This window comes from Dromiciops gliroides, chromosome 3 (genome assembly GCF_019393635.1).
Source record: "Dromiciops gliroides isolate mDroGli1 chromosome 3, mDroGli1.pri, whole genome shotgun sequence".
NCBI lineage: Eukaryota > Metazoa > Chordata > Mammalia > Microbiotheria > Microbiotheriidae > Dromiciops > Dromiciops gliroides.
Window position 1 is genome coordinate 296,825,956 of NC_057863.1, and position 288,358 is coordinate 297,114,313.

The following is a 288,358-nucleotide window of genomic DNA, read 5'->3' on the forward strand; positions in this document are numbered from 1 at the left end:
AGCAATCCTTTTCGTAGCAGGAAAGAACTAGAAACAAAGTAGATAGTGCTCCTTTGGGTAATTGCCAAATAAAGTGTGGTATATGAGTGTAATGGAATATTATGTATTTGTAAGAAACTATGAATATGATAGGGGAATGGTGTGAGAAGATTCATATGAATTGATGCAGAATAAAGTAAGCAGAACCAGGAAAATGATATGCTTAATGGCTAGAACAATGTCATTTGAAAGAAGTAAAAGTAAGAGAAGAACAATAATAAGAGAAACAAACTGAACATGGTGTAATCAAAATGGTTGAGCTTAGCTGGAAAAAAAGATGAGGAAGTGTTCCTTCTTTGGAGAGGTGGGAGACAATGAGTGGAGAACACCACATTTACTATTAGATTAAGGTTAGTTTTGCCGAATTGATTCTTTTTCTCTTTCTTCTTTTATTGTTTGTCATAAGAGATGGCTCTTTGAGAAGGGGAGGGGAAAATACATCCAGAAGTGAAGGTGATGTAAAAATAGATGAGTAAAACTTTAAAATTTTTTAAATGAAAAGATAGCCTCATCTACTTCCATATTCCAGTTTTGGATTTCATCTCATTATCTCGGGATGGGTGAGAGATATGAGGGTCAGACTGTCCTCCTTATGATAGAACCTCTGGTTCTTTTTGCTTATTACCTAGACTCTAAATATTTCTACCTAGACATTTGAAGCCAAGGATTACCTTCCAGCTCCTATTTTGGAATTTGTCTCCTGTAACTTTCTCAACTGCTATCCTTACACTTCATTTCAACTAATCTCCATGGCACCTAGGTTGGTGGATATACAGACAGCTTTCTTCCCCACCCCCTCCTCTCCCCACTCCTGTCCTTTTTATTTTAAGGTTATTTTCACTGATTGGCAAAGCATGAGACAAATCCATTCTTTTTGTAAAGTCCAGCAAAATTTATTTTCTCTTCGAATATTTATTTGCAAACTGTATTCAAACATGGAAACATGATATTTCAATCTTCTAAAATTTATGACTAAATAAATGAGAGGCAGTGTGGAATTGTGGCTAGAATTGGATTTGGAACCAGGAAGACCTGGTTTCAAGTCCCTCCTCTGAAAATACCAGTTATATGATCCTGGGCAGGTCAATATTGTAGGAAACTCTAAGACCATAAATTTTGGAGGAGAGCCTACCTGTATAACTCTCTAACCTGGGAGTTTCCTATGCCAATGAAACCACAAGTCCAGTTCCAATCCCCTAAATGGAATCAACACATGGATCATTTCCTGAAGAAATTCCTATCATGTGGTATTGGCTGGTCTTAATCCATTAGACAGAACATAGAGGCTCTTTCAAAACCTAGAAGGTGAGAAACAGTATACTTTTTTAAAATTCAATTTTATTTTATTTTATTTTCAGGTCTCTCCCCCTCCCACTTCTATTAAGAAAGCATGAAAAACAAAACCCATCACAAACATGTACAGTCAATGAAGGAATTTGTTTTGACTATATATGTTTGCTCACACACATATATGTATGTATATGCATATTTTATATGTATATATGCCTCAGTCTTCACTTTGAGTCCATTGCCTCTCTATCTAGAGATGGATTGTTATATTCCATCGTGAGTCCCCTGGAATTGTGGTTGTTTACTGCATTGATAAGAGTTTTAAAGTCTTTCAAAGTTGTTTGTCTTTATGATACTGTTGTTATATAAATTCTCCTAGTTATGTTCACTTCACTTTGCATTAATTCATACAAGTCTTCCCAGATTTCTCTGAAATCATCCCCCTCAACATTTCTTATAGCATGATAGTATTCCATCAAATTTATATAACATCTTTTTTAGCTATTCCCCAACTGGTGGGCAGCCCTTCAATTTCCTTTCTTTTTTTTTTTTGCTACCACAAAAAGCTACTATGAACATTTTTTATAAATAGGGTTCCCTTTCCTCTTTCTTTGATCTCTTTGGGGAATAGACTTAGAAATTGTATCACTGGGGAATGGAATGGGTAGAAATTACACTATAGTAAATGACTATAGTAATCTAGTATATAATAAACCCAAAGATTCAAGCTTTTGGAACAAAAACTCCATTTTTGACAAAAACTGTTGGGGAAACTAGAAAACAGTACAGCAGACACTAGGTATAGACCAACATCTTACACTGTATATTAAAATATGGTCAAAATGGGTACATTATTTACACATAAAGGATGATACCATAAGCAAATTAAAAGGACATGGAATCATTTATCTATCAGATTTATGGGCAGAGGAAGAATTTAGGACCAAAGAAGATAAACAAAATGTAAAATAGATCATTCTGATGATATAAAATTTAAAAAGTTTTTGCATAAACAAAACTAATGTAACCAATATTATAAGGGAAGCAGAAAACTGTGAAAGAATCTTTGAAACAGGTATCTCTGATAAAGGCTTCATTTCTCAATTATATAGAGAACTGAGTCAATTTTATAAAAAATACAAGTCATTCCCCAATTGATAAATGGTCAAATGATATGAACACGCAGTTTTCAGACAAAGAAATCAAAGCTATCTATAATCATATGAAAAAATGCTCTGGATAACTATTCATCAGAGAAATACAAATTAAAACAACTCTGACATATCACCTCACATCTATCAGTGACAAAATAACAAAAACAGAAAATACTGGATGTTGGAGGGAATGTGTGAAAATTGGGATGCTAATCCACTGTTGGTGGAATTGTGAAAAGATCCAACCATTCTGGAGAACAATTTGGAATTATGTCCAAAGGGCTATAGAATTGTGTATGCCCTTTGATCCAGCAATACCACTGCTGGGTTTATATCCCAAAGACATCCCCAAAAAGAGAAAAAGACCTATTTGTACAAAAATATTTATAGCAGTTCTTTTTGTGGTGGCTAAAAATTGGAAATCAAAGGTATGCCCATCAATTGGGGAATGACTAAACAAACTGTGGTATATGATAGTTATAGAATATTACTGTGATGTAAGAAATGATGAGCAGGATGATTTCAGAAAGGCCTGGAAAGACTTGTGTGAACTGAAATATAGTGAAGTGAGCAGAACCATGAAAATGTGAACAGATACAGCAATATTGTTTGATGAAGAACTGTGAATAACTTAACTATTCTCAGCAATACAATGATCCAAGACAATCCCAAAGGGCTAATTATGAAACATACTATCCACCTCCAAAGAAAAGACTGATATTGATTGAACACAGACTTTCTTTCATTTTTTTCTTTTATTCAAGTTTTCTTGTACAAAATGGCTAATATGGTAATGTTTACATAATTGCATATGTATAACCTATATCAGATTGTTTACTGCCTCAAGGAGGGGAGGGGAAGGGGGAGGAGGGATAAAATTTGGAATTCAAAACTATAAATAAAATTGTTTATTTTTTTAAAAGAGAAATTGTATCACTGGGTCAAAGGGTAAGCGTAGTAACATCTTTTTAGATATAGCTCTAAACTGTTTCCAGAATGACTGGACGAATTCATAGTTCCACCATCATTAATTTACCTGTTTTCCCACAGTTCCTCTGGAATTTCTCATTTTCCATTTTTGTCAATTTTGCCATCTAATGGGTCCAAGGTGATACCCCAGAGTTGTTTTAATTTGCATTTCTCTAATTATTAGTGATTTAGAGCATTTACCCCCATGGCTTTTGATGAATTGGATTTCATCCTCTAAAAACTGCCTATTCATATTCTTTAAATATTATCAGTTGGAAATGGGAAACAGTACAAGTACACTGTTTTTTTTTTGTTTTTGTTTTTGTTTTTGTTTTTGCGGGGCAATGGGGGTTAAGTGACTTGTCCAGGGTCACACAGCTAGTAAGTGTCAAGTGTCTGAGGCCATATTTGAACTCAGGTACTCCTGAATCCAGGGCCGGTGCTTTATCCACTGTGCCACCTAGCTGCCCCCTGTACAAGTACACTGTTAACATTGACCATTGGGAATTGAAATTTCCCCCTTGAAGTCCTAGGACCCATGCATTTGCAATGTACTTTATAATTTGGAAAGCCCTTTCCTGCCCATTATTAATTCACTGCTGGGCAATGTGGCTAGGCACTTTTCTATATTCTAAATATATGGGCCTAATTTAGAGTGATCATTGCAAGTGAGGCTCTCTTCTCTAAATGGCTTTTCTGTGGCCCCTACAAAATAAACTTGAGCTCTGGACCAGGAGAAAATTGGAAGCAGTTAAACAGGCAAGTCAACATTTTAAATACCATTACCACATTCTGAAAAAGTACAAGATTTGTGCCAAATCTTGCCTTTATGGTGAAATTTGCTCATGTTATCATGTTTTATGTATGAACAATTTTGAAAACCACAGAGGTTTTGCTTAAAGTCACAGAAATGTCCTAAATGGATGAGTAAAGTGCTTGTATAGGGTATCCTGTAATAACGTACACAGAATTTTACATTTTGTTTAAGAAATTCTTTGAGTCTTTGCTAAGAAGATTAAAACAATTATGCCTGGAGTACCTTTAGGAAACAATAACATTTAGTTCCTTTCACAAAATTGGCTTTATTTTCAGTTCAGTTTCCCTATGAATTCTTGGGAGATTAAAATTTTCTCTTTAGTCTGATCATCTACAAGTTTCCTTATTTCATTTTTTAAACAATAGGATTGTTTCACAATTTGCCTTTAATCTCTAGTTCAGGAATTTAAAAGCCTTTTTTTTTTCCCCTTAGCAGCTTCTAATTTTCCTTTGTTTTCACTTCAAAGTTCAGCAAAGTCCATTTGATGCTTATAGGTTCCTAACACTAGCTGTCAAGATGTCCTTAATAATTATCGTATCATTGCTGCTGAATCTTGAAATAGCACTTCATCATAGAACTCTGATCACTGCTTGACTATTGATCTCTTCAGTTGAAGAAATAATTTTCTTCTCTTTACTAGAACAGCTTTTATTTATGCTTCAATATGCACAGTCTGTCCATCTCTCCACCCTTTCCCCACCCATTGAGAGAATATATATATATATATATATATATATATATGGAGAGAGAGCCATACTAAACAGACTTCTGCATTAGCTGTGTAGAGCATTGCTCTTTCAATTAAACATCACCCTTAAAAGTGTGTTTAGAAAGTATTAACAACATAAATGGTACTTTGTTTTTTTAACCAGAGATCTGAAAATCTCATCAAACTGGCAATGTCTCACTAAAAAAACCCAGCTCAGCTTCAGATCCACTCACCTGGATCCTGCAGTGTCCAATGAGAATGGAGCTAATACCATCATACCTATGCTCAAGCAGTGATTAACCAGGATATGGGAGAAGCAGCAAAGCCCTCTGCTTTTCCCTCCCAAGGCAGAGGTGGGAGCAGAAAGAAACAAGCCTCCGCAAGAAGCTTTACCTTTCTTCAGTTCTAAGTGGTACAGAACAGGACAATAGCGGTCACTGGAGCTCTTGGCCACCGAAGTCGTTTCTAACCAATTAGGAACCACCTCACTGAAGCCAGTGGAAACTAATTTTTCTACCAACACAGCACCAGTGAATTCACATTTCATCTCGGTACTGTGTCTGTGGCTTCAGCTAATTTCATGAGAGCCTCTTGACTTACCTTTTACTGTTTCCCCTATCATATCAATAATCCTTTTAAAATCATATCTCAGTCTCCAAATATTTATGAGTGTTCTTTTTCTTAGTTTTACATTTATACGCAAATTAGCTGATATACCATCATGCTTTGTAGCTCTTTGAAGTCTACAACATAATCTATTCATTTCTCTTTGGTGTCTTTGAAATTGTTTTTTCATATTCACATTTCTCTAGTTTTTAATAAATACATTTTCTTTCTCTTCTCTAAAAGATTAAAATGTTCTCATGTAAGTGAGGCATCATTCCACATTTTTGATAAAGAGATTGAGTTGAGTCCTTAAACCTTCTTTATAATTTTTTTCTACAAAACTGCCTAAATCACACCTGAAAACTGTTTTTTCACACACATATTTTAGAAGTTTATTTTAAAACAAAGTTTTTTTCTATTTGTGTTAGGCTTCAAAATGTCCATCCACACTAGTATAAATATCTGATATCAATTAATAATATGAATGTCTCCCATAACCCCCCAACACATTTTTTAGTCCTTTTTATCATGAACTTATATCTTATGAAAAGTGACTTAAAAAGAGACAACATACTCTGAATTACTAGGATCACCTGTAAAATTGTGGGATAACCTAAATCTGGTGGTTCCTAGGACACATATATACCCATCAGGATGAGGTCAAGGCAGTGGGTAGTCAGCCTGTCCAAAAGGCTATGTTGTACCTATGATGTAGACTTACTTTTTTGTAATGAGCCCTAGAACAGTGTCTTCCATCTATTTGTCCACTACCCACTTTCTGCTCGCTCTGCCTTGGTTTGCTGGTTATTTTTTATGCTTATCTTTTTACTTGGAAGCTTCTTCCTGTGTATTCCATACTAGCTGCACCATAATCACAATGATCCTCCCTATAGTAACTGATCTTCTACCCATGGACTATACTTTCCTTCATGTAGGCCATATTCTACCTGCTTAATGACTCCAAAACTTGGGACCCACTGCTCATCCCTACTTTCTAGGTTTATGGCTTCATGACCATGCTGGTTTGGCCTATCAGTTAATTAAATCAGTTTAAAAAAACCCAAACATTTATTAAATGTTTACTATGTGCCAATCACTGCGGAACCAACCTCAGCCTAAAAGAGCTCAGAATTTATTATGACTTACAGATTTTCCTCACAAATGGCAACAAAAGGCTTTTTTGGAGTTTATTTTAATATGTTCTTGTTTGTTTGTTTGTTTTGGTGAGGCAATTGGGGTTAAGTGACTTGCCCAGGGTCACACAACTAGTGAGTGTCAAGTGTCTGAGACTGGATTTGAACTCAGGTCCTCCTAAATCCAGGGCCAGTGCTTTATCCACTGCGCCACCTAGCTGCCCCTATTTTAATATGTTCTTAACAGGAAACATTTCATAGGATGTTCAGTTATCTCACATGGTGGTGCTTACTCTGAGTGTAAGCAAATTGCTTTGCAATACATGAAGCGACAGAGAAATTCTATGAAGATCTTCACAAGCTTCTCTAAAACAAAACTTTTGGCAAAATGGGAGAGTAAGATGTAGCAAGATTGCCTAGCTCACACTGATCCCCTTCAATGTATATGCCAGAATAAGAGAGTAACCAAAAATAACCCTCATGGGAAGGATTGATTTATTCAAAAGAGAAGAGAATGAGTAAAGACATGAGTAGGAAAATAAACTCCAAAATCGTGACTGGTTGTTTGCTTGTCCTTCATTCTAGAAGAGGACCATAATGTTGGGGTGATGTCATGACTTGCAGTGAATTGGATTTAAATGAGGCAGGGCTGTGCAAAGTCACCAACCTTACTCTCTCCTTCAGTCATCTGGGTCCGGTGGCAAAATATATATCAGGATGACTGGAGATGACTCCAGTTGTGTTAAGGCAATTGTGGTTAAGTGACTTGCCCAGAGTCACACATTTAATAAGTCTCTGAGGTGAGATTTGAACTCAGATTCTCCTGACTACAGGGTCACTGCTCTATCTACTGTGCCACCTAGCTGCCCCCAAATGGTGACTAAATATAGAGTATAAGAAGAGACATTAGAAGGAACAATAATGAAATTATATTACTGGGGTCACCAGAAATGAAAATAAATTTATCACAACATTCTTCAATGTATATGATCTAAGAGAAATAGAAGAAAATCTGGCATCATTAATGATGTGTTAGAAATAAGTAAAAGAGAGATAAGAAAAAGTAGCAGCAAAAAAAAACCCTGGAATAACTAGAGCCACATCTTAATGAAAGTATGAATATACTGAGAAACTCTTGTTTTGTCTTGTTTTTGCAGGACAATGAGGGTTAAGTGACTTGCCCTGGGTCACACAGCTAGTAAGTGTCAAGTGTCTGAGGCCATATTTGAACTCAGGTCCTCCTGAATCCAGGGCCTGTGCTTTATCCACTGCACCACCTAGCTGCCCCCAATACTGAGAAACTCTTGAGGACAGCACAAGAAAGGATCATGAAATTATAAGATAGAGCTCAGAAATATATCATAAGAATTATTTATCTCCTACAAAAATGTGTAGAAATAATGATCTGGTGTTATGAGATTCTATTATATATGAAAATTAGAGAAGAAAAATTCATGGAATTACTACAAGAATAAGGGTACAGGTTAATAGAATCTATAAAACATCAAAAGAGATAAAATTCCAGATCAACTCACCCAGATTTATTATCATATTGAAAAATTACAGTGACAGAAATAATAATGCAAGCATTTGAGAAGGAACCCCTAATACATATAGTACATAAGAAGCAAAACATTCATCAGCATCACTCAGGATTTTCATGCAAGATATGGATTGACAGAAACAATATGATATGCTGTTGTTGTTGAGTTATTCAGTTGTGTCTGACTCTGTGACCCTATTTTGGTTTTCTTGGCAAATATATTGGAGTGGTTTGTTATTTCCTTCTCCAGCTCATTTTATAGAGGAAGAACTAAGTTGTGACTTGCCCAAGGCCACACAGCTAGGAAGTGTCTTAGGTCAGGTTTGAACTCAGGAAGTTGAGTTTTTCTGACTTTGGGTCCAGCACTCTATCTATTGTACCAATTAGCTGCTCATGATATATTGTAAATCAAAGTAAATCAGATTTCATCCCAAAACTAACTATGCTTATTTTTTAAAGAGAAAATGTTTTTCTTTTAATTTAACAAAATAATTCTAAGGATATCCACAAAAGATGGCAGGTATAACTGGGATATTTTATATATAAATCAACCACAAAGAAGAGTTTTAACCAGGTACAACAATTTAAAAACTATGAATGAATCAATAAATATTTACTTAAGTGATTTCAACTATTTGCGAGGGGCAACAAATTCTGAGAATGGCTGTTATTTATTTAATGTACCACTTTTTTCCAAGAGGGAGATAAAAAACAGCTGCACTTTGATTAATTAGTACTTTATAATTCAATAAGGGGGGAAAGGAAATAGGTAACCCTGAAGAAGCAGTAGGGAGAGGGGAGAAGAAATATACTTTGGTTATAGGCATCACAAATGGAGAAAAATTCAGGAAGTAGAAGGAAAGCAGAAAACCCTAGAATGACACTCCTAAAATTACAATGGTTGTGGTATTTGAAACTTTTGAAAATCTTATATTAGTGATAATAGAAACTTGGGAACCATGTTAATTGTTGGTGTGGGAAGGTTCACCTGTATGTGAAGAATAGAACTGTAAGATGAGTGAAATAATGTAGATGGAACTCTGGCTGAGCAGACTGCATGAAAAGACTCAGAGTAGATGTTCCAGCAGTGATATAAAAAGGGCACCAAATCGAAAAAAAAAAAACAATCAAGAAAAACCAGGAAATAAATCTCAAAGTGAAAACCACCAGGATTGTCATAGTCAAAATCCAAAGCACCTACTTCAAAGCAAAAATATTGCAAGTAGCAGAAAAGTAATGATTCAGTCTCTTAAGGATCCACATAAGACTTAATAGCAATAACAATACAGCAGGGAAAATCTTGGAATATGATATTCTAAAGAGAAAGACCTAAAGGTTTACAGCTAAAAACATATTCTATGATACTGAGTATAATCAGATGTGGGGGGGAGGGCTAGGGAAATCAACTTTTCATGGAATGTGGGACCCTCAGGCATTACAGATGAAAAGAACAGGACTGAATAGAAATTTGAAGTACAAAGAAGTAAAGACAAATCTAGACAGGTATATACATTTGCAATTGTATTTTACAGGGAGAAATAGATGGCAGATGTATAATAGGTGGGGCTACAATGTACCTCCTCTAGACACACTCAGCAAAAAGATAAATAAGATAGATATTAAGGGCTTGAAGAAAATCTTTTAAAAATGTAGATATGATAAATATCTGGCAATTATAGAAAGGAATATACATACTTCCCAGCCGTGTTTGACAGCTCCATAAAAATTGGCTATGTGTTAGATCATAAAAACCTAATAAAACAAATGCAGAAAAGCATAAATATTAAAATAATACTTTACTGACCATAATACAATAAAAATTATAACCAATAAAGTCTTTAAAGAAATGATTCAAACTTAAATGGAGATTAAATAATTCATTCTAAAGCATTGGTGGTTGAAAGTACAAATCATAGAAACAATGGGAAATTTCATCAAAGAAAAATAACAACAGTGAGGCAACATATCAAAAATTTTGGAATGCAGCCAAAATATGCCTCAGGGCAATTTATTCTTTTTTTTTTTTTTTTAGTGAGGCAATTGGGGTTAAGTGACTTGCCCAGGGTCACACAGCTAGTAAGTGTTAAGTGTCTGAGACTGGATTTGAACTCAGGTACTCCTTACTCCAGGGCCAGTGCTCTATCCACTGTGCCACCCAGCTGCCCCATCCTCAGGGCAATTTAAAAAATCATCAAACACTTTCATCAACAAAAGAAAGAAAAAAAACAGATCAATGAAAATAAAAGCATGCAACTTAATTTCAACTAGACATAAACTAGAAATTCTGAAAATTAAAGAGATTTATAAAATTCAAAGCAAAAATAAAACTAACTGAATTTATAAATAAAACTAGAAGTCTTAAAAAAGACTAATGAAATAAACTGTTAGCTAGTTTGGTTTTTTAAGAGAGAAAACAATCAAATTATCAATATAAAAAGCAAAAAAGTAACAACAAATATGTAATATGCATAATATATATATGTAATAATATAGAAAAGATAATGTAATAAATAATAAAATAATAAATATGTAATAGAGGACATTATTAGAAACTATTTTGCCCAACTATAAACCAATAAAATTTACAGCTTAAACAAAATGAATATTAAATAAAATACTCACATTAACAAGACAGTGTATCCAAATTTAAATAATCCAATCTCAGAAAAAATATATTAAACAAGCTATCAATAAACTCCCAAAGGAAAAAAAAAATCCAGGACCAGATGCATTTACAAATAAATACTATAAACAAAGAATACTTACTTCTCATATAACATAAACCATTTTCAAAAATGGAAAAAGATGCCAAAGTGAAAAGGAAGACTTGGTTATATTATATTGTAATTTATTATGTATTCATATAATTAGTGATTTAATTATTATTCTGATACATTAAAATAGATTTATTATTGCTTGATCTTAGTGTCATTCTGTTGATTTCCACTCCATCATAAGAGCCAAGTGGGGAAAGGTGCAACTGCACAGATTGGAGTACAAGAGGAAAAAGAGTAGGGAGAGTTCCAAGTAGGCTGGTTGTGCTGACTACAGAGGTCACAAGAGATATAAAATGCCAGATCCCTGGTCACAGCTGGCTGAAGTTTTTGGAGAGCAATCACCCTATTCAGAACTGTACCAGTTTTCTATCTGATCCACAACTTGTGTCCCAGTGACCTGATAGAGGATGCTAACAACCATTTGAATCCTCCCTGATGCAGGACATTTGATCTTTTAATACAAGATCTTTCTGCCTAAAATCAAGTTATTTAATTATGTGCTATGAACCCTCTTGACAGTCTATACCCAGTGTTTTCTTTGTTGCTGATCATAACATTTATATGATAAATGGTCTCTTCCTTTTTGGTTAAAAATACATTATAATTTTTTTATTCCATAAATTAATCCATTTATTGTTGGACTATGGGCTACAGATATTTGATGGGGAGAAGATTTTACTGGTCTTCCAATTCCTTCAGTCTTCTGATGGAGGTTTTGACTATGACTGCAGAGGTGGTATTGTACGTCCATGCACCACCAGCTACTGTTTTCATACAGGATCCACAATGCCAGATACCCACAGCCCGTCTCTTCATTTTGGTCTCGCCACAGAAGGAGCAGGTATACTTGGCATGCTGGCTAATTTCAATTTTCTTCACCATTTTTCTGAGGAATGCACCATAACATGTTCCATATTCACCAACAATTCTGACCTTCTTGGTATGTTTAGCCATGTTGCCAGTCATGGGCCCGGAGCTTGGAGAGGTCATTATAATATTTTTTAAAAGACTTTTCAGTGCTATAGAACTCTTTATCTCCTGCTGCAATGCAGTTCTTCCCACTTCTTCAATAACTCAACTTGTTAGGAAGTTTTTCCTGACATTAAGCCTAAATTTACCTCTTTGCAACTTCTATCCATTGCTCCAAGTTCTGCACTGTGGGTCCAAAAAGAACAAATATAAATCCCTTTTGCACACGACAATCCTTTAAATACCTCAACACTGCTATAATGACATTCCCCACCCCCTTGAAATTGATCTTCTCTTCATCCCTAGTTCCTTCAATAAATCCTCAGATGATGTGGACTCAAGACTCTTAACTATGCTGGTTGTCTTTGTACACACTCAAGCTTGTCAAGGTCCAACTTTAATAGTAGGACCCAAAGCTGAACACAGAGAAGTCTGACCAGGTCAGATACACCTTTTAAACTTTCATTTTATTCCTCCAAGTTATTAATCTCAATGCAGTGAACAATAGAATTGGCTTTTTTTGGCTGCCACAATACACTGCTATGAGCTTACACTCAATTCTCCCACAAGATGTTTTTCAGGCAAACTTCTAACTGCACCTTCTATATCAAGTTGATACTTTCAACCTAAGTTTAAGATCTTATATTTATCCTTACTAAATTGTCTTATATTTGATTCAATGCTCTTACCTGTCATGACAATTTTGAGACTGCCTCTGTCATCCAGCATGATAGCTATCTCTCAGCTTTGTTTGACTTGGAAATTTGGTGAGCATGCCATCTATACCATCAAAATGGTAAATGTCGAAGGTCCCTGGTCTTTGCCCTAAAGACCTTACAAACTGACACTGATCCATTAAGGTGTGAGTCTAGCCATTTAACCCATTCTCAATCCAGTTATAGTATTGTTTAGCCCACTTCTTTCCATCTGTCCCATAAGAATAGTATGAGATGCTTCATCAAATTCTCTGCTAAAATTGACATAAACCACAGTGTTTCACTGATATATCAGACTGGCAACCTTGTCAAAAAAGGAAATAAGGTTCATCTGGCATAATCTTTCCTTGAGAAAGTCATGCTAGCCTTTGTGATCATGGTTTTTTCTAGATGTCCATTACTCATATATTTAATTATCCTTTTTAGAACTTTTCCAGAAACCAAAGTCAAGCTGATTGGCCTTTAGTTTATGGATTCTATTAATTTCCTTTGTTTTGAAAATCAAGACCTTCCCTTTCTCCAGTCTTGTCTTACCTCTTCCACTCTCCACAATTAAAAAAAAACATCTCTGATGATGTCTAAGCAATCACATGTATACCTTTTTAGTGTCTTGGAATATTTTACCCAGCCAATGATGAATTCATTGAAGGTAATCAAGTATTTTCTTATAATCTTTTCACCTATCTTTCATTTCTCCCTTCCCAGGCTGAAGGCCATCTTCCTGATTTGTCAGAAGCAGGTCTAGAATAGCAATTCCCCATATTATGTAAATCTTTTAAAGACAGATGTTACCACTATGGTGAATAATTTTTTTTACATATAATTGGAGGAAAAATACAATATTGTTAAAAAATTTTTAAAAGAATTTATCAGTTGCTTTTTACCATAGAGAACTTCAGCAAAAGTCCAAGTAGCTGAAGTCCCTTATCACCACTAAAAAATGTCTCCATTTGAGGTTCATGGTCTGTTTCCCAAATTCTTTCTAAATGTACACAAAGCAACATTAGGAGTCAAATAGGTGTGATGGTTGAGGAAAAGGCCTGAAACACCAGAGACCAGACCTTGCAATAATTGTCTACAAGTGAATCCAGTGTCTTTTGTGGGACTTAACTGCAGACAGGAAGAACATATAAAAGGGGAAAGGGGAGAAAGAATGAGGGGAATGTGTTCTATTCGTCAATGATTAATAATGAAGGGAAAATAATTATTATAGCTTTTCAGGAAGAAGGGGACATACAGGAAAATGGGTGAGGAGGCAAAGTTATGGATGGAAAGAAATGAAAAAGGAAGAAAGAAAAGGGGGGAAAAATCTCATTTCAGTAGGAAGAGGGATTTCCACTGCAGAATGGTGGTGAATGCCCGTGGGGGAAAAGATATTTTATTATGGGAAATGGAGACCTCACAATGGCTCAGGAAAGGAGGAATTGGAGTTACCAGGGGCAACTAGCAACTGGCAAAATGGAAGGGAATGGACTCAAAGAGATATCATGGTACATGGTGAGGGGGAATGATCATGGGGAGGGCAAAGAGTAGTAAAGAACTACCCAATTAGGGAGGTTGGAAAATTTCTATCATGGGGCAATACTTCTATCCTCCCTGTCACCTACAGGGAGTCACAATAGCAAATGAAGTCCAAAGGACAAGACTAACAAGGCAGGATATGCCCTTGTTTATGCTCACTTCACCCCCTACTCATTTTCACCTCTATTACAGCCTCACGTCTAATTATCCTTTCCTCTTCCCCTTTCGAGATCCCTCTTTAAATGCTTTCTTCTTCCTTTAGAATATAAGCTCTTTATTCCTAGTGGCTAGCACAGTTCTTGGCACAAAGCAAGTATTTGTTAAATTTTTTATATCTATCTGTTATCTGCCATCTATCTAATCTTTCTTGTTGGAGACATCCATATTTGGGGTAGCTAAGTGGCACAGTGGATGGAGCAAGAAGACCTGAGTTAGAGAAAGAAATGGCAAACCATTCCAGTATCTTTGCCAAGAAAATCCCAAATGGGGTCACAAAGAGTCGGACAGGACTGGTAACAATTGAACAGTTATCTCCTATGAAATCTACTTGGTGTCCTGCCTATGACATCAGAAGAGAGAAACCAATCAAATGTACCTGAATGAGATTCTAACTTTTCCTATAAAAATCTTGGTCTTGCTCCATATTTCTGTGCTTCCCTGGTGCATAAGTCAACCCAAGGGTCCCATACTGAAGAACTATAGGAATGAATGAAAGCATCCCATAGCCTGAGTGTCAATACAGAGGATTGCCTCTCTCCTGGATCGTACATCTCCTTCCTCTTCCTGACAGGCCTAAAGATTGTTGCACCCAAAGTGTGGACCATGTGTCTCGTCCCTTCCAGAGGTCTGCCTGTGCCTTTGTTTTTCCAGGTGACAGTAATCCCAAGGTATTCTTGTCCTATTTTTCCTGGTTCACCTTGTTATATCCTCTCACTCAAATTAAATGTCTTTTTATTAAGTGAATTGGAATATATTTTAAAAAATTAACTATTGGCCAACTCATTTCATCTGTGAAAATCTCCAAGTCACAAAAATGTATCTACAAAAGCCTGGGAAAGTCTTGTTTAGGTTTTTTTTTTTGAGGGTTAAGTGACTTGCTCAGGGTCACACAGCTAGTAAGTGTCAATTGTCTGAGGCCAGATTTGAACTCAGGTCCTCCTGAGGACCAGTGCTTTTATACACTGTGCCACCTAGCTGCCCCGGGAAAGTCTTTTAGAATATCTTCTCCTGTAAACAATAAGGACTATGCTGATACGTTGAAACTGGTTATCATATCCATTTTCTCCCTTACTCCTACATTTTTAGGTTAAAGTCCTGTTGATCCTGTTTTAATCCATTATTGAATATTCTTTGGGGCTGGCAAACCAGACAACCAGTTTGGAATATATGTGTGTGTGTGTGTGTGTGTGTGTGTGTGTGTATACATATATATATACACACACACACACACACACATATATACAAACTATGTTTTCATCCATCTTAGATCTCTTCTTTGTGTCCATAAGGAAATAGAGGGAGCCTATAAATGATGCCATGTCTTAACCAGGTAAAGGACACAAAACCTAAAGACAGTGTGACATTTCCAGGGCAAGTTTGCAAAACTCCTTCCTTGAGGACCTTTACATATAGGCTATATTTCCACATATAGAATTTAACATAATCATACAACGTTAGAGTTGAAAGGTACCAGAGTGCAACCCTTTCATTATGCAGATCATTTAGGAGTACTATTTGTAGGCAAGGGGATAGATCAAATGACATTTCAAGGTCATATCCATCTCTGATTCAATGATTATAGCATGGCTAATTGGCCTCCATCACCCACTGAATACTAAAACATTTATTTGCCCTTATAAGCCACCAATTCACCTTTACAAACTATTAGCTTTCAGTTCTAAGAAGACAAGAGTAGTTCTTATACAGTAAGTGCTGTTCAAATTATTTTGCTAAGGTGACAATAATTATCTCTAATATTAGGAATAATTACACTTTTACATTAAACCATTTACTCTCATAGACTTAACAAAAAATGATCTTAAGAATCTGCCAAAAGCTTCCAGATCTATCACTGTTGTGGAAAATACTAACACTTTTAACTGTGTCTGAGAGCTAAAACTTCTGTTTGGACAAGGATGCCAGGGAATAATCAGTCTAGTATTCCCTTAACTAGATTTTTCTCACAAAGAAGAGCACAGGAGGGCACGATCATTTAGTTTTCTGAGATCTACAGATTAATTTACCCCAGAAGAATGTTCAAATTATCTGTTAAGTAATCACTATGACTCCAATTGAATTCTATCCTAGAACACCTGTTTGCTTTCCTTCTTGTTTGCTCTTCTATTAATCCTATAAGACTAACCTTGAACTTGGACTGTATCAAGATTCCATGGGGAGAGGATAGCAAGCTTGAAGCAATATATAGTTGGCAATGTAGGGCATATATGTTAAAGATGATGTGTCAGATCATTTTAAGTAGCCAACTGGCAGGGCCATCAATGGAACAAAGAACATTAAAATTATTTTACACCATATTTATTGTAAAAGAGTATGTCACATTAACCAATGTAAAGTCAGTAAGCAAAAGATATGGACAGTAGAAGTAAAATGGACTTGTGAATACAGAGATAAGGAAAGTACCAACAAGCTTAAAGCTTACACACAGATCATAGGTGGGATTTCACTTAAGGAAAGCCTTCCCAGAAAAACCCATTTTACACTGTGATTTGGAGATCACTTATTTAATGGAGAAGCAGCATAGCAGAGTGAATAGATTTGGACTTTGGAGTCAAGAAGACCTGGGGTTGAATCTTGCCACCGACACTGGATAGTTGCATGACCCTCAGCAAATGACAACTTCTCCAGGTCTCAGTTTCCTCATCTGCAAAGTAAGGGCATTGGACTTAATGATTTTACAGGTCCCTTCAAACTTAGTTACAAAATTCGGGGTCTATCCATGAAGTAGCATATCCTATTCTTACTAAACATGATCACAAAGCTTTAATTCCACTTTAAACTTATCTCTGTGAATCAGGATTCTTATAAAGCAAGAGACAAGTGGGAGACTAAACATGGCATGCCAGTATGGCTTTAAAAAAACTATACCAATAATAAAACTGTTAGTTGGCAAGAAACAGAGGTTTCACTAATTTGATATTTAGCAATTTTTGTGATACTAAAATGTTATGTACTGATTTTTTTAAAAATTATTTTTTATGTGTATATGTGTGGCAAACTCTAGTATTTATTTCCTTTCATATTGAATGGGGGGTATAGGTAGGTTTATTGAAAGCCAAGGATTATAGAGACTGAAAAAGTTTGGTAACTCCTATGATATCACATAATGTTTCTATTTATAAAGAAAAGAAAATACTCATGAGTCAGTAGTTGCTTGTCTCCTAGGTTGCTTTAAAAATCTGTAAAAGAATGCTCTATGGTCTCTTGCATTTTTTTTTTTTTGAAATCTCTCCCTATTTGTTCGTTCATTCATTTTTGTTTTGTTTTGTTTTTTTAGTGAGGCAATTGGGGTTAAGTGACTTGCCCAGGGTCACACAGCTAGTTAAGTATTAAGTGTTTGAGGCTGGATTTGAACTCAGGTACTCCTGACTCCAGCACCGGTGCTCTATCCATTGCGCCATCTAGCTGCCCCGTAATTCATTCATTTTTTTTTTTTGGTGGGGCAATGGGGGTTAAGTGACTTGCCCAAGGTCACACAGCTAGTAAGTGTCAAGTGTCTGAGGCTGGATTTGAACTCAGGTACTCCTGAATCCAAGGCCGGTGCTTTATCCACTGCGCCACCTAGCCACCCCAATTCATTGATTTTTAAAAGATGAACTTTTTTCTTTTTGGAGGGGCAAAGAGGATTAAAGGACTTGCCCAGGGTCACACAGCTAGTGTCAAGTGTCTGAGGCAGGATTTGAACTCAGGTCAACTCAGGCCCTTCTGACTCCAGGGCTAGTGCTTTATCCCACTGTGACACCTAGCTGCCCAGAAATCTCCCCGTATTTGAGGCATCTTAAAGTATATTTCCTTAAGAGCTGTGCAGCACCAGCATGGGTTTCTTCTGCATGCATCCAGTCACTCTTTTAAGACCATTTAGGTGCAATTAAAATAGTAGAAAATAACACTTGCAAAGCTACTTATTAAACAAAATAGAAAAACAGTGCAATTATAAATCCCTATGCTGCCAATCCCCATCATGAAGAAAACCACATTTCACAAGTTAAGGAGAGACAGGAGGAGGCTTTTAATAGAGATTCTAATTCTGAAGGGGAATTCTGGTCCTTTTATGAGGCTTTAGAAGTTAATGGCACTTATTATTACTTTGCATTTCACACTAAAGCTAATTATTTCTTTTCCTTAAAAAACTTTATCTTTAAAAGTTAATAAAATTTATTTTTATTAGCCATGACTAAGAGAATTTTGGAGCTCACAAGTGGAACAACAAAAAGAAAAGAAGGAAGAGATTAAAAGAGCAGGAATAGGGGGCAGCTAGGTGGCGCAGTAGATAAAGCACCGGCCCTGGATTCAGGAGTACCTGAGTTCAAATCCGACCTCAGACACTTGACACTTACTAGCTGTGTGACCCTGGGCAAGTCACTTAACCCCCATTGCCCCGCCAAAAAAAAAAAAAAGAGCAGGAATAGGAGGCAGGGAGTTAAAAAGCTGTATATAGGGGGCAGTTAGGTGGCAGAGTGGATAAAGCACCAGCCCTGGATTCAGGAGGACCTGAGTTCAAATTTGACCTCAGATACTTGACTTATTAGCTGTGTGACCCTGGGCAAGTCATTAACCCTCACTGCCTCAACAACAACAACAACAACAACAAAAGACAAAAACAAAACCAATAAAGAATTGTATATACATATGTTGGAAGCAAGTTGGCTAGACAGAGCAATGGGGCATAATGGAAGGGACACAGTGTATTCGAAGGCACGTAACCTGTGTTTGAATCTTGGTTCCATTATTTACATGTGTGACCTTAAGCAAGTTTATTTGACCTTTTGGGGCACTGATTTTATCCTATGAAAAAGGCTCTCCTGTAAATTAGCTGAATTAATGGTGAAAGGGGGCAAGGCATAGTATGTGCCAGATTCTCTAAGAGAAAGAGGTGGGTCAGATATTTCTTTGTGCCAGTCAGTAACTTGATTGCTTTTGGGGGCATACTATATGTATATGAGGCAAAGTATGGCATGATGGTAGTGAGGAGAGAACTTTGGAAAAGCCACAGGTTGGGGAGATGGAAAGAATGCATGAAGCCAATTGATTTGATGTAAGGGTTGTTTATAAACTGGATGTTAAAAAATTGGTTATCATGTACTTATAAAAATGAGCTCCTGGGGCAGCTGAATGGCACAGTGGATAGAGCACTGGTCCTGGATTCAGGAGGACCTGAATTCAAATTTGGCCTCAGACACTTGACACTTACTAGCTGTGTGACCCTGGGCAAGTCACTTAGCCCCCCCCCCCCCAAAAAAAAAAGAAAAAAAATGACTTCCTATTTATTCACTGAAAAAAACCACACCATTTACTGAATGCCTGTTATATGTAAAACACAGCACTAGATGCTTGTGGAAATCATAAAGGTAAGTAAGATATAGTCTATGCTCCCAAGATTGTTTCAAGATTGAAACACTTGTGACTTTAAATTTGCTGCCCTTTTCACATACTACACTGCTCAAGACAGTCTGTTTCTGATATGTACAGACACCTTTTTAAACTTGGTAACAGTTTAGACATTGGTCTTGGAATCATGGATTTCTTTGGTGCTGGTGAAGTGTTAGGAGGGAAAGAAGTTAGTTGGGACTCAAACTTATTGTGTAAAGCTCTTCCTCAACTCCAACCCCATCCCCATCTAGTTCTTTTAGTGAATTCTACAATTAAAAGAATGCCATGATGCCATCTGCTCTGGTAAATGGTAGGTACCCTTCAAAAAGAGTCCCTTATGAAACTCTGCTCAAGTTTGGCTCAAAACCAGATATACGGGTCTACTGCAAGAGTTGGAGTATAGCCTAAACTCAGGTGAGTCATGGTTTGGGCTGGTTGCAGTTGGGGGCTAGAACTATTATAGGAATGTTTCACACTACCCTGTGCTTTATCTAAAAAGGGTTACGTTGTCCAGAACTCCTGGGATAGGCTGGTTATGACACTGGTCAATTACCGTGCAAACATCATTATGCTGATGTTGTGACAAACTATTCTTGCTTATATATAATGCAAATATGGAGAGTAGTAAGGAAATTGAGGTATTGAATACAGACTTTTTAAAAAAATAGTTTGAATGTGAAAATAGATGGGGTAAGAGTCAAAGCAAGGCATTTACAAGATTGGACTCAATAAAGTTTATAAATAGATGAGAATCCAATAGCAAGTAAAATATGTTCAGTCATTTCAGTCAAATGTTCAACTCCTTGTGACCCCATTTGGGATTTCTTAGTGAAGATACTGAAGTAGTTTGCCATTTTATTTTTTTTGTTTGTTTTTTTTTGCGGGGCAATGAGGGTTAAGTGATTTGCCCAGGGTCCGTATGAGCCCGGATTTGAACTCAGGTCCTCCTGAATCTAGGGCCGGTGCTTTATCCAATGCGCCACCTAGCTGCCCCCCCATTTCATTTTACAGATAAGGAAACTGAGGCAAACAGGGTTAAGTGACTTGTCCAGGGTCACACAGCTATGATGATGATTTAAACTCAGGAAGATGGTGCTGTGTTCACTGCACCATTTAGCTGCCCTCAATGGCATTACTGAATTATCATTTGTATAGTCGTGCTACAGTAGCTATAGAAACTTCCAGCTGGAAGAACCTGCCTCTTCTTAAATCGATCTACCTGGGGTCCCCTGAAGCTTGGGACAGTGTGTCCTGGAGGGAGGGCCCCATTTTAAGAGGGAGTTTAGTCAAGAAATAGTCTAGAAACTTCCAGCTAATGGAACACTACTCTTCCTTGCATGGTACACTCAAGGGTGTGGAATACAAATCATGGAAAATAAGACTGTTCATCTTAAAAATATGTACCCTAAAAATGGGTATAATCCTTCTTGGCTCACCTTTCCTCTTTAAGCAACCCTCCTCACTTCCCCCACCCCTCCACACTTTGGACCAAAAGAAAAATAAAACTTAAATTTACCGTGCCACAAACTTATTTATTCAACTCTGGGTTACAAGGTCCCAGGGAATTCAACATTAACTCCTATGATGCTTGAAAATGAACTCTAATGAAAAGCCCAGAAAGAGTTCCTACTGGTTAATCAGTGCAATACTTACATTCCATGAGGGAACTATGTCTCAAAATTCCTTTCTTATACAGGAGGCTGTTGGAGAAAGAGCATGGCTAGGTCTTCCAATAGTGATATTTCATTAATGCAGTGGCTAATTTATGGCAATAACATGCATCTCAATTCGATGCAGTAATGGAATTTTAAGTTTTGGGCTAAAATCCCAATTGTATCATTACTTGTAAGAAACCAGTTTTGCCATTGTTTTGAGGTTTAGAATTGCATCTAGACACACCAACAGTAGTTTAATTTATTGTGCTGTAGTTTATTGAAATGGGATCATTCAATAAGCTGAAAGCACTTGATTCTAAACATCCTTGAAACAGAAAGAAAACTACTAATCATGAATGAGGAGAAAACATCTTAAGAGCTGTCTGCCTAGATTTCTATAAGTTTTTTCTAGCACATCACACTTGTCTGACGTTCAGAAATAAAACAATAAACATTATCTGAAATGAATATATGAAAATCAGTTAATTCTTGTTTTTTTTTTGACCTGGTCTATGATTTCATTGTTGTATAAGAAATGACTGCTGTCGAAATTCCCTCCATTAATGCAGAGTAGCAACTTGCTAAAATATGCAGTTTCAGAATTATCTCTACATGGAGAGGGTAAGTGAATTACCCACTCATGGTCACATCTAACATATGTCAGAGGCAGGACTTGAACCTAGTATTACCCTGAGGCCAGAGTCAAATTTCTTTGAACTACACGCCATGACGACTTTTAGTTTCTGTTTGCCAGCACCAAAGCTTCTAGAACAAACCTTTCTTATGACAGACATAAGATGAGTGCTTTATCTCACCCTCTGACATAAAAATTCAAGTTTCTTTCACATGTATGATTGTTCCAGGTAAAATGTGGAAAGAATGCTGAATAAGGGAATGACTCATTATCAGATCATTATGTGAAGATTGATGAAACATCAATTGTATTAGGAATGAAAGGGAAAGCAATTAATGGTATTTCCAAAATTCTTTCAAGAAGCTTATTCAGGAGCAAAACAGAATCAAAAGCTCAATGTCTAGCACAAAGCTTTGCATATAGAAGATACTCAATAAATGCATATTGCATTGAATGAGAATTTGAACACCAACTAACCCAGCAACAGATCATGTCATTAACAACTCCAACTACTTTCTGCAGCTACTAACCATTTATATATATATATATATATATATATATAAAATAAATATAATAGGCTTTCCCTTTAAACTCACTCTTGCACATTTAGTCCACAGGAAGAACTAAACTGTAAGCCTCTCTGAAAGGTCAATAAAATGTGAGGCACTCTGAGATACCAGCAGAGGTTGTCTGTGCATAAGGGTGTGAGAAATGGCCTGAGCTGCACACACACACACACAAATAATACAGATGAACAAATACAGAGATTGTTTGGGGTGAAGAAGAAAGCAGAATAAGCCACAGGGTTGAACAAAGTGCCAAGGCACTAATACCACTCTGCAGAGTGAATCAGAACTACCATTTTATTATCTTAATATGATCAGACAGATTTTTCCATGTGATTCAGGAACAGTTTGGCTACAATAGACATCACAGGCTGTTTAGTAACTGATGGATAACATTTTAACCTATGCTGTATTTTTTTCTCATTATGAATTTCAATAAACAAAACATGTTTTCCCATGGAAAATAAAAGCAGCAAATTAATTCAAAATATAAATTCACTGTTCAATTATAAAGATTACCAACTGGTAACAGTAACTTCTACAAACACTATAAAGGCAGGGATTATCTAAATGAGGCCATGATGTGTTTGTGTACATACTAGACACATGAAACATTTTATTTTAAACCAACAAACTCAGAAAATGAATACCAGTTTGTACTGCTATATGGTTAAAATATTGTAAAGAAGTTTTATTTCATGTACAATTCTCTTTCCTATCAACCTATCTGCATTCCCCAGATTGGCTATTATTTTTTTTTAGATTATGGGGAATCAATTATATTGATGAAAATCTGCAAAATATTAAATTTACATTTAATAACCTGTGTCAGAACCCAACTTTATCTTCTGTATATTTTACATTGATTTGGTTTTTCTTATTTGGTTCAAGCATTTCTTAGGTATGACCTACATGAAAAAAAATTGAAATTAACACACTCACATGCACAAATTAATTTAAAGCAACAGAAAGCATGTACATAAGCCTTAAGCAGCAATTATAACCTCAATAATTTTAATGTCAATTATGAAAAACGTGAGGGCCAGTTCAAATACCTGGGCAGCTCTTTTGCTTGTTTCATGAATCACAAAACATTTGCAAAGTTATCTGCAGACTTGACAGGCTTTAACACAAATCTGGTTTTAAATCAAAGTGCAGCATTCAGTACTAGCATAGTATCTGACTCATAACAGAATAACAATAATGTTGGGCTAACTTGGTCACATGGCCTAGCTAAAATCAATGTTATTGTGTAAGGCAAAAATCTATATTTTCATCTTAAAAAAAAAGAGGGCTCTTATTGTTATTGTAAAATCCAGTATGGTATGCCTTTTGAATAAAATCTGTATCTCTCTTTATATCACCTCTTCCAGGTACATAAATATACTCTCCAAATCAAAGTAGAGAAATACCAGCTGATTAAATCTGATAATTACAGAAAGCAAGAACCCCTAACAACTGATTGATCAGATGGTTCATGTGATAGATTTAACAGGGACTTTAAAAGGAAAAGGTGAGGTCTCAGAACTCCAACTTTAGCACTTTTTCCTATCTCTCAAAAGGAAAAGGTACCAAATAGTATTTAAGTCCATTCCATTTTAATCCTTGGTAGACATGTTTTCTGAAAAAATGCAGTCCGATATTTAGCTATGCACACACAATGTTGACAACATCTACAGAACAGTCACTGCTTAGTAATCAGGGCTACCTAATCCTTTTGTTATCCTGACTCCTAAAGTTTTTAAACTAGATAGTTCAAAAGTATGGAAGAATAATGCTATTTTATTTTAATTTAAATATTTCTAAATGATCATTAGTCTGAATGCTGGTGCCTTTAGTGTACTAGTTTTCAAGGACCAAAACCCACTACTATTCAACTTTGGGAATGTACAGATAATTATACTTCAAAATGAAAAGTTTTATAATAACAGCTGACATTTACATTAAAAAGGGTTATCATTATAATAAGCAAAACCAACAAAAGATTCCTTTCACATTCACAATCTTGTTTAGTTTATAAAACAGTGCATATCTAAAGGACAAATCTTCTACTTTTCACTGGATATAGATTTCTGGTGAAGCTGCCTTTAATGTGCCTAACACAGATAAACACCTGAGACAAGATGACCAGAACTAGATTTTGCTAAGAGAAAAAAGAGAGAAAGAAAGAAAAAAGAAAAAAAAGCAGAGCAAGATAAACTATTTTTAACTATTAAAAATTCTGCTGTTGAAATGAATGCAACTCTACGTTTTCAAATATCAACTGATTTGAAACAAAAAAGTATATTTGTGAGAAGATATGAATAGAAAAACATGTGACAGACCTTTGCTTACCAATTCAATAGGAATGGAACAGATGAGTCTTTTGTAGCAGCAGTTTGTATCTTTAGGGTGTATTCGCTTTTTTTGTTTTGTTTTTTGCTTTGTGGGGCAATGGGAGTTAAGTGACTTGCCCAGGGTCACACAGCTAGCAAGTGTCAAGGGTCTGAGGCTGGATTTGAACTCAGGTCCTCCTGAATCCAGAGCCAGTGCTCTATCCATGGCGCCACCTAGCTGCCCCCCAGGTGTATTCACTTTTAAGATGTATTGCTTTAAGGAACTGTTGCTGGCATATGCTCGTATCTTTGGGATTTGTATGTTCCTCTTATTAATAATTACTTGTATGTTCCTCTTTTAAGTTACTTGAACAGAATGTTAGAGGCCCTTTTGGCCCCAAGAATGGGAATTAATACATAAAGTATTATTTTAAATAGTAGTATATTAACCCAAGAGAGTTTATATAGCTCCAGAACTCAATGAACTCATTGAAATGAAAAGAAACAAAGTTAGAATGTGGTTCAAACATACTTAAATTTCATGTCTTTTTCCTATTAGAAACTTCAGACAAATGACACAAGTCAGCATTGCTTAAGACTTTTAGCTATTTGAACAAAGGTAACATGTCCCATTCATGATTTTTAAAGATGCCTTCAAGAACAGTGAATGAGGAGAGTATAAATCAGGTTTCCTGTGTGAGATGGTGTTCCTGAGAGTTATACCACTTTCATTCTAGGCATAAGTTCTAATATCTACCATATCTGAACACATTCTAAAGCATTCTGTGATTTCCACAGGAGATCACCTGATTAGGTGCTATTCCCTGAGCCACAAAAAGTAGTGAAAATGCCCACTATTCTTATTTTTCTCAATGTACAAAGCAAATACACAATTCTTTTGCTCTTCTTATCTTCTTTGTCCTAAAAAAAAAGAGACAATAATACTGGAGGAAAAAGTCCGATCACTTGGATCAAAGTTTTATGCTCTTCTCTTAATAACTTAAAAGAAACAATAATTGATTAAAAATTAAGCAATTTGGGGATTGCCAAAATGTGTTATAAAATTATATATCAGAACATTAAAGAATGAAATTATTATTCTACATTTTTGGAAGATGTAACAAGAGAAATAAATCCAAAATAATTTAGGCATAGAAGATGAGATTTTTTTAGTAATTAACCTTCCTGAGGTTGATTTTGTTCTCTGCAATATTGCTTAACTGAAGTGCTTAATAAAATTTCCACAGAATATATTACCCTCTCCATAGATGAATATTATTTTGAACCACAGTATCTGACAAAAATTTAACTATGCTTAATTATGCTTGATTAATCCAAATGTCACTGAAGGATTTATAGAACAGAGAAAATATTTTTTAATTTAAGTTCACTTTCATTTCACTGTTCTTTGATTTAGCATTTCAAACCTTCTAACATATAAGAAATAAATCAAATAAGACTATCCCCCAAAGTCAAAGCTGGGTTATTTTAACACTTTCATCTCAAAGAACCCTTCTGTCATTCAACAGTTTCAGGAAAAATAGAGATATTGCTAATAGCTTGAAGCCGGACTATTTGCAGTCATAAGTGTCAAGGCAGTTTTAGTAGTTTGCACAGGGTGATTGTTGTGTCAGACCAGGGGCCCTCTACCAGAATCCTTTCCAACTCTTAAGATTCTACACCATGTTTGACAGCATGTGGGAGGCAGAAGATGAAAAGGGGAGAGGAGAGAGAGAGAGATGGTTAAAGTGAATAATTTCTCCAATTTGCTTTCCTGTCCACAAAGAAGTGTGGGAAAGCAGGGAACCAATATTGAAAGAAACAAGGACACCAATGTTTTGTTGTCGAGTCATTTTTCATTTGTGTCTGACTCTTTGTGACCCCATTTGGGATTTTCTTGGCAAAGATACTTGAGTGGTTTGCCATTTCCTCCTCCAGCTCCATTTTACAGATAAGGAACCAAGGCAAATAAGAGGCAAATGAGGTTTAAGTGACTTGCCCAGGCTCTCACAGCTAGTGTCTGAAGCCAGATTTGAACATAGGAAGAGTACTCTTCCTGATTCTAAGCCCAGTCAGTGCTCTATCCAGTATACCACCAGCTGCCCACACCAATGCTAATTCCACCCATCAAAATATATAACAATAAAAAAGGAACTAAGAACTACAGGGAAGGGCTCTTGCAAGATAAATACACAGAAAAGAATCAAAATGCTCCATTTAGAGATTTTCAACAATAATTCCCTTGCTCAACTACTAGCATTTAAAAATGTAGTCCAAAATTGGTTATGCAGCAGCAACAGTAGAAATAATTAACAACCCCCTCACTTGGCTGTTATATCTACTACTAATCCATTGAGCTCACTTCTAAACAAGGACTAGAGACAAAGATAAGGCTGGATAGGGAGTATATTGGATTGATAAAAACAAAAAACTGCATTGCTTGCCACTTCCTCTTAAAGAAACTAGTTATACTGTGCAAAGAAAAGTATCTATCATAAAGGGACAATCTTCCGGTTATGAAGGTTCCTTTCTATTTGTCTAATTTTATTAAATGCATTAATTGGCTCACTACAGCTTACGGCACTATTTGACTAGAGGAAGTGCTAAATGGATGGCTATCAATCAGAGTTGAGAAGTTGGCCTATGCCATTCCCACTTTTGGGATTCCCATAACCCAAGAATTCAAACTCCTCAACTAAATATATTACTAATATCTTGTCACCACTGTTGGCTACAAATGGAAAAGACTGCCAGGATAGGTCCCATTAGCAACGCACAGGAAGTGACTTTATTGTAATGTGGCATTGTAGGGTGGACACCTATAAAAGAAAGACTGATGCTCTCTAGGTCTCCATTAGAAAACCTGTAGCAATAATTCATGCAATCCTAGAGGAACAAAAAAGCCTTGCAATCTATTCCAATATCCATTTGTGGGTAATAAAAGTTATTAGCCTGATGTGCTGCCCCTTTTTTAATAATAAATCTGTTAATTTTAGAATTTAGTAACATAGAGTTACTTAAGATTCACTGTCTTTTATAATGGAATTTCAAATAGAAACTGTAAGTTTATTAATTTATTAATGCATTTCCCTCCTACAAATATTAGCCTGTTTTCTTCACTAATATATAGACTACAAAATGCTGTCTGCTCTTCAAAATGCTTAAGTACATAATGATGTACCTATATAAAAGATACCAAAGTAAATGTAATTGTGATTTTTTTTACTATGTGAACTGTAATAAACCAAAAATTGCCACTGACAGTATCTTATGAAATCTGAAAGCTTTTGATACTGTTGTAACACCTAAGAGTCTGATACCCTTAGAAACATTATCCACAAAGATAATGCTGATAAAAATGCCTAGAGAAAGGTCTTATGACCCTGGCTGGAGGAATTCAAAACAAATGTAGTCCTGGGCAAATCAATTACTCCCTTTGGGAACTCTGGTTTTAAGTTGCAAAATGGGGTAAGTTACCATTCTTGCATATTTTAGATGTGAAAACTGAAAGAGATATTGTATGTGAAAGCACTTTGAATAATTTAAAGTGCTAATCCAAAGTAAGGTGGTAATAACACTGTTCCTCCTCTAGCTGAAAGGGCCCTAATAGAGTAATGCCCCTGAAACAATAATTCTACATTAACAAAAAAATACAAAGATGGAAATTCTTCAGCTGATTGTGGCAGCACAAAGGGCCCCCATCATCGAGAGATAATTCATCCAAATGTTGGTAGAGAACCATGAAGAGGACAGAAGGAAGCGGTAAGAGTACACAGAACTCACTCCTTCAATCCTGTCTCTGAATTGTAACCCTATGTCTTCCAAGTCTAAATAGCACTGCCTGGGTCCATCCAACTTATTTCAAGTATGGAAAAAAAAAAGGAACTGGACAGCTGAAGAACCTTAAAGGGGTATTTACCCAAAGAATGTCTGATAATTGGAAGGATTTAATATGAAAATCTGATCATTAGAGAACAGGCATGCCTGTAAAGTAAATGACCAGATAAAATCCTGGCATGAATATATTTACATGTGTCTTTCTAAGTTTCAAAGATAAACATAAATTACTTAGGTAGGGATCATCCATCTGCACAAGTAATCAAAAGTTGGCTGCAGAATACAAGACTATCTTTGGTCACTTACACTTATTGGCATCAATAGTATGACATAAATAAATGCAAAAACACTAGTGGAAAAACTCACCTAGTCTTACCAGGCTAGCAAAATTTTGGTGGTACATGGGATGTTCTGAATCAATTCTTGTGTATATTTTAATAGGAAAGCTAAACTCTTACCCCTCAAACAAGGAATATGGAAGGCAATTTTATTACTTGGTGCCACATAAATATGAACAAACCTACACAGAAAATGACCAAAAGGTACCCAAACAAGTTTTTAAAAATAAAAAAATTTTAACTTTTGAAAAGGAATTATGTAAAAGACTTGTTTAAGGTCTTTGCTAAACAAGGCCTTTGTCTCTCTAAACATGTTCTGTCCCCACAATATATGCCCTGCCCCCCCCCCCCAGGGCAATGAGGGTTAAGTGACCTGCCCAGGGTCATACAGCTAGTAAGTGTCAAGTGTCTGAGGCCAAATTTGAATTCAGGTCTTCCTGTGCCACCTAGCTGCCCCGACCCACAATATACTTTTAAAAATTAAGAGTACCTTTAACGTCACAACTGACAAAATGAGGCAGAACTACCTGCTGGACAGGTAATCTAGCAAAGGAAATTAATATGCATATTACTAAGAAAAACGAAGGTCTTGTAGGCAAAGTCTAGTGAAGATACTATACTTAATGTCCCATGCTTGTAACACATTGAGGATTTTTAAAAGTTCAAGAAGCATCTCTGGTTTGTACCTCAATCTACTTTTATACAGCATCTTATCCCTAAAATCATGATGCCAGTTGAAATCTAGCACTGATGGCACGTATTAGTTGTCACTTTCCTGGAGTTAAGTGTTATTCTTCCTTTACAAACCATTCTAAGTCTTATAAATTTTTATGTCATCAATAATCATTCCATGTAAGAAGATGAAAGAACAAAGTGCAATATAGCAAATTCTACAGAGGAAATATAAGCTCAGGAAGCACAAAGACATAAAAGAAAATAAGATTCCATGGGAAGAAATAGAACACAAAGAAATAATTAACCAACAGGCACACGTCCTCATGAAGTGTAGGCTCTTGGGGAAACACACTAAACCTTTGTACAGTAGTAAAAACAATTCCACTGACACTGTCCTTTGTAAAAAGGACAGAGAGAAAATGAAATTAGGATGTACATTTAGAAGAGTTCTTAAAAACAAAAATATAACTATATTAATAAGACATAATCCTAAAAAAAAAAAGGAACCAAATGACTAGAGAGAGATAGGAAGGTCTGGGAGAGGTAGGAGATTAGTTTAGAAGGAAATTAGTTCCACCATCTCCAACTAGTTCCTAATGAACACATAGTGGATTATGCAACAATAAGCACTGCATCATTCTTGCTCTTAATCTTCACCCAAAACCAAATATAAAATAAGGAATGGAGCCTAAAATATCACCTTAGCCTTTCTGAGGTAGGCCAGGGCCACAGTTGCCCAAACTATGCTAAAGAATGTATAGGATCTTAAGTCCAGCCGTGGATCCCAAGTAATTTCCATTTCAAAAACTGTCAAAGTAAAAAATTCACATAATATGGTTCCTCTTGTCTCCACTCTCTTCCATATGCCCCCAACTAAAAAACAAAAACGAAAAAGAAGAAAAAAAAAGAAAAAGGAAATAAAGGGTATCACTATATTCTAAATGGCGATATATAGTGAAGGTTAGGATTTCCAAGACTGAATCTCAGGGTACCAACTTCTCAAAAATTTCCAGAAAGAATCACACTATTTGGTAACTGTTAAGTGCCTCAAAGGAGCCTTCCACCTTCCTTAGAAGAATCTCAGTGCATACAGCATTAGTTTAGTTAGGTTTTTACATAGGATTAAAAAACCCACTTCCCCAGCAGACTAAATTTCCTTTCACAAAGCTGACTATGGGCATTATTTCATTAATGGTCTCTGAATCCACCAAAAGGCTCAGTGAAAGTCCCAGGACAACTTTTGGAATACTTTTAATCAACAGAATGGCAGTGTACAAATTAAATAGAAAATCAACTGCATGTAAGGGTGAGATTTCCTTCTAACATGAAAGTCCTAGCACCTGACAAGGTGACAGAAAACATAGGGAAGGAAGGAGGTATCTGAGCCACTTGGGGAGTAGATAGTTGGGGAATGAGAGAGGGAAGGTCAAGGCTTTGGGAAAGGAATCCCCCACTGATGAGGCCCCAGAAGATGACTTCACTCCTTAGTACCTCTGGGTCCTAGTCAGTGGTTTGAGAAGAGCGTGGAATCCAGCTGCAAACACAAAACACCACAGCACTCTGGGCACAGGACAGAAGTGGAAGCTCCTGTGGGCAGGGAGTATAGGCAGTGGACTCTATAGTAATGAGAGTGGAGGGCAGAAAGATAGGGGAGCTATATAAGGCATCATACTCCCCTGTGCCAGGCTCTCATCAACCTTCTCACCCCCAGAACAGCTAACCACACCAAGGTGTTGTGAAAAGCACTCAGGTTATTGTTTTAGTGGAAGAGCTGGAGTAGCTACAGGACAGGGTCCATGGAAAAGCTCCAGCTGGTTCAGTGAAAATATAGGTTCAAGCCCTGGAACAGCTAGGGTGCCACCCCCCCAAGATGTGGTGGTAAGGAGCGCTCTCTGGCCAACTTGCAGAAGACACAATCTTCACAGAACAGGACAAATGCAGTCATTTTGTTAGAAAGTTCGATTTGTCTTGATCTTGTCACTGCAAAGAAAGGAAAAATGATTCTAGGTGAGGCAGAGTATATAAGTTTATATATTTAAAAAGGTTGTGTTGACAATAATCTTTACTTTAACAGGGACTTTAAAACAGTTTACTCAACAGCTGCTTCTTACTTTCACAGTTATGATCTATTGTTATTAGAAAAGAAGAATTACAAGTTATTTATTTGTTTTTACTCCTTACCTCTTAATAACAAAACCGAAGGTCAAACTTGTTCCCATTCTTATTTCTAAAACTTACATGACATATGAAAATTTAATGAATATACAAAATATTAGGTGACTATTGAAATCTACCATTTATAATACTTATATAATTATTTGCAATTAAAATTTAAAATAAATTATGAAGCTTAAATTAATATATTCTTTTAAAATATTCATCTGCTAAACTGAAAAATTATATCAGTATTAGAAATGGTTAATTTTAGCAATAGTAGTTGTATGCTATAACTTTAGAGGTTATAAAAAAAAACCTAAAGTTTTTTGAACTTTGTCATTTAAAACATTTTCAGTTATAGTAAATTTTCTTAATGAAAAATGAAATTTAAATTTGATTAATTAGATTACTTTTGCATGAATAAAATTATCTAGATACCCCAGTAACTGTTTCACTATTTGGTCACATCACATTTTTGTATTTTGATATTTTGTTTAATTGCCAGTTGGAAATAAATTAAATTGACTAAGATGGATCTGAGAGGGAAAAATCCAAATCTGACCATTTGGACTTCAATGATGGCATAGTACACTTTAACATATGAATCTATTTGAGGAGTTGAATTTCCTTCTTGGAAATTCAAACATTTCAATACCATAGAGAAATATACTAAACATATTTGGGTCCAAATTCTTTACTATTTCTGGCAAATATATAAAGCCTAAGGGTAGCCAGAAAAGAAAAGCAATTTTGAGAACTCAAGATTTGTAAATATGTTATAGTCCTTCTTTATTACACTCATTTATTATCAAGTAGTTCACCTTCATTATTTTGTGGGGCTAATTCCTGTATAGTAATTAGGAACAAGTTGAAATCACATAGCTTAAATTTTCTTTTCATCTTAGATTTTATAGTAATCCCCCCCTACAAAATCAGTTTTCTCTCCTTCCCAACTTCCCCAACACACACACACACACACACACACACACTCACTCACTCACTCTATAAAAGAAGAAAAAGAAAGCCCTTGCAGCAAATACACAGTCAAGGGGAAAAAAAAACTCCTCATTGGCTAGACCCCCAAATAGGTTTCATTTCTATATCTATTACCTCTTCCAAGAAGGTAGGAAACAAATTTTAACTATCCTCTGAGGATTTGTTGTTGTTGTTCTTAATTCAGGAAACACTCAATTAAAAAATCTACTATATTAATAAAAATAGAAAGTGAATAGTTAAAATTTATATGTAAATTTAATGTAATATGAAGATTGTCACATGACAGTGGCTCTCAAATAACTTCAATCTATAGAGATAGGAGCTAGATCTGTGATTTCATCTGTATAAGGATCTTACAGATAGGAAAACTCCTTTTCTCAATGCAGGACAACACCTTCTTTCTTTCATTCTTTTTTTTTTTTAGCACCTTCTTTCTAACAGAGAGTCTTAAGTGTTACCTTCAGCAAGGAAAAGAGAGTGACTTGCTCAGGGTTAGACAGTATACGTCAGAAATGGGACTTGAACTAAGGTCTTCCTGACTCTGAAACTAACTAGACATTGTGCTGTGCTGCCTCTCAACGTCAATCTTTGTGTAAAAACTTGACAGTTTAGAGAGATTTTCATTTGTACACCTTAAAAGCAAATGCCTCCTTTTTGGTCACACAATTGTTACATTTTCCCATCTGTGGGGGGAAAAACTATATTCCAAGCTTCTTTTTCCCTCTAAGGATATTCTTGTCTTATTTCAATAGCCTAGCTGCAAAGATCTGGCTGATGATAGACCCCGATTAGACTAAGACGGGCAGATTTCATATGTAATACGCAGAATTTGTGGAGAGCTAGAGCCAGAGAGACTTACAGTTTGGCCTTGTATTTTGAAGCATCCCTGGGTTCACTACTAGGATTGCTCCAGTCATCAGCTTCAGGGGTAGTCTTGTAATGCCTCCATGCTGACTTATTAAACACTGGAAGCCTTTCAAATGATTCACTTGAAAGAGCCTAGAGGGATAAAAGGAGTTCTGTGAAATAGCCATAATTTATATGACAAAATATCAAATCTGAAATATGGCTAATAGATTAACATCATGTAATTATATATTTATATTTTTCATTATATAATTCCTTATAGTCAGAACGGCCACATAAAAATACCTTTCAGTGAAATATTAGTAAGTAGTCTTTTTCCCTCCTACCCATCCAAAAAGAAATCACACTCAGCAACAGTTATGGTTTCAAAAAAATGGGAGAAAACTATATGCAAAGGAACCTTTAGGCAACTGTTTTCAATTAATTTTGTCTAAGAAGCCTATTGAACAACATGATATAAGCCAAGAGACAAACTGTTCATTCAACTGATGGATGCTTAGCCAAACTGCAATCATACTGTTTAAGGAAGAAACAAATTTATGTATACCAGTCATGCAAACAAAGATCTATCAAGAATTAACTATATGGTGATTATAAGAATTAGGCCTTTACATCTTCAGCCATGTATAAATATATATGTATAGAAATAATGTATAATGGATATATATGTATTTATATACACATACATAGATATACATAAGTATATCAAATAGCTTAAGAAAAACAGTGGCTCTCTAAAGAAATGTTATTTAAACACTAATTTTTGAAAAAGCATTTTTTTGGGGGGGCCGAGAAGTGAGGGTTAAGTGACTTGCCCAGGGTCACACAGCTAGTAAGTGTCAAGTGTCTGAGGCTGGATGTGAACTCAAGTCCTCCTGAATCCAGGGCCAGTGCTTTATCCACTGCGCCACATAGCTGCCTGAAAAGTATTTTTAAAAGCAAGGTATAACAATAATGTAAATATTTATTTTATCTCTAAGAGCTTCAAGTCCAGGTGTATATCAATTAGTAAACATTTATTAAGCACTTAGTATATGTTATATGCTGAGTACGGAAAGAAAAAGCAAAAATAGTCCCTTTCCTCAAGTAGCTTACATTCTAATGAGAGACAATGAATACATAAAGGTATATATAAGATACATTATACAGAGTAGGTACCACAGCAGAAAGGCAGGGGCAGTTAGGGGACCCTGGAAAGGCCTCCAGAGATGTACATTTTTTTTTTATTTTTTGGGTTTTTTTTTTTTTGTTTGTTTGTTTGTTTTTTTTTTAGTGAGGCAATTGGGGTTAAGTGACTTGCCCAGGGTCACACAGCTAGTAAGCGTTAAGTGTCTGAGGCCGGATTTGAACTCAGGTACTCCTGACTCCAGGGCTGGTGCTCTATCTACTGCGCCATCTAGCGGCCCCGATGTACATTTTAAAAATGCATTTCAGATTAAAATTAAGCATCATTAAAAAACAACACTAAAGCACATTAAATACTTGAAATAGCCATTTGCCACAAAATTTTCCTTATGTGTTCAATTTTATATATGAAGAGCCAGTTGTAAAGAGCTTTAAATGCAAAACATGTTTATTTGATCCTGAAGTAAGAGGGAGCCACTGAAGTTAATTTAATTGGGGCTAGGGTGGGTGGGAGTAGAATGACAGGGTCTGACATGTACTGTGGGAAAATCACTCTGGCAACTGTGCTGTATGGCAGATAGTTTGGGGGAGGGGGTGTAACTTGAGACAGGAAGATCATATATCATAGGTCAAAACAAAAAGGATTTTCACATAAAATGGAAATATACTTGGGTAAAAATAAGGCCTCTTGCCATGTTACTCTTGGTAACCAAGGAAGACATAAACATTTATTAAGCATGTTCTATGTACCAGGCTAACTACTTTTATAAATACTTCATTTGATCCTTACAACAACACTGTGAGGTAGGTGCTATTATTATCCTCATTTTACAATGCAGGAAAGTAAGGCAGAAGGCAGTTAAGTGACTTGCCCAGTGTTCTACCTACTACACCACCTGGCTATCTATGTCGTAACTTTCATAGCTTAGAATAAATGACAATGTATAAACATTAATATTAAAACATTTTTTTAAAAAGCATTTAAATGAAATACCTTCAAATAAATTACAGCATCAGTACCCACTCCTTCCATTGAATAGAGTTTTAGGTCTCCTTGAAAGTATCTGGCATAAAGACGGGAAATGGGCAATCCATAGCCAAATCCAGCCTAGGAAAAGAAAGCCCAGCACAACAAGAGAAAGGAACAGGAATGATCACAAAGAAAAGATGTACATTTTAAAAATGCATTTCAGATTAAAATTAAACATCACTCCAATAAAAACATATAAAACATTAGATACTAGAAATATTCATTTGCCACAAACTTTCCCTTATGTTCAACTTTTATAATGTTATTTTAGAAACATCTATAGTATGAAAGTCACAAATGGTCCCCGGTATTGGCTACTCCTTTCTGATTATCCAACAAGGGTTTGAAGTGCTAACAAAACAAAATCATATTTTTTAAGGCTTTATCGGCAGATTTCCTTGTCATTTTAAGCTTTGGAAGCTACAATTAAATGAACAGTTAAAGATTTCCCATCCACTAATAACAAGGCCTCAGTGATGAATAGGGAAAAGTTCCCAGAACAGTTACTTCTTGAGGTTCTGAGAATGCTCCAAAATCCTAATTTCTTTGTTCTGGGGCTCTCACAAAAGTTTATTTTCTAGAATTTATATTCATAGCTATTGCTTCACTTAAGAGACATAGATAAGGAAATTCCATTTATCTCAAAAAGTTCTCCTAGACTATAAGATGACTGCCAACAACTGATAGTCAATAAACATTTATTAAGTACCTACTATATACCAGGCTCAGGTTAAAATAATTCTTAACAGAAAGTTTCTGGACTCAAGGTGCAGAATAAGACATATTTCAAGAGAAGACCAATGTAAGAATTAATTTTGTTTGACTATGCCCATGTTACCAAGGTTGTCTTTTTCAACTGGAAAAGAGGCAAGGGCAAAGATAGGATTGCCCCCTCCACTCCCCAAAAAAAGGAAAGAAAGAAAAAGAAAAGAGGGTCACTGAGGTATTTTTTAAAAATGCATATATACAGGAAGAGAAGGAAAGCCAGAAAGAATCAGAAAAGTAGGACATCTTTGAAAGCTGCATGTTGAATAGAACTTCTCTGCAACTTAAAGCCCTGGAGCACCAAGAAGTTGAAAAGTTTGTTGAGTGAGGCTCATATATGCTAGAAACAGGGTTTAAAGCCTAGCTTTGGGGCTGATTCTGCCTTTATCATATCAATCTTTTGACAAAATTGTTTAAAAACAAACATACAGCAAGGGAATAAACAGAACTTTCCTTATTATAGGAAACAGTATCTATCAAAAACTAAGAGCTTAGAATAATCTTTAATGGGGAAGCTCTAGAAGTCTTTCTAATAAGATGAGGAGTAAATCAAGGCCCTTTACTGTCACCATGACATAATGCTAGAAATGCTAACTATTGCACAAACATACAAAAAACTCAGAGAATAAACATAGGCAAAACTCAAACAAAACTGATTGTTTTGGGCAGATGATATAATGGTTTACTCAGAGAACAATAAGTAAAAGAAATAAAACAAACACACAAATCATTGGCATTTCTGTACATTACCAACAAAACCCAGCAGAATGAGACAAAAAGAAATTCCATTCAAAGTTACCATAGAATATCATTTAATATATCTTCACATTTACTAAGACACATACAGAAATTATATGAATAGAACTAAAAGTGATCTTTACAGAAACAAACTTAAAAATCAGAAAGGAATTAATTATTTATGTTTCGGCCATAGTAATATACTAGAAATGAAAAAAAACTCTACATTAATTTCCAGATTCAATGTCACACCAACCCACACCAAAGTGCTATTTTACAGAATTAGATAAAATGACCTCCAGATTCCTCTCAAGAGAAATAAAGAAATAAGGTGGGATATAAGGTGGTCTAGCAGTACTAAATCTCAAACTATATTGCAAAGCCATAATTATGAAAAACAATTTGGTACTAGTTAAAAAATATAAGAGCTGATCAATGGAACTGTTTAGGTAAACAAGACATAGAAGCAATATAACACAAGACTGGGGTGTTAAATAAACCAAAGGATATGAACTACTATCTGACAAAATCTGTTGGGAAAACTGGAATGAAGATTAAGGGAAATGATGTTTAAATCAATAGCTCATGACATAAGCCATGATAAACTCCAAAGGTTACAAGATTCACACACAACAAGTCACGTAAACAAAAGAGAATAATGAAAGGTCGTGGAGCAAGAGTTCTTGACTAAACAAAGGACAGACAGAAAATGAAATAGACAATTTTGATTATATAAAACCAAAAAAGTTTTGCCCAAATAAAAGCAATGCAACTAGAATTAAAAGGGAAAAAGTTAGCTAGGAAAGAAAAATCTTGGCTACAAAGATGTGATATTTAAGACATATAAGGAAATTATTTATATTTGTACATACATGCCTCTTATATGAAAATAAGTTATTCCTTAATCAATAATAGTCAAAGAATATGAACAGGCAGTTCTCTAAAGAAGAAATTCAAGCCATCAAGAACCATGAAAAAATATTCTAAATCTCTACTAAGAGAAATGCCTGTTTTTAAAAATAGCTAAGATTTATATATCACTTTAAGGTTTGCAAAGCACTTTTTACATGTTTTTTTCCATGGATCTTCTCAACACATTCCGTGAAATAAAAACTATTATTATCCCCATTTTACAGATGAGAAAACTGAGGTACAGAATAGTTAAATAACTTGCCTAAGATCACAGTTAGAAAACTGTTGGGGCATAATCTGAATTTACATGTTCCTAACTCCAAATTCAGCACTCTTTCCAGTATGCCACCTAGCTTCTTTATATTTCACACTATTAGGTTGGCAGAGATGACCAAAAAAAAAGAAAAAAATGACAATTGTTGGGAGTCAGTGGAATAATGGGCACATTAATGGTGGAGCTGTGAAATGTGCCAACTATTCTCAAAAGTATTTTGGAACTAATCTCAAAAAGTCATTAAATTGTACATGCTTTTTCACGTTGTGATACCACTACAAAGCATATACTCCAAAGAGAGAAAAGACAGAGGGAAAGGACACCCACGTACAGAAATAGGACTTTTTTTGTTATAGTAAAGAACTGGAAACCAAAGGGATGCCCATCAAATTGTCAATGGCTGAATAAATTATGTATGTGAATGTGATGGAATATTATGCCAAAAGAAATGACAAAAGGGATGGATTCACAGAAACCTTAGGAAGATTTGTAGAACTGGTAAAGTGAGCAAAACCAGAAGTACTATTTATGGATGACGGCCACAATATTCTAAAGCGGGGGGGGGGGGGGAGCTTCTGAAAGACTTAAGAACACTGAATATTAAGATGAACAAATGATGGTGAAGCATATCTCCCGCCTCTTGGTCAAAAGCGCAGAACAAGGCATACATTTTTAAATACAGTCAAGACAAAACACCCAGGTGTTTCTCTTGACTACACTTATTACAAGGTAGAAGGACAGGTGAGAGAGTGTGTGTGTGCAAAAATTATGGAAATGGTAGAGAGATAGGTACGGTGAAACAAAAAAAGAAGAAAAGAACATTAATGAAACACTTAAAAATACAAAGAGGAGAAAAGAAGAAAGTTCAGAAGGGCATAAACAGAGTAATATTGGCAATATTACCTTAAATGTAATATATACTAAAAACCAAGCTGTATAAAATGTATTCAGTGTTAAAAACAACCCTATTTTTCTGGCCATCTTTGAATATAAAAACATATTTGTTGATTTCAAATTCTTAATACAATTTAAAAAATGAACATACTCATGAGGCAGTACTATTCAGATGCCAGTTTTGCTGTACATATAATTTATATACAATTTCCTTAACTCAAGAACTTCTGATGTGATGCAGTGACATCAACATGGTTTCAATTTAAAAGGCGCATCATGCTTTTTAAAAATGGGTGTTATAAAGGGACAGCTAGATGGCACAGTGGTTAAAGCACCAGGACTGGATTCAGGAGTACCTGAGTTCAAATCCAGCCTCAGACACTTGACACTAGCTGTGTGACACTGGGCAAGTCACTTAACCCTCATTGCCCCACAAAAAAAAAAAAATGGGTGTTATAAAAAAAAAGTTATTATAAAAGGAATGGCTTCTCACCTTCCTCTTTCTTTACACAGTTGCTGGTAGCCATCATGAGGTTCCCATGCTGGCAATCTAGCAATGCTAGGAACAGATGGGTGGGACATGGACTCTAAGACACCCAGACAGACATCATGACCCAAGTTTGAGAATATCAAGTACTACTTCTGCACTACGTATGAACAGGTAGTGCCCTGACTTGCACTATTATTTTTGGCTTGAGTCATAATGCTCCAGAGGATTCAGTTGGGATTAAAAATAATTCCTTTCAATTTTTACTTATGTGGTATTTCCAGCCTTTTGAGACTCTCTGAAACCTTCATAATACTATAATTTAGTATCTCCTTAATTATGGGACTCAATTAGTTGCCAGAAGAATGGGCTATCTACTATCAAATAAAAAAGGCAACAGACAGTCCTTTATTTAATTACTTTCACCCCACTTTCATCTATCTACTGTTAAAAGAGTCACTGGTATCCCTGACAGTATAAATCTAAAGGAATACACTTTTACTTTTGTTTTGATATAACATTGAAGGAAATAAATCTTTACAACAGTCATGATGAAGACACACACATGCTTGTAAGGAACATATATATCACAAACACAAAGTGGAAATGTAAATTTCTATATGTTGACTTTACAACTCTAAGTAGGGTAATCTTTTTTTTTCCCTTTTTTGGGTGGGGCAGTGAGGGTTAAGTGACTTGCCCAGAGTCACATAGCTAGAATGTGTCAAGTACCTGAGGTCGGATTTGAACTCAGGTCCTCCTGAATCCAGGGCTGGTGCTTTATCCACTGCACCACCTAGCTGCCTAAGCATGGTAATCTTAAGGATGTAAGGTACCTTGAAATTTCATGTAGTTTAGGCCATCACACCTATATCAACCCAGAGAGGTAAGAATGAATTGATTGCGAATCCTGTAGGAGCTTACTCCTGAACTAATAACACATTTCGGTGCCTACCTTTCTAGGTCTCCCAACATTACAAAAATTTCTTAGGAATCACCAATGGTAAAAAAAAAACCTCTTTTCTTTCAGTCAATCAAAAGCATCTAGTAAGTGCTATTATATAACAGACTAGGCACTAGAAATGCAAAGAGAAAGTGAAGACAACTAATTCTGTCCTCAAGGAGAACGCATTTTATTAGAGAAGACAATACATACATATGTATGTATATACAGAATAAATGCTAAATAAACAAGTCAGTTTAGGAAGGTAGAGCATATTCAAAACACAGATGTGGGAGATGGCCAGTGAAAAACATCAAGAAGGCCAGTTTAGCTAGCTGCAGACTCTGAGGGGAGTAATGTATAATGAGGCCAGACAGTAAAGGGATCTGAAAGGCAAACAGTAGAGTTTATTTTATTCCACCTTCTCAGATGAGGCCTTGCCTCACTGAAAAAACTTTAGAAGGAAAAATTGGGCTATTTTGCCAAATGAAAGCTCTTTCAGATGCCTTCCTCTATTATCTCCTCCTTTACCCCTATCTCACATGACGAAAGGACCCTTCTTGCCAAGGCACACCCCTTAACATGAACAAGTCATTCCCTTTCAGCCCTTTTTCTCCAGCAGGTTGTCCCTTCCATTTTTTCCACTCTAATCTTTCCCTATTTTCTGGCTGCCTCCCTCACAACTACAAATATGTCCCTGGTCTCCCCAATCCTAAACACATTCTCACTTGATCCAACAAACCCAAACTGCCACAGCTGCCAGATATCACGCTATAGTTATATTCCTTTTTTTTTTTAGTGAGGCAATTAGGGTTAAGTGACTTGCCCAGGGTCACACAGCTAGTAAGTGTTAAGTGTCTGAAGCCGGATTTGAACTCAGGTACCCCTGACTCCAGGGCTGGTGCTCTATCCACTGCGCCACCCAGCTGCCCCTATTATATTCCTTTAAAAAAATCATCTATATGCCTTGTGCTTCCATTTCCTCTCTACTCATTCAATTCTAAATTTTCTGAAATATAGTATCTGACTTCATTTTTCAACTGAAACTGTGATCTCTAAAGTTAACAATCTTTTCATTGCCAAATTTAATGACCTTTTCTCAGTACTCATCCTTCTTGACCCTTCTGTAGCCTCTGACACTGAGTACTACTACCCTTCTGCTCCTCAGATTTTCATGACACAGCTCTCTCTGGGTTCTTTTCCTACCTAACTGCTCCTTCTTAGTCTCCTTTGCTCCATCTTCATATAGGTCATGCTCACTGACCTCCCCTCCCCCAAGGAAAGTAGTGGCCCATTTTCTTATCCCTATATAATATCATGCTTGGAGGGCCTTATTAGCTCCCATGACTTAGTTATCATCTCTACATAGATGATTCCCAGATCGACATATCTAGTTCTAATCTCTCTCCTGAGGTCTGGTGTCGAATTACCAGTTACCCTTAGACATCTTGAACTTGTCCTACAAATATCTCAAACTCAGTGAGCCTAAAACAGAGCTCATGTTTTCCCCCAAACTCTCCCCCATTCTTTTGAACTTTTTTTATGGCTACCTAGGGTACCAGCATCTTCCAAGTCATCTAGGCTCCCAACCTCCGTGTCATCCTGCATTCTTTACTTGTGCTTAACCCACAAACCCAAATTGCTCTCAAGTCTTGTCATTTCTGCCTTCAAAACATCTCTCTTAGGTCCATTTCTTTCCACTCACCATCTTGTTGCAAAGCCCTCATCACTTCATGCCTGGATTACTGCAATAGTCCTCTGGTTGGTCTGCCTGCCTCAAGGCAGATTTAAATGTTTTTTAAGTGAAAACAAAAAGGAAAGTTTGCTTTTTTTTTAAAAAAAGAAAGAATTAAGTCAATGATTTATTTACATTAAGAACTTGTTTAGTTAAGTTTGTGGAATCTTACCAAAGGTGCTGCTCTTGTTGGTTCGAGGCTAGGTCTGGGAGCAGTTGAATACATATAGTTAAAGAGACGATCTATTTTTCGCAGTGGAACACCACCACCATGGTCGCTTATCTACAACACGCAAAAATTAGAATCTTCTCAAAAGTGGTATATGACAAATATTAACTACAGAAAATAATTACCAGAAACATTCTAAAGGCATACATATGCTCTGAGTATTGTAAATATACTAGTAAAATGCTAACTTTAGGAACATTAATGAAATTTGACCTTAAAGATAAATTCTACCTTCCTTATTTATCTTATTTATCCTATATATACATACACACACACACACACACACACACACGTGTGTGTGTGTGTGTGTGTATTGTCTTCTTTAATAAAGGTAACTTTAAGGTAGAAATTTCATGATGTTCATAAAGCGAGCACATATGATTTCTTGTTATGAAGCTTAAATAACTTAAAAGAGAAAACACAGAATTTGGGTTTAGACTAACATTTTATACCACATAGCAAGATTAAGTTCCAAAATGGATAAATGACAAATATAAAAGGCCATATCACAGGTAAATTAGAGGACCAAGGAAGAGATTACCTTTCAGATTTATGGACAGGGGAAAAGAATACTTCAAATTATTAGTAATGAGAAAAATGCAAATTAAAGCAACTCTGAAATTCTACCTCATATCTATTAGTTGGCAAAATTTATAAAAAAATGAAAATGACAAATGCTAGAGGAGCTGTGGGAAAACAGGTACACTGTTAGACTGCTGGTGGAGCTATGAATTGGTCTAGCCATTCTGGAAAGTAATTTGGAAACAGAAGTTACTAAACTTTACATACCCTGTAATCCAGTGATATCACTATTTATACTTCAAAGAGAACAAAGAAAAAGTCCTATATGTAAAAAGACATGTTTATTTTCTCTTGATGTTGTGGCAAAAAGAAACCCCTAGAAATTGAGGGGTGCCCATTAAAACTGGGGAATGGCTGATCAAATCATGGTATATAAATGTAATGGAATTAAATGATGCTGTAAAAAATGATGAAAGAGATAGTTTTAGAAAAGCCTGGAAAGTCTTCTTTGAACTGATGCACAGTGAAGCAGAACCATGAACATGATGTATGTAATAAAAACAAACAATTTTGAAAGACTTAACTCTGATCAACATACTAATCAGGCCCATGAACTGAAAGGACCAATAGTGACAAATCTGACTTATTCCATGTGACAAAAGGTCATGTAGAATAAGACACACATTTTTGGACATGGTCAAAAGGAGATTTAAAAAAAATTACTATTCATATATATTATAAGTTTTCTTTTTTTCTCTTTTTTGGGGGGGTGGGAAATGGAAGAGAAATAAAAATGATTGCTTATTAATTAGAAAAGAATTAAAATTTAATTTAAAAAATTTTGAATGATGTGAAAGTAAAAACATTAATAAAAGTTACCTTAATGGATAAATCTTCTTTTCCCAACGTTACTAGAGTTTTAATAGATGGGTAACCTTCTTTTTTGTCTTCATAAAGTTCTACTGTTGCTCTCATTGAGTTCTAAAGTTTATGGGTAAAAAAAAAATACAACAACTTTGGTCATTTCCCACCCCCCTCCCCCAATAAATTTACCTATGTAACTACCTCTCCTTCTTGAGATACAAATAGTCAAACAGATTTTTTTTTGCAGGGCAATTGGGGTTAAGTGACTTGCCCAGGGGCACACAGCTAGTAAGTGTTAAGTGTCTGAGGACAGATTTGAACTCAGGTACCCGGATTTGAACTCAGGTACTCCTGAATCCAGGGCTGGTGCTTTATCCACTGTGCCACCTAGCTGCCCCCAGATTTTTTTTTAAAGAAGCTATAAAGAGTATAATTTATTTCATTTTGGGGGGGTAATGTAATATAATTTGCATATATCATTTCTTAGATGAATATTTGATGAGAGGAATATTTGTTTTCCAAAAAGAAAGAAAGGCATAGTAGATAAAGAACTAGCCAGTTTAGCAGTCAGGAAAACCTGGGTTTATGTTCTACCTCTGACATACATTGAGTATGTAATTCTGGACTATGTCTCAGTTTCCACAACTATAAATGGGGATATAACAACAACATCCTTCTTGCAAGGACTATTGTGAGGAGTAAATGGTATAATATTTGTAAAGGGCTCATCTTTTCCCCACCCCATCTGGCGTTTTCTTGGCAAAGATAATGGAGTTCTCCATTTCTTTTTTCCAGCTCATTTTACAGATAGGGAAACAGGCATACAGAGTTAAGTGACTTGTGCAGGGTCACACAGCTAGTAAATGACTCCAGGCCCAGCACTCTATTCACTGTGCCACCTAGCTGCCCTCATTTCTCAGTATGCTTCCATTTCTGTATCTTTGCAATGGGTGTTTCTCATGCCTAGAACGTACTCCCTTCCTTACCTCTGCTTTAGAATTCTTAGTTTCAAGCTCAACTTTCTACAATGTCTTTACTGATCTTCACCCTGTCCCCTAGATGCTGGTGCTTTCCTCCCCAAATGACCTTGTATCTTTTTTGTGTTTATATATTGTCTCCCCCAATTATATGATCTTTGTATTCCCATCACTTAGGACTTAATTTCTGTCACCCCACTTCTGTTTTTATTTTTATTTTTGGTATTTTCTTCTCCAGCTTATTTTATAAACAAGGAACCAAATCAAACAGAGTTAAGTGACTTGCCCAAGGGTCATACAACTAGTAAGTATCTGAAGCCAGATTTGAACTCAGGAAGATGAGTCTTCCTGACTGCAGGCCCCATAATCTATCCATTGTGCCACCTAGCTGCCCCTTAGGGCTACTTAGAACTACTTAGAACTATCATTTAGGACAATCATCTACTAAAAGGTAAAAGGGGTTGTAGTTTCTACTACTTGATGTAGTAGATGAAATTCCTTAGGCACTGAAATATATTTCCATGACCCATGGAAAAAGCACTGGGTTTGTTGTCAAGAGACTTGACTCTGCCACTTATTACTTTTGTGACTTTGAATTAGTTACTTAACTTTTCTGAAACACTTTCTCTCTATATAAAATGAAGCAGTTGTATTTCAAACAGAAACTGGGGCAGACTAAATTGTACATAAGGATCCCTGTGGGCCACACATTGACTTAGAAAACCACACATTAATAGTATCCAGAGTTTATTGTATTTTAATTTTTAAAAAATATTTCCCAGTTATATTTTAGTACGATTTCAGCCACATTTGGGAGTATTATGGGCTGTGTTTAACATCTGATTAAATGACACATAAGATTCCTTCTGTGTCTTTATGATACTATGATCTAATTTTTTTTGGTGTGTGTGTTTCTTATTAAAATCTTTACTCTTTAGACTAGGTCTTTCCAGAGTCCCAGGGTGACTATGGTGTTGCCCCAGGGAAGATGTGGATTGACACCCCCCCCCAATTGTGTGATCAACCAATGGAATGATAGAAAGACAGGTCATTTTCCCACTCTATGGGACTTATACTAGGACTTATCAACAATACTACCACACCCATCTTGAATTTCCAATATTCCCCGGCACTCTTTCTAACTCCCTCTTCCTTCCGTGCAAGCTTCTAACTGCTCTCCTTCTAAGCTTTGGGTAGGGACCTCAGGACTTAGGTGCCCACAATTGCATCTGTGCAGGAGCCATTTGGAAATTCTACCCCCCAACCCCATTTCCTGTCTATGGCAGGTGACCCTGGGAGATGGGCTCTGTGTCTGTGCCCAGGGGCAGTGACTAATGAGAACCACCTTCTCTCCTTTCATTCTAGGTGGGACAGCCATAAAGGGTGAGGAGACTTGGAAAGATTATGGTCAACATCACAGAAATCACTACATTATCTTTCTTCCCCATATCACCAACTATCTAGTCATCCTGGTTATCACAACCTTATATCAACCCTGATTCCTGACTTTCCCTCAGCCCACATATCCAATAAGTTCCCAAATCTTGTTTTTTTCTATCTTCACATCTCTCAAATCCATCTCCTTTCTACTCAAAGAGTCATCACCCAAGTTCAGGCTTTCCTCACCTGTTACCTAGACTGTTTTTAATAGCCTGTTAATTGGTCTCCCTCAAATCTCTCCCCTCTCCAATCTGTCTTTTCCACAGGTGCTAAAATGATTTTCCAAAAATAAGAATATGACCATGTCATTCCTCTACTCAATACATTTCCTACTGGCTCCCTATTGACTCACATCAATTATTATTATTTCATATTTATCTCATCCTTTTTATATTCTAATTTCTGTGCAAATTTTATAATGTATATAATTGACAACTAAATATTCAGATATTGGGGTACAAATTTTTAAATTAATTTTTTTAATTTACAGAGGAGCATGAGATCAAAACTTTGGGGACTATCATTCTAACGGGATTTTTAAATAAATGTTGAAATGTTCACGTGGACTGAGGCTACAAAGCTGATACTTCCATATAAAATCACATGTATCATTCTATATTTATAGAACACACCTTTCCTCTAGGGAGTTCAACAGCAAAGAAAAGATTCATGTTTTCCGCATATTGCTGTGAAAAAGTAAAAGAAGTATCAGGTTTTTAAAAGAAGCAAACCTGAAAAACTCACAGCTATGGAGGAGAACATTCATAATCGAATGCCCACATCTCTACCTTAAAAAGTGCTATCAGTTAACACTATAATTTTTTGGAAGCAAATCAGTACAACTGTGATCTCTCAGGTGCACAATTGATGCTGCATGACTATGAAAATTTAGATCAAAATGTCTTCTTCTAGTGGTTCTGCTTCTGTAAACCCAATGACTACATTTTTTTATTGTAAATTTACCCAATTATTACTGGAAGTGAAAACAAAAGAGATCCACCACAACTTAAGTCAACAAGAGCTGAAACGTAATGGAAGTTACTAAAGAGTCTTCTCTTTTCCCCTCCATCTCCTTTGTATTTTCTCCATGCTTCAGATATGTGAAAATTAATTTGACTAACTTAGGTATGTAAAAGGCTAAGAGTATATCACAGGAATGATGGCAATTTTAGGAAATATAAGATATTAATAGATATATTTGTGATCTGTGTATCATCCATTAAAGTCTTTTCCAGGAACTTGTATGTCCAAAGTGGGGCAGCTAGGTGGTACAGTGGATAGAGCACTGGCCCCGAAATTGGGAGAACCTGAATTCAACTATCACCTCAGACATGTACTAGCTGTGTGACCCTGGGCAAGTCACTTAACCCCAATTACCTTAAACATGTGGGCCATCTCCAGTCATCCTGATATATATCTTGCCACTGGACCCAGATGGAGGAAATAGTGAGGTTGGTGACCTTGCACAGCCCTCCCTCACTTAAATCCAGTTCATCCCAATGTCATAGTCCTCTTTGAGAATGAAGGACAAATAACAACTATGTCCATAGTACCCATCACTTCACATAATTAACATCGTCCAATATGAACAGAACCTAAAATTCACTATAGTGAAATTGTTTCCAGATCAATGTGTACCAATACTCATAGAAAATATACTGTACACAGCAACTTTGAATTATACAGTATAAGATACACAATAAACACACAGGATATCAAAATAGGACTTTTTAAATGGTTATACAAAGTGCTATTCTTATGCTAATCTAATGAATGTTACAGACCAATCAAAGTAACTTAAAATGAAGATGTTTCAACATTTTTAGGTTCACTTACCTTGAACAATTCAAACAGCATGTGAAACAGATGTGAGGGCACATAAACTACCTGAATAGGTTTGTCTGGAGCTTTTGCTGAAAACAAACAAAAACAAACAAAGCCTTCATTGAAGGACAAAAGTATGAAAAGACGCAAGAACGTTTGTGTTGTATATATAATGCACGTCTAAGAGGTAGACAGAAAGCACAAGCAGTTTATAATAAAGGGCTGATCTTGGGAGTTAAGAAGATTCCCGATTAAATAACTAGGTGTTTCTGGCTAAATCACTTTATCTGACAGTGCCCTAATAATTTCTCTAGAAGTATAAATTGCAGACCAGTTCAAATAACTTCCAAACTGGTTTCTCTGGTCCCTCCCCACTATCCTATCCTCTATTGTTGATAACGTGATTTTCCTTGAGCTCACATCTGACCCTGTCACTCCTCTATTCAATAAACTCCAGGATAAAAAAAGAGTCTCTAGGATAAAATACCAAGTCCTCCTTTTAGCTTTTAAAACCCTTCATGCCTGGCCCCAAACTATCTTTCCAGGATTGTGGGATGTCCCTTCAGCTCCAGCTCCCATACTCTGCAATCGGGCACAGCACTGGCTTCACATACAACTGTGCTTCACCAATCCCAGTAGCTTTGTTCTGGCTATCCCAAGGCTGAAATGAGCTCACTCTTCATCACAAATTAGAAAATTCTTCTTTCCTTTCAAGACATAGTTCAACTACCATCTTCTACACTAAGCCTTTCCTGATCCCCAAAACTGCTTGTGCTTTCTCCTAGGTTGTATTTAACTATCTTATATTTATTTTTTTTATTCTGCTTATCCTTTCACGTACTAAATTATCTCCCCATTAGAATATAAACTCCTTAAGAGTAAAGATAGTTTCATTCTTGTATTATTATCTCCAGCACAACACCTGGCAATAGTGGGTGCTTAATAAATGCTTATCGATTTATTTAAATCTGCCTATGTAGAGGGAGTTTCTACAATGGGAGTTCCAAACATCAATGAAATCACAAGTATGGATTCTTACTTTTATCCCCATCCAAAAAAAAAAAAGGTTTAAACTATATAATTAAGGATTTTACTAGAACTTCAGAGTTCTACACTCTCACTGTGCTCCAAATTTGCTGATAGGGACTTTATGAAAAAACTAACCACAGATTATAGCAATATATAACACACCTACCTAGATTACAGTAAATTCAAACTAACAGCAACAAACAATATGCAATCTTAAACATAATTAAGGATGATTAGCTGGGGTGTGGCATTTTAGAAATTCAAAATCATGGAGAATTCAAATTTTGCTATATTATTGCTATATGATTATGCATAACTTACTTTGGGCCTCAGCTCTTGGAATTGCTGAAACATGCACAGGTAGCTTACCAGGCTGCAAAAGGGGCTGTGAACACTTAAGCATGCTCAGATGGGAACCAATGAAGACTCCAAACTACACATAAAATCTTCCTTTTGATTGACTAGAACACAATGATCTACGGTACCACTATAATTCAAGATATTTTACTCTCCAGTCAGTCCACAAAAAAATGCAAATCTTTTCTGAGGCTACACCCAGACCTTGTGTAATCCTTTTCCTGTTTTCCCTCCAAATCCCTTATTTTATCTGAGCCTGTTTCTTTTCTTATAAAGAAGAGGCAATGATTCCTTTTTATAGGTAATAACATGAAATTACTGCTTCCATTTTGTTGGGAGGAAAAAAATGAAAAATGATTCCTTAATTAGCACTAAAAAGGGCCTACCTAGGAAAAAAAATTAAAGAAATGCTATTTTAATCATTCAAACTACGGTTAACCAACTCTTTTCTCCCTAAATCTCTATGGTTGAGAATCTAAGGCTGCCTGGGTGAAAAAACACCTTCTGCCCTTTCATCACCCCCATCCCCTATCCCTCCTCAGGTCCACTCTGCTCTGCCCAGTGGTGTGCTGGCAAATATTTAACAGGGAGATAAGTTTTTAAGTTTAATATGCATTATGAATATTTTCTCCATCACTTTAAGTCTAGACAATTAACAAACAATATAAATCAAGTCCTGATATAGCCTTTGCAGATTTCTGAGGTATAAATGCTCACACTGAAAATATAACAATTGGTCCAAACTGAGACAACTGAAAATCTTGAGTGACAGAGTTTGTGGGTAATTAATAATCAATTAATTAGGTTATGGTGGTCAGTGATTTCTCTCAGTAACCAAAGATGCCAAGGGAGACCCTGAAATGCCTTAAATCCCTTATTAACTCTTACTTAGACTATTACAATAGCCTTCTAATTAAAAATGTCTTTGTTGGGCATTTGAAATTATTCAAAATCTTGTTCCTGTATATCTTCCCATATTTATTTTATATTATTTCTATTCGATCATGCTACATTTAGCAAAAGTGATCTGCTTGTTATTCCCCATACACAACTTTCCATGCTCTGACTGAGCCTTTTTACACATTACTGTCCTTCATGGCCAGAAATGTTCTTTCTTGTCAACATTACCTCTTGGAAATCCTAGTTGTCTTTAAAGCTTAGTTCAGTGTCACCTTCTACATGAGGTTTTTTCTAACACTCCCTGTTGTCAGTGCTCTCACCCGTGAAATAATTTTGCATACACTTGCATTGAGTTATCCATATGTATCTTATGCCCCAGAAGAATTCTAAGTTGCTTAAGTCCAAAGCCTGTTCAATAACAAAACTTTGTACACCTAGTACCTAGCACATATGCCTTATATACACTAGTTGCTGAACAAATTTTTGTTAAATTATCTTGAATTGAGTAAGGGAGCCCTAACAAGGCACTGTTAAGACAAGCTGAGAAGATTAAGCCCCAAAGCAAACAAACATGTGATGAGAAACTGAATAAATAAATCTGAGAGAAAGGGAAGGCTATAAGCATTTACACAGCACCTACCACGTGGCCAAGCACTGCACTAAGTACTTTTTATCAATATTATCTCATTTGGTTCCCATGACAACCTTGTGAAATAAGTGCTATTATTATTTCCATTTTACAGATGAAGACCCTGAGGAAGACTGAGGTTAAGTGACTTTCCCAGGGTCACATACCTAGTAAGTATCTGAGGCTGAGTTTGAATTCAGGTCTTCCTGACTCAGGGCCCAGTGTCCTGTCCACTGTGCCACCAGCTGCTTCTAAAGAGGTGCACAAGAGAGAATACACCAAAAGTTGGGATGCCCTTGCAGGAAGATTGTACTGAGATGTCAAGAGTTGCCTTTTGGAAGAAAAACCAATGCACAAAGTGACGGCAATGTACAATTCCAAGAAAATAGAGGTAAAGGCCAAGAGGCAGCACCAGTGTATAGAGAGAGCTGGCCTTATGGCCAGTACACCTGGATTCAAGTTCCCTGTCTGACATGCTGTATGTCACTCTCAGGCAACTCTCTAACACTGTAAGTATCCAAGAACTTGTCTACCCTTATGATGAAAATGCTCTCAAATGCAGAGTGAGGAATACTTCTTGTTTGATTTTTATTTTTGGCCTGGTTTTTTTTCACAACACGACTAATATAGAAAAATGTTTTGTGTGACTACACATGTATAACCTATATGAAACTACCTGCTGCCTTGGCAGGAGGGGAGAAGGACTTAGAACTCAAAAAGTTTAAAAACAAATGTCAAAAATTGTTTTTACATGTAACTGGGGAAAATATTAAAATATAAAGCATCAAAGTAAACTAGAACGTACAAGATAAATTCTAGGAGGTGCCACCTGAGCTGAGTGGGCAGTAAGAAAGCTAATCAATAAATCAACAAGTACCTATTAAGTGCCTCTGTGCCAAGCACCATTGTGATTAATACACATAATTGGATACATAAGTTATACAAAGCATTGAGCTAAATGCTAGAGGGGGATACAAAGAACTGTCCTGACAGCACACACAATATGCCTAGAATGGAGGGTCCATATGGGGAAAAAGTGGGCAATAAAGCTGGAATTGGAAGATAGATTGTGAAGTAAATGAATGACAGGATACAGGAGTTGGGTTTGGACTTGGACTTTAGCCAGAATGTAGTAGGGGCCCACTGAAGATTCCTGAGCAAAGGAAACTTTAAATAATTCACTGCAACAAAAACTAAGTGTTTTCTATGTATAAGGCACAGTGTTAAAGGGATACAACAGGTAAGGAAACACAATGGAAAGTTAAGAGGTAAAGGTGAAAAGGCAATGTAATGCAGATGTGGGAGATCATTTGTACAAAGGAAAAGAGGCAGGAAACAGCCAAGCTAGGAGGGAGTCAGAATAGAAGACAAAGATGAAGGGCATAAATGGAAAGGTAAATGGGAACCAGATTGTGAAGGGCTATACATTTCAGGCTGATAATTTTGTACTTTGTCTGAATTGCTGAAGATTTTTGAGTAGCCAAGTAACTTGATCCAATCTATGTCTTAGGAAAATCAATTGGAAAGCTGTGGAAGATGACTTGGAAAGAAGAGAGACTAGAAGTAGGGAGACCAATCATGAAGTTACTGCAATAGTGCAGGTTAGTGGTGATGTGGACCTGAGTGTGGGTCAAGAAAGTGATGGATGTAAGAGATTATGGAAGTAGAACAGATGTGACTTGCCAAATGATTAGATAGGAGAATCAAGGATGATTCTGATATTCCCTCTCTTACCCATGACACTGGGTAACTGGAAGGAACATAACCTCAACAGAAATAGAGAATTCTGGAGGAGGAAAAAATGAGTTTTATTTCAGACCTAGGGAAATTGAGATGCCCCATGAGAGTTATTTCTAGGCATGCCATCTATGCCTTTAAGTCACAGAGAAAAATGTTAAATGTTAAGAGGACCAAGCACAGCTATCTGGGCACCTCTACTAAAGATCTCTATGTATAAATTGATCCATTAATGGCTATTCTACAGGTCCTGTTATAATTGACCTAATTATACTACAGTCTAACCTATGTATCTCCTTGTCCACAAGAATAGCACAAGAGACTGTCACATACTTTGTTAAAACCTAGTTGAAGAAAACCTACAGAATTTCTTTTTGACACTAATTTTATTGCATTATAGGTGTGAATCCATTTAGAACGGAGGCATCTATTAAACATTAAAATTTTTAAGAGATATCCAGTGGCAATTTTCCATTTCCATAGAGAAAACATTTACTTGTCACAAGTGAGGAATATTCTTTAAACATATTCCCAAAGCAACACATGCTTATACCATGTGAGAGAATAGCAAACTAATACTCATGCTAGATTTATTTAATTATAAGAAAAGAGGGTTCCAAAAATTAGCAATGAGGTACAACCAGAAATAGGTTGTTATTTTATTTATTTTTTTAAATCCTATCACATAGGCGCTCAATTTGCCCAGTGTGACAATCTCGGCTAGTAATGAATGTGCTGACACAGCTGGCTGGCATCTTGGAATCGATAAGAAAAGACTAGCTGCTGTGGATTTCAGAGGAAGTAATGCTGCCATTAACTCAAAAGAGCAATTTGTTACTACCTGGAAATTTAAGTTCCATTAGTTCGACAAATATAAATCTGGACAGTTAAGTCAAATCACACCCAACCAGTAGGAAGAGACACAGAGGGACTACTAAGATGTTTCTAATCAGGGATACATAAACCAAGTCCACTTAAGTGTTGTAGCAAATTTATGTAGAAAAGGGATGCAACTCTTCCTGGAGTATTTATCCCATTCCCAACAACACACTCTGAAAACAAGGAAATGCATTCACTTCTTTATTTCTCTCATATTAGGCTGCTCTACTACTCTTCAGCAGGGAATTAACTGTTCCTTTTACAGTAATGCAGCCTCCCTAGGAAAGGAAATCTATTCCATTCCAGTGTGGCATAGTAGGTAAAAAGTCAGACCCAGAGTCAAGAAGACTTGGCTTCTGACACACTAGCTGTATTACCCTGAGCACCTAACTTAACGTTTTAGTGCTCGAAAGCAACTCTTTAAAGATGAAAAGTGGCAAAGCAGCTGTGGATCTATATTTGTAGAGATGATTTCCTTTACCAGGAATTCTCTACAAAAATGAAGTTTCTTACTGAAAACAAAACCAAACCTAACTTGAACTAGAGAAAAAGATGCTGCTCCTCTAAACTGCAAACAATTAATAGTTCTTATGTGGTAAAAGTGACCCCTAAAAGTCTTTAGCTATCAGAGGCAGCTAGGTGATGCAGTGGATAAAGCACCAGCCCTGGATTCAGGAGTACCTGAGTTCAAATCTGGCCTCAGACACTTGACACTTACTAGCTGTGTGACCCTGGGCAAGTCACTTAACCCCTATTGCCCCAGGGGAAAAAAAAAGTCTTTAGCTATCTTCCAATCTAGCTCATCCACATTTAAGTTTAATAGGATGAAAAACTACTGTAGATTTAAAGGTGTTAGTCAGGAGGACCTCAAAACATTAAGGTCAAATCCAGTTAAGATTTGTTATTTCTAATACTGAAGTATGTTTAAATTAAATGAATTTTTAATAAGTGCCTATTTGTTCATTCATTTATTCAACAAAAAAAAGGCCCACATATTAAATGACTACTATTTGCAGAAGACTGAATTAGACCTGAGGATTAAAAAAAAAAAAGATTAGATAAGATAGTCCCCAAGCCCACAGATCTCACACACAAGTTTAGCACAACTAATGAGCAAGCTGCTTCCCCTTTTTGGGTCTCGTTTCATTTGTAAGTGAGGAGGTTTGACTAGATGTTCTCAAAGGTTCCATTGAGGTAGAAATCTATTAATCTTGTGTGCCTGCTTCCATGAGGAATGCAGACCCTGAAATCCATGAGAGCAAAAAGTTTTTAGACAGCTTTTAACTATGTTACAGAGATGGAACTGACATACAGTGCTATAAGAATATGATTGTCAAAATACACAGTAGAAGTTACAAGAACTCAGAAAAGGCAAACATAAATCTTGGCCCAATTAGTCAGGTGAGGATGATTTTATGGGGGAAGTGGGACTTAAGCTAGGCCTTGAAGGATGTGAACAGAAGAAGGAAGGTTAAAGGGAGATGACTTCCATGAGGGGAATGATATGAATAAAAATGAGGTATAAATAAGCATCTTAGGTTCACAGAACAGCCAGAGCAGGCATGAACTCAGAGGTGAAAGTTGTGGAGTGTTGGGAAATACTGTTTGCTTACTTAGTGCCTGACAGAATACCTGTTACATTGCAGGCATTTAACAAAGTCTTGTGGAGTAAATGAAGGAGTGAAAGAATGAAATATACCAGATTTTTGCGAGCCCCGAAAGCCAGGCAAAAGAATTCATACTTGATATAGTAAGGAAAGGAGAGTAGTTTAATATTTTGGGACTGGAGAGTGACATGATAAAAAAAAGTTGTTAATTAAGACTAGTTTCCTTTTTTTTCAGACACGGCCAAAATGAGAATTTGTTATGCTTGCCTATACATATGTTAAAAAGGTCTTGTTTTTCTTTGTCATTCTTTTTTTTTCCATGTGGGAGTAGGTGGATGGGAAAGCAGGGCTAGTGAAAGGGTTACTATAAAAACAAAAGAAAGAAAAAAAGGATTATTGAAGTATTTTTTAATGAATAGAAAAGAAGGAAAACCAGAAGGGAACACATAAAGCAGGGCAACTTGGAAAGTTACATGTTGAATTTATTATATACTTAAAAGGAAAATCAAGTGGTACTTACTGGAAATTTATAATTTAACACATAAACATACTTGGGGGTGAGGTTCCACATTTATATGGAAATGCTCATTTTATTAGGTTTAGCTTCAAAGTTTAAAAAACAAGTTATTAAAAAAAAAGGTCTGGTCACAGTGTGCAGGATGGGTTGGAAGAGAGATACCAAAGAGAAGAAAAGCAGAGAAAAGGCTTTTAAAGTAACACAAGCACATAGGGTGGTGATGATTATAAATAACAAGGATAATGATAATACCTCACTGCTTTTCCTCAAACAAGACATTCCACCTCCTGACTCTGGGCATCTTTGCTGGCTGTCTCCCAAGCCTCCTGGCTTGCCTGACTTCCTTCAATCTAGATTAAATCTCACCTTCTACAGGAAGCCTTTCCTGACCCCCCCCCCCCCACTTCTCATTCCTTTCTTTGCTTATTATTTCCAATGTGTCCTTCATATGGTTTGTTTGTACCTAATTGTTTGAATGCTGTCTCCTACACTGGACTTCGAGCTCCTTGAGAGTATGGACTGTGTTTTGCTTTTTCTTTGTAGCCCCAGAATTTAGCACAGTGCCTGGCACATAGTGGGGCTTAATAAATGTTTATTGACTAATAATAATAATAGTCTAAACTGATTTTACCATTGATTTTACAAATATTCTTACTTGAGACTCACAACAATGTTGTTGGTATAATGCAACTAATACTCAAATATTAGTGTCTTTGTTATAAAGATAAGGAAACAGAGGCTCAGAAAGGTTCAAGGGACTTATGCAAGGTCACACAAGTAGTCATTTACACAGTATAGCTCATTTTAGAAGTAACTAAATCACCTTCTACATGTAAAAACAAAATGAATTTTTATTTTTACCATTGAATTCTTCAATTTCCAATTCTGGGGCTACCATATAATACTTTTCACAAAGCATCTTGGCTGTTTCATATGCATCTGAAAAAAGAAATTTTAAAAAAAGTTGCATTATTTTTCTGGAAGGAAAAAAATGTATAAATATTTTAAGGGTCCAATTTTTATGAATTCTTCCTTATACCTTGAAAGGAAAAGGTTAAAAAAAAGACTTTTAAAAATAAATATATTTAAGAGTTACTCTATTTCATTCAATAAATACTTGAATTCATACAGTGAGTAGAGTACTCTGCTGGGTGCAGATAATTAAAAGCATAAGAAATGACCTCCCTTCTCATGGAATTTAAAGTTTAGCCAGAAAGTCAAAACATTCAAATAAATAAATTAAATCAAAGTTAGCATGTGATACATGAATAGTTTATCAGTCTTAGAAGATTTCAGAAGTAAAAGTTAACTTGTAGCTACAGGGATCAAAGGGAAATGGAACTTCTCAGTCTGGTGAAACCTATGAACCCCTCAGAATCATGTTTCAAAATGCATAAAATAAAATACACAGAATTACAAAGGAAACCAATTATACTGAAATAATTCTCAAGATATATAAATACATATATATATATATATATATTTTAGAGTTTAAATATACCATATTAAGAAACCCTAGCATTGACTGTCTGAAGATAGTGTTCCATATCTAACAATGATATTATCTGTGTAGCCTTCAGAAAGTCAACCAATCTCTACAAGCTCAGGTTAAAATCCAAGGATTCTACTTTTTAAAAATTGTACTTATGACTCTTAAAAAATTTCAACCTTACAAGCCTTAGCCAAGTTAACTTTTTCAATTTTGTGAAGAATTTGTGATATTCAGAGATAAGTGACGGATGGTGGGTGGAGAGATAAATATTAAGTGCTTACTATATGTTAGACACTGTACTAAGAGCTTTACAAAGAACATCTCATTTGATCCTCACAACAACCCTAGGAGGTAGGTGGTATTATTATTCTAATTTTACAATTGAGGAAACTAAGTTAAATGACTTGCCTAGGGTCATATAACCAGTAAGTACCCGAGGTAGGATTTGAACTCAGGTCTGCCTGACTCCAGGCACAATCCTCTACCCACTGTACCATCTAGCTGTTCTTTATATAGAACAAAATGCAAACTAAAAAGCCATTTTAATAATTTGCCTCATACATGTCAAAATTATATAATATTCTAAGACAGACTTGACTACATGGACTATTTTGAAAATCTGTTGCAAATTAACAAGAGAAGTCTAAAACAGGGAGATGTATATTTGCCAGTGATATGGAAGAAAGCCATCATAAATTCAAAGCAAAACACAAATTTCCTATAAATGACAATGGACTCCAAAATTAATTGCGTCAAGTTCTAAAGTGCTACAAAGCCTCCCACCTCTGTGAAATTTACAACAATCGACTCACACTGTGGGGGAAAAGTGTGTGAAAAATCTAAACTGCCCATATTATGACATGGAATTGGAGAAATGGTTCACTGAATAAGACCACCAATACATATATCTTAAACAGCTACTACAGATGGATAATGGGCTGGTTCTCAAGCTCATACTTGTGGAATGCGTATGCAAAATTACAGAGTGCTTTCAATGATCTAAAAATGAGTACTGCTGCAAAAGTTTATCTCTTCAATACTAATATTTTCCAAGTGATGCTACTTGGCTATGACATAGAATGTAACAATCAGAAAGTGCAAATTACAAACAACTGAAAGGCCAATAAAAACTACAATGCAGATGGAAATATGCTGCTATACACTCTCACTGGTGATTTCCACTAAGAATCAAAAAGGTATCAATGAATATATGTATGACAAGATGGCCTTGACAGTGAGATTAAGAGAACAAATTGTCGCTGTTTGTCCTTTGTTCTTGAAGAGGACCATGACATCGGGTGATGTCATGACTTGCACTGAATTGGGTTTAAATGAGGGAGGGTTTTACAAGGTCACCAACCTCACTCTCTTTTCCAGAGTCATCTGGGTCCAGTGTTAAGATATATATCAAGACGATTAGAGATGGCACTGGATGTTTAAGGCAATTGGGGTCAAGTGATTTGCCCAGAATCACACAGTTAAGTATTTGAGGTGACATTTGAACTCAGGTTTTCTAAGAGAACAAGCAGACAGATTGAATGATATATTCACAATACTTAAGACATATCTTTGGTATAAAGGATGGCTCATGAAGGAGTTGGGGAGAGATAAAATGGGAAATGTAGGTGATATAAAAACAAAAGACATTAATAAAAAAAAAGGCTACCAAAATGCTTCAGAGGTTTTCTTTTTTTTTTTTTGTGGGGCAATGGGGGTTAAGTGACTTGCCCAGGGTCACACAGCTAGTGAGTGTCAAGTGTCTGAGGTCTTATTTGAACTCAGGTCCTCCTGAATCCAGGGCTGGTGCTTTATCCATTGCGCCACCTAGCTGCCCCCGAGAGGTTTTCTATGGAGGATTTATAGTAAAACATGAGAATCACATATTATGTGAATGTGTAGACTGCTTTCAATCTGGTTCAGTGAAGGGAAATAATGGGACATTCAAAGTATCCAAGTAAAATGCATATGTATGTGCCTTAAATCTACCCAGCTAGGTTGAGATGTCTTCAAGGCTTTTTTTTTGGGGGGGGACAAGTGCGAGGCATTGAGGGTTAAGTGACTTGCCCAGGGTCACACAGCTAGTAAGTGTCAAGTGTTGGAGGTCACATTTGAACTCAGTTCCGCCTGAATCCAGGGCCAGTGCTTTATTCACTATGTCACCTAGCTGCCCCAAGCATCTTTCTTATATTTCCTTTCTCATCCTTGATAGCAATTAATATGGGACCTATGCAGAGAAAACATGGAAGGTACAAGGAAGAAAATGAGATGGTATTTACTGTGGTATTACAGGGAATATCTGGAGCCTATGTTGAATATTCACTCAAGGTAAACTTTTGTTTTACTTTGAACTGTGGAGAGCCATCAGAACATAATGGATAATGAGCTGCCATTGGAGTCAGGGAGACTCAGGATAAAGCTATGGCTCTGACATCTACTGGTGGGTGACTTACCTTCTTACTGCCTCCACCTATCAGTTACAGGTGAGCTGCCAGTCTGTAAGAGTGGAAGTAATTTCCACACAGGTAGTTCCTTAGATCAGTAAAATCACAGATTTAGTCCAAATTACAAACTCTTTGGGGAAGAAAACAGAGAAATCTAAGGGATCTGCTCCCCATCACACATCTCTAGCCATCCTATCTTGCTTTAGGCAGGAATACAGGAAAGGACAAAGAGTTAAATGGTTTTGCAGTTAGATCTCTATCTATAGGGGAACTGGGGTAATGATAAAGGCAGTTACTAAAGAGTATGTATAATATATGATTCCCCCAATACTAGGTACTCCTTCTCAGGTGATGGGAAACTAAGTTTAGTTGCAAAAGTTTAGAAACAAGGCTTTTGCATGACATCTCATTATTACTCAGAACTACTCGGTGATACTCTGTTCTTTTGGTAACAGCATTGGACTGAACGACCCTGACATCATTCTGCCAGGGGTCAGGAGATAGGGACACATGAAATGAATGAAGAAGATAATAAGAGGAAGCCAAAACCCACCACAGGCAACCCTCTAACAACTTCCTAAAGCTTTATCTAGCTGTTGACTGACAGAATTCCACACTGACCCATTACACTCAAAAAAGATGAGACTTTTTGACAACTGTAAAAGCACTGCTCACTGCAGCATGAGCGTACTTTGTTCCTATAGTTTAAATTGCTCCTTTTACCTTACCCAGGGGTGCATGGAGCCTCTGAAACTCATCTCCAGTATGTGACCCAGCTGTGTAACTGTGGGCCTGCATTCAATGCTAACAGGGTATAAGCAGGAGATCTCTGCTTTCTTTATCTTGCAGTATTAGCAGCAGCAGCACTTGGCACAGGCAGTGGAGCTTAAGCTGGGTCTAGGGTACTAAGAGTATAGTTATATGCTTCTCTTAGGTTTTATACAACAGGCCAGATTTGGTTTGGGAGTGGGGAAGATGTGCAGCCTAAATATGGTATATTACAGTATATATTAGTTTAATTTAAAACTCTGAAGGGTTCTAACAAAGCCTTAGAATTATGCTAAATGTCAAGTTTTTTAAATCTATAACAGTGTAGCAGAAGTATGTAAAGTTTTGAAATGCAAAACTTAAAGGGAAAACACAAATTCAAGATCCACTTGCTTTTTGTGTTAGCCAAGAGCACCGTTATGCTGCATCTCCATCTAGTGACAGAAGTTAGCACAGAGTAGGAGAAAGAGTCCTCCAAATCAACAAGTTTTAGTGCTAACAACATCAAAAACATTTTTACTACCCATGTGCATTTTACCATTGCCATGATTAATGATATAGATATTATCATTAAAAAGTAGAAACCTATCCTTCAGAAGACCTCTATATTATGAAATATAAACAGACAGCACGCTAAGAAACGACTAAAAACTATTTTTATAGCAATGACAGCATATTCACAAAACCACAGAATTTGGGAGATCACCTCTGCATTCTCCCCCACCACATATAGCACAATACTTTCATACAGAATGAATCAGTGAATTTGGAAAACTCTATCATGTGATAGAGAAAATTTAATCACAAGACCTGAAGCTATTTTCAATGACTGTGTGGTCTATATTTGCAGGCTAAAGAGTAACATGAAGTTTTTTAAAGTTTGAAAAATAATTATTGGGGGCAGCTAGGTGGTGCAGTGGATAGAGCACCAGCCCTGGAGTCAGGAGTACCTGGGTTCAAATCCGGCCTCAGACACTTAACACTTACTAGCTGTGTGACCCTGGGCAAGTCACTTAACCCCAATTGCCTCACTAAAAAAAAAAAAAGTAGAAAAATAATTATTATATTGTTAATGATACTGACAAAATGGGAGTGCTGCTTGATTCCCCTTTTTAAAAAGACTTATAGTAGAAGGCTTTGTATAGTAAAGTCTTCTTTATTAAACATCAGTCCAAGTAATAAACTTAAGTGTTTGTTTATAGATCACTGTGACTGACTCAATTGGGAAACAAAGACACAAAGATAAAATAAATATTAACCACTGCTGCCCAAAGAAGAAACAAAACAGGGGCTCCCAGATGCCTAGAGGATAAAATATCAATACACCTTAGCCTGCTTTTTAAGGTCTTCCACCACCTGGCTCCTTCCTACCTTATTTCATGCTATGTGACTCCAGGAACTCTGTGTTTCAATCAAACTAGTCTAGACAGTTCATCTCCCATCTCCATGCTACTTTCTCCTCAACTCCACTTCTTATAATCCTTTTTTTCCTTTGAGACTAGGTGGTGAAAGAGCTAGGGTACTGGGCTGGGAGTTAGAAAGACCTGAGTTCAAAGGTGACCTCAGACTTTACTAGCTGCATGACCCTAGACAAGTCACTTAATCTCCGTTTGCCTTAGTTCCCTCAGCTGTGAAATGACATAATAATAGCACCTCTCTTCCAGGGTTGCTGTGAGGACCAAATGAGTTAACAATAGTAAAGTGTTTAACACATTAAAGGCTATATAAATGTTGTTATTATCATAATTATAACTGAACCTAGGTGCCATTTTCTCCAGGAAACCTTTCCTTCCCCTCCCCTACTCACATCCCTCCAAACTGTGCTTTCTCCCTTCTCAAAGTATTTTGTTACATTTACATATACATATATGTGTATATGTATGCATTTCCTGGTAGAATGCTAGCTTTTGGAAGCCAAGGACTGTCTTTGTATTGCCTGTGCAAAAAACTGTGCCTTGTGCATAGCAGGTACTTAATGTGTACTAACTGAACGGAACCGAATTAAGTTAAATCTGTAGTTTCTAATTTGTAAGCCGTGGACCTCTGGGGCCCTGAAGATATCTGTGTGAGAACTGTTTTATAGATTCATAGAGTTGGAAAGGTCTCAAGTGCAGACTCCCTCTATGATACCTCTGCCCAAAGCATGAATCCCCACTATGAAATCTCTGACAAATCATCTATTGTCCATACTATGCTTAAAGACCTCTGGTGAGAGGGAGCCCACTACACCCTGGGATTACTTGTTTAATTTTTTGACTGCAGTAATTATTAGAATGTTATTCTTTTTTTTCCCCCAGGGCAATCAGGGTTAAGTGACTTGCCCAGAGTCACACAGCTAGTAAGTGTCAAGTGTCTGAGGCCACATTTGAACTCGGGTACTCCTGAATCCAGGGCTGGTACTTTATCCACTGCACCACCTAGAATGTTATTCTTTATGGTGAGATGAAAATCTGTCTTGCGAGACTACTAGATCCCCTCTAAGTCTTTTTTTTCTACAGGCTCCAATTCCTTCAATTGATTCTCCTCATATGGTAATATTTCAAGTTCCCTTTCCATTCTGGGTAGCCTCCTCTGGATATCTTCTAGCTTCTAGGTGCCCACTAAAATGTGGCACCCGAAATGAAATATGGCTTCACTAGGGCAGTGTTCATGACTTGATGCCTGCTCCCAGTATATGTCAGAGGACTTAAATTTAAATTTTCCTGTGTCTAAGGCCGGTTCTCTATCCATTATACCATACTATACTTGCCCAAATGCTCTTTTTCCTATCTTCCTCATCCCACCAAAGTAGGGGAGCATGAATTTTCCAGGCATTTTTCAGAGGAAATACCAGATTAATGAAGGATTAGATGATATTCCTTCTGCCCATTCCTATATCTGATTTACAGAATTATACCCTCTGCAGCTCATTAGGTAAGGACCAGCATCCTTTTCATTGTTTATGATCTAAGATCTCCTATACACATATTCCTTCTTCAAACTCTCAAGGATGGGATTTTTAAATCTCAGTATCATATCTCATCACCTTTAATAGTCAGATGATTGTAAACGGCACCAATTAAGGCTCATCAAGATTCCTGGGGGGTCTTTTTATATACTAAGTAACATGGTATAACAACATCTGGTTACAAGACCTTACCAGAGGAGTGTCTACTCGGTGCTAGTTCCCCTGGTGTCGTCTGTTTCTATATGCTTGTCACCCAGAATCCTATTTGTAAGTGATGTCCCCATATGACTAAAGCAGTACTTGTTTCCTACCTGGACATATACTAGGCAATTACAGAATGGACCCATATACAATACAGAAGGACTGCTTAAATACTGAGCATATTGTCTTGTAGGCATTTCTAGTGATAGGAAATCAATGTGACCAGTACTATGGCTGTGAAATGTAGAAACACAAACACTGCTTTATTTCCAAATCAGTCCTTTCCACACTGCCATTAGCCTGTGGGCAGTATGCTATTGTGAAAAGCAACTGAATTCCTAGCTTCTTCTAGAAGATCCTACAAGCTTTTGCTATAAGCTGTGCAACTGCCCCCATCTGACACAATCGTGCTAAAGTTGGCTAATCTGACTACATTCCTTAAAAATTACTTGGCCATTTTGACACAGTAAATAACTTCACATTGAGCTGGGTAGTACATTTATGCTAAGTAATCTATGATTATTTAATCAAGGATGGCAACAGCTTCATCATGAAATCTCCCCAGACTCAGAGCCACAGCTGCAAGATTGCAAAAGCTCCCATAGCTTTCATCAGGACTTAGTGGTGCTCTAGAACCTACTACAGCCTCTCAGGTAGTGCTGAATATTTTATGTCTAATCTAGTGATCAGTAGCATAGACAAATTAATTATTTTACTGAGATTTCCCAAAGATGGCCCAAATACAAGGGTATCACGATGTGTTAGAACTTTTTCTAATCAATGCAGGGGTCTCACCATTCACCTATAAAATTTTGTCACAAATGCAAGTTTTTTTTGGGGGGGTGAGGCAATTGGGGTTGTGACTTGCCCAGGGTCACACAGCTAGTAAGTATCAAGTGTCCGAGGCTGGATTTGAACTCAGGTCCTCCTGAATCCAGGGCTGGTGCTTTATGTACTGTGCCACCTAGCTGCCCCCACAAATGCAATTTTTATACTCCTTTCATAGGCTAATAATATACAAGCTCCAGGACAGAGAAGTCACTAGAATATTTCTGATTCTTGGGTATGTTACCTGGAATCTGGATTTGGGGAAAAAGATAACGAATTCCTTTTGGGCACATTGAATTTGAGATGTGTCAATAGGCAATATAGGACTAGAGCTCAAGAGAGCCAAATACATAGATTAGGCAGTCATAAGCAGAGAGATATTTAAACCTACAAGATCTGATGAGTTAGAGAGAGAGAGAGAGAGAGAGAGAGAGAGAGAGAGAGAGAGAGAGAGAGAAGGAGGAGAGGGGAGGGGAGAGGAGATGGCCTAGAGTATTAGGGTATACCCACATGTAGGGGGTGTACTATCGATGATGATCCAGCAAAGTAGATCATATAGTTAAGAGAACCAAGAAGGAACAATGTTATGAAAACCCACAAAGGAGAAAATACTTGGAAGAGACAGTGGTCAACAATGTCAAATGCTTCACTGGTGAAGTTCCCCCTACCCTGCTCCAAATAAACTAAATCTGTCTAGATAATTACAAATTTTCATGCCCTCTTAACCTTCCAAGCCCCAGGATAATGAATTCCTGACTGCCAAGGAGCAAACTCTGCTCTCCAACCCTTGCTGCTTATTTTCATCTGTGTCCAACTGAATCCTACTCCACCAATCTCCTACCACATACACATATGCTGTATTCTCCCTCTCTAAGTATGCCTCTCACTCTACAATTAACACTTATCTTCATTCGAGACCACTTCCTCCCTTTTTCCTTTCATCTTAAGGATCTCACTGAGACCTGACTCCCCTTGGTTACCATTTCATTATTGGTCATCATCTCCAATACTAATTGTACCTTTTCTCATACTCCCTGACTCACCAGTTCCTGAGGGGGCCAGAATACTCCTTATTCCCCAGGGACACTTCTAGACTCTCCGTACTTCCCAATACAAAGTAATGTCTCCTCCTTTAAGGTACATTCTATCCAAATTTATCACTTAATCCAGATTCTAATGCTTATTATCTACTTACCCCAAAGAAATTCTCCCTCCTTTCTCAATGAGTTAGTTTTATAGCTCATAGTTCTGCTTCTCCACCCCAAACTCTGTCCCCATACCAGAATTCAAACTACATTCATAGCCTAAACTTCCAATTTTTCAGTCTATTTGTCACCTACTTTCTCCACCTCAGCTACACAAAGGGATGGTCTCAAACTTGATCCTGTTATCACTCCTAAGGGGTAAGGTTAAGAACTATAACCTTTCTTTATCTGATCAAATCTTATTACCATTCCATCTCTCTCTGTGCCTTAATTCTCCTAAGCCTTCATTCTCACTGTGAGTTCCAATCCCTCCACACCTCAGCACCTTCCCAGACAATCTATCACCCCTGCTCTGGCTACAATTTCCTCACTTCCCAATCTCAATCCCTTAGTGAATGAACCACTTGAATGCTATACTACCCTCTGTTCTATAACTCCAACTCCCTTGTGCTAACAATGTTCAAATCTTGCCAAACCTCAACCAGGAATTATGGCAACATCCACCTCTACTCTTATTCCCTTGCTGCTGAATGGAGTCGGAGGAAGTCAAACAATTATGCTAATTAAGTTCACCACAAATTTATGTCCTCTAATTTTACCTTGGTCGTTACCCCAATAAGGCACTCCTTTTTTTCCTTCCAAATTAATCCTCTATCCCACTTTCCACAGTTGCTTTTTTAAACCTACTCTTCTCTCAAACCTACTGCTGGGTACTTCTTACTCTCTCCCTCTTAGCTGAAATATTTACCCTGTATTGTGCTGAGAAATTCAAGGTCATTTACTATCGGCTCCATTTTATTCCTTCTTCTTCACCATCCATTAATCCTCTGACACCATCATCTACTATCTCCTCCTTCACTTCTATCTATGATGAAGAGATCCATTCTCCCCATATATCCATTCTCCTTGCCAAAATCAATCACACCACACGTACTCTTGATCTCATTACCTTCTATCTTTTCGATTGCTACTGATATTTCCTCTTCTATTTTCTCCCCTTATCTACTGGTTTCTTGCTTGCTGTCTACAAATATACCCAAGTCTCCCTAATCCTTGTAAAATTCTCATTAGGATCCAGCCACCCTTGCTAGCTATCATCCTTTCTCTCTCCTCTATTACTCAGCCATGTTTAACCCCCAATGATACTTCCACTCTCCCTACTTCTTATCAGGTCAATGTCTCTTCCTTTGATGTACACTCTATCCACATTTATCATCTAATCCAGATCCTACTGACTCCTACTAGGATATTCTCCCATCTTTCCAATGAGTTCCTAATTGATTTTCTATCCCTTTCCACAAGGACTATCTATAATTGGTGCTTCCACTATCTCTCATTAAAAGCCTTTTGCAATCTGGCTTAGGTCCCTAGAACTCAACTGAGACTGAACTCTATAATGTTAACTGGTGAAGTGGAAATAACCCAGTGGCTGGAGTCAGAGTAACTAAGTTCAAATCTCAACTCCATTGCTTACTATCTGTGTGACCCTAGGCAAGTCACTTAGACTCTCTTAGTCATAATTTCTTCATTTTTAAAATGAGGTCATACCCCTGCCCTAGGTAGTCTGAACTAAATGACCTATGAAATCCCAGTTATAGAGTTATGATCCCATGATATTGTAACTACCAAATCTAATGTCTTCTTTGCAGTCTTTATCCTTTTTGACTTCTCTGAAGCACTTGATATAACTACTACCTCATTTATCTGCAATTTCTTCCTGTCTGCTATCCTCTTCCCCCATTGTCTATAAACATGTCTATGTCTCCTCCACACTCAAAAAACCCTCATTTGCTCTATTCCTCCTTGCTAGCTACAGTCCTATATTTCTTGTACCTTTTCTAGTTAAACTCCTTGAGAAAATCTACAATTAATACCTCCATTACCTTTAATTTCATTCTCTTACCTTTGTAGTCTATCTTCTGACCCTATCATTTGAGAGTAACTTCTCTCTACAAACTATCAATGATTTTTTTTGGGGGGGTGGGGCAATGGGGGTTGTGACTTGCCCAGGGTCACACAGCTAGTAAGTGTCAAGTGTCTGAGGCCCGATTTGAACTCAGGTACTCCTGAGGGCCAGTGCTTTATCCACTGCGCCACCTAGCTGCCCCCCCCAATGATTTCTTAATTGCAAAATCTAATGGTCTTTTCTTAATTCTCATCCATTTTGAAACGATGAAGGTACAGAAAAATCTGGGAAGACTTAAATGAATTGATGCAAAGTGAAGTGAGCAGGACTAGGAGAACAATGTACACAGTAATAGCAACATTGTAATGATTAGCAACTGTGAAAGACTCAGCAACGGATCAATACAGTTATCCATAACAATTCCAAAGGACATATTTTCCACCTCCAGATAGAGAATTGAAGGACTATGTAGTACAGACTAAAGCACATTTTTTTCTCTTTATTCTTCTTGTTTATTTTTTGCAATGTAGCTAACATAGAAATATTTTTATGACTTCATATTGTACTTCTTGCCTTCTCATTGAATGGGGGAGAGAGAGAATTTGGAATTGAAAATAAACATTTTTTATTTTTTTTAAATTCTGAATAGAACTTTATTTTCCAAAATATATGTAAAAACAAAATTTTAACATCAATTTTTAAAAAACTTTGTGTTCCAACTTCTCTTCCCCCCTCCATTCCCACCCCCACCCACAAGAACTCAATCAATTCAAAATAAGTTATACATGAGCAGTCATGGGAAAATTCCCATATCAGCTAGTTGTGAGAGAAAACAGTCAAAAAACCCCAAACTTCAGATTAAGAAATTGTCAAAGAGGAAATGAAAAAAAATTTTTTTAATGTGCTTCCATCTGTTTTCAGATACTATCAGTTCTTTCTCTGCAGATGGGCTGCAATCTTCATAAATCCCTCAGGGTTACATTGGATCATTGCCTTGCTGAAAACAACCAAATGCTTCCCAGCAGATCATCCTGCACTACTGCTGTTATTTTGTATACAGTACATTTCACTCTGCTTCAGAAGCTCATGTAGGTCTCTCCAGGTTTTCCCGATAGCATCCTGTTCATCAAAACCTCTATATAGTACCTTAAGCTTGACAGAGAATCTTTTTCATAAAAGCCCAGCAAAGTAGGTACCATACATTTTGCCATTATAATCAATCATCATAACTATTTCCCTCCATCCCACTCTCTTCCCATGACATTTACTCTATCTTCTTTTTACCTATTCCTCCTCAGAGGTGCCTTATTTCTGACTATCCTCTCCCTCGCTCTGCACTCCCTTTTTTCACCCTTTTCCTTCCTTCCTTCTCCTCTTCCCCTCCTATTTTCCTGCAGGGTTAAATAGATTGCTCTTCCCAATTGGGTATAAAAGCTATTCCCCCCATGAGCCCACTCCAATGAGATCAGGGTTCCTGAGCTAATTCTGTGTTCTAAATTTTTCTTCCTCCCTCCCTCCTCAACCTTCCCTATGAGATCAAGCAATTCAATGTCATACTGGTGCAGTAATGCAGAACATCTTCATCTTCCTTGAAAGTGTTTTGCTTTTTACTGCTCTCTCCCCCAATCTGCCCTTTCCTCCTTCCCTTCTTCCCCCCCCATTTTCTCCCTCCACCCCCCCCAGGGCAAAAGTATATTACTATACCTACTTGAGTATGTATGTTAGTCCTTCTTTGAGCTAATTCTGATGATATTAAGGCTCACTCACTCCCCAACTCCTTCCCCCTCTTTTACTCTCCTCCATAAGCTTTCTTCTTGTTTCCTTAAGTGAAATACCACTCCCCAGACCCTCTCTCCCCTTCTCCCTCCCCCAATTTATTCCTCCTACACCTCAACCCTATTTTAATGATGTCATCATGGATTAGCTAGGTGGCACAGTGGACAAAGCACCAGCCCTGGACCCAGGAGGCCCCCCCAAGCCCAAATCCAGCCCCAGACATAAGACACACCTCCCCGTCTGCCCTACAAAGAACAAAACATAAATGCTTTACAGATATCATCCCTTCGTATTCAGTTCAGCCCTGTCTTCTGTGAATTTCTTGTGAAGAAGTTTTGTTTTGTTTTGTTTTTTTGGTGAGGCAACCAGGGTCAAGCGACTTGCCTATCAATTGTCAAGTGTCCAAGGTCACACCTGAACCCAGGTTCTCCTGAGTCCAAGGCCGGGGCTCCATCCACTGCTCCATCCACTGCACCACCCAGCTACCCCTGAATTTCTTACTGAGATAGTTCTTATGATTTCAAAGTATTATCTTCCCATGTAGGAATGTAAACAGTTTGATCTTTTAATATCCCTCATGAAGTCTTTTTCCTGTTTACCTTTTTATGCTTCTCCAGGATCTTGTACTTGAAAGTTGAATTTTCTATTCAGTTCAGGTCTTTTCATCACAGATGCTTGAAACATCTCTTTCTCATTGAAATCCCATTTTTGCCTCTGAAAAATTATACTCAGTTTTGCTGGGTACGTGATTTTTGGCTGAAGTCCCAATTCCTTTGCCCTCTGGAATATCATATTCCATGCCCTTTGGTCCTTTAATGTAGAAGCTGCTAGATCTTGCTTTATCCTTATTGGAGCTCCACAGTATTTGAATTCCTTTTTTCTAGCTGCTTGCAGTAGTTTCTCCTTGACCTGGGAGTTCTGGAATTTGGCTATAATATTCATGGAGGTTTTCCTTTTGGGATCTCTTTCAGGAGGTGAATGGTGGATTCTTTCAATTTCTATTTTAGCTTCTGCTTCTAGAATATCAGGGCAATTTTCCCTCACAATCTCTTGGAGGATGGTGTCTAAGCTTTTGTTTTGGTCATGGTTTTCAGGTAGTCCAATGATTTTCAAATTATCTCTCCTAGATTTATTTTCTAGGTCAGCTGTTTTTCCAAGGAGATATTTCACATTGCCCTCTATTTTTTCATTCAATTGGATTTGCTTTACTGTGTCTTGGTTTCTCATAAGGTCACTAGCTTCCATTTGTTCAATCCTAATTCTTAGGCAGTTATTTTCATCAGACAGTTTTTTAATCTCCTTTTCCATTTGGCTTTTCAAACTGTTGACTTTTTTCTCATGACTCTCCTTCATCGCTCTCATTTCCCTTTCCATTCTTTCCTCCTTTTCTCTACATCTTCTTTCTATTTCTCCTACTTTCTCTTCAAAGTCCCTTTTGAGAGCTTCCATGGCCTGAGACCAGTTCATATTTTTCTTGGAAGCTTTGGATGTTGGAGCTTTGACCCTGTTATTATCTTCTTCTTCTGAGGTTGTATTGTGGTCTACCTTACCCCCAAAGAAGTTTTCGATGGTCTTCTGCTTTCTCTGCCTGCTCATCCTGGCTTACTATTTCTTGGCTTTTAACTCCTTAAAGTGTGGTGCTGCTTCCAGGACACACTGTTCAAGCTACAGCGTGGCCTAGGGGATGGTTGGGCTTCTTCTCAGCCTTCCTGGCCTCACTTTCATTTGATTTTAAACTCTCCACTGGGGTGTGTGTGTGTGTGTGTGTGTGTGGGGGCTGCTTCTCGGCTCCACTTCTGTTCTCAGCTTCAGAGGGTCCCAGGTGTTTTGGGTTGGGGGTGGGGTGGGGTGGGGCAGGCTTTAATCTCACCTGGCCTGTTCTCAGGTCCGGAGATAACCTCAGGCCTATTTACTAAGAAACCAACCAGCAAAGCTTTCTGTGGTGTGGTTCTCAGCTTCCGATGAGACTGCTCCCCTGCTCCCCTCCCCCACCTGGGTCTCCTGCCGCTCAGGATTTCTTCCTGGTTGCTCACTGGGGTGCTACAGTGGAATCCTTTCCCCCAATCTACTGGTACCCCTGCACTCCCCCCGCCAGGCCAGCCATTCAGTCCAACTGCGCTCTCAGTTCCAGAAGACGCCAGTGCTGCAGCCGATTCAGAGGCACTGGGGCAAATTCCTCTGGCGGGTATCTGGTGTGTCGGCCCGATTGCAGGGTTAGGCCTTAGTTGTGGCCCAGCACGGCCCCCTGAAATCTATCTATAGCTGGAGAAAACTCTCAGCCTGTATTTTTGTGTGTTTTTCTGCCCCAAGGGTTCTTTTATTGCTATTTTGGGGGTTATTGTATCAGGAGCCCTGTGAGCTTAATGTCTTTCCTCCGCCATCTTGGAAAATAAACATTTTTTAAAAATTAGAAACAAACAAAATTCCTCATCCTTCTTGACCTTTCTATAGATTGATACTGTTGTTTGCCCTCTTTTCCTTGATATACTTTTCCCTCAAGGTTCATGACACTGAGAGGGACATATGGATATGACCCTCCACTGAGATGGAAAGTGCCCCCCCTTCGGCCTAGTGATCTGATCTCAGTCTTAAAGCCCCTTAAAGCCCCTATTTCTCTCTCTCTGTTTTTTTTTCTCTAGAGAGAGGCAATAACGGGAAGCTACTATCCCCCTTTCTAAATATAGGTATATCAACTTAAAAATTGCTTCATAGGGTCTGCACCGAGACATTATGTAGATATGATAAATTGTTGCTGAAACGTGAAATTTTGCAAAATAACCTATGACTGAACCCCTGAGGTTGGGGCATTCTGACCCAGGAGAGAGGGACTTATCACTGAACATCCCAGGAGAAAGATTTATTGCTGAACCCAATTACCACATTTTTGCTCAAATCAGATGTCTGTAAAAAGTGATTTATTGCTGAACGCAATTACCGCATTTTTGCTCAAATTAGATATCTGTAAGAAGTATAAAAACTGCTTGATTTCTAATCCCGGTGTGTCACACCTCCTGGTTGTCCCAGTGAGTGTGGTACACCTTTCTTTCGAAAGAAATAAAATCAATGCTTCAGCCTCCTTTCTCCTCGAGTCTCTATTACAGGGGTCAGTGGGTGTACTTCCCATCCCACTCAACACCAAATTCTCTTCTTACTCAGACCATTCTTTCTCTGATTCCTTTGCTAATATTCATCCAAGTCACACTTGTTAACCATGGGTGGCCCTCTTCTTTACTCCCCTATAATATTTTGCTTGATAATCTCATGAGCTCTCCTGGATTTAACAATCATCTTCATGCAAATGATTCTCAGATTTATTTGTTCAGCCCTCATCTCTCTCCTGATCTCCATTCTTGCATCTCCAACTGCCTATTGGACAATCTTGAACTCAATATGTCTGAAATTGAATGAATTCTCGCATGCATAAATAAAAGGGGAAAAAAAGAATACTAGGTGGCGCTTAGGAATTAGAAAAAGTCCTGCAATGAGGTTTGAGTCCACTACAATTGTATGTTAACTCAAATGGTTCCTTACACTAATAAGAGAAACCTCTTCTAAACCTCTTCTCTCCTCAAGCATCTCACACTATCCCCTCCCTCAGCCTTGAAGCTAGTCAACTAGCAATTATTATATGCCAGGATCTGTTCTAAGATTTGAGGATATTAAAAAACTCATTATCTTCCCCCTTCTCCCAAACTTTCTCTTCTTTGTAACTTCCCAATTACTTGCAAGTGCAATAATATCCTATTAATTATCTGGGTTTGAAACCAAGGTGTAACATTGACTCCTTACTCTCTCCCTTTCACCACCCATATCCAATCAGTTCCCAAGTCCTGCTTATTCTACCTTCATAACATCTCTCTTATAGGCTCTCTTTCCTCCCGTCACTGCTAAAAGCCTGGTGTGGGCCAGCCTCTCTGCTTTTTCCCCAAAACAGTCTGTCTTCCACTCAGCGTCAAAAGTAATCTTCTCAAAGCACAAATCTGACCATGTTACCCCTTTATATAGTAGATTTCAGTGGGCTCCCTCTTGCCTCAGGATCAAATATAAACTCCTGTTTGGCATATAGAGCCCGCCATAACCTAGCCCATTCTTATCTTTCCAGTCTTCTTATATCTTAAATTCCTCTCCCTTCCTCTCCTCCCTCTCATCCATACTTTGCAATCCAGTGACAATGGCCTCCTTTTTGTTCCTCAAATATAATACTTCATTTTCCAACTTTAAGAATTTTTACTGGCTGTTCCCCACATCTGGAACTCTCATCCTGTTACCCTCACTTACTGTCTTCCCTGGCTTCTTTCAAGACTCAGCTAAAGTCCCATTTTCTATAAAAAACTTTCCCCAATTTCCCTTAATGTCTTCCCTCTGTTGATTATCTCCCATTTACCCTGCATATATTTGTGTATATATAGTTTTCTGCATGCTGTCTCCCACATTAGAATATAAGCACCGTGAGAATAGGGGCTATTTTTTTTAATATCCCTTTTTTCAATATTCTCAAATCTTAGAACAGATCCTGGCATATAATAAGTGCTAGTTGACTAGCTTCAAGGCTGAGGGAGGCTATGAGACACTTGAGGAAAGAAGAGGTTTAGAAGATGTTTCTCTTGTTAATGTAAGGAACCATTTGAGTTAACATACAATTGTAGTGGACTCAAACCTCGTTGCAGGACTTTTTCTAATTCCTAAGTGCCACCTAGTATTCTTTTTTTCCCCTTTTATTTATGCATGCAAGAATTCATTCAATTGCTCAGGATGCTGAGGTACTATGAGGAATATGAAAAATTATAAGATGTCCCTGATCTCTAGGAGTTTACAGTCTAGTTAAGGAAATTAGTTGTTCACTTTGAAATACAGGAGGAAATATGGAAAGATGTATGAGATGTTTCACAAAGAAAATAATAGAACTACAACTGGACAGACACTGGCACATACATATCACTCTCACACACACACAAATATATATAAAAAAGAAATGTAAAGAAAACCAAAGTCAAAGGTGGTAGGATTTTGGACAGGTTTAAAAAAGGACACAGAACAAAAGCAACTTAAGCTATTTGTTAACTCCATTGGTTCTGCCCTTTTATAATATTGGAAATTTGGGTTAAGATTTTGTCCACTAGTTTTTTGACTGATTTTCTTTTATATAAATTCTTGTTTAGCTTTTAAATCTCATTACAATCTGGCCCCTTCTTAACAGTTTTAAAATGCATTACTCCTTTCCATGTGCTTTATGGCCTAACAGTGGCCTACTTAAGGTTGATCATACAGGACACTCCATGTTCTGCCTCAGTATCTTTGCATTGGCTGCTCTTCCCTTACCTCCTGCCCCTCATGCCTGGAAGGCTCTCCCTCTACCTCTTACGATTTCCTGGCATCTTTCTAGATTCCTGTTGGAGGCCTTCCTCCATTCCACAGCTATTATTGTCTTTTCCTCTAAGCTACCTTCCATCTTTACCTTGAACAGACTGATTTATATATCTTATCTCCCCCATTAGAATGTAAGCCTTCTGAGGGCAGGGGCTGCTATTTTTGTTTTCTATCACTAGCACATAACAAAGTATCTGGTGTGAAGTGCTTAATAAATGCTTGTTGACTGACTGGCTATTAAATGTATAATAAAAACAAGTAAGACATTCACAAATAACTACAATATAGGACAATATATGAGAAGTACCATATGAATTATATAGCCTTACAGTAGAATAAACTTCACAAAGCTGATCTCTGCCATTTACTGTGTTCCACTGCTCCTTCAAACTCTCTCACACTCTCAAAGACAAAACATCTCCACGTAGAGTACAGGCCTAGAAAAGTCTTAGAGTCCCTTAAGAGAAAGGCCTCATCTGAGTACTGTATTCAGGACCAGGCAAGTCCCACCTATACCATTCAGTTGTGGGGCCTGAGCCAAGTACAGATCTCAAGGGGCAAAGCAAGGAAAACTATGAACACCATGAAGAAATACTTTTGTTTTTGAGATACTTAGGGGGTAAACTCTAAAAATGAAAGTAACCCCATACCAGGTAATTTTTGCTCAAAGAAAAAATATCTTGGCCACAGGGACTGAAGGAATACCTGGAAGAAATGAAAAAAAGAAACAAAATAGAAATGCTAGAGAGGAAAGACTGTTAAGGAAAATTAACACCTTAGAATAGACATTGGAAAACTTCAATCAAGAACTGAATGCCCTGAAAACTACAATGGCCTACACAGAAAACCACTCAACAAGCAAACAAGAAATATCAAAATAGAAACAAAGAATTCAAAAAAGAAAGAAAGAAAGAAAGAAAATCTAAGAAAAATAATGTCAAAAACATCTGACCTGGAAAACAGGTAAAGGAGAAACAATTATCAGAAAACAAAAATTATGATTAAAATGTCAATGCACCATATTTCAGGAAATTATAAATGAAAAATCCCAGCACTCTTAGAATCAAAGGGCAAAGCAAAAAACAAAACAAAACAAAAAACCAGAAAGAATGCACCAGTCACCTCCTGAGTGGTGAAATCACTAAATAAAAACTCCCAGGGGGCAGCTAGATGGCGCAGTGGTTAAAGTGCTGGCCCTGGATTCAGGAGTACCTGAGTTCAAATCCAGCCTCAGACACTTAACACTTACTAGCTGTGTGACCCTGGGCAAGTCACTTAACCCCCATTGCCCCGCAAAAAAAAAAAAAAAAAAACTCCCAGGAACCATACTGTCAAAATCCTGAGATTCAAGGTAAAAAAAAAAATATTACAAGTAACCAAAAGGAAGGCCCTTAAAAATCAAGGAGCCTAAATAAGGGCTATACAAGAGCACAGCTGCCAATTGACAAGAGAAGAAAGCTTGAAATATGATACTCCAAAGGTGTGTGTGTGTGTGTGTGTGTGTGTGTGTGTGTGTGTGTGTGTATTTGGGGGGATTAGGAGTTCAAATTTTTTTTTAATCATAAAATTGCTTTATTATTTTCCATTTACATGTAAAGATAGTTTTCAACATTTGTTTATATAAGATTTCTAGCTTCAAATTTTTCTCCCACTCTCCCTTCCCTCCCCCCTCCCTAAGACGGAAAGAAATCTGATATAGGTTATATATGTACAATCACATTAAAAATATTTCTGCATTAGTCATATTGTGAAAGAAGAATCAGAACACAAGGGGAAAACCTCAAAAACCAAAAAAAAACAGCCAAAAAGTAGAAACAGTATCAATCTGCATTCAGAACCCACAGTTCTTTTTTCTGGATGTGGAGAACATTTTCTATCATGAGTTCTTTGAAATTGTTTTGGATCATTGGACTGCTGAAAAGAACCAAGTCTAACACAGTTGATCATCACACAATGTTGCTGTTACTGTGTACAATGTTCTCCTGGTTCTGCTCATCTCACTCTGCATCAGTTCATGTAAGTCCTTCCAGGTTTCTTTAAAATCCTCTTCCTCATCGTTTCTTACAGCACAATAGTATTCCATTACATTCTTCAAATATTCTTCAAATACCCCACTCAGTTCCTTAACCTACTCACTTGATGAACTACACCTCCATCCTACCTCAGACACACATAAAGATGGTCATACCCTTTATCTTGCAATCACCCACAAATGTACCATCTCCATGTCTAAGAATTCTGAAATCGTCTTATCTGACCACAATCTGTTGGCTTTTCACTTCTTCCTCTGCCTTCCCTTACAAAGTACTATTCTTCATCCACACCATGACCTCCAATCCCTTGACCCATCAATTCTTTCCCATGCTATCTCCCACTACATTAGCCACTCTCTCCTCCTCTCCCTAGCTTGATTCCTTGGTGAATTAATTCAGCTCTACACTGTTCTCCTTTCTTGAATCCCTTAACATATTAGTGATTATTCCCAGCCAAGCCTCAGTCTTGGATTACTCCCACCATTCATTGCCTTTGCACCTATACACATGCTGCTGAACAAAGGTGGAGAAAATCAAGCAACCATTCTGACCAGGTCCACTACAAATTTATGTCACATGACCTAAATTAAGCCCTCACTGCAGCTAGGCAATCTCCCTTATCAACTCACTATCCCCCTCTAGAAGTGTGAGACACATCCCCTTCTCTCCTCTAACATGGCTACCACTCCTTTGTAGGCCCTCACACCTGGATTACGGCAATAGCCAGTGATGGGTGTGCTTGCCTCAAGTGTCTTCTGAGAGAAATGATCATTTCTCTCATATTAATTGCCAATTATTAAAATTGGGGAGACCCAACCTTTTTTCCCCTCCCTTATTTCCTTGTCTAATCTAGGCTAATGGAAGATAGGATTAACATTCTCCTCATTCTGGGTATTGCTACTTCACCCAACTACCTCAGGCCTGGGTGGGGGAATATAGAATCTTTGCCTAGATTGCCTAATAATTGTAGTTTGGATATGGGTATAGTTTTTCTGGCCAGCTGACATGATTTTACTCTTAGCCCCTCACTGGAGTGAGCTCACGTCTCTTTGTAAAGTCCGCCTCTTATTAACTGTTAACCAGTTAATTGCCACCCTCAGGAACACCTCTCTTCCAAGAGCCAGTAAGCCCATTGCCATGATTGCCTTTTGATATCTGAGAGTGCTACCCGCCTTTTATGAAAAATGTTGGCATTATTAATAAAATGATTAAATTACCCAGAAATTATGTCTCTCTCAAACTTTTTGAATGCCATACTTCCCATTCTAATCCATACTCCATTAAGCTACTGAAGTGATTTTTCTACATGGTTTTCACCCCCACCTACCCATAAACTCCACTGGCTTCCTATTTCCTCCAGAAGTAATTTCACAATGCTCTGTTTGGCATTCAAAGCCCTTCCTAACTTAGTCCCCTCTTCCTTTTCTAGTCTTCTCATACCTTACTCATACATAGCCCAGTGACGCTGGCCTCCTGGCTGTTACAAAATCCTACTTTCAACAAAAAGCCTTTCCCAATCCCTCTTAATTTCCCTCTGTTAATTATTTCCAATTTATCCTGCATATACTTTGCCTTGTATATTTTTGTTTGCAAGTTGTTTCCCCCATTATATTACAAACTTCTTGAGGACAAGGGACTGTCTTTTGCCTCTTTTTGTATCCCCAGGACTTAGCACAGTACATGGCATATGGACAATTTTAGAGGAAACTAGAAGGCATTTATGAACTGACAGATCAAAGTGAACAGAACTAGGTGAACAATTTATAGAGAACAATATCTCTGAAATCCTTTAGGACTCTGACTGGTGCAGTCATAAGTCACAAATCCAAAAGAATGAAGATTAAACATGACACCTCCTGCCAAAGAAGTGATGAACTTAAAATTCAGAAAGAGACATAAATGTTTAGATATGACTAGTGTGAGAATTTTTTTTTTTGGCCAGACTATGCATCTACATACTGAGGGATTTATTTCTTAGGCTTGTTTGTTTTATTTTTTAATTTGCTCAATGAGAAACAGAAAGAGTGGAAGGGACAGAATATTTTTTTGAAATTAAAACTGTTTCCTGAAAAACAAAATAATGAACTTTTGCGGGGGGGGGGCAATGGGGGTTAAGTGACTTGCCCAGGGTCACACAGCTAGTAAGTGTCAAGTGTCTGAGGCCGGATTTGAACTCAGGTACTCCTGAATCCAGGACTGGTGCTTTATCCACTGCGCCACCTAGCCGCCCCAATAATGAACTATTTAAACCTTTAGAAAGAGGTTAAAGAAAGCTAGAGAATACAATCATAGAATGTTGAGTCATAAAGACCATCTAATCCAATCCTTTCTTTTTAGAGATGAAGAAAATCAAAGCCTAAAAAAGGGAAATTCAAGAATTTCATTTCCTGAACCCTAACTTACCTAGGTTTTTTGATTTCTTTAAATGCAGATATAACCTTTGCAAAAATATGATGCTATTCAGCAAAAGCAAAGGTGACAGTTTATTAATTTGAGTAAAACATAATTACTGAGCACCAATTTATAAAAACAGGATCACTCCCCAGTCCTTCTTTACATACCCAGAGTAAGTTATTATTAACTTCATTTTGCAGAAGGGAAAATAATCAGAGATTAAATGTTTTGTTGCCCATGTTTCTTGATAACTAGGTAGAACTTGCATTTAACTATATACCTGAAATGAAACCTGAAGTTCAAAAGGCCATGATATCTCAAGGAAGAGAACAAACTCCATTATACCTTTTAGACAAGAATATTTATTTGGTCTCCTTACCTTTCACTACGTCAGCAACATTACAAGTTGGATCAATACTCCCGATGTGTTTAGGATGAGCAGGATTAGGGTCATCACCAAACAGAAGTGCTAAAAGGGAAAGAAGTAAAAGATTAGTAAATACAACCCTATAATGGATAGCTAAACATGGAAATGCATGATACCAAATTTTTTAAAGGATTTCCTTTTTTGTAACATGAAGTCAAGGGTCCACATATATAAGCAAAACTGATAATAGCTGCCATCAAACTCAAAGCAAAAGTTCACAAGAAAGTAAACCAAAGCTAAGAGATAGCATCAGTAATGGCAAGGCACTTAAAATCAGTGAAATGTGTTTGATGCAAATGTCTTATCTAAAAGAACAAACCCAGAACCTCTTTTCCCCCTGAATTAATTAAAATTCTTATTCACACACAGCACCCTATACCAGAGCTTCAGTTAACTATTTATAATGTACTAGCTAGAATTTTGAAAATTTTTTGCACAAGATGGCTAATGCAGAGTATACAGACGGAGAGGTTTTTTTCCTTTTTTGACATGGCCAACGTGGGAATTTGTTTTGCTTGACTAGACATGTTTGTAAAACAGGTTTTGTTTTTCTTTCTTTTTCAATGGGTCCCTTCCACTGAAGAATGGAGAGGAGAGGAAAGGGAGATTTTTGCTGACTGAAAAAAAGTAAAATTTAATTAAAAAAAATCACTACACTGGACTAAATAGAGTTTTTAGTATTAATGGATGCAACACTGGTTAAAGTGTTTTATAAAAAGACATAGAAGTCACCTGGCAATGCACAACAAAAATCTCAAAGCCAGTTTAATTTCCCCTCAATCAATATTTTCCCAGGAAATGCCTCATATGAAAAAAAATTTCTATAAAAACACAGCTATACTGGTTTTACTTATGATAGATGAAAAATGAGAACAATGAGGGAGTGAAAAATTAATGAGCATATTATCAGCACAGAATACTATTTAGCTAGTAAAAATAACTGTATAAACTAAAGTAATATATATGAAAATATTCACAGGAAATAATATTAAGTGAAATATAAAATTTTTAAGTATTACACATTGGTTTTACATAGTTATAATCAATAACAAATAATAAAGATTAGAAAATAATCTGAAGTTGATAGTTTCATTAGTATTCTTTTTTTCATTTATAAATCAACTTACATCTTAAATTATTTTTAAACACATGAATTCAGAAGATTTCTATTTATTCAACTTATGTAGAATAATTTTAACAAATATATAATGTTATATAAATATTTTTTGAATATTTTATGACGGTTCTCCTCTCTAAATATTTTTTTCCCTAGAGATATATAGTTTTTTTCCTCCTTAAATGTTTATTTGGAAAGTCATAAAGTTTGAAAAATATTTACTCCTCTCACTCATACAATATCCATCAGTGCATAACATAAAATAAATAATTAGCGATCCACATTACCAAAATGTCCCAGTTAGAACAAAGTATATAAACACTGTGTAATTATAATGACCAAGCCTAGTACTGAAGAAGAGAAATGGATATGCTTTTCTCCCTTCTTTTCAGAGATGGGGCACTATTAGAAGGATGTGGTACATAGGATATACTATCAGACAAATGGTATGTACATTAGTTTTGCTGAATTGCTTTTTCCCCCTCTTTCTTTTTTATTCTTGGTTATACAGGATAGCTCTCTGGGTGGGTGGAGAGGCAAAATGAGAAATGAAGACGTGTTTCAATCCTGTCTCAGACAATTACTATAAGCCTTAGTTTTCTCATTTACAAAATGAGGGGGGTGGACTGGATGATCTCTAAAGTCCTTTTCAACTATAAGTCTATAATTTTATACAAAATCACACTACATCAGTATTTTTTTAAAAAAATAAAAATGTCTATGCTTTTTAAAACGGAAAAGTTTTAAAAAATCCTGTAAAAGGCTATTTCAAGAAAAACCATGAAGAAAAAAAAAAGGAATAAATATATAGTTAAAACTAAAGGGATCAGTTACTGTGAGAATAAGGATAATTAACATCATTTTTGCTGTTCAGCTGTTTCAGTCGTTTCTGACTTTTTGTGACCCCATTTGGGGTTTTCTTGGCAAAGATAATGGAATGGTTTGTCATTTCCTTCTCCAGCTCATTTTTAGAGGAGGAAACTGAGGCAAACAGGGTTAAGTGACTTGTCCTGGGTCACACAGCTAGTAGGTGTCTGAGGCCTGATATGAACTCATGATGATGAATCTTCCTGACTCCAGGCTTAGAACTCTATCCACTGTGCCTAGCAGCCCTATTTATTTAACATTATATTTGCAGGGGGCAGCTAGGTGGCTCAGTGGATAAAGCACTGGCCCTGGATTCAGGAGGACCTGAGTTCAAACCCAGCCTCAAACACTTGACACTTACTAGCTGTGTGACCCTGGGCAAGTCAGTTAACCCTCATTGCCTGGCAAAAAAACAACAACAAAACCCAACAACAAAAAAACCCATTATATTTGCAAAATAAATAATAATGTCATATCCTTCATCTATGAACACAACGAATGGCTGATAATCAGGAAGATGTTAGCTTTAATTTTTTTAGTAGTGATGACTAGTAGTTTGAACCGAGTCATTCAGTACTTTATAAAACCTTCTGTGACCAGTGCTGGGAATCAACGTTTTACTTCAAAACTGCCTGGGAGAGAGGGTGTCATCTATGAAAGAACAGCTTTTTTTTTTTTAAGGTAAAGCCTATTGGGTCCTGTTAAGATTGAACTCTTGGTTGTAGGCTAGCACAATGAAGCTGACTTGTCAGAAGAACTGACCTTTGACCTTTCAAGAGGCAGGTGAACCCCGAAATAAAACTATGAATCTGACATATCCTCAAAATTTTAAGACCCCTCATTTTTTATTTATATTTGGATAGAATCTATGACGTTTGAAAGATGTTATGAAGAAGGGAGGAAAAGTGAATTAAATTAAGAGGCAGCATCCTTTACTTTAGTGGGGAATGCTTATTTTCCATAGAAAAGGGTGGCGTTGACTCCCTAAATAAGAAGAGTACATCAGTGAAAGAGGGTTAAAAACTAACAGAACTAATTATATTTTAATGAAGATCAGGGATATCTACTACTGTAAGATTTTTCAGCTGTAATTTTAGAATTTTTCCTTTTTATTTATTATTTTAAGCATGTTTATTTCTCTATCAGTAAAAAGTCTTAAGTGATAATCCTTTAAAGGACTACATATCTGTTTGAGAAATAACATGCTTAATGAAGTTAAGGACCTCAGTCTTCTTTTGCAATAGAAACCCAGAAAGTAGCAATGAAAGCTATTATGAAGGACATCTTTCCATGTCCCATTAAAACAATGGAGAAAAATGGAATCAAAAGAAGTTGCTTTGGGATCAAGAAGAATCCCTAGCAAATTTATACTGAGAATAGACCCCCTTCCCTGTCAGATTCAAATCAGAAACCCATAACATCAGAGCCTTTCAAATGGATTTAGATATACTGCTCTCAAATCATTTCTGCCAAACACAATTACACAAAGTAAAAATCCCCAGGTGACCGGGTTAGCCTACAGAGCAGGTATTAATTCTATCTCCTACTCTCTGCATAATGAAGTATATTTAGGATATTATCTTAAGATGCAATAAACAGTAGTAGCAACACGCAGCTTTCTAACACATGATTGTACTACAGCAGAATTCTTCTTCTTCTTCCTTCTTTTTTTTTTTGCAGGGCAATAAGGGTTAAGTGACTCGCCCAGGGTCACACAGTTAGTAAGTGCCAAGTGTCTGAAGCTGCATTTGAACTCAGGTCCTCTTGAATCCAGGGCCGGTGCTTTATCCGCTGCGCCACCTAGCTGCCCCCAGAATTATTCTTTTTGTTTTTGTTTTTGTTTTTGTTTTTTTTTTAGTGAGGCAGTTGGGGTTAAGTGACTTGCCCAGGGTCACACAGCTAGTAAGTGTTAAGTGTCTGAGGCCGGATTTGAACTCAGGTACACCTGACTCCAGGGCCGGTGCTCTATCCACTGTGCCACCTAGCTGCCCCCAGAATTATTCTTAACTGTGTAATTCAGTTGGAAAATCTTCTATTGCGAATACCATTTCCAAAAACAAAAATTTGATTTGGTAAAACCAAAGTCAGAAAATGTTTAAACAAAAAAAGGCAAAACAAGAAAAAGAGAAAATCTCTTCTGATAATGGATAAAAAATACCAAACACCACAACAAAAAACAAAGATTGGTGAGCAGAGATAATGTAATCCAGGGCCTAGTAATGCCTTCAAAATAGTTTGTGACCCCTCCTTTCATGTGTTAAAATGGAAAAAAAAATTATTTAGCCTTAGTGTTACAGTCTGAGGTACCAATAAGTGCTCTGGTTTAAACTTAACATTTTTAAATGGACAACTTCTATTTTCTGTCAAGTGGCTCAGATTAATCATTACTAGTCATATCAAATGTTAGTCTAGCTACAACCTGTCACAATATGCCATTTGCCTTCTTTTCATTCTGAAATGTTAGAATTAGTCATCAGTGAGGAAAGGAAACTTCAAATCAACACAGCATCTTGGCATTTAGGAGCAACAACTCTAATTGTCTTTTTAAGGATGGAAAAACAAAACCCCAACTTACTGTGCTGATTAATAAGCATGCGGAAAGAAATGCGATTGGTATAAAACCGATCCAGAAAATACTGGATATTACTGCTAATGAAAGGATCAAAACCGTACTTCTCCTTGTATTCAATCACCCCTTGTGCCATGGTAGGAACCACATCATTGTGTCTGTTTCTGACTTTAACCATGACTTGTAAAAAGCTGTAGGGGAGGAAAAAAAAAAGACAGAAAAACTGATTAGTGTATGCAAATATTAAAAGTCTTCATGTCTTACAGGGCTGAAGTCTGGAGACATCTCATTATCCAAAGCACTACACATTGGCTTACCTCTTCCAAAGTTAGAGGGACATGTATCTATTGTAATACACAAAAGAGTCTTGTTTCCTCACACAAACTATAATACTCTCTTGGAGTTTTTTTAGTTAAGTATTTCTCCCTTCAGAAACACTTTCTCCAAGTATGCACAGAGAAAAGTAAAAATTTTAAGCTTATCACCATTTGCTCTGAATTTATCTTGCATGTTTTGATTTATACAAGTGGTCTCCCCCATTAGAATGTAAACACCTTAAGAGAAGGGAGCAATTTTTTGCTTTTTCTCCATATCCCCCATGTTAAGCACAGTTGCTGATACATTGTAAGATATATATACACACATGCACACATATGTATGTGTATATGTATGTTTGTAGTGTGTATATACACATATATACATATATATGCTTATTCATTAACAGAAAATAAATTTCAGCAATCCATTGCTAGTTTTTAGTTACTACTATTGATGAGATTATTATATAACATGAATGTGATATATTATGAAATATATGATGACCATCCTTAAAGAAATAACCTCTTTGTTTTATCTTAAAACAAACACTTGTTAATGGAGTCTTAGAAGTAAAAAAATATTTCTTTAGGTATCTTTCCCAATATTTCTTCTAATATTAATAAAACTAACAATCTTACTACAAACCTTTAAATCCCCCAGAAACAAAATGTAAATGGGTGTGGGGGTTTGAATCAAAAGACATTAATCACTCATTAATTCTGTATTTTTTTCCTTCTCCAGATGGTTGCAGATTTACCTTCTCATTCTCCCACCCCTTACAAATATAATTTAAAAATCTACAAAAAGCAGGAGAAAAAAAAGATAGGGAAAACTGAACATTGGTGAATAGTATTGTTAGGGTTAATATAAAATGTCCAAGAAAAGGGCTCTGAAAAGGATGTCAAAGACACAGATTCAGTAATGAGTGAGGTGGATATTGAACTTCTGCTCAAAATCCAAATCATGCCTCAAATACTTACTAGTTGTGTGACCCTAGGCAAGTCACTTAACCTGTTTGCCTCAGTTTCCTCATTGGTAAAAATGGAGATAATAAAAAGCACCTACCTCACAATAGGAGCATGAATTAAGATAATATTTGCACAGTGTTTTATGAATCTTAAAACACTATATAAAAGCTACTTAGCTAGTTTCTCTGTTGTCAGGGTATAAGTCCTTGGACAGTTCAGCAACATGATTCATACAATACTCCCCCAGAGATACATGAACACAACATAATGAACATATACAGATGGGAAAAAAACTACTCAGGAACATTACACTCCTAAAGATGCATTTGTCCAAAGCAAAGAGATTTTACTTGGTCCTCCCTTGTGCTCATGCTTGTTTCAAGGGCAACCAGTTCTGCAACAGCAGTGTAACAGGACAGTCTATGAACAAACATCAGCAAAGAAGAATTCTCTCAGTTTCTATGTGGTGACTATAAGCAGCTCTGGAGTAGGAAAAAGGTTGGAAGCTCTCTCAAAGCCAATGCCTTCCCAACTCCACACCTTCCCAACTCCACACCTTCCCAACTCCACACCTCAACTGCTCTGATTTCCTCATTAAGGAGCTAAAGGAAAAAAAAATAACAAAAATCAGAACTAGAATTAGTAACACACCTGTGAATATATTAAGAAATTGAAGTCAATTATTATAAATGAATGAGACTTTTGTTAGTGGCCCAATCTATTACCTTTTCAACATTTCCATACAAAATTGACAACTGACTATAAAAGAGGGGTTTCTCATCTTATTAAATCATATCATTCCTCAAAAAAGGAAATTTATTCCAAATAGTCCAATGTTACAAACCCCAAAAGTATTTTTCAGGATCTTTCAAATTAACAATGTGTTTCCATAAAGAAGATATGGAAAAAAAAAGAAGATATGGAAAGCAGTCCATATGATAACCTCTTGAAAAACATAAATATCTCAAATAACTCCTGTCTTTCCAAATTTACCCCCAGAGTGCAAAGGAAAAAAAATCTACAAATGCCAAAGCTATACCTATTAAAAATTTCTAATAATTTTTGTTTTTAAATGAAGCACATTAATCTGATTTGGAACATAGATCTGTTACCTATCAAAACAGTGGAATCAATACAGAACAAAGAATTGTACTTATACAATCAATAAATCATCAAACATTAGTACTCTTGTCATTTTTGTTTTTATTTACTTCTTTTTGTATATAGGATGGTTTGTTTAGTCTATCACAATCAGGTACAACTATTCATTAAAATTAATTTTTTGCTGAAATATAAATAGAAGATACAACAATAATACTTTGATAACAAAGTTCTACAGCTTACAAAGCCATTTTCACACACACACACACACACACACACACACACACACACACACACACACACACATATTTTGCAATTCTTTAGGCTGCTTGAATTTCAGTAACATTACTTCAGTACTAATTTGATTTCCAGGAAAATTCTCCCTGAAATCCTATTTGGCAGAGCTATGGCAAGAGTCAGTCTTCCATATCCCTACATGTCAACCTCCTGTTGCCCCTTGCCAAAATCATCAAGCTAAATCTTCTGTACTTTTCACAACATTGCCTATAGGCACTAAGTGAATTCTGAAATTTGTTTCACAGCTTGGAACAGGATCACTGAAAAAAAAATAGAAAGTATCAGAACTTACTAATACTATGTTCCAGTAATACAAATCCACATCCTAAAAATATGGAAGTACTGAATTCATTTTTGGCCTTCAATAAAGTAAATTTTCCTATTCCTTAAAGTTCCAGGTTCCAGTTTAGCTCTCATCAAAAATTCAAAGAACAGTTTGAAAAGGCAGTTCTACCAATGATACTCTGGTCTAATTCTTACCTTTGGTTAAACAAGATTAGATCACAGACTCATCAAAAATGAAAACAAAACAGCTATGAGGACGGTTGGCAAAGAACCTCAATACATTACACTTCAGTCTTTAATTGTGTCTAAGAAAATCAGTCATTTCTGAAGCCAACTCAGAACTCAGAAAACCAAACAAATCAAAAATTAGTTAGGAGGAAGCTACAATCCTAGAACAAGGTCAACATTAGGTACACAGGTTCTTAAGTATTATAAGGACAGATATATTTTAAATATACTGTCCAATACTTTATGAGAGCACTATGTAGAAAGGTGCTTAAATTTTTTGTAGCTGGATAAGGAGCAAAGTCAAAGGGCCTAGCAAAAATTAATAAATAAATTGGAAAATAACTAACAATGAGCTCCCTGACAAAATTTGACATTTAAACCAGTGTTGTGTACTGGAATGAGAAATACACTTGACCTGAATTTAGATGCAACATCCTTCATGAACAAATTCACTATAATGAAAAGAGCTAGGAGTTTAGAGATCCTAGTTTTAGTCCTGATTCTGCCACTTACTTTGTAATATTAGGTAAGCTACTCAATAGCTTTGGGTTTCAGTTCCTTATCTGCTAAATGAGGGGATTTCAACTAGATGAGCTCTACGGTTCTTTTTCCAGTTTTAGGATTATATTTCTAAGATTTCACCAGTATTTACTGAACTTTACTAAAGCACATGGCCACCAAATTCATATTACATAACTATGTAAAACAAGCTTATGCTTCAAAAGTGAAACAATTACCTGGCTAACAGATGAAAAATATACATAACTACATACAAGTTGGAACCATGAAGAAGCACGTAACAGAACATTTGAGCTACAAGGGACCCTAGAGATGATAAAGTCAAGTCCCCTCATTTTGTACTACAGTTGAGGAAACTGAAGTGCAAAGAAATGATGCTACTAGCTCAGGGTGGCAAAGCAAGTTATCAAAAGAGAAAGAATTAAACCTAAGTCAGTCTAATTTCAAATTTAGTGCTCTTTCCACTGTACCAAACCAGAATAAGGGAAACTAATTGAGGAAATGTACAGAGTTTTTCCCTTTTAAAAGTCCACCATACACACTTATGGAACTAAGATGTGTACTGATGAGCTTCTATTACCTACATACAAATGTACTTTAACAGAACAGACTTTTTAAAGCCACACATTTCAATTAAGTTCTATGAAGTTGACTCCTTTCAGTACATGCAGAACACTTCTTTTTGTAACCACCACTAGGTGGCACCATTATTCAAAGTTGACAAATATTTCAGTTGACTTACTATTAAACAGCAATTATTAATTCTACTCTGAAGCATAAAATAAATTACTATAATTATTCTTTTTGTACTGGATAAATTTTAAACTCAAATGAATAAATCTTAATGCTGAATAGCTAGGAAAAAAACTACTTTTCCTTTCAATTACATCTGACAGTTATTAATGACACAAATTCCATTTGCCCATTCTTTTGCTTCCATATCATTACTTTCATGTAAACACAATGTCATACTTACTCATCCAAAACTTGTGGGTCCTCAGGGCTCTTATTTTCATATTCTAAAAGTTCAAGAAAGCTTTGCATGTACCTAGACAATTAAATGGAAATGACAGTAATAACTAAAATTATAGCTTGATTATAAAAAGCACACCAGTATGTAAGGCGAATCTTCAATAAAGCATTTCATCTTTTACCAGGATAGTGCTTTCTTTTCTTGTAAATAAAGAATGGGTTACATGGGGCAATGACTTTTTGTAGGGTATGTTGTAAAAGGGAATTTTTTTTCAGGTACAGATTGTATAAGATGGTCTCTGAAGGTTCTTTTCAATGCTGAAATTCTGTGGGAGTCAAATTAGCTTAAGGGCTTAATTTACTTTGCTGTCTTCAATACCTGTGGCGTTCCTGATCTCAAACCAGCAGGCTATATTAGTAATAAATGCAAAGATTTTTGCATAAAGAGACAAATAGCTTACCCAACGTAAACCCTGGAGATATTCTGTAATTTAGTTCTCTGCACTGCTCCTACCTTATTCTTTGCTTCAATTAAGTCCAGTTTCTTCTATAAGTGGTGAATAAGGATGTCAAAAAAGAAGGCGGGGGGGGGGTAGAGGGGAGTACCGAGGTGTGTTAATCTCCTCCCCTCAGTATAAAGATCAAATTTTTGAAGGCAAATGTATTAGCTGATTGTCCAAAATCACCATACCATACAGCAAAAACTTTTTGAAGATTAAAATCTGCCCCTTGTCACTGAGTGTAAATGAAAAGAAAGGAAAAGATGTGCTTCCAATCTAAAGGAAGCATTAGTTAGGGAGGGAAAAAGGACAAAGGCAGGGTAACAAGGTTCAAATAACAGGGTCAAAGCCAACTGAACTGAGAAGCAGCAAGGAAATATGAATATAAAAGGAGAATGAGACAGTCGACCTAGAGGCAGACTAAAACAGAAGGTATTTTTGACTTGATCAATCAAAAATTATCATACCAACATTAAGAACCACAGCCAGAGAGGAATATAAGTTAAAACAACTAAAACCCATTAAATTAGAAGGAAATATATAAAGTGGGAATAGCTAATACTGGCACAATGCAAAGCTGTTATACTAGTACACTGTTGTTAGTGGAGCTGTGAATTAATCCAATCATCTTGTAAAACTATTTGGAATTATGCAAAAAACTAAAACTTGTTTTATTTTATGAGTATATTTTAGGTTCAAAATTGTCACCCTCCCTCTCTCCTTCCCTACCCCACACTAGAGGCCACCATTAGGGGTGGAGGGGTGGGATATGCATGTCTGTTCCAAAACGCATGTGCACTTATATGTAAAACTATACAATGCATACTCTTCTATTTATCAGTTCTTTCTCTGGAAGTGGACAGAACCTTCCTTCATAGGTTCTTTGTAACTGATCTGAGTCAAAATAACTTAGTCATTCATAGCTCTTCAAACAATATCGCTGTTACTGCATATGTTTTCTTGGTTCTGCTCATTTCACTCTTCAGTATTTCATGCAAACCTTTCCTTGTTTTTATAATATCAACTGCTCTTCATTCAAAACCACATACCACAACTTCTTTAGCCATTTCCCAAATGATGAGTTTTCTCGCTTTCTAGTTCTTTGCTGCTATAAATATTTTAGAACATATAGGTTCTTTTCCTTTTTTCCTGATCACTTGGGAAAGAGACCTAGTAGTGGTATTGAAAGGGACAAAGGTTTACACAGCTTTATAACTTTGGGGGCATAATTTCAGATTGCTCTTCAGAATGGTTGGATCAGTTCACAGTCCCACCAACAGTGTATTAGAGTTCCAGTTTTTCCGCATCCTTTCAAACATTTGTCATTTTCCCATTCTAATGTTTTAGCCAATCTGATAGGTGTGAGATAATATCTCAACGTTGAATTAAATTGCTTTTCTCTGGTCAATAATGATTTAGAACATTTTTTATATAACTATATATGATTTTGATTTCTTCATTCAAAAATTGTTCATGATCCAACCATTCTAGAGAGCATATTTGGAACTATGCCCAAAGGGCTATAAAACTGTGTATATCCTTTGACCCAGCAATGCCACTATTAGGCCTTTTCCCCAAAGAGATCATAAAAAAGGGAAAAGGACGCACATGTACAAAAATATTTATAGCTATTCTTTTTGTGGTGGCAAAGAATTGGAAATTGAGGGGATGCCCATCAATCGGGAAATGGCTGAACAAGTTGTGGTATATGAATGTAATGGAATACTATTGTGCTGTAAGAAACGATGAGCAGGCGGATTTCAGAGAAACCTGGAAGGACTTACATGAACTGATGCTGAGTGAGATGAGCAGAACCAGGAGAACAATGTACACAGTATCAACAACATTGTGTGTTGATCAACTGTGATAAACTTGACTCTTCTCAGCAATACAATGGTACAAGATACTTCCAAAGAACTCATGAAGGAAAATGCTTTCCAAATCCAGAAAAAAGAACTGTGGAATCTGGATGCAGATTGAACTATACTATTTCTACTTTTTTTTTTTCTTTTTTGAGGTTTTTCCCTCTTGTTCTGATTCTTCTTTCACAGTATGACTAATGCAGAAATATGTTTAATGTTATTGTACATATAAAACCTATATCAGATTGCTTGCTGTCTTGGGGAGGGTTTAGGGAGGGGAGGGAAGGAGAAAAATTTGGAACTAGGAATCTTATAAAAATAGATGTTGAAAACTATCTCTACATGTAACTAGAAAATAATAAAATACTTTTATGATAAAAAAACACTGTCAGTTCAAATCCTTTGACCATTCATCAATTGGGGACTCAAAGTCTTATAAAATTGACATAGTGCTCTGTATATTTGAGGTATGAAACCTTCTTCTAAGAAACTGACTATAAAATTCCCCCCGCCCCCAATCTTCTGCTTTCCTTCTTATGGCAACATTGGTTTTATTTTTACAAAAAAATTTAATTTAATGTAATAAAAATTATTCATTTTATAACTCATAATGCCCTCTATCTCTTGTTTATTAACAAATTCTACTCTTATTCATAAGTTTCACAGGTAATATGTTTCATGTTCTAATTTTCTTATATCTCCCTTTGTTATGTGTGTGTGTGTACTTTAAAAATCTTAGTAAATGGTGTTAGATATTGATCTACACCCAATTTCTCTAAGATTTATTTCCCAGTGTTCCCAAAAACTTTTACCAAATAGTGAATTATTTCAAAAGCTTAAATTTTTACATCTGTCAAACACAAGGTTACTATAATTAGTTACTACTGTGTATTGTAGGAATACTCTGTTTTATTGATCCACCTTTCTATTTCTCAGTCAGTACCAGACAGTGTTAATAATTACAGCCTTATAACATAGTTTAAGATTTGGTACTGCTAAACCTCTTTCCTTTATATATTTTTCCATTAATGCCTTTGATATTCCTGACATTTTGATCTTTCAGATGAATTTTGTTATTATTTTTTTCTAGTTCAGTAAAATGATTTTTTGGCAATTTAATTGGGATGGTATTAAATAAGAAGATAGTTCCAATAGAATTGACATTTTTATTATATTGGCTCTGCCCACCAACTAACAATGAATATTTCTCCAATTATTTAAATCAGACTTTATTTGTATAAAAATATTTTATCATTATGTTCGTGTAATTCCTGGTTTTGTCTTGGCAGGCATACTCCTGGATATTTTATATTCTCTACAGTTATTTTAAATGGGGTATCTCTTACTATCTCTTCTTACGGGGTTTTGTTGGAGAAATGTAGAAATGTTGATGATTTATATTAGAGTTTATTTTATATCCTGCTACTTTGCTAAAATTATTCACTGTTTCAACTAACATTTTAGTCAATCAAATCTTTAGGATTTTCAAAGTATATCATCATATCATCTGCAAAAGACATAGTTTTATTACCTCACTGTTCATTCTGATTCCTTTTTCTTCTCTTTTTACTATTGCTAGCATTTCCAATATAATATTGAATAATACTGGTGAGAATGGTGATACTAATCCATGTTTCACTCCTGATCTTACTGGGAAGGCTTCTATCCTCACTATAAATAATGATTGCTGATAGTTTTAGGTAGATGTTTCTTGTCATTTTAAAGAAAAATTCATTTATACCTATGCTTTCAAGTATTTTAATAGGGATGAGTGTTGTATTTTGTAAAAAGCCTTTTCTGTATCTATTGACATAATCCTATTATTTTTGTTACTTTTGTTATTGATATTAGATCATGTTAATTATGTTAAGAGTTTTCCTAATGTTAAACCATCCTGCATTCTTGGTATAAATCTCACTTGGTCACAACGAATAATCTTTATGATATACTATTGTAGTCTCCTATCCAGCATTTTATGTAGGATATTTGCATCCATATTCATTAATTAAATCAGTCTATAATTTTTTATGTTTTTGCTCTTCCTGGTTTAGGTATCAATATCATATTTATTTCATAAAAGGAGTTTGGTAGAACTTTTTCTTTACCTACTATTCAAAATAATTTATTCAATATTAAAATTAGTTGATCTTTAAATGTTCGGTAGGATTCACTTGGAAATCCATCTGGTCCTGACACTTTTTTCTTAGGAAGCCCATTTATGGCCTGTTCAATTCCTTTTTCTAAAATAGGTTTATTTGAATATTTTATTTCCTCTTCTGTTAATATAGGCAGTTTATACTTTTGTAAGTACTCTGCCATTTTACTTAAATTGTTAAATTAATTGGCATTTAATTGAGCAAAATAACTCCTAATAATTGTTTTGATTTCATCTTCATTAGTGGTTTGTTTACCCTTTTCATTGTTGATATTAGCAATTTGGTTTTCTTCTCTCTTTTAAAAAATTATATTAACCATATCATCTACTTTGTTGGGCTTTTTCATAAAACCAACTCCTATTTTTATTAATTCAATGGTTTTCCTACATTCAATTTTATTAACCTCACTTTAATTTTCAGGATTTCCAATTTGGTGTTTAATTGAGGATTTTTTGTTTTCTAGTTTTTTAAATTGCATACCCAATTTGTTGACCTGCTCTTTCTCTATTTTGTTGATATAAACTTTAAAGATAAAAAATTTTCCTCTGACTGCTGCATCCCAGGGGTTTTGATATGTTGTCTCATTATTGTCATTCTCTTTAATACAATTATTTACTGTTTCTATGACTTGTTCTTTAATCCACTCATTCTTTACATTTAGGTGGTTTAGTCTCCAATTAATTTTTAATTTTTTCATGGTCCCATTTTAAATATAATTTTAATTGCATTGTGATATGAAGGCTGTATTTAATATTTCTGCTTTTCTGCATATAGCTATAAAGTTTTTATGCCCTAATATATAGTCATTTTTTGAAAATGTACTATGTACCACTGAGAAAAAGGTATATCCCTTTTTATTCCTATTCAATTCTCTCTAGATATCTAGATATAGATATCCAGAGATTATCTTATCTAAGATTCTATTTATTTCCTTAACTTCTTTCTTCTTTATTTTGATTAGGTTATGTAGTTCTGAGAGGGGAAAGTTGAGGTCTTCCACTATTATAATTTTGCTATCTATTTCCACCAGTAATTCATTTAGATTTTCCTTTAAAATTTTGGATGCTATATAGCATTTGGTGCAAATAGATTTAGTATTGCTATTACTTTATTATCTATGGTACATTTTTTTCATCAAAATGTAGTTTCCCTGTTCAGCTTTTTAAATTAAATTTATTTTAGCTTTAACTTTGTCTGAGATCATGATTGTTGACCCTGGGTTTTTTGCATCAGCTAAAGCATAATAAATTCTACTTGTGACTTTTATTTTCACTCAATGTGTAGGTCTCATTTTTAAAAGTGTTTCTCATAAACAATACTACTGTTATTGTACACAATGTTCTCTTGGTTCTGCTTATTTTGCTTTTCATTATTTCATGAAGGTCTTCACATGCTTTTCTAAAATAACACTGAGCTCATGATTTCTTATAGCAGAGAAATATTTCATCATGACCCTATGCCACAATTTTTTCTGCCAATCCCTAACTGATGTACATCCCCACAATTTCCAGTTCTTGGCCACACAAAGAGATCTGCTATAAATATTTTAGAACATATAGGTTCTTTTTCTTTTTCCCTAATCATCTTGGGAAACAGACTTAATAGTGTTATTACTGGGTCAAAGGGTATAGGCAGTTTAACAAATCTTTGGGCATAATTCCAGATTACTCTCCAAAATGGTTTGATCAACTCACAGATCCACCAACAATTGAATTAACATCCCAATTTTTCCACATCCCCTCCAACATTCTTCACTTTCCCTTCTATCATTTTAGTCAATCTGATAGGCATAAAATGATTTCATGGTTGTTGTTGTTTTTGTTTTGTTTTTGTTGGGTTTTTTTGGGGGGCAATGAGGGTTAAGTGACTTGCCCAGGGTCACACAGCTAGTAAGTGTCAAATGTCTGAGGCTGGATTTGAACTCAGGTCCTCCTGAATCCAAGGCCAATGCTTTATTCACTGTGCCACCTAGCTGCCCCTCATGGTTGTTTTAATTTGCACTTCTCTAATCAATAATGATTTACAGCATTTTTTCATTATGACTATAAATTCTTTTGATTTCTTCATTAGAAAACTGCCTATTTATAACCTTTGATCATTTATCAATTGGGGAGTGATTCACATTCTTATAGATTTGACAAAGTCTTTTATATATTTGAGATATAAGACCTTTATCCAAGGAACTGTCTATAATTTTTTCCCCCAGTTTTCTGGTTTCCTTCTTGGCTACATTTATTTTATTTGTACAAGCCCTTTTTAATTTAATGTAATCAGAATTATACATTTTACATCTCACAACACTATCTCTTGTTTGTTCACAAATTGTTCACTTATCCATAAGTTTGATAGGTAATATTTTCCAAGTTCTTCAAATTTTCTTTTAATATTTCCCTTTATATCTAAGTCATTTATCCATTTTAACAGAATCTTGGTAAATGGTGTAAGATATTAGTCTATTCTCAATTTCTGCCTGACTACTTTCTGGCTTTCCCAAAAATTGTTACCAAATAATGAAATCTTTTCCCCAGATATAACTCTTTATACTTGTCAAACACTAGGTTACTATATTTGTTTGCTGCTATAGATTGTATGTCTCCTCTGTTCCACTGATTTGCCTTTCTATTTCTTAGCCAGTACCGGATAGTTTTGATACTTACTGCCTTAAAATATAGTTAAAGATATGGTACTGCTAAACTTCCTTCCTTTAGATAGTTCCTTTGATATTCGTGACCTTTTGTTTTACCAAAGGAATTTTGTTATTTTTTTTTCTAGCTCAGTAAAATAATTTTTTGGTGATTTTAATTGGGATGGCAATGAATATATGGATTTTGGTAAAATGCCTACCCATGAATAATAATATTTCTCCATTTATTTAAATCTGATTTTATTGTATACAAAGTTTTTTATGGTAATATTCATATAGATCCTGGGTTTGTTTTGGTAGGTGTATTCCCAGGTATTTTATACTATCTAGAGTTATTTTAAATGGGGTATCTCTAGCTATCTCTTCCTGTAGGGTCCTGTTGGTGATATATAGGAAAACTGATGATTTCTACTATGGGTTTACTTTATATCCTAATACTTCGCTGAAATTAATTATTTCAATTAACTTTTTAGTTGAGTCTTTAGGATTTTAAAAGTATATCATCTTTTTTTTTCTCCAGGCAATGAAGGTTAAGTGCCCTGAGTCACACAGCTAGTAAGTGTCAAGTGTCTGAGGCCAGATTTGAACTCAGGTCCTCCGGAATCCAGGGCCGATGCTCCACTGCACCACCTAGCTGCCCCGGTATATCATCTTTAAAAAGAGAATTTTATTACTTCATTCCCTATTCTGATTCCATTTTTTTCTTCTCTTATTGTTAGGATTTCCAATACAATATTGAATAATATTAGTGACAGCTGGCATCCTTGTTTTATACCTGATCTTACTGGGAAGGCTTCTGGCTTATCCCCATTACAAATAATGCTTGCTGATGGTTTTAGGTAAATGCTTCTTAACATTTAAGGAAAAGCCCATTTATGCCCATACTTTTCAAGTGTTTTTTTTAAAAATAGAAATGAATGTTGTAGTTTATCAAATTCCTTTTCTGTATCTACTGATATTATCATATGATTTTTGATCTTTTTTATCATTGATATCATCAGTTGTTAATATTTTTCCTTATATTAATTTATGTTTAATTATTTCTGCCACTCAGTTCACTTTGAAGCATTATTTTAAATTGTTTTCGGAGGAATTGGGGAGTGTCAGGTACTTTCCTACCTTATTCTGCCATCTTCCCAGTATTCTTGGTAAAAACTGTTATGCTACTCTATGAACCACAATCCCACTGCTAGGTTTATAACCCAAGGAGGTCAGAGACAAAAACAAAGATCCCACATGTACTAAAATATTCTTGGAAGCATTACTTGTATTAACACAAAGCTGGAAACAAAGCATGTGTTCATCAATTGAAGAAAGGCTGTGGTTTATCTAGGTAATGGAATAGTACTACACAGGGGCACAAAGAATTAAAATATGAGAAGATCTATATTAATTGATTGGAGTATGGTTGAAGAATAGATGCAGAAACAAAATAACAACATTCACAATGATTTTTGTTATTGTGGTTCAGTCATTTCAGTCATGTCTGACTCTTTGTGACCCCATTTGGAGTTTTCTTGGCAAAGATACTAGAGTGGCATCTTCTCCAGTGCATTTTACAGATGAAGATTTTTTTTTAAAGGTTCTCATGATGCCAGTGCTTTTGGCTGTGTGACCCTGGACAAGTCATTTAACCCCAATTGCCTTAAACATCTGGGGGGCCATCTCCAGTTATCCTGATGTATATCTTGCCACTGGACCCTGATGACTCTGGAAGACAGAGTGAGGTTGGTGACCTTGCACAGCTCTCCCTCACTTAAATCCAATCCAGTGAAAGTCATGACATCTGCCATGGTCCTCTTTGATAATGAATGACAAACAACAACAGATGAAGAAACAGAGACAAATAAGGTTAAGTTATTTGTCCAGGGTCACAAGGCTAGTAAGTGTCAAAGAGGGCATTTGAACTCATGAAGACTGAGTCTTCTTGTCTTCAGGCCCAGCACTCTATCCACTGCACCACCTACCTGCCCCACACAATAATTACAATAATATAAATAAAGCAGTAAAAGACAACAGAATTTAAATGAAATATGCTGAGTCCTTCAAAAATAGAATGGAATAAAATGAACAAAATGATTCCATAAGATAAGAAGAAATATTAGAGGAAAGTAAAAAAATTGAAAACATAGAATAAAATGTGTCTGTTATCAAAAATAACTGACCTGGAAAAATAGGTCTATGAGAGACCATTTAAGAGTCATTGGGCCAAGTGTGATGGTATATGCCTATAATCCATGCTCCTGGGGAGTGTGAGGCTGGAGGATTGCTTGAGTTTGGGAGCCAAGCTATGGTCGGGGCTAAACTGATCAGATGTCCACATTAAGTATGGCACCAAAATTATGAGTTCCTGGGAGAAGGGTGAACTAAACCGTCAACAACAAGTTGAAGCTCCCATATTGATCCTACATAACTGGAGAGCAAGAAAAGAGTACATAAACACATTAGTAAGTATATTAGTAAGTATAGGAATGGAAAGCCACCTCATGAATCCTATTTTTATCTGAAACCAGGCAAAGGATTACTGAACACACAAATAGTTTGGTATAGAAATGCATTAAGCTCAAGAGGAAAACATGTAGGGACAGGGCAAGGGAAAGAAAGGTATAATAAGAAGGCTGTAACTTCAGAGGGTGTATCACAAATGTAGGAACAAACAAGGAAAGATATAAAGTATAAGATGAGGATCTGGACTAGATGAAGAGAGAAGGGGTAGAGAAAGAAGCCTAATTAGATGACTTCAATTACAAATGTTTAGTTTCTACCACTTTCCTTTTCTTTAACTACCTTTTTATGTAAATGGGGAGAGGTGTAAAGATGCTCAAAAAATATAAAAGAGGACATGATGGAGAGAAATACATGATTAAGAAGAACAGTGAATGTGAATGAAATGAACTCACACACAAAACATAAAAAGGTAGCAGAAAGTATTTAGAAAGCAGATTCCAACAATATATTTACACGAAGCATATCTGAAACATAAAGACTCACATAAAATGAAGGCTAGACAAAAATTTGTTATGCTTCAAGCATAAATCTGGCCCATCTTGCATATGCTACTTCTGGTCTTTCCCTGCTTAAAAAAAAGTAGGATTTGGACAGGCAGAATGAAAAGAGGGCACTCAAGGTCAAAACAAAATGACTAAAGATAAAAAGGCATCCCTCTCCGTAGGGCTGTAGATGCTGGGGAACTAAGTTACTATATGTTAAGTGACTGTACCTATCTGAAGCAAATAATTCACAAAAAGGACAAATACATGTGGTTTGTTTACTCAATAACCACCAAGCTACTCCCAATAAGAGAACAGTGGGATTGCAAAAGTAGAACATGCTAGACTTAGAATGTGACATGAATCCTAATCCTACTGAATTATTATATAGTAGTATTGAATTCACTGCGACTTTCTATAAAGTTTAAAGAAAAAATCTCCTATGTGACCCTGGGGAAGTCACAACCCTCACTGCCCTGAAAAAAAAAAAGAAAAAGAAAAAGAAAAAAATCTTGGTGCTTCTGTTTCCTAATTTGGGTGTAAGATAATACTGTTAACTCATAAGAATGTGGTGAGTAACAAGGTAATTGCCAAGTGCTGCTTCTTAGGAAAAATCCAAATAATGATGTATGTCATCTGGCATCTGTACCTATGATCCTACAAAGCTTATTATACAAGTATGGTCTGAAGATGGAAAACTTCCACAATCAGTATGGTAACATTTGTATTTTATTGGTAAGGATGCTGTTCTTCTCAGAGACTGTACTGGAGCTGTGGGTATGACTTAGTTATTTCTGTAATTCTGATAACCACTGGATTTGTATTTAAATTCCATGATCTAGAGGCAGCTAGGTGGCACAGTGGATAAAGCACCAGTCCTGGATTCAGGAGGACCTGAGTTCAAATTTGGCATCAGATACTTGACACTTACTAGCTGTGTGACCCTGGACAAGTCACTTAACCCTCATTGCCCTGCAAAACAAACAAACAAACAAACAACAACAACAAAAACCAACAAAAATAAATTCCATGATCTGAAAAACCTACAAAGTAGGGCTGGGTAAGGAAGATAAAGGGAACCAAAACACTGGCTATTGAATCTTACTGACTTTATGCATAGTTTACTATGTTTTTTGGCTTACTTAGCAATAAGAAATAATGCTTAGATTCACAAGATGATACCTGACATGGAGCTCAGGACAGGACAAACATAGAAGAGTCAAGGGACTATTAAAGTTTAAACTGGCCAGGTAGATATCAGGATGGACACACCTAAGAAGTTAGGGAAGATAAAAAACTATAGCAGGAAAATCATTTAGGCATGGCTACTACCTGAGCTAAGAGACAGAGACAGAGATAACTCCAGAGGTCAGGACTATCATTCCAAATGTAAAATCCCCCTGATTCTTGAAAGCTTTCATCTGCCTTGCCAGTCTGTAAACTCCTGGCTGGCTGGAGCTTCCAATCTGTAAGGGGTTCTTAAAAGATCCCCCAGGTTTGTTAAGCTCCATATGGGGACCCAATCTGTAAGGGCCTGCCCCCTCCCCAACTGCTTCTCCCAGACTAATAAGAAATGAGATTTAAAAGGCTCCTTTCAATTAAAGCAAAAAACAGGGTTTATTGATAAAAATAAACTTAGAAATAAGGATAAAGAAAAGTAGGGCATACGACCTGACTGCATTTAACTTTCTTGCCTGCCGCCATGAAATCTCTCATCTACCATCCTGTCCCTCTGCTCTCTTCCTTCTACCAAACAAACCCCTTCACTCTAGCTCGCCTCCTTTCTTGGTTGCTCCATCGCTCCTCTCTGCTCTATGTCCCGTCGTCTCCCCTTGTGTCTCCTACCTACCCCCTTCACTCAGTCGTGCCCCCTTTAAAAACCCTTCTCTCTCAGAAACCTCAGGGCCATGCCCACATACCCCAAGCTAATTTGTTGGTTGGGCCCAAAGCCAGCTGGGGCATGGAGCCTCCGTGCAGGGTGTGCCTGGAATGGGCAGAGGACCCCAGGCATGACTCCTGAGGCTTGCGTGCAGGAAGGGTGGGGGGAGGTGCATGGGGTGCAGTCCGCCTGACGGGGAGCCGGGCAGGGCACGCCTGAGGTTTTCTAATTTTAGCCAAAGATGGGGGGTCCCCAAATCAACTCTTACACTCTCAAGAATGTTCCTCCCTTTACCTCCAAAAGGAACTTTTCATTGTCAGGTGGTCACTCCATTTATCCTCTATAAAAGCTTTGTCCTTTCTTCTGTTGGAAGTGCAAGATGTCTCTAAGCCATATCCTCCCTTTGACCTCTCTCGTTCACTTTCTCTAGTACCCAATAAAAATTTTAATTCTAATGGGACTGCATTGGAGAGGGTAATTCTTTATAGAGGAATACCTAAGGATCCCTATCACCTACTTCCCCCGTGACAATACCCATTCATGTTGCTCTAGCCTTAAATGTTTGGTAGAATCCTGACATGCATAAAAACCACCTTAGATTGGAGTGACAATAAAGACTACACAGAATTGTGTCTAGTGTGGACACTGGGCAAATGACTTCACTTTTCTGTAGTGTTAGAGATATGAGAGTTATAGGGCTAAGGGAAGGAAAGGGAGTTCTTAAGCAGCTCTAAATATCTCATTTATAAAAGGAAAACTAGGGGCAGCTAGGTGGTGTAGTGGATAAAGCACCGGCCCTGGATTCAGGAGTACCTGAGTTCAAATCCGGCCTCAGACACTTGACACTTACTAGCTGTGTGACCCTGGGCAAGTCACTTAACCCCCATTGCCCCGCAAAAAAAAAAAAAATTAAAAAAAAAAAAGGAAAACTAGATGATTTGTAAGCTCTTTCCAGAGCTAACATTCAATGGTCTGCTTTCATTTCAAATGAACAACAACAATGATAATATAGCTATATACTGATAATAACATTTATATTACTATGTGCCAGGCATTGTGCTAAGGACTGAGGATACAAAGAAAAGCAAAAGACAGTCACTGCTCTCAAGGAGCTATTGGGGGAGAGAAACACAAGCAACTATGTACAAACAAACTTTATATAGGACAAATCTCAAAAGAGAGAAGGCACTAGAAGTAAGGAGGAATTGGGAAAAGCTTCCTCATTTTAGCCAGGACTTGAAGGAGGCCAGGAAGCAGAGATAAGGGAGAACATTCCAGGCAGGGGGAACTAGTGAAAATTCCTGAAGTCAGGAGATGGTGGTATCTCATTAAAAGAACAGCAAGGAGACCAGTGTTACTGGATTCCAGAGTACATGGTAGAGGAAAGAAGGATGTTAAGATGTAAGAAGACTAAGGGGAGCAGGTGGCAGAGGAAAGGGAGAGATTAACGAAGGGTTCTCAACACCAATCAGGATTTTCTATTAGATCCTGAAGTGATAGGCAGCCAGTGGAGTTTACTGACCTTCTGACATGATCACACCTGTGCTTTAGGAAAATTACTTTGACAACTGAGTGGAGGATGAACAGGAGTGGGGAGAAATGTGAGGCAGGGGTACCAGCTGGAAGGTATTGCAATAGTCTAGGGATGAGATAAGGAGGGCCTGTACCAGCATGGTGGCAATGAGGTGATCCTTCTTACCAAGGCCAATCTCCTCTACATGTACGTTAAATTCCATCTTCTACCACCTCACTCTGTGGACCTTTCCTCCAATTATCATCCTCTCCACAATCTTCAATCTCTCCCTATCTATTGGCTCAATACCACCTTATTTGACCTTTCCATACTGTCGAACTACTGACTTATCCTCCCTTTCACAATACGAATCTTAGAAAAATCTGCCTATATTCATTTCACTTGTTCTTCTCAACCTCTTGCAATCAGACTTCCAACCTGATCATTTAACCAAAACTGATCTCTCCAGAGTTATCAATCTCTTAATTGCCAAATCCAATGGCTTCACTGTAATCCTCATCCTTCTTGACCTCTCTTCAGCATTTAACAATGCTGACCATTCTCACCTCCTGGATACTCTTTCTTCTCTGGGCTTTTGTGATATTGTTCTCTCTTGGTTCTCTCCCCACACCTGTTTGATGGCTCCTTCATCAGACAGGATGGATCATCACCCATGTCACACATTCTAAATACAAATATATAGCCCTAAGGCTCTGTTCTGGGTCCCCTTCTAGTGCCTTCCCTCTGTTCTCCACAACGGTCTTGGCAATTTTACACAACTCCAAATCTAGCTATCCAGCTCAAGTTTCTCTCTTGTCCCAAATCAGCAACTAAATTATTGAATATTTCAAATTGCATGCCCCATAGGCAACTTAAACTCAATATGTCTAAAACAGAACTCACAACTGGACATGTTCTGAAAGTACTTTGACTAAATCCCTGACAGAAGCTACTTTCTTTACATTCTTTTTCTGAAAAGCCAAGGACCATATAGGCACACATTTTCTACTTACTTGAGAGTTCTGGTTAATAAAAGCTTTGCTGTTTATCACACTGTAATAATAATCTCTTAATATGCTATTTCATTATAGTTGTACTTAAAAAAAATCATCCAAATGCTGTAAGCAAATCTAAATAACAGTTAAGAGTAATTTAAGCATAAGAATGAATGTTTGGTGAATCTTTTAATTATACATAATTGCCATTAGTAGAGAATTAAAGTGATGAAACTGATACATAAAATTCCAAAGTAATTTATAAGCTTCAAAATTCATATGTAACTGTTCTCTTCCATGAAAAGTCCATTTTAATTCTTGTTATCCTTTACTGAAAAATTTACAAACTCAACTTCCCAGTGAAATATCAGATTCATTCAGTTTAAAACTATAGCTAAGATAATAATTTCATTTTTGTCAAATTTGGTCTCTCTACAGGAAATTTTCATTTTAAAAAGTAAAATAACACATTGTAGATGACATTTTTCTAACTGAACAACAACCCAAAGCAGGAAAATTTCTTATCATTTTTATGCCATGGTCCCTTTTGGCTGTCTGGTGAAGTCTATGGACCCTTTCTCAGAATCATGTTTTTAAACTCATAAAACAAAATAGAATTACAAGGAAATTAATTATGTTGAAATAAAGTTACCAAAATATTAAAAAAAATTTTCACAGACCTTAGGTTAAGAGCCCTGGCTTTAAAGTATTCCAATATTTTTCTTTGGAAAAAATAAGAGGGGGCAGCTAGGTGGTGCAGTAGATAAAGCACTGGCCTTGGATTCAGGAGGACCTTAGTTCAAATCCAGCCTCAGACACTTGACACTTAACTAGCTGTGTGACCCTGGGCAAGTCACTTAACCCTAATTGCCCTGCGCAAAAAAAAAGGGGGGGGGGGACTTGAGAATCTTCTTTAAAAGAGCAATGAAGGAATAAAATAATAGAAAAAAGGAAAAAAATAGATCCATTCATATGGATGAATCACAATTCATCCCAGGACAGCACTGTTATTAGGTAAATAATTCAGGTGCCATGAATTTCACATTACCAAATAATAAAGACTTTGGACCTCAACACCAAGACAATGATGATCACTTGCATTTTATACAAGTTCTGGGTCTTTAAAAAAACAACAACAACCATTTATCTCATTACTCTCACTAAAGTGGCAACTATTAACATGTCTCCATTTCCCAGGACTCAGATTTACTAAGTACCTTTCAACTAAGGCACTATGTACAGTTAGTGCAACAACTCCTGGCAAGGGGTTATCTGGCCACAAAAATCCCTGGAACTTATATTTCTGTCCAGTTTAGGAAGAGAGAAAACTAACTCAAGAAGGGGTTGGTGCTGTGATACTGTAGTTTTAGAAAAGAATGTTAGCAGTTGTTCTATGGCAGCAGGTTAACAAGGCAGGGCAGCAGTCTGACACATCTGCAGTTCCCTTAAGACCATAAGAGATGATCTCTATCTAAATAGATGAGCTATAAAATGTGTCTGACTGTGTATGTTTGATTACAGGCTCTCACCTAAGAGAAACAAGTTAGTCAAAGTGAGCTCTACCCTGCTCAGCCTTACCTCCATTTTTGTTTTCTTAAATTTATTCTGTTAATGAATACATCTACCAGATTGAACAATATTTCTGTGGCCAACTCTGTCCTTCCATTGCTGGTGTCTCTTTGACTGTGGCATGAGGCCAAAATGAAAGTCACAGAAGGAGAAAGGGATCTTTTTCAGGGTAGGGCTGGGAGCTTAACCTCCAGGCCACTATTAAAAGTTTTGCTCTCTAAGTTGGGGAATAAGCACCAGCCACTCATAATTACTCTTCTAATGTGTCAAAGTACTATGAATTCAGGCCCTATTTTATAAATTTCCCTCACAGCATAGAGTCAAAGTTAAATAAGAATATCATTTCATTGAGGTCTTAAGACTATAAGGAACTAAACTCCATGAAAACTATCCCTTCACAAAAGGTGGGGGGGGGGAGGGGGGCGGCGGGGCGGGACTCAAGGACTCAAGTCATTAAAGAAAACTCTTAATCCTTTAAAAAAGTTTTATTGGTAGTTTTTGTGTTTTGGTGAGCCTCCCTTTCCAAATACAGCCCACCTCTCTCCCATACCCAAAGATCAATTTCTCTGGGTAGGGAACAGAGAGAGACAGAGACAGACAGAGAGATAGCAAGCAAGGATAACCAAGATATCCAGAATATTCAGTGTTCCAAACCCACACTCCCAAACTTCTGCAAAGGAAGGAGGGAAGTGCCTTTTTTTCTCTCATCTTTGAGGACAAGCTTGATTATTATAATTACAGAGCTTTCAGATTTTTTTTTGGTGGATGGTATTATTTCCATTTATACTGCTGTAGCCATTGTATGTATTATTTTACTGTTTCTACTTATTTCACTTTATGCCAGTTTCTACATGTCCCTCTCATGCTTCTCTATAATCTTTGTATTAATTTTATTTTATGGCATAGTAATATTCTATTACATTCATGTACTGCATCTCCTTTAGCCATTCTTCCTAAACGAGAATCTTTGTTTTCAGTTATTTGCTACTATGAGGAGGGCTGCTCTGAAAATTTTTTGTGACATGAGATTTATCTTTCTATCTTCAACATAATATAATAGCAGTGAGATATCTGGGTCAAAAGCCATAAATTAAGAGAGCAAGGAACAATTTATCTGTCAGATTTATGGACAGGGAAAGAATTTAGGACCAAAAAAAGATATAATAAGCATCATAAAATGTAAAATAGATAATTCTGAATGTATAAAATTAAAAAGCTTTTGCACAAACAAAACAATGCAATCAAAATTATAAGGAAGGCAGAAAACTGGGAAAGAATTTTTGTAACAAGTATCTTTGATAAAGGTCTCATTTCTCAAATATATAGAGAATGGAGTCAAATTTTTTATTTTTTTATTTTTTTAATTTTTGGTGGGCAATGGGGGTTAAGTGACTTGCCCAGGGTCACACAGCTAGTAAGTATCAAGTGTCAGAGGCTGTATTTGAACTCAGGTACTCCTGAATCCAGGGCCAGTGCTTTATCTACTGTGCCACATAGCTGCCCCCACTGAGTCAAATTTTTAAAAAATACAAGTCATTCCCCAATTGGTAAAAGGATATGAAAAAGCAGTTTTTGGAAAAAGAAATCAAAGTTATCTATTGTCATATAAAAATTGCTCCAGGGGCAGCTAGATGGCACAGTGGATAAGCACCAGCCCTGGGTTCAGGAGTACCTGAGTTCAAATCCGACCTCAGACACTTACTAGCTGTGTGACCCTGGGCAAGTTACTTAATCCCAATTGCCTCACCAAAAAAAAAAAAAAATTTTAAAAAAATTGCTCCAAATCATGATTGCTTAGAGAAATGCAAATTAAAACAACTATAAGGTACTTCACAGCTATCCGAGTTGGCAAATATAACAAAAAAGGAAAATGTTGGATGTTGGGGAGGATGTGGGGAAAAATGGGACGCTAATCCACTGTTTGTGGAGTTGTGAAAAGATCCAATCATTCTGGAAAGCAATTTGGAATCATGCCCAAAGGGCTATAAAACTGCATACCCTTTGATTCAGTAATACCACTCCTACATTTATATCCCAAAGACATCCCCCAGAAAAGAAAAAGACCTATTTGTACAAAAATATTTATAGCAGCCTTTTTTGTGGTGGCTAAGAAATGGAAATCAAAGGAATGCCCATCAAATGGCGAATGGATAAACAAGTAGTGGTATATGATTGTAATGGAATATTACTGTGCTATAAGAAATGACAAGCAGGATGATTTCAGAAAAACTTGGGAAGACTTATATGAACTGATATGTAGTGAAATGAGCAGAACCAGGAGAACGTTGTACACAGTTACAGCAATATTGTTCAATGAAGAACTGTGAATGACTTAACTAATCTCAGCAATACAATGACCTAAGACAATACTGAAGGACTAATGATGAAGCATACTATCCATCTCCAAAGAAAGAACTGATATTGATTGAACACAGATTGAAGCATGCTATTTTTCACTCTCATTTTTTCTTTTATCTAAGTTTTCTAATACACAAAATGACAATATGGCAATGTTTCACATAACTGCACATGTACAACCTATGTCGGACTGTTTTGCCTCAAGAAAAGGAGAGGGGAAGGGGAAAGGAAGGAGGAATAGAATTTGAAACTCAAAACTTTAAATGAAAATGTTTAAAATTTTTTTAAAAAAGATAGTGGAGGACAAAAAAATGCCATGCCCACTTTAATCATTTGGTTTAGAGAACACAGTTCCATCAATAATGTATTGTTGTGGGGGGGTGGAGCCAAGATGGCAGAGGAAAGGCAGTGACTTGCCTGAGCTCTCCCCAAGACCCCTCCAAATACCTCCAAATAATGCAATAAAACAATTCCTGGAGAAGCAAAAGCTTCAAACAGACAGGGTGATATAATTTTCCAGCCAAAGACAACTTGGAAAGTTGGCAAGAAAGGTCTGTTGTACTGTAGCCCAGCACAAGCTGCACCAGCACAGACCGAGACCCAACCCCAGTAAACCAGGAGCACGTCCCTGGAGCCTCTGAATCAGAAGCAGCAGCAGCAGCAGCAGCAGCAGCAGCAGTAACTGCTTCTGAAACTCATCCCACAGATGGTAAGGGGGTCAATCACTTGGCCATGAGGAGATTACAGGGACCTTGTTGCTAGTACTGAGGCAGGACTCCATTATTTTACCAATACTTGGATCCAGGTCAGTCTTGGGGGGTGCACAAGCACACAAGAGTTTGCAGTCACAGTGGAGCCAGGACTCTGTTCATAGTTCTAGGGCAGAAAAGCGGCCTGTGGTTGATTGCAGACCAAAGCACAGGCCAGAAGAGTAGTAAACATACCTCTCCTTATATCATACCACCTTGGAAAAACTAAAAACTTACAAATTCCTGGAAGTATCTCTGAAAACAGCTACACAAACCTCCTGAAGCTTGGGGAAGTGCATCCTCCACCCTGGAAGTAGTGCCCCACTTTAACAAAGAGTTAAAAGTCAAGAAATAGTCTGGGAAAATGAGCAAACAGAAAAAAAAATGCTGACCCTAGGAAGTCTCTGTGGTGACAAGGAAGATCAAAATACACCCTCAGAAAAAGATAACAAAGTCGAAGCTCCTACCCCCAAAGCTTCTAAGAAAAATATGAACTGGTCTCAGGTCATAGAAGTGCTTAAAAAGGACTTTGGGAAAAAAGTAAAAGAAGTAGAGAAAAAAATGGAAAGAGAAATGAGAGTGATGCAAGAAAGTCATGGAAAAAAGTCAATAGTTTGGTAAAGGATGCAAAAAAATACTGAAGAAAATAACACTTTAAAGAACAAACTAGGTCAAATGATAAAAGAGGTATAAAAAGTCAATGAGGAAAAGAATGCCTTGAAAAGCTGAATTGATCAAATGGAAAAGGAGGTACAAAAGCTCTCTTAAGAAAACAACTCCTTAAAATTAGGATTGAGCAAATAGAGGCTAATGACCTTATGAGAAATCAAGAAATAATAAAGCAAAACCAAAAGAAAGAAAAAATAGGAGGCAATGTGAAATGTCTCATTGGAAAAACAACTTGAAAAATAGATTCAGGAGAGATAAGTTGAAAATTACTGAACTACCTGAAAGCTGTGATCAAAAAAAGAGCCTAGACGTCATCTTCCAAGAAATTGTCAGGGAAAATTGCCCTGATATTGTAGAACCAGAAGGTAAAATAGAAATTGAAAGAATCCACTGATCACCTCCTGGAAGAGATCCTAAAAAGAAAACTCCCAGGAATACTGTAGCCAAATTCCAGAGCTCCCAGGTCAAGGAGAAAATACTACAAGCAGCCAGAAAGAAACAATTCAAGTATTGTGGAGCCACAGTCAGGATAACACAAGATTTAGCAGATTCTACATTAAAGGAGTGGAAGGCTTGGAATATGATATTCTGGAGGGCAAAGGAACTGCAATTACAACCAAGGACTACCTACCCAACAAAACTGTGTATAATCTTTCAGGGGGAAAAATGGGAATTCAATGAAAGAGAGGACTTTCAGGCATTCTTGATGAAAAGACCTGAGCTGAATAGAAAATTTGACTTTCAAATACAAGACCCTGGAGAAGCATAAAAAGGTAAACAGGAAAAAGAAATTAGAAGGGATATTAAAAGGTTAAACTGTTTACATTCCTACATGGGAAGATGATACTTTTAATTCATAAGAGTTTTCTTATTATTAGGGCAGGTGGATAGAGTATATATAGACAGAGGGCATAGGTATGAGTTGAATATGAAGGAATGACATCTCTAAAAAAACCAAATGAAATTAAGGGGTGTGAGAGGAATGTACTGGGAGAAAGGAAAAGGGAGAAGTGGAATGGGGGTAAAGTATCTCACATAAAAGAAACAAGAAAAGCATATACAGTAGAGGAAAGATGGGGGAGGTGCTAGGGAATGCTTATTCTCACCAGAATTGGTTCAAATAGGGAATACATACACACTCAATTCCATATAGTAATCTATTTTACCCTGCAGGAAAGTAGGAGGGGAAGGGGACAAGAAGGGGGTGAAGATGATAGAACGGAGGGCAGATTGGGGGAGAGGGCAGTCAGAAGCAAAACACCTTTGAGAAGGGAAAGGGCAAAAAGAGAGAATAGAATAAATGACAAGGGGAGGGAGTAGGGTGGGGGGAAATTCAGTTAGCAATAGTAATGGTGAAAAAAATTCAAGTAAGTTTGTCTGATAAAGGCTTTATTTCTCAAACACATAGAGAACTGAGAGTCAAAGTTGTTCAAATAAGAGCCATTCCCCAACTAATAAATGATCAAAAACTATATGAACAATTTTCAGATGAAATAATCAAAGCTATCTATAGCCACAAGAAGAAAAATGCTTTAAGTCACTATTGATTAGAAAGATGCAAGACAAAACAATTCTGGGGTACTACCTCATACCTACTGGATTAGATAATAGAACAGCAGAGGAAAATGACAAATGCTGTAGGAGATATGGGGAAAATGAGACATTGATGCACTGTTGGTAGAGTTGTAAACTGATTCAAACATTCTGTACAGCAATTTGGAACCATGGCCAAAGTGCTATAAAACTTGCATACTCTTTGACCTAGTAATACCACTACTAGGTCAGTATCCAGAAAGAAATAAAAAACAGTTAAAGGACTTATACATAAAAATATATATATGGCAGCTCTTTTATGGTGCAAAGAATTTGAAAGTAAGGAGATGCCCATCAATTGGGTAATGGCTGAACAAATTGTGGGTTGAGATTGTGATGGAACACTACTGTACCGTAATAAATGATGAGCAGGATGCTCTCAGAAAAACCTGGAAAGACTTACATGAGCTGATGCAAAGTGAGAGGTACTGTATACAAAGTAACAGCAATATTGTAAGATGATCAGCTGTGAATGACTTGGCTATTCTTAGCAATGTAATGATCCAAGACAACTCTGAAGGACTTATGAAAAATGTCATCCACCTCCAGAGAAAGAACTGATGGTGTATGAATACAGAATGAAGCATATTTTAGTTTCTTTTTCTTAAGTATTTTTTTTCTGTTTTCTTTCACAACCTGACTAATGTGGAAATGTTTTGCATGACTACACATGTATAATTTATATTGAATTGCTTGCATTCTTAAGGGGCTAGGGGTGGGGGAGGGAGGAAGAGAATTTGGAACACAAAGTTTTAAAAATGGATGTTAAAAATGTTTTTACATGTAATTTGGGGAAAAATAAAATTCCAAATAAGTGGAAAAAAGAGAAAAAAATGTACTGTTGTTCCTGGTTTTCCATACAATTCATACAATATTAACTAGTCCCATATCTTTTGTAATCTCAGCCAATGTGTTAGATATGAAGTAAATGTCAGAGATACTGTGATTTGCATTTGTTTTGTTAATGTGATTGGGAACAATCATGTTTGCAATTCCTTTTATAACTGTTTATATGTGTTGACCACTTATCTATCCAGGAATTGTTCTTAGGGTTATATGTTTATTTTAGAATATACATTTATATGTTTCCTAGACATCTTGGATATCAGGCTCTTATATGAGATATTTGACAAAAGGATTTTTTCCCCAATTTTTCATCTTCGTTGCACTGATTTTGTCTATGCAAAAGCTTTTCAATTTTATGTAACTGAAGTTATCTATTTTATCTTTTGTGATCACTTTTTTATTTTTAAAATACATTTTATTGTTATCTTTTGTTTTTTATATCACCCTAGTTTTCCTTAGTATTACTTGTCTTCCCCTTTCCTAAGCACCATCCCATATAACAAATAGTATGTTTTTAAAGGCAAAAAATGAGGAGAAAAGGGAAAAAATCAGCATAGTTAATTATTGCATTGGAAAGATCTAAAAATATATGCAAAGTATGAAACCCGTGGACCTTCCTCCTCTACAAAAGGGTGTGTTGAGTGTCTTCTCATATCTCTCCTTTTGAATCATGTTTGTTCTTTATAATTTTGAAATATTGATTTTTGCTTTGTGCATATTTACATTGTGTGCTGTCATTGTAGTCGGTCTGTCTGTCTCCCCCCCCCCCCCCTTGGCTCTGCTAACTTCACGCTGTATCAGTTCATTTAGATCTCTCTATGGTTTTCTGTATTTATTCATTACATTTATCAATTCTTATAGCACAAAAATATTCCATTACATTCATGTATGACAGGTTGTTTAGCTATTTCCCAATTAATGGACATATACTTTCATTTTCAATTATTTGCTATCATAAAAAGTGCTGCAATAAATATTTTAGTTTATATGGAGACTTTCTGTGGCTAGTTTCCCACAACCTCTCCAACACTATTTCCATTTTGTGTTCACTTTTGGCCCTTGTTTGTTTAAGAATTCTCCTCTAGCCATAGATATGAAAAGTACCAAATCTGATTTTCTTCTAATTTTCTTCCTATGGGTGTGACTTTGTGTGTGTGTGTGTGGGGGGGGCAATGGGAGTTAAGTGACTTGCCCAGGGTCACACAGCTAGTAAGTATCAAGTGTCTGAGGCTGGATTTGAACTCAGGTTCTCCTGAATCCAAGGCCAGCGCTTCCTTCATACACTGCACCACCTAGCTGCCCCCACTATGGTGTTAACTGAAGAGCAATTAACAGAATTCCTTTAAGACTTAATTAAAGCAAAGGTAGAAATACTCAATGGGAAACATCCTGGCTCAGGTCTCACTATTATTTGTTCTACTTTTCTAAAGGAACAAGACCATAAAATGTGACTAACTAATGAGCTACTGTGCAGATCTCAACAGAGGCAGAATCTCTTCCAATTACTCCAAAGCCTAAGAGGTAGTACATATAACATGGACAACATATTCTCAAGCAAAGAAATATCGTTATTGAAAACTCCACTGAATAAAAGTGTTATACAAATGTAAATTTTTATAGCATTTTCAAATATCTACAGTAGTTAGCCTAATCCAATCTGCCTACCCTCATATTCTGCTACATCCCAGTCTCTTTTCTAATTGTTTGCCATTTTATGATTTTGTCCTATACTCTTTTTCTTCCCCTTGGGCAAAGAATCAGCCCCAAATATATAAAACAATTTCACTATACCAGCCCTGCTCTATTCTTTTTCTTCTCCTTTTTGGTGAGGCAATTGGGGTTAAGTGACTTGCCCAGGGTCACACAGCTAGTAAGTGTTAAGTGTCTGAGGCTGGACTTGAACTCAGATCCTCCTGACTCCAGGGCTGGTGCTCTATCCACTGTGCTCCCTCCATTCTTCTTTTTTAAATTATGAGACCCATGTTACTCATAAATCCAGCCTAAGTCACTAAGTCACTCTTCAAAGAATTTTTACAATTCTATATCAGTTATAAGGCAGGTAAGTGGCACACTAGATAAAGTGCAGGACTTGGAGTCAGAAATACCTGGGTGTGAATCTTGCCTCTGGTACTTACTTGCTGCGTCACCCTGGGCAAGTCACTTAACCTCTCTTAGCCTCATTTTTCTCATCAGCAAAATGAGGGAGTTAGACTGGATGGCTTCTGAGGTCCCTTCCAGGTCTAAATGTAAGATCACTAGATTATAGTGGGGAAAAATCAACAAACTGTCTGTCAAGAAACCTTTGGGATTGGCTCTACTGTTAACTAGCTACTCATCTGAGTTTACTTGGGCAAGTAACAATCTCAACGAAACTCTGTTACCGTGGAGCTTCCTTATCTATAAAAACAAAAAATAAGGGTATTAAAATAGATATTTTCTAAGATGCCTTCCAACCATAAAATGCATACAAATCAAGTCTGTCTCTGCTGGTAGTCAACAGACTGTCTTTCTGATTTCCTCTATCAGCTCATATGCAACTAGAAGATTCAAATACCTATTCTCCAAAATCCTCGGGACATTATTACTCATTGGACACTCAAATATTTAACTAGAAGAAAAACAGAAAATGTAAACCTGAACAATTTTCTATAGCCTAAGGAACTAGATTTCCTAAATCTGAGCAATCATTTCATTCCGTCTAGAAAACATCTCAACTCACAAGAATTTCTGCTATTTCAAGCCAAATTCATTTTCCTTGTGAAGTTCTCTTCCTGATCTTTAAGTCATTCTGAAAATGTGTGGTCTATTCTTCATATGTATTCCAAGTTAGAACTTAAGCACCTTTCACTCTTCCCTGACCTTCATTTTCTATACTAAATATAGAGCCAAATCCAATCCTCCAACTGCCTTTATATATATATATATATATATATATATATATATATATATATATATATATATATATATATATATATATATATATAATTTCTGTTCCTTCTCCATTCCCACAGTAAAATCCATAGTCTGGTTTCTAGGTCTCTCTAGTCAACCAATGCCTCCACCTTATTAGGTACAATGTTGGCTGCTCTACAACCCACTGAAAGCTTTTATTTAAAGTCACCCTTTCCACTGAGGTCATCCATGTCTTCAGAAAAACAGTATTTCTTTTTCATACTAAGGACTAAGACCAAACTCTCCCCCTGAATAAAAGATAATCCACAAAGGTGGCCAGGGTTAAATAAAATATCTCAATTCTCTTTAGTCCCAGGCTAGGGGGACTCTGTTCTGCACATATCTTTGTTCTTTTGTTCTTTTTCATTCCTGCCATTCCTGCCTTTCAACACGGTGCCCTCAGGGCTCCACAAAGACTAGGATATCTCTAATATGATACTGACAGGAGAGTTGGGTGTGTAAGTGTTTGCACAATTTAGCTACACATATAGACACGGAGATAGAGGAAAAGTGGAGAAAGTGGGTTATCAATATATGGTCCAGTGATGGCTCTTCTTCCAACCTCAACACAGCTGCAGTAGAAATATCAGCAAAGATATCATGATAATCTCAACAACTTTTCACCAGTTGTGAGTTCACCAGTTCCCAATAATGAGTCAGGACATAAGGATACCGTAAGCCTACCATACCCACTGGTATTCATGGTCTCCCTTCTCTCCCACTTCTCCTCTCCCTCACTAAACATTTAATTTTCCAAATTCTCTTATGCTTAACATTCTTTCTAACATCAACAATAGGTAATGATTCATCACAAACTCTAAGACCTACCTCCTCTATGAAGCCTGTTCTGACTGAATAGTCTTAGAATAATAATCTAATAATTCTTTCCCAACTAATGACTTAATTCACACCTTTCAGTTGTGAAAGAAAATATCATCTCCTACCCATACAACCCTTTCTCCAACTATCTAGAAACAAAGTTATTCCCTCATGCTTTCAGCTGATACATTTCACATTTCACTCCTCAATACATATCTCTTCATTTGCTAATGGCGAGAAGATTTAAATAAACACACACACATACACACATACACACACACACGTTTTATGTTAGTAGAGCTAGCTGAATGCACATTTATGTTGACATTGTAGATTTTAAAATATATGGTCCTAACAACAAATGTGAAGAATTCACAAAGACATAGTAAGAATTGAACTAATGCAGAGTAAAAAAGCAGAGTCAAAAAGAATATATATGACTATAATAATGTAAATAAAGATAAGACTAAAAGGTAGCAAAATTCAGATGAAACATAATGGACAAAGTTGGTTCCATATTATTAAAATACACATTCTATCTTTCTGTTAATAAATAGAAAACCACAAAAATGGAAATTAACACATACTGTAGCTATAATCATTGTATTCAAGTAGTTGTGTTTACCTTTCTATAAGAAAGTACTAAGGGGAATTATTTTGTGGGGGGGGGAGTGATTATGTCAAAACAAAATGTATCAAAAAAAATAGAAGAAAATAACAAAATACATTGTCCTACTTAATGGGCAGCATGTCTGCTTAACTTACTTGTAATAGAGGCAATTGGCTTGTATGGGTGTTTTATAATTGCTTTTAGATAATGAAAAAGAAGACAGTACAAGACAGTCTGACTACCAGACTTGACATCCACTATAAACAACTTTAAATGAGCTAAGTAAAAATTATTCTAGTTTCTTATTATGACAATAGTCATCATCAATACAAAAAGATTCGCTGACAATTTGCCCATTCTCCCCACTCCTACTCAGAAAAATTACTCAATAAGTCAGAATATTTCCAGTTACCAGAAGATGGTAAACAAGAAATTTATTCAAAAGCCCAATATTTAAATTGGCAACTAAGAAAAAAGGTAAATTATTTATATTCATAAAACCTACGGAATATAGTAAAATCCTAGCTATCTAAAAGATGAGCTTTCTAGCAGAAGTAGTCAGACACACAAAAAACACCCATCTTTATTGCCCCCACAGCCCCATCCTGCCCAGCCAAAGGCAGTTCCCTAAACACCCAGAAATGAACACAGGGAAGAACTGAAGACCTAAAGATTTCCACCTTCCATCTGTATCACTGGTCAGTTCAGTGTGCAAAAAGGAGTGCTGATTGGCAGGTGATATTTATAAAAGGCTGAGCATTTCAAGCAAAAACCAAGAACCCACAAAAAAGATATGGAGAATAGAAAAAATAGAGAGAGATCAGTAGCTGTGGAAGCAATTCGAGGTACTGCTGGGATACTGAACAGGAAACATTCTTATATCAGAAAAGAAAAAAAGGTCAATTCTTCAATAGCAGGAAAGTACACCTTCATCTCAATACTACTGCTCTTGATATAAAATATCTCTACTGTTGGAGATATTGGGAAGGAAATTGTTCCCAAGGCCCTTAAATGAATCAGTATATCATTTCTAAAGACATGCCAAAGTTTATTTGTCTTCTTAAGTCAAGATACTATAAAGAACTATAGCCCATAAAGCCAAGTGTTGCTTAACACTTAATTACAACAAAATATTTGTTGTACTAGACCAATTAAGAAACTTAAAATTTCTATGGGACACAGTCTTTGCCCTCAAGAAACAGTCTTACTGACTGTAAAAGCAGCACAACAAAACTAGGTATACTATTAGAAGTGATCCTGAGTGACATATTCTGAACTTTATCAATAACGGGCAAATCTTGGAAAAATATACACAGAGAATTTGCTATGGATGAACCAGCAAAGGAGACTGAGAAGGAACATTCAGATAGGTAAGAGAAAAACCAAGAGAAGGAAGAGTCTGAAAACAGAGAGGAAAGAGTATAGCATCAAATGTTATACAGAAGTCAAGAAGAATAAACACTAAAAAAAAGACCACCAGATACAGCAATTAAGAGATCAAGGTAACTTTGAATAAAGAAGTTTCTATTGAATTATGCAGCCAGAAAGCAGACTGCAAAGCTCTAAGGAATGAGAAGACAGAAACTAGAGTCAAAGCTAAGAGTTTGGCTGAGAAAGGGAAGCAAGATATGGGATGATAACCTAAGGTGATGGTAGGGTTGAGTGAAGGATTTTTTTAGGGATGAGGAAGAATATTTGAAAGCAATGTGGAAGGAACCTGTAAAAAGAAAACAGCTAAAGATGTGAAGAAGAAGGAAGAAGGATGGGATTATTCCTGAAAAAGATGTGCCAGTCAATTTCTTCATAATCCACTCTGCATTTCAGTGACTTCTATAACTTATGCCAATACTTGCACAGTACTAGGTACATCCTAAGTACTTAATGAATGTTTTTCTCTTTTACTCATTCATTTTCCCTAATAGCATTCATTAAGTCACATAACTCATCTCAGGCTCACTGTCTTCATCTGCACTACATAGTTCAAAGGTTCACAATTCTATCCTTGTAGGATGCTTCCTTCATAGATGAAGATCACAGTTCTTAGCAGGAAGCCTCCTTAGGTTGATATGGCTGAAAAAAAATTACTTGAGGCCACCTTTTTGGTGAGGAGGTTCTCTGAACTTGCAAGGCTGGATCTTGGATGAATAATAAATAACCTTTCCATATAGAACCTTCTAGAGCTTGTGCTCTACTGGCCTAGCCTTTAAGAATCTAGCTTCACCTCCAAATCCAGATGAGACATTCAAGTAGGATTTTAATGGAAGTCAGGCATGAGGAAAATCCATCAATCCAGAATGACTCATTTCTTGTATCACTTGGAGGGGGGGCAATGAGGGTTAAGTGACTTGCCCAAGGTCACATAGCTATTAAGTGTCAAGTGTCTGAGGTCGGATTTGAACTCAGGTCCTCCTGAATCCAGGACTGGTGCTCTATCCACTGCACCACCGAGTTTCCCCAGAATGACTCATTTCTTAAGAAAACCAGTTCCAATACCTAAATATTCAAGGACCAAGAACTATGGCTCTAAAATTTCCAGGACAATTCCAGGATAATTGATACCCTTGAAAAAAATATTTACTTACCAACTTTGCACCAGGCCTACTGAGGGTCGGTTCAGCAAGTTATCAGGCAACAGATTGACTTCCCTCATTGTGTTAGCCAGTCGCACTGGAAGCTCTTTTCGTAAAAACATGTATGATGTCTTCTCACATGCATTGTCACGTCCTGTTAAGAGAAAGAAAAACTATCTGGCTCATGAACATCACAAATTAACATGGACAACAAGATGATTATCTAAGGAAGCAATAGGGTAGTGGTAAGAAAAATCAAAACATCATTCAATGTAGATTTTAAAACTAGCAAACAAGTAAAAATAAGAAGAGTATAACTGGCATAGGAGAGCCCTTGCTTTGTGCTAGGAGGCTGAACTGGCAGAGCAGGTTAACACTTCCTAAACAGATGCATTTACCCAATGTCATCAGCATAAAAATGGAAACTGACTAGGGATATAGTCTAAAATGATTTTCAAATAATTGGTAATAACAATAGGAAAGAAATCATTTGCACAACACTTAAATACCAGAGTACCACTTCAGTACCATATAAGGGAAAGATGGTTGGATTCAAAGTGAGACAATCTAAGCTCAAATCCCAGCTTACCCTTACTCCTTGAATATCTTTGGCAAGTCATTTAATCTTTCTCTAACTTAAGTTTCTTCATTTGTGAAATGAGAGGTGTAAAAACCTTAGGTTCCTTGAAGGTCTAAATCCATGATTCTATGGTTCTATGTTAATGCACTCCTGTCTAGCAGGATTCTTGGGGGAAAATGTCAATAAACACACAAATATACTTTCCAAATGTTTCTACAAAAAGTACTCCTTTAGATACTATTGATCTGCTGCTGCAGGGAGTACCTGTATATTTAGTGTTCCAATGAGAAGTCACCAACAGGAATAAACATCAAGTATACCAGAGAAGCTAGTTCAGGCTTGGCCTGTAGGGTAAAGGCAGGTCCTCTAATATACTTCAAAATACAGGTTTGAGATTACAGATGAAGTTGGAGAGCCTTAAGGATGTTGCTAGTATGATGTGGACACCTGGAGTCTAAATTTCGGAATATTTATACATAAATATGGACAAGCAGACAAAGGAAAATCAGAGAAAAAAGGAATATTGTCTGTTTAAAAGCAGGAGATGGCTTTTTCCCGAGCATCCACTTGCCTGCATAAGACATATATATATATATATATATATATATAATGATGTCTGAACCTGCCCTCTCTGCACTTTCTCCCTAATGCACTCATGCCTAATCATAGTGCAAATGGTACACAGGTACTATGAGCTTGTCATCCCCATCGTCTCCTACCTCACTCACAACCACTGAATTTTCCAAGCGTACTTGATGTTCCACATTCCAATGGAGCTTTTAGTGCTAAATTAATGAAAACTAGGAAATAAGTGCTTTTCCTGGCTGGCATTTTTCTTCATAGCTTTCCTCATACTACCCAAAGTGAACAGTTGGGGAAATTAAAGAAAAAATCCCCATCACAACCCTTGTTAGAACGAGGACTCTACAAAAACAACAATTAATTCATTTTCCCCCCACATAGGAGTGAGGCTGGCAGTAAAGAAGCCAGGACATAAAGATGGACCATACTCCTAGCCTTCAGAAGCCCCTAGAATCCAGTTACTAAAGACATATATCCACAAAGCCCATAGTGCCCAATCAAATTCTTCCCAGCCCCTCTCATTTAAAGTTATCCAAGTTACAGAAGAAGGAACTATCAAGGATTGACACACTCTAGCCCCAAATCAGTGCTTGAGTGAGAATCTCAGTTCAATTTTCATATGCTGTTGATGCCATATTAATAGATAGAGCTCAAGAAAAATGTATTTGTGAAGAGCTGAGATTTTAAAAGCTCTTCAAGGCCACTATTAACAACTAACCACCTCAGTGTCATCACCACCTATGTAATGAGCTGAGAAGTATATGTGGAAGATATTGTAACATACGTAGCCTAAAAACTAAGTGATACTCAACTAGTTCTTTCCATTTACAGCCTGCTACATATTAACTAAATATTTAATGAGTACTGAATTCTGATTGCCACAAATTTCTCTTAGTACTTTTATTAAAAATATAGAATTAAATATCTAATCCATAAAACACTGACTACAATGAAAGATTTTCTCAATATATCAAATGAGATAATGTATGTAAAGCATTCTCTAAACTGTAAAAAATCCATGCAACATGTAAGGTAACATGTAAGGTAACATGTAAGATGCTTTGCAAACTCTAAAGTTCTATGTAAATGTCAGTTATTATTATGAGCGATATATGTGTACTATATTTATAAATTACATTTAACAAACATAGTCTACATATGCTTCAGCATTATCTTGGTTTACAAAGTAAAATTGTTGTATCTATATCTAACTTTCATATATTAAATCATATAAATCAACAAGCATTTATTAGGCATGTGCCAAGAAAGTATACCTAGGTGGCACAACGAATAGAGTATCAGGCCTGAAGTCAGGAAGACTCATCTTCCTGAGTTCCAATGTGGCCTGTGTGACCCTGGACAAGTAATATAACTCTGTTTGCCTCAGTTTCCTCAACTGTAAAATGAGCAGAAGTAAATAGCAAACCATTCCAGTATCTTTGCAAAGAAAACCTCAAATGGGGTCACAAAGAATAGGACACGATTGAAAAAGAACAAATATGTGCCAGGCAAGTTTGGTAAATGAGAAAGTCTTTATCCTGAAGGAGTTTACATTCTACTGAAGGAGACTACCTACCTACCTATCTATCTAATCTATATATTTATACACACATACATATATATGAAAATAACATATATAAAATGAATACAATGTAGTTATGGGAGATGGAAATGAGGAAAGGCTTCATGGAGGAGAAGCTCCCTGAGCTGAATCTTGAAGGAAACCTGGGATTCCAAAAGACTTAGATGAGAAAGTACATTCCAGGAATGGGGCACAGTGAATAAAAAAGCATGGAAATAGATTATGGAGAATCAGGTGTGTGGAAGGATAAGTGGACCAGCATGGATGGATTGAAGAACAAGGAGAGTAATGTTTAAGAAAAACTAGAAGACAAAACAAAACCAACAAAAGAAAGAAAAACTAGAAGAAGCTGTGAGAAAATTAGCTGTTGTTTGTCCTTCATTTTCAAAGAGAACCAATGATTTAATGGTTGATGTTTTGACTTATGTGAACTGGATTTAAGTGAGGCAGAGCTGCACAAAGTCATCAGCCTCAATTCTCTCTTCCCGGGTAGTTGAAATCCACTGGCAGGAAAAAAGTCAAAATGACTGGTGATGAACTAGGATGCAGTGGATAACCTTGGCATCTTTGATGCCTGACCAAGCTATAAAGCACTACATAGCACCTTCTTCAGCCACCTTCATGTTGGGAGGCAAGAATTTTACATGTTTGGACGGGTTTACGCCTGTCGGTTACCCTAAACCTGGTTTGGCCTGTCTGCTGACACGGTTTTATTGGGGTGTGGCTGCTAGGCATGCTATAGTTTTTGGAGTCACAGGTGAGAGTCGGGTGACAGGTGAAGATCCAAAGTGGATAAGCAACCCTGAAAAGGGCTCAGTAGCCCTCCTACCAGAGGCACTAGTCCTCCCTGTATACCCCATACACCCTAAGAGTCACACAGTGAGTATATAGCAGAGTTCCCTCCTGCTTCTTGGACTTTTTCCATTATATTATACTGGCTCCCCATTTGACTAGACCTAGAAATGAAGTTTGAAACCTCCTCCTACTTTTCTATCCAATACTGCTAGTTCATACAAGCAGATGGGAAAGCGTGTGGGGGGGACCCCTTATTTTTCCAAAGAAGTGGATCTGTGTCAGCTCTACCACAACCTCAGCTGAGGCACCTTGAGCAAGCCAATTAACTTCATTATATTCACTGAAGGGGCTCTATTGCACCTGGACAAGTCCATTAATGCCTCTTAAGCCTCCTTTTCCTCATTTTGTAAACCTTAAAGCACTATATGAATATATTGTTATTTATTATTTTCATGGAAAACATCAAATGATAACTAGTTTCCAGGAATGAAAGAAAAAGGTTGCTTCTGACTTCTGGGCAGGCCTCTATCTCATACAATCTTGTATCTCACATAAAGACAGAAAGCCCTGATTGCATTCTGAGGCTTTCATCAAGTCCTATCCTGGCTTAAAAACCTTGAATGGCTCTTTGATACCTTTGATGGCCTTCAAGGTACTTTTTATTGCCTTACTTTTCACCACTACTCTACACAGAGCCTCTGCTCCCTACCAGGGTGATACACTCAATATTCCCCAACATACTCATACATTTCCCAACTTCATACTTTTGCTTCATGTTATGCCTTGGAATATTCTGCTTTCTCCTCTCCACCTCTCTGAATCCTATCTGTTTTTCAAGGTCCAGCTCCCATGACACCTCCTCTGTGAAGCCTTCTCAGATCACTCTTGTCCATAGTGATCTCTCACACTTCTGAACTCCCAGAGTACTTTCTGTCAACAATTGGCAATTAGATTTTTTTGTCCCTGAATCTTACTTTCCTTCTTTGTTTTTTGGGGGTTTTTTTGGAGTGAGAAGGGGTGTGTGTGTGTGTGTTATATTTGATCCTATAAGTAAAAGGGAGACAGTAAAGTTTCCTGAACCTGATCAGCCCAATGCTTTACTCTCACCTCTCTAAGGAGCAATAATTAAGGGGGAAGGTGATAACAGCCTGTGGCTGTCTAAGTGGAAAGGAAGGGATATACTTGAGAGATGCTTTGGACTTCCTGAATATGCTGGTGCAGTTGGAGTGAGGAATTTTTTTTGAACCAGGGTAATTGGGAGGATAATACTATTCTCAACAGTAATAGGGAAGTTTGTTGGGGCAGCTAGATGGCGCAGTGGATAGAGCACCGGCCCTGGAGTCAGGAGTACCTGAGTTCAAATCCAGCCTCAGACACTTAACACTTACTAGCTGTGTGACCCTGGGCAAGTCACTTAACCCCAATTGCCTCACTAAAAAAAAATAAAAGAAAATAAAAAGAAAATAGGGAAGTTTGTAAGGGAGGTGGGTTTTTTTGGTTTTGTTTTATTTATTTATTTTTTAATTTTTTTAGTGAGGCAATTTGGGGTTAAGTGACTTGCCCAGGGTCACACAGCTAGTAAGTGTTAAGCGTCTGAGGCCGGATTTGAACTCAGGTACTCCTGACTCCAGGGCCGGTGCTCTATCCACTGCGCCATCTAGCTGCCCCCTGTTTTTGTTTTTTGTTTTTTGTAGGGCAATGAGGGTCAAGTGACTTGCCCAGGGTCACACAGCTAGCAAGTGTCAAGTGTCCGAGGCTGGATTTGAACTCAGGTCCTCCTGAATCCAAGGCCAGTGCTTTATCCACTGCACCACCTAGCTGCCCTCAAGAGAGGTGGTTTTTAGAGAGAAAGACAATGAACTTTATTTTGGGCAGGATGAATTTAGAGTAGCTAATTTTGCTGTTTGAAAAAGAATACTAATGTGAATCTTTTTAAGAAGAAAAAGAATCATTCCTCTTAATTAAAAAATGCAAATCTAGGGGCAGCTAGGTGGTGCAGTGGATAGAGCACTGGCCCTGGAATCAGGAGAACCTGAGTTCAAATCCAGCCTCAGACACTTAACACTTACTAGTTGTGTGACCCTGGGCAAGTCACTTAACCCCAATTGCCACACACACACACACACACACACACACACACACACAAAAAGCAAATCTGAATCTTTCAAATCCAGGCTTTACTTTAAGCAAGGTATACCCATTAACTTGTTTTCTGCAAAATGAACTATTTACAAATGCCATAAAGTCTAGCTATATGTAAAATTAAGATTAAAAAATAGGCCTGTAAAAAAGTAATTTCTATAACTATTGTCATTCTATTGTCTAAAACTATTAAAATATTATATAAGAAATTTTAACTTTCCCCCCTTTAGACCGAAGTACTAAATGAGTCTTCCCATATAGAGGAAAAATATTATAGGTTAATATTAGGCAGGGAAATAACATCATGAATCCAAAATTAAGATCACAGTTTATATGCCCAAAGGGCTATAAAGCTATGTATATCCTTTGACCCAGCAATACAAGGGAAAAGGACCCACATGTACAAAAATATTTATAGCTGCTCTGTTTGTGGTGGCAAGGAACTGGAAATTGAGGGGATGCCCACAATTTGGGAATGGCTGAACATGTAATGGAATACTATTGTGCTGTAAGAAATGATGAGCAGGCAGATTTCAGAGAAACCTGGAAGGACTTACATGAACTGATGCTGAATGAGATGAGCAGAACCAGGAGAACATTGTACACAGTATCAACACTGTGTGTTGATCAGTTTTGACTCTTCTCAGCAAAATAATGGTCCAAGATACTTCCAAAGGACTCATGATGGAAAATGCTCTCCAATCCAGAAAAAAAAGAACTGTGGAAATCTAGATGCAGATTGAACTATACTATTTCTACTTTTTTTTGTTTTTTGTTTTTGAGGTTTTTCCCTTTTGCTTTGATTCTTCTTTCACAGCATGACCAAAGCAGAAATATGTTTAATGTGATTGTATATATATAATCTATATCAGATTGCTTGATGTCTTGGAGAGGGGGGAGGGAAGGGAGGGAGAAAAAATTGAAATTATAAATCTTTTAAAAACAAATGTTGAAAACTATCTCTACATGTAACTAGAAAATAATAAAATACTTTTATGATTAAAAAAATCACAGTTTAGCTATCTATATGAAAATAAAGCTATGTGCATAGTTATATAGGCGCTTGGAAAAATACTCAGTAATAGTAGGCAGTGTTGTATTCATCTTTACAACAAATAGAAGAGTTTTTCAATTTGTCACTCTCAATTGTTCTAGACCTAGAAGGTTCTCAAAACTGTCTATTTTTGTCTGGATATAAATCACTTATGGTTTAATAGCCGATATTTTTCAAAAATGCCTTAAATCTTATAAAATCTAATTTTCTATAGTTTTCAATAATGACTTTTATTTCATTTTAATCTCTTAAAGAAGATTATCCTTGTTCCTCTTTAGAATTCTTTATTATGGGTATAGCACAGTAATTATGGATTGTTCCCTTAGATGGAAAAGAGTCACAAAGAATGGTGATATGGATGAAAGTTGAGAACCATGTGGTTATATGAAATATCCATACCCATGAGATCACATATTGATCAAAGTAATATGACTAATGCTGTTAAATTCCAAAATTTATAAACTAAATATTTATATGAATTAAAAACCATTTATAGTAAGCATTTAATATATGCAAAAGCACTACATTAAGCATTGGGGATACATATGGAAAAGCAAGATTGTCCTTGATCTCAAGGAACTCATATTCTGATAGGAGACAGCACTGGTAAAGGCCCAGTGGCTCTAGAGTACAGCAGCATATGGTAATAAATTTTCTTTAGTGTCATTTCCATTAATAAAATCATTTCTGATGTTGAATGATTTGACAGTATCAAAGACCAAGACAATAGTGGTGAGATTCTCCCCTCTCCCCCTTTGAGTTTTCAAGTAGTGATGGATACTGAGATAGGGGCCATAGCACCTGAAGAGATAGTTGCCTGGTTATATCTTCATAAGAGAGGGTTATCTCCACTCCCTTGAATTATAACTAAAGACAAAGATAGAAACATAACCAGTGTCCTATGGGTAGCTTCTATTCCTGTGCTCTTGCATGTAGGGATCTACATGGGTATGAGGGGAGGTGGTGATCAAGATGGTAGCAATAGTTTGGCCCATCTGGAACAAGGTATTTCCTGTCTCATGCTTAGAGTACCTTGATGCTTTAGCTATACTGCTTCTTTGCCCACTGGTCAATAGTTGGTGTTGGTGGCAACGTTGACGTGGCCATCTCCGCAAAGGTTGATTCCCTAGATAATGGCTGAAGAACCCAAGGTCAAAGCAGGAACTGAGCTTTGGTAGTGGGGGAAGCTACTTCCAGGGCTCATATATAACAATGTTTAAAATAATAGCAATGCTAACAACTTACATTTTAACATTTACAAAGTACTTTATCCACAACAACCTGGAAAGATAGGCAGTGTATTATTATTCCCCCAACAGAAATATGAGTATTAGCTGACAATTCTCAAAGTGTTTTGTGGCTCTGCAAAATACTACTCCAAATTCTTCAATATGACGAAGTTGAAAAAGGCTAGGGCAGCTGAGTATAAGCGTTGATACCTTCTATCATGCCAGAAAGGCTTCAAGTATGATCCCTGCAAACCAATGATCTGCTTTCTGAGGATCAGCCTAGACCCTCATCTCTGGTCACCTAATAATTACCACAGCAATTCTTGAAAAAAGAAAAATAATAAAAAAGCTTTAAGTCTTTTACTTTGTGACACCTTTTCAATTCCAGAGTGATTGTAATGATAAAATAGTAGAAAAAGGGACACAGGTTGTTAAGGATTACACAGTTTTCAGAATCAAATTACCTCCAACTGTGATTTGGTCACACCTAGGTTGTAGAAATATGAATTTGACATGTATGTGAAGGACAGATTGGAGAAGGAAGAGACTGGAGGTAGGAAGAGCAATTAAAAGGTTATTGTACTATCAAGAAGAGAAATGATAAGATAGAAAACCAGGATAGATACTGTATGAATGGAGAAAAGGTGGCAGATGCTAGAGGTGTTGTGGAGAATTAGAATTAACAAGGTTTGACTAGATATTGGTGTAGAAGGAAACGAAAAAATCAACGATAACTCCAAGATTGTGAACTTCATGACGGGAATGATAGTATCATTAGCAGAAATGAGTAAGTTTGGAAGAGTTATGGGCTTAGTTGGAAAAATAAAATTAATTCTGATTTGGACATTTTGAATTTTAGATGCCTATGAGCAGTACAGGTGGAGATGTCTAGCAAATACTGGTAATAGCATTCAGGAGAAAGATGACAGCTAGAAACAACAATTTAAGAATCATTTACATGGAGCTAACTCAAGCCATGAAAGCTGATTAGATCAACAAAGGAGAATGAAGAGAGGAAAATTAACGTCTGGCAGAGTTTTGTGGGGTTGCCCATAGTGGCAGGGAATAAGATGACTCGATATAGGAGACTGAAAGGGAGCTGTAACAAAAGCAGAGTAAGGAATGGATGGATAAAGTAACTTTACCACTGTCAAGAGCTATTAAAAAAGTCAAATAAGTTAGGAACTGAAAAAGATTTAGCAGTTAAGAGAGCATAAGTATTCCTATTAATATGAAAAAATCATATTAATATGAAAAATAAAACAAATCTAAGATTTTAAATTCATGCCCAGGAAATTGGCAAAGATGACAAAAGATGGGAATAGTTGTTGTTAGAGGGGTTGGTTGTAGAAATACAAGCTCACTGATATATACACTGTTGATAGCACCATGAATTCAACATTTGGGAAAGCAATTTGGAATTATGCTAAAAAAATTAGAAAAAAAATCCATGCCCTTTGATCTACAGATTCTACCACTTGCCATATATTCTAAAATGGTTGAAGCTATAAAATTCTCACAGATACTAAAATATTCATAAACAGTTAAGAAATTGGAAACAAAGTAGATGTCCATCGATTGGGGAATGACTAAGCAAATTGCAGTACAAGAATGCAACATCACTATACTAAAAATATAAACAGATGAATATTAAGAATACAGAGGGGGGCAGCTAGGTGGCACAGTGGATAAAGTACCAGCCCTGGATTCAGGAAGACCTGAGTTCAAATCCAGCCTCAGACACTTGACACTTACTAGCTGTGTGACCTTGGGCAAGTCACTTAAGAATACAGAGAAGCTTAGGAAGAAATACAAACTAATACAAAATGGAAAAAGCAAAACCAGGAAAACAATAGACATGATAACAACATAAATGGAAAAAACAATAAAAACTTCAAAATGAAAAGTCAGGCTTAGCCCCAAAGGAGAGAAAAGAAAATGCACCTGGCCTTTTTTGCAGAATCAGGATGGGGCAGCTAGGTGGCGCAGTGGATAGAGCACCGGCCCTGAAGTCAGGAGTACCTGAGTTCAAATCCGGCCTCAGACACTTAACACTTACTAGCTGTGTGACCCTGGGCAAGTCACTTAACCCCAATTGCCTCACTAAAAAAAATAATAATAAATTTTAAAAGGGACAGCTAGGTGGCGCAGCGGATAAAACACTGGCCCTGGATTCAGGAGTACCTGAGTTCAAACCCGGCCTCAGACACTTGACACTTACTAGCTGTGTGACCCTGGGCAAGTCACTTAACCCCCATTGCCCCGCAAAAAAACAAAAAGAAAAACAAAAAACAAAGCAGAATCAGGGGACAATGAGGGTGGAATATTGCATATATTAAGACTTAGTTGAAAAAAAAAAGATTTCCACATTTCACCAAAAAAAGGGGGGGAGGGGGCAACTAGGTGGTACAGTGCATAAAATTCTGGACCTGGATTCAGGAGAACTTGAGTTCAAATCTGGCCTCAGACATTTGATACTTACTAGCTGTGTGACCCTGGGCAAGTCACTTAACCCTCATTGCCCCACAAAAAAAAATTTTTTTAAAAGACTTAGTTGAAATGCTGGTGTTGCTGCACTGCTCCTCTCCACGCCCCACCATGTTATTCTGTGTCACAAGGGATGGCAAAAGGGACATATTTAGAAATGAAGGTGATATAAAAACAAGATATCAATTTAAAATTTTTAAAAATTTAAAGATATTAATTAACTTTGGAAAGAGCAAGTTGAGTTAACCATTGGGGTGGGAAAGCAGACTACAAAAGATTGAGTAGGAGTTGAGGAAATTAAGGCAATGACTACAGACAACATTTTCTAAGAGGCAATAGTTTGAGGGGATAGAAGGGTCAAGTGAAGGGTTGTTTTTAAGGGGGGTGGGGAGGATCCTAGGCATAGGACTAAGTAGTTAAGGAGAGACTGAAGATGGGGCAAAGAAAGGATCAAGAACACCAGTAGTTCAAAAAGACTCATGATGAAAAAAGCTACCTCCAGAAAAAGAACTGATGAACTCTGAGTACAAATTGAAATAAAGTTTTCTCAATTTATTTTTCTTGCCTTTTTTGGTATAATATGGCTAATATGGAAATATGTTTTACATGATTTAACATGTATAATTGATATCATGTTGCTTACCTTCTCAGTAGATGGGGGAGGAGTAATGATTTGACAATTTTAAAAAAGCATAAATGTAAGGTTTAGCCTTGCCAAGTTTCATGAGAGGGGTGGCTAGGTGGCGCAGTGGATAAAACACCGGCCCTGGATTCAGGAGTTCCTGAGTTCAAGTCCGGCCTCAGACACTTGACACTTACTGACTGTGTGACCCTGGGAAAGTCACTTAACCCCACTGCCCCGTAAAAAAAAAAAAAAAAGAAAGAAAAGAAACGTTTCATGAGAGACTGGAACAGAGGAAGAAAGGATGGGAGATAAAAAGGAAGAGTTTTGAGGCATGAAGTAGGAGCATCATGGTTCTATTTTCTCAATAAAATGAGGGTGAGATCCTCCACTGAAAAGGAAGATGTTTCATGAATTTTCTTGAAGAGGCAACTAAAGGAGCTGGTCAAAGGCAGCAAGGAATGTGTGACCCTTAGCTCATTTATTGTAGTGCCCATAATAAGCATTTGCAAAAACAAACAAAAAAAGTAGCAATAAAAACAATCTAGATTATGTAGTAATGTGTCGAAGATATTAAGGTAAAGAAATTCTATAAAGAAATTATAAAACAGTTGGAAAATATGGTTAGAGTAAGAAAAAAAGAAATCAAAAAAAGGAAGAGATTAAAGGGAGATGGAAGCCTTATACTTCTGTGTCTGGATTACTTTTTTATAGAAAAAAAAAAGTCAGGATCAAGTTGTAAAGGATTTCAAAGGCCGAACAGAAAAGTTTTTATATTTGATCCTAGGGTTATGTGGGACCCACTAGAGTTTACTGAATGTGAAAATGAAGGTGATGTGACATAGTCACACTTTAGTGGAATCTGGCAGCTTTGTGAAGGATGAACTAGAGTGTGGAGATACTCAAGACAGGAAGACTGATTAGGAAAATACTGGAACAAGTCCAGTGGAGAAGTGATGAGGGTCAGAACCACAGGAGTGGCTATGGGAATACAGAAAAGGGAACAGATAAAAGAAATGTTATAGAGGATTAAAATGATACTCAACAATTTAAAAGATATATGACTTAAGGGCAGAATAAAGTCAAGAAAATGCTGAAATTCTGAAATTGGGAAAAGGTGGAAATAGTGGTGCCATTGGCAAAACTTAGGAATTTTAAAAGAGGGGTGTTTTGTAGAGAGAATGAACTTAAAATGTCTAATAGGCAATTGGTGATGGGGAACTAAAGCTTAGGAGAAAGATTAGGGCTGAATATCAAGAATTCGTATTCATCAGCATAAAAATGATAACTGAACCCATGGAAGCTGATGATCAAGAAGTGAGAGCTTATATAAAGAGAAAAAAAAAAGCTGAGGACAGAGTCTTGGGAAATACCCATAGTGTGGATAGTGTGGATTGAGTGCAAGACTTAGAGGCTGGAACACCAGATTTCGAATGCTGATTCAGATATTTCCTAACAGTGTATCCCTGGGCAAATCTCTTAATGTCTCTCAGAAAGGGGAAGAGGAGGAGGGTATTGACAAGGATTTACAAGGTACCTACTATTTGCCAGGCACTGCCTTAAGAACTTTTAAAATATCACCTCATTTGATCCTCACACAAATTCTAAGAAATGGGTGTTACAATGTTCCTCATTTCACAGCTGAGAGAACAGAGGCAAACGAAGGTTAGGAGATTTACCCAGGGTCACACTGTTAGCAAGCATCAGAGGCTAGATTTGAATTCAGGTTTACTGACTCCAGGCCCAGTGCTCTATCCACTTCTAGCTACCTATCAGTTCCCTAATATGTAAAATGGGAACAATAATGGTACCTGCTGTGATGATCAAAGAAGACAAGTAAAACACTCTGGAAACCTTAAAGTTCTTTATAAATGATAGTTACCACCACCACCCCTACTACAACTCAAATCTTTACAAACATAACTGATTGAAAGGTTCAAGAATACAAGTTCTAATTATTCTTATTATTCGCTGACTACAAAAAAGCAGTTAATTCAGTACAACGAAGTGGGTCTTTTGAGGGCTTTCCCAAAAGGTATCTCTCATACAACAGATGTAACAATAGAAATAGGTTTGGGTAACATCAAGGAAGGAGCACTGAAAGCTTACAGGTCCCCAGCCTGAGGTGTCCCTTAACATTCCCAAACAGGACCAACAAAGAAATCCCCCCTTTAAAAGTGCATATAGCCCAGCCCTAACATAAAATCCAAAGTCAGAAAGTAGGCTAGAAGAATGAACAAACAATTTTTAAAATACCACAATAAAATTCTATTATGGTGACAGGGTTGCCCAAGATACAAACCCAGAAGAAAATGACATCTCTAAAACATCTACAAGCAAAGCCTCAAAGGAAAACACAACTTGGGCAAGAGGCTTTTTGGGTTTTGTTATTTTTGTTTTTAAAGAGTCTGAAAATGTTTTTTATAAATAAAAATGACAGGCAGGAGGAAAAAAATAGAAAGGAAATGAGAATTATGGAAGATCTTAAAAGAGAAATAACAGTTTGGCATAAGAAGTATCAGCAACAAACTCCCTGAAAATTAGAATGCATCAAGTAGAAACCAATGAGTACAAGAGACAACAAAACAATTCAATTCAATTGAACAAACATTTACTAAGCACCGACTATGTGCCAAGCTACATGTTAATTGCTGGGGAATAAAAATAAGAAAAAGAAAGCCAGTCCCTGCCCTCAAGGAGCTTACAATCTAACAGGGGAAGACAACCCACAAAAAAGAAGCAGAAAATCAAGGGAGAGACACACCAGGGGGCATAATGTTCCATGGAGTCAAAACCACACAGAACTGCCTGTGAAAAATGGAAAGTTACCTGGAAAGTTCTGAAAGTTCTGAGCCAACTTTCTATAAATGAAGGCTCTCTCCTCCCTCCAACCTTCCAATCAGAGAGTAAAGGAAACTGAGCATGTTGAGAAGTTATTGAGTATCAACAATGAGTCAATCAGAATAGTGGTGACATTTAAATGATCAGTTTATCCTGGTGGAGGCATGTTACATGGAGTCAAACCAAGCAGAGCAGCTCATATAAAATAAGAGCTACCAATGTCAAGTCAAAAAACTGGAAAAAAATAGGAGAAAATTCAAGGTATCAAAGCAAAAACAACTCACCTGGAAAACAGATCATAGAGAGGTAATTTCCAAATCATTGGGCTACTTGAAAGCTGTGATGCAAAAAACAGCCTAAACATCATATTTCAAGAAATCATAAAAGAAAACTGCCCAGATGTCTTAGAACTAGATGGTAAAGTGTAAATAGAAAGAATCCACTAGTCACCTGAAAGAACCCCCAAAATAAAAACTCTCGGGAAATTTATAAGCAAATCCAGAACACCTAGATAAAAGAAAAAATACCACAAGTGGCCAGAAAGAAAGAATTCAAATAATGAAGAGCCATAGTCAGGCTCACATAAGATTTAGCAATCACCATTATGAAGCAGCAGAGACCTTGGAATACAATATTCCAAAAAATAAAGGACATAAGAATATCTCACCCAGAAAAACTGAGTATAATCCTTCAGGAGGGAAATGGCCCTTTTATAAAATAGAGGACTCCCAAGAATTCCCAACAAAAAGATCAGAATTGCAAACAATGAAGTGTAAACCCAGGGGTCAAGAAAAAAGAAAAAGTAAACAAGAACAAATAATCATAAGGGACTAAAAAAGAATCAACTGTTTACATTCTAATATAGGGAGACAGATACACGTGTCTTTTCATAACTCTATTATTATCAGGTTTCAATAGAGTCTAATTATAATTAGATTCTATTATGATTCTATTATGGTTTGATGTTCTTTAAAGAAAATGGAAAGGAAGGGGGAAAAGAAGACAAGGTAGAGAGAAGGATGGGAGAAATGATTTTACAAAATCAAGAGTAGAAGTGTGAGAGTAAAACCCTATTGTAAAAAAGAAGGGGTGGAATGGATCATCTGATTAGTGAAATGCATGATTCCATTAGAACCAATAATGAAGCAGACTACTCATCTCCTGATAAGAAAAATGACAGACTCAAATCACAGAATGAGACATATCTTTTTACATGGCCAACGTGAAAATTTGTTTTTTTTAAAACTATTCATATCTTATTTTTTGAAACATCTTATGGATGTTTTAAATTGCAAACATTTACAAACCACTTTTACTTCTTATAACAAAGTAAAATGGGTAAAACTAATGATTTAGTAACCTTCCCTGAGAATGCATACATTTCACATCTGTAGTACCCCTCTACTCTCTCTCTCTCTTTTATTTTTTTGAGGGGCAATGAGGATTAAGTGACTTGCCCAGCATCACACAGCTACTAAGTGTCATGTGTCTGAGGCTGGATTTGCACTCAGGTCCTCCTGAATCCAGGGCCACTGCTTTATCCACTGTGCTACCTAGCTGCCCCCTACTCTCTCTCTTTTTAAAAAATTAACAAAAATCCATTTTCTCTCCCTCCCAACTCCAACCGCACTAGAAGGAAAAAAAAATATATATATATATATAAATCTATAACAAGTATTCATAGTCAAGCAAAATAAACTCCTCCAATGGCTATTTACATCTGTATGTATGGAAGTGTGTGTATATGTATTGTTAGTCTCATTCTGCACACAAAAGATCTCTGGAATCAAGAATAGTCATTGTACCACTTTTGGGTCTTTTTCCTGAAGAGATCATAAAAATGGGGAAAGGACCCATATGTACAAAAATATTTACAGCTGCTCTTTTTGTGGTGGCAAGGAATTGGAAATTGAGGGGAAGTCCATCAATTGGGGAATGGCTGAACAAGTTGTGGCATATGAATGTGATGGAATTTTATTGTGCTGTAAGAAACAATGAGCAGGAGTTCAGGGAAACCTGGAGGGACTTGCATGAACTGATGATGAGTGAATGAGCAGAACCAGTAGAACATTATACACAGTATCTTCAACATTATGGGTTGATCAACTGTGATAGACTAGATTCTTCTCACCAATCCAACGGTACAAGAAAGTTCCAAAGGACTCATGATGGAAAAGGCTCTCCAAATCCAGAAGAAAAAAAAAAAAAGGAACTGTGGAATATGGATGCTGATTGGACCATGCTATTTCTTTTGTTTTTGGTGCTGTTGTTTTTCTGTTTTGAGGTTTTTCCTTTTTGCTCTGATTCTTCTCTTATAACATGACTAATGCAGAAATATGTTTAATGTTATTATGTATATATAACCTATATCAGATTACCTGATGAGGTGATGAGGTGAATCTAGGCAAGGTGGGGAGGGAGGGAGAAAAATTTGAAATTGGAAATCTTATATAAACAAATGTTGAAAACTATCTCTACATGTAACTGGAAAATAACAAAATATTTTATTTAAAAAAAAAAGAATAGTCATTGTGTTGTTCATAGATCTTAATAGTTGTCAAAGCTGTTTTCAGTGTTGTTACAGTCTAAATAGTTCTATTTCAGCTCATTTCAATCTTCATCAGTTTATGTCTTCAACATTGTTAATTCTTATAATATTGATGTTATAGCATAAATTGTCTTTCTAGTTCTGCTTATTTCATTCTGTATCTGTTCATGTAAGTATTTCCAAATCTTTTAAATTATCTATTCCTCATTTCTTACAAAAAAGCACTCTTATCACATAATACAACTTATTGAGTCATTCCAAAATTGATGGCCACCCATTCTCTCAGTCTCCAGGATTCTGGCACCACTGAGTTGCTATAACTATTTTTATACACCAAAAGACTTTTTCTTCTCTCATTTATGTACAGGATATAGGGCATAGGCCCAACAGTGGTATAACAAAGGACAGATGCTATTTAGTAATTTTTTTGTGTGTATAATCCCAAATTAATTTCCACAATGGTTAAATCCATTCAAAGGCCCACCAGTGCTACGTTAATGTGTCTGTCTTACCACAGCCCCTCCAATATCATTTTCCTTTTTGTTATATGTCATTATGAAAGGTATGAAACAGAATCTAAGAATTTCTTTATTTTTGCATTTCTCTAATAAATAATGATTTGGAACATTTTTTCATATAGCTACCAATAGCCTGAGCTTTCTTTCCTTGATAACTGCCTGTTAATATCCTTATACCATTCATCAACTGTGGAATGCTTCATTTCTTAAAAACGTGAATCAATTCTTTATATATCCTGAAAATGAGACTTTTATCAGAGATGTTTACTACAAAGATTTTTTTCAAAAAATTGTTTTCCTTTTCATCTTAGAGGTTTATACAAACTTTTTATAATTGCTTGTAATCAAAATTACTCATTTTTTCTTCTGTGACCTCATTTGTTTTGTCATTCTCCCCACATTTCTCTAATATGTTTATCATGTGTCTTTGGAGCTTATCTTTGTATAAAGATGTGAAGTATTGGGGCGGTTAGGTGGTGCAATAGACAGAGCACCAGCCCTGGAGTCAGGAGTACCTGAGTTCAAATCCGTTCTCAGACACTTAACACTTACTAGCTGTGTGACCCTGGGCAAGTCACTTAACCCCAATTGCCTCACTTAAAAAAAAAAGATGTGAAGTGTTGCTTTAAATCTAATTTCTTCCATACTGCTGCCGAATTTTTTTTAGTACAATAGTTTTTTTTAATCAAAAAGTGAATTGTTATCAAAGAAAAAGGAAAATGACTTAAAACCTACCAAAATATTTATATCAATTCTTTTTGTGGTGGCAAAGAATTAGAAATTGAGGGGATTTTCATCAATTGGGGTATGGCTGAACAAGTTGTGGTATATAACTGTGATAAAATATTATTGTGCTACAAGAAATGATGAGCAGGATAGTTTAAAAAACCCTGGGAAGACTTATATGAATTAATGCAGAGTGAAGTAAAGCAGAACCAGGAGATTATTGTACACAGTAACAGGAACATTATAATAATAATCAACTGTGAAAGACTTAGCTATTCTGATCAATACAATGATCCAAGACAATTCCAAAGGACTCTTGATGAAAAATGCTATTCACTTCCAGAGAACTGATGAACTCTGAGTAAAAACTGAAATATAATTTTCCAACTATTTTTCTTGCTTTTTTGGTAATATGGCTAATATGGAAATATGATCTTCATGATTTCACATGTATAATTGATATCATATTGCCTGCCTTCTCAATGGGTGAGGGAAGGAGTTTATGGGGGGGGGAATTTGGAACTCAACATTTTGTTTTTGTTTTTGTTTTGTTTTTTGCGGGGCAATGGGGGTTAAGTGACTTGCCCAGGGCCACACAGCCAGCAAGTGTCAAGTGTCCGAGGCCAGATTTTGAACTCAGGTACTCCTGAATCCAGGGCCGGTGCTCCATCCACTGAGCCACTTAGCCGCCCCCTCAACATTTTTTTAAAAAAACAAATATAGGGGCAGCTAGATGGTGCAGTGGTTAAAGCGCTGGCCTTGGATTCAGGAGTACCTGAGTTCAAATCCAGTCTCAGACACTTAACACTTACTAGCCGTGTGACCCTGGGCAAGTCACTTAACCCCCATTGCCCCGCAAAACAAACAAACAAAACAAATATAAATTAACCCCCCCTCAAAAAAATCTACCATATCCTCTGCTATTGAATTCCTTGTTTCCTTGTCTTACTGCCATAACTTGTCAAATCCCTACCTTGGCTTATTCCCATCATCTGCCTCCTTCTTTCTTAAACATATGCTACTGAATAGAACTCATTGGAGTTATGAAACCCTGACTGGTCCCCTATAAATTCATGCTATCTGATTTCAACTATGCCCTTATTGCCACAAAGCTATCCTTCTATTCCTCAATAACTGATTGTCTATTCCTCTTTACTACAGTGCCTTCTCTAAATCTTTTCTCTTAAGCCTATCGAACCCCTTCTTCCCACCCTGTAAACAGAAGATCTAGTTTCAACTACACTGTCCTCTCTACTCCCACCCCAACCCCAAAGCTACTAGACTACAACTCTCTCTTTTCCTCTCCTCCTCATTTCACATCACCCTGATATCATTACCACTACTAGTCTCTGATGAAGTAGCCCTTCTCCTTGACAAGGCCAAACCTATTCTTTGATTCTATCCCCCTCTTGACTTCTTCAACAGACTGTCTGACCCCACTATTATTCCTTTTCTCTCTGTTTCTGTTTCTTTCCCCACCCCTAATCTCCCTCTAGCTAGTAGTTCCTTTTCTGATGTTTAGAAATACAACTAATTCTCCCCCCAACCTTAAAAAATCCTCACTACAATTTACTATCCCCACTCATAACTGCCCTTATCTTTCCTCCCCCTCAGCTAATCTCTTTGAAAATCCATCTACAATAGATGCTTCCACTCCCACTTTCCTTTTCTAAACCCTCTAAAATTTGGCTTCTGACTTCATCATTCATTTCAAATTGCTCTCTCCAGTTATCAATGGTCTCTTATTTGTGAAATCTCATGTTCTTCTCAATCCACTTCTTTCTTGACCTCTCCATTTCACCTGACACTATATCTCTTAGTTCTCTTCCTACCTTCCAGATGCTGCTTCTTGGTCTCCTTTGCTTGGCCATATTTTACTCTAAATGTTTACCTAACTGAAGGCTTTGTCTAGGGTCCTTTTTTCCTTTCTTTACCTGGAGTTCTTAACATTTTTGTTATATATCCTATTAATCTACTTAAGTCTATGGACCTCTTCTCAGAATAATGTTTTTAAATATACAAAATACCCAGGATTACAAATGAAATCAGCTTTATTAATATACAGCTATCAAAGTATTTTTTTAAAGTTCACAAACTTCAGGTTAAAAATTCTTGTTCTATACTCTCACTTAGTGATTTCATCAACTCCCATTTTTTTTTCAATAATCAATTTTATACAGATGATTCACAGATCTATATATTTAGGCCTTCTCTCTTTCTCGACCCCCCAATGTATGTCATTATCTGCCTACTGGACATTTCAAATAGGATGTTACAAAAACCCAAAGACCCCAATCTTTGGGATGAGAATTCACTATGTGACAAAAACTGTTGGGAAAACTGAAAAACAATAGAGTACAAACTAGGTATATAGCCCAATATCATACACCGTATTCCAAGTTAAGGTCAAAATGGATAAATGATTTAGACATAAAGGATGACACTATAAGCAAATCAGAAGAGCAAGGAATAATCTATTCGTCATATCTATGGAGAAGGGAAGAATTCATGACCAAGTAAGAGAGAGCATTACAACATGTAAAATAGATAATTTTGATTACATTAAATTAAAAGGCTTTTGCACAAATCAATGCAACCAAGATTAGAAGGAAGGCAGAAAACTAGGAAATAATCTTTATAGCAAATGTCTCTGATAAAGGCCTCATTTCTCAATTCTATAGAGAATTGATTCAAATTTTAAGAATACAAGCCATTCTCCAACTGATAAATGGTCAAAGGATATGGACAGACAGTTTTCAGATGAAAAAATCAAATCTACCTATAGTCATATGAAGAAGTGCTCTAAATCACTTTTGATTAGAGAAAGGCAAATTAAAACAAGTCTGAGGTAATGCCTCACACCTATCAGATTGGCTAATATGACAAAAAAGAAAATTATAAATGTTGGAGAAGATGTGGGGAAATTGGGACACTTATGCACTGCTGGTGGAATTGTGAACTGATCCAACCCTTCTGGAGAGCAATTTTGAACTATGCCCAAAGAGCAACCAAACTGTGTATACCTTTTGATTGAGAAATAGCACTACTGGGACTGTATCCCAAAGAGATCATAAAAAAGGGAAAAAGTTTACATGTACAAAAATATTTATAGTAGACTTTTTCGTGGTGGCAAAGAGTTGGAAATTGAGGGGATGCCCATTAGTTGGGGAATGGCTGAATAAATTGTGGCATATGAATATAATGGAATACTTTATGCAATAAGAAATGATGAGCATGCAAATTTTAGAAAAACCTGCAAATATTTGTATGAAATGATACAAAGTGAAATGAGCAGAACCTGGAAAACACTGTACACAGTATCAGCAACATTGTGTGATGATCGACTATGAATGACTTAGCTCTTCTCAGCAACACAACCTAAGACAAGTACAGAGGACTCATGATGGAAAATGCTATTCACATCCTGATAAAGAACTGATGGACTCTGAATATAGATTGAATAATACTTTTTTCAGTTACTTAATTTTTTCATGTTTTTTTTTTGACTGGTTTCTTCTTTCACAACTGTGACTAATATGGAAATATGCTTTACATAACAGCACATACATAATCTATATAAAATTGCCAACCATTTTAGGAAGAGAGGAGGGGAAGGAGGAATAGGGGGGAGAAAACTTGGAACTGAAAATCTTATAAAAATGAGTGCTAAAAATTGTCTTGATATATAATTGTGAAAAAAGATACTATTTAAAAAAATAATAACACCTATCTCTTAGTGTTGTTTTGAGAATCAAATGTATTTGTAAAGGATAGTATTTGTAAAGCACTTAGCACAGTCCCTGGCACACAGTAGACACTATATAAATGTTGGCTATTATGATTATGTGTATGTATTTCTCATACACACACACACACACACACACACACACACGTACATGGTGTCTTATCCATTAGAATTTAATTTGAGAGCCAAGAGTGCTATTATTAATTTTATCTTTGTATTCCCAGTATATAGGAAGATCCTAATAAATGTGGATTAAAGGATGCCATTAGAGAAATGTATGACAAAAAAAAAAAAAAAAAAGATAGGGCAGGCATGTAATAAAAGCTAGAAGGGCAGCTAGATGGCTTAGTGGATAAAGCACCAGCCCTGGATTCAGGAGGACCTGAGTTCAAATCTGGTCTCAGACACTTGACACTTACTAGCTGTGTGACCCTGGGCAAGTCACTTAACCCCAATTGCCTCACCAAAAAAACAATAATAATAATAATAATAAAAAAGATAGAGATAAGTGATGGCCACATGCATGGTTGATTTGTATTTTTGCAATGCCAAGAGAACTAAAGGGAAGTTGGGAGTGGTGGCACCATGGGGACAGGAACCATAGTGCAGAACTGGGGAGGGAGGAAAAGAAAGGGAGGGGAAATAAGGATAAGTCATATAGGTTGGGTAGGCATAAATAATTTGCATCACTACAGGGCTTAATCACAACAAAGTCCTAGCTCCAGTAAAGCAAAGGTCAGCAAACTACAACTAGCTGTTGCCAGTTTCTGTAATGTCATAGAGCTAAGAAGGCTTTAACATAAATAAAATTGTATTTAAAGAAGTTAAAAAAAAAAAGATTCCTAGCTAGGGGGCGGGGTCCCAGAGACACAAACCAAAAAATAGGTTTGTGGGTTTTGTTTTGGTTTTTGGCCAAACTCTGCATTAAAATATCAATGTTTGTGCCTTAACATTACTTTCTACTGATCTTATTTGCAACCCCCACCTATGATTCATTAGTCCAAAAGACTTGACACAAAGATTCTTGCAATTCAAATACAGTAGATTCAAGACCATTTCATCACAGGGCTTCTTTAACTCTTTAGCTTTTTAATATATAAACACTTCTTAATATATGAAAAAACTTTATATAAAAGCATATTACATATAAACATATCCTTTATATATATTAATATAGAGTAACACTTGAACTGTTTTTTTTAATGGATGAAAAACACTTTTTTATATAAAAACAAACTCTAGAACCCTGATTCTTAAAGATGATGTACTAAAATGGGGACTGAAGTCCTACATTCTTGTTTGTCTAGGTTCTGCCATTAAATGACTATGCAACTTTCACCAAGTTTACCAAGTTACTGAGCTTACCTGGCATTACCCTTATCCCTTCCAGCTCTAGGTTTCAATTTCCAATCTACTTTTCAAAATTATTACACTGACAAAATAAACATCTTTCCTTTTGGTTTCTACTGGCTCTTTTTGCTAGTCCACAGAAATTAGACTGCCAACTTTTTGAGCCATTGTGAAAGCCAAATAAAGACATATATGACAAGCCAACAAATCTCTACTTTTTACAAGGTTATTCAAACATTTTGCTTTCTTGATGGATTACAGATGGTGGCTGCATCAAATTCATACTTACTCAATTTGGGTATCTCATTTCTGTAAACTTTTTCCAGACAAAAACAAATTCTAGCATATAAAGGTATCTACCTTTTTGGTGGAAGAGCAGAGAAATAAAAAGATGAATAGGGAAAACAGAATAGAATTTGAAGGACCAACATCAAATGAAGAAAAAATGATGGAGGAATATAATCAAAGAATTTTTACATGAATTATTTTATTTCATTAAATAAGAAAAGTCAAATTAAGACTTTCATGTGCCCCTTGCTCCTATGCTAAAGGAATCTAATGTTTTCCAGGAGCTAGTGTGGCATCAAAATGTAATTAAAGATTGGTAAATTTCATTAGGCTACACACATGGATGTAAAAGAGGAAGAGAAAGCTAAAATAGAGGAAGGGGAGGCAAAAGAAGGTAGAAGATCAGGGAAGAGAAAAGTAACTGGAGAAAAACAGGATTAAGACAGATCATCCATTAAAAAAAAACAGAATCCCATCCAGATGGTACCTAACTGAAAAGGAAAACTCTGTTTCCCCCCAACCCAATAGAAATTTAGTGTAAATACACAGAGTACTGAACTGTATATGAACTGTACCAGGGCAGCTAGGTGGTGCGGTGGATAGAGCAGTGGCCCTGAAGTTGGGAGGACCTGAGTTCAAATGTTACCTCAGACACTTACTAGCTGTGTGACACTGAGAAATTCACTTAACCCCGATTGCCTTAAACATTTGGGGCCATCTCCAGTTGTCCTGATGTATATTTTGCCACTGGACCCAGATGGCTCTGGAGGAGAGAATAAGGTTGGTTATTTTGAACTTAAATCCAATTCAATGCAAGTCATGATATCACTCTGATATCAAGGGCCTCTTCAAGAAGGAAGGACAAACAGCAATGAACTGTACCAAAGTGGCTTAGGAGATAGATATATACATAGGTAAAGAGATATAGATACATACTATACATATATATATATATATACACACACACACACATATATACACTCACACACATACAAACTATACATATGTATACAATATATAACACACTATATAAATACACATTGTGTGTGTATATATATATATATATATATATATATATATATATATATATATATATACACATTTGAATAATGTAAAACTAGTCTGCACCCATGAAAACATAGGATGGAAAGGAATAATGTGTTCCAAAGAGCAATAGAGTTCAGGATGCAGCACATCTAAGCTTAACCATATAGGAAAAAAGGACACTCAATAATAAAAATGAATTTGAAACACCTTTAGAAAGAAAACCAGAACCAAAAATATTATTTGTTCCTCAAACTCCTCAAACAACAAAAATACAGGAGAAATTAATAAATGCAGCAGGCAAGGACAGCCAAGAGCAACAGAATGACAACAGAGACACCAGTAAAAAACTTCTTTCTAAATATACACAAAGAGGGGTGAAGGCGGGAATCTGATAGTTAACAGTGAAGAGGTGAATAGGAGACATTATGGATAGAATCTAGTGACACCATGCCTAAAGGTGAATCAATGCTTTTTTGTGGGGCATTACAACATGGAAAAGTGAATGAAAGGAGGAGGGGAGTAGGAGGATATAGAAGAGTGTGTGATGTACCAGGGTAAAATCGAAAGCTATCAATGAGGGGAAGGTTACCTGTGTGGTCTCAGAAAATGAAAAGCCTACAGGGTGAGGAGGAGGAGGGAATAATTGAAAAGGGGGAAGAAGGCAGAAGGCCTTACTTTGGAGGTGGAGGAGGTTCCACTGATGAATGTCCCTTTGGGTAAAGAGATGGTGGGTAAAAGGCAATGAGGACCTTACACTGGATGAGGCTTACGGGATTTGGTACTCAAAAAATCTATGTGTCCTACAATGAGAGGAGAGGGAGCAAAAACCCCCACAGAAATGATAAACTAAAAGCTGGTTCTCTGAAAATATTAATAAAATGAATAAACCCTTAGCTAAGTAAAGAATAATTAGTACCCAATTTCACAAATTATTCTCAAAAATTGAGAAAGAAAGCACGATAATCCTTTTACTAGACAAATATAAGCCTAATACCTAAACCAGAGAACAAAGAATAAATGGCTGTTTGGTATGTATGTAACCTCTCCTGATGCCTAAGTTGATATGAGGTCTTAAACTATACCAAGGTTTTGAAGGTATCATTACCTCTCCAATGGATCTAATTGTCTTTGTGCTCTTCCTGGTCAAAATAATTGTTTAAACAGCAGGAGACCTATGAACTTGCCCTTGATGTTTTTTCAACTGTATGAATTGTACTAAGATTCAGATTTTAAATTATTAACTATGTATATACGCATATTCTGTCATCACAATCCTTCCCAATGAAAAACAAAACAAAAACAAAACCTTATCATAGACATGCCTAGCAAAGCACAGCACAACATATTCCTATATTGGCCATGAATAACTGAAAAAGCATTTTTCTCTGCATTTTAAGTTTATCACCTTTTTAGCAAGAGGTGAGTGGTAGCTTTTATCTTCAGTCTGCACTATTCATGGCTTTTCATTGCATTGATGAGAGAGTTCTAAAGTCTTTCAAAGTTGTTTTTCTCTATACTATTACTGTCATTGTTTAAATTATTCTAGTTCTCATTTCAGTCAACATTGAATCTTCTCTGCATCAAATTTCCTCTGAAATCGTTCATTTATCATTCCTTAGGGCATAATAATGTTCTACTATATTGAGATACTAGAATTTGTTAAGCCATTCTCCAATAGCAGGACACTCCTTTAGGTCCCAATTTTGACTACTCTTCAAAGAGCTTTATATATATATATATATATATATATATATATATATATATATATATATATATATATATATATTGTACATAAGTTCCTTTTCCTCTCTGTTTTCTTTGGGGTACCAGCCTAGCAGTGATATGCCTGGGTCAAAGGGAATGCAATTTAGTGACTTGAGGGACATACTTCCAAATTGTTTTCTAGTAGGATAGCTGGATGAATTCACAGATTTACCTGTTTTCCCATAGCTTCTTCAACATTTGTCATTTTCTTCTTGTCATCTTTGCCAGTGTGATAGTTGTTTTAAATTGTGTTTTTGTAATTATTAGTGATTTTGAGCATTTTGTATATAGTTGTTGAGAAATTGGACTTTTTTCTTTGAAAACTGATTATTCATATCCTTTTATCATTCATGAACTGGGGAATGGCTTATTCTTAAAATTTTGAATCAGTCTTGATATAGTTTAACTATTAGAACTTTGTCAGAGAAACTTGTTGTAAAAATTTTCTCCCTAGTTACATGTTTCCTGTCTAATTTTAACCATATTATATTTGCTTATGGGAAAACTTTAATTTTATATAGTGAATATTGTCCATTTTATCTATTTATTTATGTGATCCTATTGATTGTTTATTCATTTACTATTCCTTAATCCATGAATCTGAAATATAATTTCTTTTATGCTTCTTTAATTTATTTATGATGTTCCCTTTTGTATCTAAATCATGTATCATTTGGAGTTTATCTTGGTATATGATGTGAGGCTTTGGTCTAAAGTTAATTTCTTCCAGACTCTAAGTTTTACAGCAGTTTTTAATCAAATAAAGTCCTTTCTCTGGGGTCTCTGGGTTAATCAAATAATAGCTTTGGGGGCATAGTTTCAGACTGCTTTCCAGAACTGCTGGACCCAAAGGTCCTTTCTATAGTCTTCTTAGCAATTAAAGGAATACAACCATTCTGTTTATTACAGAATGAATAAAATGTATTTTAAAACTACACTGTATGAAAAAGGCACAAAAAAATCAAGGCTGTCCATAAATGTTACAGAGCCACCCTCTTTCCTCTCCCTACCCCAGATATTCATTTTGTTCCTTACTAGAAGTTGTCCAGTTTGCAACTCCAAAATCCTTGTTAATAATAAAGTAGGGATGAAATTCCTTTTACAACACAAATATGGTGCTGATATGAAACTAGGAAGAGCAAAAACTGAGAAAGAAAACTATAGAACAATTTCCCTAATGAATATTGACACAAAAATTTTAAATAAAATGCTGGCAAGGAGATTATAGAAATATGTCCACAGATGACCCCACTATGACCAGGTGGCTCAATATTAGGATCAACAGAGGTAGAAAAAGCTTTTGACAAGATACAATACTCATTCCTATTAAAAAAAAAAAACACTTGAAAGCATAGGAACAAAGGAAGCTTTCCTTAAATTATCTAGTCATCAGCAAGCATTATCTGTAATGGGAATAAGCTAGATGCCTTCCCAATAAGATACAGTTTGTGAAGCAAGGACGCCCATTATCACCACTATTATTCAATACTGTACTATAATGTTATCTATAGCAAGAAAAGAAGAAATTGAAAGAATTGGAATACGCAACAAGGAAACAAAATTATCACTCTTTGAGATATGATGGTATACTTAGAGAACTTTAGAGAATCAACTAAAAAACTAGTTGGAATAATTAACAACTTTAACAAAGTTGCACAATATAAAATAAACCAACGTAAACCATAAGCATTTTTATATATCATCAACAAAGTCCAGCAGCAAAAGATGGAGAAATTCCACTTAAAATAACTGAAGATAATATAAAATACTTGAGTCTACCTGCCAAGACAAATCCAAGAATGACATGAACACAATTACAAAATAATTTTCACACAAATAAAGTCAGATCTAAACAACTGGAAAAATATTAATTGCTCATGAGTAAACTGAATAAATATAATAAAAATGACAATTCTACCTAAATTAATTTACTTATTCAGTACCATACCAATCAAACTACCAAAGAATTATTTTTGAGCTAGAAAAAATAAATAACAAAATTCATTTGGAAGAACAAAAGTTCAAGAATATCAAGGGAATCAATGAAAACAAATGAGAAGGAAGGGAGCTGAGCTATATCAGATGTCAAAATGTATTACAAAGACTCTGGTATTGCCTAAGAAATAGAGTGGTGGATCAGTGGAACAGATTACCTACACAATACAAAGCAGTAAAATGACCACAGTAATCTAGTGTTTGATAACACAGATTCAAGCTTTTGGGACAAGAACTCATTATTTGACAAAAACTGCTGGGAAAACTGAAAAATAATATGGTAAAAACTAGGTAAAGACCAACATTTTACTAGGTACAGACCAAGAGAAGGTCCAAATGAATACACGATTTAGACATAAACAGTAATACCAAAAGCAAATTAGGGGAACATGAAATAGTCTAAGAGATCTTTAGTTAAGGGAAGACTTTATGACCAAACAAGAGATAGAGAGCATTATGGAATGTAAAATGGATAATTTTGATTGTATTAAATAAAAAGGTTTTTTGCACAAACAAAAGCAATGCAGCCAATAAGGAAAGCAGAAAACTGAGGAATATTTTTTCCCCAGCATATTTCTCTAAAGGCCTCAATTCTCAAAAAGAGTGAACTAAGTCAAATTTATAAGAATACAATTAATTTCCCAATTGATAAGTGGTCAAAGGATAGGAATAGGCAGTTTTCAGAAGAAGAAATCAAAGCTATCTATAGTCATATGAAAGAATGCTATAAATCACTATTGATTAGAGAAATGCAAATTAAAACAATTCTATGGTACCACCTCACACCTATCACATTGGCTAATACGACAGAAAAAGAAAATGACAAATACTGGAAGAGAACTACAAAGGAGAGACACTAATGCACTGCTGGTAGAGTTATGAACAGATACAACCATTCTAGAGAACAATTTTGAACTATGCCTAAAGGGCTATAAAACTGTGCATAACCTTTGACCAAGCAATACCACTACTAGATTTACGATCTTTTTAAAAAGAAAAAAGAAGAGGCAGCTAGGTGGTGCAGTGGATAAAGCACTGGCCCTGGATTCAGGAGGACCTGATTTCAAATCCAGCCTCAGACACTTGGCATTTACTAGCTGTGTGACCCTGGGCAAGTCACTTAACCCTCACTGCCCCGCAAAAACAAAACAACAACAACAAAACCAAAAAAAACCCAAAAAAGAAAAGGACCTATATGCACAAAAATATTCATAGGAGCTTTTTTGTGATGGCAAAGAATAAGAAATTCAGAAAATGCCCATCAATTGGGGAATGGCTAAACAAGTTGTGGTATATGACTGTAATGGAATACTGTTGGGCTTTAAGAAATGACAAGCAGGATGTTTCAGGAAAAAAACACAGTAAAGATTTACATGAATTGATGCAAACTGAAGTGAGCAGAACCAGAACATTTTACAAAGTAACAGCAATACTGTAAGGATGATGTACTGTGGATGACTTAATTGCTAAGACAATTCTGAAGGATTTGGGATAAAAATGCTATCCACCTCCAGAGAAGGAACTGATGGAGTTTGAACGCATATCAAAGCATGCCTTTTTTTCCCCCTAGGGGGTGGGGAGAGGGGTTTTAGTCTGTGTTTTATTTTACAATGTGACTAATATGGAAATGTTTTGCATGACTACACAGGTACAACCTATATCAAATTGCTTGCCTTCTCAATGAAGAGGGAGGACAGAGAGGAAGAGAAAGAATTTAGAACCCAAAATTAAAAAAAAACATTTCTAAAATTTATGTGTAATTGTAAAGAAAATATATTTTAAGTCACAATGTTCACATTAAGATCAGATGACTAGCTATCACTCAACATCAAAAGTCAATTTAACTTAATAGGAAAAACCCTACAAATAATAGCTTTGTTTTAATATCCCAAAAGATCTTTCACATTTTAGAGCTTTCTTCCTCTATCATTATGCCATGGGGAAAATGGGGTTGGGGGTTTGGGTAGGGAAAAAGGGGTAGGGGTTTGGGGCCCTTAGGAATTCCTCTTTAAAGAATTATACCCTCTTGCACACAAAGCAGTTAGAATATGATGGTAGTTTATTTAGGGGGAAGGGAAGGGAAACCATGAAAGAAGTCCTTGGACTTTTTGTGGGGAGAAAGGCATGGCACAGAGTGGCTCTGAGATACCAATCTCCTCGAGCAGGAGACTGGCAGGTACTTTTATAGAGGACTGATGGGGGTGACCATTTCACTGGAAAGTTCCTTTAGTGAGGGAAGACCATCCCCCACTGGTGGTGGCTGGAGGAATTGGGTGAGGGGTGGCTTCGCCATCTCTTCAGGACATGAAGGAAGCAACCACACCTAATCTTACTGCCCTAGGGTTGAAGGAGACTAGAATGAAGGGTTGGGGTCCCAGAGCTAGCTCAGTCTGATCAGGTTCCCCTTATCTCTCTAGGGATGTCTGTCCTCTTGTTTAATTTCTCAAGGAGAAGGTTCTTTGATGTGCCCCAGAGAACTTCTGGGGTGCCATGGGTCCATAACAATTACATGCCACAAACCACTGGAAAGGAGATGTCTTTATTACTGATTATCAATTTTGGCCCCTTTACCCCCTTTAATATAATTCTTTAAACAGTTATATTTATACACCACTCAAGTTTTAAATGTACCAACCCCACAGTGTGTGTGTGTGTGTGTGTGTGTGTGTGGTTTTTGTTTGTTTCTTTCTTTTTGTGAAGCAATGAGAGTTAAGTGACTTGCCCAGGGTCACACTGCTAGTAAGTGTCAAGTGTAAATATTGCTGGAAGCCATCATCAATTTTTTTTTTGTGGGGCAATGCGGGTAAGTGACTTGCCCAAGGTCACACAGCTAGTAAGTGTCAGGTGTCTGAGACTGAATTTGAACTTAGGTCCTCCTGAATCCAGGGCCAGTGCTTTATTCACTGCACCACCTAGCTGCCCCTTACACTTTGTTTTAGTTTTGAAACTACTTTCTTTTTTTTCCTTTTTCTTCTTTTTTTTTGCAACTACTTTCTAATTTTATGTAGTTACAAGGCAGTTTTATGCTTCCAGCTCAAATCTACCTTCCCTAGGCTAGATGGCCAAATAGGTTTATCAGGAAGAATTTCTGGGGGCAGCTAGATGGCACAGTGGATAAAGCACCAGCCCTGGATTCAGGAGGACCTGAGTTCAAATTTGACCTCAGACACTTGACACTTAGTAGCTATGTGACCCTAGGCAAGTCACTTAACCCCCACTGCCCCACGAAAAACAAAACAAAGAATTTCTAAAACAGCATTTAAATCGCTCTTTCATTCCTTGAAGCCTTAAATTGTAAGAAATACCCCACCAAATGTGGGTAATGCTACAAATATAAGTAATCACCTCAGGTTCACAATTCAAACTCCATTATTTAAGAGCAATATGAATATTGAAACAAAATTTTTTATCATTTGAATATTTATTGAGTCAATGATAAATCACTCAATCAACAAGCTGACAAGCATTTATTAAGCACCTACTATGTGCTAGGCGCTGGAGATACAAGTACAAAGAATGAAATTACCCACATGTAATGAGCTTAAACTTATCTGAACTTTCCTGTTAGAAATTTTTTGTCTTCTTGATTTTCATTAGGCTTTACTCTAAAACCCTCCTTCTTTCATCACCCAGGTTAAAATATATATATATATATATATATATATATATATATATATATATATATGTTACAGTTCAACATCAACTTTTCACAATTTCAAAATTAAGCTAATGCCTCCTGAATTCATCTAACATTTCACCCCTACAAAGTCTTAATTAGAGGTTTTCCATTAAAAAATCCTGTTTACTTTGGCTCTTGGTATAGCATTCTTTTGACCAGTTTTCCAGTGAAAGATTAAGGTTGTGCTTAATGAGCACCCTTAACATCCTAATAAAATTTCCTTACAGATCATTCAGAGCAGAGTAATCTCTCAGGCACTGCCAAATTGTTGATGCAGAGACAGAGCTGCTTAAAAATTCCCTAATGACCTTTTTTTTTTAAATTTTTATGGGTTCAGAAGTCACCTTGGGAAACAAGGAACATCTTCAAAAAGCTTCAAAGTAAAATGGCCCTAATTCACACCAAAATTGCTACTAAAGCACAGATCATTAAATTCATTTCATAAAAATTTCTTTAGGACTGTTTTCCTAAATGATTACTCTTTCAAGTCATAGACTTAACATGGTCACGCACCAAAACTTTTTTAGTCTTCCATAAAGGAAAGTTATATTATATTTCATTAACAGGGGGTTAATAAATAACACATATCTGCTGGTACTAACTGTTCATCAAGTAAGTAATGGGAAGTCACAATGACAAGCTGACAAGATTTCAAGGTTCCAACATCAGAACTAAAATCACTTTCTTAATTTCTGTCATTTAATTATTTTCATAATGGAAAGCCAATTAGAGGTTTCCTGCCTAATTCTTATACTAAAGGAAAGAATAAATTAGGGTTTGTCATGAATACGCCATTTTCAAAACTTCAATGCTGCTTTTTAAAATTTTCACATTTTTATTATTTATGAGTCATGGCATGCAAGCATACCTGTTAGTATGCATATCCATAAAATTATAGCTAAGTATCCCATAAACTTTCTTTCTTTCTTTCTTTCTTTTTGTGCAGGGCAATGAGGGTTAAGTGACTTGCCCAGGGTAACAAAGCTAGTAAGTGTCAAGTGTCCGAGGCCACATTGAACTCAGGTTCTCCTGAATCCAGAAGGGTGCTTTATCCACTGCACCACCTAGCTGCCCATCCCTTATACTTTCACAAATGGAAATGACATTTATGAAGCCTTTGACTACTTATTTGATCAATTTAGTCATAAGAAACAATTAGAAATGTCAATATTATCTATATTTTTCTCCACAGAAATCTTTGATTTAATCCACTATTTTAACTTTCTTCATTGAATGATCCTAAAATCTTATTTTTCCCAATATTCTGGATTTTTCTCTTGGAATCTCAAAAATGTCAGCATTATCTCTCCTTAACATTTCTTACCCCAGAAATTATGCTTCATTTATTTTTTTAAGTAACAATAAACATTTTTATTTAAAGTTTTGAGTTCCAAATTCTATTTCTCCTTTCCCTCTCCCCTCACTGAGGCAGTAAGCAATCAGACATAGGTTATACATGTGCAATTTATGTAAAACATTACCATATTAATAATTTTTTGTATAAGAAAACTTGGATAAAAGAAAAAAATAAAGAAAGTGAAAAATAGGATGCTTCAATCTATGTTCAATCAATACCAGTTCTTTCTTAGGAGGTGGATGGTATGCTTTATCATTAGTCCTTTGGGATTGTCTTGGATCATTGTATTGCTGAAAATAGTTGTCATTCACAATACTATATCAAACAATATTGCTGTCACTGTGTACTCAGTGCAGCTTTTTAAAAGATCTGTCAACAAGCAGTTTTCTAGGAGCTGGTCAAAGCAGAAAACCCTTTTACTTTTATTATTTCAATTAGGCAAAATTCATTTTTATCAACTTTAAGCTATGGAACAAAAATTTAAATGTTAAGTGTAGCCGTATTTTCCACTACTGCTAACAATTCACACTGCTCCATTCTCTATAGCAATTTAAGTATTTCCCCATTGCAATGTATCTTAAATTTCAATGACTACTGGAATTTATGCACGCAGTTTCAGCATGTTGGTCAGAAGAACAATTAGTAGAAATTTGTCTTACAAACAATAAATATAAAAAGGCACCCCAAAATCTATTTTAAGTCCCCAGCTGCCATCCACTTTTTAAAACCCAGCTATATACAAAGTTATTTTAATAGAAGTATATATAGTTCTAGCCACCTTCATCTCTACTACTGGGGAAGAAATATTTTTTACTGCATCCCTAACCAATTATCATTTAATGTTAACAAAGCAATTGAAGGGATGGTTGTCGTTGTTTGTCCTTTGTTGTTGAAGAGGACCATGGCAGATGCCATGACTTAGAATGAATTAAATTTAAGTGAAGAAGGGTTTTACAAAGTCACCAGACTCTCTCCTCCAGAGCCATCTGGATACAGTAGCAAGAAGGGTTCAGTGACTTGCCCAGGGTCAAAAAGCTAGTGTCAAGTGAAGCAGAATTTGAACTCAGATCCTCCTGACTCCAGGGCCAGTGCTCTATCTACCGAGCCACCTAGCTGTCCCAAAGGGATGGTTAAGACAATTCCAAAGGCTTCCATTTCACTCTCCCCACAGCCAGGATAAAAGCTACCATAAGCACCCATACAGGTATTCTCCTCCCATAAATTCACAGTAACCATGCCCATGATACACTCTTCTACCCACCTCTACCTGAGAGCTCCTTCAGTCAGTGTTCTTTCCCCTAAGGGAAACTGGATTATTCTTATGAACTTGGCACGGACCCCTCCCCACCCCCGGGCATAAAAACCTGGCTACCAATATTAAATAGTTGCCTAAGTATTTGCCACTCCTTTCTTTGACTAAACAACCCCACTTCTGGCTCTCTGTAGTCCTGCAGTGAGACCAGCTCTAGCTTCACAGGAATGTTAGCCCTTGCCTAGAGGAGCTCATCCTAACATCCCCACAAATGTTAACGGAAATATTGGTGGTTCAGAAGGATCATGTGGGATGGGAGCACAACTAATTGGGGTAGGGACTTTTGAAGAAGTCCTAAATTTAGGTAGGGTAGATGGACTCTTGAAGGCTCAGTACTGGAACACAGAACAATCTGTCTAACATCCCAAGAAGCAGACCAACAATCATCTTCTTGTCTAGCCTGTGTCCGCCTCACCTCTTCCTAATGCCTACTCTCATCATCCTAGGGCACCTATTTGTGTGGACAAACTTATTCACTCTGACAACTGATGGGGCTGTGCTCCAATTCTGCACTCAAACAGTACCAGTTGGTGTGCACAGACAAGTCCATGGTATGACAGGGAAGACTCATGGCTAATGTAGAACACCATTCAGGTGGGACTCCAAAAGGCAGGATCTAACTGTACAAGCTGCTTGAAGGTGGGATGGGGGTGGAGGGATTATCAAGGCATGAAGTGAGGGCATAAATCTAGTCCACCATCAAATCTATCACTTTTTTAAAATTTATCCTGTCCTTTATTGTTCCTTAGCTAGGTTATCAACTATAAAGGGAATTAATCTTTGTAAGGTCAAACAGGCAGAACTACCCATTTTAGCCACCTAAAAAGAAAAGAAAGAAAAAAAAAGCAGACCTCATCTGGGGCCTAACTGGTTCAGCTAATTTTGCAAAAGAATTCCTCTGTAAGCACTTTAGACTTTGGTAACTATCAAAAATTCTGAAGTGCCCGTTAGACCACATTCTTATTAACTATTGTGCTATTGACTTCTTAGCTTGTTACTTAAAATTTCTCCAACAACTTCCCAAATTCCTTGGGCATGAAAGCCAGACCACCCTGACTCCTCTGACAGAAATCACTCCCCGGGAAATAGCATCCCAAGGGTAGTAATGGGATAAAGCTATGGCTTAGTCATCATCTTCTCAGACGGCCAAATGCCATCACTCCTGTTCCTATTGGCTCTCCTATTAAAGCCCTTTTCACTGAAGGATTTAACAGTCTCCAGCTGCTGTCTATCAATCCCAATCTCACTCTTCTGCCTACAAGGTACAGTCCTTAAAGATCATTCACTTCTTCCTGTAATTATTTACCATTGCAAGGACAACTTATTTTGCGTTGGTAAGCCAGCTTTTTCTAAAGTTGCCATTAAGAGGCAAGAAATACTTGATTTTGTCATTCTTCTACTTTCCCTGACAAGCTCCTTAAGTATCCAATAAGCTGAACCCTACAGCTACAACCTTATAATAAACACCCCTAGGAAGCTATGCTTTTAAAGGTTTTTAAAAATATTTTTATTATCCTTAACATTTACTGTAATTATCCAGTACTAACACTTCTCTCTTTAGTTTGCTTTTTCTAATATATTATGTGCTTAGAAACCAGATGATCAGACTTGTTAAAATTGTGTATAAAATAAAAGTAGAGAGACTAAGAGTTAGGCCCTGAAGAGTTCTCTAAAGCAAAGCTTCTTAAACTGTGGGTCTTGACCCCATATAGGATCACATAACTGAATGTGCGGGTGGACAATAAATTTGGCAACAGTTAAAGGTTATATCCAGGGTTGCATAAAAATTCTCAGGCGAAAAGGGGTCAGGGTAATGACTGGGGAAAAGTTTAAGAAGCCCTGCTCTGAAAAGCAAAGGACATGAGTTTTCGTGCAGAGACATTGTGACATCTCTTTTTGGCTCCTTGGAGGCCATTTTCGCTTACTTTACTCAGTTATGTTATAGTTAAGTCACAGAATTACTTAAAAGGGAATGAAAATCATCTAGTACAATTTCCTCAGTTTTACAGTTAGGAAATGGAACCCCAGATATGGGTCAAGTGACTGAACCAATGGCTCAAAAAAGGATGTAAGCAGTACAACAAAATTCAAATCCAGGTCCTGACTCAAAATACAGCACTCTCTCCACTCTATCACATTGCCTTAAATGTGGTAACTCTTTTTAGAAATAAGATAAGAATTAGTTACAAATTTGAAAGTTTCTTCCAAGTATCAGGAAAAAAAGGCAATTTAAGATATGAATTTTAAAATTTTGTATTCTGAGCTCCTAGTTTTCAAAGTGCTATATTATTGAAGTTTTATTTATTTTATTAAGACCATTACAGGTATACCCTGACATGAACAAAAGAATACTCAGATAATCTTTGGGTACCCTTAAACTATAATTTAAATTAGAGTTAAATAAAAATAATAATTTAGGGAAAATCTAAAACATAAATTATATTGCACATAAACTCTTTTTGGTATTGCTATGAATGTATTCTGTATCAAATTGTAAAATTGGATATAAATTTTAATTAGATTAAGATACCAATAAGTTTTCCATTTAAAAAAAGCTAGATTGATATCTTTTTGGGGGGGATTTAATGCCATAATAATTTCTTTATTTAGTAAATAAATTCTTCTATTTTCTTTATTTCTTTCCTTGTCCATTGAATCTTCCCTTGTAACAAAGAAGTATAGTTAACCAAAAACAATCATAGGAAATTTGTCTTGACAACTCACAAGATATTTCACATCTGTATTTCTTCACTTCTCTATAGACAATAGAGAAGTATGCTTTCAACATCAGTTTTGTTTGAACATTAGGATATTTTAGTTAGGAAAACAGATTTTTAAAAAATTTACAAATCCCTATGTGCTAGAAGCCTTTCATGGCCTACATGGTAATATCATGAGAGCTATTCATTTGTTATTCCTGATCTAGGGGATAACATGACTAGCCCACTGCCTTTCCTGCTTTCTTTGCTGATACCACAATCTATTTACATTACCATCATGTATTTCTCCAATGGCCCTGGGCAAACCTCAATTCTTTAGAAACCAAAGATATAGTACCATCTGAAAAATGTTGTTAAAAAGGCAGTCCTTCTAACATTTCTCATATAGATGGGAGTATCAATCCATAATATTATTGCAACAATTACCTCCTAGTCAGCAACTTAACTTAATTAGAAATTTCAAATGACACTGCTTTGATTTCTAGCAGAGAAATAGGGGACTAAATTTATTTTATTTTATTTTTAATTTATAGAATAAAATGAGCATTTCCATAACATAGGAGAATAAAAAAGATGATTTTGTACATGAAAAAAAGATAGTTCTCCCTTGTTTCAGGTGGAAGCGTCCTCTGTTCCACACTAATTCAAATCCAGGCACTGTTCATGGTCCATCTGCAGTTACTTAGACAAAGCATTTGAAGGGTTGCAAAGTCCTTTACATACATTACTTTATTCAATTCTCACAAATCAAGCAATAAGTATTTATTAAACACCTACCCCATGCTAGACACCATTACGGGCACTGGGAATACAAAGACAAAAATAAAATCTTTGTCCTCAAGAAGCTTATAGAGGAAAACCACATGTACATATTAAATAAAAAATCATCAAACAAAAAAAAATACAAGGTAATTTTGGGGAGGAGGGAACTGAAAGCTGGGGGATCAGGAGAGGATTCATGAAGAAAGTGGTGCCTTATCTGGGTCTTTAAGGATGTAAGGAAAAATCACAGATATTATTACTCTCCAAAAAGACGATGGAAAAAATATCAATAACTACTGATCCTTATTTCTACTTTCTCTTCTCTATGCTATTTTTATGAGAATTATATATCATATTATTATATTGTATGGTGAGGGTATACAGGGGTAGGCTTTTAAAAAATTATATTCTATAAAATATCTCATTTATAGTCACACTATTCATTAGAAAGTTTCAGAGTATAAATCTCACCCAGGTATTTGATATATTCCCTTCTTTCAGAGACCTTTTTTTTTTTTTTTAGAACACACCTGTGAATTCCTCAATTTAGGGAACTCTCTGTGAGGAACTCCCTCTATCAATGAAGACTGGCATTTGCTGTCTAACTTAGAATATTTAAAGTTGCCTGGAGGGTCAAAAAGTTATGTGACTCGACTGACCAGAATCACACTATTAGTTTACATCCGAAATGAAACTTGAACTTGATTCTTTTTAAATCAGTTCTATCTACTACACCATGCTGATTCTCACAACTCTTTCAAAGATTCAATCCCTCAACATAATCAAAACTGAATTGTTTCTAGTATGAATATCCTCTGAATATACTTGGTGTGGTCTAACCATTTTTCCCAGTTTTTTTTTCCCATAATTTGACCATCCTCCTCTATCAAATTTTACTTATGTGTTCATATTCTAAACTGATACTTTACTGGCATTTCTCTCGGCTTGGCAAGATCAGATATTTGTTAGATGACGCAGATTAAGGACACTTTTATCCTCTTCACTATCAGGTGATTTACATTATGTTAAACTTCCTTCCAAAATGAAGCTCCATGTTGATATTCGTTCTATATATTTTCTACTTTTTTTCATCAATAGCTTACTTAAGTAAGTTAGATACGTCTTACCTCTTCTAAAGAAATTGAAGAAGTCAATGTTGATTATTATTTTTAGGTACAGAGTATCATGGAGTATGATTTTATACCTACTAAAACTTAAGAGTTTGATTTTAAACTAAAAAGGACAAATACTACGAATACTATCTCCATTGTTCTCAAATCTATATAGATCATGCTGGAAAAAACACAATTCTTAAGAACTCCAAAAGAACATGCTATTCCTGCCTTCCAAAGTAAGCTTTACAAATAAACAGCTTCATTCTCCTAACATGTCACTGAGGATATTCAAGTACTTAGAATTTAGAGGAAGACAGGGTCCACGAGGTGGGTGCCAGGAACACAAGCTGCACAGAAAAAGCCAAATTGGGGAGTTGAGAACAAGATCTAGCTCCAAAGTTATCAATAGTGTCCCTACAAAAAAATTTACTCCTTGAAACCCATTTCTTTTTCATTCTTAGGAGAGGTTGAGTCACAAACCACAAGAATTAGAAGGTGGGATTACCTTGCACTAACTTCCATGAAAGTTAAGAGTTACAGTTGTTGACCATTAAGACATCCACTTGAAAGGTGAAATTGACAGTGGAAAAACCACTGGATTTAAACCCTATCTCTGCTACTTATTACCTGTGTGGCCTTGAGCAAGTCACAACTACTTTTTTGGGGGGGGGGCAATGAGGGTTAAGTGACTTGCCCAGGGTCACACAGCTAGTAAGTGTTAAGTGTCTGAGGCCGGATTTGAACTCAGGTACTCCTGAATCCAGGGCTGGTGCTCTATTCACTGCGCCACCTAGCCACCCGCCACAACTACTCTTGGCTTTAGTTTTTTCATTCACAAAGACTACAGGACTTCTAATGTCATGACTACATCTAACAGGCAGCTTTGTTATGATAACTAACATTTAAGATAAAGAACTTCCCAAATGACTTCTCCCCTTCTGACAGAAAGTTATTTTACATGGGAAACACTGTTCCATGGAGATAATGAAACCTACCCTGGCTAAGGAGGAAGAGAGGACGATCCCTAAAAGCAGAGAGCAAAAATATCTTATTTTAATTTAAACTTACCTAAGGAGTTTAATAAATAAACACACACACACACACACACACACATTATCTTCTTCACCAGTCAAAATGACATCATCGCGCTATATACATAAACATCTGTCTCTAGTTCTATTCTAGTCCAGGCCTCACTCAGGTCTGTCCAGTAGCAGGCAGGGAATCGTTATGAAATGAGATATTTATTAATCATTTAATAAGAAGTTCATTCAACAATAAAACGATGATTCTATTAGAATATATCAGGAAAATGCAGGGGCTCCCCTTTGCTTCCACATCTATCATAGCAAAGAGCCAGACCAAAGTGGGGTGAACAAAGTGGTAGGAATTGTCAAGTCTTGGGCCCTTGACTTCTCACAGGCTGACAAGGAGCCATACCAGCCAGTCAAGCCCTCGTACCCCAACAGTCAAATCATGAGGATTGTATCCCTGTTATTCAAAAGAGAAACCAGCTCAGCCTCCATAAAACAAAATGTCATTCCTACCACAACCTCAATGAGTAGGATAGGAGTGAGTATCCATTGATTTCTTATAACACATTGTAGTTTGGATGCACAATGGATAAAACAGTTTCTTGTTCCTCTTAGTATTAAGTAATTGAGTGAACATCCATCACTGTTAATAATAAAAACTGATCATGGTTGTACTATAACAATTGTCTGAGAACATTTACCTTACAAAAAGAGCTATTTCTGACCTACTTGATGGAAGAAGTCTGTAACTGGCTCCTCTACTCCAATTTAATTCTGACAAAAACTTTATTATGCTCTCAGGAAAATAATACTCTGGTAAATTGTTAATATAGCATAGAAAATCCTTTTTCACCCACTAAACCCTTCTGGTTATTCAGTTCTGAGTAAAGTCCATTAAAAAAAGAAACATAGAACAGTTGAAAAGTTGTGATTGATTAATCAACCAATCAACATCTTGAAGGTTAATTAAATTCACTTAAAAGCAGCAGTTTTACTGAATTAAATGCAACAAACATGTATTAGGCACCTACTATGCGTAAGGTACTATATATTAGGCAGGGAATCAGAAATGTCCCTGTGTAGGTAGAATGGGAAAATTCTATGAGGTAATGGTGATGGAGAAAACTCCAAGCAAGAACAGTCTGTATGAAAGCACAGGGAAGGAAGTTGGAATACTGAATTCAGGGAATAGTTGGTAGGAGACTTTAATGAAAATGAAGAATTAAGTTTTAAGTCAATGTCAATAACATGAATAAGTCTGAAAAGGTATAAAGTTATATTGGATAAAGCTTCACATGCTATGCCTGCAAAGTTAAGTAGTGTGTATTGTATCCTAGAAGCAATCGAGAGGCAAGAGACTAGAAGCAGGGAGACCCACTGGAAATATTCTAGATTTGAAGTCAGGAGTGACCTTTGTTCAAATCCTATTTGCATTTCCTAATTGTCTGAGCAAGGACAAATCACTTAACTTCTCAGAGCCTCAATTTTTTCTTCTGTAAAACTGGAATGGTAATGCCTATAGGACTAAACTCAAAAAGGTGCTGTGAGATCCTATGTAACAACATATACAACATACTTTGCAAACCTTAAACCCCGCAGAAATGTTATTTACTATTATTGTTGCACTAGACCAAATGAGAGGAGTTGTGGGACTGAATTTGAGTAGAATCTATTGGCCCAATTTTGTCACTTGCTTGAACAATGTGCAGAAGTTTCAAAGTAAGGAGAGAAGGCAGAGAGTAAAGAAGACCTTGCATTAAGTCTGGACGTAAATGGCAGGAGGAGAAGCCAGTAAAGCACGGTTAAACTGGTTAACTACAGGGTCAAGATTAGGATCCTAGGTTTAGATCTAGAATAGACCTTAGAGACCAGGGAGTCAAACCCTCTTGTTTTACAGAAGAGGTAAGTGAAGCAGAGAGGACATCTGTTAAGTATCTGAAGCAAGATTTGAGCTCAGGTCTTTCTGTCTGGCTCCAAATCAAGTGCCCTGAGGAAAGTTTGGCCAAGGCAGGAATGATGGCCTGAGTGAACAAGGAAAGATGGAAGCTCATGATCAGAATGAAGAATAAATGTAGAAAGAATAAGGCAGAGTGGGAATTGAAAAAATAAGAAATTATTATCGGATAAAATTTCAAGGTTCAAGGTCATGAAGGTGATGATAGTGTGGTATAAAATTGTGCTCACAGTTCTAGGTAATGAATGGTTAAAGAACTGAATGCCCAGTGGGTCTGAGATACAGCTGACATATTAGATGACATAATATAGCTATTGGCAGATTAGAATGATTAGCTAAGTCCAATAAGAATACATTTAATATAAATAAAGGTGAAGTTCTACATGTGGGATTTTAAAAATGTGATTAAAAAATCAATTCCAAAAAAAGAAGACAGGATAGTGTAGATGGGCAACAGTTCTTGTGAAAAAGATCTTATATATTTTATTGGACTTCTAGCTAAAAATGAAGCAACAGCGTGACTTGACAGCCAATAAATAAAATGCAATACTAGGCTGAGTGAGAGTTACAGTGTCAGAATAAGAAAAGCGATACCCTGGCTATTCTCTGCCCTAGTCGACAACATTTAGAGTAATGTGTATAAGTTATAGGTACCACCATTTTAAGGACACGAAAAAGCTAATGCACAACCAGAGGACAATGCCAAGGATGGTTTAGGGAGTAGAGGTCATGACACACTGAAATCAACTGAAGGAAGCTGAAAAGGAAACACGAGAGCCATCTTAAAGTATCTGAAGAGCTATTGAGTGTGGTAAGAGGAATTAGACTTATTCTGCTTGGCCTCAGAGGGAAAAACTAGGAGTGATTGTTAACTTGAAGAGGTTGCCTTCAGCTGGCTTATAAGAACTTTCTGAGAATGAGAGATATGGCAAAAGTGAAGTGGGCTGCCTCCATCCCATTAATTTTTTTTTAATTTTTTTTTTTTTGCAGGGCAATGGGGGTTAAGTGACTTGCCCAGGGTCACACAGCCAGTAAGTGTCAAGTGTCTGAGGCCGGATTTGAACTCAGGAACTCCTGAATCTAGGGCCGGCACTTTATCCACTGCGCCACCTAGCCGCCCCCCTCCATCCCATTAATTTAAGAGAAGGGTAGATGACTATGGGAGATGTAGAAATTGTTTTAGTCAGGATAGTCTCTGAGGTCCCTTCTAGATCTGAAATTCTTTGATTCTGTCTCATGAAAGCCTTCAACTTTCCCATACCTGACCTAACATTTGGCAATTTGAGAGAGATGTATGTGTCTATATGGATACACACGTATATGTATATACACACATACATATGTGTGTCGTGTGTATGTTTTCATGCTCAAATAAGAACTACCATGACACCCCAAAACTACAGTGTTGTCCTATTGCCATAATAATCAAGTGATGATTTCTCAAAACTTTTAATGCTGTTACTTCCGCTTTGAGAAAAAGTAATGAAATTAGGAGCTTCTCAGTTCCTTTTGTTCCCTGTGTTGTTAATTAACCTGTCTCTGCTGGCCCTAATGAAAGGTTGGTACTTTCAGAATCTTCCCCCAACCCACAAATTAAAGATGGGAAAATGTTTATTTATAGTAACAATGACATTTTATCTTCAGAGCCTGAAACAAAGATCTTCCTCAAACCTCCAAAATTCCCACAGGTGGCTAGGATGGCACTGCAAAAATACTATAAATCACTGGGGAGTAAATTTGTGAAGAACTGACTAAAGGTCAGGTGATCAAACTTATTACTTCCTATGACAATTTAATTTCTTTAAATATATTTGATATTGAACTTTATTTTAAGCCTCTTTTCTCTCCTTACTCCAACCTTGCTTTATAAACATGTCATCTGCTCCATCTCCAAAAGTCTTTATCTTAGTGATGCCAAGTTAACATTGCCCCTGCTACACTTATTTTTTAAATTAATCATTTGTACAATCCTTAAAAGGTTGGTAAAACTCTCCAAACAGATTTTTTTTTTTTTTTTAGGCAATGGGGGTTAAGTGACTTGCCCAGAGTCACACACAGCTAGTAAGTGTCAAGTGTCTGAGGCCAAATTTGAACTCAGGTACTCCTGAATCCAGGGCCGGTGCTTTAACCACTGCGCCATCTAGCTGCCCCTTCTCCAAACAGATTTTGCCTTTTTCCGGTAATGCTTGGTTTCATTTTGCTACCTTGGTCAATGCTTGGTTTCACTTTCTTAGGAGTGTAAGCAGCACTGGATTAAGTCAAAGGCTTGCAGAATAAAACACATTAAAATTTTGACTCTGGATCCAGAGCTTTTCCATCAGACTGAAAACAGTACTGACTATGGAAAATATAGTGCTTTACCACCAAATGCAAGTCCTTCAATCTATTCATAATTCTGTAAGTACTTTAAGCCCTTAGTTAAATCCTTTCAAGTTTCTTGAGGGACCTGGGTGGTGTTTGTCTCTAAAAGGTAGGGGAGGACAGAAGTAACAAGGCCAGCCAGTCTCAGGAAAATCCTTTAAAGATGGATATAAATAAAGCAGTTGGAGACATAAATGAGAAAAGGCACCACAAATGTGTCATTTTGTTACCAATATTAGGTTTGTATGAGACTATTGTATTAGTTTTTCATCGGTGTCTAAATCTTCCTGTTAAATGTATGCCCTCTTCTGTAGTACTAATTCCAGGTCTTAAATACTTTTAATTTAGAGGGTCCATTTTAAAAATAGAATACAACTTTGAAAGCAGACACTTCACCATTTCTGACAAAAAACTAAAAAAAGAGTGGTCCTCAAGGCCTAAAAAGAATTGTTGCATGATTGAATAAACCTGTGCCTGGAAATTTGAAGTAATTTCTATACAAGAGTAAAACTACTCATGTCTCTCTCAAAAAGTTTAAAGGAAGCAATTACTTTCTAGCATATCAACTCACTCAAATCAATACATTTTTGGACGTGACCAATGTGGGGGGGGGGCAATTAAGTGGTGAGGTGGATAGAGCACTGGGTCTCTAGAATCAGGAAGACCTGAGTGAAAATATAGCCTCAAACACTTATTAGCAGTGTCACTTTGGACAAGTCACTTAACCCTGTTTGCCTCAGTTTCTTCATCTGCAAAAAGGGCTGGAGAAGAAAATGCCAAACCACTCCAGTATTTTTGCCAGAAAAACTCCAAATGGGATCCCCAAGAGTCAGACACAACTGAAAAATGACTGAACAACAACAACAAAGTGTGGGAATAGTTTTATTTTGACTACCCATATTTGTTGCAAGAGTTTTGTTTTTCTGTTTTCCTCTTTTTTTTTTCCTGTTTAAAGTAGGCTGGTGGGAGAGAAAATAAACATTTGGAAAAGAAAGCTAGGCCTGGGGCCCCAGCAGATCAACTTTTTAGAGTCTTCTTTTTTAAAGCCCTGAGGCTGAGACTGCACTTTCCATTCCTTCTGCTCCAGTTCCTAGACTTCAGATTCTCCTCTCCTTTCCCTTTCACATCACCAAATCACACTACCTCGCCCCCCAATCCAGCTCCAATTCCCCACACCCACTTCCAGGTACGATAATTAGACAGGTGAGTAACTCAGGTGGGGGAGCAAAAAACCCAAACAAACAAAAAAGGCGACTATCCTGTTTTACAGGTGCCGGTGGACGCAGCGACCACAGGCTCGTGGGGGAGACTTGCAACAAGGGAACATGCAAGTCCGCCGAGGTCGGGGGAGGGGGGAGATCCGGTCTCCCGCTGTATTATTTGGAAGGGAAGGCCTCAGGTAAGCCGGGCCGCGCTCTGAGTTGCAAGCTTGGAGAGTGAGGGGGAACGAGCCCAGGCCGGGCTGCAGAGGATGCTACCGACCCCGGGACCGAGACTTTCTCGGGTCTACCTGGCTGGGGGAGGTGGGGGATGGGGGGGGGGAGAAGGGGTACAACGCCGCCCCCCAGACCCTACATGCGCGCGCGCACACGCGCGCAACATCAGCAGAGAAAACAAAATACGCCATCCGGCTCGCTCACCCAGGCCGTGCAGCCTCTCAAAGAGCGACGTGCTCTGCAGCCGCCGGGTCTCGAACCCGGGGACCTGCCCCTCCCCCCCCACACCCCTTCCGCCGGCACTCACCAAAGTCCAGGAACTGCTTAATGGAGAGAGGCGACGGAGAAAAGCGGGAGTAGCGCTCTATCTGCTTGGGGACCGGCTGCTTAAGCAGCCACCGGTAAAGCCGCATCTTCCTCGGACCCCGGACCGAGCCCGCAGTGGGGCGCAGCTGGGAGCTGGGGGGGAGGGGGGGCGGAGGGAGAAAGAGGAAGCTCCGCGACGGGAGACCCGACTACGGCGCCGGGGCCGGGGCGGAGCAGGACATAAGCGGGATGAGCAGGGGAGGAGGACGGCGGCGGCGGGACCGACCGGTGCAGCGCTCTCGGGCCGCGCCGAGCCCTCCGCGGGCTAGAGGACAGCAGCCCCCGAGCAGCCGCCGTTCCAGCAGCGGCTCCTCGCGCTCTCTGCGCGCGCGCCCTGGCTCCCTTCCCCGCCTCCCCGGGATCCGGGGAACGTTCGCTGAGCGCGCGCCGCTCCCGCCTCAGCCCCGCCGCGGCTGCAACTGCAGCAGCAGCAGCAGCAGCAGCAGCAACGGCTACCCCCGGAGCATCTCGCACGCTCGCTCTCCCCCCACCTCTCCCCGGCTGCTGCCAACCCACCGGGCGGGAGGGCTGTCCGTCTGCTTCCCACTCCCCGCCCTGCGAGGCGGAGTTCGGCCACAGGCTGCCCCTTCGCCCGCACGTACACACCCGTACACACCCGGGGAGAGAGAAAGAGAGTCAGAACCACCGCCCAGATCTGGTTCCTCATTGGCCCCGGGCTTTGGCCTCGTTTTCATTTCCCCCACGATTTGACCGATCCCGAGGCGCGTGCTTCCCCAAGTCAGACCCTGGAGGGTTTGGAGCCAAAGATGGGAGAGAGGCGCCCATGCCGGCGGGATCACCCCGCAGTCCCACTCTGGGATGTGTGACCTTCCAGCCTCTTTCTGGGGATGGGAGGAAAGAGAGATCACTGGGTCTCCCGGGATCCTCTTTGATCGCTGCACTGGGGACCCCTAGCTCTACCCCGCAGACACTGGTGGTCACGTAGGTATAGGTCTCGCCTCGTTTTGTGTCTGCCTCACCAACAGGGCTTCAGTGCATGGACATCGCGGTCAGGGACTGTCCTGGTATGGGTTGACACTCAAGGCTATACTCTAAAAAAACCCGAGGCTCTTCATTCTTTGCTTTGTAATTGACATTCTTGGTAGTGCACAATCTAGCTTCGATTTACTACCCGCTGTGTAACCGGACTCACGAGGTCTGTTTTAACTGTAAAACGATGGCGTTGGACTAGACCCTTGGTCTACATTTCTAATTTTTCTTATATTACTCCCCTCTTCACGTGGTCCACCTGTACGCCAAATTGAACTACTCTTCCTATAGTTCCCCTACACCATCAGCCCCTTCCCATTTGTTCTCTGTACTTGTCCCCGAAATGACACCACCCCCCTTACCCTAACCTCCTCCCGGTCAGTTGAAATCCCTTCTTTTGAAGTCCTATTCATATGCTAAGTCCTCCGTTTAGCCTTCCCCAGATACCCTTACCCCTTTCAACTATTGCCTATCATTTTGAAATTTTAAAATATTAAATATCTATATTATAAATTTATCATGATAACAAGAAAAATGCCTTCCTTTTCTATATCACCTTACAAATTTCCTTCTGGCTTCTGTCTAATGTTTCATTGACCTTTTTACATCATTATCACAGCCTATCAACTCCACCCTCCCATCACCAAATAGAAACATTTCCTTGTAACACATAAATAAAGTCAAGCAAAACATATCAATAACGCCTTGGCTATGTCTGAAAATGTATGTTTCATTCTTCACCTCTAATCCTAGTTTCATCTGCATGCTTTATCATCAGTCTTCTGGGATCATAATTTATCCTTGAATTGATGACCAGCATTCATAAGTCTTTATAAGTTTTCTTTTTTTGTGGTCATTGTGTAAATTGTTCTCCTAGTTCTACCATTTCCCAAATGCCATAGTATTTTGACTGTACCTAAATCTCTCCCACTACTTATATTTTACTCCCCCTTGTATTCAAATTTACTTTTATATTTTAAGCTTCTTAAAAAAAAATCAAACTAGGGCCTGTGTCATATGTTCTTGTATCCCATTTACATAGTGCTCAGCACTTACCATGATAGGTCCCTAAAAATATTTTGAATTATATTGAAAAACTATTCCCTGGGCAGCTAGATGGCCCAGTGGATAGAGCACCGGCCCTGGATTCAGGAGTACCTGAGTTCAAATCAGGCCTCAGACACTTGACACTAGCTGTGTGACCCTGGGCAAGTCACTTAACCCTCATTGCCCTGCAAAAAAAAAAAAAAAAAAGGAAAAACTGTTCCCTTTGCATTTCAGCTCAACAGGTGTTTGTTGAATGACTCCTGTGTGTGAATCACCACTGATGATACAAGGACAAAAATCAAATGGCCTTTATCTTCAAGGAGCTCCCGCTACGGAGATATAACAGACAAGAGATGTAATGTAATTACAACCTAATTTTAGGAAAGAAAGAGGAATAATGGTTTGGTGGGAGAAGTCTGAAATAATCTAGATGTGGGTTTACATGCCCTTTTTTGTTGTTGTGATCTAGACTGGAAGACTACTGCTGAAAATTAATTTCTCTACTTCCAGATAATTCTGAAAGAAGCAATTTTAGATGCCTGAGCAGATACATCCTACCTAGGTCTTCTCTAAGAAATGGGAGCTGAATGTTGGTAGAGGGTCACCAGGGCCATCCTGTTGTCTGCTGCAGATATGAAGGTGAGAAAAGTAAGATTTTGAAACATCATGTTTACACAGTACTTTAAATTTACAAAAAGCTGTCCTTACTACAACCCAGCTGGTAAGTAGTATTATCCTAGTATTGCAAATGAGCAAACTAGGGCCCTGATGAAATAAATGCCTTGGCCATGGTTGCATAGCTAGTTAGTTGACAGAGACAGGATTCTTTGGGGTTTTTCTCTCCCTCTTTGGAAAGAAAGCTTTTTTTCTTAACTTTTTTAGGAGTAACACTACCTCTTCTGAACATGTTGCTAGTTTTCACCCCTTCGTTTTCCTTTTGAAGGTTATCCTATCATGCAAGATTTGGGGATTTAGCTATATGAATTATTAAGAATAATAAACTCCTATTAGTTTCCTGGGCAAGGAATTAGGAGTTTGAATTATAAACCTGAATGGCATCAAGGAGTTGGTTGGTCTTACCCTCAGTCTTTTTAGTCTTTCAGGGTGATGGTAGAAAGAACACACCAGATTGGAAGTTAGAAGACCAGGGTTGGAATCCTGACTTTAATTGGATACCTCTGTAACCAGTGGCCAGTTTACTTAGCAAAGGTTAAGAGAGTTGAACCTCACAATTCCAAAGGACCCTTGATGAAAAAAGCTGTCTACCTCCTAAGAGAGCTGATGAACTCAGTACAAATTGAAACATACTGTTTACACTTTCTTTAATTTTATTGCTTTTTCCCCCAACATGGCTAATATGAAAATGTGTTTTGTTTTACTTCACATATATAATTGTTATTATGTTGCTTGCATTTTCAATGGGTGGAGGAGGGACAGGAGAGAAGAAGAGCATTTGGAACTCAAAATTTTAAACAATGAATGTTAAAGAAGAAAAAAATAAGTAAACTACAAGAGCAGAATTAGCATGAGATATTAGTAGTCATACCATTAGGAGCTTTTGCTTAATTGTTTCAGGGAATGTACTTTGTAGAGAGATTTCTCCGAGTGTTGGGATGTGTCTGCCATATAAAAATAAACTGTATTAATTATTTTTTTTTTTAGAAAAGAGCGAGCTGAGCCTCAGATTGCTCATCTGTAAAATGTTGACATTAAGATGGGGAGAAAGTGTTACATTAAATTAAGATCATGCATTTAAACATACATCTCGTTTACCTTCACAGATAAACCGCTCAAGGTATTTATATATCTCCATTGGGCACATTAGAATATTTGACATTTATACATGACTCGATAATTTCACAAAGGCTTTTCCTCACAGCTGCCCTTAGGAAGTTGGTTTATGCAAATTTTATCCTCACTTTATAGATGAATCTGTGTATCCTCAGAATAGTTAAGTGACTTGCCCATGGTCCCATAACTAGTTAGGCCCAGAATCAAGATAGAAACCAGATGTTCTAACTCCAAGTCCAATTCTTTTACCACTACCACAGTGGCTTAAAAAAACTAAGACATTAGTTTACTTTAAGGTTACTCTCTAGTAGTAGATTTATTATAGACTTTTACTATGAAAATGGTATCAGCTTTGAATCTTGTTTGTTCTGAATTTTTAAAAATTATTACTCAGAAACTTATCTTGTTATCTTCAGTTAATATACCTTTCATTCCCACAGCAAACTCGGTATTGAATGGTGGAACATTTTCAGTAGAATTTGGCATCTACTAAGTTGCTTCCTAAGAAGAAATGCAGTATGATCTAAGCAGATTACTGAAACATTGAAGAAATTACTTATTAGATCTATGGATAGGGGAAGAGTTCATGACCAAACAAGAGATAGAGTTTCACAGGAGGCAAAATAGATAATTTTGATTACATAAAATTATAATATTTTTTGCACAAACAAAACCAATGCAGCTAAAATGAGAAGAAAAGCAGTAAATGAGGTTGGAAGGGGGTGGAACTTTGCAACAAGTTTCTGTGGTAAAATATAGAGGGAAGCACGTCAAACTTGCAAAGAAAAACGAGCCATTCCCTAATTGATAAATGGTCAAAAGACATGAATAGACAGTTTTCAGAGGAAGAAATCTAAACTATCAATAATCATATGAAAAAAATTTCCTAAATCACAAATAGAGATACCACCTCATACCCATCAGATTGGCTAAAATGACAAAAAGGGAAAATGACAAATGTTGGAGGGCTGTGGGAAGACTGATACACTAATGCACTGTTGGTGGAACTGAATTAGTCCAAACATTCTGGAGAGAAATTTGGAACTATGCCCAAAGGGCTATAAAACTGAATTCTCTTTGACCCAACAATACTGTTACTGGGTCTATACCCCCAAAGAAAGAAAAAAGAACCCATATGTACAAAAATTATTTTACCAGCTCTTTTTATGGTAGTTAAGAATTAGAAATGGGGGCAGCTAGGTGGTGCAGTGGATAGAGCACCGGCCCCGGATTCAGGAGGACCTGAGTTCAAATCTGGTCTCAAACACTTACTTACTAGCTGTGTGACCCTGGGCAAGTCACTTAACCCCAATTGCCTCACTTAAAAAAAAAAGAATTAGAAATGAAGGGTATGACCATCATTTGGGAAATGTCTAAACAAACTATGGTATGTAAATGTGATAGAATACTATTAAGCTGTAGAAAAGATGGAATTTCAGAATTTAATTTTTTTTAAATTCAGTATGATCCTGAGAACTTGGCATTCCTCAAATCAACAAGTCTGAAAAAGTGTTACTTGGGTTTTCATCAGATTGTCTTGTCATTTTAGAATTATTTTAGAACCACCCAACTGGCTAGTTCCAGTTGGGCAATGCTGCTTTCCTTCCTTCCTTCCTTCCTTCCTTCCTTCCTTCCTTCCTTCCTTCCTTCCCTCCCCTCTTTCCTCCTCCTCCTATCTCTCCTCTCCTTCTGTCCACATGGAGAATCATACCTTGACTTTTGGGTGCCCTGCCCCAAGGAATATACATTTTGATTGCTGAAACCTTGAAAAACATATTGGGTTTATGGCTAGATTTTTTTCCTTTCTCTTTCCTACTTATTTATTCTATCATTTTTTTAAAAACTGGGACAACTAACTCTTTTGCCCCATGTAGTTTCATTTATGATTTCTTGAAATACAGCACTGGGAAACCGGGCTTTGATAAAGCTCCTTAGGATTCAAATGGAGCTACTTGACCATGCCTTACCAACAATAGGTTTCAGCCCAAGCCTCACTTAGTCATTGTTTGATGGCTCTGAGAAAATAGCCATTGTTTCTGTTCTGGCCAGAAATCCTGGGAGTCTTCCCCTCCCAATTTGATTTTTTTCCCCTTTTTTTTTCTTTTTTCTTTTCTTTGCAGATTAGGCTATCTTTTGCTTCATTTCTTACCTAGACTTACCTAAATTAAATTACTAGATGGATGTTGCCTCAGACAAACTGGGAAAGACCTTAGCTTAAAAAAACCAAGGTCAGGGGCAGCTGGGTAGCACAGTGGATAAAGCACTGGTCCTGGATTCAGGAGGACCTGAGTTCAAATTCAGCCTCAGACTCTTGACACTCACTAGCTGTGTGACCCTGGACAAGTCACTTAACTCTCATTGCCCCGCCCCCCCCCAAAAAAGCCAAGGTCTACCATTACATCTGGGGGTCATTTCTAGTTGTCCTGATCTATGTCTTGCCACTGGACTCAGATGACCCTGGGGAAGAGAGTGAGGCTGATGACTTTGTACAACTTTGCCTCATTTAAATCCAACTCACTTGCAAGTCAAGACATCACTCTCCTGATGTCATTGGTCCTCTTCTGGAATGAAGGACAAAAAACAATAAATTTTCAAACCAGCAGCTGTTTCAAAAGACACTATCAATTACTCTACTGAAAGACCTTCAAGTGGTTGCCGTCCTCTATCCATCACCCCCAAACCCCAAAACCTATTTCCAAGTTTTCTTCTATTCTTTTTAGACTAAGGTAGTATAACTGGCTGTCTTGTTTCTGTTACTTTACTGTCAGCACCCTCTTTCCCCTTTCAGTCATCTGAAGGCTTCAAGGAAATGAGAAATTAGTACCTTCTGGGAAAAAAGATCAAGAATTCCTACTTTACTTTGACCTATTTTATCTTGCATCATCATTTGGCTTTGTGTGTGTGTGTGTGTGTGTGTGTTTTGAGACAGAGAGAGTGCTGAATTAACTGGCGATACCTTGGGATGGAACTGTATGTCTATCCCAGACAAAATGATTGGGATCAAGCTTTGGAATATGTCATATTATTCATTTTTAAGGCAACTGTCAAAATCCAAATATAAAAATATGTCAATTAGGCCAACTCACAGAGGCCATCCTGTTTCATGGTGTTTCAGGAAACTTTGAATGGAATAATTTTTCAAAGTATTGTTCATTTTTGAAATAATTTGTTCCTTTCATCACTTTTCCAGGTTTCGAATATGTAGACAGTAGATGATATGTGCCAAAAGGACAAGAATAGGCTTATTTTCTAAACACTGGTGTAGTCTACATAAATTGCCCTGCACAGACAAGTACTATTTTTTAAAATGTTAAACCCTTTTTTATTGTACACCTTTTCCAGAAAAGATGATTAGTGAGCTGCCCTGGGGCTCCACTGTCTTGATTGGTGATACAAATTCCCCACTACATCAAAGCAGGCTCTAGCCATGGTTTCTTTTAATGCCAGGCCATCTTCCTTCCACTGTCCTGCTATACCCTGCCCATACCCACCACCAAGTGCTTTCCAGTTGTGAAACCATCATCTAACTGTAGCCCTTTCTTGACAAGGGGGTTAATGGGAAATGTAGTTTTTCTCAGCTGGAAGGAAGGATTGAAGGGTCATAGGAAGTGAAAGCCAAATAGGATGGGAGAAGCACAGGAACTTTTGAGACCAGGAGATGACAAGGGACTGGGGAGCATGTGCACACCTATCACCACTAGCTACTGCTAATTGTAAAAGAAGGGCAATTACCCAGAAGTAAATATACTCATGAGTTGAAGCCTTTCCTGGCTCACTAACCCTATTAAAGAGTAACCTTCCTAATCGAGGGAATGCCCATCAGTAGGAGAATGGCTAAACAAGTTGTGGTATATGAATGTAATCGAATACTATTTTGCTGTAATAAACGATGAGCAGGAGGAGTTCAGAGAAACCTCGAAGGACTTACATGAACTGATGCCGACTGAGAGAAGCAGAATCAGGAGAACATTGTACACAGTAACAGCAACATTGTGTGATGAACAATGGAGATAGACTTGGCTCTTTTCAGCAGTGCAACAATCCAAAACAGTTTCAAAGAACTCGTGATAGAAAATGTTCTCAACATCCAGAAAAAAGAACTGTGAATTATGAATTCAGATTGAATCATACTGTTTCTACTTTTGGACTGTTTTTTTTCCTTCTTGTTTGAGGTTTTTCCTTTGTACACTGATTCTTCTTTCACAAGATGACTAATGTAGAAATATGTTTGATGTGATTGTACATATACAACCTATATCAGACTGCTTTCCATCTTGGGGAGGAGGGAGGGAAGGGGGGGTGGAGAAAAGAAAAATTTGGAACTAAAAATCTAATGTAAACAAATGTTTAAAATTATCCTTATATGTAATATGTAACTGGAAAATAATAATTTTTTTTTAAAAAAAGAGTGCCCTTCCTAGATAGAATTTGCTACTTCACTGGGACCTAGTGAGTTTATCACCTTCTCCCTTCTTTTTCTGCTTTACTGATCGTGGCTTACCCTTAAATTTTATTTATTTTCCTTCTGTGCTTTCTAATAGATTTTGTCTACAGATAACAGTGAGCTGATTTTTATTGATTCTGATTGAGTGTTTGCTACTAATGAGACTACAGCCTGGAGAAGACAATGGGAGGGAGACCTCTGGATAAATAGCCTGGCGCTTAACTGAAGTCCTCTATTAAAGCCTTCTTTTACTTTCTGGAGACCCAAAGAAGGACTTCCAAATAAATACTCCCATTGCTATTCTAAAGAGTGTGTTAATCTTCTCCCCTCTGACTCCACTCACCATCCCTGTAGCTTTCTAAACCATAATGCCCCTGCCAGAGTTGCCACTTCCTTATTTGTGTAGTCCCTCCCAGTTCGAATATAAGCTCTTCAACAAGTACAGGAACTGCCTTTGCTTTTCTGTGTTTCCCCAGGGCTTAGCACTGTGCTTGGCATGTAAGTGCTTAATAAAATGCTTTTTCATTCATTTGCTGTGTTCCCTTTTTTTCTCACCAAAACACGAGAGGATTTTCAGTTTGTTCAGGATCTAAGATTTATTTAGGTTAAAAATCTAGAAATAAAGGTTATAGTGGAAAGACAAAGGGATTAGGAACCTGGAGGACTGGATTTTGGTCACAATTCCATCTTTGGCTGAGTGTGTGTGTGTGTGTGTGTGTGTGTGTGTGTGAGAGAGAGAGAGAGAGAGAGAGAGAGAGAGAGAGAGAGAGAGAGAGAGAGAGACCGAGACCTTGGTCTCTTCCAGCCCTGATTTTCTGTGATTTTGGTTATCTGTAATGTGACCAAGGCAGCTGTGAGGGGTGGAAATCTTTCTTCAGTGTGTGTGTTTAATTTATAAATTAAACATAAATTAAACACCTAGCACAATGCCTTGGGTGCCAAACGGTCCTCTGACCAACAAGCACTTAATTCTTTCCAAACTGAATATTATGTTCCAGTGCATCATATTTTCCAAACAAAAAATTAGGACATGTTGCCTAACAAAGGATGTTTCTTTTGCAAAGTCTTGTAAGAAGTGTGCTGTTCTTCCCTTTTGAAATTCAAACTGTCTTTGGAAATCTGAGATGTATGGTCTAAGCAACCATGAGGAATTGTGGAAATCCTACCCATATTTCTAGGCTTACCTTAGATACTACCTCCAGGAAATTTTTCTCTGATTCCCCCCACTGATCTTTCTCTCATCTGAATTCCCTTTGTACTTTCTGGTATCTCTGACACATCTGGGCAACTAGGTGGCAGAGTGAATAGAGTGCCATGCCTGAAGTCAGGAATATTCATCTTCCTGAGTTCAAATCTAGCTATGTGACCCTAGGCAAGTCACTTCACTCTGTTTGCTTCAGTTTACTCATCTAAATAAACTGGAGAAAGAAATGGCAAACAACTTCAGTATCTTTGCCAAGAAAACCCCATTGGGGTCACAGAGAGTTGAACACAACTGAGACACATCATGAGCTATTTTGTACTATTTTTATTTGCATATTTGTCTTCCCTCTTCTTTATGCTATAATCTCCTTGAAGACAGTGACCTATCTTCTTCCTCTTTACATTCCTTACAGTTCCTAGCACCAGGAATCCTAAGGCCTCACTCTTGCTAAGAAATCAAGACTGGAAAAAGCCCTAGTACCTCCTCTGCCTTCTGTCATCACAGATTAAGGAATATAGAGGCTGAAGCCTCAGTCTCCCTCAGGCATTAGGTTAGGAGGCCTTTTCTGTTCATAGGCCTCCTGGCTGCCTTCTGTGAAGGCAGTAACTAATTTATCATCTATCCCCATATTCTGTCTAAGAATGCAAAGGAGAAAACATTGCCTGCAGATCACCACTAAGGGTCCAAGTGGGTGGGTGCTGCTAACACGGAAAAGTAAGGGAGCAGTAGCCAACCATTGTTACACAGAGTTACTTTCTCAGGTTCTTCTACAGGCCTCACTCCTTAAGGAACATGATTTACCCAACTCCCTCTGGGCCCCTGTTGCAGCCCAGCTTCACAGTTTGAGACAAAGAGGAATATAAGGCTTCCCTAGCCACACACTGCCCAAAATTAGTGGCCTCCTTCACCATATGTGGTTTACCATAGATGCTTACGCCCCCTTTTCTAAGAAATGGAATACTCAAAAAAAAAAAAAAAGAAAGAAAAGGAATGGAATACTCCAATCAGCTGATATTTCCCTTGTCCTAAAAATAGCAAATTCTACCTCTGGCTTCCTTAATCCATGTGATTCTGAACTGGCCTTTCCTGAGGGGAAAAAAAAATCTTTTTCCTCTTACCACCTTACCCCTTGCTTAACCCTCTCCAAGTTAGTATCCAAGCTACTTCATCCTTCCATTGTGTCTTTTGGAACACTTATCTATTAATATCTGCCCACCTCCATCCCAAATCTCATCCTGTCACACTCTTCTTATGTGCATACGAACCTCCTTTATCTGGAATAAACTTCATCTTCTCTAAGAAAAGCTGCCAGTTTCTCTAATGCTATTTCCTCTTTTTGTCATGCCTCAAACACAATGGTCAGGAGGAATATTTGGCAGACTCTTAACTCCTTGCTGCTACTTCCAGACCAACCCTTCTGGGCCATCATTGAGCAACTTCTCCTTTGAGGTTCATTCCATCCACCTGTACCACTTTCTCCAGTTTCTCCTTTTGCTGTTATCTACAAACCTACAAGTCACCCAATCTCTTCCAAAGAGAAAACTGACTCTATTTTTTCTCCATTCCAACTCCTGCCCTGGTACTTGAGGGCTTCAGTGTTATTTTGATATGCTCTTGAATGCTTTCACTTCCCATATCCTCAACCTCATTTCCCCTGACCTATTTTACCTTAGCCACCCAAAGGAATAATCCAACTTTAGCCATCAATATAGCCCCAAACAGTGGCATCCCCAAGATCTTATACCATGAAATTCTCCTTGATAATTATCTGTCCTTCCCTCTCCCTCTACTTGACTCTTCCCAAACCTATTTTCCCCTTCGCCTCCTTATTCAAACCCTATCGATTGACTGATACTGCTTCCTCCAAAGTTACCAGCTATCTCTTGACTGCTGAATCCAGATGACCTTTCCCCAGTCCTTATCCTAGTTGGCCTGTCTACAGCTTTTGACAGTGGTGACTACCATCCATTCTTGGATATTCTCTTTGCTTCATTGACATTGATTACTCTTGGTTCTCCTATTTCTTATGTGACCAGTCTCTGTTGCTGAATCATTTACCATCCCCTTAAGACTCAATCCTGAGTGCTGTTATATGGACATACATATGTGCATATATATGGGTGTGTGTGCATATAGGTATATGTAGATGTATGTGTGTGTGTGTATATACATATATATGTAGATGTATATGTGTATTGCCTTCCTTTCTTGGATATTCTCTTTTCTTTGCTTCAATAACATTGATTACTGTTGGTTCTCCTTTCTTATCTGATGAGTCTCTCTTCCTGGATCATTTATCACCCCCTTAAGGTTCAGTCCTGAGTACTGTTTATTTATATATATATGAGAATATCTAAGAAAGGAAGGCAATACACATATACATCTACATACATATACATGCTGACTTATTCTCTTTAGCTCCCATAGGTTCAGCTGTCATGTCTATCATATCCAGTTCTAGTGTTTCTCCTGAATTCTGGTTCCTCATCCACAGTTGCTACTGGACTTCTCCATTTAGGTGACCTTTTGACATTTAAAAATCAGTATCTCACCAAGTCCAAAATAGAAATGAACAGCTTGCCTCCTAAATTTACTCCTCCTTCAAACTTTCCTATTCCAATGGAGGGTACCACCATCTTCCCATTCCCCAAGATATGTAGCCTAAGAGTCATTCTTAATTCTTCCCTTTCAGTACAGTGGGAAAAGCAATAGATTTTAAGTCAGAGGATACAGGTTCTAATCCTGCTTTTGCTATTCACTACTTGTGGGATCATGGGCAAGTAACTTAACCTTTTTTGGTCTCAGTTTTCTCACCTATAAAATAAGAAGGTTAGACTATGTAGCTTATAAGATCCCATTTGGCTCTAAATCAATAATCCTATGGCCAATCAGTTGCCAAGTCCTCTCTATTCTCTTTCAAAGTATACTATGCCCTCCCTTTTCCACCTCATATTGCTATCACTTCTGCCTAGAGATTCCTAACTGATATTGCTGTCTTCAGTTCCTCTTCTCTTAAGTCTACCTATTATAAAACCAGCAAAATAATTTTCCTATTTCCTAATAAGAATAGTAATAATAAATGTCCTATTAGGTCTCATCAGATTACTTTTTCTCAAAAAAACCCCCAAAACTTTGGGAGCTCCCTAGTATCCTTATAAAGAATTGTAAACTACTCAGTCTTGCTTTTAATAAGGCGCTCCACAACCAATGGCTTTTCCAGATTTATTATAAACTACTTGTCTCCACATAGCCAGCAAATCAACAAGCATTTATTAAGGGCCCAGTAAGTGCCAGGCACTGTGCTAAGCAGTGAGGATAGAAATAAAGGCCAAAAAAAAAATTGTCCCTGCTTTCAAGAAGCTAAACATTTCACCTAAACTCAGTCCCTGCTCAATTCCCCTGTCACAGGAGTAATGTTTACTCATAAAGAGCTAGCTAGTATTTCCTTAAAAGGTATTGAAACCATCCTCAAAGATTAATTGGTTTAAGGACTAAGGCTTGTATCACATACATGCTTCTGAGCAGAGCTCCAGGTATGGCCAATGAAGAATCAGTGGAAGCTTTGTCCAATTGAATCAGTGCTATATCCTTGATGAATAGCCTTTCCATGCTATGGCTAAGTAATTCTATCTTGTAAAATGTGGAGAGATATGAAATATCCAATAACAGTCATATCAATTCAGAACTGACTGGATAACCAGACTCAAAGAAAAGAGTCAATAAATGTTAAAGGCCTTCTAGTAGATGCCAGGCAACATGCTAAATACTGGGGACACAAAGAAAGGCATAAGACAAGTCCCTGCCCTCAAGGAGTTCACAATCTAATCTGGGAAGATTAAAGGGCAAGTGCATAGAATGCCAGTCCTAAAGTCAGGAAGCCTCATCCTGAGTTCAAATCTGTCCTCAGACACTTACTAGCTTTGTGACCCTTGGCAAGTCACATCTCTCTGTTTCCTCATCTGTTAAATGAGCTGGAGAAGGAAATGGTAAACCACTCCAGTATATTTTCCAAGAAACCCTAAATGGAGTCACAAAGGGTTGGACATGACTGAAGAACAACTGAACGTAATATACCAAAAAGAAGCTAGAAAGTGAGGGGGGGGGTAACAGTGCACCATGATGAATTCCTGCAACCAAGACGGAAAATGCTCTTATAAGTATGAGTTAAAGAGTTGATTTAATCCTGCACAGTGCTGAGTTCTAGAGATTATGAAATATAGGATAGCAGTCAGGCAGGAAATAAGTTGAATTCCCTCCTTAAACAGTGAGAGATCTGGGAAGAGTTCTATGAAGAAGAGTTGTTAATATGACAGGACTCCAGTGGACTAACCCAGTAAGCTGTGGTTGTCCCTGTACATTTTATTAATGATTTGGATAAAGTCATAGATTGTATACTCATCAAAGCTGAGAGGGGTCACTAACCCACTGACAGAGTCAGGATCCAAAAAGAACATAAGACTTAATAATCTATTAGATGATATTCAATAGAAGCAACTATAAGTTCTTGCATTTGGATATAAAATAACTTTACAAACATAAGACGAAGAGAGGCATGGATAGACAGTACCATATCTGAAAAAAGATTTGGAGATTTTTAGTGGACTGCAAGCTCAGTGAGTCAGCATTGCAGTGCGTAGCCCAAAAAAAATAAATAAATAAATATATTTTAAAAGCTAAAGCAATCATGGCCTATATTTTAAAAGGGTGTAGCTTCTAGAAATAGGGAGATGATAGGCCCACTGTACTCTGCTTTCAACAGACTTCAAATGGAATATTGTATTCTGTTCTGAGCACCACATTTAAAAAATAGCATTAATAAATTGGACAATGTTTAGGGAAGAGCCTTGAATCTATGACATGAGAATTGATGGAAAGAACTGGGCATGTTAAGCCTACAGAAGACTTGGGGAGAGTTAAGATAGCTGTTTTCAAGTATCTGAAGGACTGTCACATGGAGGAGGTATTAGACTATGTTTTTTCTCCACATAGGACAGAATCAAGAACAATGGGTTAAAGTTACAAAGAGCCCAATTTAAAGCTTCAAGTCAAGAAAAACTTCCCCAACAATTACGACTGCCCACAAATAGAATGAGTTGCTTCAGGAGGTAGGTTTTCCCTTCTTAGAAGTCTTCAGGTCAGGGCGGCTAGGTGGCGCAGTGGATAAAGCACCAGCCCTGGATTCAGGAGTACCTAAGTTCAAATCTGGCCTCAGACACTTGACACTTACTAGCTGTGTGACCCTGGGCAAGTCACTTAACCCCCATTGCCAAGTCTTCAGGCAAAGACTGGATGACCATCTGTCAGGCATATTAGTGGGCACTGCTTTGGAATAGGAGTTGGACTAGAAAGCTACTAAGGACCTTTGAGACACTTAGATTTTCTTATTCAGTAGCTTCTTTTGGTTAACTGTTTCATGGTCCACAAGTTTCTCATTTCATTCCAATCCCAACCATGAACCATCACACTCACTTGATAAGACTCTGACCTACAATGTCCTCATACTTGGCAGTCTGTTTCCCATCTCTTTCCTTCTGAATAGCCCCTCCCACATAACTGCAATGTACTCATATTTACTTTTCTGAATACTTACTTTCATACTAGGCCTAGCTCAGGTACCGCATCCTATGAGAAGCCTTCCCTGATTTCCCATCAGGAGAATTCTTTGTCATCAGGAATCCTGGAAGGTTCTGGTTGAGTCAAGAAACTCACACATAGGATTGCATGTATAAGTTCCATACAATTCACAATACACTTAGCTAAAACTTATGGAACATATGATACAGTCAAATCGGAAAACAAGTGACCAAAGAGTCACAGAGGTTATGCAACTGCTATTAACTCTGCAAATACCAAAGAGCTCACACAGGTTATTACAACCACAATTAACTCTAAGAAATAAAATAACCAAAGAGCTCACAATGGTCATAAGCAAAAAGTTTTGTTTATTCTGTTGGAGGAGAGAAATTAGGCACATATCTTGGTCATTCCTCTAGAAGGAGACATGATTTAGTGAGGCCAAATCTTTTTTTGTTTTGTTTTGTTTTGGGTTTTTTGTTTGTTTTTTTTTTTTGGTGAGGCAATGAGGGTTAAGTGACTTGCCCAGGGTCACACAGCTAGTAAATGTCAAATGTCTGAGGCCAGATTTGAACTCAGGTCCTCCTGAATCCAAGGTGCTTTATCCACTGCCCCACCTAGCTGCCCCAAGGCCAAATACATAATACATATAGCAATAATTATATACATATTAATACATATAGCAATGATTATGCCAGGAGCTGTAGCCTTGACAATGAGGAGTAACAGCAACAGTGTGACAAGTTTGATTCATAGCCATGCGTTATGACCAGAACATGGATCCTACAGGTGCTTGTCTGAGCTCAGGGACCACCTACTGCCAGTGCAAAGTAATTCTTAGATTTTGCTGCAGCTGAGTGAGGGAGGCATCCATAGGGTGAGCACTGAGAATTGTTGTTATGCCAAGCTCAGGGCACAACTTTCTTGCTGGGCCTTAGCTCTGGAAAGGAGGGTAAAAGGAGAGGGGTGGTCTTGGCATGGGGATCCTGACAATACATGAAGCCCTAAATCACCAGCTACCTTTTAGACATCAGAAGCTGTATGCCTTGTAAGCATCTCAAATTCAACATGTCCAAAATAGAATTCATCTTTTCCCCCAAATCTTCCTCTCTTCTGTACTTTCCTACTACTGTCAAGGGCACTACCATCCTTCCAATCAACTAGACTCACAACTAAATCTCCCATCAGTTCACAAATCATGTCATTTCTACTTTCACAGCATCTCATTTATATATCCTCTTCCCTCCAGTTACACAGCCACCACCTTGGATCAGGCCCTTCACCTCCTGCCTCAACTATTGCAATAGCTTTCTTATTGATCTCTCTGCCTCAAGTTTTTCTTCACTCTAATTCATTCTACATTCTACTGCCAAAGTGCTTTTTTCTAAAGTTTAGGTCTGCGCATCCCACCCCCTCCCCACCTTGCCCCTTCCTCAATAAATTCCAGTTGCTCCCTGTTGTCTCCAGGATCAAATATAAAACCCTCTGCTTGATATTTTAAACTTCTTCTAATCTGACCCCTTGGTACCTTTTGAGATTTCTTACCCTTGACTTCCCTTGGTGCAGTCTACCATTCTACCATCTATACAGTCAGCTACACTGGCTACTTTGAGTTCCTTAAACACAGCATCTCCCAGTTCTCTACCTTTGCCTGGTTTTCCCCCATGCCAGAATGTTCTCCCTCCTCAACTCCACCTTGTAGTTTCTCTGGCTTCCTTCAAGACTCAGCTCAAATCCTACCTTCTATAGGAGGTCTTTCCCAGGCCTCCCAGCTGCTAGTGTCTTCCCTTCTCTGCTTGTCTTCCATCTACTATTCATTTAATCTTGTATGTGCCTAGTTATCTACACATTGCCTCCCATTAGGATGTATGCTCCTTGATGGAAAGGATGATGTTTTTGCCTTCATTTGTATCCCCACGGCTCAGCACAGTGCCTGATAGTAAGTGCTTTGTAAAAGTTTGTTGAGTTACTGACTACTAGGTCAAACCATTGGAGAACCAATTTTTTTTTGGAAGTTTGTGTATACTCTTTTGTAGGAAGGATGCTCTACCTTCTTCTGTGCTGAGTTGAAAGGCTAGTAGGTAAATGATTAGACGTGTCACCTGAGGTAAAGGGTCAGAATCTTTGATTCCTTCCCCACCAGGTCAGTACTAGGACCAGGGAAATTAAGGGGTAGTACTCACCTTACAGGGCTACCACTTCCCTAGGATCCTCTATATCTAGGTGTGGTAGTTTTCTGTCCTAAGGAAGTGATAATCAGGCAAAGGTAGTTATCTGTAAATAATCAAAGATGGTGATGATCCATAAATATATTAACCAACAGACCACGGCTACACGGCTACAGCCATGGGTAGTGCCTCCCAAGAACTCTCAAAACAAGAAGCAGACCACATTCACCAAAAAGCAATGAAGCATTGAGCCGTGACATGAAGGAACAAACCCAAGGACTTTGCCCTTTACTGGCACTATGAGTCATTTGAACTGTGCCTAAGGAATATACGTACTATCAGGGAGATTTGCCTGACACTTTCCAGAAAAGAAAAGGAGAGTTTTCTAGACTTTCATAAAATCCTGTCTGCATTTTTTTTGTTAGACTAAATAAACCATGTTTCGTATTTGCTGTCTGTTAGCCTGATTACTTGCAAAAGAGGTGGTTGCTTTAGGATACAGAAAAATGAACCAGATACTGATGTTCCCAGAGTTTCTCTGAGTGAGAGAACAAGTGTAAAAAAATAATTATTAATAAGTATATCTAATCTGGAAAATTTTATAATTTTGGACTTATGAAAAATGATAGGTTTAGAGAAATTATAATTGGGCCATAAGGCCCCACGTTGGGCGCCATTAAAATGTAAAAATATTTTTACTGACTAGGCCTAATTTGGGGGACTAATCTGACTGGAGGACTAATCTGGAGACTTTTGACTAATTGGCTATTAATTTAATGTGGGCCATTTATAAAGTTCTACCACACTGCTCCCAAATTGATAAACTAAAGATTAAGAAGACTCTTAACTAAATAATCAAAGCAGAGTTTATTTATGAGATACTATTTAAAATTAAGAATACAGGGAATTAAATGTACAACCTGACTGCTTTCCTGTGGTCTCTTTCCACTGCGTCTCTTTCCCACCTGCTGTACTTCGAACTTTTTTAATACAATAAGGGCCTTAGCCACCTCTCGCCTCAGGGTATTTTCACTTGCTCAGCTACTTCCACTAACTCTGCCTGTACCCTTTCACTTTGTAAATCCCCCTGCTTCTAACTTTCCTCTCCTTACTGCCACCACTGAACCCCTGTGTTTCTCTCTCACCAACCTTCTGTCTGTCTGTCTGTCTGCTCCGTCAGTCTGCCCTTTGGCCTCTCTTTTGCTGCCCCTCTAATCTTGTCCACCAGCCTTTCCTCCTTGCTCCTAGTCCTGCATTACTGTTCGTCTCATCCCCCCTTCTCTTGTCTGACCAACCTTTGCCGTCTAGTCAGCAACCCCGTCTCTAGTCTTCTCCAACCTCTAATCTCGTCAGCAGCCTCTTGTCTCTCTATCTAGTCCGTCTTCTTGTCAGAATCCTTTCCTCCTTGCTCCTAGTCCTGTGTTACTGTTCGTCTCGTCCCCCCTGAGTCCTTGTAATCCCGTCTAGTCTGCCGCGCTTCAGTCCTCCTGTCTATATCCAACCTTTATAATCTCGTCAGCAGCCCCCGTAATCTTGTCAGCCAGCCTCCAGTCCTCTTCTTTGACTCCCGTCTCCTTGTCCGAACCCCCTGAGTCTAACCCCCAGGTCTATATATACCTTTTCTTCTCTCCACTCAAATCTCGGGGCTTCTTGTGCCCCCACAGACCAAGCTAATCTGCCAGCCAGGGCTGCGGCTGGTGGGGCTGGGGGCGGGGGGGGGGGGGGGGGGGGTGCGCTTCAGCCTCACGCACCTCAGCACAGGCTATCCGGTATCTTTTGGATAGCTCCGCTCAGGTCAGAGGGAGCTGGGGGCTTTTTTTCCCCAGTTGTCTGACCTGGCATCTTGTACAGCCCATGGGGCTTTTTGGCTCAGCTGAAGCAGAGAGGGAGGGGCACCAGCACCTCCCACACAGAAGAGACCCTGAGGGCCTAAGGCTTTCTAATCTCATCCCAAAGGTAGGGTCCCCAAATCAAAATAAATTTCCACACAAGAGAGAGATTTTTTGAGAGGCAGTGCTAAAATTATACCTAGGTCATCATGGCAGAAAGAATATCTCAATACCATGCTTATATTTTATAGGATTTGGCAGCACAGAGCAAGAGCGCTTGTAGTCAATTCCAGTTATAACTGGTCTTGGGAGCTCTTCCTCACACACAAAATAAGTGTGAACAAGGGGACCATTGTCAGCAAGTCCTCCAACTATGACAAAGTGGATAAGCTCCTCCAATAGATTGTAACCTGTTTGAGAGCAGTGGCTATCTTTTGCCTGTTTTTATATCCCAAGCACTTAGCACAGTGCAAAGCACATAGTAGGTGCTTAATAAATGTTTATTGATTGAGTAATATGGGGTATAAAGCTTTCCAGACCACTACAACATAGGGTGGCCAAATTCAGAACTTGAAAAAAAATATCACTCTCTATAAATGTACATATTTTTATTTCCAGAAAATTATTTTCTCCATGACATGGTCCTCACTTTCCTCATCTATAAAATGACAGGGGTTGAATCAGTTAGCTTCAAAGTTCCCTTGCTGGATCTGTATCCTATTCTGTCAAAAATCAAGCCACGTTTGTCATCAGTGAAAGATTAAAGCTTCCACTTATGGAATGCTACTTATTAAAATACAGGTTTTGCCCAGGAGCCAAGTGAAATATAAGTTCACATCCCATAGGTTTGCAAAACACCTTTCTCTCAACAACCTTATGGGTAAGTTTTAACAAATATTATTTCACTTTACAAATGAGAAGACTGAGACTAATTGAGGTTAAATAGCTTGCCCAAGATCATACAACTAGTAAATGTTAGAATTGAGATTCATTCCTGAGTTTCTCTTAACTCACAAGTTCAGACCTCTTTTCACTACTTCATTCATACTACATTCATTTACTGTCTCCATTCACTTATATTTGCCAGTTTTTTTTTAAATCAAAATTAGAAGTCAGAAGAACCTGGAAACACATACATGAACTGATGCAGAGTAAAATGAGAAGAAGCAGGAGAACATCATACACAGTAATAGCTACATTGTGTGGTGAACAAGTGTGACTTAGCTATTCTCAGAAATACAATAATCCAAGACAATTCTGAAGGACTTATGAAGAAAAATGCTGGATGGGGACATCCAGAAAAAGAACTAATGGGGTTGGAATACCAACTAAAGCATTTCTCTCTCTCTCCCCCCATCCTCTCTCCTCTCTCCTTTCCTCCTTTCTCCCTCCCTTCCTTTCATTTCTTTCCTCTCTTTCTTCCTTTCTTTTGAGTTTTCTTCCACAAAATGACTAATAAGAAAATTTTTACATGACTGTATATATATATATATATATATAACCTATGTCAGATTGGTTACTGTCTCAGAGAGGGTGGGATAGAATTTGGTACTCAAAACTTTTAAAAAATGTTAAAAATTATTTTTATATGTAATTGTGGAAAAATAAAATATTATTTTCAAAAATAAGTGTTTTGAAGAATTTTTGAAACAAATATCTCTGATAAAGGGCTCATTTCTCAATTACATAGAAAACTGAGTCAAATTTGTAAAAATGCAAGTCATTCCCCAATTGATAAATGGTAAAAGGATACAAACAGGCAGTTTTCAGACAAAGAAATCAAAGATATTGATAATCATATGAAAAAATGCTCTGGATCACTATTGATTAGAGAAATGCAAATTAAAACAACTCTGAGGAATCACCTCACACCTATCAGAGTGGCAAATATAACAAAAATGGAAAATATTGGGATGTTGGAGGGGATGTGGGAAAACTGGGATGCTAATCAATCCACTGTTGGTGGAGTTTTGAAAAGGTCCAACTATTCTGGAGAGCAATTTGGAACTATGCCCATAGGGCTATAGAATCAAGCATACCCTTTGATCCAGCATTACCACTACTAGGTTTATATCCTAAAGATATCCTCAGGGGGCAGCTAGGTGGATAAAGCACCAGCCCTGGATTCAGGAGGACCTGAGTTCAAATCCAGCTTCAGACACTTGACACTCACTAGCTGTGTGACCCTGGGCAAGTCACTTAATCCTCATTGTCCCCCCTCCCAAAAAAAAAGACATGCACCAAAAGAGAAAAAGACCTATTTGTACAAAAAATATTTATAGCACCTCTTTTTGTGGTGGCTAAGAATTGGAAATCAAAGGAATGTCCATCAATTGGAGAATGGTTAAATAAGCTGTGGTGTATGATGGTGATGAAATATTATTGTGCTATAAGAAATGATAAGCAGGTGGTTTCAGAAAGGCCTGGAAAAACTTGCAGGAACTAATGTATAGTGAAGTGAGCAGAACCAAAACAACATTGTGCACAGAGACAGCAATATTGTTTAATGAAGAACTGTGAATGACTTAACTATTCTCAACCATACAGTGATCCAAGACAATCCCAAAGGACTATTGATGAAACATACTATCCCCATCCAAAGAAAGAACTGCTGTTGATTGAACACAGACTGAAGCATGCTATTTTCATATTCTTTCATTTTTTTCTTTTATTCAAATTTTCTTGTACAAAATGACTAATATGGGGCATCTAGGTGGCACAGTGGATAAAGCACCAGCACTGGATTCAGGAGGACCTGAGTTCAAATATGACCTCAGACACCTGACACTTACTAGCTATGTGATCCTGGGTAAGTCACTTAACCCTCATTGCCCCACCCAAAAAAGATGACTAATATGGTCATGTTTTACAAAATCCACCTCAAAGAGGAGCAAGGGGAGGGAGGTAAGGAGAGATAAAAATTGGAACTCAAAACTATAAATAAAAATGTAGATTATTTTTAAAAAGTGTTTTGGGGGCAGCTAGGTGGCGCAGTGGATAGAGCACCGGCCCTGGAATCAGGAGTACCTGAGTTCAAATCCAGAACACTTACTAGCTGTGTGAACTTGGGCAAGTCACTTAACCCCAATTGCCTCACTAAAAAAAAAAAAAGGCAAAAAAAAGTGTTTTGAAAACTTTAAAGCACTATATAAATAGGAGCTATTATTACTGTTACTAAAATGTGTGTCCTCCTGAAAAAAAATTAAAAATCAGCTCTTAGCTTTTATACATAGTCTCTATTGAAACTCTGATGATGACGATGACTGTACCATAAGTCCATTTTTCTTTCATTGATTATTTTATCTTTTCTTGTGGCTGAAGTTAGTTAATGATATATTTAAACTCATCTGACTGATATCCTTTTCTATGCATCTCTCACCCCTCTATAACCAATCTGTTACCAAGTTCTTTTCATTCTATCTCTGTAACACCTCTTGTTTATGTCTTCTTTTCTCCTCTGACACTGCCACCACCCTGGTCTCCTCACTTCAATCTGGACTACTGAGACAGCTTACTACTAGTTGGTCTCCCTGTCTCGAGTCTCTACCCATTCCAGTCTATCCTTCACTCAGCTGTCAAAGTGATCTTTAAAACACAGAGAGAGAAGGAGGGATAAAAATTGGAACCCCAAACTATAAATAAAAATGTTTATTACATTTTTTAAAATCCATAGATCTGACTACATCCCATTCACTAAACTCCAGTAGATCCCTATCACCTCCTGGATCAAATATAAAATCCTCTGCCTGGCATTTAAATCCTTTACAACTTGGCCCTGTCCTGCCTTTCCAGTCTTCTTACATCTTACTAACATACCTTAAATTAACTGACAATAAGCTCCTTGTTGTTTCTTGAACAAAACACTCCATCTTGTGATTGTGGATATTTTCACTGGCTGTCCTCCATGCCTGAAAATCTTTGCTTCCTCATCTTTTCTTTCTGGCTTCTTTCAAGTTCTAGCTAAAATCTCACTTTCTATTGAAGGTGATTCCCAATTCCTTTTAATTCTAAACCCTTCCCTCCGTCAGTCCTTCACACTTCACTTTGCATATATCATGTTTGTACATAGCTGTTTTCATGTTATCTACCCTATTAGACTGTGAGCTCCTTGAGAGCAGGGAATATCTTTTGCCTATCTTTGTATCCCCAGAACATAGAATAGTGTCTGGCACATAGTAGGCACTTTATAAATGTTTGTTGATTAATATGTTGCCTACTATACATGAAAGACTGTCCTAGGTGCTGTGGATATGAAATGGTGACTGCCCAAAAGGAGCTTCTTTGGATATGTGTGGTGGTGGTGGTAACAGGATAGGAAATGAATGTGGCTATTCAATATATACACAGATAAATAAATTAGATGAAACTGTGCTAACAACTGAAGTAATCAGGGAAAGGCTATGGCACCCAAGCTGATCCTTGAAGGAAACTAGAAATTCGAAGAGAAAGATGTGAAGGGGGCAGCTAGGTGGTGCAGTGGATAAAGCACTGGCCCTGGATTCAGGAGGACCTGAGTTCAAATCCAGACTCAGACATTTGACACTCACTAGCCGTGTGACCTCAGGCAAGTCACTTAACCCCCATTACCCTGCAAAGAAAGAAAGAAAGAAAGAAAGAGAATGTGAGGAAGGAATATATTCTGGGCATGTTGGACAACTTATTCAAAAGTACAGAGATGGAAGATGGAATTCCAAATTCAGTAACGATATAATTGCCTATTTTGACGAGACTATGAAGGGCATAAATGAAGAAATATAAAATAAAGTTGAAAAGATAGATTGGGAGCCAGAATATTGGGAGGGTTCAAATATCAGGCTGAAGAATTTATATTTTATCTTTCCTGAAAGTTTTTGAGCAATGGAACGCCTAACTCAAATCTCTCTAGCTTAGGAACATTGTTTTGGCCACTATGTGACAGAAACATTAAAGAAGGAAGAGCCTGAAAATAGGGAGACCAGTTAAGAGGCTACTATAATAAACCAATTAACTCTACCTTGAATTAAATTGTTTCTCTTGAAGAAGAAAAATAAATGTGCCAGAATCATCTGGTATTGCTGTTGCCAACCTTACTTAAATGGATCTTTGATAAGAGTGATTTAGGTATTCCCTTAATGATGCATATTGCAACCCATCCATGCCTGTGCATCTTGTTCAACTCTTGTCCATAAATTTGCCACAAAGTACATCACAGTTTAGAATGGCCGACACAATTATCCTCGACTACCACTAAGCTTATGAAGTGGGTTCTAAGGGAGGAGTCAAAAGATTTCAAAAGATCATCTAGTCCAACACTACCCCTCATTTCATTTTACAGATGGGGCCCAGAGCAGCTAAGTGATTTGTTCAAGGTCACTTAGATAGTAAATGGCAGAGGTAGAATTAAAATCCAGGTCCCTGCACTCTAAATCAGCCCTTTTACCACTACATCCCTCTGTCTCCATGAGCACTTTTTAAAAAAATCTTTGTGCATTATTTCTTTTTGCACTGATTTAAACTCAGAGTAACAAGTATTCCTTAAGCATTTACACAGATGGCACTGAGAGAGAGGTAAAATTTAAGTTGTATACTACTGGTATCTTGGAACTGGTAGATATTAGGGGTGATAAAGCATCAATACAGAGAATGAAAATTCTCTGTAAATTCTAGCTCTGGAGATCCTTACCAATTTCTCAGTTTTAGTGTAGATTATTTTTGGTTCTAAATTCCATAAATCAAAGCTCTAGTCCTACCAGTACAACACTATTTATAAATCTTACAAGCCATAAATCTTATTTTTTACTTTTTGTAACAATTAAAAACAATTTTAAAGCACAGAAGCTTTTTTGTTCTTTTTATTTTTCAGTTCTCTCCCCCACCCAATGAGGCCAGAAAAATAAAACCTATTATAAATATGTGTAGTCGTGCAAAACAAATTTCCATATTAGCCATGTTACATCTTGTCTAAAAAACCCACTGAATTAAAACATAAAAATTAGGTAAACAACAAAAGGATATCAAGTAGTAGAATCATTTTCTGCCCCTATAGACAAATTTGTTTGACTTGTTACTGTACCTGTAATCTAATTATGGCATGGGAGGGGCAGCTAGATGGCAAAGTGGATAGAGCACTGGCCCTGGAGTCAGGAGTACCTGAGTTCAAATCCGGCCTCAGACACTTAACACTTACTAGCTGTGTGACCCTGGGCAAGTCACTTAACCCCAATTGCCTCACAAAAAAAACAAAAAAAAACAAAAAAACCCAACAACTAATTATGGCATGGAAATAACCTTGAGTATAGCACAAGTTTTGATAGGTCCTCCCAAACTATAAAGGCTTCACTATAGGCCCAGTGACAAACTGTGCTTATTGTTTGAGCATCAGCTTAACTAACTTTAGAAAGGTCATAGCCAGGTGACGTTAAGGATGAAAGATTTTTGGCCACAGAAATGATTATTAAAGATCATCTGCATTAAAATTGTACCTTGTTCTGGTCGCTCTGACCACTTTTCCCCAACCTCTAGCGAGTATAATAAGTTTATTAGTAGCTAGTACAAAGTAGGGCAGCTAAGTAGCACAGTAGATAGAATACCAGGCCTGGAGTCAGGAAGACTCATCTGAATTCAAATCTGGGCTCAGACACTTACTAGTTGTGTGATCCTGGGCAAGTCACTTAATCCTGTTTGCCTCAGTTCCTCATCTGTAAAAATGAGCTAGAGAAAGAAATGGCAAGCTACTCCAGTATCTTTGCCAAGAACATCCTAAGTGGGTCATGAAGAGTCAAACATGACTGAAATGACTTCAACAGCAACAGTAACAATCATAAAGTAACAGTAGCTAGAAGTAAGGTTGCAAAGGGAACCTTTGGGACCAAAGGGACATCATTTGCCAACTATATCATATTAACCAAAAATCACATCCAAGTAATGCATGTTAAATCAGAGAAAGCAAATAACCTCTGCTGTCAAAGCCTTTTGGTCCTATGATATGTGATCTCAGATGAGTTCTAGAAATCCAAAGTAAGACCAGCAAAATACCAAATGTTACTGATAACTTTGAGATGACCCAGATGTGTGTTAAGGGCTAAAATTCTAGCTAGTCTGTCTAAAATATCTAATGAGTGGTCGCCAATAAATTATAAGCTTTAGCAAGAGTTAGGTTTTTAAGCATTTATTAAGGAGAATAAGAATTTGGTAAAGAGAGAGAAAAAGGCCTAGATTCCTATCTATTAAAGGGAGAGCACATTTCTAGCTCCGCTCTCCACCAGAGTCCAAAGGAAAGAGAGCGCGAGACTGAGCGCCAGTCTCTTCCTGCCTCCTCCCACTAGTCCGCGTCACTTCCTGACTCCTGAAGAAAAGACTCCTGGTCTTGCCCTCAAAGACCTTCGCTTCATGGGCAGAACTCTTCTACAGTTAGTATCCAGCAGGTGGCGTTATTCCAATCGTTACAGTCCCCCCTGTTGTTCCTCAAGAAACAAAATGTTTCCTTGACGGAACAGTAAAAAGAATATAATAACTATTGCTAGCTAATAATATGTGAACAACAATATAGAAAAGGAAGAGAGGAAAGTTTTGTCCAGAGGGGCGATTTTTTTTTTGTCCTCATGAACCGACGCTTTGACATTAGTCTTGCAAAGGGAGGGCCTCTGCAGAGAGTACATGTTACAGATGGTGTATATTATAACAGAAAGAGAAAAAAAACAACAAAAACAACAAATCAAAACTGTTCATTTAAAGTCTCTGAAAGTCTTTTCTTAGATGTCCTCTAGGTGTAGTCGTGGAATGGAAGTCTTTTCAGGGGTTGATGTGTGGATGCTGGTAATCAGCCAGGAAAATTTCCTACAAAATTGAGCTTAACACAACTTTAAAATAGCTTTGTCAATAATCAAATCCAACAATGAAAGTTCTCAAAAACATGTCTAAGGGAATTCAGAATCTTAGTTGTTACACATGAAATATATAATAAAACAAAAATTGAACCATTCTTTAAAATTATAATATTACTATAGTCCCCCCTTATGGAGGGTAATTGAGAAGACAATTGCTGCAATATTAATTAATAAAAATAATTTTTATCTTTGTTTTATCACTTTTTGCATCATCTGCCTAATTATCCTCATGCCATTATGAGAAATTAAAAAATCTAATATAATTGGTAACAGGTGTCAAGGCCAAATTCAACACTGTATTTATCATGACACCTGAGATAATTATGGGGGTTACCATAAAAGAACAGAGAAATGATGGGATATGAGCATTCCCACACTTGAGCAATATGTACTGCCCATACAGTATGCCAGGCTTAAAATAGGTGGATGGAATATATGTCCATGCCACCGAACATATTGGAAGAAACTGAGTCAGACTTAATCAGATGCATGGGACTGAGATGTCCATGGCATCAGGCATATAGGAGGGAGCATGGAAGCCAGGTGTAGAAGTGAGATGGGTGGGATGAATACTTCCAGCCATCTGTACAATATTGTGGGGAAAAATAAAATAAAATATTAAACCAAGAGAATCCAACCTCAACATTAGTCAAAAGCCGTTCCCTCGGCCATACCTTGACTTCATGCATGTCTCCCCTCATGTGACAATTCAGTGTCTGCTCTTGCATGTATTCCTCTTGTGATTGGATGGCATCTTGGCCAACTGGCATCTGATAACTCAGAATAAAGGCAATTAATGTCTTAAATGATAAGTTCCCATAATCCAAGTCTCATATGGATTTAAAAATTGAGGATAATAAATGATTGCAAAAAATGTGAATACATCTTGACTCAGAACACAATATATAATTATGCAACAATTTCAAATAATACCCCTTTTTTTTTACTTAGTATACAATTACTTTTTTGAAAAATCTGAACATATTTAAATAAAAGTTAAAGCACAACAGAATCTCAAAGAACTTTTTTTTTTTTAAAAAGAAAACTTTTACAAATGTTCCCCTCTTTTTTTTTTTTTTTTTTGGAATATGCTTATCAAAAATAATACTTCTAGAATAAATTTACACTTGCCATGGCAAACAATTTGCTAGGGAAATGCTTTAAAGAGTTTGATCAAATAATCAGTTGAGAAAAAATAACAAAAACAAATAACTCAGAATATGGGAGCACAATACTCCTAGAATTAACATTGTATAATAAAATCAAAACCATCTTGCAATGTTTCAAAATTAGATAGACAAATGAATAGAAGAAAATACACATGGAACAATATAATACAGTGAAATTCAAACTAAGGAAATCTAAATGAATATGAACTTAATATCAATAAGAGTATTATAAAATATAAACTTGATCACATGACTATAAAAAGCTTTTACAAATATTCTCCTTGTTTTAAAAACTAAATATAAAACACAATCTCAAAAGCATGAAAATCTCTATGAAAATAAACCCATACCATTAATTTTCAAAATGTATATGTAATAGTATAGAAATCCTATGTAACCTCTGAACTGATACTATTAATAATCTGAGTGAATTTAGAACACTTTTGATTCTGATATCTAAAATCCCCAATACTCATATCAATACCTTGCTGCTTGCTTCTACATTTCTGTACAATATATACCCTTCCCTGCCAAAAGAAGCAGAGTCTTGAACTATGTTGATTGTCATTCTTATTCAGCTTAAGTTTTTCTTCTTTAACCCCTCTATATTGTCCGTCAGTCTTTTCACCATACAAATGCTTTATAAGATTACTAATTAAAGACAAAAGCAGGTTAGCAAAATTATGAACAAAACGAGCATATCTGGAATTTAAAGAGTTTTCTAAGATTGTCTCAAAAGCACAGCCAGGCCGGGGAAGGGCTGAGCCTGAAGCTGCAAATGCAGGTAGAAAAAGTTGAGCATGCGCATCAGATCTCTGGACTTCCCAGGCAGGGGAAGCAATGGGCTTGGCCATAGGAGGAGTAGAGGGTGGGGTCTGGAGAGGAGGGGAGGGACCAGAGCAATTTGAATCAGACTTGATTTTGAACTCAGGCCTGGATTCCTCTTCCCCGACTTTGCCTCCAGGTGCTAGGGGATTAAAAGCTTCTAGAGGGTGGGTCATTGCCTCCAGGCATGCAAAATTAGAGCAACAATTAGTGTTGGAACTGGGAAAAGCAGCAGGAATCTCTTCAGGTTTCTCTGAAAAAGCATGGTTGGGAGAGGGAGAGATATTTCCTCCTGTGAGTAAGTTACTGGCTCTTTTAACAAAAATAAAAAGAAAAATAGAAAATCCACAAAAACAAAGCATTAACATGATCTTATCTCCCATTTGTCTGGTTAAACAGACTAAAATCAAAAATAGGGTAATTAGGGAGTTTAAAAGGTCCATTTGAAAAAATTTAAAGGGAAAACACAGCCAGTGCACCAGTACTTAGCAGTTTAAAGGGTAGGAGAAATTTCTTACCCAACGGGAAGATCAGAAGTGAGGTTCAGCTTTCCTCTTCGTGGTCAGCCATCTGTTAAGGGCTAAAATTCTAGCTAGTCTGTCTAAAATATCTAATGAGTGGTCGCCAATAAATTATAAGCTTTAGCAAGAGTTAGGTTTTTAAGCATTTATTAAGGAGAATAAGAATTTGGTAAAGAGAGAGAAAAAGGCCTAGATTCCTATCTATTAAAGGGAGAGCACATTTCTAGCTCCGCTCTCCACCAGAGTCCAAAGGAAAGAGAGCGCGAGACTGAGCGCCAGTCTCTTCCTGCCTCCTCCCACTAGTCCGCGTCACTTCCTGACTCCTGAAGAAAAGACTCCTGGTCTTGCCCTCAAAGACCTTCGCTTCATGGGCAGAACTCTTCTACAGTTAGTATCCAGCAGGTGGCGTTATTCCAATCGTTACATGTGTTAACTTTAAAGTTTTACTGGCAACTTTGAGATAATGTGGACAAGTTAATGAACTAACCCAAAGGAGGCACAAATAAAAGTTACTCAGTTCCCTTAAAAAAACCCAAACCTATAAAAATGAGAACTCAAACTCCTGCCCCTAGCACTCTTCCACTGCCGTCTGGGTCTATGGTGTCACATGCTCCCAACTCCAATCCATAGTTATGAGTTACTTTCTGTTCTCCTCTTCCCCACCCTCTTCCTTATGCTGTCTGCCTTCCTCCACCACTGCATCCCAATCCCCAAGTTGTCTGCCTCTGTATCCCTCTTTTAGCCATTTGTCTCTGTACTTTCTGGGCCTTTTGCCCCATACCATCAATGCCTTATTAAAGTGTGATTTCAGTTTCATTTTCCACCTCCATCATGGTTTTTCCCAGTAAGTACCCAAAGAACTAGGCATGCTTGTTTTATTTTATAATTTCATAAATTAATAATTTACTATCTCTAATTGTAAATATCTTCATTTGTGGAAGAAATACCCAAACCAATGAAATCACAAATACTTAATGAACAATTCATCTTAAGTGACATGCATCTGCATGGGTATACCTATCTGAAGAAGAAAACCTGGGGCAGCTAGGTGGCGCAGTGGATAGAGCACCGGCCCTGGATTCAGGAAGACCTGAGTTTAAATCCGGCCTCAGACACTTATCACTTACTAGCTGTGTGACCCTGGGCAAGTCACTTAACCCCAACTGCCCTGCAAAAAAAAGAAGAAGAAGAAGAAGAAGAAGAAAGCTCTTCCTACGTTCTGCCTATTGGAGGAAGATGGCGTACAGAACTGCAGACCTAGAGTTAGTTTCTGGGCTTGTCATACTTCTTTGATTTTAGGAACTACTTGCTAGCCACTGTGGCCTGTGAAACTGTGGTTAAGCTAGAACTTATGAAGACATTTAGAAGAGTCAAGAGCTATTAAAGAACTATCATTTGTTACCTGCCCCAGTACTAAAAAGGAGAAACAGAACAGAACAAAACAAAACTCCAACCCCAAGCTATAAAGTAAAAGATGAGAGGAGAACATAACCCTTCCCTACCATGCATTCTGTTCATGGTCCCCATTCTGTGGGTGAACTTCACTTTACCCTTTCCGGACTCTGAGCTATGGGAAAGAGAGCGTGACTGTCTCGGTCACATAGTTTGAGATGCAGCCTGTTCCAGCCACAAACCAGTGGAAAGTGGCTACTCCCACCATATGGGAGGGGAACACAGAATGTCTTCTAGAAGTAAGTCTCTGCCATGTTTCAGGTGATTGCCTACACTTTTGGTTGTCTGGCTGGTCAAATGCAAGGTAAAGCCCCAGTTATACACACATCTCCAACAGGCTTATTTGTAAAAAAAGAGTTGGAATTTGGGGGGATGGGGAAAAGGGAGAAGGTAATGAGGTAGGAAGCAAAAAAGAATGGAATAGAAAACAAATGCAAACACAAGCTGTTTTGTTCTTTGTTTTATAACTGCAACAAACCAGAACATAGGACAACACAATAAAAGGCAGAAATATGGAAGTGTTCTTGTGACAGGGAAAGGTTTTCTGTTTCAAGTGTTTGGAATTTAAGCTGCTATCTTTTGAATGGATGACTGGGTAGGTCATCTAGACACCTAGAGGTGTCAAATTGGAGCCTGCAAACTCCAGAATACAGCCTGAACCAGATTAAAATGTGATCAGGAAATGTTTAACAAAATTAATAAAAATATAATACAACATAGATAATGTTAATTTCTGGTTTTCTAAGTCAGTATGAAGACTGCAGAGATCTATTTCTATATGAGTTTGACATTGGTACAATCCATACTATTTTAAGACTTGAACAAAAGAATTGAAACTTAGCATAGGTAGAAAGAAAAGACGTGTTTGTTTAGTCTTAGGTTTCAGATAATTGCTGATGTTCCTTTCCACAATGCAGTGCCCAGTGGGGTTGTACTTTTTGTCAAACTCCTTCTTGGCAAGAGCTGCTATGTTCTACTCTGTTATACTTCTCCTGAGCCCGAATAGTGTGCACAGTCCACAGAGTCCTATTGTGTGTCTTCTTCTGTTTAATTTTAAATTATGGCCTCATGGTCACAATCAGTGTCACTATGGAGCATAAGTGGCTAGACATTCAGTTGTTGTTGTTTTTACTTATTTTCTTTGCAGGAATTTGGGGAGAAGCTGAATCCCCCCAAAAAACACTTTTCTCCTCCAGTGGCATCAAACTCAAATTTATTTTTTTTTACGTGTTTTAATAATTACATTTTAATCCAGTTCTGGCAAGAGTTCTGGCCTCTTTTGGCCCTTGGGCAGAATTTGACATCTTTGACTAGAGAAGATTTTCCTTTGGATCTACACCTCTGCCTCCATGCCCTCATTTTTGTGTAATAGGCTCAAAGCTTTGCCCAGGGCCACCCCCCCCTTCCTGGAGACCTGAACTTGGCTATAGCAAGACTAGCTCCCTAGCCAAGGGGAAATCATCCCGCCCTGACTCTACTCTACATAAATCTCTTTTTCTGCTACTTCAGAGAGCTTATAAATGCAGATTATTAATCTTTAAAAAAACATCACCATAAATTGCTCTGGCATATAACTCTGGAACTCCCAGGGCAGAATCAGATTCTGACTACTAGTCAAGCAATGCTTGTAACTGATTCCCTGCCCAAATAGTTTCCCACATTGCTTTAAGAAGCACATTCAACAACCAAAGGAAAAAAAATATTGTGAACCCTCTAGGGTAATTTAATATATTAATTTTCATATTTTCTTAGATTTATTCATGAAGTTTTATAATAATTACAATGTCCAAAAAAGCTCCAGATTAAAATTGTTATTAGTAATTATAATTATAAAAGATGAAATTTTATTCTATGTATAATTATGAAAGATCTAAATATAAAATGATAATATGAATACTTATAACATCTTGACCATGCGATTACACAGCCATTGGGGTGTGATTACAAGGTAACTGATGAGAACAAGACAGCTATTCTGATTCAGTGTATAGAGCACAAATGAAGGGATACACATGCATCTTACTAGCCCCTGGAAATTTATTTGTACTGTGATCTTGAAACCTTGTGGTAGTTTGGAAACAATGTGATGACTGATTGAGAAACTGCAAGAACACTTAATAAGAAGCAGTCAGAATTTCATGCAATTATTTACTGCTTAAGAAAGTAGGCAGGAGGGCAGAGCCAAGACGGTGGAGGAAAGGCGGTAACTTGCCTGAGCTCTCCCCAAGACCCCTCCAAATACCTTCCCAATAATGCCATAAAACAATTCCTGGGGCAGCAGAACCCACAAAAAGACAGGGTGAAATAATTTTCCAGTCAAAGACAACTTAGAAGGTTGGCAGGAAAGGTCTGTTGTACCAGGGTGGGAGTCAAGCACAGCCCAGCATAGCACCAGCATAGACCCAAGCCCAGCAGAGACCCAGCTCTAGCCACAGAAAACTAGGAACAGGCCTTAGGAGCCTCTGAATCAGAAGCAACAGCACAGATGTTAATGGGGTTTAACAGTTGGCCAGAAGGAGATCACAAGGATCTCTTTGCTAGCACTGAGGCAGGACTCTGTTGTTTTGCTCATACTCAGATCCAGGTCACAGTCTTGAGTGGCAGTCCCAGGCAGGGGAAGAGCACAAGCACACAAAAGCTTGCAGCCACGGTGAAGCTAGAACTCTGTTCATAGATACAGGGTAGAAAAGCAGGCCTGTGGTTGCTTTTTTTTTTTTTTTTGGTGAGGCAATTGGGGTTAAGTGACTTGCCCAGGGTCACACAGCTAGTAAATGTCAAGTGTCTGAGGCCGGATTTGAACTCAGTTACTCCTGACTCCAGGGCCAGTGCTCTCTATCCACTGTGCCACCTAGCTGCCCCAGGTCTATGGTTGTTTTCAGACCAAAGCACAAGCCAGGAGAGTAGTAAACATACCTCTTCTTAAATCATACCACCTTGGGGAGGGGAGGGAGGAAAAAAGGGAGAAAAATTGGAATCCAAAACTATAAATAAAAATGTTTATTATTTTAAAAGAATAGGTTGGGTTGGTAGCACAAAAGTGGACTATTGAATATACTTTCAGGTGAGATCATAGTTTATGTTTTAATTAATTGTTTTACTTTGTTTCAAGAGACCCATAATAGAGTGGGGGTAATCTGTAAATGTTTGCCATGAAAAAAACCAAATCACATCAATATTATTTAAAAAAAACATACCATATTGGAAGAATTAAAAACTTACAAATTCCTAGAAGTATCTCTGAAAACAGCTACATAAACCCCCTGAAGCTTGGGACAATGTACCCTTCACCCTGAAAACAGGGCCCCACTTTAACAAAGAGTTAAAAGTCAAGAAATTAGTTTGGAAAATGAGCAAACAGAAAAAAATGCTGACCCTAGAAAATTTCTATGGTGACAAGGAAGATCAAAATATAACCTCAGAAGAAGATAACAAAGTCAAAGCTCCAACCCACAAAGCTTCCAAGAAAAATATGAATTGGTCTCAGGCCATAGAAGTGCTTAAAAAGGACTTTGAAAATAAAGTAAGAGAGGTAGAGGAAAAATGGAAAGAGAAATGAAAATGATGCAAGGAAATCAAGAAAAAAAAAGTCAACAGCTTGGTAAAGGAAACTAAAAAAAAATACTCAAGAAAATAACACCTTAAAAAAATAGACTGGGCCAAATGGTAAAAGAGGTACAAAAAGCCAATGAGGAAAAGAATTCCTTAAAAAGCTGAACTGGCGAAATGGAAAAGGAGGTACAAAAGCTCTCTGAAGAAAATAAATCCTTAAAGATTAGGATTGAGTAAATGGAAGTTAATGACTTTATGAGAAATCAAGGAACAATAAGCAAAACCAAAAGAATGAAAAAATAGAAGGCAATGTGAAATGTCTCATTGGAAAAACATCTAACTTGGAAAATAGATCCAGGAGAGATAAGTTGAAAATTACTGGACTACATGAAAGCCATGATCAAAAAAAGAGTCTAGACATCATCTTCCAAGAAATTGTCAGGGAAAATTGCCCTAATATTGTAGAACCAGAAGGTAAAATAGAAATTGAAAGAATCCACTGATCACCTCCTTAAAGAAATCCAAAAATGAAAACTCCCAGGAATATTATAGCCAAATTCCAGAGCTCTCAGGTCAAGGAGAAAATATTGCAAGTAGCCAGAAAGAAGCAATTCAAGTACTGTGGAGCCACAGTCAGGATAACAAAAGATTTAGCAACTTCTACATTATAGGATCAGAGAGCTTAGAATATGATATCCAGAGAGCAAAGGAACTGGGATTACAACCAAGAATCACCTACCCAACAAAACTGAGAATAATCCTTCAGGGGGAAAATGGGAATTCAATGAAAGAGAGGACTTTCAGGCATTCTTTTTTTTTTTTTAATTTTGGTGAGACAATTGGGGTTAAGTGACTTGCCCAGGGTCACACACCTAGTAAGTGCATTAAGTGTCTGAGGCCGGATTTGAACTCAGGTCCTCCTGAATCCAGGGCCAGTGCTCTATCCACTGTGCCACCTAGCCACCCCTCTTTCAGGCATTCTTGATGAAAAGACCTGAGCAGAATAAAAAATTTGACTTTCAAATACAAGACACTGGAGAAGCATGAAAAGGTAAACAGGAAAAAGAAATCATAAGGGATATTAAAAGGTTAAACTGTTTACATTCCTACATGGGAAGATCATACTTGTAACTCATAAGAACTTTCTCATTATTACGGCAGGTGGATGGATTATATTTACACAGAGGGCACAGGTGTGAGTTGAATATGAAGGGATGATATCTTTTAAAAAATAAAATTAAGGTATAAGAGAGGAATGCACTAGGTGAAAGGGAAATGGAGAGGTGGAATGGGGCAAAGTATCTCACATAAAAGACGCAAGAAAAAGCTTATACAGCAGAGGAGGTGCTGGAGAGTGCTTACTCTCATCAGAATTGGCTCAAAGAGGGAATAACATACACACTTTATTGGGTATAGTAATCTATCTTACCCTGCAGGAATGTAGGAGGGGAAAGGGATAAAGGAGGGGGGAAGTGATAGAAGGGAGGGCAGACTGAGGAAGGGCTACAATCAGCAGCAAAACACATTTCAGGTGGGAAAGGGTGAAAGGAGATGGAGAATAGAGTAAATGACATGGGTAGGGAGTAGGATGGAGGGGAATTCAGTTAGCAATAGTAACTGTGAAATGATGAGCATAATGCTCTCAGAAAAAAACCTGGAGAGACTTATTGATGTATTGCACACCAAGTAACATCAGTATTGTAAGATGATCAACTATGAATGATTTGCATATTTTTTTAGTTTATTTTTCATCTGTTTTCTTTCACAACCTGACTAATATGGAAATATTTTGCATGACTACACATATATAACTTATATTGAAATGCTTGCATTCTTAAGGGGCAGGGAGAGTGGTGAGGGTGGGGAGGAAGAGAATTTGGACCACGAAGTTTTTAAAATGGATGTTAAAATTGTTTTTGCATGTAATTGGGGGGAAAATAAAATTCTAAATAAATAAATATATAATGCAAGAAAAGAAAGAAAGAAAGAAAGATAGTAGGCAACCAGGTGGCATAGTGGATAGAGAGCTAGATTTGGAGTTAGGAAGACCTGATTTCAAATCCAGTCTCCATTGGTTTTTTTTGTTTGTTTTTTGTTTTTTTTTTTTAGGCAATGGGGGTTAAGTGACTTGCCCAGGGTCACACAGCTAGTAAGTGTCAAGTGTCTGAGGCCGGATTTGAACTCAGGTACTCCTGAATCCAGCGCCGGTGCTTTAACCACTACGCCATCTAGCTGCCCCCCAGCCTCCATTGTTTATAAGCTATGTGACAAAGGACAAGTTACTTGCCTTTTGTCTGCCTCAGTTTTCTCATCTATAAAATGAGGATAATAGCACCTACCTCTGAGGATTGCTGTGAGGATCAAATGAGATAATTTAAAATGCTGAACACAGTGCCTGGCACCTGGTAAAAGCTATATAAATGTTAACTATTATTATTATTATTATTAGGATACCATTAAATAATTTTTAACTTGAACTTCTTGGATAATCATGATGTGAGCCACTAAATGGGTCTTCGCTAAATAGTATTTTAGTTCTTTATATCTCAGCCAGTCACCCACCTCCTCATTTTCTAACATATTTTCCCCTTTGGAAACCTTTGCTTTCAATGATAGCAATGAGAAAAGCACAATCTGGGCCCCTTGGGTCTTTAGTTCCTTGTCTAAGACTTCATAGATTTCTTCAGCAAAACTTTATAGTTTTTTTCTGTCAATATGATTTGTACTTTGGGAATCACTAAAAAAGGGTAGCAATCATACGTTTTGACTAATCTCAATAATTTATCTTCTATATCTTTAAATACATTTCTGGGAAGGGCAATAGCCCTCTCTTTTGTTATTAGGCTGACAAATAGCTGTCTCGGTACCCCTGAGCAGAGTGTCTACCAATCATCATACCATTACCCTTCTCTTCCTCTAGCTCTTACTGGACAACCTCTTATTTGATAATTTTTGTGGTTCTACTTTATTCCTTAGCAAATAAAGAGTTGCTTTTTCTTAAGAGAAAGCCAACTCTTCAGAAGAGCCTCAAATGTGTTATTTTAGCTCCAAGTTTTAAATTGTTTTTCCCTCTCTTCCTCCTTTATGTGGTAACCTTTCATTCTTCAACCTCTTGACAAGGGTAAACTTTCTCTCCTGTTACTTCAGATCCCTTCCCTCATCCTATTCCCTTGATTGAAGCCCTGTTTCCATTTTTTTAAAAAGGAACATTTCAGTATCTCTGATTACCTGGAATGTAGAAGCCCTTCTTTTAGGAAGGAGGTTAGCATACACCTGGAACATAGATATCAGTCACTTGACCATGGCCAAAATACAAACATTGCACACTCTACACAAGGGATAGGGACAGAGATTGATCCTGTGATGTCACTGGTATAGGGAATTGCCTCTACCCATGCATGTTGGTACTTTCTCTGCCATTTACAGTCTTAGAGAATTGTCAAGAGCACTGAGTTTAAGTAGCTAGTGACTCACCCAATGTCCTGTAGTCAGTATGTGTCAAATGTTTCAACCCATGTCTTTTTGTTTGTAAAGTCTGCTCTTCATCTACTGTGTTATGCTGCCTCTCATTCAATATGTCACTATGAAGTTCTCTCTATTCTCTCTACTGGTTGACTTTCTTGGTGTTGTTTGAACTACTAGTGAGTGATTACACTTTACCTACCCAAAACACCTCATTAAAACCTTTACAACCTTAAAAACATTTTTAATAACTTATCATCCACACCCAACTTTTTCTTTGTCTCTAAAAACAATTTGACAGCCACACTCAACCCTCTACTTTTTCTATCACACTTTTACTTGTTTTACTGACCAATTTGTTTTGTTTAGCTTATTTTTCCTTGCAAATTTCAGTAGAGAGATTGCTGGCCTGAAGTAAAGAAGACCTGAATTCAAATCTAGCTTCAGACAGTTTCTAGTTTGTATAACCCTGGCCAATTCACTTAACTTGTTTGACTCAGTTTCTTCAACTGTAAAATGGGGATAATAGCACCTACCTCCCAGAATTGTTGTGAAGATCCAATGTGATAATATTATAAGGCTGTGCCTGGTACTTAGTAGGTACTATATAAATGCTAGTTATTATTGTTATCATCATCATCACAATCCTGTTTCTCTTTCAGCTTTCTCTCACAGAAGACAGAAGCGAAAAGTAAAACCTGAACCATAAGATTATCCTTCTCCAGATTTTCCTCCATTTCTCCCATATTCCTTTTCCTGAGAGACTCTTCTTGTTCTTCACAAATCCAAACCCTTTTCCAAATAACCTTCATAATTTCATTCCCATCTTGATATAAGCTCAAATACTTTTACCTTTTCCTGCTCTTTCCCCCACAAAACAAGAAGTAAAATGTAAACTATTTTAATCAATAAAGCCACCCCTCATGAGCTTTGTTAGCACGATTCTGTTTCTCAGTCCTTGACCAACTCCTTGTTGAACTGATAAAATTGAACTTCTGGACCTGTAATCTAAGAACTAGATGATGGACTCCACCAAAGTACAAATATGTTGCATATATTTGAGAAGCCCACCAGTAAGATTTTCTCTCTTCTTAACACCATTTTCTTTGTTAGGCTTTTTGGGGGGTTTTAGTGGCAAAGATATTGGAGTGGTTTGCCATTTCCTTCTCCAGCTTTTTTTTTTTTTTACAGATGAAGATTTTTTTTTACAGATTTAAAAAAAATCTTAAATCCAGTTTCTTTTCTTTGTTGATTTATAGTTTTATTTCCCCCCAATTACATGTTAAAACAATTTTCAACATACATTTTTAAAACCTTGTGTTCTAAATTCTCTTCCTTCCTCCCTCCCCACCCCCAACCCCTTAAGAATGGAACACAAAGTTTTTAAAAATTGATGTTAAAATTTTGTTTTTACATATATTTTGGAAAATAAAATTCTATTCATTAAAAAAATTTTAAGAATGCAAGCAATTCAATATAAGTTATACATGTGTAGTTGTGCAAAACATTTTCATATTAGTCAGGTTGTGAAAGAAAACAGACAAAAAACCTCAAGAAAAATAAAATTAAAACATGCTTCAATCTGTATTCAGACACCATCAATTCTTTCTCTGGGGATGGATGGCATTTTTCATCTTAAGTCCCTCAGAGTTGTCTTGGATCATTGTATTACTTAGAATAGCCAAGTCATTTACAGCTGATGATCTTACAATATTGCTGTTACTTTGTACACAGTACATTTCACTTTACATCAGCTCATGTGAGTCTTTCCAGATTTTTCTGAGAGCATCCTGCTCATCATTTCTTATAGCACAAGTGTTCCATCAAAATTACATACCACAATTTGTTCAACCATTCCCCAATTGATGGGCATCCCCTCAATTTTGAATTCTTTGACACCAGAAAAGAGCTGCTATAAATATTTCTGTACATATAGGTCCTTTAACTTTTTGTTTTTTATTTCTTTTTGGATACTTTTTGGATTGCTAGGTCAAAGAGTATGCACAGTTTTATAGCCCTTTGACTTTTTGGGGAGCTTTTGCCTTATAATTATTTACACCCTTTACTTAGGTATACTCCAGTTCTTTGAGTTTCAATTCTATTATTTTAATTTTTATCTCTACCCAGGTATTGTACACCATTGTAACCTCACCCACCACCCACTCAACTCAAACTCAAGTTGATTCAATAAAAGCCGTTACAGATTACACCTATGTCTGCAGACTAATCCTATCACACAAGGGTTACTCTTGTCTCTCAAAGGGGAAGTTCACTAATTGGCACTGTCATACTTTTGTCATTGTCTGTCCTTTGTTTTTGCAGAGGACCAATGACATTACAGGATGATGCCTCTACTTACTCTTGAATTGGATTTAAGTGAGGCAGAGTTGCACAAAATCATCTTCACTCTCTCTTCCAAAGTCATTGGATTGGGGAATAGCTTAACAAGTTGTAGCATATGAATGTAATAGAATACTATTGTGCTATAAGAAATTACAAGTAGGCAGATTTCAGAAAAACCTGGAAAGACTTATATGAACAGATATATAGTGAAATGAGCAGAACCAGGAGAATGTTGTACACATTAACAGCAACATTGTATGATGATAAACTATGAATAACTTAACTCTTCTCATCAATACAATGATCCAAGACAATTCCAAAGGACTCATAATGGAAAATGCTATCCACATCCAAGGAACTGATAGAGTGTGAATGCAGATGGAAGCATATTATTTTTACTTTCTTTATCTTTTTTGTGTTTTTTCCTTTTGGTTGTTTCTTTTTCTTTCATGACATGACAATATGGAAAAATGTTTTATATGATTGCACATATCTAACCTATTCAAAATTCTTACCTTTTTAGGGAGGGGGAAGGGGAGAAAGGGAGGGAGAAAATTTGGAACTTAAAATTATTTTTAAATGAATGTTTAAAAATTGTCTTTACGCTAATCCACTGTTGGTGGAATTGTGAAAACATCCAACCATTTTGGAGAACAATTTGGAACTATGCCCAAATGGCTATAAAACTGTGCATACCCCTTGACCTAACAATACTACTGCTAGGTTTATATCCAAAAGACATCCAAAAAAGAGAAAAAGACTTACCTGTAAAAAATATTTATGGCAGCTCTTTTTGTGGTAGTTAAGAATTGGAAATCAAAGTGATGTCCATCAATTGGGGAATGGCTAAACAAGCTGTGGTATATGATTGTGATGGACTATTATTGTGCTATAAGAAATGACAAGCAGAATAACTTCAGAGAGGCCTGGAAAGACTTATATCAACTATATAGTGAAGTAAACAGAATCAGGAGAACATTTTGCACAGTGACAGCAATATTGTTCAGTGAAGAACTGTGAATGACTTAACTATTCTCAGCAATACAATGATCCAAGACAATTCCAAAGGACTAATGATAAAGCATATTATCCACCTCCAAAGAAATAACTGATATTGATTGAACACATACTGAAGCATGCTATTTTTCACTTTCTTTTTTTCTTTTATTCAAATTTTCTTATATAAAATGATGAATACGGTAATGTTTTACATAATTGCACATGTATAACCTATATCTGATTGCTTACCATCTCAGGTAGGGGGCGGGGAGGGAAGGAAGGAAAAGAAGAAGGGATAGAATTTGGAACTCAAAACTTTAACTAAAAATGTTTATTATTATTGTTAAAAATTCTATTTACATGTAATTGTAAAACATTCAAAACTATTTTTAAAAAAAGAAAAGAATTTTAAAAAACCCAAAAAACAAAGTCATTGCAGTCCAGTGGCAAGACAAAAGTCAAGATGACTATCTCGGGATGCAATGGATAACCTTGGTGTCGTGGATGACTGACCAAGCTCTAAGTGCTCCACAATGCCTGCTTAACCAGAGGAAGTCTTTGTATGCTTGTGGTAGACATATCCCCAACTTATAGATGGGTTTGAGGTCTGTCGGTTACCTTCAAACTCGTTTAGCCCATCTGCCAAGATGGTTTTACTGGGGTATGGCCACTGTGCATGATACAGCTTCTTGGAGCTCCAAAACTGGAGGGGCAACTTGGTAAGCCCTCACACTAGAGGTGCTACTCCTCCCTTAATACCCCATACACTCTTTTTCCAGGGGCGGTCTAAATGATATACTGTCATGCCAATCAGAAGGAAAACAAAAACATTAAAAGACCCTGTCAGCCCTTCCTCAGGGTCGTTGCTTATTGAGAAAGGTCATCTACAAAATTTATTGGTAATTACTAGCTTAATAAATTGATTATGCACAGAACCTTGTCTCTCAGTTTACCTTAATTTTTAAACATAGCACTACTCTTACCTATTACCTCCATATAGCTAACACAGTTTTATATATATATCTGACTATGAAGTTAGGTGGTGACAGTGGGTAAGAGCACTGGAAGAACTGAGTTCCAATCCCACTTTAGATTCTTACTAGTCTTGTGACTCTGGGCAAGTTGCTTAACCTCTACCTCAGTTTCCTTATCTATAAAATGGGGATAATAATATCACCTACTTCACAGGGTTTGGTAGGGATCAAATAAGATAACATATATTATAGTTCTTATATATATATATATATATATAGTTGTAACAGTAAGCTGGGAGAAATAGCTAACACAATGAATGACAATTAAGATTTAAAAAGATCTCAACAGGTGGAATGGGCTGAATGCATACTTGATAAAGGGTGAATGGATGACTCCATTGAGATCTAACTTTATGGGAATAAAAGTTGTCTTACACTTTGATGTCCCCATTAGACTACAAACTCCTTGAGGGCAGGGATTGTCTTTTGCCTCATCTGTAAAATGAGCTGGAGAAGGTAATGACTGATTAATTGGCATTTTAACTAATTGGGTTACAGTGTTTGCCTGAACAAAGGGAACAAAGGCACAGTTGAAGTGCAAAACTCGGAATCATTTATTGGAGAAGAACAGCAGAATCTAGTCTACTTGCTGTTAGTCATCTACCAGATTCTAGGTCATTTTCTGTCATTTTTCAAGGATATTAGTGAACTTAAATGACAAGTAAAATAAACATTTCCATATACAAATTAGAACAGAAAAAGATGTCAATCTTGATTGTGTACAGCTTTCTCTTTCTTTGATCTCTTTTGGGTATTGGCTTAGCAATGGTATGACAGTTTATTGACTTTGGGGGAGGGCATGACCTAAAATTGCTTTCCAGAATGGCTGGATCAATTTATGACCCCACCAACACCACACCTGCTTTCCTGTAGCCCCTCCAATAATTGTCATTTTCTATTTTTGCCAATCTATTTGTGTGGGAGGTAGAACCTCAAAGTTGTTTTAATTTGCATTTTTCCAGTGATTGATGAATCTTCTACTCTATCCCAGTTCCTGACTTTATATTCATGGGGTTTAAAATACACACTAGTATACCCTTGAATACCCTGGACTCATAGTTAATCTATCTTAACTCTTATGACCTCCAACTTCACTCTACCTCAGCCACCCACAGGATGATTATATCTTAGATCTCACCATTAACCATTAATTTGTTACCTTGAGGATATTGAATTCTGAAATTCTCTGACTTTTTGTCCTTTTATTCTTCCCTCAGCCTCATTTCTTTTAAACCTATTATTTTTCCTCTAGTCCATATACCCACCTCTATTCTCTCAGACTCACAGCTCCCTTCATGGTCTTGAGCCTGTCTATGGTCAGCCAGTTTCACTATTCACTAGGCTCTGCCTCTGAATCCTTTGCCATCTTGTCCTACTTCCCCTCTTTCCCTGACAGACCCCACTACCTATTTTTTCTGCTTCTATTCTGATGTTTCTGAAATTTGCTGAAGAAGGTCATATAACCTTGATCTTTGGATCCACATAGGTTCATGTTATAGGAGGTGCCAATGCTGCATGATAATCCTATATTCTTCTCTGATTGATTCTTTATCATATGACAGATGTCTCCAAAGCACATCCAAATCTTCTATCTTAAATCTTAGTTATCACTCCCAGTGTCCTTTCCTTCATCAAAGGACCTCACCTCTCTGCTTCATCAGTTGTTTTTTTTAGTGCCTACTATGGGTCAGGAACTGTGTTAGGTCCCAGGGATACAAGTGATATAAATTCAAAGAATGAAACAATCACTACTTGAGAGGATCTTGAATTCTGCATAAACTCCCTCTTTTCTCATACTTCAGAACTCCAGTATACCATTACTTATTTTCTATTGCTTTGCTCCAGGAATACATTGCCCTTCTGCTCAAAGTTAGTCTTTCTACTTGTACCCTTTTGATCATTCCTTCTCTCTGTGTTATCTTCAGTCTCTCCTCATTTCCTGCCTTCTTTACTCCTTCTCTCCTGCTTATAATTGTGCTTGTCTCCCCATCCTTAAAAGTCCATCAGGGGCAGCTAGGTGGCACAGTGGATAGAGCACAGGCCCTGGATTCAGGAGTACCTGAGTTCAAATCCGGCCGCAGACACTTGACACTTACTAGCTGTGTGACCCTGGGCAAGTCAATTAACCCTCATTGCCCCGCAAAAAAAAAAGTCCATCACTTTATTTTCAAGCTATTACCTTACATATTTTCTTCCTTTTACAATAAAATTCCCACTACTCTTGTTTCCTCACTTCTCACTCTCTTCACAAACTACCACTCAATTAAAACTGCTCTCTCCAAAGTTAACAACAATCTCTTAATTACTTGATCCAAAGATATTTCTATGGCATGTCTCCTGTTCTCCTACTGTCCTAGTGTCTTCCTCTGGAAAAAAAAAAAAAAAACAAGTACTCAATGCCCTTCCTCAAGTGTGGCCCTCAGAACTAGAAAGTTCGCAATGAGGGCGATTTTGGCTTAGTATAAGGACCAATTTCCCAATAATTAAAGCTGTCTAAAAATAATATGGTAGTCCATCATTGGAGGACTTTAGTGGAAGTGAGATAATCACTTTACAGGAATAATTAGACTGCTGAGGTCCCTTCTAATGCTGAAAGTCTACACATTAGATAGCTGCCTGTCCCTTCCTTCCTTCTTTCCTTCCTTCCTTCCTTCCTTCCTTCCTTCCTTCCTTCCTTCCTTCCTTCCTTCCTTCCTTTCAAACTGCCTTCCTTCCTTCCTTTCTTCCTCCCTAACTTCCTTCCTTTCTTCCTCCCTAACTTCCTTCCTCCCTAGCTTCCTTCCTTCCTTCTTTCCTTCTTTCTTTCCTAACTTCCTTCCTTCCCTCCTTTCTTCTTTCTTTTTTTCTAGACTATATTTGAGAAAACCTCTCCTTTTTAAGTTCTCATAGCTCTGTCTACAAGAAATCATCTGTTCCATATTGCTTCTTAGCTCTGCCTCCTGATACTCTTTGGTGTAGCCTGGGAACTCCCTTGTTATGTTGCTTCACTCTATTGATGACCTCTGCTACAGTGACATCCTCTTCTGATGCTCTTGGCATCCCAAACTACTATCTATTGCTTCTCTTCTGTGCTACTGCTATTGGGCTTTTGGGCTGTCATCTGCTAAAATCCCACCCTGATGATGTTTCCTGACATTGTAGTTGCTACCACACAAATGCTTTGGGGAAGTGCCGCTGCCCTCTTAGAGTGAAACCAACCAGCCTACATACTTTATAAGCTATGCCTTTAACTTTCCTCCAGCTCTGTCTGTTTGGAGCACAAAAAGGCTGCTTAGATTTTTTTTTCCTTTGCCTTGCCCCTCCAACAGAAAGCCCCTATCCCTGAATTCTAACTAGGGTTGGAGAAGTAAGTTTCTTTCAGCTCTGCCTACTTCAGGATGCAAGCATTTCCCTACCTACCCACATATCACAATCCATACCTCCCACTAAGTCTTTCTGAAGCTGAAGATAAATAGGTAAATATTCCCCCTTTTTAAAAAAATTGATTTTCATCTTCATTTCTGAGCATATACAGAAAACAATTCCTCGTTTCAAAATGTAAAAGAAAGAATAAAAGCAATTCAGCCGAACTAAAAAATGATACATCAAAGCTAGATTTGAACTCTATTTGAAGATGAGTCTTCCTGACTCCAGTCCTAATGCTCTATCCACTTTGCCACCTAGCTGCCTCTTGCTCTGTGTTAGTTCAGTAAGTTTTCCCATACTTCTCTGAATTCTTCATACTTATCATGTGTTACAGTACTGTAATAGTCTATTACCTTCATGAACTATCTTTTGTTGAGCCATTCACCAATCAATTGGCACCTATTTCTGTTTCCAGTTCTTTACTATCATAAAAAGTGTTGTTTTGCTATAAATATAGTTGGGTAGATATGGAAATTGTCTGTTTTTGACCTCTTCAGAATATATAACAACATCAATAATAAGATAACTAGCATTTTTATTATGCCTATTATATGCCTATTATTTGCCAAGTACTTTACAAATATTGCATTTGATACAACTTTGGAAAGTAAGTGCTATTATCTCTATTTTAAAGTTGAGGTAAGTGAAGAAAGCAGAGGTTAAGTGACTTTCCAACATCACATAATTTGAGTCAGTATTTGAATACAGATCTATTCTGAGTCCAGGCCCAGCATTCTATTCACTGTGCCACCTAACTGCCTAGTATAATACAGTAGTATAGGTGCCTGATTATGCCTAGCAGTGGAATCTCTAGATTAAAGGGCATAGATATTTTTGTCATTTTTTTAAAAAGCAAGATTCCAAATTGCTTTCCAGAATGGCTAAACCAATTCATAGAATCCCTAGCAGAACATTCGTGGGACTGTCTTTTTTGACTTTCTGCCTCTTCTACCTTAAGTCATTTTTGTCAATTTGCTAGGTATGAAATGAAACTCAAAATCATTTTGATTTGGCATTTCTCTTTGAATAGATTTGGAACATTCTTTCATATGGCAGTTAATAGTTCATAATTCTTTTTAGAACTATTTGGAACCTTTGATCAATTATACATTTGGGAATAGATTTTGGTCTTACATATTTATGTTAATTCCCTAAATTTCTTGAAGATCAGACCCTTCTCAGAGATATTTGATGCATACATTTCCTCCCAATCTACCTCTTACCTTCTTTCACTTCTTGTCCTAATTTCATCAGTTTTGTTCAGTATAACATTTTCTATGTGTCTTTTCAATTCCCATCATGCTTGGGGTAATTAGTGCCTGGTCATGTAAATTATCTGAAGCTTTATTAAACCCCTAGAAACAATAGAAACACTGGGGTGGGGAGAAGGGGCAAAGGTTTATAGTGAGAAAGATATTTAAAAAATAGGAAAAGAAAAGACAGTCAATAAAAGTTTTTTTTTTTTAATGAATAGACTAAAACAGAAAGATGTTCAGAAAGGAAAAACAACAAACAGAACAACTTTGTAAATGACCTGTTGAATTTATTATGTACTTTTAAAAAGGTGTATATAATAGAGATTTAAATTTCATATGTAACACTCTATTTCTTTGAAATATTTATTGAATGAAATGTTCATGTTTGTTGATATTAATTTTGTTCAGAATGACAAAAATTATGGATTTGTTTTGCTTGACTATACTTATTTGTTACAAGGGTGAATCTTATTTTTGTTTGGTAGGGGAGAGTTGCAGGAAAAAGGTGGGGAGGTAATAATAGTGATGTCAAAAAGAAAAAAGAAAGGAACATTAATGAAGCATTAAAATAAAAAAAATCTAAGAGAGGAAGAAAGATCTGAGACAACGATTAGTAGAACAGTGTTGTAAATGCCTTATTAAATTTAATATATACTTTTAAAAGCTGTATGTAATAGAGATTTGTAGTTATGTATGTAATGGGGCATTGGTGCATGCCCAGACCTTTAAGATGGAGACATCCACGTGGAAGACTCCAGGGACTTGTTTCTGGTAGAAGACATTCTGTATACCCCTACTCCATGGATAGGAGCAGTATTTTTCCATTGGGTACTGTATACAATTAAATATAGTTTTTAATCTGCATGGCTCCTATAAAAATAATAAACAGATCGGATAAATCAATTTTATAATATCTCCTACAGAAATTAATAATAATAATAAACTGAGACCTGTCTCCCACTGAACAAAACCAGATCAGAGAACATAATGTCTCCTACAGGATAAACCAGATCAGAGACAGACAAGAAAAACATAATACCAATTAATTTTGTCCCAAGAAGAAAGAAACATGATCATGTGGAGATCCCTTCCAAAAGGGGCTCAGAGACTCCCTCTTTCTAAGGGTATTTAAGGTTTCTTTGCTCACTGGTTACAGAGTAATTTTATTAGCATGATACAGATCAACCCAAAAGCAAATACTATAACAAGAATGGATATAATGCAAAGCAGTTTTAACAATTTCAATTATAACAAGTATGGAGGAAATATAGTAGCACCATGATAAGATTACAGGATTCCAAAAGGGAGATTGGCAAGGATGAGGATGCCCAGATGTACCCAAAAGATAGGGACTTACTATTGTGAGGAAAGAAGTCACCAGGTAGGGACTTTTATCTACTAGCTATCTGGGTTCAGGTTTGGAATTCAGTTGAAGGACATCTTGCTCCTATTAACCTAGGGTTTCATAAAAAACACTTTTGGATAATAAGGCATCTCCATCAAATCCAGGTGATCCATACATTCATATTAACAGTACATAGCTGAATTTAGCTGTGTTTTAAAATCTATCTGATTGAATTGACACAGCCTTTTTCTCTTTCTAGTGGTATCATGTGGTGAAAGTCTTATTCACTCATAAGCAGGAACACTATGCTGTAAACTGGGTGGGAATGGGCCACTTTCCCTTTTCACTTAGTCCTTGTGGCCCTGAGAAATGGCCTTGGGGTTTTGGTCTTGTTTGCTTTGTTCTTTTCAGTTCTAGGTGCAAGGAGTGGAGTCCTAGACCTGGGACCTGGGACCTGGGACCTGGGTCACTAGGGTTTTGGAGCCTAGTATTCCTAGCTAGATGTTGTAACCAGTCTGGGAGGGAAGCCTTGAGAAGTCAGGGTACCAGAAGGCAAGTTCAGGGAAGCATTGTACTTGGAACTTTAATGGAACTAGTGCAATATGGGAATTGAGTTAAATGGTTAATCCAATCCCCCTCCCTTCCACAGAGACTGAGGTGGTAGGTGTTGGGGAGAAATGCTTGTTTATTCTTGCTATACCTCTGAAATAAATATATCTTTGCAAAAGTGAATCTTGCTGTTAAATGGTTAAACAGAACTGGGTGTTTGGACTCCCTATAACTGGAGGCAACACAATTAGTGGAGTATTGAGCCCATGGCAAAGATAAAAAATGCTCCCCCCTCCAACTTCCTAAGGGTACTGGAGAGCTGTGGGGGAAGGGGTAAAATGTACCACATGTGGTCCTTAGGCAAAAGGGGCCAAAGTAGTCACTATTTTGCAGTTCTGTCTACATAGACAATGGAAAAAATCCTTCTCCTATTCAGATGTAGGCCAATCACAGATGTCTTCTCCCAGAATCAGGTACCTGGTGTCTCCCATGTAAGATGCATCCATCTTAAGAGGTCTGGTCATGCATCAAAACCCCCATAACATGTATAATCATCTCTTTTTCTGGTCCCTTTATAATGAAATGTTCATGTTTCTTGATGTGTATCAAATTTAAGTTCAGAAAAATAATTTTTAAAGGAAAAATTTGTTAATAAATCAAAACATTTGTTAATTAAATCACATTTTCAATATGCTAGAGCCCAGCTTCTTAGACTATGCGTCATGATCCCATATATCAGGCAACTGAATGTGGGGGGGGGCATAGTGAAAAATTTGGCAATAGTAAAAGGTTATGTATACCTATTTAATACCTATATACCTGAGGTCAAGTAAAAAATTTTCAGGTGAAAAGGGGTTGTGAGTGGAAAAAATTTAAGAAGCCCTGCACTAGAGAAACTTGGCATTTAACTAAGTTCCTATTTCATTTAGTAAATTGAGACCAGTTAAGGAGAACTTAGCTCTTTGTCTGCACTCCTCAGACCTTATCATCCTATCCCTGTTCTTTCTCCAGTTCACAGCAGAGGAGATATCCATATTGCCCATTACTAAAACTAATCTCTACCTGGCCTCTAAGTCCATTTCTTCCTGCCTCCTCCAAGACCCTGCTCCAACAAATTCCTCAAGCATTTACAACCTTTCCTTTCCCACTGGCTAGCTGTTTACAAACATGCTTGGATCCTAGTCTCAAAATACCTTATCTTGATCTTGAGAGGCCATTTATGGCAGAGGACAGTGTCGGGCCTGGGGTCAGGAAGACCTAAAATCAAAGCCAGCCTCAAATACTTACTAGATGTGTGAACCTGGGTAAGTCACTTAGCCTCTGTCTACCTCGGTTTCCTCGATTGTAAAATGGGATTGTACTCTTAAGGTTGTTGTGAGGATCAAATAAGATATTTGTAAAAAGTGCTTAGCATAGTGCCTGGCACATGGTAGTTGTATATAAATACTTATTTCCTTCCCTATTCCTCCATTTCAAGTTAATTCAACAAGGCCATTCAAAGATAAGACTAAGCAGTTACAGCCTTCTAGGAGCTTATATTTTACCTAGGGGAGGGGGTGGTGATGGAATAAAACATATGCATGGATAAGTGAACACAGAATAACTCTGGGAGGGAATAACACAACCAACAGGATAGGTTGTTTATATTTTTCTTTTTAAAAGAGGCATCAATTAGAAGATGGGGCCTGAGTTGAATCTGGGAGGAAATGAGGGGTTTTAAAAGATGAAGACAAGGAGGGACAGCACTGCAATGATGAAACACAACATATACAAACACAGGGAGGTATAAGATGGAATGTTGAATTTGTGAAATAGCTAGTAAGCCAGTTTATCTGAACAGTAAAGTGTATGAGTGGAATTAGTATAAAGTCACTCTGGAAAGGTTAGGTGAGTCAGAGCATGGAGAGCTATAAATGCCAAGCTGTGGAGTTTGTATTTTAGCTTAAAGACAACAGGCAGCCACTGAATATTGTTGAAGTGACATAGTCCTACCTAAGCTTCAGGAATGTTTATTTGGCAGTTGTGTCAAGAACAGGTAAGAGAGGGAAAAGGTCATAAGCAGGGAGACCAATTTAGAAGTTACTGCAATAGTCAAAGGAAAAGGTAATGAGGCCCTGAATTTGGGCGGTATCAGGGTAAGTGAAAGAAGGAGACAGATGCGAAATATATTGGGGGTGAATTGACAAGATTTGGGAACTATTTAGATATAGGAGATAAGGGAAAAGAGTCAAGGATGACACCCAGATTGTGAACCTGGATGACCAGGATGGTGCTGCCTTCAAAAAATATAGGGAAATCTGAAGGAGATACAGATTTGGGGGAGAGGGAAATAATGAATTCTGTTTTGATGGTGTTGACTTTAGATCTACTGATGGTACATTCATATGAAGGTAACTAGGTGGTGATTTGACCACATGTGGCTAGAGTTGAGGTTCAAGAATTAGTCTGGATATAGAAATTTAAGAATCATTTGTAAGGAGCTAATAATTGAATCCATAGAATGTGATATGATAATCTTCAATTGAGACAAAAGAAAAGAGACCCCAGGACATAGCCTTGGAAAACATGCACATTTACTTGGTAAGAGATAGATGATTATATTCAGCAGAGACTGAAAAGGAGTCATAAAGCAAATTGGAGGAGAACCAGAGAAAGCAATGGTACAGAAGCTAAGGTAGGAGAGAGTAGTTGGTAGTCTTACAAGTTGTAGAGAAGTCAATTAAGATGAAGATTGATTTTTTTTTAAAAAGGGCATTGAGGGGCAGCTAGGTGGTGCAGTGGATAAAGCACTGGCCCTGGATTCAGGAAGACCTGAGTTCAAATATGGCCTCAGACACTTGACACTTACTAGCTGTGTGACCCTGGGCAAGTCACTTAACCCTCATTGCCTTGCTAAAAAAAAGAAGCATAAAAAAGGGGGGCATTGGATATGGCAGTTAAGGGATTATTGGTAACTTTGGAGAAAACAGAAAACAGGCAAATGGCAAACTTTGAAAACTGAGTAAGAGGTGAGAAAATGAAGGCAACAAGTAAAAAACATCCTTTTCCAGGAGCTTGACTGTGAAAGTTTTTTAAGCAATGGGGAGGGGGGGGGAATCTAGGCCTGCTTATAAGAGATTTAAAGAGAGAGGGAGAGAGAGACAGAGAGAGACAGAGGGAGAAAGAATGATTGAGGTGGTATGTTCCCAGAGAACAAAGAAGGATCAATAGAATAGAGGGCTTAGCCTTGGCCAGAAGGACCATTTCTTTCTCAGAGGCCGAAGTGAAAGAAAAGAGGATTAGTAAAGGTGTAAGAGAGTTTTAGGGTGTACAATAGGAGAGAAGGTGGAGTTCAAGGCTGATTGTCTCAATTTTCTCAGCAAAGTGGGTCTTTTACCTAAAAGGAAGAGGGCAAAAAATGATTTAAAGATCTTGAGGAGAAAAGTAGATTTGAAGCCAATGAAGAGTGTGATAGAGTTAATCAGGGAAAAACAAAATGTGGTGAAAGTCCAGCTAAGATTATATAACAAATTGTTAGTGACTTTCTCCAAAAGCATCACAATAGGAGCAGAGAAGTAGATGATAGGAGTTATCCAGGGTTGGGGTTTGCCAAGGCATGAGTCATGATAGGACTTATGGACAAGAGATTCTAAAGTAGAAAAGTATATACTCAACCATTTGAACAAAGATCATAAAGAGAGAAAAGTGGAACAAAGACAATGGACTGGGAAAATAGGAAAAAGTGGAAGAACTGGATATCTGGACAAGAGTGAAGAATAGGTTGGGAAGGAATGAGCTAGGGGAGAGACAGACATGAGATTATGATCAGAGAATTTCATTGGGTAATAGTTTTATGGGTAATAGTGAGTTCTCAGACTTGAATGACCTGTAATTGAGATGAAATAGAGTGAAGGAGGTGAAGAGAGGAATTAACTTGAAGTCAAGGGTATTTGAGGGCACATCAATATATTGATGTCCCCAGGTATAAAAGCAGCAGTTGGATTATAGAAGAAGACTGTGAACAAGTAATTAATTACTTTAAAAGGGGGAGAGAGAATAACTTGGAAACGTGTAGATAGCTATAAGGATTTGGTCATAAAGGTCAGATGGAGGGATACTAGAAGGTTGAGAAGTTACTGAGTGATGGATAGTGGCAAAGGGATGGTCTAGATGAGTCAGTGAGAAACAAAAAGATTGAATGCGTGAATGAGTGAAGGAAAAAGCATTTATTAAGCATTTACTATGTGCCAAGCACTATGTTAAGTGTTAGGGTTACAAATTTTAAAACCTAGAACTCAAGGAATTCATACTATAATTGAAGGAGGCAACACATTAAAGCAAACTCAGCTGTGGGGTAGATAGAAAGGCCCAAAAGTCTTAAGAATTCAGTGGTGCAGCAGATGGTAAGACCCAGAGGTCTATGGGTTACTTGAGTAATTAAGATGACAATACCTAAGAAGGGCATAGAAACAGGGCAGATGTTGTGTATGGTCTAGAAGATCTTAGGAGATAGCAGTGGGGTGGGTAGTAAGGACTAGTAGTCCTCCATCTCATCAGAAAAAATAGAAAATATCTATTCTTTTTTCCGACCCAACATGTAAAGAGGTATGAGAGAACAAGTACTAGAGAAGGTGGCCAGGGATACAGTCTTCCTGAGGGAGTCAGGTTCTGTGAGTACAAGAAGATACAAAAATATGAGAGAAAGAGGTCTGGTATGAAGATAAGTTTAATGTTACAATCAAATTTGAAGAAAGACATAGAAGGAAAAGGTAGGAGGATAAGAGATATGGGAAAAAAAAGTTGAGATAGATAGGGATGAAAAATGGCCATTATACCTGAAAAGGGGTTATGTTTTTCCCCCTCAGTAGATGGTGACTCTGAATTATATGAATTAAAGGATGAGATGGGAACTTGCCAGCCATAGGATGGAGGAGGTCCCAATTGACTAGGGCTCCCATCCTCTATGAGCCTTTGATAATAATTATATCAGTCTCTCAAGTACAAGGAAAGAAGGAAATGAGCCAGACAGAAAGTTAGGTTGGATATCTGAGTCAGTGACTGCATAGAGGGGGACAGAGTCAAGAAGGTATATTAAAGGCTGCCACCCAGCTGAAATTTCCTAATATCTCCCACCAAACAACTTTAAAATAATGTCTTGAATCAAATTTTGGAGTGGCAGAGCTAACAAAAGGTTAAGGTGAGATATTTTCTAGCCCAAGAAAACTTAAGAGGTTGGCAGAAGTCTGTGACACTGGGGTAGAGGCCTGTCTGGAGCCCACATATATGATGATGGCAATAGGAGCTGCAGCAATAGCAGAAGCAGCAACTTTGAGCCCAGAGATGTTAAGGGGGTTGGACAACCAGTCAGAAGGATAACAGGGAAACCCTTGGTTGGCACTGGGTACAGGGGATACTGATTAACAACTCTATTGTCTATACACAGTTCTAGGTCACAGGTCCAGGGTATAGAGAAGTACTGGTGAAAGGTCACAAGGGATCAGGTGCCCTTGTCACAGTTCCAAAGCAAAGAGGAGTATGAGCTCTTCCTGGGTAAAGACCAGACCACAGTCCAGGAAAGCAGTGGACATACCTCTCCCAGGATCATACCACCTTCAGAGCACCAAAAACTTGAAGGCCCCCAGAACAAGTTCTAAAAACAGCAGCACAAAAGAGCCTGAAGTTTGGGATAGTGCCTCCCCACCCTCCACGTGAACAGAGCCAAACTTTAACATAAAATTCAAAGCCAAGAAATATAAGCAAGCAACAACAGTAGCAACAAAAGAATTTGACCATAAAAAGCTACCAGGTAGGGGCAGCTAGGTGGCGCAGTGGATAAAGCACCGGCCCTGGATTCAGGAGTACCTGAGTTCAAATCCGGCCTCAGACACTTGACACTTACTAGCTGTGTGACCCTGGGCAAGTCACTTAACCCCAATTGCCTCACTAAAAAAAAAAAAAAAAAAAAGCTACCAAGTGGTAGGGAAGACCAAGACATAAACTCAGAAGATGACAAAAAATGTGAAAATGGATACAAAAAAGCCTCAAAGAAAGATGCTAATTAGACCCAAACTCAATGACAGTTTCTGGAAGAATTACAGAAACAGATGAATGGTAGAGGAAAAATTGGGAAAAGAAATGAGAGGATGCAAGAAAATAATGAAAAGAGAATTAATAGCTTGGTAAAAGAGGCACAAAATACTGAAGAAAATAACACTTTTAAAAATAGAATTGTCCAGGGGGCAGCTAGGTGGCTCAGTGGATAAAGCACCAGCCCTGAACTCAGGAGGACCCAAGTTCAAATCTGGCCTCAGACACTTGACACTTACTAGCTGTGTGACCCTGGGTAAATCACTTAACCCTCATTGCCCCACCAAAATAAATAAATAAATAAATAAAATAAATTTTTTAAAAAATGGAATTGTCCAAATGGTAAAAGAGGCACAAAAATTCACAGGAGAAAAAAACTCCTCAAAAAGCAGAATTGGCTAAATGGAAAAGGATGTACAAAAGCTCACAAAAGAAAATAATTCCTTAAAAAATAGAATTGGGAAAGTGGAAGCTAATGACTTCATGAGACATCAAGAAGCAATAAAACAAAGTCAAAAGTACAAAAAAATAGAGAGAAATGTGAAAAATCTCACTGGAAAAACAAGTGAACTGGAAAATAGATCAAGAAGAGATAATGTAAGAATTATTGGACTACTTGAAAACCATGAGCAAAGAAAGAGCCTAGACATCATATTTTAAGAAAGTATTAAGAAAAACTTCCTGATATCTTAGATCCACACAGTAAAATAGAAATAGAAAGAATTTATTAACCACCTTCTGAGATACCAAAATGAAAATTCCAAGGAATATTATTGCCACATTCCTTAGCTCTCAGGTCAAAGAATGTCAAGATACTATTAGGAGGTACCCTGTTTTCCAAAGCTAAAGCCCAGAAAGTAAGCTGTGTTCTGAGCTTGGCATAACAATCTTTTATGTTCATCCTCTGGGTGATCTCAGCCACAGCAAAATCTGAGGATTGTTTCACATAATTATTATATTGCCTTGACTAGCACCAGGAGTTCTCTGAGCTTGGACAAGCACCTATAGTACTCCATATTCTGGTCATGAAGTCCTTCTGTGAATCAAACTTGTCTCATTACTGTCACCCCTCATTATCAGGGCTACAATTTATTGCATAATCATTGGTATAAATATTGAGATCCCCCACTGTGGGGAACCTGGCACTTGTGTCTATTTTGCCTCCTTAATTGTAAGTTGTTTCCCTGACTTTGAAATTAAAATTCTGTTTGATTCCTGCCTCTCCTGTCTCTTGCCTCTCTGTTAGGCTCTGGTCATCCACAGGTTAGAGGCTGGTTTTGTCCAGTTGACAAGAGAAAATACTTCAAGCAGCCAGAAAGAAACAATTCAAATATCCTGGAGCCATAGTCAGGATCACACAAGATTTAGTGCCTTCCATTATAAAGAGTGGAGGGCTTGGAATATGATATTTTGAAAGGCAAAGGAACTAGGATTACAACCAAGAATAACATACCAAGCAACACTGAGCATAATCCTTCAGGGGAAAAAATGGATATTTGATGAAATTGAGGATTTTGAAGCATTCCTGATTAAAAGAACACAGCTGAATAGAAAATTTGGCATTCTAGACTAAAGCTTATTTTTTCCACTTTCTTTCATTTTTTTCTTTTATCCAAGTTTTCTTGTACAAAATGACAAGTATGGTAATGTTTTACATAATTGCACATGTATAACCTATATCTGATTGCTTAGTGCCTTGGGGAGAGGGGTGAGGAGGGAGGCAATGAGGGATAAAATTTGGAACTCAAAACTTTAAATAAAAATGTTTATTATTAAAAAAAGAAGGCAGGAGGCAGCTAGGTGGCGCAGTGGATAGAGCACCGGCCCTGGAGTCAGGAGTACCTGAGTTCAAATCCGACCTCAGACACTTAACACTTACTGGCTGTGTGACCCTGGGCAAGTCACTTAACCCCAATTGCCTCACTAAAAAAAAAAAAAAAAAGAAGGCAGGGAATTCAGAAATAGAATAAATAAATATAGCAACTATTATAGACCTATGAAAAAGTTAAAGAGAGTGACTTATAAAAGAAAGGAGTCCAATATTTAATGAAGATTAAATGAAAAACATTTTTAAAAAAGAAAATTTGACATTCAAGGAGAATACTAAAGAAAAAGCATAAAAAGGCATGCCTAATAAAGTAATCATAAGACATTCAAAGTGAAGCTATTTACATACCTATATGGGAAGATGGTACATGTAACTTCCAAGAACTTTAAAATTATTGGGGCAGTTAAAAATGAGTTTACATAGACAGAGAGCATGGGTGTCAGTTGATTATGTTGGAATGATCTCCAAAAAATGAATGGATGAGAAAGAGGAATGCACTTGAAAAGGAGGAAGGGAGAGGTAGAATGGGGAAATTTTTCTCACATAAAAGAGACACATAAGAAATAGTTTTTATAGTGAAATAGGGGAGATGTGGGTGGGGGTGGTGGGCAATTCTTAAATCTTACTCTCATTGGAATTGGTTCAAAGAGAGAAGAATCTCTCTCTCTCTATATATATATATATATGTATATATATATATATATATATATATATATATATATATATATACTCAGTTGTGTATAGAAATGTAACTAACCCAATAGGGAAATAGGAGAGGAAGGGGATAAAAGAAGGTGGGGGTGGGGGATTGACAAAATAGAGGGCAAATTGAGGAAGTTTTAGTTAGAAGTAAAATAAACATTTGAGGGGAGAGAGAGAGAGAGAGACAGAAGGAGGGGGGAAGAGACAGAGACAGAGAAACAGAAAGATACAAGAAAATGGGATGGAAGGAAATATACACTAATCATACCTGTGAAAATGAATGGGGTGAGTTCATCCATAAAACGAGTGGATAGCAGAATGGTTTAGAAACCAGAATCCAACAATTTGTTGTTTATACAGAGTTAGAATCAGAAGATGTAACAGAATCTATTATTCTTCAGGTGAAGTAAAAAAGGCAGGGGTAATAAACATGATCTCAGAAAGAAGCAAAAGCAAAAATAGGGGAAACAGAGAAAATCAGAGAAACTATATTATGCTAAAAGGTACCATAGACAATGAAGTAATATAAAAACTTTTATAGTAAGTTTCTATAATAAAGGCCTCATTTCTCGAATATATACTGAGTATAGAACTGAACCAAATTTATAAAAATAAGAGTCATTCCTCAATTGATAAATAGCCAAAGGATACAAACAGGCAGTTTTCAGAAGAAATCAAAGCTATCTATAGTCGTATGAAAATGCTCTAAATCACTATTGTTTAGAAAAAATGCAAGTTAAAACAATTGCATGTTACAAATGAGGTACCACTTTACACCTATCAGAAATGACAAATGCTGGAGGAGATAAGAAAAATATGTACATCAATAAATTGCTGGGAGAGTAGTGAACTGGTCCAATCATTCTGAAGAGCGATTTGGAACTATGCCCACATATGTGTGCACAGGACTACAAAACTTTGCATACCCATTGACCCAGCAATACATTAACTAGGTCTGTACCCCAAAGAGATCAAAGAAAAAGGCAAAGTACCTATCTATACAAAAATATTTATATCAACTCTTTTTGTGATGGCAAATAATGGGAAATTAAGGGGATGCTCATCAATTGGGGAACAGCTGCACAAGCTATGGCCCAAGATTGTGATAAAGTAGTATTGTGCTATAAGAAATGATGTGGGGGTGGGAGAGAATTTCAGAAAAACACAGAAAGACCTAAATAAACTGATGCAAAGTGAAGTAAGGAGAGCCAGGAAATCACTGTGCATAGAAACAGCAGTGTTGTAATGATGACCAACTGTGAAAGACTTGATTCCTCTGATCAATACAATGATCCAAGACAATCTCAAAGGGCTCATGATGAAAAAAGAGAGAACTGATGACCTCTGAGTGCAAATTGAAGTAATTTAAATTGAAGTAATTTTCTCACTTTATTTTTCTTGCTTTTTTGGAAATATGGCTACTATGAAAAATATGGTTTATATGATTTCATATGTATAATTGATACCATATTGCTTGCCTTCTCAGTGGATGTGGGAGGAGGTGAGAAGGAGGAGGGAGAAAATTTGGAACTCAAAATTTAAGAAGAAAAGGATGTTTAAAATAAATAAAATAATAAATTGAAATGTTAAAAAGAAACTGACTGTCAATCGGGTTCTGAGGGGCCTGACTGAAATCACACCCAGCTCTTTTTCTTCATTTTAAGATGATGGGGACCAAATACACACCCAGAATATAATCTTCAATGTATAGTAGCTTCCTACTCGGGTCTGGTATCTAAAGGCTTGTTTGAAGCTCTGCTTCTAGCAGAATCCAGGAGATGAGAGATCTGGAATCCACATATTCAATAGACATGAAAGGCTGAGGTATTATAACTGAGAAGGAGAGGGAGACCTTTGCTCTGGCAGCAGGAAATGAAGTTGCCAACTCTACCCCTCCCCCAGCAGAGTTTCTTGGAGGTTTATCAAAGCTTTGGAGCTATTTTCTTGGCTAGGGTCTGATTGGCAGGAGACATTATGGAAATTGAAAGAACAAAGGGAAAAGGGCTATGGGAATGTTTATCCTCAGCCTCTGAGAGACTCAGCAGGATGTGCTGACACTTGCTGCTGGAATCCTGAGGTTGGGTAAAGGTGAATGGAATTTTGCTTCCCTAACTCAACTTAATAAGGGCTAAGGACCCTCATGGCAGGGGGGGGGGGGAGCAAATTCTATGGTTAAACATCCTCTGGTCAGCTGACTGCAAAAGGACCTGTTACTTAGGATTCTGTGAAACCTCTCTGACAAATTAAATGGTTGAAGAAGACTGTAAGGGAAGAACATGTATGCCAAATTGTTGACCTTGCCCTCCCAAACTTTAACAAGTTTACAATTTATACTTGTCTTCCGGGGCAGCTAGGTGGCACAGTGGATAGAGCCCTGGAGTCAGGAGTACCTAAGTTCAAATCCGGCCTCAGACACTTAACACTTAACTAGCTGTGTGACCCTGGGCAAGTCACTTAACCCCAATTGCCTCACTAAAATAAATAAATAAATAAAATTGAAAAATTATACTTATCTTCCTAGGCCAAATTGATTTTTGTTTATACCATGCATATAATAGGGGCTTGGCCAACGGGTCCTGGGAGCATGAGAATTTGTTGATCCTGCTTCTAGAAATAGGGAATGAAGGGGCCCTGCTCTCCACATTCACTGGAGCTCAGTGACTTTCTGTTCTACTTACTATATATGCCTTTTGATTAGGCTATTGAGCAGGAGGTGGAAGTGCAAACCAAAGCCTCTTAACGGGACAGTTGACCCTTTTTGTATACATGGTGTCCACAATTAAGAAGATGAGCTGTGGCAGGCCTCTGCTGGAGAAGGAACCTCAGGTCCCTGTCATCTGGAGCTGGCATAACGATGAAAGCATAGTCCTCCTTTTGCTGAGAGGGGTGGCACTAGTGACAGGTAGCCTGGACTCTGCTTGGGTCTACATGGAGCCCGGAATATGGCCATGCAGGTACTTCCATTTGCACTATGTCTATGTTTTCTTTCCTTGGATGTTGGAGATGGGGCAGGCTAGGCTGTAACTTTGCGAGCTTCAAAGGGTTGGGAGAGCTCTCTGGAGCCTGGGAGTTGGATTCCATGCCAGAGCTTGTGGATAGACCAGCCCAGTCTGCTAGAGCAGTTTTGTGGCACAACTACTCAACTCAGCAGTAAGTTGGCCCTCTAGCCAAGATTCAGTGTCTTATAAGTAAAGGGATAATTTGTCCATCAGCCATGGCAAATTCAGAATTTGGTTGAGGGGGAAGAAGGGCATGCTTTGTAATAACTGCTTTAAGTTTGAGCCCACTCTCTCCAGAGAGTGAGGTGGTAAAGGGGAGAATGCACCCCTGGTTATAAAGAGAAATGTTTATATATACATGCATCCATATATGCAATAGATACATACATGTATGTATATGTGTGTACATGTGTGTTTGTGTGTATATACTGGTATATTTCTTGATTGATCTGAGTTAACAATGTCCAAACTTTTGGAAGATTTTGGCAGTGCTCTTCTCTTTACACCTTCCCAGAAGTTGTGTGTGTTGTATAAGTGTGCTATTTTTTTTTAGTAAGGCAATTGGGGTTAAGTGACTTGCCCAAGGTCACACAGCTAGTAAGTGTTAAGTGTCTGAGGCTGGATTTGAACTTAGGTACTTCTGACTCCAGGGCCGGTGCTCTATCCAGTGCGCCACCTAGCTGCCCCATAAGTGTGCTATTAAAAATACATTTAGTTCCCTCAGAAAGAAAGAAAGAGAAATGTTTATACTTCTGATCTTGAATCTTCTCAATAAATACCCCTTTGTAAAAGTTCATTAATGTTTAGTGGCTAAATGATACCAGAGTGCTAATCACTGGTTATAGCTAATCTCCCTAATTAGGGAGAACATACCAGAATGGAGCTTGAGATCAAAATCTAAGGGAAGAACCCCATAATCCTTTAAGGTATTTTTCAAGCCCTGATGGAGATGTACCCCCTTGTTCCAGGGTACCCAATTCTTCAGTGAGAGTAGGAATTAGGCTAAGTATCATCAGGTCATAGTAAAAGTGACCCAAATCTGCCACACATTTAACATCCAGCAATTCCAGGTAAGTTCATACATATATTTGCAGGTATGTACATAATAAGCATGGGAAGCCAAAGGGACAAATTACTGCCAGTATTTTCTCTTTCTGGTCATTTTGTGGATGGTTAACAATTATAATCAAAGTCTTCAATGGTCAGATAATTCTGAAACTGCTTGTTGCCAGGTTTGGGTGGATGTGGTGTAGAGTCTAGAAGATATGGTTTTAGCTGACTTTAGGATAAATCTGGTACCATCAGGTAGAAAACTACCTGATCCAGTTGTGTATTTTGGGGACATATTTATAATTTTAGGGGATGGGGATCACAATACAAATTAAAGTTAGCTATTTTAATCAGGAGCGAAGCAATTTTTAGCCCTGAGAAGTCTTTTACTCTTGTTCCCTGCCTTTTTTAAAAGGAGCAATTTGTAAGAATACAGGTCATTCCCCAATTGATAAATGGTCAAAACAGCGTTTTCCAATGAAGAAATCAAAACAATATATAGTCATATGAAAAAATGCTCTAAATCACTACTGATTAGAGAAATGAAGATCAAGACAACCTTGAGATATAATTTTACACCTCTCAGCTTGGGTAAATTGATAGAAGGGGAAAGTGGAAAATGGTAGAGAAAGTTGAAAAATATGGGGAAATTGGGACCTTAATTCATTGTGGATGGATCTGTGAGCTGATCCAGCTGTTTTGGAGAGCAATCTGGAATTATGCCCAAAGAGTTGTTAAATTGCCTATACCCTTTGACCTAGCAATACTATTATCAGGTCTGTTTCCCAAGATAATTAGGGAAAAAGAACCTATATATACTAAAATCTTTATAGCAGCCCATTTTGTGACAGCAAAGAACTAGAAATTACAGGGATGCCTGTCGATTGGGGAATGGCTAAACAAATTGTGGTATGTGTAAGCAATGAAATATTACTCTGCTATAATAAATGATGAAGTCGATGACTTTAGAAAAGCATAGAGAGGGGCAGCTAGGTGGCACAGTAGATAGAGCACTGGCCCTGGATTCAGGAGGACCTGAGTTCAAATCCGGCCTCAAACACTTGACACTTACTAGCTGTGTGACCCTGGGCAAGTCACTTAACCCCAATTGCCTCACCAAAAACAAATAAAAAAGGAAAGAAAAGCATAGAGAGACATGCATGAAATAATGAAGAACAAAATGAGTGAAACCAAGAGAACATTGTATACAGTAACAACAGTATTGTTTGAAGAATAACTTTGATAGAACAAGTCATTCTGATTATTATAAATACCCAAATTATCTGCAAAGATCCTATGAAAGATGTTATTTGCATACACACACACACACACACATTTGTGTCTAATTGTAGCTATCTCTAGGGTGGGGGTAAAGGGAGGAAGGGGAAAAAAAGAAAGTTGTATGATAAAATTTTGTTGTATATTTGAGGAGAAGAGCAAATTGTACATAATGGGTCTGTAGTTTCAGGTACAATCCTCTTTTTTCCTATCCACTTTGTTATGGAAATGCTTGTTTTATTTCTTATGTTCAGAATAAAAATAAATAAATAAAAAGAAAAGAACAATCTATCTTAAGCAATTTTCAAAGCCCAAAGACTGATGACAGCTTCTAACATGTAAATTACAGCATGTACAGCACTTGGCAAGGGGAGGGACTAGCCAGGCCAAGTATTCCATTGCTCATTCATTCCATGTGGTTATATAACAAAAAAAAAAAAATGCCCCAAACTGCTGCATCATGTGGGCGTGTGAGCAAGAGGACTGGGTGAACGACTCCACACAATCCCCTGCTGTCTTATGATTTGGATCTGAGGAGAAGGGAAGTGTCTGGATGTTTTCAATAATCTTCCTTGGGATCTGGCACCTGACTTAGGACCAGATTTACAGTTCATCTCCTCAAATCAGTAGCTTCTTGGCAGGCCTCACTTTGCTGTTCTATAAAATAAGGGTGTTGGACTAGATGGTCTATGCTATGTCTAAGGTACCTTCCAGAACTAAATCATACAATCTCCTTTGTTGTGTTTGAACTGAGGGATGGGTGGACACGCCTGCATACCCTTTCTGCCAGGGAACAACATCCCAGGGTGGTGTACAGGGAGGTGGCTGCTTCAGAGCATTCTCTGGCTTGTTGTTCAGTCGTGTCTGACACTCTGTGAGACTATTTGGGGTTTTCTTGGCAAAGATATTGGAGTGGTTTACCATTTCCTTCTCTAACTCATTTTACACATGAAGAAACAAAGACAGAATTAAGTGACTTGCCCAGGGTCACATAGCCAGTAAGTGCCAGAGGTCGTATTCGAACTCAAGAAGATGAGTCTTCCTGACTCTAGGCCCAGAACTTTATGCACTGTGCCACCTAGCTGCCCCATGCTCTGGCTTAGCCACCCTTTAGAGCTATTGCTTCAGGGCACTGAAGTTTCTAACTTGCCACTGCACATCTTACCCTTGGCAGCTGTTACTTCAACTTGTCTTGGTGCCAATGGCCTTGGACTTACAACCTCTTTACCTTTTGATTTATTTACCTGGTTCTAGAGCCCTAATTTCACTATATCAGCATCTTCACCCTTCTCCACCCTTTTCCAACATGACACCCTGGAGCAATACATTGTTTGACCTGGGTTATAAGTCGTATAATATTATCATTCTATATTGCAATAATGTAATGTACTTTGAGATTTCTGTCATAGTACTGTGGCAATACCCTGAAGAGTTGTTTACTCTAAAGTCCAAGTCCTCTTCTAAACTGGCTGGAGCTTCCTGGACTGTTTGTGAAGGGTATACATGATAAATGAAGAATGAATGAAGGTAGATTCATTCTCATCATTGCTTAAATTAGACTTTCAGTGATGGAGTCTTCTGGACATGAATCTAGTTAAACATTTAGTTTTGAATATGGAAGCTAAATCATCCAAGTAAATGAGAAGTGGTACAAAATGTAATATTGAGAACACGTGTATCTAGGAAAGTACATCGGCTGGTCATATAGCAAGAGTGAGGGATGACAATTTTGTAAAAACATTTTTATTCTGGATGTAAAAATATAGCAAATAGAACAGGGATTCAAATATACATAATAAAACCAACAAAAAAGAAGACTGTACATTAAGTTGCAGGTGTCTATTACAGGATACTTGCTTTTTCAAGAATATAAGATCAACCTATAGCTTTGAAAGTTGTACTGCTTATTTGTCCTTTTCTCTCCATTAAAAAAGATGCTTCAGCTACCTATTCCTTTCTGCTCTCCCTCCCTTCCTTCCTTCCTCTCTTCCCTCTTTCCTCCCTCCCTCCCCTGCTCCTTCTTCCTCCCTTCCTTCCTTCCCTCCTTCTTTCTTTCTTTCTTTCTTTCTTTCTTTCTTTCTTTCTTTCTTTCTTTCTTTCTTTCTTTCTTTCCATCTTTCTTTCTTTCTTTCTTTCCATCTTTCTTTCCTTCTTTCCTTCCTGCCTTTCTTTCTCCCTTCCTTCCTGACAGGCAGGAAAGACTTGTAACGGACAAAGTACTTTTAAAAAAGTAGAGTAAAACATTTTCACATTCACCATGTCTGAATATGTATGTCCCATTATGTATCTTGAGCATATGAACTCTCTGTCATGATATAGGTAGCTTGCTTAATCATTATTATCTGCTCAGAAGGAGAGAGTGAGGCTGATGACTCTGCATAGCCCTGCCCCACTTAAATCCCACTTACTTGCAGGTCAAGACATTAACCTGCTGATGTCATTGGTCCTCTTTGAGAATGAAGGAGGAACAACAAACAATCAGTCATCTGGAATTAAGTTTGGTGACTGAAATCATCAGAGTTCCTAAGTCCTTTAAAGTTGTCTTTATAATGTTGTTGTTATTATAGAAATTGTTCTGTTCCCTTCATTATGCATCAGTTCATATATGTCTTTCCAGGTTTTTTCTGAAACCATCTATTTCGTGATTTCTTTTTCTTTTGCAAGGCAATGAGGGTTAGGTGATTTGCCCAGGGTCACACAGCTAGTAAGTGTCAAGTGTCTGAGGTTGGATTTGAACTCAGGTCCTCCTGAATCCAGGACCCGTGTTTTATCCACTTCGCCACCTAGATGCTCCCTATTTCATGATTTCTTATGGCACAATAATATTTTATTACAGTCATATATCATAATTTGGTTAGTCATTCCCCAGCAGATGGATGAAGGATAACAAATTGAAAGCCCAAGTATAGCATTAGTATCTACAAAATTTATTAAAAGAACTAGATAGGTAACCAGCATGCCAAGAAAGTCCTTTATGGAGGATTTATGGGAAAGATATGGATTAAAATCACAAAGGGGAGGTGTGGAGGGATTATAATGTGCACTCTACCCTCATGTTCATGACATCAATGACGTCCTTAAATTTTACATCTCCCTCCCTCTTCCTATTCAATCACCCGTCAATCAACTGTTGTCTGTGCCTCTGAAATATTTCATATTCCACCCCTCTTTCTCTGGACACTATCCTAGTTCAGCCCCTCATTACCTTTCACCTGAACTATCCCAAAAGTCTGTGTAACAGGATCCTGGAGATAATGTCCGCTGGTAACAATGTCCGCTGATCAATACAAGTTCTCAGCATCACCCTACTGAAACACCTGAGAAACTATTCTGACCTTGTAAATGACTGAGGTAAGACTGTGCCTGATAAGCTAACCATGACATCATGTAAGGGATGGCATGAGTCAGGGAGATCTAGGGGCATGGGAACTGTGGTGGAGACTGTAGGCTGAGGAAGGGAAGAGAAGCTACAAAAACATCATTTAAACTGGGATGGAATAGGGTGGTTCCTTCTGGGATGCAGAAACAGGGATCCAGATATTCATAGGCAATGAATTTGATAGCTTTAGTTGTGGGGAAAGTTGTGACTAATTTGAGAAGTGAGAATTCAAATATTTATCCTTTCCACTGTCTTCCTAAGCAGGTTTGAAAGAAAATCATGCTTCTAGGAAGGCACAGAATGGGCAGCTAGGTGGTGTGGTAAATAGAATGCAAGGCCTAAAGTCAGGAAGACTCATTTTCCTGAGTTCAAATTTGGCCTGACACTTAGTAGCTTGTGATCCTGGGCAAGTCACTTAACCCTGTTTGCTTCAATCTCCTCATCTGTAAAATGAGCTAGAGAATGAAATGGCAAACCACTCCAGTATCTTTGCCAAAAAAAAAATCCCAAACCAAATGGGATCATGAAGAGTCAGATATAGTTGAACAACAACAATAACAACAACAGCAAACAAACAAACAACAGAGGGGCAAAGCTGAGAAAGTCAAGATGGAGGAGCTGGGAAGGAGCAGAATCATCCATAAGGGTGGATGCCATTAAGAGGGAGTAATTAGTTTCCTTCACCAATACAACCACACTATCCATCCATCTCTGCTAGATCTAATCAGTCTCCTTACTTCCAATTTCTTCTTTCTCAAGTCATCCTCTGCAAAACTACAAATTTAATATTCCATGTCACCCTACCTTCAACACTCCAGTGGCTACCTATTGCCTCTAGCTAACATGTAAAACTCATCTGTTAAGCATTTAAAGCCCTTCACAGTCCAATTTCAACATGTATTCCCTGATTTATTTCTACATTATCCTCTTCTACACATTCTACACTCCAGCCAAAGTAATCTACTTCATGTCATAAATAATATTCTATTTTCTGTTTCTAAGTCTTGGCAAAGTCTGCTCCAATGCTTGGAATGCAGGTCCTATTTATCTCTACCACTTAGAATCTTTAGTTCCATTCAAAGCTAAGCTTAAGTGCATCCCTCTCCTAATAAGGCCTACCTTGACCTACCCCAGCACTTAGCACAATGCATGGCATATAGGAAGTGCTCCAATGGCTAGTTCCTTCATCTTCCAAATGATTTTATACATAATTTATATTTACTTATCTGTGTATGTACTATTTCTCCCTCATTGAATGTAAACTCCTTGAGGGGAGGGCTATTTTATTTTTGTCTTTATATCCAAAGTATCTAGCACAGTGTCCTATACAAAACTATTCAGTTGTTTTTCAGTTGTGTCTGACTCTTCATGACTCCATTTGGAGTATTCTTAGCCAAGATATTGGAGTGTTTTGCCATTTACTTCTCCATTTCATTTGATAGATGAGGAAACTGAAGTAAACAGGGTTAAGTGACTTGCCCAGGGTCACACAGCTAGTTAGTATCTGAGGCCAGATTTGAATCGAGGAAGATAAATCTTCCTGACTCCAGGCCCAGCAATCTATCCACTATGCCACTTAGCTGTCCCTCATACAAAACTGGTACTTAATAAAATCTTGCCAAATAAATAAACATACCTGTGGAGGGAAGTATCCACATTATTGAGATCACTGAATCATGGCTGCATTGATGCATAAATAAAAACAAATATCTTCTTATGAAAAAAGAAATTTAAAGTGTTTCTCCTTCTCCAACATATCTACAATTCTAGGGTGATGGCAAAAACTTTGCTACTTTGCCTTTCCATCCTCCCCTCATTCTCTACTCTTTGCTAGTATCAGAACAGTTTTCTTTCTTAGCTAAGAGTATGGCACCAAATTACAGAGCAGCCTACAAAATTACTACCCTCAGCTTCCTTCTTTGCCTTGTGTTCCCTAAAATAGGTCCTATCTAATGATTGTATAAATATTATAAACCACCACTGCTTTAAAATCTCACAGAACATTGTACTGTAGGCTTCGGGATCCACCATCTTGCATCACTATCTAATCCCACACTAATGGTTCTTTTTTAGAGAAATTGACTCTTCTAAATATCAGACCAGATGCCAGAATCCTTATCTGACCATTTTAAAGAATAGAGATTTCACTTGTTTGGGACTTCTCTCAAAATACCTAGGCTGGTTGGGACCCCTTCCTCTTATTGTTAATTATCTTCTAAGGCTTAACACCTATGGTAAACACTAAAGATGGACTCATACTCTCTCCCTTCTTGTTATTTGTTACTTGTTATCACTATATCCCAGACTTGGCATCCCTCAATGTGTTGTTTATATAATCTTGACAATCTTACCCAAAGTTAACAAAGAATGGACATTGTCAGTATTCAGTATTCTCAGAGTTCCAGTACACCAAATGATACAGTGAATTACCACCACCTCCAAGAAAGGAATCCCTCCCTCACCCCATCCCCCCATGTCATCATCTGGGCACAACCTCTGCCACACCTTGCTTGGCCAGAATCTCGTTGTTCAGTGCTTTGCACACAATAGGGTGTTAGTGTTTATTGAATATTTGTTAAGAAAGTAGAATGCTGCTTGAAAGTCAGTGACAACTATGCCCAAAGGGCTATAAAACTGCGCATACCCTTTGATCCAGCAATACTACTGCTAGGTTTATAAGACATCCCCCAAAAGAGAAAAAGACCTATTTATACAAAAATATTTATAGCAGCTCTTTTTGTGGTGGCTAAGAAATGGAAATCAAAGGAATGCCCATCAATTGGGGAATGGCTGAACAAGCTGTGGTATATGCTTTTGATGGAATATTATTGTGCTATAAGAAATGACAAGCAGAATGATTTCAGAAAGGCCTGGAAAGACTGGTATGAACTGATGTATAGTGAAGTGAGCAGAACCAGGAGAACTGTACACAGTGACCAATATTGTTTGATGAAGAACTGTGAATGACAGCTATTCTCAGCAATGCAATGATCCAAGACAATCCCAAAGGACTAATGATAAAGCATACTATCCACCTCCAAAGAAAGAACTGATATTAATTGATCACAAACTGAAGCATACTATTTTTCACTTGATTTCTTTCATTTTTTTCTTTTATTAGCATTTTCTTGTACAAAATGACTGATATGGTAATATTTTACATAATTGAAAATGTATAACCTCTATCTGATTGATTTGCCTTAGGGAGAGGAAAGGAGAGCGACGGAAGGAAGGATAGAATTTGGAACTCAAAATATTTATTATTAAAAAAAGAGTCAGTGACTATCTCAAGAGTAACTACTCCAAAGAGCTTTGAGCACTGTTTTGTGTTTTTGGGGTTTTTTTTAACTCTGTAGGAGTAAAGAACATTTCAGATGAATCATCCAGATGACTTAGCAAAGCCCTCTTGTCTAATTTAATTTAGATAGCTGAAATAATTTTTGTTCTAGGTATGCATGGTAATAAATCAAGATCCAGGGGTTTTTTTGGAAAAAAAGTGAGAAAGGGAGGAAAATGTCAGCAATGCCTATAGTTTCTTTCTTTTTTTTAACCCTTCCATATCTAGACCTAAGAGGTGAATGAAGGTGAAGAGAGATTGCATTCAAGGCATGAGGAGAACAAGGACAGAGATGCCAAGCCAGGAAATGGAGTGTTGAGTTAGAGAAACTAAAATCTCTCTAGACTTGGTAACTGGGTCTTCCAGAATTTTTGTGGTCACAAATGTCATCACCTTTTCATCATCAAGTAGCCAGGCTGGTGAGGGGCAGTTAAGTGGTGCAGTGGATAAAACACTGGCCCTGGAGTGAGGAGGATCTGAGTTGAAATCTTTCCTCAGACACTTATTAGCTGTGTGACCCTGGGCAAGTCAGTTAACCCCAATTGCCTTAAACATCCAGGGCCATCTCTAGCTGGCCTGATATATATCTTGCCACTGGGCCCAAATGACTCTGGAGGAGAGAGTGAGGCTGGTGACCTTGCACAGCCCTCCCTCACTTAAATGCAATTCACTGCAAGTCATGACATCATTTCAATGTCATGGTCTTTTCCAAAAACAAAGGACAAACAACAACAAAAAGCCAAGCTAGTTGTCAAACAACAGGCACATAGTCTTTCCTTGGGTCTATAGGTTAAACCTTTCCAACCTGATAAAATCTGCCAAAGTTCATGATTTACTAGTACAACCTTTGAGAATCTAGGCTTACCTCCAAGTCCTTAAAAATGTAGTCTTTTTTTTTTTTTTTTTTTAGGCAATGGGGGTTAAGTGACTTGCCCAGGGTCACACAGCTAGTAAGTGTCAAGTGTCTGAGGCCGGATTTGAACTCAGGTACTCCTGAATCCAGGGCTGGTGCTTTAACCACTGTGCCATCTAGCTGCCCTGGAGTTAGTCTTAAGGAAAGGTATGGCATCAAATGTCCAAAAAAGGCTCAGTCAAGAGTTGTTCAACTTTTAAATTCTGCCAGTAAACAAAATAGACTTCTAATTTGTAGAGCTCTTAATCATAAAATTCATGTAAAAATTAAAAAAAGGAAAATTAAACTACTATTCCAAAGTAGAAAGTTAGAAGATATCACACTTATTTAGTATTTTGACTGAGGACCAGAAACATGAAAAAAAAAGGAGACATGTTCTCTCTCGACCCTATCGATTTAAAGGAGAAAATCAGAAGGCTAAGTAAAGTGTAAGCTCCTAGAAACCAAAGATCCTTTTGTATTTACCTTTGGATTTCCCTTAGCACATACTTCTGGATGGGAGGGGGGGGCACATTTATTAAGCTCTTACTATATACAAAGCACTTTGCTAACTGTTAGAGATGCAAACAGAAAAGTCAATCCCCAGCTCACGGGGAGCTCCCATTTTAATGAGGGAAGCAATATATATGGAAGGTTTCAGCTGCAAGTCAAGATGGAAAAGTTTCATGGTCCTTTGGGTCTAGTGGTAAATCAAATGTCTCTTCCCTAGTGTCATTTCTACTGATAAAATCACATCTGTTTCTGATGTTGAGCCATTTGACACTGGCTGGAAGTATAGCCGATCCAAAGGCTCTCCAGTTCAGAGTACTGGGCTGCCCCCACCAGAGTCTGAGGGGATGTGGTAATCAAGGTAGTTTGATTTGACTGGCATATGTTTCCTTCTGTTTTCCCCACAGGCTCCTTTGCTGCTTCAGCTAGACTGGTTTGCCTGCCCTGTGAGTTGCAGTTGGTTGGCAGTGGTAGGGATGGAAGTCTCCTTGTCCACAGAAGTTGCCTCTCAACAGTGTCTGTGAGGGCTTGGTCCGAAGCAGCACTGCATTTACCCACACGTTAGTTGCAGTCAGATAGCAGTTATTGTGATGGTGATGAGGAGAGTGGACCCATTCTCCACAATGATTTCTTCCCTCAGTGATGACTCTGGATGCAGAGCAGAAACAGATTTAATGGCCTGAAGGATAATGCTATCCCAAGCCTCCCATTAGGGTCTGAGGGGAGGTAGTGATCAACACGGTGATGATTAAGGTGGTGGTGTTGTGACTCAATCTGAACATGTTTTAAACAAAATCACATTTTTTTAAACTTTATAGGGAGGTCATTTAGCCTACCCCTTCTTTTACCATCAGACTAACCTGCACCTAAATCATTCAGTTCTTTTTCATTCATTTTTTTCTCACTTTCCTCATATGTAAGACAAGGTGGTTGGAGTGACTCATCTGGATTCTTTTAGCTTTAAAATTCTAAGGAACCAGTTGCTTGACCTTGGACAGATGATTTCACTGCTCTTGACCTTATTTTCCTAATCTGTAAATGGGTTAGATTAGATCATAGGGTAATAATAATCATAATCATACTTATAATAACTATTATTTGTATAGCATCTCAAGATTTACAAAGAGTTTTAAGAATAGCAATTACTCATTTTATCTTCACAGCAATCCTGGAAGACAGGTGCTATTATCCCATTTTATAGATGATGAAACTGAAACAGGCAGAGGCTATATATTTGCCCAGGGTCACACAGCTAATAAATGTCTGAGTCCAGATTTGAACTCAAGCCTTTCTGATTCCAGGCCCAGCATCCTATATATCAGGGCTTCTTGAACTTTTTCTACTCACAACCCCTTTCCATTCAAGGAATTTTTACATAACCCCAGGTATATAGGTATATGAAATAGGTATACATAACCTTTTTACTGTTGCCAAGTTTTTTGTGATCCCAACTTTAAGTTATGGGGTTGCAACCCACAGTTTAAGAAGCTTTCTGTATACTATGCTACTGAACTGATTCTAGGTATTATTAGATCTAGAGGGGGAGATAAGTGGTATGACCTTGTCCAAGGTCCCAGAGGTAGTCAAGCTTCAAATGATCACTGAACTTTAACAATGCTCTGATTCTACACATCTGTGGTGGGACTACTGGCAGGAATTAAAGTCTCCATTGGAGAAAAAAACCTAAAGATGTTTATTTTGTCTCCCTTCAAACTACAAAAGGATTACTCCCATGCTCCATGTGGGGGACAGCCTTTGCTACAAAGGTTTTGGCTAGGTTTTTCATTTTTATCAGGAGAGCTCCAGAATGCTGAACAGTCGTGTCCAACTAGCTATTGCCCTTAGGTTTAATCTACTTTTTTTTTCAATATGAACTTCCTCAGTTTTGCTTCTCTATTTGTGGCTTTAACTATACAACAAGTGATAATGGCTATCTTGTTTGTTGTTATTGATTTGTAAATCTTTAACCTCACTCCAGATTAGGGTAGGCATTCCCTATGGCTCCCTATTAGTCTCCATTGGCTAACACTCATTCATCATCTGCTTTAGAATCTACTCTCTTGATAAACTTTCTGAGTTCTCAGGTTCTGAGGTCAAGGAGTTCACTTCGGAGAATAGTAGTCACTAAGATAAGATAGGTAAAAGTGAACCAGATCACATTGTTGTTTGTTGTTGTTCAGTTGTGTCCAACTCTTCATGACCTTTTGGGGGAGTTTCTTGTCAAAGATACTGGAGTGGTTTGCCATTTTCTTCTCCAGTTCATTTTATAGATGAAGAAACTGAGGCTAACAGGGTTGAGTGACTTGCTTAGGGTTTGAGCTGGATTTGAACTCAGCTAGTAAGTGTTTGAGGCTGGATTTGAACTCAGGTTCTCCTGACTCCAGGGCCTGTACTCTATCCAGTGTGCCTCCTAGTACCCTAACTGAGAGGAAAAACGACTCCTGCTGAATAATTCTCTGGAATTCAGTATTAGCAATGTGTCAAAGGCTCATTTATTTTCATTCTTGCGAGAATGGGCACCCCAGTGTGCAGCTGGTGGCAGTGCAAAGAATGGGGGCTTGTAGGCCCCATTTTAACCCCTAGTCCCTAACATGAATGGACCTTCCCCTTTTTCATCACTGTTTGATTATTCAAGGGTTACAATCTATGTGCAAAAATTTGCTAACCAGGACATAGTATTCTTGAACCTTCTGCCCTCATTTGGCAATTTACATCTTGCAAGTGTCAAGTGTCTGAGGCCGGTTGTGAACTCAGGTCCTCCTGAATCCACTTTATCCACTGTGCCATCTAGCTGACCTCAAATATGATTTTTTTTTTTTGGTGAGGCAATTGGGGTTAAGTGACTTGCCCAGGGTCACACAGCTAGTAAGTGTCAAGTGTCTGAGGCTGGATTTGAACTCAGGTCCTCCTGAATCCAGGGCTGGTGCTCTATCCACTGTGCCACCTAGCTGCCCCAAGAACGAAGTATTCTTAACCCTAATTTCCATAATTATTTTTTGAATTCTTAGGTAATAGGGGAGGGGACACAGAGACATTCCTTCAATCCTCCCAGGAGAGGACCTAGTTGAGACCAGTTCAGGACTACTTGAACCATGTGATCTGTTAGCCTGAGGGAAGGGAAGGAGAACTGAGACCTTTGTCCTTAAACAGGTCCAGAGGAGTACAATTTGAATGGTGACAGTTATATCCTTATTGAGAAGAGATCATTACCCATTTCCTCACACTAACCAAGATTCTTTATGGCCAAAATATAAACAATAGTGATACTGACAGTATTGCTAGTTGTTATTGGTTCTTAAACTTTTACCTTTCGAAAACCCCAAGTATAGAAGTATGTCAGTTTATGTGGATACTGTGTACAGGCCTTATGAATGTGGTATTGCCACAGGAAGCCATTTAAGTATTCAAGAAATCTGCATAATTCAGAGTCTCATAGAAGAAAAGGCACTTCCAAAACACATTCTAAGAGTGTAAACAGCAGGGGAGGTGAGGGATGGTGGGGAGAGAACCACAAGTATGCTGTAGAGGGGATTTCTGTTCAGGTTGGACAAGATGATTTCTGTAGTTACTTCTAATGCTTACATTCTGTGATCCTTATAAAATGATACTTCCAGGAAGAATGACCAAAGCACTCTTATTATGGATTATGAAAGCCTATTGTTCGGTTTTGTCTGACTTTTCTCCCATATGGGGTTTTCTTTGCAAAGATATTGGAGTGGTTTGGCATTTCCTTCCCAGGTGAATTAAAGTAGACAGAGGTTAAGTGACTTGTCCAGAGTCACACAGTGCTAAGTGTCTGAGACTGTATTTTAACTCACATCTTCCTGATAAAGCTCAGTGTTCTATCCCCTGAGCCACCTGTTTTTCCTCCTCCCCTTAAGGCCTAGGTAATGACAAAACTTAAATTTAAACAGTGCTTTAAGATTAACAAAGGAATTTATCCCAGAACTACTCCTTGGAAGTTAGGGTTGTGGTGAAATCACTAGAGAGCTTGGTTTAAGCCAGCTTAACCTCTAAGTACCCCCTGACAACTCTCTAAGATAATAAATTGTAGCAAGGGCACCCATCTTCCCTGGTAAAGGAAACTCCTCACCAAATGCTGCCTATGCTGAAGGAATAAAAAATCCAGTTTAGAAACAAATACACCAAAACTCTGGGGGGTAGCACAAGCATGACTAGTACAAGCATTTTATAGATGAGGAAACTCACGTGGAGAAAGGTTAAGGGTCACACAATGACAATCAAGATATGAACCCAGCTCACTTCCTAGTCCAGAATTATTTCTACTATGCCATGCTGCTTTCTCCACTAGAAAGTGAAGATATTAGAAGCAAAGACAGTATTTCAATCACTTCTGTCACTTGAAGGCAGGGACTTCAGAAGAAGCTAAGGAGTCCCTTTTCTCTGGATCCAGGCATGTGGTTTTGGCCTGGGTTTAGTCCTTGGGGAGCCTGGTCTGTAATGAAAGGGGCTAGGTTCCCTTATCTCTCGTTAAACTCCAACCCCAGTGAATTTGATTATAGCTTACATTATGACTCATGTCTAGGGTTGTTCCAAAAGGGGAGAGGAGAAAGGTACAAGATGAATCAAATATATGGTAGGTATTTATTTCCTACATAAACAAAAAAAAAGGTATGCTAAATACAACACACAAGAATACATTTGATTTAAAAAAACCGAAAAACCTAAAAGCAGGATTCCATAACAACTCATGCCACTTATTATGATCTGCTAAAAAGGATGATACTTAAACCTTATCAGAACTTGAAGCAACTTGCAGTACCGATGATTAAACATTTTATATTTCACCTTGGCACTTTGTTGTCCAAACAACTGGCAGTCGTTTCTGTAGGTAAAATAGCAAGTCTTGGGTCAATCTTCTTTTTTGAGGATGGCTACTTTCTTTCAAAGTGCAGGAGTGATTGCTAAGTATTTCTCCTCTTTTGACTATTTAGCTGTGACGCATTGGGACCTGGGACCTCTGGACCCTTCCAACTTACAAGTTCCCTTCATGTCTGCTTATGTTCATTTCAGATTACATAGAGAAAGCCCAAACCTAGGCTGACTCTTGCCTAAATAAGACATGTTCTTTAGGTGCCATGTACTCATGGCCCCATAGAGATGCTATGAAGGAAAGGAAACTGGCTTGAAAACAGTCCTGACAGGATTCCAAAGCAGAAATGAAGAGAGAGCTGAGGGTGGAGTTGCTCCTTTTTAAATAACCAGTCATTAGCTCTTTTGTCATCAAAGCCAGTAAGGGGTCTCTTCACCTCAAAGTGCAAACTCTTTAGCCCTGAGGCATACAAGAGAGGCCACATGGTTGACTTGAACTGGGAAGGGTAAATCTGAGTATCCTGCATGGGATGGCTCTATTACATTAATCAAATCCTTTATTTTAATAGTCAAACAGATGGTCCTTATCATCTCTACATAGTACAGTCAATTGCATAATGATAAAGAGGTAGCCCACTGTCATCTTCTAATCCTTCATCAAGGTGCCCTCTCTTTATGATGGTCAGTGAGGTGATGCAAATGGATAGGGCTCTCTACCCAGAGTCAGGAAGACATGAGTTTAAATTCTGCCTCAGATACTTCCTGGCTGTGTGACCCTATCCTCAGCAAGTCATTTAATCTCTGTCCACCTCTGTTAAATGGGGATAATAGTAGCATCTACCTCCCAGGGCTGTTGTGAGGATTAAGTGAGACAATATTTGTAAAGTACTTTGCAAACTTTAAAATGCCATATAAATGCTTGCCGTTATTATTATATCTTATATACCATAATGTAATATAGTATTAATATATTGTCACATATGATAATTTAATATTATATATTAATTATATAATATAACACAAATATGATATGTTGTTATATAACATTATGTTATATACTCTATAAAAAGGACATCTCTTTGTTTCTAAGGCATGAATTGGGGTTAACATTAAAAATGTTGGATGTTCTTTTATTCACTCAAAACAAACAGACAGACAGGCAGACAGATAGATATGAGAAATAGATAAATAAAAAGAAGGATGACATCAATGGGCATATAGATTGTTCTAATTATCAAAATAAGATTATTGATATAAATAAATACATTAGCCTGGATATTAAAATTTGATCAAGAAGGACTTCAAATTGAAAATGAAGACAAAACTGACCATGTATATCCATTAAGCACAATTCCACAAAAAACAGAAGGTGTAACATAGCTAAAATACTGACAGCTAGTTGGCACAGTGGAGTCAGGAGGATCACTGGCCCTGGAGTCAGGAGGATCTGAGTTCAAATACAGTCTGAGACTCTTAGTAGCTGTGTGACCCTGGGTAAGTCACTTAATCTCAATTGCCTCCCCAAAATGAACAACAACAAAACAAAAACCATAGGCAAAATATCAACAGAGAGGACCGGTGATTTTCAGAGACAATATAGGAAAGGAAATAATATAATGTATAGTCACATATTTTACATGCAAATGTGCAGAGTATGGATAATAAACAAGCTGAATTAGAGATCTTAATGCAAGGAGGCAAATGAGATCTCACAGGTATCAGACTCGATAGGATTTGACGAAAGATTAGAATATAATTATAGAAAGGTATACTTTAATCAAAGGAAATAGGCTAGTTAAAAGAGGAGGTGGAGTAGAATTGTATGTTATGAACATATAGTCACATACAGAAATCCATGAATGTAAATATAATGAAGGACTGTTTTAGTGAGAATCAACAAAGCAAGAAACCAAAGTGATGACTGGAAGTATAGTACTATACCATGCCCTTCTGACAAGGGGTTCCTCTTCTTTGGACCTGAGCATGTAGTTGGGACTGAGGTCAGTCTTGGGGGTGCCAAGCCTCTAAGAGAGACATTAATCTCCCTTTTCTCATACGTTTCAGCTCATGAGATTCCAGCTCCAGTGACCTGGGGATGAATTTGCTTATTGCCTAGGCAATGGCAGAATACCACCAAAATAAGAAAATTTAGATGATGAGTTCTTTAAGCACATTGTCTAGCACTGAAGCACAGGGAACTTGAACCTTTTAGACATTTGTTAGAGCTCTCTGCTAAAAGAAGAGAAGATGATTAATGCAGTTTTTGACTTAACGAACACTTCATTATTCAAAAATATAGAGAAATCAACAAGAGAAATTTACATTTTGGATTAGATTCTGATTGATAAAGAGGAACTGGATGCTGAAATAAAAGTGATGGCAACATTGAGAAGAAATAATCACCATAGTTTAGAGTTTGTGTTAGAGGAGAAAGCTAGGTGCAAATTATTCCAGTGAGTGAAAAATGGGTAGTCATCTGAAGAGACGATATGGATGGAAAGTAAACTCACTGAAAAACTTAGATTAAAAAAATACAAATAAGCCCAAAGAACTCTTGCATTTTCCATTGACTTCCTGTACAAATGGGTTCTGTGGCCTAGTGCCCCCTTCTCTTGAGCCAAGATGAGGCAGACTGCTTAAGTGTAGAAATAGTTGTGTTGTGTTGTGTTGTGTGTGTGTTTAAAGGAAAACAAAAGCAAAATACCAAAAATGAAGACAAAAAACTTAAAAAAAAAACTATCTAAGTCACCTATGGGGTTTCTAGTAGCCCCAGTAACTCTGTTTACTTTATACTCAACTGAAAACTAATAAACTTTGAGCAGGCTTAGAAAAAAGACTTGCATGAGATATGAAAGCTAGGGGAGGTAGCTGACCATAGGTCAAAAGAGTGGCACAGTTCCTTAAGAATAGTGTTGAGAGCTCTAAATTTCAGGACAAGCAGACATCCATTCTGGGTGATGGAAAGAAGTCAAAGCTACTCAAGGCTGTTCCCTGATCTCTTCCAATGCCTTATTGACTCAGTTTCTCCTGTGGAAACTCTTGGGACTCCTCTAGCTCCTTGAGAGAAGAAATATGTTATAGACCCAGCTATTTACAGTTAGGTAAACTGATTGAATGAGTGGTCCCAAAGAGGGTTGATTAATGGTGTTGATATTGCCCTGCAGTCAGGTCTCAGAGGGCCCTGGAGATCTATGTTTGCCATAGCTTTCCTCTCAAGGAGCAAACGTCTTTTAATTTCATGGCTGCAGTTTCTGTCCACAGTGATCTTTGAACCCAAGAATATAAAATCTGATACTGCTTCCATTTCTTCTCCCTCTATCTGCCAAGAAGTGATGGGACCAGTTGCTAAGATCTTAGTTGTTGTTGTTGTTGTTTAAGGCATTGGATGAAAGAATCACAAACCAAAAAGACCATGAAAAGCTACTATGATAGACTGAATCTAATAAGATAAAATTTAATAGTTACATAAGTGAAGTCCCACATTTAGGTTAAGAAAAAGAATTGACTGCATAAGTGTGAGATGGAAGAGATGTGGTTAGCCCATTTGTGTGGAAAAGATCTGGCAGTCTTACTGGATCATGAGCTAAATATGAACCAATAGTGAGACAGACACAGTAACCAGAAGCACCTCCATGAAATCTGAAGCTGAATTAATCACATTATAGCTCCAGAAAGCAGGCAGTGATAGATACTTCCTGTTGTACTCTCCCTTAGCAAGGGCACATGTGTAATATATTGTCCCATTTTATGCCCACTTTAGAAAGGAATACCGAAGAATCAAAATATGTCCCAAATGTTGGTCTAGAACTCAGAAAATTTTTTTAAAATCATGGCTAAAGATTTGTTGTTTCTCAAGTTCTTGTTCAGTCACATCTGACTCTTTGCGACTTCATTTGGGGTTTTCTTGGCAAAGATACTGAAGTGGTTTGCTATTTCCTTCTCCAGCCCATTTTATAGATGAGGAAACTGAGGCAAACAGGGTTAACTGACGGGCTCAGGGTTGCTTAGCTACTAAGTGTCTGAGGTCAGATTTGAACTCAAGACTTCAGGCCTGACTCTGTGCACTATGGCACCACCCAGCTACCCCCCATGGCTAAAGATAGGACTGTTTTCAGTCAAAATGCAAATGTCTCTGGAAAATAGAATGTAGTCTACATAAAACTATGTAAAGTTGAGGTTCTCTATCTCTGCTCCCTCATACTTCCACTGACAAGTTTGGTCCCCAAAGGACTGACTAGCTACACTATCTCCTTTGGACTTCTAAGACTATCCTCGAGGGAGTGGTGGCATTCTTCACTGCAGCTTTCCACTCAAGCCCCCATTCCAATGAGTTCTCCCCAATATCAGTTACCAAGTGGAGATAGTGTTTCCCTTATATCATTGAATGGACCCAGTGATTAGTACCCCAATGTGAATTTGACCAAATAATATCAATATACTTCTTACAAAGGGATATTTCCTGAGAAGATACAGCAAAAATAGAAGTAGAAAACATCTCCCTGAACACCAGAGGCTCACTCTTCCCTTACTCTATCATCTTGGTCCTTGGGGAGAATGAACTCAGACTTAAAGTGATTGCTGAAAAACCTATCAAGCTCACTTCTGAATGTGGCATAGCTGACGTTCGAATCGCACTGTTGCTCCACCAGGCTCAGCAACTCTTCTGTGGATTCTGTCTTTGCGCATCTATTCCTCTGACCTTTCCACACGTCACAAGGCAGTTCCATCTCCAATCCTCCTTCATTTAAGAACAGGAAAGAATAGACACTCCCCAGCATAAAAGGTAGTCCATTCCACTTTGGTACAGCTATAATTGTTGGGAAAGGTTTCCTGACTTTGACCCTAAATTTGGCCCTTTGCAACTTTGCTCCATAGCTCCTAGTTCTGACCTCTGAAAGAAAACAAAAGGGGCAGCTAGGTGGTGCAGTGGATAGAGCACTGGCCCTGGATTCAGGAGGACCTGAGTTCAAATCTGGCCTCAGACACTTAATAATTACTAGCTGTGTGACCCTAGGCAAGTCTATTAGCCCCAGTTGCCTCACCCCAAAAAAAAAGTGAAAGAAAACAAAAAATGTTGATCTCTATTTCACATAACAACTTTGCAAAAACTTGAAGACAGCTATCATATCCCCCCTGAGGCTTCTCTTCTCCTGGCTAAACATTTCTGGTTCTTTCAGCCTAAGTGTAGAAATAATTGTATCACCTAGTTAGCAAGAATAATTAATTAAAATAATAAGGGGGCAGCACAGTGGATAAAGCACCCACTCTGGATTCTGGAGGACCTGAGTTCAAATCCAGCCTCAGACACTTGACACTTACTGGCCATGTGACCCTGGGCAAGTCACTTAACCCTCATTGCCCTGCAAATAATAATTAATAATAATAATAATAATGAAAAAACAAACCCAAATAATTGTAATAGTATAGCTTATCCTGTGAAAACCTTAGTCACTGAAGACTTGAGCTAGCCAGACAAGAAAATGTGATTGACAGAGTACCAAAAAAAAAAAGCCTTTGTTGAAATAGCAAGAAGTCATCAAGTTGGAGGAAGGTATCAACTTAGGATCAAATGGCATGTAATAAAGGGTACAGAGAAGCAGAGAAAGATGACACTAGACAAATTTTACCCATTTTCTAGTTTTGATAAAGATTGATTTGCACCTAAGAATCTACAAACACTGAATGGCTAGTGTAATGGGGGCGCCATCTAAGATGGTGCCCTCTACATGGAAGACTCATGGTATCTGCTTCCAGATTAGAGAATTGGAACCTGCATGGATATTTAGCTGGTTTTATACATGGTTGGGAGCGGCCTTTTTTCTTTAGACTGTACATGGTCTAAGTGAAAGATTCACCTTTTCCCTTAGACACAAAAGCTGAAAAAGCCCTGTCAGGCATTGAGTTAGTCTATTTTATTTTATTTTGGGTGGGGCAAAGGGGGTTAAGTGACTTGCCCAGGGTCATACAGCTAGTAAGTGTCAAGTGTCTGAGGTCAGACTTGAACTCAGGTCCTCCTGAATCCAGGGTAGGTGCTTTATCTACTGTGCCACCTAGCTGCCCCTGAGTTAGTCTATTTTAAAGATGGCAACAGCTTGGGCCATGCAGCCAATGGGAAAAAAAACCCTAACAACTCTCTCCCTCTTCATCTCTGTCTCTTAGCTTTCTTTTGTTGTCAGTCTTTCAGTTGTTGTGTCATACTCTTCATGACACTATGGATTATAGTTATGTCAGACCCTTCTAGACTCCACTATCTCTCAAAGTCTGTCCAGGTTCATGTTCCTTGTTTGCATGATACTACCTATCTATCTCATCCTCTCCCCTCCGCTTTTCCTTTTGCCTTCAATCTTTCCCATCATCAAGGGCTTTTCCAATGAGTGCTGACTTCTTATTATGTGGTCAAAGTATCTAAGCTTTGGCTTTAGTATTCGACCTTTCTGTGTATAGTGTAAATTAATTTCTTTAAGTATTGACTGATTTGATTTCCTTACTGTCCAAGGGAGTCTTCTCCAGCACAATTTAAGAGTTGATTCTGTTGCTCTCAGCTTTCCTTTATAGTTCAACTCTCACAGCTATGCATTACTACTGGCGGGGGTGGGGGGACCCATAGCTTTGACTATATGGACCTTTTTAAGCAAGGTAATATTTCTCCTTTTTAGTATGCTGTCCAGATTTGCCATAGTTTTCCTTCCAAGGAGCAAACATCTTTTAATTTCATGGGTACAGTTTCTGTCCACAGTGATCTTTGAGCCCAAGAATATAAAATCTTATACTGCTTCCACTTCTTCTCCCTCTATCTGCCACAAGTGATGGGACCAGTTGCTAAGATCTTAGTTGTTTTTTTTTATGCTAAGCTTCAACCTAGCTTTTACACTTCCCTCTTTCACCCTCATCAAGAAGTTTCTTAATTCCTCTTCACTTTCTGCCATTAATTTGGTATCATCTGCATGTCTAAGATTGTTGATATTTCTCCTGGCAACCTTAATTCTGGCTTTTGATCCATCCATCCTAGCATTTTACATGATACACTCTGCATATAAATCATATAAATAAAGTTACAATATATAGCCTTGTCGTACTCCTTTTCCAATCTTAAACCAATCAGTTGTTCCATGTTTGGTTGTGTTACTTCTTGGTCCACATACAGGTTCCTCAGGAGATAAGTAAGATGATCTGGGAGTACCAGATCACCTGGCTTTCCTAGCTCCCTTCAAATCTCAACTAAAATTCCACCTTTTACAGGAAGCCTCTCCCAATCCCCCTTAATATCAGTGACTTCCCTCTGAGATTATTTCCAATTTATCCTGCATATATCTTGTTTGTACAATAATCAATAAACATTTATTAATTGCCTACTAAGTGCCAGACACTATGCTACATGCTAGGTATAAAAAGAGGCTAAAGACAGTCCTTACCTGTAAGGAATTTGCAATCCAAATAGGGGAAATAATATGTAAACAAATATATATATATAAAGTGATTTACGTACAGAATAAAAAGGAAATACTTCATAGAGAAAAGGTACTAGAGTTAAAGGATGTTGGGGAAAGCTTCTTGAACCTCTGTTCTAAAATCACCTGATATGGGACGCTCTCCTTGTTGGTGGAGATGAATGTCCTACACCTGAGGAGGGGCCACTTGGAGTTGGTAAGAAGCAAGAGAGCTCCAGCCTTAGCCAATCCCCTTTAGTGACTCTTCAAGCACCAGTCTCCTTGGGAACTCGTCAAGCTTTGAGTCAAGTCACTTCTGGTGCTTCTGGCTTCCAGCTTGGTGAGAGAAGATGGAAGAGGATAACTTCACTTCTTGTACTGAAAGAAAAAACTCTGGGAAGACATGAGAGGATTTTTAAGTTTCCATCATGTTCCAATTCTTAGCTTGCTACACTAGAGACCGTGGGGAGTTTCCCCTTGGGTGAGATCCAGGACTCTCTTGGTAGAACTGAGTTTTCTCTGTTAAGTTCTTTTACTCTGTATTGTCTTGTATATAATCTCCTATATATACTCCTTTCAAGTCTGTTTTGCTATGGATTGAATAAATGGGTTTCTTTGTTATTTGCTATGGATATTCATTGTAGAATTGGTATTTGGTGGGAAAGGGGTCAAGCCTTGGATATTGAGCTTGGGGTCCCCCTTACTCCTAAAAATGACAAAGTGATTAGAAATTAGCTTGAACCCAATCATATCCCTTAGGCAAACAATACTTAATGGGACAGATATGTAGACTTCTAACCCAGTACTCTCTCTCTCTCTCTCTCTCTCTCTCTCTCTCTCTCTCTCTCTTAGGAGAGCAGAGTGGCCTTTGCCCAAACTTCCTGCTTCCCCTCCTGGTAGGAATTATAGTCATTCTCAGAGAAGAGTGGGAAGAGAAGAGGCTGGAGGTGCCTATTTGGCCTTTCTTCAAGGCACACTGTGACGACCCTCTCCTTACACAAAGGGCACTCCCCTACAGAAGGAGCCTTTCCTGGCATGTGAAGCTCTGTCCATAGAAATATAATTTTTGGTTGACTATTTTTATAAGATATTGTGGGTCTTAGGGGCTAATCTTTTCCATTTCTTTAAAATCTAGGATGATTTTCTTTCTGTCTGGTGCTTCAGTATTTTATTTTCTCAAAGAGCAGCTCACTGTGTTTCACTATACCTTTAAGTCCACTGACTGGCCCAAGACTTATAAGGCTCATTGGTTTAGATGTTGATTGCTTAAAATGAATTTTAATAGGAATTGTTTTCTACAAACCACTTGGTTTACATTTTTACTTGTAGGAAGTGGGATTTTAATTGGGTCTTAAACGAAGGCTGGGCAGTCAGTAGTTGGAGCATTCCAGACCTGGAGGACTACTGGAGAAAAGGCCCAGAGTCAAGAGATAGTGTCTTGTTTGTGGAATAGCCTACAGTCCAGTGTCACTGGATGGGAAAGTATGTGTGGGGTGAATAAGGGGTAAGAAGAATGGAAAGGTAGGAGGGGGCTAGGTTGTGGAGGGCTTTGAATGCCAAATGGAGCATTTTGTATCTGATCCTAGAGACTGGATATTCTGAGGGACATGAAATTTACTGGGTGATGTGATCAGACATTTGCTTTGGGAAAATCACTTTAATGACTGAATGGAGAATGGATTCGAATGGGGAGAGACTTGAGGCAGGCCAACTCATCAGCAGTTGGCTGCTGCAATAATCCAAGCATGAGGTGAAAAGGACCTGTAGTAAAGAGGTGGCAGTGTCAGAGGAGAGAAGAGGCTTTATTCAAGAGAAGTTGCAAAGGTGAAATTGACAAATCTTGGCAGCAGATTGGATGTGTGTGTGTGTGTGTGTGTGTGTGTGTGTGTGTGTGTGTGTGTGTGTGTGTGAGAGAGAGAGAGAGAGAGAGAAAGAGAGAGACAGACAGACAGACAAAGAGAGACAGAAAGACAGACAGAGACAGACAGACAAAGAGAGACAGAGACAGAGACAGACAGAGAGGAGTTGAGGATGACTTCTAGGTTGGGAACCTGAGGGACTGGGAGAAGAGTGTTGTCCTCTACAGTAATAGGGAAGGTAAGAAGCGGGGAAGGTTTAGAGGGAAAGAGATGGAGTTCTGTTTCAGACATTGAGTTTAAAAGGTATATTGGACATCCAGTTTGAGATATATGAAAGGTGGTTGGAGATGTGAGATTGGAAGTCAACAGAGAGTTTGGGACAAGATAGATATATTTGAGAATCTTCAGCTTAGAGATGGTAATTAAATCCATGGTTGCTGATGAAATCACCAAATGAAGCAGTATAGAAAGAGAAGAGAAGTGGGCCTTGGACAGAACTCTAGGTAGCATCTTTGGTTAGAAGGAATGATCTAGAAGAGGATCTAGCAAAAGAGACAGAAGGAATAGTCAGGCAAATAGGAGGAAAATCAGGAGAGAGTGGTGTCCCAAAAACTTAGAGAGAAGAGAGGAGAGGATGATCATCAGTGTCAAATGCCACAGAGAGATCAAGGAGAATGAGGATTGAGAAAAGGCCATTGGATTTGGCAAAGAGAGATCATTGGTAACTTTGTTCAGTGGAATGATAACGTCAGAAGTCAGATAGTAAAGAGGTTAAAAAGAGAGTGAGAGGAGAGAGAGTGGAGGTACCTATTGTAGACAGGTTTTTTTTTTTTTGGAAGAGTTTATCCACAAAGGGCAGAAGAGTTACATGATGGTTTGCATGACATCTCTCCCATTAGACTGTAAGGTCCTTGAGAGCAGGAACTGTTTTACTTTTCTTTGTATTTGCAGCACTTAGCCTTATGTCTGGCACATAGTAGGCATTTAATAAAGATTTATTGATGACTTGACTGGACAGCTCCTAATTTATGGGGATGAAGGGATGGTGATTTAATGTCTTATTATACTTGCTCCCCCTTCTACCAAATATGAATATTAATAAAAGTAAATAAAACAGTGACTGGTTCCATGGAATTGTTTCTAGGCATTATTTCTAGCCCCCAAGCCTGAAAGCATCAGCTTTTAGTTGGTCTCAAGTATTCCTTATAAAGTCTTTCTACAGAGAAACCAAGAGACCTGTTGTTAACTTCTCTTCCCACTAGGCATCTGTTTTGTTCCTCCAGCTCACATAAGCATATAATTTTTCAGTACAGTGTGTTATTTGACTACAATGTTTACAGAGTTAGTACTCATAATCCTTTGCAGTCATTTAAAAAAAAAGTCAGATCAAATAAACACGCCATGTGGCTTTAAGTTTCATTTTTTCTCCCTGGGAAATAATCTAGATTGGTGCTTCTTATAGGTTAGCTCCACCAATTATCAGAATATTGTGATTAAAAACCACTTATTTTGTGCTGCCAGTTGGTAAGATAGAAGGGCGTATGTTTAAATGATATTGTTTAAAAGAGCATAAAGCTCTTCTATCTCCTAGTAACAGATGTTTGCCTTCTGAATGACTGGCTTTGAGGCTAGTTCCTTGTGCTGTGCCCTAGGGCTAGAAATTATTAAACAAAATGACCTCTTTAAGGAATTCAACCTGAAAGCTAAAAGCTGACTGGTATTGACATTTTGCCTATTTCTTATTTCTAATAATAATAATAATTTGTTTTGAGGGCCTCCCTTTATAAGAGGTCCAAAGGGGAAAATCCCTTTTGCTGTATTCTACTATATTACTATAGGAACTTTGACACTTTAGTCACCATACTTTGCAAATAGGTCTCCTTTCCCTCTTGCCACCCCATCTTTGCTCCCATGTTTCCCTCTGCCTAGAATACTCTTGCCCCATCTCTGACTTTTCAAATCTCAACTGTCTATTAAGACCCAGCTCAAGGGATTCAAAGGATAAATCCTTCTTGGATTCCCCATGCCAGAAGTGACCTCCACCTCTTTCCTTCTTTGTAGCATTTTATTTATAGCTTTCTTATAATTTTTCAAGGGACTTCCCTCCTCTGCTCTCTCCACCTTGGTTGATTAGTAACAGAAGGCCTCAAATGTAATCACAAAGTATTAATAAGATGTTAAACTGACTGTACATATGCTGACCCCTTTATAGGGTGCGAACACCTCTCTGAATCAAGAAGGGGAACAACATAGTCTCAGTAAACAAATAGCCAACCTCTGCAAACTAAGCGAAACCTGAAGTGGCAAATTTCAAGGGAGATACTACCTGTGGAGCATATCTAAGCAGGTAAAGGGAGGAAGCAATTTCTTTCTCTTCCTCTTCCCTCTCCCTATCCCCATCATCTATGTAGTTTGAAGGGAAGCTACAGGACCAAATAGCAAGGGAGCAGAAGTATATATTCAAGACAGACAGATACAGAGAGACAGTGATCTGAGGGAGGAGGCATCTTTAGCTGGCCCTAGACACCAAACTATGCTCTAGTTTACCCTTCCACCTAGCTATTCAACCATCTGCCCAGGCTGTCTCACCAACTGCCTCCTGCCACTGAACTGTTCCTCTCCACCTAGACCAGCACCCTCCATTCTGGACCTGAGACTTGGACTTTCATACCCAGGTACCTGGGGAAATTAATCCACTTCTACTCAACCTTGGGACTACCTCCTTAAGTGTCTTAGCCTAGGGTAGTATAATTGGGGATTGAGTGTATGCAGACTAGCTTATTTAAGTCACTCTATCTATTAGCCATTCCTAGACGCCAGACCATGCCTCAATGTTCCACACAATCAGATTATCTTCCTCTACCCCCAGCACGTTCCCAAAACAACATTCCCTAACCCAGGTTACCATGTAGTGTCCTACTCATTAGAACATAAGATCTTTAAGAGCAGGGACCATTTCTTTTTTTAAAAAAAATCTTTGTATCTCTAGGAACTCATTTGAGTAAACTGCCCAGTAAACAACTGAAGAAGAAAAAGAGCCGCATGAAGACTATGAGGGGAGAAAGGACTTATATGCTCTATAGGATTGAAGGTGTGAGTTGCCTTGGCTGCAAGTGTATACTACTATGTCTCACTAACATTGTACTTAAGGTGTGAGCCTACTATTCCCTTATGTATATTTGTGGGAATGTGCACTCTAGGCTTATTAGAATGTTTTTGGGGGCAGCTAGATGGCGAAGTGGTTAAAGCATTGGCCCTGGATTCAGGAGTACCTGAGTTCGAATCTGGCCTCAGACACTTAACACTTGCTAGCTGTGTGACCCTGGGCGAGTCACTTAACCCCCATTGCCTCACTAAAAAAAAAAAAAAAAAAAAAGAATGTTTTTGTAGCTAGTTTTACTATGTCATCTTAGTAAATGCCTTTGTTAAGAGCTAATATTGTCTGCCACACTGATGGGGATTTTCGAGCTATACTGTAAGTAGTTGGCTCCACAGCTTCCTCTTAAGGATAAAAATACTATTTTTTCCTCTAAGAAGAGTCCCAGATGGAGAATCTCTCCAGTGGATTCTTGCAAATGCATAGGAGACTCAAACCTAGATTGAGAGTACAAGTTGGTGGAGTAAGCCATAAAGGGTAATACAATGTGCAGGATATATTTGGGTCCCCTATATATTTGCAGGGACTCACTGGAGAAATTCTCCATTGGGGATTCTTCTTATTAGAGAAAAATTGCAATTTTAATTTTTGGGAATGTAATCAGACAGTTTAATTTCTGGTTTTTCTCTTACAAGTCAAACTGGTTTGTTCAAGATAACTTTTACTCATTTGAATACTCATGTGCTGAGATCTCAGGGCAAGTAGCTGGATAGAGCTCCAGGCCTGGAGTCAGGAAGACTCATCTTCCTCAGTTCATATCTAGCCTCAGACACTTAGTAGCTATGTGACTCTGGGCAAGTCAATTTTTTAAAAAATTAATAAAGTATTTTTTCCCATTACATGTAAAGATAGTTCTCAACTTTTGCCCATACAAGCTCTCCAATTTCAGATTTTTTTCTCCCTCCCTCCCCTCCCTCCCCTCTCCCCTAGACAGCAGGCAATCTGATATAGGTTTTATATATATAATATACATAATAACATTAAACATATTTCTGCATTAGTCATGTTATAAGAGAAAAATCAGAGCAATGACAACAAACCTCAAAATAGATAAACATCAGCACCAAAAACAAAAGAAATAGTATGGTTCATTCAGCATCTATACTCCACAGTTCTTTTTTTTCCTGGATTTGGAGATCCTCTTCCATCATGAGTCCCCTGGAACTCTTCTGTACCATTGCATTGGTGAGAAGAATCTAGTCCATCACAGTAAGTCAACACACAATGTTGAAGATACTGTGTACAATGTTCTTCTGGTTCTGCTCATCTCACTCATCATCAGCCCATGCAAGACCCTCCAGGTTTCTCTGAACTCCTCCTGCTCATCGTTTCTTACAGCACAATAGTATTCCATTGGGCAAGTCAATTTACCCTGCTTGTCTCAGGTTCCTCATCTGTAAAATGAACTGGAGAAAGAAATGGCAAAACCACTCTAGTATCTGTGCCAAGAAAACTCTATAAATGGAGTCACAAAAAGTTGGGCATGACAAAAATGAACAACATACAGATATCTCATATATATCTTAACCCACTGTGAGGACAGAAACTAATATAAGCAATATAGATTTTATATCCCTGTTATATTGATGCCTAGACATTCACCTAGAGGCACACAAAGGGAGCTCATAAATGTTAGTTTATTATTTTTTTTAAATGACTTTTAAGCAGACCTAGACCTAGACCTAGTTGGAATCAGCCTTCGGTTTTTGCCTTCAAAGCAGTATTGATGAAGTGCAGCCATTTTCAGGTCCTTAGGAAAGAGCACCAGAGCTAAGATTCAGAACATTTGGGGTTTAGGCCAGGTCTGCCTCTTAGTGGCCATGTGAGGACAAGCCATGACCTCCAAACCTCAATGTTCTCATCAATAAAATGGGAACAACAATATTTATACTTCCTACCTCATCTTTGAGGAATCTGTCTGGGTCCCTGCACTGCAGTGTGGCTTCCTGTTGCCAGCAAAGTAAAGTACAAATGATCTTTCAACAAAAATAGCTAAGAAAACTGGAAAAGAGTCTGGAAGAAATTAGGTTCAGACCAAAACCTAACATTAAAATACCAAAATAAATTCCAAATTGATACATGGTTTACATATAAAAAGTCAAATTAGATTAATTTCAAATTAAAAGGACAAACAAATAAAGAGGAGCATGGAAGAATTATCTTTTGAATCTATGGATGGGGAAGAGTTCATGATCAAATTAGGGAATCACAGAAGATAGCACAGACAATTTTTACTACATAAAATTAAAAGGCTTTTGTACAAAAAATGAATTAAGCTAAAATTAGAAGGGAAACAATTGGAAGAAAAAATCTTTACCCAAAGTTTTTCTAATAAAGGTCTCATTTCCAAGAAATAAAAGGAACTGATTGAAATTTATAAGAATAACAGCCATCCCCCAGTTAATACCAAATCATTTTCATGATAATTACTTTATAGTATAGTTTGAGATCTGGTACTCCTAGCTCTTTTCCTTCCTTCCTTTTTTTTCCTTCACTATTTCTCTTGAGATTCTTGACCTTTTGTTCTTCTTGATAAATTTTATTTTTTCTATGTCTATAAAATATTCATTTAGTGCTTTAAAATAGCACTGAATAAGTAAATTTATTTAGGTAGCATATTTTTATTATATTGTCATGACCTACTCATGAGCAATTAATATTTCCCCACTTATTTAGACCTGTCTTTATTTCTATAAAGAATATTGTGCAGTTGCATTCATACAGTTCCCATGTGTCTTGGTGAATAGCCTATCAACTATTTTATACATTTAGTGGGTTTTTTTACATGAAATTTCTCTTTCTATCCCTTCTGGGTTCTGTTGGCAATATACAGAAATGCTGATGACTTATGTAAATTTATTCAATATCCTGCAATTTTTGCTGAATTTTAATTGTTTAAATTATTTTAATGGGCTCTTTAGGGTTCCCTAGATAGGCCAACATCTACAAAAAACAATGCCTTTGTTTTCTTTTTGCTCATGGTCCTCAGTTTCTTTTTCTTGTCTTATTGAGATATTGAGCATTTCTAGTACTTTATTTTGTTTTTGTTTTGGGTTTTTTTTTGGTGAGGCAATTGGGGTTAAGTGACTTGCCCAGGGTCATACAGCTAGTAAGTGTCAAGTGTCTGAGGTCGGATTTGAACTCAGGTACTCCTGAATGCAGGGCCGGTGCTTTATCTACTGTGCCACCTAGCCACCCCTCTAGTACTTTATTAAATAATAGAAATACTACATTTTCTTTTTTTACCCTTGATCTTAGTAGAAAAACCTCCAACCTTTCTCTATTACATATAATCTTTATTCTTTTGCTTAGATACTTCTCACAATGTTAAGAAAAAGCCTATTTATTCCTATGCTTTCAAGTGTGTGTTTTTAACAGAAATGGGTCTTAGATTTTGTTAAAGGCTTTTTCAATATTTATTGATATAATCATGTAGTTTTTATGGTTGTATTATTAACATGGTCTATTATGTTTATAATCCTCATTATATTAAACCAACCTTACATTACTGATATAAATTCAAACTAGTCATAGTATATGATCTTTTTAATATGCTCTTATACCCTATTCATTAATATTTTAATTTGTTTCAATCAATATTAGTTAGGGATAAGGTCCATAGTTCTCTCTGTTTTGTCCTTCCCTGACTTAGGTATCAAGACCATATTTGTATTATGTAAAGAATTTGAAAGGGTCCCCTTATTTACTTATTTTTGCAAATGGTTTATGTAATATTAGAATCAATTGTTCCATGAATGTTTAATAGAATTCACTAGCAAAGCCATCTAGTCCTGGAGCATATTCCTTTGGGAGTTCAGTTATAGACTGCTCAATTTCTTTTTCTGATATCAGGCTATTCAAATAATCTATTTCTTCTGCTAATCTGAATATTTTATATTTTTATAAGCATTCTTCTATCTCATTTATTAGTTTGATAGACATATAACTAGTTTTCCTCTTTCTTTCCATTTGTTGTGAATTCTCACTACTGATAGAAGCATTTAAAGATATAAATTTCCCCTAAGGTCTGCATTAGGTATATCCCATAAATGTTAGTATCATTGCTATCATTTTCTCTTTTAAAATTTTGTATTACTTCTATGTTTTGTACCTAGGCCTACCAGTTCTTTAGTATTACATCATTTAGTCTCCAATTAATATTTAATTCTCTTTTCAAAGACTTTTAGCTGAATATAATTTATATTGCATTGTAATCAGTAAAGGATATATCCAATATTCCTGCTTTTCTGAATGTGTGAGGTTTTGAATGTGCCAACATATGGTCAACTTTTGCAAAGGTTCCATGCACAGCTGAGAAAAAGATTAAAAAATTAAAAAAAAACAAACTTCATGACTTAACTTGGCATTTAAGACCCTTCTACATCAGACATCACCCTATTTTTCCAGTCTCACAGCATACTACACTGCTGTATGCACTTTTATGTTTGGGCCCAATGGATTACTATTTGGGTATGTCCTCAAAACATACCCACAATTCCCTAACATTCCTAACCTGCACCTTGGCTCACACTGATTATGATCTCTTCATCTGTGTAACAGGCCACAGAGAGAGATCCCTGGGATTTATAGTTCAGTGTTTTAATGACCAGCCAGTCAAGGGAGAGATGGACTAAAGCAATGGCAATACCCTACCCCTGTCTAATTCAACACTGCACTTTTAGATACAATTATAAATCTAAGAAATCCCAATTTACTAATTATACCTGGATGTTCTCCTTTTTCCTCTTCACCTACATATTTCTACTCATCCTTTAAAGCCCAGAAAATCTTACCTGTGTGGTACAGTATGAAGAATGCTGGCTTTGGAGTCAGAAAACCTAGGTTCAAATCTTATCTATGACTCCTAACACCCACGTTGCATTGGGCAATTCACTCAATCTTCCTCAGCCTCAGTTTCCTCTGAGGCTTCTATATCTAGATATATGATGTTCCCCTTTCTTCTCCCATTTCCCCATAAATATGAATCTCTTTCCCCAAGTCTCATATACGGTTTTTTCAAGCCTCTTAATTTATACTATGTATTATAATTGTTTGTTTTCTACCTCCCTACTAGATTGTAAACTCCATGAGAACATGGATTGTGTCTTACTCAAATTTTGTGCTTTGCCTAGCGCAATGCTTTACTTTGCACACTAGTAGTAGTAGTAGTAGTAGTAGTAGTAGTAGTAGTAGTAGTAGTAGTAGTAGTAGGCCTCCACCAGTCTTGGACGACCATGGATCAGCGCCTCAAAGAGCCACAGGCCACAGTGTGGCTGTGCAGTCCGATACGGGGAGCTGTAGCTCCTAAGTAACTTATAACCAGTGTTGTATCTACCCCATGAGGAGTAGCTGGAGTGTCCTCTCCAGGGCACTGGCCTGGGCGGATCAATATGGAAAACAAGCTGTTGCCCATGCAGCAGGTTTTCCCTCTCCTCGACATTGGTGGATCCAAAGGAAAGGCAGAGCCAATACAGTTTGGCACCAGTGCTGCTGCAGTAGTTGCCAGAGGGATGTGATGTCCAACATCCAACTGCCTAAGGGACTCTGACTCCTGATTTTTCCTCAGGGTTAACTCTGTAAGCCTTTCCCATATATGGGTATAGCCACAAGGCAGTGGAGGTTTAAAATCAGGGTTTCCTTCCCCTAGGCGGGTTGCCTGCCAAGGCTAACAAGCCCCACCTGCCCGAAGCAACTGGTTTTAAGGCGCTTAATACTACAGGTAAGTAATATTTGTGGCAAATATATGTTGTTATTATTATTATTATTATTATTATTATTAATGAAATAATAAGTGGAGTTTTCTTGAAGAAACTATGAGAGATCATTAAGCTATGACAGATTTTCCTATGGTCCATCTGTTTTTTGGAAGGGCTCTTGGGAGAGATAGTAGCCCCAACATCTAAAGGAGCACTTTGCCCAAAAATAGAATTTAGGGAACACATGTTTGTAATCTCCAGCTGTTTAGTCAGCTGGGAAATTCTCAATTATTTCTGAAGAAAAATGATATTTCTCTCTTGTATTTAATAACTAGTTATTGAATTAGGAGTAAGGTTTTTTCCCTTTTCTACTTCCTGATCCAGAAATCAACCAATGTGGGAAATATTGGGCAGACATTTACCAGGATGGCTAAGATCTAATCAAAGACAGTAAAGACATTGTAAGTTTAGGTGAATGGGTGGATTCCTGCTCATTTTGTTTACTCAGACAGGTCCGGTAAAAAGAAGATTCTCCCTTTTGTCAGATGGGTGATATGGATATCTATAAATCTCTTTGACCAAGATTAGGGTATTCAGTGTCATGTACCTCAAGACTCTCATTGCAATAGGTCCACCTCTCATTATGATATTCATTCTCTCTCATTACTCTTTATCCAATCAGAGTTGATTGCTACCCTTAGGAACACCCACCTTTTCAAGGACATATAAGTGTTGAGTGGGTTCTATGAGGGGTCTTTGACATTCAAAAGTGTCACTGCAACATTTTATTGATAAAATGATTAATAATCCAGAAACTATGTCTCTCAAAGCTTTTAAACATCACTGTACAAAGAAAGTCCAAGAGCAACAGTAGCAGAATGCTAAAAGGGCTGAATTTTGTGTTTTGTGTTCTCTGACCTCCTCCATTTTCTTCTCCCTTTATGGAGTAGTTACTAATCTTCTAAGTGTTCCTGGATAAGAGCTTACAGAGAGCAAGTCCTGATAGCACCTGTTGAGAATGACCTCAAGCTATAGGGGGAGTCGCACCTGGTGATATCTACTGGTAACAGAAAAAGATCTGTACTTGGACTTAAGAATCTTTATAGATTCTTAGGAGATGGTTACTCATTGAAATGTGTTTTCTAAAGCTTCTCCTTGGCTTTTGCTTCCCCCCTCCTTGAACTATAAGGGGCAGCTTGTTACACTGAAAGAATATTGTTCGAAGTCAGAGAAAAAATGTATTCTTAGTCAGAGGATCCGCTTTCAAATACTACTTCTGTTACTATCTGCATGATTCTGGGCAAATCACTTCATCTCTGGCTCTTTCCTTTTCTGTAAAATGAGGAGATTGGATTAGATGGCCTCTAAGTCTTTGATGCTAGGATCTTTCAACAACAAAAAATTCTTTTAAATTTTGTGAACTGCAGCCATGTGAAGGGATTTGGGGTCAGCATATTGGCGAGTATCAGGAAGTAATTTTCCTAGGTTTTATGAATGGAACTTTGGTTTTTTGTGAGCCAGACAAATGAGGTATCCCTTCCAGTAAACTTGGGTTCTTGGTGACACATGGATTACATCAGAGAATTCTTCATTATATTGAGCCAAAAATCTCCTTCTTTGAATCTTTCCCTTGGAGCCACAGAGAATAAGCAATGGAATCTCAGAGTTGGAATATATCTTAAAACTAACCATGTCCAACCAATATCTAAACAAAATTCCCTCGCATTGCATCTGACACAGATCACTAGCTCCCAAGGCAGCCTATCTCACTTTTGGATTATTCCAGTTGTAAGGAAAGGTTTTTTTAATGTTGAGTTACATTCTTCAACTATATAACTTCTACCCTCTGTAACACTCAAATTTATTGAACTATAATATAAAATATTATGATACCTATTTTTGTGTTATCTCTTTAATAGACTATAAACTACATAAGAGCAAGCCTTATCTAAACTTAGTATTTCCTCCAGTGCCTAGAAAATGCTCTACACGTGGCAAGCTCCTAATGATTGATGAATGTGTTGCATGAAAAGCAGAATGAGTTTAAAACTTCTTCTACTTTCCAATTGCTGTTTATAGTACCACCATTCTCCTAGTCCAAACTCTCACAGGTTTGTTATTTCTAGAATCATCAATTACTCCTTGCTCTCACTTGCTCCCCATATCCAGTCAGTTGCCAAATTTTGCTATTTTTACCTCACGACAGCTTTTGTATGTCCCTTCTCTCCACTAACAGGGCCACCACCCTGACTTAGGGGTTCACCTCATAACCTCTTGCCTGGCTTATTGTAATAGCATTCCGATTGGTATCCCTACCTTTAAGTTTCTCTCTTCTCCAATCCATTCTCTACCCAACAGCCAGTGATTTTCCCAAAGCATAGTTCTAAACATATTGCTTCCTTACTCAAACTCTTGTGCTTTCCTATTACCTCCAAGATCAAATGTGAAGTCATTGATTTAGCACTTAAAGCTCTTTACAACTTAGCTCTTTTCTACCTTGCCATATTTCTTACATTTTATTCCCCTCCGTGCACTGTGCAAAGCCAGCTCTATTGGCTTAGTTGATATTCTTTGCATGTGAAACCATCTCCCTAGCTCCAAGAAAGCATTAGCTATCCCCCATGCCTAAACATTCTCCTTCCTTACCCCCCCTGCTTAAAATCCCTGGCTTCCTTCAAGACTCAGTCCCAATTTCACCTTCTGTAGGAAGATTTCCTGGCCTCCTTCCAACTCATCACTCACTCACTCACACCTCCTAGAGACTTTCCCTCTAAGGTTAAAGTTTACCTTCTTATCTAATACATATATAATTAGAAATTATAGATTAGAATTTATATATGCATATATATGCATATATATATATATTAGATAAGAAGGTAAACTTTAACCTTAGAGGGAAAGTACAAATAAATAGGTACAAACAAGACATATAGGTATAGGTATAGGTATAGGTATGTCTTGTTTGTACCTATTTATTTTCATGTTGTTTTCTCCATTAAGATGTAAGCTACTTGAGGGAGGGAATTTTTTTGCCTTTTTCTTTTAATTCCCCAGCAGTTAGCAAAGTTCTTGGCATATAATAGTAAGCATTTTATAAATGTTTGTTGGTTGTGACTGATTACTAGGCTTTCAAATACTTGAAGACTGGTATCATGTCTGTCTGTCACACACAAATCCTAATGAACCCTTTTCTTCTCCAGTGTAAATGTCCCCAATTTCTTCAAATGATCCTCATATAGCATGTTCTATTATTATTCTGGTTCTCATTATTCTGCTATACTTTCTCTTAGAATGTAATCTGGCTTGCAAATATCCTTCTAAGAAAATGGATCCCAGAACTGGACATATTTAAGATATGTTCTGACCATGGCAGAGTATAGTGACACGGTCATTTCCTTTACTCTGTGTGCTATATTTTTTTAAGATGCAGTTTAAGATCTGGTTAAGTCCTTGGGCATCTTTGTTACATCTGAAGTCACACTAGGATTTCATTAATTGCATCGACTACAACTTCTTCATGCTAGCCATCCCATACTCTGTGCTTATATACTTATAACTGATTTTTAAAATCTGAGTGTTTGAGTCTATACTAATCTCTTTGATTAATATTTCATCTTATTAGATTTGGTCTCCAATTCTATCTTGCCAAGATCTTTATGGATCTTAATTTTGTCATCATATGGGTTAACTCTCTCTCTTCTAGAGTCTTAGCACTATCAAACTGGATAAGCATACTATCATTCAAGTCATTGATAGACCTATGTCGAGGAGGATAAGGACAAGTACAGTTGCTTGGAGTTGAAGACACAGCAATCCATTAGTCATTGTACTTAGTTTCTAGTCATTCTTTCATATGATAACTCTTTAAATAGAACACTGTTTTCTAGTTGACTTATCAATAAACAATCATTTATTAAATGCCTACTATGTGCTACACACTGTGGATATATAATTACAGAGAATAAAACAATTCTGACTTTCAAGAAGCTTACATTCTGACTTAGAAGAAAATAAGTGTATGCACACATACAAATACACAGAGAGAATAAATACAAAGTACTTAAATACAGTCTAGTTTGAGAGAGGGCCACTAGCATTTGGGGGCAGCAGAAAAGGCTTTATGTAGGAGGTAGTGTTTGAACTGCATTTTTTTCTTATTTCTTCTTTTTTTTTCTTTTTTGCAGGGCAATGGGGGTTAAGTGACTTGCCCAGGGTCACACAGCTAGTAAGTGTCAAGTGTCTGAGGCTGGCTTTGAACTCAGGTACTCCTGAATCCAGGGCCGGTGCTTTATCCACTGTGCCATCTAGCTGCCCCCTTGAACATTCCCTGAGGTGGAAGTGAGGAGGGAGTACATTCAAGGGATGGAGGGATTTCTAGTGCAAAGGTATATATGGAACATGGGAAATAGAATGTCTTGTGTGCGAAACAGAAAGGTTAATTTGCCTGGCTCTCAGAGTGTGGAAGGGGGAATAATGTACAAGGAGGTTGTGAAGATAGTTTGATCCTAGGTTGTAAAAGTCATTAAAAGCTAAATGGAGGAATTTATATCTGATCTGTGAGGCAATAGGAAACCATTGCTGTTTATTAAGTAGCATAGTGACATGGTCAGATCTGTGCTTAAGGCAAAATCAGGGTTTTTTTTGGTTTTGGGTTTTTTGGTGAGGCAATTGGGGTTAAGTGACTTGCCCAGGGTCACACAGCTAGTAAGTGTTAAGTGTCTGAGGCCGGATTTGAACTCAGGTCCTCCTGAATCCAGGGCCGGTGCTTTATCTACTGTGCCACCTAGTTGCCCCCAAAATCAGTTTTGCAGCAATGAGGAAGATGGACTGCAGTGGTGGGAGATTTGAAGCAGAGAGACCAACCAGGAGGCTGTTCTAGGTGATAGAGAAGTGATGAACTCTTGAGCTAAATTGGTAGCCATATGAGTAGAGAGAAGGGTTTGGTTGTGAGAGATGTCAAAAAGGTAGAAACAGAAAGATTTGGCAGCTGATGCACTATTTGGGGTGATTGAGAGTGAGGAATCAATAACACTAAGATTATGAACCTGGAACATTAGAAGGATTCTGGAGTCTGAAAGAAATAGCAAAGTTTTGGAGAGGATTTTTTTTTTTGTGGGGTGGAGAAGGAAGAAGATTAGTTTAGTTTTGGACATGTTAAGTTTGAGAGGCCTACAGGACATTCAGTTTGAAATGTCCAGTAGAGGTAGTTCATAATTCAACACTGAAGGAAAGGCATGAATCTGGGGCTGGATAGGTAGATTTTAAAAATTATTTGCATAATGATTATAACTGAAGTCATAGGAGTTGAGGTCACCAAGAAGGAGAGCATAGAGAGAAAGGGAGAGGAGAGAAGAAAGGAGAGGAAAAGAGAAGAGAGTGCAAGAGGAGAGAAGAGAAGAAAGGAGAGGAGGGGAGAAGAGAGGAGAAGAGAGAATCCAGGAGAGACAATTAGGAAGTATGTACAGTCAGGAGGCATGATAGATAATGAGCCAGCAAAAAAGACTGAGAAGGTACAGTTCAATAGTTAGAAAGAGAACCAGAAGAAAGTAGTGTCATAAAACAATTGAGAGAAGAGAGTATCCAGGAGTCATGTGCTGAAGATAAATTTTTAAAAGTTGCAGATTGAGGAAAGATCATCAGATTTGGCCATTGAGACATCGTTGATAACTTTGGAGTAAGGAGTTTCAATTGATCATGAGGTCTTTTGTTTGTTTGTTTTTTGGTGAGGCAATTGGGGTTAAGTGACTTGCCCAGGGTCACATAGCTAGTAAGTGTCAGGTGTCTGAGGCTGGATTTGAACTCAGGTCCTCCTGAATCCAGGGCCGGTGCTCTATCCACTGCGCCACCTAGCTGTCCCAATCATGAGGTTTTAATCCAGATTGCAAAGGGTTGAGTGAGAGGAAGAAGAGGCAGAATGTAGGAACTTTTTCTGAGATTGTCAGGGAAAGGGGGGAGAGATGTAGCACAACAGCTTGAGGAGATGGGAAGAGCAAGTAAAGGCTTTTTTTCCTAATAATGGGGAAGACTTGAACATGTTTGAAGGCAATATAGAAGGAAAAGGTTGAAAATTTAAGAGATTGAGGATGATCAAGGATGTATTCTGCTGGAGAAGGTGAGAGAAACTGGGATCAAATAGATATACTGATGCGCTGGCCTTGGCATGGAGAAGAGGCATCTCTTTGTCAGAAACCATGGGAAAGAAGAGAATGGGGAAGTGATGTCAAGGGATTAAGAGATAGAGAAGAGCGAACTCTATCAAATGGTCTCAGTTTTCTCAGGTAAGAGGCAAGGTCCTCAGATAAGAGAGTGATGGGAGAAAAGGTGTGGGAGGCTTGAGGAGAGAAGGGAATGTTGGGAATAACTTCTGTGGAGAGTAAGATAGGGACAAATTAAGGACAAATAAAAGGATCACCTTGGTGCTGTGAGAGCCCAGATGATGTTGGATAACGGGAGTATATAATTTGCCCACTCAGCATGGTTATATGACTTTCTTCAGCTGCATTTAGCAGTTTGTGGGTAAGAGCAAAGGGGGAGGCTGGTGGAAGTAATTCAGGGCTGAGGTTTGGCAAGAGATAAGTGGCAATAGGATAAGGGAGTAAGAGATTTGAGAGTAGAGGGCAGCACCAAGTTGAATCGGTTAACTATTGGGTCAAAATTAGAAAGGGGAGGAAATGAAGAAAAGCAAGGATAATGAAAAAGTACGGAGGGGTGAAAGGACTGGAAATGTAGATGGTGCTAAATTATAGCTTTAGGATGGGTGAGGCATAGGGAGAGATGGAATGACAGGAGGTTATGGTCAGATAGGGGAATGTCAGTTTCTTCTTAAAGAAGTAAACACTTATGGGTGATGGCGAGATCTAGGATGTGACTATGGATTTGTGTGGCTGAGTTGGAGTGAAGGTATAGAACATGGAATTTAAGGAGAGGGAGGAATTGAGAGGTTAGAAAGGGAAAGGGAACATCATATAGATGTCAAAGACCCCTTATATAAAGACAGGAACTGGGGAGGAGAGGAAGGTGGTGAGCTAGTGCCCTCTGACAGCCTAGGCAGACTAAACATTTTTAGTTTCCTCAGCTGTTTGTTCTTTTGACCTCATTTCTAGACCCTTCCCCATTCTGTTCTTTCTCAGGAGGCAGTCCAGCTTGTTCAAGTTCCACAATACACTTTGAGAGGAAGCCTGGAAGAGAGGTTAAAGAATAATTAAAACCAATTCTACAACATAAGATGCCAGAGTTTTGTGCAGCCAAGAGAATAATAGGAAAGGGCTCAAAACACATTTTCAAGGATGTAACTGTCACTGACACAGGGTCGTTATTGTCCAGCCCTTTTGGTATAATCTGTTCCTAAGCTGTCTGATGCATAAAACTTTCCCAGGGACAAACAAAATACAAAACACAGACAGAAACCCAGGAAAAACTTGTCACAAACCCAGACTCCTCAGAGCTGTGTTGTTCTGCTGTTCTACCACAATGAGGTCTCACTTGGTGCTTCCCTCGGTCACTACGATTACCAACAGGATGTGCTGGAGCCAGCTCAAACTGGCTTGATCGAGAAAATGTTCACAATGTGGATTAAACTTAAAAGTATGTCATATATATGCTTATGTGTGTTTGTGTGTTCATATATTTAATAATAAATATATTTGTATATTTGATGTATAAATATATATTTATATTCATTACATCAATTTTATATATAACATATATCCCCCTTCCCTGCCACCAATCCCAAGCCATTTCTTAAAAGGTTACCAGAACACCCCTACAATATAGTTGCACCATGAGCAGCTAGTTTAAAGATGATTATTTTAGAGGTTCTGACTTTCCCTGCTTTCATCTGTTGCCTGCAGGTTGCCTTAGGTGGGAGACAGGCTAATATCTTCATTAGGGTTTTTGGCATCAGTTGATGCTTTCCTACCCCCACAATTCAACTGCCCTGCCTCCCTGCTTGTATAACACTGGAATTAATGTAGGTTCTTAAAACATGCTGACTGGGGGGCAACTAGGTGGCACAGTGGATAAAGCACCAGCCCTGGATTCAGGAGGACCCAAGTTCAAATCTGGCCTCAGACACTTGACACTTACTAGCTGTGTGACCCTGGGCAAGTCACTTAACCCTCATTGTCCCACAAAAAACAAACAAAAACAAAACAACAAAAACATGCTGATTGAATTTAATTGAACTCTTCTTTTAATATGAATCTTACTGTTGTGCGACTATATTTTTGACTCATACTCACTCCTCAGAAATACCTAAGGATATTGGTAGGGAACAGAGAGGTAGCATGTGATAGCAGAAAAGGACATTGAAATGGAATCAACAAACTTGGGTCTGGATTGCAGTTCTGTCACTTACTAGATGGGTGACTTTGGTTTACCAGAAGATCTGGGCAATAGGAATGCCATTGAAAACAAAAATGTCACATGCATAAAATATTACATTATTCATAATTTACAAGGTCTACCCACTATATGACTTTGTCTAATAAACAATGATGACTATTATGAGGTTACTCTATTGTAATATCATGGGGGGTGGCATTGAAGTGGTGAAGGGGGAGGATAGTATATACAATGAAATTAAGATGTACTAGGTTTTAGAAAAATCCCTTCCTAAAAGAAATTTCCAAAACAGTGTAGCCAAGTAGGGCCCTTAGAGTCAGGAAGACCTGGGTTCAGGTCCTGCTTCTGATACATACTGTCTGTGTGACCATGGGCAAACTACTTAACCTCTTAGTGCCCCCAGCAGCTCTGTAAGACTAAATTATGGACTAGTTGTCAATCTTCATCAGAGAAGTGATTTCCCATTCCTGGAATGTCTCAAACCAATGAAATCACAAGTATGAGGCTTGAGGGTGGGCAGGGGCAGGAAATTTCAACTTTCATAAGAACTTTTGGATTGTAAATTACAGACTCTAATCATATACAAGTGCTTTTTCTACTTATTTTTATCTGTATTTTTAAACACTTGCAATTTGCAATAGTTCAGAATAGAGGTGCTTTAGCTAATGTTACATGAACACTTCAGGGAGATGAATTCTGAGGGAAAAAAAGAGACCTCTATCCCTACTGACATGAAGCCATACAAAATGTCATACAGTGTGTGTTTACACATCTCTCTCTCTCTCCCTCTCTCCTCTCCCTCCCTCCCTCCCTCCCTCTCTTTCTCTCTCTCTCTCTCTCTCTCTCTCTCTGTCTCTGCGGCACACAGCTGCCTCAATTCTCTTAAGATTCACAATTCTTAAAGATTAATTGGGCCTGATAACTGAATTGAAAAGAGAACCAGAAAGAAAGAGAAAACAAGAGACATACAGAGAAAAATGGATAGTAAGTGGCAGAGTTGAGATTTTTTTTCTTTTTTTGCAGGGCAATGAGGGTTAAGTGACTTGCCCAGAGTCACACAGCTAGTACCAAGTGTCTGAGGTCAGATTTGAACTCAGGTCCTCCTGAATCCAGGGCTGGTGCTTTATCCACTGTGCCACCTAGCTGCCCCCGGCATTTATTAAGATGCTATATTAAAAACAATAGCTACAAAATATTCCCCCTCTCTAATAAAATTGTACATACTCATCCACAAATACAGCACCAGTGGAAATGGCTCAGATTTACACTACAACACAGTGATACATGTGTGTGGCAAAAGCAACTTACAATTTGTGGTACTCTTGAGCCTGGAAGTAATTTCTTTATAGGATCCTCACAAAGCTCCATTTGGGTGCAGTCTCTCTGTTGGGTGGGTTGCTCAGTTGGGTTTACAGTGTATGCGTCTCTCTTCAGTTTAACTTTTAATATGTTCCTCTTTATTGATTCCACTTCCAACTCTGTTCTCTGCTAACAGGGGTCCCATGTGTTGAAGTAGCTATCTTCTTCAAGTCACTGCCTCTATATACTTATGTATCTGGAGGGAGTGTCTGTTTCTCTGTTCCCTCAGTTTTACTTGAAGTCTCTTGAATCAATCAATTCTTAAACTTATGGATGGGTGGGTGTCTTTCCTCTTGGCAAGTTGCTATTAGATATCACTGGTATGGGGGAAAGAGACAAATACCTTTCTCTCCCTTCCTCAGTGGTCTTCGCCATAAAGTACACTTAACCTTGCATTTCTTCTCTGTCCCTAGGTGTTAGACATTGAAAGCCCTGTAAAGGCATGTTCAATGTTTGTTTGTCCAATGAAAATGCACCCTTTAATTCACTCAAAGGGAGCATCAAGGGATCATTTGGAATTAATATCTTGTTAACACATTAACACTTCATTACCTCTGCTATTACACCAACTGATCTGGGGGATGGGGGAATGGGAACCAAACTCCTCTTACAACAAAAAGTGTGAATGGCTTGGAGAGGTTATTACTCTTAGATTTTTTTTTTAGTTTCAGATACAATCCTATATTTTCTTTTCTACTTTGTATTAAAAATGCTCCTGTTGGGGCAGCTAGATGGCACAGTGGATAGAGCACTGGCCCTGGAGTCAGGAGGACCTGAGTTCAAATCTGGCCTCAGACACTTGACAATTTACTAGCTGTGTGACCCTGGGCAAGTCACTTAACCCCAACTGCCTCACACACACACACACACACACACACACACACACTGCTCCTGTTGTTTAGTGTTTATTAAGTACAAAATATTGTTTACAAGGAAGTTTATTACTCCTTGGCCATCTTCTCACCATCAACCTTGTCAACCAGGGCAGAAATCATGCTCTCTCTGGAGGAGTTAATCCTTTCAACTCTGGGACTCTTCCTGGGAACCTGCTATCCTGTTTGATGAGTGTCTCACTTGGTCCACTATATCTAGGGTGACTCCAGCCATTCTTTGCTTTACTCTCCAGTCTTCCCATCGATGCCAATGATATTGCCCCTTGTCACTATGTCTGTACCTTCTGCCAAATTGTCTACAACCCTTTAGCTCAATTTGACTAATTACTTATAAAGATAAGGTTGTGGGTTTGATTTCTATATGATTCAGTTAACTTTATTATATTTTGAACCCTTAGAATTGAACATCTGTCTGAAAAAAATGTGTGTCCATAGTAACTGGTTTATCTACCCCTTGAAAAGAGGAGACATGAATTATGAAAAATTTGTCCCCACTGCTAGAAAAACAATAAAAAGTACAAGTTCCATTTTTCTTCAGGTATATCAGCATTCTCATTATCATCATCATAGTGACAGTATTCCATACCCCCTGAAAAGTGAAACATCTGTCTCTACCACAACCTTTGCATCCTGAATAGAGTGCCTGGAATTTTTCCATTGCTGCTTTTCTTATCAGAATGTGCTTTTTAAAAAATTATAAACTGTCCACAAAAAATCTGAATAACATAAAGTAAGGAACAAAACATTATGCAGAATCCTTGGATCTTAACAAAAAAAGCATCAACTGAATTAGAAAACAACAAACAAGTAAAAAAATGCTTCCCATCCTATCCTGAAGTTTTACAACTTTTGTCCTCCTTTCTTCCCTCCTCCCTTCCTTTTTTCCTTCCTTCCCTCTTTTCTTCCTTCCTTCTTTCCCTTTTCCCTTCATTCCTTCCCTTCCTTCATTTTTCTTTCTTTCCTTCCTTCCTTCTTTCCTACCCAGTCAATACATGTATTCTCATTCTTTGCATTCGACTTTCTATTACTTATAAGTCTTAGTCTATCAAGGATATGTTTGAAATCAAAATAAGGAGATAAAGAAAACATAACCAATAGAATTTGATGTTTCCCTATGTTCCACCTAAAGGCCAGGCTATCCACATGAATCCTAAGAGGGTCTCTTCCTTCGCACACATACTTTGGGTGCTTGGAGTAACTAGGTAATTCCAAACATTTTTATCTTCAAGGGTCTATGGCTCATTAAAACAGTAATTTTCCACTTACAAACACAAATATGAAAATCAGGGTTGGCCAAACCCCTTGCCCCAAAGAAAGCTGGCATTTGTTATGTGCTTATTATTTCTGCTTATCCTTAGTTGCCAAGTATCAGTGAAGTGCAAGTGTGATAAAGATGCAGGATTCAGTACAGTACAGACCAGTGTACAGTAAACAACATTGTTTAAAAAAGCCAACTTCCCTTTTCCAATGAATGTATAATGTCAAGGTAATTCCTGCACACTGTAATAAAATGGAAATGGAAAAATGAGCCCAAACAGAGTAGAAAATATGAGAAGCTGTGTTCAAAGCTTTGGAAGATTAAAAAAGAGGTGCTAAGTAGCAGAAATACTTGTTTTAGGGGAACAGAACTGCTTAGCCTTAAGTTCAAAGCTCTGATTCCTCTCCATGATATTTCATATGGCTCTCACATAAAAAGCAAAGAAAACTGATCTAACAAAATCTTTCTATTCCCAGAACAGCATACAGGAAACTGGAGAAGGTTTTTAGTGATCTCTCAGCAAAAATCCATTTTTCTTTGGCAGGTTAGGGTATAGATACAGTAAAACTCAAAATCTCAAAAAGAAACACATTGTTCCTTCACATTTTAATTAGCTGCCGAGCAAGTTATGAAGAGCACTAGCCAAAGAGGGAATAGATAGGCTTATCTAGAACGAATGCTTGTGTGCAGACACCAGCAAGAGCAGAAAATGGAGTGGAAGAAAACAATAAAATAATCAAGACTTGAATCTAAACCCAGAAAAACTGAAAGGTAGATTATCTTTCTCCTCTTCCTCTTAATAGATTTTCTTTTCTTCCTCTCTGAGTCATTTTACAGAACTCCATTTAAGATAAAACATCTTAAGAAGCCTTTTGTGGAAAATGTCTTTCTCAAGTCCACCACCTTGTGGTGTTACTTTGTACTACAATGCAGTTCCCAGACACCAGATACCTCGCCCTAGAATGGAGAGTGAAGACAAAATAGTTGAATGTTATACTTTAATGATGCAGTAAGATGGAGTTCCTTTGGTGCTCATCAAAGATTCAATTATACCAGATGTGAGCACGCACACGTTGAGATAGTTAAAATATACATGTGGCCACAAGGTGGAAACAAAGCATTAGGAGACTGAAAATTGATGATGTGAACATTCCCATGAATCCCTAAGGCTGTCACTGTCATATTCTATCTTATAGCAGTAAGATGAAGACTTTCATGACATTAGGCCACTGACTTGAACTTAAGAAAGTAAAACTCCTTGGGGTCAGAATCTTAGAGTTATAGGATCTCTATCTGGTTTAATCCCTTACCTAATGTAGGATTATCAACATCCCTCATAGTAATCCTTCAGTCCCTTCTTACATACTTCCAGTGACAAGGAACTCACTATTTCATGTGGCTGTCCATTTCACTTCTGGATGGCTTGAATTATATAGAAGCTTTTCCTTATATTGGACCAAAGTCTGCCTACCTGTAACTTTGACTCAGTATTCCTATTTCTTCCTTTTAGGGCCAAACAAAACAGTTCTAATCCTTTTTTCATATAAGAGCCCTTTCAATAACCCTTCTTTCACACAAGAATCTCAACATTTTAAAAAACCACTGTTATAGAGGCAGCTAGGTGGTGCAGTGGATAGAGCACCAGCCCTGAGGTCAGGAGTACCTAAGTTCAAATCCAGCCTCAGACACTTAACACTTACTAGCTGTGTGATCCTGGGCAAGTCACTTAACCCCAACTGCATCACTAAAAAAACAAAAAGCCACTGTTATTCTCACCTAAGTCTTCTCTTTTCCCAAATAAACATCCCCACTTACTTGAAGCCACACAGAGTTAAGATGTCAAAATAACCAATTCCACCATATTGAACTCAAGAATAAACGGGGACCCCAAGCTGCTTAATGATCAAAAACAAAAAACAGCATTTATCATGCTCCTATGTGTTATGCTGGAGTTCTAGGGATACAAAAAATAATAATGAAGTCACTACTTTCAAGGCATTCATATTCCATTAGGCAAAACAACACAGATATATAAATTCAGGATATAACATCCCTTGCCTCATAGCATCCTTTCTGATCTCTGCCCCCAACCCTATCCCATCTTGAAGGGGTGGGAGCTTTGAGACTGAGGCATAAGGGAAGAAGTGATAAAACACTAGACAGATGAGACCAGAGAAAGCTCAAACCCTTATCCATCTCAGGGCATACCAGTTCTTAAGTTCCATGCCAAGGCCTGAATTAAGCTCTCAATGTCAAAGTTACTGCATCTCCTTCTGATGACCAGCTTGAGATATATGTTTAACTTTCTGTGTAATCTGTTACTTTATATTTCTTTTGCCCTTGCAAGGGAAGACTCAACCTGTATGTAAGGAAATCCTAAATTCAAATCATTCTTATGTCTCAGAGGAACTTCTAGGGCCTAGAACAGCAATAGCTATGAAGCAACTTGGCAGATATTTATTGTTTATTATTCCCTTGTTATTTCATACTGTTTACTTACTCATCAATGCTATGCTATGGGTAAAAATGACCATAAATTGTATCCAAGCATATTTGCTGCTGGGGAAAGCGAGCAGCATTATGCCAGAGTCGTGTGACATAGGTTTATCAAAACACAGTGGATCCAAGAAGGAGGTGGGGGTTCATCAGTAGATGGAGCCTTGAGAGCTAGTTTCTAGCCCACAGTACTTGACAATGAGTTGGTATTGTCCAGCAGAGGGAGGCAGAACTGAGGTTATTTACTCTCTAAGAACCATAGAGAATATGGAAACTTACCTGGCATTTCTGCCCAGTGGAGCACAAGGAAGCCAACAAAGAGAGTATAGAACTTCCCAGGACTCAGATCTTTTTTGCTGAATCTGGTGGACACCTATCAATGTCACCTGGTGGTTAAAAATACATTAACAGTAAATAGAAATAGTAAAATTGAGATATAAATAATATCAATATATGACATAACACATATAATAAACCAGTTCTATTTCTACAGTGAATAGACTCTTTTGTCATTTTTCTTTTTTTATTGATGTTTTCTATTTCTTATATCACCACAGTATCCCATGTATCTTTTTCCCTCCATACTCTGAGAGTTACCTCATATGACAAATAGTATTTTTTAGATCGGAAATGAAAGGGTGCCACTAAAGGATATTCATATGCAGAGAGGGGATATATGGTAAAAGATATAATGGATTTAATTAATTTACACACTAAGAGATCACCTCCAAGATGGATTGCATGTCCCATATTCCCTACTCCAGAAAAGGGGACACATGGATACCTAAGGACAGCCAGTACCCACTCTGGAAAAGGGACAAATAACCAGAGATAGAATAAACCGGTGTTTAGAAGCAGGGAATGATCCCCTTACAGAATAATTGCTACTACATGACATTTCCATTTGACATTGATTCCTTCATAAACTGATATTTCTAATGGTGAGGCATAAAAACAAAAAGGAGGCATGGAATTTGGACTATAAATGCAATAACAGAAATAGGATAGGGGAGGGAGTTCAAAGTTAGCATTTTAAGATACCCTCTCCTAATGAGGGACACAAAGAAAATAAAAAGAAAGAAAGAATGGGCTATAATAACATAGGCCATGAATTGGAAAATAAAATGCAATAATAATCTCTAAAGAAAGATAAATAAGGAGAAGGACAAAGCAAAGGAAAACTTCTTGGTAAAAGGTACCCTGAAAAAGTGTTAGTTAAATTAAGAGATTGGAAGCAGGTGAGAAGATTTTTGAACTAAACATTTAGCTGGGCAAGGAAAGAGAAGGGTCAAATAAAGGAAGAAGCAGACAAATGAATTCTGAATGGTAACATTGAACAAAATACATATTTCTCAGAAACTCTTGGCACCTTTGTAAAAATACACCATGCATGTGCCAGAGAAATGATATATTAATGTAAAAAGCTGAATTACTAAACACATCCTTTACAAATCATAACACAATAAAAATAGTATTTGACATAGGGAATACAAGAGACACAGATATATAATTACCTCCTGAATAATGAGTAGGTTTTAGAGAACAAATCATAAAAAAATTATTATAATTATGCAAAAGAAAATTATAATGATGAAACAACATATCAAAATTTCTGGGATGCAGCTAAAGTAGTCCTCAGGGAAAAACATATCTTTGAAAACATATATTAACAAAATGGAAAAACGAGGGTAATAAGAAACTGAGTATACAATTTTTTAAAAGCTAATATAGGCTTTGCCACCTCAATCCCAGGGAAAGTGAGTTCAAACTTAAATTAGTCGCTACATTAAGATTACGAGCCTATTGATTGGACAGCTTCCCTATAGTAATAGGGAAGGGAAGATTTCAGAGAGGGTAATGGGTTTTGTTTTAGACACATTGATTTTAGGATACTTCTGGGCCATAATATGTCCAAGAGGCAACTGGTGATAAATGAAGAGAAACTAGGACTGGATAAATAGACCTGGGGGATCATCTTTAAAATGATCATTAAACTGATGGGAGTTAATGAAATCACTAAGACAGAATTGAGTAAAGAGAAAGGGGAACCAGGACAGATCCTTAGGTGGGGGAAACACAAAGTTAGTGGGTGTCACAGGAACAAAAAAATCAGTCTGCATATTCCTCTTCTGCACTCTCTAGTACAAATCTCTCTTCTCTTTGTTTCCCACACATAGCACTCCTCTTCTCAGTGATTTGGTATTGACCATCTTTCATGCTTGAAAGGCACTCCCTCCTCAAAAATTACTTTACTTCTAGACTCAGCTCAAGTGCCACCTTCTATATGAAGTTTTTCCTAATTCTACCAACTTCTAGTACTCTCCTTAAGCAACTTGTATTTGCTATTGTAAGGTTGGTTGCTGTGATGTGGCTAAAATTCTAGCTATAAGAGTTTAGACTTTTAAGAATTTATTAAGCATAAGAATTTGGTGAGGAGAGAGAAAGAGGCCTAGATGCCTACATCTATCTCAGGGAGCCAGCATTTCTAGTTCCACTCTCCATGAGGTCCTGATGAAAGAGAGCAAGCCTCGCCCCTTCTTTGTCCCACAAGCCTCCTGTCTAAACCAGAAACATCAAATGTCACTTCCTGACACCAAGGAACTGACCTTCCAAGCCACCTGGCTTGTCCTCAGATGCCTTCTCCTCATGGTGGAGCTTTCCTACAGTATCTCTCCAGCAGGGGGTGTCACTCCAATTGTCACACTATGTATATGTGTATATGTATGTGCATGTGCATGTATATGAGTTGTCTCACCCAATAAAATGTAAGCTCTTTAAGAGTACCAAAACTTTCTGTTTTGCCTTTGTGCCACTAGTACCTAATATAGTGCTTGGCACATAGCAAGCACTTTTTTTTTGTGGGACAATGGGGGTTAAGTGACTTACCCAGGGTCACACAACCAGTAAGTGTCAAGTGTCTGAGGCCAGATTTGAACTCAGGTACTCCTGAATCCAGGGCTGGTGCTTTATCCACTGTGCCACCTACCTGCCCCCAGCAGTAGTAGGCCTCCACCAGTTGTGGACGACCATGGATTGCCCCCAGCAAGCACTTATTAAATACTTGTTGATTGAGTAGTTCTGGAAAGCAATGCTTTAAAAAGTGATTAAAATGTCCAGCTCCTTTGCCTCAGAGATCACTCTGTGAGGTATACATACCACAGAGCTCAAAGAAAAAACAAAAGGTCTTATATTCACCAAAATATTCATAGCAGCATTTTTTTTGTGGTGGCAATGTACTGGAAACTGAGCAGATGCACATCAACAAATTGTAGTACATGAATGCACCATAAGAAATAATGACTAGGAAGACTCTTAGAAGTGATAAGCAGAACTAGAAAAAAATAGTATGCACATTGATGATAAAAATGTAAAATGTAAAGGACAAGAAAACAGAGAGAATGTTATGTAAGTATAATGACCAAGCATGACTTCAAAGAATTGTTGAAAAGATAGATTTGTCTATCTTCACTGCAGCAGAGGGACTAGGGAAACATAGGTGTGAAACATTGCATAAATTGTCCGACCTGGTTTATTGATTGACTGGTTTTGTTAAACTGCTTTTTTTTTCCTATTTCGAAATTTGTTATAAGAGACGGCTCACTGAAGAGGGAAAGAAGGAGGGAATACATTCAGAAATTAATGTGATATAAAAACAAAAGACCTCTAAAAACACAAAACCCATTAGGGTACAACATTAAAGTGCATCAACACATCCTCTGTGAGATGTGTTCAAATAAAAGCAGATCAGGAAGTTGGGGAAGGAGCTCCCCTGTTCTCCATTAATATATTTGCATTTTACAATTGGTGACAGGGAGTAGATGAAGTAGTTTCACAAAGAAATTCCATTTGGTAATGGGGTATTACTTTCCCAGCTTGTTCTGTGGAAGTTGACTAACTGTGAACAAGTAGCAATCCTAATATCACAAGGAAGTCTTATGATGGAACTGCAGGAAAGAATATTGAACTTGGAGCAAACAAATGAAAAAGTATTTATTAAGTACACTATGTGCAAGGTACTGTGCTAAACTGGAGATAGAAATATAAAATTAAGGCAGTCCCTGCTCCCATGGATCTCATGTTCTAGTGCTGGAGACAATAAATATAGATTTCACCTACAGGGTGGATGGAATAGACTGATGATACTTAGGGAACAGTGACAGGGATGATGGTAACACCTTATATGTAGATAGGAAGTAATTCAGAGTGTCTAGAGTGTAGAGGGGAAATAAGACTGATATATAAACACATCTTTTAATATCATTTAGAAAAAAATCTGGTTGTTGGGAGTTTTGCTTTTCCTTTGGCAGGAATGTTTCAAATACTTCTATTATTTAATGTCTGTCCTTTTTTTTATAACTAGGCTCAAGTTTGCAGGGTATGTCATTTTGGATTGCTTTTTGAGCTCTTTTTCTTTTTCAGAATATATTCTTACATACCCTTCTATGGTTTCTGGTGAATGCAGTATAGAAGATGTAATTTGAATTTCTTTTCCTATATATATAGGCGTAGAAATGGAATGAGCAATGAGTTTACCAATCACCTTGATTTGCTTGAGCTCCTTTATTATCTAGAACAAATTGAAATAACTTGGGAATCAAAATCAGCCACCCAATAGACACTGCTCCAGTTTGACACATCAGTGATCCTTTGCAGTGTCTATTGGGTGGACCCAGAACACTTCTACTGTACCAGTAATCACAAGGCCAGCTGAGACTGGTTCACACCAGCTCCAAATGGACAGAGCTTGCACAAACATCCTGATTCCAGGTACTCTGTATTTCTTCTATTCTCCTACCTCCCTTTGTTGTGAAACCATATAAACAACTCTCTAAACTCCCATTTTGTAGAGCAGCAAATTAGGTTCTACTGTTTTCTGTGCATATGTGCTGTACTTAGCCAATAAATGCTTCCAGCTTTTCACTTGAACTGTGCCTTTGTTCCCTTTGTTCAGGAGGATGTTGTGCCTCAATTAATCAAATTGCTAATTAATCAATGGTCTCTTTTGCTGGTATTTTATGAGATTTGTTACATATAATTATAATTATTTAGTTTAATCATATGTCTTGGCATCTGAAGTTTTGAGGTGATCTGTATATTTTTTTGATCAGTGATTTGTTTTCTGTATTCAGAAAGAAGTTCTAGGCAGTTTTCTTGTGTTATTTCTTACATTGTGGTATTCAAGTGTTTTTAGTTTTGGTTTTGGTTTTTACCTTGACATATTATTCTGAGAGTCCTATGATCCTTAAGTTGTCTCTATACATTCTGTCTTCAAGATCAATGTTCTGTTGGTATAGAGATAATATGTTCTTTTTACATTATTCACTTTTGCTTCTCCTCTAGATTTCTCTTTTATATATCTGTAGTCTCAATCTGTATGTCTCTCTATTATATCTGTGCCATAATGGACTAAAATATTTCTTTTTTATTAATTATTTATACTGAGTATTATGGAAATTATTTCATTTGCTCCCACCTTCTCTTAAAATTCTGACATTTCTCATGACACATTCTGGAATATTCTGCCTTGATTGCATGATCCTTTGGGAATCCAGAATTCTATTTCATCAATTGTTGGTTTTATTTCCTTTGTCTTGAAACACTTCCGAAGAGAAATTTGTAAACTTCTGGATGTTTTGGTAATCATCTTCCCTTTTAATTTTGGTATCTTCTCTGTTGATTGGTAATTTTCTATCTCTTGATCTTTGGCAGTTTGGGCCCTTTCCCTTTATATAGCCTTGTCTCTTACTTTACAACTCTTTCTTCTGGTTTAGCCTCCTCTCAACTTGGGAAATTTACTTTTCATAGACTTGGTCCCTGCCCCAAGTAGTTTTGGGGAAAATCAAACTGGCCCCAGGTAAAATACAGTCTTCTTTCATTCAGTCCCACCATAGCCAGCGTGCTCATTCCCTACCCCAGATCCCTCTGATCTTTAGTTTTCTGATTGAGTTAAATGAGCGCTTGACAGGTTTTAGAGGGTAGGGGGAGGGTTGAATAGATGTCCTAAGTAGAACTTCTGCTGCTTTGGGATTCCCTAACCCAGGGGCTACACTAGGAAGAAAGGAAGCATAATCCTCACCTCTCATGTCTCTCCCTCTTCCATATATGGCTAGTCAAGGTCATGGTTCTCTGCTTTTTGCAACAGGTCACTGTAGAAGGAGCAGGTAGGTCAGGTGTGTGCTGGAGCCAGCTCGAACATGCTCCCAAAGAGATGAGATTATTATGTGGGAGCCTTGGAAATTGGCAAATACTGCAAATCATGGTTTGATTTTTTGGTTGCTTGTCTAGACTTAAGAAAGTGATCTAGAAAATGTTAATAATGCAGAAGAAACTTAAAAGTGTGTCATGCAAATATATATTATATATGCACAGGTGTATATGTGTGTGTGTGTGTGTGTGTGTGTGTATTATGAGAGAGAGAGAGAGAGAGAGAGAGAGAGAGAGAGAGAGAGAGAGAGAGAGAGCTGTTTGTTAAATATTTACTAGAACACATCTGAACCTTCAGAATCTGTAGCAGGAGGCAAATTCTTGACTAGCTATCAAAGCACAAGCTCAGCTGGTGGGAAAGAGTGCCGAGTAAGCATGTCAAGGATTAGTATTCTCCACTATCAGTTCATAAAGCTGGTACTGTGTTGGTCTTCTTGTTTTCTTATCCTATGGAAACAATTATAATTGATCATCTCTGGCATATAATTCCTCTTTTAAGATTTTTTTTGGAGAGTCTGTGGGGACTGAAGAAAATGCCCAGGTCTCCAGCTTATCGGTTACATGACCCTCCAAAATCATATCTGTTTCTAATTTAAAGAGATACTCTGATTTGGTGGTTTCAAGAACTTTGATGATGAGAATTTTCTGAATCTTCAGTAGATGTGGTTGCTGAGATGGGGCTGCTGTGCCTGACAGTTGCCAGATTCTGTCTCCATCAGGCTTGTTCTCCTCTGGATAATTTACACAGGTCCAGGTTGGAATCAGAGTCCATGTTCTGGGTGTTGTTCCTACTCCTAGGGTTCTTGATAGTTGGGTTCTAGATTGCCTCCACTAGTGTCCAAGAGGAGGTGGTGGTTATAGTGGTGGTGGTTTGGCCAACCTTGTTCATGTGGTTTACCATCTTTCCCTTGGGGCTCCTTGCTGCTTCTAAAAATCTAAGTTCAAGGACTGGTTCTTTTACTTTCTAGCTATGTGACTGCTGGCAAATGGAATGCTGAGCCTCAGTTCTCTTATATTTAAGATAGGAAAAACAAGACTCATATTACCTACCTTATAGAGCTATTTTTTAATATTCTATTTTTTCAATTACATGTAAAAACAAAATTTTACATTCATTTTTTAAAATTCTGAGTTCCAGATTTTCTCTCTCCCTCCCTTCCCGTTTCCTTCCCTGAGACAAAAAGCAATTTGATATAGGTTATACATGTGTAGTCATGCAAAAATATTTCCATAATAGTCATGTTGTAGGGAATAAAAGAACCCCTCCCCCTCAAAAAAAACCCAAGAAAAAGAAAGTTTTTTAAAATGTGTGCTTTGATCTACATTCAGACTATATCAGTTCTTACTCTGGAAATGGATAGCATTTTTATAAGTCCTTTGGAATCATCTTAAATCATTGTATTGCTGAGAATAGCTGTTATTCATAGTTAATTATCATACAATGTTGCTGTTACTGTGTACAGTGTTCTACTGGTTCTTCTCACTTCAATCTGTATCAGTTTGTTTGAGTCTTTCCAGGTTTTTCTGAAATCACCCTGCTCATCCTTTCTTATAGCATGATAGTATTTCATTACAAAATCATATACCATAACTTGTTCAGCCATTCCCTAATTGATGAGCATCCCCTCAATTTCTGATTCTTTACCACCACAAAAAGAGCTGTTATACATATTTTGTACATATAGGTCTTCTCTCTCTCTCTCTCTCTCTCTCTCTCTCTCTCTCTCTCTCTCTCTCTCTCTATCTCATATACAGACTCACTACTGGTATTGCTAGGTATGCATACATTTATAGCCCTTTGGCCAAATTTCCAGAATGGTTGAACCAGTTCACAACTCCACCAATAGTACATTAGTGTACCTATTTTACCTTGAGGCATTATTTTAATATTGTTTTGGGGGGGTGGGATTTGAGAGAACTCAGGCAAATACTACCTTTTTACTCTACCATCTTACCTCAGAGACTTTCTAGTCCAAACTATACCTGAAAAAAAATTCTTTCCACAACATACTTGACAAGTGGTTATCCAGCCTTTGCTTGAAGACCTCTTGTCAGTAGGATTCTACTAATTTCTAAAATGCCTCATTCCACTTTTGGTTTGCTTTAATGATTGGGAAGTTTTTTCTTATACCAAGTTTTATTTGATCTCTTTGCAACTTCCATCCATTGCTCCTAGTTTTATTCCTTGGGGCCATGCAGAACAAGAACAATTTCTACTAGTTGGTAGACCGTCAAATACTGGAAGGCAGTTATCATGTCCTCCTGGAGTCCACTCTTCCTCATTTCTACCTCCTTCAACAAATCTTCCAATAGCCTTTCAACATTGTAGTTGTACTCCTCTGAACACTCTCCAAATACCTTCTCAACTGTGCTACCAAGAACTAAAAATAATTCTCTATCTGTGGAGTCCGAACAGGGAAGAGCCTTGCGGAACTATTATCTCCTTACTAGAGTTGAAGTCAAGAGAAAGCTAGGTTTCAATCTTGACTTTGAAATGTACCAGTTAGATGCATTTTTCACATATTTATTTTATTTTTAGTTTATAGAATAAAAATAAGCATTTCTATAACATTATTTTACTGTATTAGAAAAAATATAACAATTCATTTGAATAAATATTTAAGGGTTTTGTTTTTCTTTTTTCTTTTCCAAGGGAAGGGGTGAAGAGGGAAGAAGGGATTAGCCATAGAGTTTCCCTATCCACCCACCCCCGCCCCCCAAAAAGAAAAAAAGAATCATTGAATCATTTTTAAAATTCACAGAAGAGAACAGCAGAAAGGCAAAAAAAAAAAAAAAAGAAAGAAAGAAAGAAAGAAAGCAAAAACCAACCAAACAGCTTTGAAAGTTATATATTGAATGTCTTGCATAATTAAAAGGGAAAAAACTCAGCTAAAATCCCACCTTTGAGAGAAAGCCTTTCTCAATCCATCTTAATTGTAGTACCTTTCCTCTCTTGACTATTTCCTTTTTACTGTGCATATAGCTTGTTTTTACACAACTATTTGTATGTTTTCTTCCCCATTACATTGTGAACTCCTTGAAGGCAGGGACTCTTTTGCCCTTCTTTGTGTTATCTGCAGTACTTGGCATATAGTAGGTGCTTAATAAATACTTATTGATTGACTCTACATATTAAAGATTTGAAATTTCATGTATAATCCTCTTTAAGTTCAGAATAAAAAAGGAAAAAAAACTTTAAAAAAGAAATTTACTTCTGACTGTCCCCTCTCCCAATCTGCCCTCCCTTCTTTCACCCCTCCCTCCTTATCCCTTTTCCCTCCTACTTTCCTGCAGGGTTAGATCCCTTTTGAAGAGGGATAGGGTGAAAGAAGATAGATAACAGAATAAATATCATGGGGAAGGGAATAGGATGGAAGAAAACAGTTAACAATAGTAACTGTGAAAAAGAGAAAAGGAAAAAATGTACAAAAGATATTTATATAGCAACTCTTTGTGGTGGCTAAGAATTGGAAATTGAAGGAATGTCCATCAATTTGGGAATGACTGATCAAGCTGTGGTATATGATTATAATGGAATATTATTGCGCTATAAGAAATGACAATCAGGATGATTTCAGAAAAACCTGGAAAGACTCATATGAACTGATGTATAGTGAAGTGAGCAGAACCAGGAGAATATTGTTCACAGTGACAGCATTATTGTTCTATGAGCAATTGTGAATGACTTAACTACGATCAGCAATACAATGATCCAAGACAATCCCAAAGGACTAATGATGAAGCAGACTATCCACTTCCAGAGAAAGAACTGATATTGATTGAACACAGACTGAAGCATGCTATTTTGTGCTTTCTTTTTTCACTTGAGTCTTTTTATATAAAATAACTAATATGGTAATGTTTTACATAATTGCACATGTATAACCTATATCTGATTGCTTACCACCTGAGGGAGGAGGGAGGGGAGGGAGGGAGGGAATGAAAGAGGGATAGAATTTGGAACTCAAAACTTTAAATAAATAAAGGTTTAAAAAAAAAATTTGCTAGCTTTGTGATCACTGGCAAATCAACTTACCTCACTGAGCCTCAGTTTTCTCATCTATAAAGGAGGGTTAATATCTTACAGGCTCACAGAGTCATTTGATTATCAAATGTGATCATATATATAAAACACTTTGTATACCTTAAGGCACTATATGAATATCAGTTATGATAATAACGATTATGTTGAGAATGACAAAAAGATGATAAAGGGTCACTTCCCTCACTCCCATTTTCCCTCCTATTCATCACACTGCAGATCTAGGGTGTCCACCTGTGGGGAAGAAAGGAGGAAACCTGAGTATGGGTGACAGTTTACTTTCTAGCTTGTTTGAACCAAGAAGCAAAGAACTGCAGCTGAAAATACTAAGGATGAGGGAATTACAATTAGGTCTACAAGACTGAGGGCCTTTCTGCAAGAGCTATTTATGGTGCATCGGTATTCACAATGACTAATCACATCAACCCCTTTTTTTCTGGATCCAGCTACCAGGAGCTCCCTGGGTATTTACAAAGAGAACAGTACTGTTTACATTGGACTCCACCAATGGCATATGAAGGACAAATGGCAAAGAGCCCAGTACTGCATATTATGACTCAAAACATTCTCTACCTGAACTCAAAAGGGTGCCAGGAATACAGGTTTTTGGCTTTGTTTTGGCTGGAGATAGTGCCTGACTAGTCTTTTGTTTATAATCAAGTCTCAGGGGAGCAGGGGCATGGAACACCCCAAAGAGCACAGAATCTTAGATTTAGAGTTGGAAGGAATCTTAAATCATCAAGTCCAACCACCTCATTTTACATATGAGGAACCAGAGACTCAGATAAAGGAACTTACCCAAGCTCACACAGGCAGCATATAGCAGAGACAGAATTTGAACCCATGACTTCTGATTTCCAATTCAGCAGACTTTCCTCTATACCTTACTAAGCAAAAGATAGGAAAAAACAGTTTGCTCTTTCATTCTCCCCTTTGTGATTGGATTTTTCCTTTTTGAGATAGACGTGGGAAACTGCCCTCCCTTCAGCACTTAACACGGTGCCCATTATGTAACTAACTGACTGACACGTAGGCCACACATAAAATAAGCCAGTCTAGCCTCTGCTAAGACTAGGGGAAGCAGAACAATCCTAGAACATGGTAGATGCTTATTAAATACATGTTGACTGGACTGTACCCTACAATCTGTGACTAGCTAGGACCCTAGGTGGCTAGCAGGAAGGGGAGGCAGCTACCCAAGGTGCTAATAATTTCAAAGTGAATAATTTACATCCAGATAATCAGAAGATGATTGTAATTGTCTTTTTGCAGTTGCCTTTTCATTTTAAAATAAACTATATCCATTACAATTACTACAATATTGCTGGTTCTCAATAACTGAAAATAATTAGTTTGCTACAACAGTGGAATTTTAAAATGTGATGAAACTATTATAATCTGATTTGGGTTTGGAGGTCCTGGAGCTAATATATAATGTGAAATAGAAAAGGATTACTTTACAAATACCTACTAGAATGTTTTTTGTTTTTTGGGGTTTTTTTTGTGAGGCAATTGGGGTTAAGTGACTTGCCCAGGGTCACACAGCCAGTAAGTGTCAGGTGTCTGAGGCTGGATTTGAACTCAGGTCCTCCTGACTCCAGGGCTGGTGCTCTATCCACTGTGCCACCTAGCTGCCCCTCATTTTTAGTGGGGGGTAGCTAGGTGGCGCAGTGGATAGAGCACCGGCCCTAGAGTCAGGAGGACCTGAGTTCAAATCCAGCCTCAGACACCTGACACTTACTGGCTGTGTGACCCTGGGCAAGTCACTTAACCCCAATTGCCTCACAAAATAAATAAATAAATAAAATGAAATGAAATCTGGACCTGGAGTCAGGAAGAGCAGTGCCCCAATACTGCTTCTGACACTTACTGACTGTGTGACCCTGGGCAAGTCATTTACATTCTGCCTGCTTCAGTTTCCTTATCTGTAAAATGGGAATAATACCTACCTCTCAGGGTTGTTGTAAGAACAACATGAGATAATTATAAAGCACTTTTTAAACCTTAAATTGCTACATAAATGATAGCTAATAATAATAATACATTTATTGCTATCTTTTGTTTTTATATTACCCAAAGGCCCTCATGTATCCCCACACACACCTCCTATGATTCATCCCTTATAACAAAAAATTTTCTTAAGAGAAAGAAGGGAAAAGAAAATCAGGAAAAGTGACCAATATATAAAACATCTGTAGGTAGATTTTTGTTTGTTTGTTTTGGTTTTTTTGTTTTTTGCGGGGCAATTGGGGTTAAGTGACTTGCCTAGGGTTACACAGCTAGTAAGTGTTAAGTGTCTGAGGCTGGATTTGAACTCAGGTCCTCCTGAATCCAGGGCTGGTGCTCTATCCACTGAGCCACCTAGCTGCCCTTGTAGGTAGATATTTTTAAAATATTTATTACATATTTGCTCCCATGTACTGAATGATAAATAGTTATTTTTAAGTGTATCTCAGATCAGGTGAAAATATTCTGAAATTAACAAATAAATCCCTCTTCCTTCCACTGAGACTAGAAAAAAATCTAAGTTAAATATTTTTGAAGGATTCTAAAGGCCATCAGGAAGGTGAGACTTTTGAAAAAACAGGCTGATTCTCCTCATCCTAAGAATCCATGGCAAAGATAAATAGTCTGATGGTATTTTTCTATTTCAGACTAAGGTTTAAAAATAATCCCCTTAGCTGGCTGGTTTAAAACAAATCCTAATAATAATGTGGCCACATTAATATCTTGGATGCTTTCTTGTTTTCTCTCCCCCTCTTGAAATTTTTGTTGATAAGCAGGTACCTCTAGAGCCAAAGAGACACAAGAGTTCCTGTCCTATTCCTCCCCACCAAGGAGATTTTTAAAAAAGCTTTTCTCCCCTTTCTCACCAAGAAAAGGTAGTGGAGATCTGAGCTTCTGCTGGATTTCTGCCCAGAGAATTGGAATCTTGAAGTCATGCTCCCCTAAGAATACTAAGAATAGTTCAGCCCAAATTTGGGAACATATCATCTCATCTTGGAGGGAGGCCATCTGAGTGGCATGTGGACTAAAATAATTCGGATACCTTCATCTGATATAAACTGTCACCATCAATGCCTATTGTCTAGGGTTGTCATGGGCAATCGAAACAGCTGTCATAACTGTATAAAACCAATCTTATAAGTAAATAGCTTAGTATATCCCAATTAGCAGCCTGCAGTCTTCCCTCCCCTCCCCCCAGCTCCTTACATCAGCTTGACTTCTCAAGAGGCAATTAAAATATGTTTTATCCATATTCTTCAAAACTTCAAAGTATCCATGATTTTACCAGTGTGAGTACTTTCTCCACCCAAGCATATGAAAGTCATTTTCTACCCCGAAGATGGTTTAATGAATTCATGAGGACCCCAATTCTACCACACACCCCCCTCAATCCATTGCCTATCTGGCGATAAACCCCTTCAAGCTTAACCTGGTTGTTTGTCTTTGGATGGCCTGTACTCCATAATTTCCTGTTTTACAGGGTTTGCCCAATAATGCACCCCTCTGGGGAAAGCCTGTGAGAACCCAGGGTTAACTCCATACCACAGTGAAACAGCAGAATAGGAGCTGAATACAAATCTTTAGTATTTGCCAGGTATAAATCATTTCTCATCTTAGATGGGTGAGTAAATTGTCTTTGTGAAACTAATGATGAAACGCCCTCAGAAGTGAGAATCTACTGAGGATAAAGGTCTCAGAATAAATGTAAAGGTCATCTTGACCTAATTAGATTTCCAAAACCATTCCAACCTATTTCCAACTAGTGACTTAGGTTTTTGAAGATATAATTATTCATTTGTATAATTAGCACTTGGACCTTTTGAATAGGGAAGATAAAAAAATAAATAATATGTTAGAATATCAAGATACTTCAATAATGAAAGGAAGACCTTTGTGCCTTTTCTGTAGGACCTATGGGAGGGGGGAAAACACAAACAAGAATTGCATAGGGTGGGAAGGCATGGTTGTGGTTAGAGCTAATGGAAAGAATACCTACACCAATGACATCATAATTCCATCAAGGTATTAAGTATATAAAATCATAGAATTGATCAGGAAATCTTAGTGGCATTCTAAGTTCAATTCCATCATTAAACAAATCAGGAAACTGAGGTCCAGAGAAATGAAGAAACACCCATGGTCACATAGTAGTTAGTAGCTGAGCCAGAATTTGAACCTAAACCCCAGCGCATATTTCTCTGAATTATAGAAGAGAAAACCAAGGTTCAGAAAAGTTGTTCCCTACATGCACATGTGAGTAAGAGTTGGAGCTGGAATTTGAACCAAAAATCATCTCCTTATAAATGTATTGTTTTTTCCAAGACATTTCAAGATACAGTTAGCTTTTTAAAGTGCAAAGCAAGGGCTAAAAACTAAACATAATAAGATACAAAGCTATAAAGAAAAAATATATAGTCAACTTTTTAAAAAAAAATAAAAGTATTTTGGACATCTAGGTGGCACAGTGGATAGAGCACCGGCCCTGGAGTCAGGAGTACCTGAGTTCAAATCCGACCTCAGACACTTAACACTTACTAGCTATGTGACCCTGGGAAAGTCACTTAACCCCAATTGCCTCACTAAAAAAAAAGTATTTTATTATTTTCCAGTTACATGTTATAGTCAACTTTTGATTACCTGTGCTAATGGAAGGGAATCTTGCATAAATAATACTTAACATTAGATAATTGAAAAATAATTCTGTCCCTGTCTCTTACCTGCAAACTAATTACACACATGCATATACAATTTCCCTTTTCTGTGTTCTTCTTAGGCTAGTATTAAAATTTATTTGCATTGCAAATCTATTTTCTGGCATTGACCTCTCTTCTAAACTGTAGACTGACATCCCTATGTGCCCTGTGTTCTAGCTAAACTGACCCCTTTTCTAGGAGATGCTCTAATTTTAGGTAACAGTTTTTACATAAATTTAGGTATTTGTTGTTTCTCAAAAAGAGCAGCAGCAACAATAACAAACACAAAAATTGTGGTTCATAGCTAGGAAAGGTATTGTCATATTATAAAAATTAAAATACAATAAGAAACCAGTTTACAAGACATATAGAAGACCCTTTTGGAGCCCACTAATGAGAGACATTGTGATTCTGGGCCAAGAGATTTCAGCTCCTTGAACAAATCACTGAACATCTTAGATACTTCCTTTCCCCATATACAAAATCGGCATAATAGCACTGGTATTATCTACATCTAGGGATTGTATCAGATATTCCCTATAAAACTGAGGTGTGCTGATAAATGTTTAAAAACTGGTCTTTTTTGTGGAAGGAAATGAACATAGGGACATACTTTCAAGTTTAATCTTCCTTAA

At 37.5% G+C, this 288,358-nt stretch overlaps 2 protein-coding genes and 1 long non-coding RNA gene across 7 annotated transcripts; 1 reads left to right on the plus strand and 2 right to left on the minus strand.

Annotated features, from left to right (window-relative positions):
* Positions 1–11,187: 11,187 nt before the first annotated feature.
* LOC122750862 (60S ribosomal protein L37a-like) lies at positions 11,188–12,394 on the minus strand. Its single transcript, XM_043997706.1, has one exon. The coding sequence runs from the start codon at positions 12,025–12,027 to the stop codon at positions 11,713–11,715; it is 315 nt and encodes a 104-aa protein (XP_043853641.1). The 5' UTR covers positions 12,028–12,394; the 3' UTR covers positions 11,188–11,712.
* An 18,710-nt stretch (positions 12,395–31,104) lies between these two features.
* PDK3 (pyruvate dehydrogenase kinase 3) lies at positions 31,105–165,902 on the minus strand. Of its 5 annotated transcripts, none has more exons than XM_043992822.1 (12): positions 165,211–165,902; positions 118,616–118,757; positions 89,334–89,405; positions 84,648–84,832; positions 80,041–80,130; positions 57,165–57,242; positions 48,662–48,738; positions 44,424–44,525; positions 42,966–43,076; positions 36,010–36,123; positions 33,883–34,022; positions 31,105–31,850 (listed from the first exon to the last, which is right to left on the minus strand). In XM_043992822.1, exons 1-12 carry the CDS (start codon positions 165,287–165,289, stop codon positions 31,820–31,822), a joined length of 1,221 nt encoding a protein of 406 aa, XP_043848757.1. In that variant the 5' UTR covers positions 165,290–165,902; the 3' UTR covers positions 31,105–31,819. The 5 variants fall into 5 exon arrangements, with proteins under 5 accessions (XP_043848757.1, XP_043848759.1, XP_043848756.1 ...); XM_043992824.1 differs by having other exon boundaries at positions 165,111–165,219; XM_043992821.1 differs by lacking the exon at positions 165,211–165,902 and adding an exon at positions 164,536–165,081.
* LOC122746817 lies at positions 163,855–173,303 on the plus strand. The gene is made up of 5 exons (XR_006355580.1): positions 163,855–163,978; positions 164,063–164,191; positions 166,866–166,991; positions 167,142–167,270; positions 172,964–173,303. It is a non-coding gene; the product is annotated as an uncharacterized LOC122746817 (long non-coding RNA).
* The last annotated feature ends 115,055 nt before the right edge of the window (positions 173,304–288,358 follow it).

Bases quoted from the DNA above. Each gene is read 5' to 3' on its own strand.
- LOC122750862 (XM_043997706.1), bottom strand. From the start codon at position 12,027: ATGACCTCTCCAAGCTCCGGGCCCATGACTGGCAACATGGCTAAACAT.
- PDK3 (XM_043992821.1), bottom strand. From the start codon at position 164,641: ATGCGGCTTTACCGGTGGCTGCTTAAGCAGCCGGTCCCCAAGCAGATA. The intron at 44,526-48,661 runs GTAAGTGAACCT...CATAAACTTTAG, and splicing joins TGCTGTTTGAATTGTTCAAG to AACTCAATGAGAGCAACAGT. The intron at 43,077-44,423 runs GTAACTTTTATT...TGCGTGTTGTAG, and splicing joins AAGAAGATTTATCCATTAAG to ATAAGCGACCATGGTGGTGG.